At 38.9% G+C, this 276,984-nt stretch overlaps 19 protein-coding genes, 2 long non-coding RNA genes and 1 other non-coding gene across 64 annotated transcripts; 12 read left to right on the forward strand and 10 right to left on the reverse strand.

Annotated features, from left to right (window-relative positions):
- The first annotated feature begins 1,075 nt into the window (after window positions 1–1,075).
- On the forward strand, window positions 1,076–1,194 carry LOC120110944 (5S ribosomal RNA). Its single transcript, XR_005512067.2, has one exon. It is a non-coding gene; the product is annotated as a 5S ribosomal RNA (ribosomal RNA).
- Window positions 1,195–12,954: 11,760 nt separating this feature from the next.
- LOC103717104 (lysine-specific demethylase JMJ706) lies at window positions 12,955–30,200 on the forward strand. 3 transcript variants are annotated; one of them, XM_039126383.3, is made up of 11 exons: window positions 12,955–13,415; window positions 14,554–14,932; window positions 16,297–16,453; window positions 16,532–16,751; window positions 17,387–17,440; window positions 17,530–17,609; window positions 17,701–17,978; window positions 18,126–18,530; window positions 18,635–18,897; window positions 19,110–19,364; window positions 29,374–30,200. In XM_039126383.3, the coding sequence occupies exons 1-11, from the start codon at window positions 13,413–13,415 to the stop codon at window positions 29,761–29,763; spliced, it is 2,484 nt and encodes an 827-aa protein (XP_038982311.3). In that variant the 5' UTR covers window positions 12,955–13,412; the 3' UTR covers window positions 29,764–30,200. The 3 variants fall into 3 exon arrangements, with proteins under 3 accessions (XP_038982311.3, XP_088580077.2, XP_038982313.3); XM_088723951.2 differs by having other exon boundaries at window positions 13,003–13,415; window positions 19,146–19,364; XM_039126385.3 differs by lacking the exon at window positions 29,374–30,200 and adding an exon at window positions 28,761–29,039 and having other exon boundaries at window positions 13,005–13,415.
- An 8,990-nt stretch (window positions 30,201–39,190) lies between these two features.
- LOC103717127 (putative transcription factor KAN2) lies at window positions 39,191–43,853 on the forward strand. Of its 5 annotated transcripts, none has more exons than XM_039126381.3 (6): window positions 39,193–39,927; window positions 40,056–40,132; window positions 41,071–41,116; window positions 41,232–41,364; window positions 42,936–42,999; window positions 43,255–43,853. In XM_039126381.3, exons 1-6 carry the CDS (start codon window positions 39,333–39,335, stop codon window positions 43,288–43,290), a joined length of 951 nt encoding a protein of 316 aa, XP_038982309.1. In that variant the 5' UTR covers window positions 39,193–39,332; the 3' UTR covers window positions 43,291–43,853. The 5 variants fall into 5 exon arrangements, with proteins under 5 accessions (XP_088580079.1, XP_038982309.1, XP_038982310.1 ...); XM_039126380.3 differs by having other exon boundaries at window positions 39,194–39,927; window positions 42,939–42,999; window positions 43,315–43,853; XM_039126379.3 differs by having other exon boundaries at window positions 39,197–39,927; window positions 43,315–43,853.
- A 7,973-nt stretch (window positions 43,854–51,826) lies between these two features.
- LOC103717105 (uncharacterized) lies at window positions 51,827–59,642 on the forward strand. Its single transcript, XR_605637.6, has 3 exons — window positions 51,827–52,084; window positions 56,564–56,909; window positions 58,749–59,642. It is a non-coding gene; the product is annotated as an uncharacterized LOC103717105 (long non-coding RNA).
- A 3,097-nt stretch (window positions 59,643–62,739) lies between these two features.
- On the reverse strand, window positions 62,740–83,716 carry LOC103717107 (putative inactive poly [ADP-ribose] polymerase SRO1). Of its 4 annotated transcripts, XR_015988280.2 has the most exons (8): window positions 83,416–83,637; window positions 66,556–67,818; window positions 66,096–66,337; window positions 65,923–65,999; window positions 65,357–65,536; window positions 65,178–65,273; window positions 63,150–63,471; window positions 62,740–63,068 (listed from the first exon to the last, which is right to left on the reverse strand). XR_015988280.2 is itself a non-coding variant. In XM_017845191.5 (7 exons), the coding sequence occupies exons 2-7, from the start codon at window positions 67,668–67,670 to the stop codon at window positions 63,003–63,005; spliced, it is 1,776 nt and encodes a 591-aa protein (XP_017700680.2). In that variant the 5' UTR covers window positions 67,671–67,818; window positions 83,416–83,716; the 3' UTR covers window positions 62,740–63,002. The 4 variants fall into 4 exon arrangements, 3 of the variants coding, with proteins under 3 accessions (XP_017700680.2, XP_008803591.2, XP_088580080.1); XM_017845191.5 differs by lacking the exon at window positions 63,150–63,471 and having other exon boundaries at window positions 83,416–83,716; XM_008805369.6 differs by lacking the exon at window positions 63,150–63,471 and having other exon boundaries at window positions 83,369–83,612.
- Window positions 83,717–85,950: 2,234 nt separating this feature from the next.
- Window positions 85,951–96,954, forward strand: LOC103717118 (uncharacterized). 11 transcript variants are annotated; one of them, XR_016395623.1, is made up of 9 exons: window positions 86,033–86,206; window positions 89,807–89,945; window positions 91,364–91,464; window positions 92,914–93,446; window positions 93,546–93,722; window positions 94,449–94,513; window positions 94,602–94,730; window positions 96,113–96,245; window positions 96,674–96,954. XR_016395623.1 is itself a non-coding variant. In XM_039126376.3 (8 exons), exons 2-8 carry the CDS (start codon window positions 89,832–89,834, stop codon window positions 96,711–96,713), a joined length of 1,137 nt encoding a protein of 378 aa, XP_038982304.3. In that variant the 5' UTR covers window positions 86,033–86,206; window positions 89,807–89,831; the 3' UTR covers window positions 96,714–96,954. The 11 variants fall into 11 exon arrangements, 9 of the variants coding, with proteins under 9 accessions (XP_008803608.4, XP_038982305.3, XP_038982304.3 ...); XM_039126376.3 differs by lacking the exons at window positions 94,449–94,513; window positions 94,602–94,730 and adding an exon at window positions 93,903–93,941; XR_016395622.1 differs by lacking the exon at window positions 96,674–96,954 and having other exon boundaries at window positions 86,066–86,206; window positions 93,531–93,722; window positions 96,113–96,159.
- Window positions 96,955–100,343: 3,389 nt separating this feature from the next.
- LOC103717120 (4-coumarate--CoA ligase 2) lies at window positions 100,344–105,422 on the reverse strand. The gene is made up of 6 exons (XM_008805388.6): window positions 103,796–105,422; window positions 101,831–102,029; window positions 101,479–101,624; window positions 101,188–101,255; window positions 100,973–101,075; window positions 100,344–100,822 (listed from the first exon to the last, which is right to left on the reverse strand). Exons 1-6 carry the CDS (start codon window positions 104,840–104,842, stop codon window positions 100,712–100,714), a joined length of 1,674 nt encoding a protein of 557 aa, XP_008803610.4. The 5' UTR covers window positions 104,843–105,422; the 3' UTR covers window positions 100,344–100,711.
- A 9,271-nt stretch (window positions 105,423–114,693) lies between these two features.
- Window positions 114,694–115,086, reverse strand: LOC148703258 (SKP1-like protein 4). The gene has a single exon (XM_088723336.2). The coding sequence runs from the start codon at window positions 115,084–115,086 to the stop codon at window positions 114,694–114,696; it is 393 nt and encodes a 130-aa protein (XP_088579462.2).
- Window positions 115,087–122,040: 6,954 nt separating this feature from the next.
- Window positions 122,041–126,045, forward strand: LOC103717122 (6-phosphogluconate dehydrogenase, decarboxylating 1). The gene is made up of 2 exons (XM_008805392.6): window positions 122,041–122,171; window positions 124,248–126,045. Exon 2 carries the CDS (start codon window positions 124,255–124,257, stop codon window positions 125,719–125,721), a length of 1,467 nt encoding a protein of 488 aa, XP_008803614.3. The 5' UTR covers window positions 122,041–122,171; window positions 124,248–124,254; the 3' UTR covers window positions 125,722–126,045.
- Window positions 126,046–127,927: 1,882 nt separating this feature from the next.
- Window positions 127,928–134,770, reverse strand: LOC103717121 (bZIP transcription factor 1-A-like). 8 transcript variants are annotated; one of them, XM_088723963.2, is made up of 15 exons: window positions 134,549–134,770; window positions 134,171–134,387; window positions 134,009–134,074; window positions 133,800–133,886; window positions 132,827–132,913; window positions 132,643–132,702; window positions 132,389–132,555; window positions 132,215–132,269; window positions 131,546–131,588; window positions 131,160–131,458; window positions 130,107–130,184; window positions 129,879–130,004; window positions 128,774–129,798; window positions 128,189–128,586; window positions 127,928–128,118 (listed from the first exon to the last, which is right to left on the reverse strand). In XM_088723963.2, exons 2-13 carry the CDS (start codon window positions 134,225–134,227, stop codon window positions 129,658–129,660), a joined length of 1,266 nt encoding a protein of 421 aa, XP_088580089.2. In that variant the 5' UTR covers window positions 134,228–134,387; window positions 134,549–134,770; the 3' UTR covers window positions 127,928–128,118; window positions 128,189–128,586; window positions 128,774–129,657. The 8 variants fall into 8 exon arrangements, with proteins under 8 accessions (XP_088580089.2, XP_088580085.2, XP_088580088.2 ...); XM_088723959.2 differs by having other exon boundaries at window positions 131,546–131,597; XM_088723962.2 differs by having other exon boundaries at window positions 134,171–134,397.
- A 6,395-nt stretch (window positions 134,771–141,165) lies between these two features.
- Window positions 141,166–141,558, forward strand: LOC120110918 (SKP1-like protein 4). Its single transcript, XM_039126960.3, has one exon. The coding sequence runs from the start codon at window positions 141,166–141,168 to the stop codon at window positions 141,556–141,558; it is 393 nt and encodes a 130-aa protein (XP_038982888.3).
- A 1,341-nt stretch (window positions 141,559–142,899) lies between these two features.
- On the reverse strand, window positions 142,900–151,452 carry LOC120110787 (26S proteasome non-ATPase regulatory subunit 13 homolog B-like). 2 transcript variants are annotated; one of them, XM_039126373.2, is made up of 6 exons: window positions 151,149–151,452; window positions 147,152–147,598; window positions 146,600–146,680; window positions 143,970–144,166; window positions 143,749–143,848; window positions 142,900–143,382 (listed from the first exon to the last, which is right to left on the reverse strand). In XM_039126373.2, exons 1-6 carry the CDS (start codon window positions 151,299–151,301, stop codon window positions 143,197–143,199), a joined length of 1,164 nt encoding a protein of 387 aa, XP_038982301.2. In that variant the 5' UTR covers window positions 151,302–151,452; the 3' UTR covers window positions 142,900–143,196. The 2 variants fall into 2 exon arrangements, with proteins under 2 accessions (XP_038982301.2, XP_088580090.1); XM_088723964.1 differs by having other exon boundaries at window positions 147,152–147,594; window positions 151,145–151,301.
- Window positions 151,453–154,196: 2,744 nt separating this feature from the next.
- Window positions 154,197–165,192, forward strand: LOC103720988 (uncharacterized). Of its 3 annotated transcripts, none has more exons than XM_008810990.6 (8): window positions 154,197–155,168; window positions 155,256–155,351; window positions 156,254–156,364; window positions 156,450–156,759; window positions 158,327–158,417; window positions 163,293–163,629; window positions 163,722–163,870; window positions 164,438–165,192. In XM_008810990.6, exons 1-8 carry the CDS (start codon window positions 154,860–154,862, stop codon window positions 164,943–164,945), a joined length of 1,911 nt encoding a protein of 636 aa, XP_008809212.3. In that variant the 5' UTR covers window positions 154,197–154,859; the 3' UTR covers window positions 164,946–165,192. The 3 variants fall into 3 exon arrangements, with proteins under 3 accessions (XP_008809212.3, XP_088580091.2, XP_088580092.2); XM_088723965.2 differs by having other exon boundaries at window positions 154,728–155,168; window positions 164,503–165,192; XM_088723966.2 differs by having other exon boundaries at window positions 154,729–155,168; window positions 164,388–165,192.
- A 690-nt stretch (window positions 165,193–165,882) lies between these two features.
- Window positions 165,883–170,618, reverse strand: LOC103720989 (uncharacterized). The gene is made up of 3 exons (XM_008810993.6): window positions 170,301–170,618; window positions 168,966–169,136; window positions 165,883–166,325 (listed from the first exon to the last, which is right to left on the reverse strand). Exons 1-3 carry the CDS (start codon window positions 170,364–170,366, stop codon window positions 166,098–166,100), a joined length of 465 nt encoding a protein of 154 aa, XP_008809215.1. The 5' UTR covers window positions 170,367–170,618; the 3' UTR covers window positions 165,883–166,097.
- A 3,567-nt stretch (window positions 170,619–174,185) lies between these two features.
- On the reverse strand, window positions 174,186–175,899 carry LOC103720996 (putative methyltransferase At1g29790). The gene has a single exon (XM_039126370.3). The coding sequence runs from the start codon at window positions 175,763–175,765 to the stop codon at window positions 174,569–174,571; it is 1,197 nt and encodes a 398-aa protein (XP_038982298.3). The 5' UTR covers window positions 175,766–175,899; the 3' UTR covers window positions 174,186–174,568.
- Window positions 175,900–184,967: 9,068 nt separating this feature from the next.
- Window positions 184,968–199,019, forward strand: LOC120108319 (secretory carrier-associated membrane protein 4). Its single transcript, XM_039121907.3, has 12 exons — window positions 184,968–185,131; window positions 185,924–186,034; window positions 186,119–186,181; window positions 186,436–186,469; window positions 186,584–186,706; window positions 188,086–188,148; window positions 188,227–188,320; window positions 188,684–188,729; window positions 188,813–188,880; window positions 193,030–193,078; window positions 193,406–193,471; window positions 197,352–199,019. Exons 1-12 carry the CDS (start codon window positions 185,072–185,074, stop codon window positions 197,382–197,384), a joined length of 810 nt encoding a protein of 269 aa, XP_038977835.3. The 5' UTR covers window positions 184,968–185,071; the 3' UTR covers window positions 197,385–199,019.
- Window positions 199,020–199,657: 638 nt separating this feature from the next.
- On the forward strand, window positions 199,658–203,857 carry LOC103720990 (phosphoribulokinase, chloroplastic-like). Its single transcript, XM_008810994.6, has 5 exons — window positions 199,658–200,362; window positions 201,763–201,847; window positions 201,936–202,020; window positions 202,416–202,660; window positions 203,359–203,857. The coding sequence occupies exons 1-5, from the start codon at window positions 199,800–199,802 to the stop codon at window positions 203,608–203,610; spliced, it is 1,230 nt and encodes a 409-aa protein (XP_008809216.3). The 5' UTR covers window positions 199,658–199,799; the 3' UTR covers window positions 203,611–203,857.
- Window positions 203,858–204,256: 399 nt separating this feature from the next.
- On the reverse strand, window positions 204,257–213,511 carry LOC103720991 (plastidal glycolate/glycerate translocator 1, chloroplastic). Of its 4 annotated transcripts, none has more exons than XM_089923629.1 (11): window positions 213,048–213,511; window positions 212,650–212,965; window positions 210,362–210,623; window positions 210,152–210,267; window positions 208,596–208,705; window positions 208,245–208,422; window positions 207,947–208,076; window positions 205,097–205,602; window positions 204,665–204,885; window positions 204,436–204,548; window positions 204,257–204,284 (listed from the first exon to the last, which is right to left on the reverse strand). In XM_089923629.1, the coding sequence occupies exons 1-8, from the start codon at window positions 213,345–213,347 to the stop codon at window positions 205,452–205,454; spliced, it is 1,563 nt and encodes a 520-aa protein (XP_089779755.1). In that variant the 5' UTR covers window positions 213,348–213,511; the 3' UTR covers window positions 204,257–204,284; window positions 204,436–204,548; window positions 204,665–204,885; window positions 205,097–205,451. The 4 variants fall into 4 exon arrangements, with proteins under 4 accessions (XP_089779755.1, XP_088580096.2, XP_089779754.1 ...); XM_088723970.2 differs by having other exon boundaries at window positions 204,257–204,324; XM_089923628.1 differs by having other exon boundaries at window positions 204,257–204,351.
- Window positions 213,512–218,704: 5,193 nt separating this feature from the next.
- LOC103720992 (D-xylose-proton symporter-like 2) lies at window positions 218,705–234,542 on the reverse strand. 6 transcript variants are annotated; one of them, XM_039121905.3, is made up of 15 exons: window positions 234,243–234,542; window positions 234,087–234,144; window positions 233,831–233,922; window positions 231,574–231,652; window positions 230,907–230,966; window positions 230,733–230,799; window positions 230,518–230,642; window positions 228,025–228,126; window positions 227,568–227,936; window positions 226,985–227,032; window positions 226,831–226,893; window positions 225,749–225,829; window positions 224,358–224,456; window positions 220,682–220,819; window positions 218,705–219,207 (listed from the first exon to the last, which is right to left on the reverse strand). In XM_039121905.3, exons 2-15 carry the CDS (start codon window positions 234,135–234,137, stop codon window positions 219,076–219,078), a joined length of 1,506 nt encoding a protein of 501 aa, XP_038977833.1. In that variant the 5' UTR covers window positions 234,138–234,144; window positions 234,243–234,542; the 3' UTR covers window positions 218,705–219,075. The 6 variants fall into 6 exon arrangements, with proteins under 6 accessions (XP_038977833.1, XP_088580099.1, XP_088580098.1 ...); XM_088723973.2 differs by having other exon boundaries at window positions 234,081–234,144; window positions 234,243–234,425; XM_088723972.2 differs by having other exon boundaries at window positions 218,828–219,207; window positions 230,518–230,799; window positions 234,243–234,489.
- A 7,181-nt stretch (window positions 234,543–241,723) lies between these two features.
- Window positions 241,724–249,258, forward strand: LOC103720994 (uncharacterized). 6 transcript variants are annotated; one of them, XR_015988285.2, is made up of 4 exons: window positions 241,724–242,067; window positions 242,167–246,859; window positions 247,907–248,249; window positions 248,357–249,258. It is a non-coding gene; the product is annotated as an uncharacterized LOC103720994 (long non-coding RNA). The 6 variants fall into 6 exon arrangements; XR_005511894.3 differs by having other exon boundaries at window positions 241,730–242,067; window positions 242,167–244,972; window positions 246,689–248,249; XR_015988282.2 differs by having other exon boundaries at window positions 241,733–242,067; window positions 242,167–242,216; window positions 244,592–248,249.
- A 7,873-nt stretch (window positions 249,259–257,131) lies between these two features.
- LOC103699722 (putative WRKY transcription factor 14) lies at window positions 257,132–261,318 on the forward strand. The gene is made up of 3 exons (XM_039126366.3): window positions 257,132–258,009; window positions 258,783–258,923; window positions 259,817–261,318. Exons 1-3 carry the CDS (start codon window positions 257,453–257,455, stop codon window positions 260,370–260,372), a joined length of 1,254 nt encoding a protein of 417 aa, XP_038982294.2. The 5' UTR covers window positions 257,132–257,452; the 3' UTR covers window positions 260,373–261,318.
- Window positions 261,319–265,304: 3,986 nt separating this feature from the next.
- On the reverse strand, window positions 265,305–276,072 carry LOC103720995 (ruBisCO large subunit-binding protein subunit beta, chloroplastic). Its single transcript, XM_008810998.6, has 15 exons — window positions 275,781–276,072; window positions 270,277–270,531; window positions 270,040–270,165; window positions 269,187–269,324; window positions 268,992–269,087; window positions 268,513–268,755; window positions 268,184–268,418; window positions 267,868–268,037; window positions 267,711–267,788; window positions 267,548–267,619; window positions 267,353–267,457; window positions 267,033–267,125; window positions 266,844–266,936; window positions 265,659–265,782; window positions 265,305–265,562 (listed from the first exon to the last, which is right to left on the reverse strand). Exons 2-15 carry the CDS (start codon window positions 270,526–270,528, stop codon window positions 265,549–265,551), a joined length of 1,839 nt encoding a protein of 612 aa, XP_008809220.2. The 5' UTR covers window positions 270,529–270,531; window positions 275,781–276,072; the 3' UTR covers window positions 265,305–265,548.
- Window positions 276,073–276,984: the final 912 nt, after the last annotated feature.

Consider the following 276,984-nt stretch of genomic DNA (forward strand, 5'->3'; position numbering starts at 1 on the left):
GATCCCGACCTTTGGTTGCTGGTGATTTCAACTGTATCTAGGGGCCCAGTGAGAATAGAAGTGTATGAGTCATCCGTTGTAGTACAAAAAATAGTGGGGATGCACATTGGGCTAGCCGGTGTTGGACAGTATTTTTTGGACTGGGCCGAGATCCAATCATAAGTTTTGGCCCAATTTAGAATTAGGTTGAGGTTGAGTTGGCAATTTGTAAGCCTGATAGCTCGGTCCACCGCAGGCCAGCATGACAGGTATGTTGTGTGCACCAATCTCCAGGTTGAGAATAGCATGATTGCAGTACAATGTATAATCACATGAAATCTTCAGGAAGCCTAACATAAACTATCATCATAATTTCCTATGCAGACCTTAATTTTGCCACCTTCAATCTCTCCACACATTTCTGCACATTATCAACAATTTCACAGGATCACAAGCCATTACAAGGAGAGCATGTTTCTCGGATATTAGCCCTTCATGTCCATCTCTATGTTAAAGTGCTGAAAGGACTTTCTTCCAGTCTTTTGGGTGGTTTTTTAACATTGCTCTCAAAAATAATAGCTCCCTGGCCAACCTTAGTGGGCCTTTGTCTGGGCTATTATTCCAGCCTGCGAACAAAGTGGGCCAGTTGTCATATGAAAGTCCTTTTCTTGTTTTGAGCAATACGCAGGTCCTCATATCAGCTCTTTATTGGCAGAAAGAGAGAACAGAAGAACAATAAAAACCTAGACACTGAAAACTAAATGAACAAAAACCAGCAGCATTCATGTTCAACAGCAAAGGCAGCTCCTAAGCAATAGAAGAACCTATATGCAAATCAATGAATAAACCGAAACCCGCAGGCCGAATGGCAGCTTGATTTGCTTCCCTATAGATATGTTGTGCAGAAAAATAATTTAGAGTGAATATCCAGCACAAGGGGGGAAGTGCAAGTGTAAAGAGATATTTCGAATCCAAGAAATAACGGTGAGTAAGTCACCCTCCAAAACAAATCCTCATACAATCCAATTTGGATATAATATTAGTGAGCCCTTCCTAAGCAGTTCTAAGTTTTGTTTTTTGAAACAGAACTAACTGAGGGTGCGATCATACCAGTACTAATGCACCGGATCCCATCAGAACTCCGCAGTTAAGCGTGCTTGGGCGAGAGTAGTACTAGGATGGGTGACCTCCCGAAAAGTCCTCGTGTTGCACCCCTTTTATTTTTTGATGCCACTGGCATTCCGTGAGATTGTGTATTTTGATTTTCTTGGATGTATTCGTACACGCGTTGTATGAAAAACCTGTTAAAGCAAAAAAAAAAAAAAAGAACTAGCCGCTAAATTTCTCAAAAACCTGTTGAAATCAGCCGTCCAAGATGGCCACGAACAATAAAACCTGCACCACCGTTTTCTTCCTTCAAAGAACCATCAAAACTAATCTTAAGCAGCCCATGGGAAGAGGTTACCCAACCAACTTGAATAGGAAGAGAAGGGACTCCTAGAGTCGCAAATATCCCAGAGCCAGGGGTTGCCCATCGGGCCATCCAACATGAACTCTATGAATTCTAAACAAGCGAAGAGGCTTTATCAACAATTTAGGCAGGATTAATCTCTGAATTTTGAAAAATTTTGCCATTTCTAGCAATACAAAGCAGACAGGCTGCGTAAGTAACAGTAGATTTCAAAACAGACATTCGCCCAACCACCACATCAAAAACGGAACGTAAGCTATCAAAAGAGATAGTCAAACCAAATCGGAAACCCAAATTTACCTGATGCCACATTAGTATAGTATCGGTATAGTACGGTATAAAATTTTTTTTTGGTGTACTAAGTGTCTTGTTCGGTTTGGACCGGTACAACATACCACGCTAGAAACAAAGAATATGCCAATGAAGCAGTACATAAGTTGCATCTTCCAACATATCACACTGATCACGATTTGCAGAAGAAATTTCATTAAGACCATGCATGCTGTAGCAAGAAAGCTTTACAAGGCTGTCAGTTTCATTCGATCTTCCACAAAAAAACCCTGCTTAAGGAATTACATCCAATTGCCAAATCGATGACATAAATTCTAAGGCTGTGAGTCGCCCGGTGCCAAGTGCAAAGGAAACCTCTAAGAAGGAGAAGTTTGTTTGCGTACCTACGGTGACTGAGTCCAGCTTCCGCGCTTTGTGGGCCCAGGACAGTCTGGCTCTGGCCATTAGCACTCAAATGAAGTCAAGCACCGGGAATATCTGGACTCTGACTCGTGTAAGGATTTGATCAGGCGATTCTAGACCCCATCCAAATATCCCCAACCGAAAACATTCCATATCCGACAAAACATAGCTCAGTCAACCATGTTGACAAATTCGGACCCAGACAACACCATGACCCGGTCTAACTTGTACCTATTGACCAAGTCTAACAACTCTTAACCCAATTATAGACTCCAAACCACTTCAAACGGTGACCATTTCACCCAACTCGACTGATGTTTCTACACCCTTCTTCGGGCAAGGGTACTTGATGCGGTTTTGTGTGGAATGACAGCGAGTGAAAAGACCAGTACTAACATTCTAGAATGGCTTTAAGGTCCCAGGGTGTAGATAAGCCGAGCACCAACCATTTGGGGGACCACTTATGAGAGGAAGAAGTGGAGTTACCAACTGATCTCCGTAATGTACTGCATTTTGATTTTTTTTTGATTATATTAGTACATGTTATGTATAATATTTTCGTTTTTAGCACACACACAAAAAAAAAAAAACCGAGCATGAGCAAGCCGAGCTTAGCTCGAGCCTAGCTGATTTTTGTGACCAAGATGAGCTCAATCTGGCTCGTTTAATTTTGAGCTGGACTCAAAGTTTATGTGAAAACCCATAGGGAAAGCACAGCTTGCCTCAAGGAAGATGAAGTTTATATCCTATGGCAGGTCTAGGCTTAGCATCCATGATTTTGTATTTATTAGGTCAAAATTCAAACATCCTCCTTTCAGGTTCTCGTGCTTTCCGATGTAATGTGTAAGGATGGACGACCCAAATCAAATTGATCATAGCTAACGTTTTTATAACATGTTGAAAGAAAGACGCGCTTAGGTCTTTAAAATTTATGCATAAGCATATCCTAGCTAAATTTAGACAATAATTTCTAAGAGTGAGTTGGGTTTCAAAAAAGTTGACCAAGATGGCGTGTTTGTTCACGCCCGTGCATTCTCATTTAACTTCGGTTTATCTACATCATGATAGGTTAGTTGTCTCTATTAGGACATGCAAGTGTTTTTATTTATTTATTTATTTATTTTAAAGAGAATACATCGGGTAGACAAGATTCAGATATAAAAATCATACATGCCAAACATAAATTGAGCTTAGGCTAGTTTCATTGGTCGTGCCCCTTTGCTCGGTAATTAAAGATTTGGAATCAAGTCGTCACCATTATATTTTTGACATAAAAAAAGTTTGAGTTTTGATAATCAAAGTATGAACCAGTCTCCCTCCTTTTTTTTTCTAAAAAAAATATTATAAAATTACCGATGCAAGATATTAGAACCTCTAATAACATGTGGTTCTTTTTTTTTTTGCACGTGTGTCAAGCATGTTTAAATGTGGAAAGTGATCCAAAGTGGTGCAAATTGATGGTCAAAGAACATACAATACTCCCCAATAGTAGTCTAACATGCTAGCTTTCAAAACCAGACCTTGCATAAGTGGTTTCCCTCTACATCTACCTCACCAAACAAGAGAAAGGCAAAGACAAAATGAGTACTCTTTTTGGAGGGCAAAGGTAAATCAAACACATACCTAATCATTTTTACCAAACTTTTGCTGCGCAAGGAAGTTTCCATTCTTCTAGAACATGGCATGGCATGTGTCCCTTTGTTTCTCATTTCGGCGAGCTTGAATTTGACCATTCAATTGGAAATTCCTTATTGATGTGACTTGATGAATTTAACTCGTGCTAACTAAGATACCTTTGCCGTGCAAGACAAGGTCCAGAATGTGTGGCGAAAAAAAAATATATATATATAGCCATCAATGAAACTTGTGACTCTGATCCCAAATTCCTTTGCCCATAAAGAATCTTCTATCCAGGATAAATAAGAGAGACTGAAAGAGGATTGGATGGGCTTCTTATTTTGCTGTTGGAGGAAGTTTGTATCATCCAAAAAGAAGAAGAAAGAAAGAGAAGGATTGGATAGGCATGCAAATCTAAGTAGCAAAGCGAATGGTGGGCGCTCCCTGCCCTTTTCTCTTTTATGGGAGTGACGTGGAGATTTCTACAGCCACGAGCTCCCTTCTGGTCGAGTCCTCTCTTAAATACAGAAAGCTAGAGCTGGAAGTTGACACCCTCCTTTCTCGGCTCTGGCTCGGCAGCCAAGCCTTTTCCCAAGTCATGCCGTGGGTTGGCACGGCACGTTATTTCCTGGCACGCCGGTTTCGTCAACTTGTTAACTTTCATAGGTTAACATTTACTTGACCTAGTCCAATATCGCCACCTAAAATCATTGAACCGACCCTAAAAATTTTGACCGCAATGGGTTCAGGCTGTATCTTGTGTGAAAGAATGATTCATTGATGCCAATCATTGGATCATACAATAGGAGCTTCGAGATCTATGAGATCTAATGTTTGATGCGCCAAAGGTACAACTCTGGACCCTTCAAGGAGGCCCATGAATTGGACGTTATGCTAAGAATAATCCAGAGATGAGGAGAATCTTATTAATAGACTTGTAGCAGAGTCTCCGTGAACAATTCCATTACTTGATGTGGGGTACGGAATTTGCGGTCTTTGGAAGGGAAGGCGAGCTATGGATTGCAGTGTTGCAAGGATGTGTGGCGGAAATGACATGAGTCATCCTCCCTATCAAGCCTACATTTTTTTTTTTTTTTTTTTTGGTGAAAATCGGCATTCATATAGATTACACATGAGTACAACCTGCCAAATCAAAAGAAAAATAATGATACATAAAGTAGGATATATCTTCAATTCTGGCTCAGACCAATTTGTCCGAATGTCGGACCACAAAAGAGGCGACTCAGTCTGCCATACTGTTCAATTTTTTATAAACATGTTCAAAAAGCCATGCTGTATCTCTAGTTCTCGCTACAATTATTTCATCATCGGAAACTTGACCACATCTTGCTAGATCCACGGACCAAGAAAGGACCAAAGAGAGAACGAATGCTGATGACAATGGCTGCAGTGGAGGCAATGATTGCGTGCAACTTTTATTCTTGACGTCCAGACCTAGGAACAGTTGGTGCTAAAAAATCATTCTCCTAATCCACTCAAGGACACGGATGGGGACATCGTGCCATTTGCTAAAGCCAACTGCCAATAATAAATGTAAGAAGTTTCGGAAACTTCAGATAATAGTCGAGCCAAAAATAACAGATGCGCACGGTTTGGAGCTAAACTCAAAACCAATTATTTACAAAACTTATTTCGAAACCGATCTGAAAAAAATAGATTTGGTTCGATGTAGTTTATCGAGTTGATAGCATATTTTATATATACAAAAAATATAACTAAAAAAAATTTAAATCTGATAGTCATATATGTAGACATATATAGGCCAGCTCGAGTTGGATCGATGGCCGAGTTGGATCAATTTAAATTGGTTTTCTCAAAACACAAATAAAAATCAAACTAATTTTTTTTATTCAAAATATTTTTAAACTGAAATCAAATTAAAATTAAAAAAAATAATATAAATTGAGCTGAAAAGATGAGCTCACATTGGACAACCAGTGCACAAGTATGCAAGATTCAGAGCCACAGCATCTCCAGTAACTTTTGCTCCCCTCTTGCTCTTTAAGAGATTGCCCCTGCGTGGCCATTGCTTTAATCATTGGGGACCACCTCTTTACTCTTTTTATGCGCTTTACACTATTCGTATGCACACGCTAGCTCTGCCGCTCTGCCTGCTCTAAGCTAAACCATCGCCATCATGACTTAGAAGTGCAATTGAAATATTCATATATATAATCCCGGTGCATCCCAATCAATGAGAATAGGCATTTGGATTCATTGCCCTACTAATATATCTCCATGGCAAAATTCACCCAGCTCGTAGCTGATATGGCCATTGAGATATACTCCATAACTTTTTAATATAATCAGGCTTAGTCAACTCCAATTGATCTAAATGCTAGATCGAGCAGAACAGAAATCGCCGATCTCTAAGATCACAAGTCGCTCAACGTGCCGAATAAAGTGTTGCAGCTCGGTTAGACAGCTATTTAGCTTAGTAGCCAATCCAAGTTAGACGGTAGCTTTACCGTTTCGTATGGAAACACATTCCTTCCGCTATGCCGAGGGTTAAAGCCTATAATAATGACCATAGATAGTTACTCTACGTTCTTAGTCAATTACATCACATCTAAAAGCAATTACAATATGATCTTGGATGGTTACAATATGTCCTTTGTTGGGGGGAGAACCCAAGTCATGCCATTTCAAAGGCGCCCGACCAGAGAGGCGCTCGGCCAGGGGGCGCCGACCAGAATGGCGCTCGACCAGGGAGCGCCGACCAGAGAGGCACCCGGCCTCACAGCACTCAAGCTGGAGGCACCCCGCTGAGCAACTGGCTCGGCTCGACACCCGTGCCGAGCCCATGCCTTCAACCAAATATCCAACTCTCGCCTAATCCTCTCGGGGATCTGACAACCAGATAACCAACTCCACCGTACTCTGTTACTGTCCTCAAGCCATTAGGGCACGTGACCTCCGCAGGCCTTCGGCACGCCCTATCATTAATACGTGTGACCCCTGCAGGCCTCCGATGCACACAACCATTAAATGAATACGGCTCAAGATGATCTCCGAATCACTGGACCATCAAAGCGTATGGCTCTCCTTGATCACTAGTTCACTCAGCAATCAATGCACTTGCTATCTATGAACTCCAGGACCACCACGGCCGGCGGTTCAACCACTCCAACAGGTCCGATCAACCATGACAGTTCGCTGACTCCGGTCTGATCCGGCCTTATTCTCCACAACGCCATTAATGAGCATGATCGTGCCCAATTATCACAAAAAGACAAGCAACACCTGTCACCTCTCAGGTAACATAATACCCTTCTATAAAAAGAAACCTGGGGGGAAAAAGGGAGAGGTAAAAACATTCTCTTCTTTTATTCTACTACTACACCAGCCCCCTCTGACTTAAGCATCGGAGGGCCGGCGCCGGAGATCCCGGCCACCGGCTTTCTTGCAGGATCTCTCAGGAGGACGCCACCAGCCGGCGCGCTGCCACCCACCGTTCCAGCAGCGGAGCTCCTCCTCTCTCGGCTCACGGTCGCCCCCGGGTCCAATTTCCAGCAACATCCTTCAACAATTATTGCACGATCTTTATTACCGTATGACTCTCAGGAGATTCTAGATCTTATGACTGTATGTTCCCTAGATTCTTTTTCTTTTCCCATATCACAAAACTTTCTCTCTAGTTTAAGCATCGGAGGGTCCAGCCATAGCCAACTCTAGCAAATTCTCCGACTTGTTGCTACTTCAGAGATCAACAAAGGTAATCTACACCAGCAATCCAAAGATCGACAACAACAGATTTTTAGATTGCCTCTGAGAACCACAATACCTCCGAAGCCAAAACAAAGCATTTAAACGCCGTTGGGACCATGTGGTTGAGGGACAGGTGCAGGCACGCTATCCGTGTGGCATTGTTCACACAGGTGGCATGTGGTCACTTAGGAAAGGCGAAAAAATTTGCTCAAGGTTGTTTGGATATAAAAGCCTCCTCACATGCCAAGGAAAAAGCACCCTTCCTTCTTCCTCAAATCTTTTTGGGAGGGTAGATGCCATGACTTCTTTGCTTATAAGGTATGTACATTTCTTATAAATTTTACGAAAGACATACAATTTTGTTTGCATGCTGAAGAATTGCATCAAAGGCTTGCTAGATGAATAAGTTTGCTTTTCATTATTCTTTACCTGGCGGAGGAGAATGAATCACTTATCCATAGGAATAGGAATGGTGGTTTTAGATTGGTGATTTTTATTTCAAGTGCTTGTAATTGTGTGTTGGTATCTCAGTCAAACATTGCATGGTTAGATTGCTGGCACCTTCACCTCAACCTCATGCACTTGGGAGAGGTCCTTGCTTTGAACCTATAAGGTGGCACTTCAACTATTTCTCATCCAAAATAGAAAAAGAAAATGGTTATGAAAAAAAAAGAGAGAGACAATAAATGTTACAGGTTGTGTTATTTAACCTAGATAAAGGAATTGATATGCAATATGGAAAATAAATATTTCCTAGACTGATGCATTTAGGTATTAAGATTCCCTCCTGGAGAATATGATCAGATGACTTTGAAATATGTGGCAAACTTGCACCCACTCTCAACTTCTGCTCACTCCCTAATGAAATATAAAAAATATAGATGTAAGTCATTCGATCTTGGCAACAAGATTGGAATGCTGCACAAGCACCAAAATTGCCATGGATTTTTATTTAGGGAGGAAGCTGGCTTCACTTTTGGTCATGAAAAAAAGAAAAGGAACCTTAATTTATAAAAGCATCTTCAGTTTAACTGATTTAAGAATCTAGCACTGCAGTGGAACATTGCATGGGAAGAATTAAGACACGGCGAGGCTAAAACGTGCGACAGCACACAACTAAAGTACGGTAGAACGGGATCAATAAATGCTCTTAAAATGTAGAAGTAAATTTGCCCATGGTGACCATATTTTTCAAAGTAAACATTGTTTAAAATTCATTTCATACTTACTTTCTATTCATGGTCATTTTACCACCAAGCATGCCCAAGGCATTGCTAACCTAGGAATGCCACCTGAAAGTTTGGTTGCACCTTTGAACACTCTCACTGTAAGTTGATGATGGAGTTGTTTACCAAATCCATTTCCATCGTCCTCAATAAACTTTTGAAGCCATTCTCAAAAAAATAAACCTTGTGAAATAACCAAGAAATTAAGCCGGGAGTCCACTCCTCTTGAGCATATCTTAAGTTTAAAAATTCTAAAAAATTAAGTCCAAATCGACTTAGGACACCAGTTAGATTGGCCTAAGTTGAATATTCTAGAAATACCACTTCGAGTCTAAATCACCTTACTCCATTATATATCTCTTGTAACCTCAAAAACAAAAGTATAATTAAATGTTCTAGAGATTAAGTGTATTAGAGACTAAAATTTATGAGCTAATCTTGTGCTCTGTAATCTCTCCTTTTTTTTTTTTTTTTTTCTGGTAATGCTTTTGTATTGTCTCGTAGATTAATAAATCGAACCACGAAAATATCACATTCTCTTATTATTCTCTTGCTTTTCTTTTGTTTTTTTCTTTTTTTCCCCCTCTTATTTCATTACTCTTCCTTGGCTGCTGCAACAACCCCTCAAGCATGTGATTAGGAGAATACACAGGGACAAGAAAGACCAAGAAAGAAAAATCAAAGATTGTATATAATATCGAGGAGAACAGATTTGGATTTTTCTTGTACTATTCTTTGCACTACCCACATACTTATATATAATTGTCCCCTATAGTCTTTGCATCAGATAAGATAGCCAATATTATAAATATATAAATCATGATCTAACTTTTTTATATTAATGATTCTCAGTAGGGAATCATTGCATACTTTTATCACAATGTCTCCAAAGCAGACAGCTAAACCTCCAGGATAAACATCCTCGCACCCCTATTAAATTGGAGGCTTGGAGATTCGATCTATTTTGCATTAATTAGCACGTAGTTATGGTTTCTTGGTCTTGAAACGGTGTTCTAGTTTTATGTGAACACATCTTTTCTTCAGAAAAAAAAATATATATATAAAAAGAGGCTTGCCTTCCCGATGGTTGGGTGGCTTCAAACTTGAGGCACTCTTTTGTTGTATGTTTAGGGGCCATTACACCAAATGACACTTCTTGACCTTAGAAATATAATTTTCGTCTTTGAAGACAAGGGAGGTCAGGAAAGAGCCACCCATAGAACGTAAAATTAGACGTGTTCTTTATTCATTTTATTTAATAACACTAATTTTCATAACATTGTTGATTTAAATTTTCTTTCAACATAGAGTCACATACCTTCAAGACTAACAAGTAGTAGGATTCATTTTTATGCTATTGTTAATTAATTTTTAGCCTGTGCAATGTGATAGGATGTTGGATGGTCATGATTTTTTATCCGATAGATTTTGATTTTTTCCATCAAATTCAATGTTTTTTATGCACCACTCATGTTTCTGGATTCAAAAGAAGGTAATGTGAGTGGATCATATATATATATATATATATAGTGGTAGTTTCTATGCATGCATGCTTTTCATGGTAAATTTGGAGATTGGTAGTGCCAAAAAGGGGGTGTAATACAAATTATGTAATTTATAACTAATTTAGAAGTGATTTTGCATGATTTACACCCAATTGTCATCAAAGAATAATCTAGAGTTTACATAGGTTTAGATTTCAGGTTATGTAATAACCTGATTAGATCTAGATTCATGTGCTTGTTTGTATCCTCATATATACATGACTAATAATTGGTCAACTTGGCTAAAACGGGTCTAGGAAAGTCAACGCATAAACAAACAGCTAATTTATGTGAAATAATTAGGTCGCCACCACTCTCCTACTCTCCAATAAAATCTTTTCTATCTTCAATGGATCAAACCAGTTCCGAACTGGAAGCTTAGGAGTCAACACTTACCATCATTTGTAATCATTGAAATTATGTAAGACCAAGTACTTGCTGTAGTATTTTATTGGATATTGCATTAGAAACTACAAGTTGGTTTATTTTTTCGATGATCACAACGGACTTCAATATTTTAACCCTTTCACAATGAAGATAGGCTATCCATTTACCCACCAAGAAAGAAAATACAATTCCAATAGTAAGTTGTGGCTTGTGAGGCAGCTAGCCCAAAAATAAAAAGAAACTGATGTCATGAAACTAAATATGCCATCATAAATAACTCGTAATGTTATTTTTTTTATTTCTTCATTCTTTCAAAAACTAAAAAAAGTATTGGCCATAACATTTGAACATTAGGCCTAACCTGAATTGTTGGGCGCAAAAAAAAAAAAAAAGCTTGGGGGTTTAATCTTCGAAATATTTAATATAACAACTTAGACTCTTATCTAAAATAGCTAGCCGGAAGGTATTTTTTAAGTTTTTTAGTTCTGTATAAGTATTCAAGATCTTCTCGGTGAATAATGACGTGAGACTAAATACATGTCCACTCTCATATACTTTTTCCGTTCAAACTCTGGCATTTTTATTAGGCTAGAGATTCAAATCTATTCAAATCTAATCACAACTGCCATGATCAGCTCGTGATCAGTCTCCATTAACTTATGCTGCAATGCTTTTAACTCCATATAGGCTATGGGAGGTTTTATTTGAATTTCTTGATTATATATAACTATCCAAAATTTATTCTGGAACTAAATATATACTAGCTTCTCGGTACGGATCTGATAACTTAATCTCAGCAATTAAGATAATCAAATTTAGATCCAAATCCCCGACATTGAAACTAATTATATCAACTTAATGCTGTAACGCCGGATCTCGGGTACACGAGCCGCGTGGGGTCCGGGAAAGGACCCGAGCCAAGCCGCCGCGCCGCGCAACGCCGAATGGCTGTTGAAAGGGACCCGCCTGGATGCTGCCTCAGAACTCGTTCCCGCTGACCGAGAGAAAAAAAAAAAGTAATGGTCACCATCACCAGACGAACCTGACCCACCCCACCCGTAACAAAAGCAACAAAAACAAGCATGTGGGGAAAATGAGCAAAAACCACCAAAAATGGTGATTCCACCGCTCCCCCCTTATGTTTCACTCACCTTGCAACCGCCTATAAAACAAGTCTTCCTCGCCCCTCAAATTTAGAGGGTGCAATCTAGCAACCATGCTATTTTGGATGGCCAACTTGCTTAACATGATCTTCGAGGCTTGTTAAAACTTTTATCATTATCTGCGAGGCTTCTTACTAGTGCTTGTCATGATGCAACCGGTTGATGTGCATGGTTGAACGACCAACTCAATTCATATCAATCAATATTCAAATAAGTACCATAACAATATTTGGTCCCAACATCTATCTATTCATTAGGGCCCTAATATTTGGCAGTATTAGTGTGTATCATACATCATCCACCTAAATTGAAATGTATGCCATAAAATTGGTGGCTGGTAGTGATTGCATGGCCATTTCCTAAGGGGAGAAGGTGACCATAAGCGGCTACCGGTATGTATAACCGTAAAACAGTGGACAAAGAAACCGGGGGTGCCGTGCGGAGGCAAACCGGCGGTCAGGAAACCGCCCGCCCGTGATGCCGCCAAGGGGCGGAAAGCTGGCCGGTCTTACGTGAACCGTCGTAACGGCCAGCTCATCTCGTCCTGGCACACGTTCTCCTTCCTGCTATCCCTATACAATACTAGGCCGTCACACCATCCTTCGACACGTGTCAACTTTTGCGCCCCCGATATGCCCCCTGACTGCCGCTTCTTCCGCCACGTTTCCCCTCTCACTTATGTAAGACCCCATGGGCTCGGCGGTTTTTCCTATTCGTACGAACCGCCGGGTATTTCGCGGGTGTTAACGCTCAGCACTTAATACAGCCGGGCCCTTTCGATTTTTTCAATTTAGCGCGATTTAATCGCCACTCTCCTCCTAGCCCTGCTTCCCCACCTTCGCTGACTGGAAAGCTACGGAAGTTCTCGGGACCGCCGTCCAGGTCAGCAACTAACCTTTCCGTTCCCGTCCTACCACCTAAATTACCACAATACACTTATTTATCAACGGTCCAGATTGATCCATTGAAGTAAAAAATGGTAAATTGGTAAATTTAGTAGGGGTAATAGGGTAATTTAGTTTGGACGGTGTGCGGAGAATCACCGGGGAGGGGAAAGAGAAACGCGGTTCCGTTAGGGATCCGTTCGGTCGAACTACCCAACAACTACCGCTCTCTTCTTGCTCCCGTCTCTTCTCTTCTTTTTTAATTTTTATATTCGCCACCTATAAATATACGCGTTCTTTGGCCTTTTTACGGTTTTCCAAGGCTCTTTCCGTGCCTCGCTGTTCCGCTTCCGTTTTCCTTCCCTCCCCTGCCTCCTCGCCTCGCCGGAAAGCCTCCTTCCCTCGCCGGAAACCCCTCTTTCCAGCGCTGGGAATCGCCTCTCGCCGCCTTGCGCCGGTCTTCTCTCTCGGTTGCTTTCGACGGAGCCTTCGAATTCCTGCGGCGATTGCGCTGCCGTGACGTCGGAGGAAAGCTTCGGATCTCGTCTCGATTCGGTGTCGGGAGGGGAATGTGGCCTTCGCTTTGAGGGTAGAAAGAAGCGCTTTCATCTCTTTCAGCGGGGTTATCTTTGTTCTTCCGCGGAGGATTTGAAATTCCTGTGGTGGGTTTCTTGATTCGGCGGACGGTTGAGGGGTCACGGATCCGCGATCAGTATGAGATGGTAAGCGGTAGAGTTTTCTTTGGAATTGTTCTGTCTCCCTTTGTGGTTCTATGTTGTAACATTTTCGTTTGCCCAGGATGCAATTTCTTTTATCCGGGAATCTTTTCCCGGTTCTTGATTTGTTGAAAACCTGGGAAATTTTTTAGTTTTATCATTATTGTTAGATTCATAGATTTCTTTTTTTCTGTCTTTTTGGCTGCGGTTTTCGTTTTCATTTCTTTTTAAATGTTTTGTTCTTAAATTGACTCTGTTTTCTATTTTACATTTAATGCCGCCTGCACAAAAAAAAGAAAAGAAAAAGAAGGTTAACTTCCTTACGTCTGGTCTAATCCCTGGTAGTATCTATTATGGCCTCTTTTTGAAGATTTGAATCCCAAGATGACGCTGCTAAGCGTAAATTGGACGGTGGAAGGCTTTATGGAAATAAAATAAATAGTGCATCGGAGAGGAAAAGTTGATGCTCTTTATTATTATTATTTGAGGGGGGGAGGGGTTCTGCTGTTTTCGTTCTGTGGTGTAGAGGGTTGGAAAAATTTTAGGGCCTAATTTTGCTCTATTCTGGGGTTTCTCTTTTTTTTTTTTTTGATATTTGGTCCTTTTTCTTGTGATGACAACTCAGGGATCATTCTTCAATTGAGTCAACCGCACAGGATTTTATAGTGGATGTAGAATTTATTTAGGGCTTCATTTTTTTTAATTGCATGGAAATCATGGAAGTTAACCTTGATGCATGTACGGATGATGTTTCACAATGCTATTTTTTGCACCCATATGAACGAGGTTTCCGCCTAAGTTGGCATGCAAATTCATTACAGTTACGTTATTTATGAGCTACAATTTTCTGCCGCACAGGAAATTGTAACTAATGAAATTTACTGGAATTTTTATTCGTGATGTATTTTTTCTTTTTAGTTTGCACCATGAGCTCCATCTTTGCCTAAATTTTTATCGGATACATTAAGCTTATGGGTTGAAAATTTTCTGATTGCGTCTGCTCTTAGTGATCATAAAACTGTACTGGAAATACATTGTATAGGTCCATAAATCTAACACACAGAAGCATCTTTCCTGCTCTACTATTGTATGATCAGTCGATAGAGTCGTTCATTTCTCTCAGTACATTTCCCTCTCTCTACAGGTGGAAGGAAGGGCTTGTTTCTCGAGAGAGGTTAAAAATGGGCTGGAGATTTTGAAGCGCAAAAGGCTTCAAAGGATGAAGTCAGGTACAGCACCTGAAGCAATTAATGCTGGCAATATGATGGCTAGAAGTGGAGGTGATGCTTTAAAAGCTACTGCATCATGTGGTGTGAGGATGCATGGAAATTCAAATACATTTTCTGGTGGTAGTTTTCCTGTTAAGGATGCTTTTTCAAAGCATAGAGTGGAAAAGTTTGACTTGTCTAACTTAGAATGGATTGAGAAGATCCCAGAGTGCCCTGTATTCTGCCCCACGAAGGAGGAGTTTGAGGACCCCCTTGTTTATCTCCAGCAGATTGCTCCTGTGGCCTCAAAATATGGTACGGTTTCAATTTCTGTTGTTTCTCTTATTGATCTAAAATTATTGCGTAGTTGGATTGCATTGATTAGTCATTTTCAATTGCTATTTAGTTGTGGTACAACCTGTATTCCTGCAGACCTTTGTAACATGAATAGAATAGTGATCTACATGCTAACTCGGACTCTTCATTTGCCCATTGCGTTGGTTTGACTTTGCATCATATTTCCAATTACTTACTTTATTTAGGTCCCCGAAAGATCCCATCATTCTTTGAATGGTTCTCTGGTCTCCATCTACATGCCCATTAGCCATGCAAGTTAGCTACTTTATTGCTTTATCTTCATACTATTCAACAAATATATTTCAGCAGCTCACCAGTTTACTTGTTTCTGTGAGCAATTTTCACCTTGACATTAGAGGACAGTCCTTATGCATAAAATGATAAGTTAGATGTGGGAATTTTTTTTACCACTAATGAATAAAATTGTTTTAGTTTTTTAATTCAAAATTTTGTTGGCATTTCAAATAAGCAACATTTACATGTGCTTGTAAGCGGGATCTGTATCAAACATTTATTCCTGTTTCTTGAAGTGGGCCCCACATCAAATGTCCATGCCCCCCCTCCCCCCCCCCCCCCCCCCCCTTCAAATAAAAAAATATATTATCAAGAGTGTTTGTACTTTTCATGCTGTACATAGGTGAATCTCCCAATCCATCCATGTCCAGCAATGCTCAAGTTCTGTAAACAATTTATGACAGTTGCACTAATGACAAAAAAAGCTGTTTTTTTTTTAGATAACAGATAATGTCACATTATTGTGTGTGAAATAGACGTGAACACCATTTTTATAAGTATGAAATACCAAAATTTATACATTTACATCCTTTTCATGATTCAGTTATTATCTAAGATTAATAACTGAAAACCCAACTTCAAGATTTAGTTACTGATAAGTCATAAAACAATAAAACTTCTCTTGTAGTATCTCTATTTATCATGACAGCACCCATGCATTTGTAATCACTTCTTTCCCTCACAGTTTTAATCTTGTGAGCTAATTGGCTGTTACATTCCTTCATTTAAATACATGATGATAGCTGTCCATGTTGGAGAATCTCTCTTTTTTGAGAGTTCAGCTTATAATCTGCTGTCTACATGTTTTTTGTGCTAACCATGAATTTATCAGATTCATTTTGGAGTTGCCCTATGTTGATCCTTTTTTATATATTTATATTTTCCTGCACATTTCAGTGCATCCTGTGAAAATCTATATCAAAGTAGGAATCTTCATCGTATATTTGTGTACCTGTATCGAATAGTCTTGTGCCATATGCATTAGGTCTTTGGGAAATATGAGAGCTGAACTACGTAACATGCTTCAGGTATATGTAAGATTGTTTCCCCTATTAGTGCTTCTGTACCTGCTGGCATGGTATTGATGAAGGAGCAACCTGGATTTAAGTTTACTACTAGGGTGCAACCACTACGTCTTGCTGAGTGGACTACTGATGACAAGGTCACCTTTTTCATGAGTGGAAGGTTGGTTATTTTCTCAACTTTGCATTTTTCTTATATTTGTATATTCTGCATGGTGTAACTGTTGGCATGCTGTTTCAGAAAGTATACTTTTCGAGATTTTGAAAAGATGGCAAACAAGGCATTTGCTCGAAGATACTCTAGTGCTGGATGTCTCCCAGCTAAGTACTTGGAAGAACAATTTTGGCATGAAATTGCCTTTGGCAAGACAGAGTCTGTTGAGTATGCATGTGACATTGATGGTAGTGCCTTCTCATCTTCTCCAAGTGATCAACTTGGAAAAAGCAAATGGAACTTGAAGGTGATCGCAATTCTTTCTTCACCTTCTTTCTTTTTTTGGGTAAATATGTGCTTCATAGTACCTAAAATGTATAGCAGCTAAACTACTCCTCCTTGTTTGCCTCTTTCTCCCACATTTTTATGGATGGAAATTGTCTTGTATGTCGGGTAAATAGTGTAGATAGTATTTGCAGAGAATTGTACTGAGAAATCATGCTGTCAAAATTTACAGTTCAAAATTTTCAGTTGTGGATGTATATTCGTTCCTACCAGTATACTGTTCAATAGTCATCCTATTTTTATGCCCAAGTATCGTTATCCTATTGCCCATAGAATATATGCATGTATGGTTCTAAGAATGTTTAGCCTCCATAAATTTATGCATGCATCTGTAGAATATATAACCTACCCTTGGGATGTAAAGCCCTATGTTGTCATTTCCTCTCTTTAATGTGGCATTTACTTCTTTATGTGCAGCAATCATGCATGCTACCTGCTTTAAGCTGAGCATTCATTTCCTTATGTGCAGCAGTCATGCATCATTCCTGCACTTAGCTGTCATTGAAATGATGTTTATATTTCTAATATTAGGTGTTTAGTGGGTCTCATATACCTATATTTCATCCAAACCTAATTTGTGTTTCTGGTTGTGTTCAGAGACTTTCTCGACTGCCGAAGTCTGTACTGAGGCTTCTGGGGACAGCAATTCCGGTGAGTAAACAAATGATCTACCTTTTATAGTAAAACGACAGTGTAGTCTATGCATGCTTTTGTGTTGTAATTTTTCTGGTCTATTGCAGGGAGTAACAGATCCCATGCTGTATATCGGGATGCTTTTTAGTATGTTTGCTTGGCATGTGGAAGATCACTACTTGTACAGGTATAAACCAGAACTTCTTGGATTTTAGTTATGGTGTCTGGTGCTTGTGGTTTGTTTGTTCTAATATATGGTGTTGACCATGTCTTTCCAGCATTAACTATCATCATTGTGGAGCATTTAAAACTTGGTATGGAATTCCAGGGCATGCTGCTTCAGAGTTTGAAAAGGTTGTTCGTGAGCATGTTTATGATCGTGAACTTTTGTCTGGTGAAGGAGATAATGCAGCATTCGATGTACTATTGGGGAAGACTACGATGTTTCCTCCAAATATTCTGTTAGAACATAATGTTCCTGTTTATAAAGCCGTACAAAAACCTGGAGAGTTTGTTATCACCTTTCCTCGAGCTTATCATGCAGGCTTCAGTCATGGTGAGATTCTTTTGCTGCCTTATCAAAATCGGGCATATCAAATGTTTTCTTCATGCATAAAATGAACCTTGTGCACTTTGATGATATTATACAACGGTTTTTCTTGGAACCTTCTTTGTTATTGTTATTTTTTGGGGGTATCGCAAGGTTTCAATTGTGGAGAGGCAGTCAACTTTGCTACTGGTGATTGGTTTCCCTTGGGTGCTGTGGCTAGCCAGCGTTATGCACTTCTTAACAGAACACCATTACTTCCTCATGAGGAGTTTCTCTGTAAGGAAGCAATGCTTCTTTCTCCAAGACTGCCGAATTCTGATCCCAAAGAGCCTTACCCTGGGGCTGAAGATTTGACCTCCCAACATCGCATCAAGGTTTCTTTTGTGCATTTAATGCGGTTCCAGCACTGTGCTCGTTGGTCACTGATGAAAATGGGAGCTTGCATGGGCTATAAGCCGAATATTCCTCTGCCGGTGCTGTGCAGCATCTGCCGACGTGATTGTTATGTTTCTTATGTTGAATGTAACTGCCATGTGGGTCCCATCTGCCTCCGTCATGGTATGGACAAGAAATTAACTATGCTTTTTTGTTTATTCTTTTACAATTGGGATCTCTTTACAATCTGTTTGACTGGTTTGATTATACTTGCCTGTGCAACTCAGGGAAAGAGCTGAGAAAGTGCCGTTGTGGCTATAATCGCATTGTGTTTTTAAGGGAGGACATTCTCAAATTGGAGGCTGTATCAAGAAAGTTTGAGCAGGAGGATGGAATATTAGAGTTGGTTCAAAATCAAGCACAGCAAGGTGATGACTCATGTCTGCAACCAAACTTGTTCCAATGTGCTGGTGATGGATACAAGCCCTATTGTGAGATAAAGTTTGAAGAAAATCCTGATGCACAGGAAGAGGGTCCGTTGCATAACGATGTAAGTTTTTTTTTTAATTTGTTTTTTCCTGTTGCATTTTTTTTCAAAAAAAGATAATTTCAAAAGCAAGCACCGCAAGGTGATGGCTCCCCCCCCCCCCCCCCCCCCTCTCCTTTTTCAGAACCTCAGTGCTTGTGTCATGAAGAGAAAAATATATTAGGTTTTTTTTTTTTATTATTTGAAACATGTTAATAGTCAGTTTGATATGCCAGGGGTATGCAAATTCTAATAGGGTGAAGTCTTCTCAGACCAAGAGTCCTGAGATGGTATCAGCCAGTGAATTTGAATCTGCAGTACCAGTTACATCTGACAAAAGTGCTGCTGCTAACCGAGCTGGTTCTCATGACACTTTGAGTTTACAACAAAGTGATGATTCAGATTCAGAAATGTTCAGAGTTAAGCGCAGGTCCAGCTTGAGCATAGATAAAAGATCTGTGGGTGAGACGATAAAGTTTACCGAACACCAGGTATTAGTGAACCTTTGTTTGTTGACATCTGCTTATGATTGCTTGTTTTCTATATCGGAAGTGTCTTTATCCTTGCACTGCACATCTTATTGTTATGCATCTTAAATAGCTTGTTACATGACCATGCAAAATTGATTGGAATTGAATGCTTACATATCCCCGGTTAATTGTTTTTAAATTTATTCGATCAATATATATCGACACTGCTAAGGGCTAGAAGCCAGCATCAAAAATTGAATGGGAAAAAGGTACAGAAACCCTGTGCCAGCTACAAGATGTAGTTGAACTTGTTAACATTACCTCGCTTCCATGAATGCTGACTCTTTTGCTTTGCCTTCTATTTTTTTTGATAAGATAAGCTCTATGCCATCGTCAATTGGCTGTGGTATAACATTATTCACACCTCATTTTAGGTTTATCTCTGACACCATTTAGGTAGAGGCAATTCTAGTGGGTTTTTTTCCTCCCCATTTTTGTTTATCTGTACTGGTCCACATGTAATCAGAACTGCAACAGCTTCAGGTGGTTCGGAACTGTTAACAAAGCTGTAGAAACTCCAATTTTATTGGTCATCTGGTAATCATAAAGTTGCCAAAGGGACTTCTGTTTAATCATGGTCATTGCATGCCATGAAGGTGTGTATGTCTTGGACTACTCTGTAAGTTTTGCATATTGCAACAACTTGCAAGTATTGTGGATTATTAGAAATTTTAGTTTCTAACTGACCTGAATTCCTTGAAAAAGGTCTCAACATGATTTGATTACACTAGATTCTTGTTCTAGACTTTTGACTGCAACAATTCTGTGTCTACATAGATGCATCAAAGGGTCAGACTGGGATATGAACAATTGGAAACTTGAAATTTGTTATTTTGTTGTTTGAAACTCATTTATCATATAATGGTCCACCCCAATGCTACTGACATACAATGCTTGTGAATGGCCAACTTTGCCGATGTTTTTATAGAGTTTGTTCCCACGCCTCCTCAAATTACAGCACAGTTCTATTATTTGACAGTTCTTGTGAATGGCTGAACTTTGCCGAAGGGTTGCTCCTGAATAAACCTGCAATACAACTAAACCCTGCTATGAGGTCTCCTAAATTAAGTTTTTAGACAACCGATATATGTGATCTTCTACCTCATCCAGGTTTTTTGGGGATGTATTCTGTTTTGCCTTCTACCCATCACATTGTCCAAGTTGATTCATCATTTATATTATTTTTTAAGAATTTAGCTTAAGAATTATTCTGTGGCTGATGTCAATGCTTTCAATAACATAATCTTGGGCATCTGACCTTAACTTGCTAAAGCTTTGGCCATTTCTATTAGTATAAATCTACATGGAGTAGTCATAAATTGTATTTGTTCTAATATGATGTGGATACAATATTATTCAGAGTAGTTGTTTTGCCTCATTAAATATTGAATATTATCTTAAATTTATAACTGAAAGTATGCTCATTAAAGCCCTTGATAAGGAAGGTGGTAGTTTGGTTCCTTTTTTTTAAATATTATTAGAAGTCATATCTGTTGAAATATCTGATTGATGTTTTTTTCCTAATCATATGTTGGGCACAATGAGGAAAGTTGATTCATGTATTTATCATTTTGGATGAAAAATTGATTTTTCTTAAAAAATTAAACCATTATGTATCTCACATTTTTTGTTGAATTTTTTTAAAATAAAAGACTTTCAATTGTTTTTTGTAGTCATTTGTTTCTTTTAATGGTTTTTAGTCTTCAAAGTTGGTAATTTTCCTTTTTCAAGAGATTGCAATCATATGGATTTGGCTAAAAAACACCATGACATGATACTGTAGACATCTCAAGCTGGGACTTGATGAGTTATAATTATGCCATTTTGATTTTAATTAGATTTTATAGTTTTTCTGTTTCTAATGAGTTAAGTGCCTCAAAATTTGTGTCTTGCACTTCTGGAAATCAAAATGGGGTTTTATGTGAATTCAAGGGCAAGAAACTTGAATGTCGCTACCATGTTATTTTTTCTTACTCATGTTCAACTTGGCATTGTTACTTAAGCTTGACTCAAATTGTAATTTCATGGTCAAAAAAGCCTTCCTTGATTAGTTTCAAGCTGATTGCATAAATAGAAATCCTCCGGTGTGGACACCAGAGAAAATTGCCTAGGGATTTTTTTCTTTTTTACCACATTACCGTCATGAAGAGGCAAAATGGAAGGGACTCCTACTAATGGAGTCCGTTCGTCTTGTTATTTCTCAAAAAACCAGCATCCCATTATTTCCCAAAAAAATGGCATCCCTGTTTCTTTCGTCTCTCAAATATCTCTTCGTTCTTCCGAATCCCTCTCTTAGTCTCTCTCCTTTCCTATCCTTTCTTTTTCTTTCCTCTCTTTCCTTTCCGAGAAAACCCTCCTCTCTTCCTTTCCTCTTCTTTTTAACCAAATCCCTCTTCTTTCTCCCCAAAAAATTGGCATACCTATTTCTTTCCTTACATGGTTTTTGATTCATTTGGAATTTACAGAGACATTTCAAGGATTGCAAAAGTTTTGCACTTCTTTTCAAACATAGAATTTGGAATCTATGATACAAAGTTTATGTAAAGACAATACAAACTCGATAGTTTTTTGATACATATTATATGTTTCTTTGATACATACCTAGTAATGATCCAATACACACCTCTAGGCAAATAATATGCAATATCCAGAATATGGTATTCACCAATACACAGTCCATGGTCGGTTGATATATATGTAGCAAATTCATTATTAGTCATCAAGCGACCCAATATACACTTTCAAGCTTGATACATATTTTTCAGAACATGATACTGGTGTGTATCAGTTGGGTCTTGTCCCTGGCTTTTTAGAGTGGAAGGGATAGCGATTCTTTAGTGGCGCAAGAGAAGTGGGGCGCACCTTTGGAGAGAAGAGGGAAGAGACCAAGAGAGGAATTCTGGAGGAGAAAGAAGAGGGATACGAGAGAGGAAAGAAATGGAATGGACACCTTTTTTTTTGTAAATAATGGGATGGATCCTCTTGTCTTGCCTCTAAAAGATATGTGCCAAAGGTATATGTCAAAAAAAAGTCCCTTGGTGATTTTCTCTGGTGCCCACTCCAAAGAATTTGTTCTGATTGCAGCATTTAATATGTCTTGTTTGTGGGATCATTGATATCTTTTATTTGGTAGTTAAGGAGAGGATGAAGTGCCTAGGGAGCCAGGAGATTTTCAAGGCTAAGAATTTTAATGAGATAGGCTTGGTTTATGGGATTGGCGAGCCATGAGCTGATGGTTAGGTATATGGGTAAGGGGCTTTTGGGCTTTGTTAGTTGTTGCTGGGTTAAGTTTAGCATTTGGGTTGGGAAGAGTTGAGGAGTTAGGAAGTGAGGGTTAAATTTGGGCTAGGGCATCTAAAAGCTTTTGCCCAGAGACTATTGAGTTAGCAGAGCCACATTTTGTATCAGGTAGGTTAGGTCTAGAATTAGGTCAAGATGGCTTGTGAGCTAACAAAATAGCTAGTTAAGAATTTCCACTAGGGTTGGTAAAAGATAAGAGAGGGCAAGGAGTGATTGTGGTTGCAATCTAAGAGAGTTGAGATTATAGCCAGATTGGAGGGTTGGGGATGGGGGTTGCTTATTTCTTAACATATGTACATTTGAACATTAGTATAGTTAAAAGGTTTCTCCTTAACTACTTAATTACTAAGATATTTACATGTATGCATATATGTATGTGTATATGTATGTATTGCATGCATGCAAAGATGCATATACATATATATGCATGTGCATATCTAGATCATTAATTGAGCGGGGCCTTGAGCAGTATATAGACATAGGGTAAGTTGCGTCTATCCTATGTAAAGATCATTTTCCTTCAATTCTTAGAATCATTATAAGCTTCTAGGTTCTATAGATTGGTAATGTATCCATCGTATTGATGCCATCTAGACTTGGGCATAACATGCCTTGAATTTATAATGCTGAGTGGATGTGCCATGTCATCCTTGATGCAGGCCTTAGTGATAGCTTTCACTTGTGCTCTTAACTTCGTGATCTTTGTGTGAAATAATAATTTAATTTTCTACTCTGCCAATGGTTAAGGAAGCAGTTGTAAATTAGCTTAAAATGAGGTGCTACATAAATAATACTTAATAATACAGCTGTGGAGGGGTCCATCCAAATATGTTAACAGCAGAAATCATTCCGTAAGATGCTCCGGGATGTATAGGGTAGTAACCATTGGAAGTCAATGCATCAACATACCATATCCATATTCATATGGATTATATGCTGTTGGTGGCTGTGGGCAATAGGATCCAACATACAATTCAAAATCTAGTACATCTACGGATTCTACTCCACATGCGAGGTCATCTGTAGTTGTATTGTATCCTAAACGATCTCGAGGAGCTTGTCTCCTGTATAGAATCGTATTTTTGCAGGCTCTACCGGCTCATACACCGTAGTTCCTATCCCATGTGGTATGCGTAAACTGGAACTCATCGGTGAATTGAAAACCATCCTGCGGCTGTCTTATAAATGGTGGTTTAATGTTCTCCACTCTCTTTGACCATTAGATCCATAATCACAAGAACTGTCATTGCTGTTCTTTCTAATCTCCGAATCTGAGTGAACTGACTCCACTCACTTCATTGGAGCTGCAACTACCTTTTTCTTTCAAATTGTGCGGAGTAGTTGTATGTTTTTTCTTTGTGCCCCTCTAGCTGGTTATGTTGGGAGGATGGATGTCGCCCTCTCGACTAAATCGACCGGGTAGCATGGTGGCTTCATGTAAGCAACACCCGGCTATATTTTTAGAAGGATGTGTTGGATATGGAGACATCTAATGATCTGCTCCGTGACCTCTGTGATTGTGGCTATAGTTGATTAGCTGGAAACATGTATGGAATATTACGATCTGCCTATTATTGTGTCTATCCTAGCCTCACTGATTACGAAACTGGCCAATCTTGAAGGTGATCATGGCTCATCAAGCTCCAGCTCTTATTGCTGGCCCACAAACCATTCAACCATGGGATCATCTGAATTCTGAACAAAGGCATCATGGATCGAATTCGTCTATTTTAGTTCTACTCAGCCTCAACCTCAGATTATAGTGAATATATATGAGGTCGTTGAGGTGCCCTTGTGTCAGACGATTGCTTTGGTTGCTCTAGGTAAGAGCGAAGCTGGATTAGGTGTGCTCGCAGCCACTCGAGGAGATCGCCTAAGAAAGAACTAGACAACCAGCTGCTTAAGATTTCTCGAGGACAAACCAAAATGAATTCCCCATTCGACTACAAAAACATTGGAGAAGATTACATATAAGATACTACGAAGTCAATAGTTATCGTTGATATCTAATATACCTGGATTTATACTTTTTTTTAACTTACCAAAGCTGTCGAGACTCCAAAGCTATCAATACCCTCAAATATTTTCATCTATAAAAAAGATGTGTTATAATATATTAATGATTGAAAACACGAGTTAACTTACGCATGCCACTTAAGTAACTTATCTCTTATAGATACAAGGCTGTGACTTTTAAATCAGGCTTTATCTTGTAGATCATATTATGCAGCGTGGCCAGAATTTTCATCCATATCGATCCTAGGTGTACTGGAATCTTGGGTCCAAGTAGTAAGCTGCAAATTGAGTTCGTAATTGTTTAATAAATTGTACAAGTATTGGAGCAGTCAAATTTTTAATTTTCTTACTTACCTGCTAGATGGAAGTTTCTACCCATGTGGTAGTCCCACCGCTGCTTAATGTTGATATACTTCTGGTTATATCTCGGATCTGCGTTCCTAATCTGATTCTTTGCCCTCTCCATCATATGATATAGGAAGTCTATATAGAGGTATCTCTGATTGTCCACGGTCCAAACACTTTGCATAATGGCTTGACAGCCTTCATAATTTTATCGGTCCGCTGGCAGAATGTCTGCCTCATCAAATTCTCCGTATGGATTTTCTCAGTGTCGGCTCTTACAAATATGCTTTCCTACCACTAGGCATTGACAAACATTTGACTTAGGCCTGCTTTTTTCTCACTATTAAGTGTAATGTAGTTAGTAGCAAACTATATCATATTTGGTCTAAAGATCTTTCTCCTTTCATACCATACCTCATCATTGATAGGATCCATGTGTGATCATAAACAAATCTGAGGATAGATTGGACTGTCTACTCTGTCCACTGTATCCTACCAATCTTTTCAATCTCTATCAATATGAGGTCGATAGAATGTGCAGTATATAGGGTCCAGAAAATATGTGGCCGTTGCTTCATCGTGATCTTATTGGTGGCTTTATACCATGACTCGTTATCAGCGATAACCTGTACGATATTTTTCTCTCCTACCTGATCAATTACCTTCTCTATCAATCTGAGGATGTACATAGTGTTGTGCACCTGATTGGAAGCATCAACTAACTTTTGGTAGAAAGTCGTCATATCACAACATATCAAGATGTTGATGATGCTCCGTCTGGTAAAATCGGTCCAACCATCATCATCACCATCAGTACATGTGTGCCGCTTGCTCTGCCATGAAGCAATCCACTTTTGTAGCTCTTTGTTGTTGTCAAGAAGCTCACTATAGTTGTCCTTCGGTTCTGGAAGATCTACAGTTGGGCTAGCAGCTTGTATGGAGGAAATGGTGGATCTATAGGACATGTTGCCTACCGCATTCGTTGGGATATGACTGTAGTGAAATCAGAATCCAATAGCTCGCTATATATTCTTCTTATTATCCTTCTTCAACATTTATCAATCCTTTGCCATGGTATGCCGTACCGTACCTAATCAGACGGTACCGGGCGTATCGGTTCGGTACCGGTACGGATATCGGTGGCATATCGACACTCGGTGCGCTAAAAAAATCGTGTACTGTACTATACCGACACTATGCTAGTGTGGCGCCGATACGGAGTCCGGTACCGAGACAGCCAACCTTGCCCTCTGTTGCTTTGAATTCTTACTGGGTCCGGTATTGCCTCTACTGATGACTTTTTTAACTGAGGAGGTCCTTTTGAGCTCTGATTCAGTATAGCATGATAGCATGCTTAATTGTTGTGATAGTGGATTTTTCAGAAGGCTTGCTCATTGCCAATGGTGAAAGAAGCATTTGTAAATTAGGTTAAAATGAGTTGCTATTTTAATGACCCTTAATAATCGTGATAGCATGTTTGATGGCTGTGTTAGTTGAACTTTGAGAAGGGATTTTCTAGAATGCTGGTCCAGCCCGAAAATTTGCTTTTGCATTCATGAATGATAGTACCACGTCTGCAAGAGGATGCTTGGCAATGTGTTGATAAACAAAGTATCATCAAAGAGAAAGATTTAGTCTAACTTATAATTATGAAAGAATTAATTTTTATTTCCGAAATATGAGGTTTCACAAGCTTATGAATTCCATTAGTGTGAAACCATGTCCATCTTGTTTCTCCCATTAAATTTGTTGAAAAAGGAGTTGAAATTCAAATTCGGGCATTTCAAACTATTATTACACCTGTAGTTATTTCAGTTTTATTAGCATGAAACAGTTTCCAACTTGTTTCTCCTTTTAAGGAAATTTTCTTTTGTTTCTCTCTGTTGTGATTTCCAGTAAGTCCTAGAAGTGTACAATTAGGTTGCTTCTGGAGCAAGGTGAGCATTCCAAATGTTTCATATGTGAACTACAGCCTATAAACATTTGAATGTCTATGAAGTTTAGGTTGATTAGGAGTATCGTATTGACAAGTAGTCAAGAAAGTTTGTTTCTAGGGTTACTATTTACAAGCACTTGTTCTTCTGATGAAATGGAGGTGGTAGCCACAAATCTATTCTATCCATCTAGGGACTTAAGAGAGGCTAGACCTCCCACTATCTGGGTACTCTTACATTATACACTCCTTTTTTATTTTGTACTTTGAGATAGACTTATTTTAATTGGAGTGCAATTAACACGTTTTGAGATTTGTTTTCAGTTCTTTTATTTTTCCCATCTCTCCCAACTAAATCTCTCCCAACTCAATACCTCTCTATCTTTTGATTCTGAAGCGAGTAAGTGGCCTTCTACCAGTAATCATGTACCCAATTTGCATATGCACCCTGGACCAATGTTTCTCGTGGAGCTCAGTAGCCTGTCAGAAGGTAGGTGATAATTATTGTTAGTCCAAAAGGCCCTCATAGTTTTTTTATTTTAATTCTTCATACTTGCTCTTTTCTTTTCCTTTTCTCTTCTCATGGTACTCTTCCTCTTTCTCTTATTATTTGGTAGTTCATGTTTTCTGTTCTTTTACTTTTCATCCGTATTTTTGTTTATTTTCTTTTTTTCCCTCTATATTTTCCCTACCGGCAAATTTTTAATCCAAATATGGGATTTCAATTATGATTTACAGGCTTTAGATTTTTTTTTTTGTCCCCTCAAGACTCGTCAAATTTTCACTTTCCAGACTTATATAATGCTATAATGGTGAATTTCTTTTTTTTTTTTTTTTGTATGTATGGTTTATTTGCCTAGGCTGTTAGGGTGTCTACCAACTATGGACCGGCTAGCTGCCTCAACAACCTTGCAAATTGGTTAGCATGGTTAAGCAACCATGGCCAGAAGTTTGTAAAGAGATGCAACTGTTAGGTGCTCTGCAATACAGTAAGCATGATAGACTGAGGTCTCATGCTTGTTTTTGGGTCTCATGCTTCTTACCGTTAGGATATAAATTGTAACTTGTGACAGTGAAGCCAAGTTATCAAGATATGTGGGGATGCTGGGAGATCAGAAAGGTTTCAAGCATACACTACAGCCGGCTAAAGGGATTGTTGGCCTTTTTTTGGATGGAAAGGTGGATTGGCTTATGTTTTATTGAGTCAAATCTAATTGGTCAAATTTAGTTGTGGAGGTTCTAAATTGAAAATTGAAAATTGTTAAGTGGCTCGAAATTGAAAAATCAGAAATTCTGGACTGTTGGCAGTGCATCATCTCAAGATTGATAGTTTAATAGTTTGAGCAGACTTTGTTAGTATCATTTATTGATGCATATATGGGACCTACGAAACATGATTTTTGGTTTGTAGGTTCTTTTGACGTTGGAAATCATGTTCAGTGATTTGAATGTCAATTTTGGAACCCCCATTATTGATTTTGACCTACACAGATTTGTTTCCATACTCGTTCTATTGCAGTCTAATTTATCTCACGTTGCACCTCTATATATAATTATATATAATGGTGACGTATAAAAGCTATGCCTATATAGTGTAGGATAATGATACATGTCAGATGGATGAGGTTCAACATCACAATAATTATCTGATTGCATCCAGAAGTAAATAATGCCTTGTTGAAATTTACCAGTGCATTGAACATGCAGCCAAGCAGTCACTTACACAGGCTAAGCCACATCATTGTCTTTTTTGAACTACTCAGAGATAAAAGGAAAGGCAATTGGGTAATTTCAATGATGTATGTAGACCTCTGCCATAGAACGCTACTTACTGTGGTGGCTTGTGTATTTCATCATTAATCTGATCTCTAGTGCACTCTCATATGAACGAGAATGGACCTACTCAGTTGTTGGCGCCTGAACCATCATTGCCTGTAAGGTTCATGAGCTGGAAAAAGTCATCTGATGTCATGCTAGGATCATTTGAAAATCCAAACTCTATGGTGCTGATTTATTTGAATGAATATCCAGACTGGATGAAATCAGTCTTCTTCATTTACAGTGAAGTTCAATGTAATAAAAGCTTCAATTGCCGTTGTCTTCCACTTTAGTTGTATTCACCTTTTTTGAGAAAATATATTTGCTGTATGCTCGTTATCAACTTCTTTCTGGCTTGCATATGTTTCCTTGTATAGCTTATAGAAAGAAAAAATTATAAAAATATATACTTCCTGTTTTCAGTCAGCCTATTATCATTTTCTGCCCAACATTTTTAGATTTATTTTTGGTTACATATATATATATATATATATATGCAAATCTTGCTTCTTAGTTCTTGTTTGAATAGTCTGTTTAAAAGCTATGATGCCCTGCTAGGTATTGAAACGATTGAAGAAGCTCCATCCTGAAGGAAGACCTGTGCATACATCATCACCGGAATATTCTCACGATACGACAAATTGCAGTTCTGTTCCAAATGTCCATTCTAAACAGAATCCGATTTCTGTTTCTAGAAACAGGCTTGGGGAAAGGATTGCCCAAGTGCCCATAAAGATTAGGCTGCAACCCTTGGAGGGGAAGTTTACAAATGATGGTGAATCTGTGAGATTAAAATATAATGAGAACCAAAAGGATATGCTTCAATGTAACATCTCAGAAAACATCAAGGAATCACCATCCATAGAGCTTGGGCCAAAGCGCCTGAAAATTAGAGGACCTTCTTTCCCTAGCTGTTCTGCGGATGAAGGCAGTAGTTCTAGCTGTTGACTGCCAGAAGGCAACGATTTAACCGGCAGGCATGCGTCTCGAGGTATGCCGTGCAAGACTGATGCTAACCATGATTTTAACTGGGCTCTAACACTACAGAAAGCAAAGGCTCAACGTCAGGTGGTGGTTGATTACTTTAGCACAGGAGGATTCGCGTAATTGATTCTTTGTGCAGGCCTTAAATTGAGGCGCTGGCACGGTTCCTGGATTCATGATATGGTCCGCGCATATCCTATTCTTTTCTTTTCTGGCTTGGGCAGGGTTTTATCTTGTGAAAGCACAGGAAAGAAATTGTGGAACTTTATTTGTATAATCATTTGTAGGGTGGGTATGCATCCGGGATCGGTCTACTACTCTTCCAATTAATTTTATTCTTTTTTTTATACGAATTTATTTTATTCTTTTATACTTAGTTTGAATAAAGTGCCATTTAAACATGTATTTGCATCCGGTTGTCTAACTGGGGTTTTTACCCCTGTTCATCATTTGTCATTCATTCATGGGGCCAAAACTGGAGATGCATGTAAATGACATCGGGCTGCGCTTTGGTCCCTAATGTTGATGAAACTGCCATTTCTTTAGCAGGGATTTAGGGTGGAATATGGGTCCTATACAGATTGGATCATATTTGTATTCCTTGTTTGGCAAATATGGCTATGGATATGGTTGTTTGCTGGAGAAAGGGATACGGATACATATATAATATTGAAAGTATGAATATAAATGTGCATCTTACAACTATAAATATCAAACATATTTTAAAAAGTGGATCATGGTTTCACCGCAGGAGTTTGGCAAGTCCGATGATCACTTATAATATTGTAGCAAAATAAATTTTTAGGTTTTGCATTCCCAAGGCTTAAGCTGGTTAGGTCTATTTGTATAAAAGTGCAGCAGGGATTTGGGTGAGATGTATCTTGGTTAGTGTTTATCAACAGGGGATTGAACCTTTAGTTTGCCCGTCTTTTCTTCCAATAGATATGTCGGGTAACTGGTCTCAAGATTATCCAACTAAACCATCAGATTGGTAATCTCAGGCTTTTGCAGACTGACATTATTGGAGAAGTTGATGGGTAGGAGGGGAATCACTGCCTCCCACTGGAAGCTAGCTGTGCCATAGCTGACTTGAGTTTTAGTAGCTAGCCCCTTTTATATGCATCCTGGCCTGGACACAGCCTATCAGTTGGTTCGTATTGTCGACTCATGTTACCATAGATTGGCTGGCTTGGCAATATCCTTGTGTGACTCAGATCTAGCACATTGACACAATCTTTCCCGTTTATGCCAAAGTTTGAATACTTTTACAAAACTAGTATGCTTAAATAGACAAACTTCATGACTCTTGCTTTGCAAATGCTACTTTGAAGTGCGTGATAAAGGAAGCCAATGTCACCACTCAAACTTTATGTTATTGAGCAGTTCATATTCAACAAATATGGGCCCGTACTAGCTCTATATCTGAACATCCTAAAAGACTTTTGTTGGGGAACTCTGCGTAATTTAATAATTAAAGAACGACCCCATTAGTAACAATCACTCACACTTATCCTACTGCTTTCTATTATATGTTTTGTTTAGATTTAAAAGGACCCAGCGAGCATTTGTAGGACGATACTAAAGTGGTTATTCCCTCCCACAAACCCACTTACAGAGGTCCGATGTAAAGATTTGATATAATGCAATCTTCTACATGCTTGTGTTTCTTTTTATATTTTAGTAGATTTGGAGAATACCGGCCAAAGATAGCCTGTCATGTCTTCTTGAGACAAAGATAAAGGAGATTCAATATGTTTAAAACCTTTTGTTGTCCATTAAGTCATCAAAGGGGATTAAACCTATCATTAGCACATTGCACTTGCGTCACTTTCACTAGTTCTCCCGCACCCATCGTACAAATGGGCGGTCAACTTCCCAAAAATTTGCAAGTCTTGGGCATTGGAAGTGAGATGCAACCTTTAGATACCTCTCCTCTTTCTCATTATTTTATTAAAATATGCCTTCTTAATTTCAAGTGGGATATATAGAACTTCTTGCAGATTTGAAGCCCTAAGAAAGAACCGAGGCTTATAATATGCCCAAGAATATAATTGTTTGATAGGCCAGCCTTAGAATTTAGTGCCGTGGTGTGTCCCATCCAAAAAACTAATCGAATATAGGCGCTCGAATGTTTAAGACAATATGTCTCTCCTTCATTACAAGTTGGGAGAAGATGTCTCCAACATTATGGAAGTTAAGGGAATCAGACACACCCATGGATTTTTCTTTCTGGGTAAACCTGGTGCCACTAGATTTCATGGTTAGAGAACTTGAAAAAACGCGGATTTGCTTCAGGGCCCAGTTTAGACTCCAGCGGGCAACAGATAAGAAGAGTAGGGCTCATCGATGCCAATTGGCTGCAATCCTCTATTCTCATCTGATACTAACAAAAATGGCCTGGCCCAGTGATTGGTACCTTGACTCCACTTGGGAGGTGGTCATAAGTTAGGGGCATGTCATGCAGGATTTATTGATGGCATAAATATGAAAATATCTATGGAAGATATTTTCATGCTCGGTGCACATTTAATTGATGAAATGTAAATTTAAATCATCGATCTTACTAGATATAAATGGAAATGTAAGAAAGCAAGTTCTATCCTATAGTTTTGTTGTTTGAGGTCATTATACTTTGTTGTACATGTTAAATCATGAGATGCATAACAAGTTCACTAATTGGAACTGAAGTAACACTATGAAAGGATCATTTGAATCACTTTTATTGGTGTTAAAAGTTATTTGTTGGACCTATTCCAATAGAGATAAAGATGCAGCAAATGGACCACGCGAAAGATACTGAACAAAATATCATCAAAAAAGAAAGATGCAGAACAAAATATTGGAGCTGGAGCTAAAAGATAGACCAACCCCTGATTTTAGCAACTCATAAGATCTTATGTACTTTCTTTCTGGTAAAAGAAGTAAATATTATGCTTTGGTTACAATATATTTGATAGTAGTTAGCTGGTCATGCAACTATTTTCTCATCTATGTCAAGCTTATGTGGCACAAAATATGATTTTGTGATTATCCAAATTTCATGAAACTCACTACCAAGAGTATTCTCTTTAAAGATGATAGGTATCCAAATTTTGGGTACCCTGGAACTTAAAAGTTAAATATATTTAATTAAAACAGTCTTTATGATGCTTCAACTATTAAATCTGATTGTGAAAATGTATTGGCTTCCAAATAAGAAAATGCACCTCAACAATTCTTATAAAACTTCCAAAGCACAGATATGATTTCACTGGAATTCATGGAGCTCATACTTTGACATTTTTCTATGAAAACTCCCAAAGTTGCTTATATATGATTGGATGTCTCTAAATTAAGAAATAGTTTTTGCTGCCATCAAAATTATCCAACTGGTTTTCTCTCTCAAAAAATTTCTCCTATTGATTTCATCTAAAAATTTTAAACAAAGTAACATGTACATCTGGTTATTGTTTTCTGACACACCCAAACCATCCAAAACTCTAGTTAAGAGAATTGGACCTGAGATTTTGGTAAACAACATAAATAGAAAATAGGGGTAAAGCAATAAATAAAGATATTTGTGGATCTTCTTAATTTTTTTTTTCTTTTTTTGCAAATATTGGTGAAAAGAGGAAGTAAAGATATTTTGGTAGCAAAATAGAATCTAATATAATATATTCCTTTCTATTCAACAATTGAGTGTAAAACTCCGCATCATATTTAGGGTAGAGTTCAAACGTGCAAACATGTACTTCTATGCAAATTCCACGAGTGATTGATGTTGGACGCTTGTGATACAGCATATGCCAATCCTAGTCAAATATGTAGGACTATGTCCAATCTAATTTAGGATTTTTCCATTCATACCATTCTAAATATCGGGTTTCTTTTTTTATACGTACCAATACCATCTAATGTTATTAAGAAAGTAGCGATTTAAAATTAAAATAACTGAAATACTCTTAATGGATAAACATGCGAAAAGAAATACTTATAATGGCATGCAAACAAATAGCAACTTTATAAGAATATTCACGCAATTTCACATATTTAGGAGGGTATACATGTAAAAAAAATTCTAATTTTGTTTTTGTCTATTCAACTTATTTTAATGCTCAAGTTAGTTTAGTATCTGCTCCCCAATATCTTCTGCGAAAATATTTCTCAAGAAAAAAAATAGATTCAATGATTAGATAATAAAGAGAGTTATAAAAGCTCTTTTACTAATCATGAGATTATTCTATTTTATTCTTATTCATTTATAACAACCATTATATTTTATTTAATCAAAAACCAGCTCGTAATATTTATTATCTTAGATGCATATGTAAGAGCATGGATCAAAATATAGAAAGAAATTAAAATCTCTTCAAGGCACATAATAGATTGCAATAATTAAGCTTTCTTGTTACTTGCTATGCTTATGGCTCGAAGAACAACATCAATCATCCTCATGCAAAATCATTAAAGGATTTCAGAACCCTTTAAACTTATTAACAACTTCCACACCCCTTACGTTGAGTACCTTAAGTCACTTTCCTTTGGAGCTTCAATATTTTGGACTATTATGTCAAAGGTATTCCTGCAAAACAATGTTTTGTGAGTTTAGAAGGATAATCATATAAATTCGAATATTTAGGAGATTTTTTTATGTATATACCTTCTAAATATATGAAATTACATGAATACCCTCATAAAATTGCTATTTGCATGTATATCCTTATAAATATTTCTTTTTGCATGTCTACTTGTTAAATATATTTTAGTCATTTTAATTTTAAACCGCTAATTTTTTTAACGACGTCTGGTAGTGTGGGTACAGATAAAAAAAATACAAACAAAATAAATATTTTAAGAGGATATGCATATAAATATTAATTTTAGAAGAATATTTATATATATTTTAATATTAAAGGTGGCAAGTATATAAAGAGCCCGTCCAATTTCACTATACGCAGTACGTCCGTAAATAGGTTGAGTGGCAAGCTTCGTTTGGGATTCCAAGAATTTGGTTTAAAGTATTGTATTGATTCCTGCTCCATTTCCTGTCTTATGCGGCAGTTAAAATATTGGGAATGCATGGGAGTAGGTGAGTATCACCTGAGTTGGGAGTATTCATAGAGTGCCACAACAGCACTTGTTGAATGGAGCTCTGGGTCTTTTAATATTTTCCATTGATGTATGATCCCATTGGGGCCGGGAGGGAAAATAATAGTTGGATTTGTCTCAGCATATCAGCATGGGAATAGAATCTACTTGATGAGTCCAGCTATGATGGGTCCATAGGAAATGAAGCTATTACCTTTGACGATTTTCAGAGGTACTCGTGCAATTCTAAATATTTGTCACTGTAACAATATCAAGTTGCATCTGCCTCCAGAATGGTTTGCCTGCTATTGCCTTCTCTTGCCCTGCCTGAAGCTATTGCCATTATATATTTTCACTGCAATTTGTAATCCTGAAAGAAACAAAGACTAGCTCTAATGTCACATAACTTATAATTTTCTTTTTAAATGCAGTATTGCAGTGTGATATCTTCCTACCTTATTCTGTCCGGACATGAAAGGTTATATCAAAATCATCTAGTAGATGTGACTCCACGCATTACGAAGGAGACAAGGCATTCATATCTATACAGTCCAAGGTCTCTAGATCCATCTTACACCTCCTTTTGCCTTTACAAAAAAAAAAAAAAGACTTTATTGTTCTTATCATTCTCTGTTCGGATTCAAGATCTAATAATAATCAGTTAATCAGAACTCTCTATAAAATGATCAAATTGCTTGTTAGACCTACTGCACGACTTGATTAACTTCTAATTCAGGATTTCAAGTCAGAAATCATCAACAGTTTGGCAATCTTAGAGAAGACTATATAGAAGATTCTTTGAAGGTCTTCTTTTATAAGGCAACATCGAACTCTTAGCGAGAGGCGATTTACATGTTCATATTAAGCTGCATCCTAGTTTAGGAAGGTGAAAAGATTAAAAAAAAATGGTGTCCAAAAAAAAAAAAATATGTATATTAAAAAAATGAGGTTAAAACCTTTGTTTTCATGGTTCTAATTGACAAGCTATCACAATTCACGTAGTCTAGCCTTTCATAGAGTCAAGCATCGAGACCAGACCTAAATATATATTTTATCTTAACTTGCCAAAGCCTTGGTGTAGGATTCTTTTTTGGGTTTCACTCCAAGAAATAAATCGCATTAAATGGGCATGGAATTCCTCTAGGTCGGGCATGCGCTACGTTTCCTACTTAGATATCCTAAGCCTGCTTCATCCAGGACTACGATTCCCACCTCCCTATGAGGGAGTTGACATTGATGGATCTCTCATAATAAGGTCCCATGGATGACATGAAGGACAAAACATCACTTGTTGATCCCTTGTAACCTTGTTGGTCTATGGACCCATCATCATTTAACAATTTAACAAGAGCTAGCACAAAGGTACACACAAGAGGAACACTCTGATGTCATGTCATTAATCTCATTGAGGGGTGGGCTGATGAAATTTCTTTAGGACATGACCTTCATCATAGCGAGATCTACTCTGGGGATTTTGGGGAAGATTTCCTCCATATGTCACAAGATATCTAAATGCCCCAGATATGTGTGTGGGGTTAGGGTATTCAAAAAAACCCTTAAAGAATGAGAATAGACCTATGGTTTCAGATTAGGTAGGTCTTGGAGAACGGTGAGTGGGCTGTTTTACCTTTCTAGCTATAGGCAATTTTGACTGTCGGTTATTGAATGGAACCCATGACCTCATTGCACAGGGCCCATATAGCTTAAATATATGATAGAAAGTTCCGCCAAAATCAAAGCACCCATACCAACAAGCATTTATAGCTATGGATCTCCCCTATGGGAGCATTACACTCTCTTATGTCTGCTGGTATGGCACTAGTGTTGGTGTCCCTGAATCCATACAAGTGATGTTGGGGAATTTTACCCAAGTGAAAGAAAACAAGAGGTGTTGCTCCTATTATCTCTCTAGTAACATGAGTCTGGAATTGTGTATGCAAACTTTTTCTCCTTCACTTTTCTATAAAATTTGGGGCGCATTTGGTTCACAGCAATTGGAATCAGAATGAATTCGAATGGGAATCGAAATAGCCATATCCTCCAATATGTTTGGTTTGTGACTGGAACCAGAATCGAAATAGTATTTGAATACTAGGGGATAGAAGAGATTGAATTTTGAAGGATTGAAACATTTTCATTCCCAACTAGGAGATAGGAGAGACTGAGTTTTGGGGAATTAGGGCATTCCCATTCTCCTTTGGAATCGGAACGGAAATGAGACTCCCCCCAATCAAATAGCTAGAATGAGAGTCGCTTATTTCTATTTTCATTATAGAGTCCAAATCTCTCCAGCCAAGCATGCTTTTGACGTTTTCTCAGTTTGTTCTATTTCTTTTTTTTTAATACAGAGCAGGAAAATGGAAGGAGAACGCGAGAATAACCCGACACCAGTATTCTTTTTTCTTTTTTGCTTGAGAGAGAATTGAGCAAAGCCAAAAGAATTGAGCAAAACCAATATCAGATTCATTAAATAATGAAGAACACAATAACAAAAACCAAAATATTAGACTTGTATAATAAAATATCTAATGCCGCATTTAAAAGCACCTGTAGGATACTTCTTTAACCTATGGACTTAGAAATGCAATTGCCAAATTGATACTAGCATTAGGGTTAAAATATCTCAGCTAATATAGATAGTAGTTTATGGAATGCAAGCGGAATATAATGGCTGGGAATTTAAAAGGGCTTAGAGTGAATTATTTTATATTCTTCATATAGATTTTCTTATGAAAATACAATATATCTTCCAAAAAATAAATATAATCACGAAAATCATTATGATTCAGTTAAAAAAGATTATAATAATATGGAATGAAGTAGTATGAAGGAGATTAAAGAATGTGGGAAAAAGGTATTACTTTAAGTAGAAAAATAGGGACAAATAAATGTAGTAAATAAAGTGGCTGATGGATCTAATGCGATTACATGGATTGGATGCTTATCTTTTAGTGAGAATAACCAAGGTTTTTATACGATATGATTTATTTTAATTAAATTATTACTCTATCACTTAATAATTTGGTTTATGTTTGATAGGAGGCTTCTTAATTATCAGAATCTTTAAAAGCAAACACCTTTTGAATAGAAGTTAGAGGCTATGTGTATGTCATTTTAAGAAGCTAAAAAGACTAATACTTGGTAGCAGAACCTGTATTGAAGTTGTAGATTATTTTAGCCTCGTAGTTTCTATTTTGAACTAATAGATCTCCTCCTTTTTCTTAAAGAAAAACCTTTTAGTTTCTATTAAGATGAAAGAAATTTAAATATATCCAAAGAGTTAATGCAAGAATGTAACCGTAACTAACAAAAATAAGGCCTGTATATGAGATAATTAGGTTTCTCAAACCTATCAAAAAATATGGGCATGATTGCATGAACTATAGGTTTCCAATATAAACATTTTTAAGCATAATCTTCTTCATGTTAAAGCGAATTATACCAATTTTGTTCAAGAGCATGCACTACTGCCGCTAGAAAAGAGGTAACTCAAGCTTTATACTACGGCACACATGATTTGTCATGCTTAAACTTTAGTAAATGATTTTTATGTTTTCAATATTTCACTGCATGGTGCATTTTTTGCATAGTTATAGTTTTCTCTTCTTTCAACACGAAAAGGAAATAAAATTGTAACTTTTCCACTACACGTGGAAAGGACAGTGACCAAGTTAATCTTTGAAGCTGGATTATCTAGCAAAAGGTTTAAAGCCAGACTAAGGTAAGTAATGGAAAACTAAAACCATGGTAATTACCATCTACAAGGCAATTTCACACGAGATGTTAGGCAAGTGAGAAAATCAAAAAACGTTTCCCTATTCCAATAAGCTTGAGGTGGACAGGACATTACAAACCAATAAATGTGTATATGGACTTGAGAAAGAGGTTTTCCAACTTTCCATTCCATCACTTCCGCCAGTATATGGTGAAGAATAAAAACCAGAGAGGAAAAGGGGAGCATGCCTATGGAGTGGAACCCAAGGTTTAGAAGAGACATGTACAGAGTTGTGTGTGAAAACGTACGTCGCACCAACCACGGTTTCAAATTCAATGAAGAGCTGGAGGTAACCTTGATGGCTCGAGAGACATACCACAGGTTTATGGACCCACTAAAAATTCCCTTTTCCCAAAATGAATGCAAATGGGAAAGGTGTGAAAGGGAATCGATACCTCATTATATTTCATTTATTTCCTCCCTCCATCCATGCGCGCGTGTCCCTGTGGAAGGCAAGCAACCCAAGTGTCACTTTCTCACACTTTCACTATACAACATGGCTCTTTTTACCACTCCATCATTCCCCCACCTTTCAAACAACTCCTATTCCCCTCGTAACCCGTATAACAAAGCCTATTACTCCACGCATACACGCAACTTAACTCATTTCTCATATCATTGAAGAGACTGGTATAAGCAGTACTGCTTGAATAAGGAGGAGGGGGAGGAAGAGGAGAAGAAGAGTGAGCAAATGGAGCTTTTTCCGGCACAACCCGACTTATCACTGCAAATTAGCCCCCCAGACAGCAAGGCCACATCAAGCTGGGGCAAAAGTGATGAGAGCTTGGATTTAGGGTTTTGGAGGAGAGCCATGGACTCCAGCAGCAGCAGCATCAAGAGCAGCATCACCCCCTCGACATCGAAGGCCGATACCGGTGGCTTCGACCTCTCCTTAGCAAACCCGAGTGTCTCAAACACCAACACCACCGACCATCTCCCTCACCACCATTTCCATCTCCATCAACACGAACAACTCCTTCATGATGGGTATCACCAAGATCTTGGGATTACGAGGCCTATAAGGGGAATTCCGGTGTACCAGACCCCTCCTTCCTTTTCTTTCCTCCAAAGGCGACAGCAGCACCAGAACCAACACCACCAACTTTTATGTGACTCATCTTCCACTACTGCTTCGACCCCCTACACGATGCAAGGCATGCCGAGGTCCCCGCGATTATTGCCACGGTTCCCTGCGAAGCGAGGCATGAGGGCGCCGAGGATGCGGTGGACGACCACCCTCCATGCTCGCTTCGTCCATGCTGTCGAGTTGTTGGGAGGCCATGAAAGTATGAATCACTGCTGTGTTGTTTTTTTTTTCCTGACTCATCACTTTCATATGAGGCATAATTCACTTTGTGTGAAATGATCTGATCTTGGTATCCTGTTATTTCTTGTGTCGGCTGGATCTTATAAGGGGCCACGCCAAAGTCTGTTCTCGAGCTTATGGATGTCAAAGATCTCACGTTAGCTCATGTGAAGTCTCATTTACAGGTGAGGAATTCTCTCTTGAGTCTTGAGTACTCTCAGTTGGGTTCTCAGTATCGAGGTTGCAGAAAATTTTTGACTCTTCTGTTCCCCTTCTTTCTCCGCCTCCTTTTGGTCTTTTTTGCTTTCTTTTCTCTCACTTGGGCAGCTTGTTCTCATACTAAATCACATCGTAAGTAAGGAAACATCAAACTCTATATTGATTCAAGATGGGCTTTTTCTTATGTATTTTTTCAGAAAGATCCAAGACAAAACATAGATATTACACTCGAGGGGAGAAAAGGGATGATCAAAATTTTTCGGGGAAAAGGGGGGTAAATCATTTAAGCTGAAATTTTTCTTGCTCTCTTTTCCTTCTTTTCTTTTCTTCCATTACAGTGCACCGGCAGTTCCTAACATTATCATGAATCTCGTCACCCATTGGCTAGGCTCTCTCTCTCTCTCTCTCTCTCTCTCTCTCTCTCTCTCTCTCTCTCTCTCTCTCTCTCTCTGCGGAGAGTTGTAAGTTCTGCAAGTTTCTAGCAGCTTTTACTTGAGCTGCAGAAAGCACGCCATTAAAAGAATAGGAGAAAAGCAAAATACTGAGAAAATCAACGTACCGACGTTCAGTTCTAAAGAAAAAAATATATGAAGCACAGTGAACCATCATTTCTCAATAATTCTATCTACTTGGAGCTACATATGATGGCTGATATCACAATAAATGAATGTAGAAATGCATGAATATATTGGTACTTTTGTAGAGAAATAAATATTTTACTTCATGTTTTAATCCAAAATAAATGATGAATGGGAACTTTATTCATAAGCATTCAATGTGTCATCATTTACTAAAATGATATGAATTATAGAACAATAACACATACATATAAGACTGCTTTAGCAAATCTGCCAAGCTATTATTTGTTTACTGATTCATGGTACATTTATATGAATGGTTGCAGATGTATCGAACTGTGAAGACAACTGATAGACAGCCCACTTCTTCTGGTAATGCTGATCTATTTCTTCCAATGGATTTTATCATCGGTCTATCATTTTATTGCTGAAGGGAGAGCTTTTTTCTGTTCTAATTTATAATAGCAATAATGATTGCTTATCCCAGACCAAACTGAACCCGTAGAGATTTCTGATGACAACTTGCTCAACATCCGTGGATCAGAAGCCTCAATTCAGCCCGGAAGATCGGGTGGTAGTAATAGCACGAATCATTCTGGCCTATGGAGCAAAACTTCAAGGTGATAAGAAACTATTTCTTGTTATCCTTTTCTATCCAGTACGTTATTTTAATTAAGATACTGCTCGGAAGGATTTCTCATTGTATAAGAAGAGATTTTTTCCCCCTTTTTTTGGGAGTGGGGGTGGGAGTAATAGACCTATTTCATTATCCTAAAATATTTCTCAGCTGGATGATAAAAAATAACCGACGGGAAGAAATAATTTATATCTCACGGCCCTTCTGAGAAGCTAGTTACTTCTTCTGATTACTCAATGGTCAGAAATAGATTAAAAAATCCTTCTCAAAAAAGGAATTCTTTTTAATCTAATTCTTGAATAACTCAAGTGGGTGATTTAATAGCTTTCGCAATTCATTTGCTGCTAGTTTACTGACTTGATATGGTTTGAATAGAGTTTTTGAATCTAATTCTTGGCTCTTGTTTTTTAACATAGAAGATCCAATTCTTTATTGTTATTTTAGTTATGTAACTAGTATTTCTAGTGCGCAGACTTCCATTTATTTCACATTGAAAGAAGGATAATGTTTTAGTGGACTGGAGAGTTCAATGTCCGAGTCTTCAGGCGAGAGTCCTGAGATTTTAAATACTAATCATGAATGATGAAAAAGGATTTGCTATATGTAAAAGAGCTAGAACCTTTTCTTTTCTCCATTTTTGATTTCATACACAGCCTTGTTCTATGGATATTTCTTCCTTTAGGAAGTGAACATGTAAACCTTTTTCGAGCTTACGGTTCGTTCTTCACTAGTCTTCTGTCGTGGACTAACTCTGCCTTGCTCGATCTGTTTATTGGTAGAATTGAAAAGAAGGCACGTTGGAACACACCACAGCTTCATATATCTTCTTCCTTGTGTTTCACTTTTGGCCAATATAAGAATAAAGTGAGAGCCCTTGCCATTGACATCATGAAAAATCAAACTCAAGTAATAGAAAAATGGGGCACTTAAATTAATTGAGAAATAAGAAAGTTAATGCTTAGTAAAGGGTATTGCCATAGCAATAACAGAATTAAAAATGTGGTCCCTGAGTATCCACATTTGTCTAGATTCACAGCCCAATATACTTTAGGCAGATAAAAGCACCTCTCCTCATTCCCTTTCCTTCTATAACACCAATCTCCATCCAAAATGCTCCCCAAAAGCAACAGAGCTCATAGCTTTGTTCCATCTGTCCCAGGTTAGCATTGAAGATCCATCATGGTGCAATGATCTCCACAAGTAATTTAAAAAGACTAGGGAGCCAAGCTATCTCCCACTTCAAGAAACAGACCCATTTGAAAAATCTACATCAAAAGACACAGGTTTCACTTCGGGATTTTGTGGGTGCATGAGGCTAACAGAAGCAACCTTGGTGAACTATACTGCTTAGCCTTTTGAAACTTCCTCGCAGTTTCTTTTAAGGATAATGGGCAATCACATGGGAATGCAACTTTAATTCAATGGGTACCGCTGATAAAGCTAGCAATTTATGACAAGCTAATAGTGGAAGATGGCTTTCCTTTTCCTAGCATGCTTTTTTCTTGCATGGACTTCCACTGAAAGAAAATATTCCCTCCATGATGGTTGCTGCAGCAGGGGAGGCCGGTTCCATGACAAACCAAAGGAATCCACCACTGGGAGCATACTATCTTTCGAGGTGCTCATTTCAACCCATAACTCATATGATTATAGACAGTTATCTCTGTAACCATTATGATATAAAATGGCATTAGCATAATTACTTGCATGGAAAACACAACTATACCATCTTTTTGATCAAAGTAAGAAACTTTTATGGGATCTTTGACACCCATATATTGTCCCTTTTTGACAGTCGCTCCCTTTGAGAATAGTTATCTTATGCCTACCCCTGTTGTAAAAAGAAAAAGCAATAATTTCCTTTTGATTGCAGTGTTGGTGTTGCACTTTGGTCGGAACAAAAGATTGACATGGAAGCACTTTTGTGGTGCAGGACATGCAATCCAAAAGCTTCGAGATGGTATCGGATTTAAACTCATCGTGCCTCTCAGATATGAGCACAAAGAAGCCCAATCTCGAATTCACCTTGGGAAGGCCGCATTGAATCTTTGGGTTTTCATCCGCATCATGTGATCATCTGGGAGGAGTAATCAGGTGCCTGCAGGGGAAACACGAAAAAAAGGAAAAGAGAGAAAGACAAGGAGACCATTGAGGCGGAAAGCAGAAACAAGGCGACATGAGTTTGAGAGGAGCGAGCGAGTAAAAGCTATGCAAGCTGAGAGATCCCTGATGCTATGTTCTGCGTAAATATGAGACTGGTTTATTGTTTTCAAGATGTTGAGAGTGAGAAGAGAGGGTCTCCTTTTGCTGTCATAAAGGCATAAAGCACTGAAGGGATGGGGCTCCTTCATTCTCTTGCATATGCACGTGATTTGCTTTGTAGTTTCCCAACAAAGAGAAAAGGAAGGGACCATGACACTAATCAGTAGAATATTATATAATATAATCGAAATCAGATGCAAGGTTTCCATAGCTTATCCAATCTCGAATGCAAGGCTTTTAGCATAGCTTGGTATGAGGAAGAAAAACTCATAATCTTTGTAGGTATCTTCTTTGCTGAGCTAATACTGTTTGTACGTGTGTAAATGCGCACACGTGTATGTGCGTGTGGTCTTGAACTTTCATTCTTCCTTCTAGTAATAGATGGCCTAAGATATCATGAATGTAAGAATATGACAAACCATATGGAGAAGTTGACAATGACAACAGTTTGGAGTTTAAAAGGAAGAAATGAAGAAGAAGGATTTATAAAGTTGGTCTCAAATTAATTGAGATGCAACCTGCTCATGAAAAGGAATTTACAGAAAAACCGCTGCCTATGATAGTTGATATAGTTCTTGGTAAGAAAACATGCAGAAAGTTGACCTGAATGTCTGAGAAGGCTCATATATTTCACTAAACTTGGCCACTTCCTTGGTTCATGAGGACTAGTGGTGGAGGGCTCCATTGATGAAATAATGAATAATGATACAGGATCATGACAGGGTGTAAAGTTTAGGTGGTTCGACTAGTACAATTATGAAAAGAAAAGGGAGGAACAAAAAAGGTTAATTATTTCAAAAGAAAGTGACATGCATATCAAATAGAGAAGGTTAATGATCATGATGCCTTTTTTTTCCCTAGGTTTGCAAATACGTGAGTGCTTTGGTTGTATCGCGATTGCAAACCATGCTGAGGTGCTCTCTTTCTCTTTTTTTTGAATGCAGTGCTCCGATGCTTTTAAACGCCAAATCCTCCATCACTTCCATCGATCCATCATTTTGAGCCACCCCTTCTCTTCTTGGGACGCGGTTTACCTTGCTGCTGCTGCTACCTGCATTCATAGGAAATACAAGATGCATGCAGCCACTTGGGTCATGGAGCAGATCCAAAAGACCCAAAAGATGCATGAATCACACTGCCCCATGCATGTTTAAACACAGGTATAACTGTGACAATTCACTTGGGCTGCCAGAATGTCCATGCCATGGATTCCATGGTACTTGCATTTACAATTATTGATGAGGTAAATCACATCCATCTTCCAAGGTTACCAGCCGATTCAATTGGTAAAGTCAGTGGGGAGGTAGCTGCTAATGGTTTAGCTCCGAGCCTCCGAGTCCTACCTTCACCATAATTCATGATTTCAATAAAGTTCAGCCAGCCTCTCCTATCTCTCTCTTCTTCAAAAAACAATAAGAAAATTAAAAGCCTCTACATCTTTCAGACCCTTCTTTTACATATATTACATACATACTTATATACATGCATGCATACATATATGACTTCCTCCATTTTTTCTAAAAAGGAAAAAAGAGACCTCTTTTTGATCCCTCCCTCACTCCGGGCATCAGTTGGACTTCCATCCATTCAAGTTCCCGAATAAAATTATGATCTCTAAAGGTTTGGGTGAGGACATTTTATATGTTAATATGGTCTCTAAAGTTTCAAACTTTGGCAACTGCATTGTTACTGATGTTAGTGATGTATAGGGTTGAAAGGGAAAGATAAATAGAACGCAGTTAGGAGAATTACTTTTTCGATGCCCATGGAATGGACAGAAGGCTCCAGTTTTTTATTGGTGCTGGGCGGTTGGTCCGACTAATGGTAAAGGGAGGCTCCGAAGAGATGTCCCCATCTTTGAAATAAAGGCAGCTGGCTAAGGATGCGGAAGCAAAGGCAGTACTGTGTCAAAATACTGTAGGCTATAAATGATGCATAAGGGCCGGAAACCTAGTACTGTAGACAGAAACATGGTGTTCATGACAAACACAGGGACACAAAAGACTGTGTCTCTGATAATTTATTATACTAATTTTTTATGAAAGATTATAAGAAAAGTAAGTGTCATAGACATAACGAGACATACGGATGCCAATGTCACAAAGTCAATCTTGACCGAATACAACATCTATATGAGCGAAAGCATGCATCTCCATTTTTAACTTTATATATATAAGAATAAGTAGAGGAAAAAAAAAAAAGGAGGAGAAGATTGAGTGTCTAATGGAAACCAAGGTCGCCCTATACATAATTAAATTTTAATATTATATTACAAGTTCATGGCTTGATTACTTTCAATGCTTTGTGCTGGTCACTATGAGGTTTAGCCGCTTGCTGGTTCTCATGCACCACAATGGCTAAGATGCTGTTTGGATGGTCTAATGTGCTATACATCAATAGCAAAATGTATCTTAAAAAAAAAATTCAATTGATGTGACTATCTAAGGAAGTTCTAATTTTTAATCCTAAAAATTTTATATAATAATTTAGGACCTCACCTAGAAATACTAGCCAAAATTTATTGTTTTAGTTCTCTGGCCTTATATAAGTACCGATCAAAATTTTTTCGGTGCACGACTGATATGGGACTAAATTCAGTAGATCTACCAATCCCCAAAAGATCCATGCTGCTAGTCCCTCATAAAGTTTTAGGTGAATCCACCCCAATATCATAATCACTAGGATTTCACTTAAGAAGACCCATCGAAAGGTGCTATTTGAATATTTTGATCATGCATATGAATGCATTCAAGATCTATCTAATGCATTATCGTTGTGAGGCTAAACATACACATATATACGCACGGATTCTCATATTTTGATCGGAAGGTTTGACATTATTATACAAATATCCTGTTTTACCACCTAATTATGATTATCTGGGTCAAACGCTGGGGAAACAGCTTCCAAGGTTTTGATCCTAGAGCCTCCTTCCACGACATAGGGTGCTAATACCTAATAGCACTCATAGCTTGACAAGGCCTAACTTACTAGGTCCAAAATTCCAAGTTCTCTTAGATTGCCCAGTACAGACATGGTTTTCCATTCTCTGCTGCTGCATCCGATAACGGGCATGATGCTTTATTAAGACATTTAACGTACACAAAATATTAACTCCTATAACCTCGTCCCATGTAATTTGATAGATCCCACGACCAGCCAAGTTAAGAAAGTAAGTCAATTTCTTTTACTTATTTTCTAGCTATCTTTTTGTTTATTCTGTTAATTACTAATTAGTAACACAATCGATGTAATTTTATTTTTATTATGTCGGTAAATGTTTCAATACCTCTGTTATTATTTACCAGTCCAAATGTTACATGGCATCTTTTTGAAGATAAGTCACTGCTTTGATCCATTTTTTCCATCAAATTTACTCTGGACGGGTTCAAAATCTATTGGCGTTGTTTTTGTTCTCTCATCAGGAGGGGGGAAAAAAAAGATAGCGTATCTCAAGTTATGTAAATAATGACACGATCATCTCTTCTTTTTTTTTTTTTTTGGTACACCAGTGTCTTACACGACATGCACAGGATAGCAGCCAACAAGGTCAGAAAAAAAAAAAAAAAGACGAAGAGAATAAGAAATATCTGCTTGGTTCACTTAGAGAAACTCACCAAAATGATGCACCACATAAGAGATCATTCAGTTTGCTATACTGTTCGTCTTCTGATAAATATGAATAATTTGAAGAAAAAATTATCGTCACTTACCGGGCATCGGATGTTGTGGAGCAAAACCCGAGGTCGGGCCGGTCATTTGGGAGGCGACACCCGTGTCTTGTCGAGCGACGTTGGATCCTGTCCGAGAGGCGCGCTGTCTCCGCGGTGGGGTATGGACCCCCGTGAGGGGACGCCTCCTTCCGTCCTTGTTTTCACCAAGCCTCGCTCGCACGCCCAAACAAACAGGGTCCCTCTCTCTAGGAGCTGAGCCTATACATATATAATAAACCTTTTTACTCGCTTTTAATGACCCAAGACGGCAGTGAAAAAGGTTTATATACATACATGCATATATATATATATATATATATATATATATATATATATATATTGGTGGGCCCGGTCAATCAAAGGATTGGCATGGTGATGACAAGGATGAGTATAAAATAAAAGGTGAATCCTCCATGAGATGCACTCCTTTTCTAGCGGATGGACTTCACTTGGTGCTTCTCTTCCTCCCCAAAGCACTGTCTAAAGAAACACCAGACCAGTTTATCTACCAGCGGAGGACTGTCGTCACAATGCTCCAAGCATGGTACTTCTTGTAAATTGTGCCTGCATTATGTTCTTAAAATGGAGTAAAACAAAGGGTAGGGCTCCAAAAGAGGTCAAGTGACCTAAGAAAGTCGTTATTAAAAGATAATCAACAATAAGAAGTGAAAAAAATAATAGAACCAACGTCCAAAAGAGGTCAAGTGACCTAAGAAAGTCGTTATTAAAAGATAATCAACAATAAGAAGTGAAAAAAATAGTAGAATCAAAGTCCAAAAGAGGTCAAGTGACCTAAGAAAGTCGTTATTAAAAGATAATCAAGAAGAAGAAGTGAAAAAAATAATAGAACCAACGTTGAATAAGTGGAGTACGATTTGTGGGTCATAGATATGGCTATAGCAGTCGATGACCAATGCATGGATCCCTATGTTCTTTTAGATATAATCATAATTACTCTTTCATCTACTAATTAAATGCCCATTTGCTCATAGTTTATGGACAACAATTAAAGTGCAGCTAAATCTGAAAGGATGGCCTGCAATGATTAGTGATCTGTAGACCAAATGGAGAAACAGAAAATTCTAACAACCAATGAGAAGAGTTACAGATCAATTGATTACTTTGATCTATTGGAAAATATTGAAGGAGCGAAATGCTCGAATTTTCTTAAAGAAATCAAGTTCTATCTATTGTGTTTTGTAGAAAATTTTATCAATCTTCTTCAGCTGGAAGCATCTATTTAGAGAAGCTGCTGGATCATCATCTCAAATTTTGGAATAACCTCGCAATATATTGGCGTCGCACTTAAGAGATGTTAACTTATCTTATTTAAAAAAAGACTGATTCACATCAGGATACAGAGTTCATGTAGTTGCACATTGAAGATATAGAGATCCTTCAAATTATTTATGAGATTGTTCAGTTTGTTGAATAGTTTAATGGGTCTACTTACGGACCACTATCTTTTTTAAAAGACATTTATTGCTCTTTCGTGTTTTCCTTTCTTACAATTTCTTTGTAAATAATTTCTGTAAACTCTATTTTTTAATAAATTCTAAGTGGCCTAGCCTACCTCTTCATAAAAAAAAGAAGATATAATCATAATTACAAACATGATCATCAAGTCTTGTTTTAATTACTTCATGTTAACTTCTTGATATCATTCATCTGGCTTTTTATTTTATTTTAAAATGCAATAAAAGAGGATATATCATTAAATATTTTGACTCCTTTGAAATGCTTGGCTCTCCGAGCAAGTGGATCAAATCTAAGTTTGTCCACTGGCCTAATAAAATTTTACATTGTTTTGGCCTTGCCTGCTTGGAGTCGTTCATTCTATACGGTCACCAATTGGCATGACCCGAATGAATCGGAACCTTGATCATTAAAGCTAAACCAAAGTAACCCACTTTGTCATCTAGCTTAGGTTGGATACAATTATAGAACTCATTTAGAACTTCACAATTATATGACCACAAACACATAAAATCAACCATTTCATGGTTGGCTACTAAGATGACAGAAATCATGTTGGTTATCTTTTGTCGTTCTCGACTCGTAACACAAAAAACTAGTACATTCATGCAGACAAGTTGTAATGATAGATAAGACAAGAGTGAAATGTCAAGATCGACATCTGTTATTGTATATGATAGAAAAAAGCATAGTTTACAGGCTATATGCTTCGACAGATCGTCAGAGCTATCATGTCTACAGGAAAAACACTGACCTTAGGTAGGCTCCACATGGCAGTGAGACTAGTAAATTTTCACTAACAACTAATACCATCAACCGATAGAGCCGTAAATAGTTCAAATCTGAGTTGAAACCTATTCAAAGTTTCAGAAACAATGTAAAATTTTATCAAAAGTACATCCACATACATCCCTCCTAACCCTTCTCATGATCTATGTCAGCCTTAGGTGGTTGTTCTGCGACTTATAACAATTGCAGCAAGTTGCAATCGAAATCAATTTCATCCCTTTGTTGCAGATAAAAGATCAACAGGCATCTTGTGTCTGTACAGCAAAAACTTGTTTTCCAAACTATTCCTAATAGCGTAATCAGTGGCTACCCTTGCGGTTGTTCTAATCCATTTCCACTGCGTCCCGTTTCCCAAACAAATATCGATTCCCATGCATTCCAAAAGGGGCTTCTACGCTTGTCTCTCCTCGCCAAGTCGAATTATGCGAGAATCACGCGGGAGCCCAAACGGTATTATTCTGCTCCTTTCCTGCCACCGCACAAAAAGGATACATGGAATAATATCAACCAGCTTGGTACACGGGAGGAGCACCGACCCCAGAATCACCAACCGTCCATTCCCTGGCACCCTTCCTGTATACGTTCCCATGACAGCCATGGACAGAGAGAGAAAGAGAGACAGGGGAATCAGGAAGGCCCGGTCAGCCCGGGCAGGTCCCATCAGGCAGTGGAATCGAGGAAAATCTCGGAAACCGAGGAAGAAAATATAAGAAAAAGGGCGGAAAATAAATGATTTGGCACTCCATTGCTTTATGATTGGGAGCTGCCCGCGGGCAGGGGCAGGGGCAGGGGCCCGTCCTATCACATCTCCGGGCAGCTCGGGTTTCGCATCGTCTGCTGCCGACCCGGCCCCGCTGGGCCGTCCTTTGTCCGCCCGGCATTCAAGACCCCGTCCCAATTCTTTATTTATTTTATTATTTTTGTGATTTGTTTTATTATAAATTTCCCCCTATCATAATATAAATATATATATGCGGGTGATTTGATAAATAGCTATTTTTACAGCAGAGTGAGAATGGGTACTGTACGGACGGTTCACATGCGAATGCTGATGTGACTACTCTGGGGATTTCTTTGCCAGTGATAACCGGGGATGATATCGCGAGAAGTGGTATGGAACGATCTATTGTGTGGTTAGGTTTTCGTGGAGGTGGGAGGGGAAACAAAATTATGCAAATGTGTTGTTCCGGAAAATTGATTAATGCTAGTCGGCAATAGAGAAATACATTGCGGATAAGAAACTTGAGTTAGGTACCACATCATGGGAAAAAGTAGGATTGGTTTCTAATGAACAATTCTGGCGGGGCCAACTTGAATGCGTGATTTGCATTTGATATTGTCTAGATATGGCGCCCACAGTTGCCAGCTCGGCCGACCAATGGCGCAACGACATGTAGCATGTGCAATCAACATCCGAGCGAACAACTCGGTATAGATAAAGAAGAATGTAATAGCTCGGTACAGGATCATGCGATAGGATCGTAACAAATTTTTGCTCTCCTCTCTATATAGATCAGATCGAGGGATCCTTGGTAGGAGGACTTTCAATCATAGTCTTCAGCTCTTCTTTTTTTCTACGCTTTATTCGGCCGAAACTCTGTTTGACTTAAACATCGGAGGATCTTCCGTTGAACAAGTTTCGGCAATCCCCAAGTGCTGCCAATTCAGCCTCCCAACTTATTTCCTCAATACACCATGCCTCAAGGTAACCAAGCTTTCCAAAACCAGGGGCAAGGGCAAAGAAGAAAATTCGATGCTAAAATTTTCTTCACCTACGATGCTGCAAATGCCCATAAGCCTCTTCAAGAAAACAAAGTCTTTCCTGTTCCTTGTGAAATAATCCTTGATGGACTCTAAGCCAGAGGCAAGATCACTTTACCTAAGCAAAGGCCTCAGGATCTAACCAAAGTGAATATGTTCAAGTTCTGCTCCTATCACCGAGCATATGGCCCCCTATCAAAATCTAATATAATCTGATACTAGATACTTGATTAGGGCAAAGCATGAGAGCATATCTTTCAATCATCTTCCAACCAGTAGTTATATGCCATCACTGTCCATGGGTAGCCCATGATAAACGTATGGGCCTAACAAGCCATAGAGTCTAAGCCCAATGAGTCCATCTACCACAATGTCAACTCAAGCGGGCCTGCCTAGCCCGCTGGCGCCCCTATCGATATTACTAGAATGCCATTTTATAAAATAACGGCATCCTATCGTCTCCCTCGCTTTCCCATGGTCGCTCTACAGCTCTCATCTCCACCCTCTCCTTCTCTCGGCAAAACCCTGGCAGAACCCTAAGGGCCTCCCCCAAAGAATGCCCCCTCCAAAGCCCTCGACTTTTCTTTAAGCAAGGAAAGCTTCCATCTTTGACGCCTCTTCTCCTCACCCATGGCAACGGCTTCTTGGAGGGTTTCCAGCAATCATCTCACCGCGGTTCCAATTGGGACAAGAATCTACGAGGTGCGAAAAAATACGTTCTTTTCAAGTTTATTCTATTTGTAGGGTTCTGAAACTAGTCTTCATGTGAGAAATCTGTAGTTTTTCGAATTTGTTTGCAAGGGGAATGATTAGTTGTTATATTGGGGAGAATTTTGTGGGAACAGTAAATGAGAAATCCTGAAGTCCGAAAGAGTTCTTTTTATTTTTGCGGCTCTAAATTCGATTTGGTTGCAAGAAACAGAGATTAGGGTTTCAATAGTTCTTACTTGCTATAATGAAGAAGTTTAAATTGAAACTCTGAATGAGAAAATATGAGGTGCGAGGAAATATTGAGCCTTTATCTTTCCCTATTTGTATTCCTTCTTTAGTTCCTTGTGGTGAGCAAGCTATTGCTTTTTGAATTTTGTTTGAAGAAGAATAATTAGGGCTTTCATAGTTGTTATTTTGTATAGAATTTTGTTAAACTTGTGAACAAGTAACAATTTGGTATATGAAAACTTTGTTTTCTTATTTGAGTCCCTATTTAGTTCGAAATAGTTTAGCTGTACCTTTCTCATTTCAATCTGTTCTCTCTTCAGTTCTGAGATAGTCTTGACTCTTGAAGAGAGAAATCCCTAGTTTATGATATGTCAGTGAGAGGTGTGATTAGGGTTTCGGTAGGCTTATTGGAAGAGGACTTTCTCATCTTTTGTTCTCTATGAATGGGGAACAATTGCCTATACTTTAAAGTTGGGAACCCGTGGAACTAGAGAAATCAGAATATTAAATGATGGAGAAAAGTGTGAAATTTGCCAAAAATTTTACATCGGTGCATGGAAAGACAAGCACAGAGAGGCAATTAGAACAATGATCGTCAAACAATGACTAAAACAAATTATTTAATTCATGCATAGTGTTTGGGTTGTGAATAGTTCCAGACGGTTCATGAAATTGACAGATTGTTGAATGTTTTGTGAATGATTCGATTATTCAAAGATGTTTCATCGATGATTCAGCAGTGACTATTTTGCGAACAATTGGAGAAGTTTTTGATGATTTGAGGGATGATTTAACTATGATTTTGTGAATATCTTGCATTACATTAATATTTTGCAGTTGCTTTGGTGTGATTTCAGTATTTTAATATTGTTTTTGAGAAGCCAAATAATTGGCACTAGATATTTTTTCTGTATATGGTATCTAATATTTTGGGCATTGTCTTAAATGGGCATTTCATGTGGAAGACTGCCATATGTCCATGACATACCTAAGCAGGCTAATCTGGATGCAGCTAGTAAATTTCAATCATTTGTGTCTAGTTTTAGTGTCTCCGAGAAAAATTTGGTTTGTCATTCTTCACAGACTAGCTCAATGTGTAGATTTGATTCTCTGCAGTTTCTAGATAGTGTTGTGGAGGTGCAACTGAGGCTAGATTGGAGCATTAGGTGGTATTCAGAGGTCCAGTAATATTTTTGTGGATGTAGATGAATCCTTGTTAAATCAGAGTTAAAGCTTCTGAGTCTCTTAAGACTCTAATGGAAACTAATCATATCTTTGACAAGATAAAACCTTCTGTAATTGTAGTTGTATAAATGTATATAGTGTATTTAATTGTGCCTTGCAAAACCTAGATTATGGATCAAAACATAAGACAAAGGAAGGTTAGGAGTGGCATCATTAAGGATAATTTGACCTTTCTATCGAATTAGTTTCCGATGCTAAGCTTATGTTTCTTTAAAAAATTCAATGCCTTAGACTGTTGGCAAGTTGGTAAACAGGACCATAACATGAGTGATGGTCATTGGACATAAGAGAATAGTTGGATCCACCATGGGCCCTAACATTTTGTGAGCCCTAAATATTGGAGTAAATAATTTCAAGCAATGAGCTGCGCACTTTTCAGAGAAAAATTAGTAGGTACCTTACTAATTCTATGCATCGAGGTGACTACACATGGGACAATAGCCTAGCTATGCAATCTTGAGCTATATGTATTGGTCTAGCATGCCAAAGAGCACTTTTAGAGATCCTCATGTCGCCAGAGGAAATAGTAAGAGAAGAGGTAGTGTTACTGAAGCAACAACCTGAATCGAATATCAGATACAGTAAGAGCATCTCGTTTATCAATATAACATCATGAAGCCTAATAAAAGCTCTAAACCTACTCCATAGTGAAATTGACTTTATAAATCCTCTACAAGAGCCAAAACAAGAATCAGATTCTTTCACACCTCAAAAGAGTATAAAACATCCTTCACGATCCATGCCTATCCTTTACCATGTCCAAAGATGGTAGCTTCCCACTCTCCCATCCTCAATAGAATCATTTCCTAAGAACATTCCTCGTTTCCCATTTAGAATGCTTCGAAACTAGAGAAACTATCTTGACGCATGGTTATGCACTTGATTGATCCTAAGGCTTCATATTAAACAAGCCATGCAAAATTAACAAGCAAAACTCAGTGTAGAATAGAGAATATACATTAAGAACAAAGAAACATAAGCTTATATTATACTTTTGTTAAGAATAATGCTGGCTACTGACTTGCTATCTATGATTAGCTTACATGTATGTGCATCTTTAATGTATTATGATATTCGATATTAGATTAGATGTTGTTATAAACGTATAGTATGATAACGTAGATCTATTTTTGCACTGTTGCTACATCGTATGTGCATGAATTCTAGTTGTAGCATTGGCGACGAGTCGACGAGAGAGATATGGACATGTATGGAACGTAGAATGTGGACTGCCCATTAGGTGTAGCCCCGTCTAGACTGGTCGAAAGATGGAGTGGCATGTGGGAAAAGCATGCATGATTTTCTAAATTTAGTGGTAAAAATGTGGGCATGCACAGTGCATGAAAAATAACGTGACAACGTTAAAAGTAAGTGCAAGTGCAAAGCTGATTGTCCATTTGTTAGATTGTTTTGCCCAGTCCATTTAGTAGTCAGCTTGTATGGCTTGGTTGCATTGCATCCCGAGCAACTCATTGAGCAGAGTTTAAACTTGGCATGAGAATAGGATAAGCCAAAAACATAAAGTCTCAATGTATTAGATTGGAAAAGACCTGCCCAATTTTCAATATGAATCACCCGTGTTTTTAATGGATCAATTGATTCAAATGGATTGGTTTATTGGTTTAAATTTGATATCTGTGTTCATAATTTGGACCACATAGAATTTGATAGATCATGCCTCCTGAAATCTACAGTGTCTATGATTTATGCCAAAGCATGATAGAAACACAAGTTATTTTTCTTCAGCTCTGTCCTCAATTGGTTATAACAAAATTGATTCAAAAAAATGATTTTTAGTTGAAATTTTAAGTTATTTTCAGCACATTATTCCTTCTATTGCAGTTGAATGGTGGAAAAGTATAGCATTAATTGGTCCAAATTAAGAAGATTCTGTTCGCATATGGTCAAAACATGGACTTCATCTAATTGCAAATAAATCTGGAGGACTCCTGATAAGGGAAAACTAGATGAAATCGCATTAACTAAATTGAAAAAAAAAGCACAGGAATGTCCTATATAATTTTCATAAAACCCCCTTCCCATTAACTGAATCATACAGAATTTGACTGGTTAGATTTATTTATATAGAAGAACAGTTTTGCTTCTGCATTTAATAGCGGAACTTAGTTTTCTACTTGGAAAAATTGCATATAGGATTAATATCACATAATCGAAATGAAAAATAAACTGGGTTACATAAATAAGTGTAGGGGAAGAACTTGTCTTTTTGCACCCATAGTAGGTTAAACCGTGACACACACAGTCCGATACCATGTAGCTTAGAGATGAGGCTAATAAAAAGGAGTCCTATCTGAATAAACAGAGATTTGCTTGTGTTGTTTTGTAAAGATAAAAAAATTACCAATGTTTTTATACAAAATATAATAATGCAGTGTGTTGTATGGAAAAAAAACTTGAAAAATGTTTACTTAGTTAATTGAACGATTAATCTAAGTAAGAGGCAGCCGGTTTGGTTGCCCATCAGTTGAACAGGGAAAGATGGGATTGAAACCTGTCAACAATGTGCCTATGATGGCAAAGAGCTCTGCAATTTAATTTCCTCCAATCAGAGAAAAAAAAAATCTCATCTCTGGCATTCTCCCATACCATAGGATCATCAAATAAGTAACCTTCTGCATGTAATCCCAACCTCTGTTTTTGTGACATAAAACTGCTTCAAGGTATGAGTCTTGGCTCATTGTGCGTGCTCATTGGATCCTGTCCTTCTCCCAATAACCTCATCCATCTCAGTATAACCTTCATGGCCCATACATGTCCTTCACTGCCACATCAATTTGGAGGAAAGATCAACAGAGCCTCTCCACCTCCTCATCCATCTAAACCAATCCATCTCAGAGTTTATTGTGAAAAAACCTAATTAATTACCTTTTCCACTTGACCCTTGCACCATCCCCACAACCTTAGCTCCATGGCTTTCTACAAACAAATGCCTATGGGCAGCCTTGTTAATGATCATTATTTGGGCTTCTCATGCAGCATCGTGCACCCTTTTCGACACATCATTGCTGGAGAAGCACGACCGGTGAATATCTCAGTATGGGCATTTGTGCATTGTCGCAGCTGAAAAAGAGCTGGGCTTCAAAATGTTTAACATCGAATTGATTGAATCATTCATTGCTGCAACTACAAGCTACTGAACAACAGTTTGCAGACCTCACCAGTGACAAATTCAAGCCTTTGTACGCTGGATTTGGGCCATACCAAGCAAGCTCGGGGAAGGCAGTGAAGAGCTTCAACTATGAGAACATCTTTGCAGTGCCTGCAAGCATGGATTGGAGGGCTAAGGGCACAGTTGCTCCCATCAAGGATGAGGGCCAATTTGGTAAGTAAATGGTTGACCTAGCAGATGTTACACTGCCCCTTTGAATCATCTTACTAAAGACCTAAACTATAATGTAAACTGACAAAGTGTCCAATTTTATAAACCGCAAACTTACCTGAACCTAACGTGACTCAAGCCAGATTCTGTTGCGATGAAACCCCTTCGGCCTCCGGCCTCGTCCCCCTCGGGGGGATATCCGGTCCATAAATGGACCTGTCACCTGGGAATTGGTCGTTACCCCCCTTCGGCCTGTGGCCTCGTCCCCCTCGGAGGGATTAGTTTGTTCCGAAGTTTCTCCGATCGGAGTTGTGTCGGAGAAACTTCCTTTCCTATCCCTATAGTTTATAGTCCGTTTCCCCCCTTCGGCCTCCGGCCTCGTCCCCCTCGGGGGGATATCCGGTCCATAAGATGGACCTGGCATGAGCAGTTATACCTAGAAAGGCGGGGAAGTGCTTTCTGCGCGGGTGCGTGTAAAGCACTTCATTCTTCAATTTAATCCCCCCTTTTGAGGGGGGGTAACTCCGGAGTGAAAGAGGTAACTACGTTGGTACAGCTCAGGTAGGAGGTACGTCAACATGGAAGCTTTTCACGGGAGTGAAAAGCTTCTCCTCGAATATGAATAAGACTTCTTCGTCTATTAAGAGGTGAAACGAGCTAGCGGAGGCGAAAAACGGAATATCGCAGGTGCCCCATCAAAGTAGTAGCCTCCTTCCCTGTAAGAAGCCCAGTCAGTGTACTCCAGACTAGTGGACCATAGAAAGACGGGTGCCCACAGACCAACGTAGCCCACAGTAGCCCGCATACAATGGGAAGTCAAAAATGGTAGTTGTTTCCTTTCGTGTTGGATCGAAGGAGCTACTGGGCTTGAATGAAAGACGCGTAGTTCCGATACGAAAAAAGTGAAATGAGGGTGGAGCAGCGAAATTTCATCTCGTGTAGTGGGTGTTCGTTTGGATGGAAAGAAAGTGATCCATCCAGTTCGGTTCATTTACATTGTTGTTTTATCTCCTGTTCGTTCGGTTGGAAGATCATATCGTTCCGCCGCCATGGAATAGATCGACTCAGTTCCCGTTCTTTTCCGGTGCACTCGCTTTATATCTCCGACACACAAGGAAGGACGCGGTGGGAAGGAAGCAGCCCTAGCCTCTGTCCGGCCGATCATTCCGCTGGCATCTTGCATTCACGCCTCCGTTTGACTGCCGCTCGGGGATGTAGTTGTAGATACGTGAGTCTTAGTGGGTCGTTGGCTCCACCTGTTATCTCCTTCTACGACATGCTGTTGTCGTCGCCATATCAAATATGTCACTTAGTAATATCTGCCTCGCTGCGGGTCAGCACCTCCGAAAGAAACGGAGGACTTCATTCAGTGACTCCGCGATCGCCCTCTGAACGATCAAGGGAGTGAAAAGTCACCCAGTTCACGGTGAGCCGGGGAAGAGGTCAGTCCTTTTGCTCTTGTTCAACTCGGAGCTTGGGAAGCTCGGACCCGGTCAAGATCCGAAGAACGACGGAGCACTCAACTACATGTTTAATAAGTTGTTGTCTTTTTCTATTAGTTTAGTTGCGAACAGGCGTTTACATGAGATTAGTTGAGTAGGCTTGCGTTAGTTGTCTGCTATAAGATAGCTAGTTGTGGGGCTTTCAAAAAAAAAAGGCTGAAGGGCTTGACTGGGTTCAGGTTTAGGTTGTCAAGCTCACAGTTGAGCACTTTGTTGGTTGGTCTGCATCTGAAATGGTCGATAAGGCCATACTGAGACTGCCAGACAAAGTAATGGTAACCTTGAATTCTTTCATTTGTTTGAATTGCACGCTTGACATTTGATTTAATGCACGAACTAGGGTTCTGTTGGGTTTCGCTGCAGTAGCTGCAATGGAAGGAATCACCAAACAGGGCACTGGTATGCTGATTTCCTTATCAGAGCATGTGCTTGTGGATTGTGACGTTGATGGTGAATACCAACGATGCAACGAGGGCTATGAAGATGTAGCAGGAAACAATGAGACGACACTTCTTTAAGGCAGCGGCCAAGCGGCCGGCGTCTGTTGCCATCGAAGCCAGCAATTCTGCTTTTCAGTTCGATCCAAGCAGGGTTTCTAGTGGTTACTGTGGGACTGATTTGCATCATGGAGTTGCTGCAGTTGGATATGGTGTCGGCGACTGGACCAAACATTGGCTCGTTAAGAACTCATGGGGCTCAACGTCAGGCGAGAATGGATACATTAGGGTGGAAAGTGACATTAAGGCCAAGGAGGGGTGGAGCTTTGCAGTGCCGCCATGCAGGCATCTTACCCCACTGCATGAGGGGAGTGAATGAACTCTTCATGGAACCTGCTTACCTTGCCACTGTTGCTGCTCCCCACTGAGGCAGGGTTCCTTAAACTCGGGATACATGTCCAGCTTTTTTTTAACAAAAAGAAGGCCAGTAAAATCCTTAGCAAACTATACGATGCTTGGAGTCTTCAACAACTTGCTTATTTAACTGGCGTACAAGCAGTATGAACTTTCATGGCAAAGGAATATCAGGAAACTATTTTGTTTAAAGCAGATATGGTTCTAGTATTGGGAGAGCTGTTGTTTGTTCTCTCTGTTTTTTTTTTTTTTTGGATGAATGCCGTAGTTTCTTCCAGTAATTCTCTTTGAGGTTGCTCTTGTATGAACTAAAATCCCTTCTTTTGCTTCCTTTTATCAATCATAAAAAATCAAACATGGGTGGACTCTCACCTCTTTCTCAACGAAGAAATTGTAAGTGAGTCAAGTTCGTCTAGATGCGACAGTAACTGTAGATACGACCTTTTACTGAGCAGGAAGATATGAAGCAGCATCCAAAACGTGACCTTTCAGCGAGTCAGCTTATCTATCAATAGATATTGTCCCTAAGAATATTTAATATCATTTAATTGACTGATCTTGTTGAAATAGTTCTGAGCAGAAATTGATCTCATTATCTTATGCATTTCAACTGATTGATAATACAACAGCGATTAAGAATTAAAGAAATTATATTCTGACTTGCACGAAACTGTTGCTTGACCATGGGTTCTAAATCATCAAATTGATTAGGTGTCACCATCGGGACAATGAGTTCTCAATCGCCACCTCCATAGAACATATGCTGTGGAAAAGAAGTTCACTAGTGATACTGAAATCAGACGATTACTAGAGCACACATAAAAACGTGAGCATATTATTGCTCGGAAAATTTAAGGTCAATTTATTAAAAAAAAAAAACAGGGTGCATTGATTTTATTGTTTGCATTTTGTTAAACAAGTTCGGAAAAGCACAATATACTTACTTGATAAATTCTGATGAGATTATAATTTGACTCTTGAGAGATGTGTAACCTGGTAAATCTAGAGAACCAGCCTGGCAAGATGTTCAAGATTTTTTTTTTTAGAGAAAGAATTATTAATTATAATGGACAATAAACAAACAGCAAGTTCCTAACCTTTGGGCAGCTATTTGTCGTTCTCATTTCACGTTTTCTTCTTTAACTTATGTTGTCTGTGCAACTTATGTATAAACTGTGGCTTCCATCTTGGTGATGCCTGCAATTTAAATTTGCAGCAAAACAGAAAGTGGATTTGAGCATTCTTCCTGTTCGACCTTCCTTGAAATATAATGGCCCCATTGCAAGCAGCATCATAGAAGGTACGCATGCATGACTGGTCATGCTTGTACGTTAAAACTTCCCATATACTTCATCACTCGGCCGTACTAAAAATTCAGAAATTAATTGACGTGCATCAGATTTTGCAAGCTATTGTTAACTAGTGCTTCATCAAGAAGTGATACAATGATTGGAATATTTCTGGTGAAGCAGTGCTACGATTCCACCAAATCAACTATTGGACGACGAAATAAAAAAGAAGAAGAAGAAGAAGAAGAAAAGATTGCCTAAGCAAATCGACTAAAGGAGGTAAAAAAGGAAATAATATCTCTAGCTAGTCTGTATTCTTGGGGACTTATTTTCATCAATTAATCTATCTCGATGACCGCGCCAAATAACTTAATCTGTTCCTTCTTCCGAGCCGCCCTCCTTACATCGATCGTGTAATAGCAGTTCTCGAGAATCTCGTTGTCCGTGAAAGCCTTAAAGATCAAAGTATCGTCAGGCTTAAGAGCCTTCTCCTTGGCGAAGGAGGACCACCCCGAGACAAACGCATACCGTTGCCCACAGCTTGAGCGGCAATATTGGAAAATCCACCATCGCCGGCTCTCCTCATCCCAAAACATAAGATAAGGCGCATCCGGAAAGAACCTTTTTGCTGGTTGTGCCGGTATGATCAGCCGATTCAAATATTGCATGCCGCTGTATGTCAGCTTCAAGCCGAACAACTCGCGGCCCTCTGTATCTCCTCTCCCGTCGCCATCGCTGCGAGGGCCCGTTGGTATGGCAGAGTGACCACCAATGGACAAGCGGTGGGACCTGGAGATTGGATCTTGGAACCCAAGCTTACGTACAGGAAGCTCGGGCCGTGAGAGATTACTAACCAGGTTGTAGATGTAGTGGATGCCAGTGGCATATGTTTGAGCTATATTCCAGACAGCGTTGCTATGCGGCATCGGCATTCCTGATCCAAGACGTTGCAGTGTCCTGGCATTGTTCCCTCTAGCCCTGCTCGAAGAACTCGAAGCCATCATCATTGCATTCTCCCCTCTTGCCTTGTTGGAAAGTGGTGCAGCGAACTCGAGATATGGAACCCTGGATCGTCCACCTCTTCCTTCACAGCAACCCTGAGAAGAAAAACAATGGAGGATTAACGTACGTTAATATATAAAAATAAGAGGACAGAGGATTGAGTTAATCTTACAAGGGAAATCCGTATTGATTGCTCGGTAGAGAAGCCATGTTGAAAGCAATGAAGAGGAGGCGGCGCCGCTGGGACGGAGCAGGAGGAGGAAGAGGCGTTTGTATAATAGCAACGAGGAGTAGGAGGGGTTTATATAATTGAGAATCCAACTAGAAGAAAGGAAAAAAGAATCCAGAAAAGGAAACTTGCATGATGGGTCGCGTCCAAATAGGTAGATTCGGATCTCTCCGATGACACAGCAGAGGCAAGCTTATTATGAGCAGAAAAGGGCGGTGCCATAGCTAAGGCTTTCCTATTTGTTCTTCGTTTCCTTTTTTGAAATCTACACACTAAATCTTAATTCATTAGGACATCCATATTTAGTCGGCCTGACTAGATTTGGTGAGCTGGTAATGGTACTTGGTTTCTTTGGGAGATTTGGTTGAAGAGGAACGTAATATTCGTGGAATCAAAGTCCACCATAACCCAGATACACCCACATTTGAAACAGAGAAGTGATAGTCAGATCATCCATGTTGCGAGCAACGTGGATTAATGGAGGTGCCTCTTTTAATATTACTTGCAGCATTGGTCAGCCATACGTTACAACCTCGCACATCAGCGTCATGGCAAGTTTATGTATTTATAGATGGTTATAGGAAAATTTGTTTATAAAGTCCCCTAATCACCCTGTTCCCCAGCAGCCGCCACATCTACACCATCCTCCCAAAACCATCAAATTTTCCTATGCACCACCACCAGCCTTGGACGGTTTTACGTCCTGGAGTATCCTGAAAAAGGGCTCATAGATACATACCCCTTAGGAGGGGTATCTATCAAGCTCCTGCTACCATATTCATGAATAAGCGCAAGAGCCAAATGCCAAAAATCTGTATGGAGACAAAAGCTTCCAATCCCTCCAACTCAGAACGTTCTGAATACCTTAAATCCATCTAAAAGGTGATTTATGGAATACGCCTCTCTCAGATGACATGGTAGCCAAGCATTCATACAACCACTAGCTGATACCATATTCCCTGATCGCAACAATTGCACTCAGCATAGCATGGAAAGATCAAAACATGGACAAGTGTAACAACAAGGACACTATGAGAAAAGAAAGGAGTACAGTTGTAATGGTTCCCGATACATTCTACAATATGCTATATAAACTAGTCTTTCCTTTCTGTCATCAACCTACAGACTACTGAGTTCTCTGACACCACTGAAATAAGAACATGCAAACCTGACTCCTACATGCCATGATCATTTGAGTTCGAAGGAGCAACGCCTTTACCGGGTCAAGGCTTCATTTGCAGCTTCCCTGCCCAGGATCTTGGTGGTTCATGTCTCGCCATTGGTGGTAGCTGCAAAATAAAAGCACATATTTTTTTGAAGTTATGATCAATAATACGAGCACAAGAAGTACAAAAAGACGGATATGTAACCAGAGATGCCGACTTCTCCGCTCAGCAAGCATATCCGCCTGTATTTACAGAAATGAGCTGGATACACAACTGGCAGAAAAGTATAAAGGATAGGGGTCAACGTCCTATCTCATTCCGTCCGCCATGAGAGCACCAAATCAAGTAATGTTCCAGGGGACCATGCTTGTCACATTGCTGCAGATTGTACTGTCGCTATGAGAGCCCCAAGTCCGGTGGCATTGCAGACGATTGTGCTCATCTCAATGCCAGAGATCATCCCCCTTCTATCCTTGTTTCACCATGAGAGCCTCAAATCCGACAGCTTCGTGTGATACTTTTCTTTCTACAGTATCAGAAACCATGGCGACATCATATTTCAAAGTACTCTCCTCAGAAAGATATCAATTCAATCCCATTTTCATCTATTCTGGATTTAGAGTTTTTGGGCGGTGAGGTGGGAGGAAGAGATCTAAGGTTTTTTCTAGCTTGGGAGGTTCATTTCAATCAAGATTTAACTTGAGCTTGGTTTCAAGCTCAAACTCAGTTCGATTGGTGAAACAAACCAATCACAAACTGAGTCCAAGCCTCTTCCACCAGTGCCAAGCCGAGATTGAACACGTTCTTGAGCTCTTGAGCTCGACTCGAGCTCAAGCCGAGTTCGAACACTAACTAGCTTGACCAGGCCAAACCTCAGTAGCTTAGTAAGCCCGGCTTGGCTTGTTTGCACCCCTAGGTAGGATGCACCATCCATCCAATAAGACATTGAGTAGTAAAGTGGGAAAGCAAGCAACTACATAAGACCATCATAGTTGATACAAAATGTAGTTCTAAAATTTAAGACCAGTACCAAAGAGAAATCTAACAAAATTTTAAACATCAAAAATCAAGTGCTTCTGTTTCACAAGATACCAAACACAAAATGGCAACTAAGCCTACCTATTAGATCAACTCTGGGCCACACTCATGGCACACTATCAATATCACTTGCACTCGGAATTCAAATCGACCCAAGCATGGGCTCAAACAAGGCAAAGTTCAATCTACAAAGCAACCTGCCTTAGCCTTGGTAAGCCCATAAATACAAATAAGCCCATAATTACAAAAACTGGACAGCACCAAAAGGCATGTGAAAGTCCATAACTACCATTATTAGATCCAATCGAGGAGAAGGAATTCCTTCAACCTACTGAACTCAAATCTCTAGACTAAAATAAGAAACAATAAGAATTTTCAAAAGCAAAACTATAAGCCTTTTACTTTCATTAATGTCCCATGATCCACAAATTATGGTATACGCCATAGGTGGAAAGTCGAGTCTGTAGTTTGCTTTCACTCCATCTGTTTAGGGTTCTAACGAGGGGAAGTAGAGTCTATGCTCTTTGCTTTTACTCCCTCTATTCTTTCTCTCCAAAATAACCACTATATATACTAGTATGGTCATTTTTATTTGAGTCAGATTTTTCTTCTTGCTAAAAAAGGAGAACATTCAAGTTCTCCAATATTTTATAGAGATCTACCCATTTTATTTCAATTGGATTTCTTTTCTAATTAGAAGAGAATGAGAACTTTTTATGCCAGTGAAGTCCAGACCAAATTGGACTAAATTTCTATCCTAATTAAAAGAAGATACAAATTATCAAAATAATAAGAATATTATAAAATTCTCGACTTTAAGCAGAAGCTAAATCTTGACCCTGCATCAACCTCCCCATCAAATGCATCGACAAATTCTTTCTGCATTAAAAGTTATGACTTCCCAAAGTTTTGAAACTTGATTTTATTCTAGATATGGCAGATCTTACTCCTGAAACTTGTCCAAACATACCTAAGCGGCCAGATTGGTCCACGACGGTTCAGATAATCCTTCTGGATCATTAGTTAAACTAAGTTCCAGCCACCACATAATCAGAGTTTAATTTAGCATCAACTACCAAAAAAGCCGGCTGTGCAGGCTTTATGTTTGCTACCCTAAGATCTCATAGTCAAACAAACCTAACTATTTGCTGAGAACCCAAAAAAATGACAAATTCTTCAATTCAGAAAACTCACCTTGTGCTGAAGTCTCATTATTGTTGATATCAACAGTTTGTCACCAATTATCTGCCTCAACTTTTTAATCAGGTCAATCCTGCTTATCTTTCTTTTCTGGTAAAAGTAAAGAAATATAAATTTTGAAGATGTCAAAGAACCATGAAAACAGAAAACAGTTGTCAGGAGACATTTCAAACCTTGAATTCTTCATAGTGAGTATTAACCGAGTCCATGTCTTGCGGAGACACTTTAGTCGAAATTGCAGCAAACAACATTGAGAAAGGCATCCAGGGTGATGTGGGAGTTCTTGGAGCTCTACCAAACATTGGTGCTTGCGATTGATTTCCCAAAGCTGGAGGTGGTTGAGGGTTCCTATCCTGATTATGACAAAACAGAATAAAATCAATCAAAACATTAATTATGCCAGCTTGTAAAGAACCACATGGTCTGCAATTGTGGTTATGGAGATTCAAAGACCATTGGCAAAGAATTTGGGTAATAAACAGTTGGACTTCCCTTTCCTAATATTTCCAACTATTTTATATGTCCAGTAAAATGAATTCAAGGATGAACTTACTTACATATGGAACATTTTTCATTTGCATTGCAATCACAAAATCAATGACAAATCTATGGGTAGGCATAGCTAACATGATCGCTTATGTGTATCATTTGACTTAAATATACCAACATAAATAGAATATTTTAATGGTCAAAGCTGTATTGTATCTCTGCACTTTCATGACGTGGATACAGAACACACCTGCAATAAGCTCTCAGGTGGACTCAAATTTGTGACTGCAGATGCATTAGATATACTTTCTTTACCGACCAAACATTCTGCAATAACATCAAAAACAACAGCTTTTTCAGACTTCAAATTGTAATGATAGACATAAATAAATGAACTAAATGACAGTATTCTAATAAAATCACCTCTGGCTCTGGAAGGCACTTTAAATGCCACAATATATTCTGGATAGATGTGAGTATTCACATGCATATCCCATATAACATAATGCTTTGGCTTTTGAAGATCGTCCACACCACTATCAAAATTTTCATTACTGGGCTGATACTGTTTTGATCCGGGGTGGATGACTTCCACATTTCCCATTATTACACGGCATAACATCATATGGACAACATCATTTTCGTCGACATCAGAATAACTAGCACTGTGAAGTGTGAACAGGAGTCTGTAAGTGAGGTATATTTCTTGAAAAAAGATATCAGCACAAATGATCAACAAAAAAAAAAAAAGACATCACTACCAATATGGTGGAAGGTAATAGGTTCAGAATTATTGATGTTGACAGTTCTACCTGTAACACAATTACATGCTATTCGAATAGCATAGAAATAAAACCAAAATAAAAGTTGAATAAAGCCGTACCAGATATTGGAGCAATTCGCTGGTGCAAGGTGAGTGCCAATGCCATATACGGGTCCATGCACAGGCTTCTTTATCCTCATAATCCCCCGCAAAATCATATCTTCCACAGCATCCCTAGAAGAAGAAAGCCAGGCATAACGGACATTTGCGTTGCCGCGGAAATTCTTAGTTATCTCAACCTGCTTTTGAAAAAGATTAAAGCGGATCTGCCCCAAATTATCTTTCAAAGGGGTTCTGAAGATACCAAGAATGTCCTTTGCATCAATAAAGGGACCCAAACCCTGGAGTAACATATCTTGCACAGCATTATTGACACGAGGAGCATCAACAGGTTTCTTCAACTTTCCCTGCAAAGTTCCAAGACCAGAGACCTTCGGAGGGACAAAAGAACACGGCTCATTTTCTCCGACTGTTTCATTGACTTCGGCATACATATTCTGGTTACTGGCAAAAATATTTTCACTCTTAACTCTCTTGACATTAGACACTACCTCATCATCAGGTCCTGAATTGGAGCTTTCAGCAGCACTCACAGAAATCTCAATATGCGCATTAGTTTCACGTGTTCCATTTGGCTCACAACTCATATGAACATGTTTCCCTTTGCTAGAATGATAACATCCATTTAATGCATAAAATTCAGGATGCCATTCTGGAAAAAAGCATTTACCATGTTCATCAATCCAAGCAATAGGCTTCTGCAGGCCTGTTTTCAAGTCAACACAAACCATGTGGACAAAGTCTAACAACAATTGCTGGTTCTGAAACATTGCTTCGGTAATTGCCTTCTTTAACCGGAAATCTTCACAGACCAGACTGATGATATTCTCAGGAAAATCTTTCCATTCACCATCCTGGTAAGACAGCATTCGCTGTGGTAATCCACTCCTCATAAAGTTGCGATAGTTTTTAACAATACACATCTCCGAATTACAGCTGGAGCCCAATTTACATTCTATCGCATCATAGCATCTGACAGCAGATTGATCTGCAATAGGCTGATGCGCCAAAACATGGCCAGCATCAGTTAAATATGCAGCAGAATCTCGCTTCCTTTTTATATTGCCTAAAATTCTTCCACTTTTACCCAACACCTTTTCGTTCGTCCCTTCCATTTTTTACAAAAGTGAACAGTAACCACTGATTAATCTTTTGCAACAGACTTGTTTCCACGAAACCTGCTTATTTGCAGTAATTTACAACTTCCCAAAAGGGTATATCCAAGTAAAGATCGTGCCAGAGATGACAGTGAGCAAGGTGACCCTGAAAAAATAAGCACAGCATTTAACATCGGTATTTACTTGAAGAAAAAATAAACTAGAATTAAAACAAAGAAAATTGGAACGAAACATTTTTAACCATATATATGCGTGTATATATAAATAAACAACTGAAGCAAGCTACTTGTCAGTCATTTAGCTTTATCATGAAGAAAGTGCATAATAGAAGAGGAAGAAAACAAATAAAGATAATGAATGGAGACATGAAAAACCAACTAGAGATGAAATATCTGATGACAGCACCAAAAGTTTGATGTTCTAGCTAATGGTAAGCATCACAATTGACATTGAAAATCCTAAATGAAATGTGTTATTGTTTCATGAACTATTCAGTATTAGAATCTAAGTCAAGCAAACATCACAAATGTTCAGGGAAGTACAAAGATCCAGAAGGAAATATAGTGGTAAAAGCAAACTGCTAACAAGATGTTAGACGTGCATAGCCTATATATGGTCCTATATCAAAGGAAAATGTTGAAAATCCTCTAGTTTTCTAGTTCTGATAGTACCCCACTCTCTTAGAGTGCACAAGTACCTAAGCAACGGTAGCTAGACAATCCAGACTTTAGGCAACACGAAACTCATTCAGAATTTCTAACCTAAAATAACAAGACTTCTAAGGCTGATCGTACAAATGGAAAGGTGAAAACACGCCAATTCATACAAAGCAACAATATAGGTCCTCAGATTGTACCTACAGCAGAGAAGAAAACATTATTTTTCTTCCACAAATGGTGATATTTTTATAGAAAGGGTTTTTTTTTCTTTCTTCCAAAGCAATATGTAGACATAATAAGTCACCTAGATCTATTGTTGGGGAAAAAAGCTTCTATATCCATGTTTTGAAGCAAATGAGGCAGCAGAACATGCATAATATCTAAAAGGCAGAAAATTTGCAAGCGTGAAAAGCATCCAAAACCATAAAAAGCAGATAGAAAAATTGCAAAGTAAATAACTGTGACTTTGTACGTTCCCCTTTGCAGGACTGGATGCAGATGCATAGCTTATACTTTCATTACTTAAGGTAGTAGGACAGAGGTGTAGATACTAATTGCTAACAAAATAACACAGACATCATAACCTGTTTCTCCTTAAAATGCATAATAAAAATATCTTGGATTATAGCAGCCTCAAAGAGAAGCTACTCAAGAGTTTTAGCATGTCTATGAACCAAAATCATAAAACTGAATAGAGAACTAGGTGTTCTGCTTCCACCAAGAAGCTCACCAAGTCATCAATCTATTCAATAACTTCGGCAGCAAATTCCATTCTTTGGATAATGACCTAGACGAAGGCTTGCCAGAGGCATCTCTCACCACTGGCCAACTAATCAGCATACACAAAGTAACTCATCCTTTCCTCTTCAAGGGTTGCAGTGTTTTTATGATTGACTATCCACAGTGAATCGTAGAATTTATGGAGGACACGCGTATTGCAAATTATCTCCACTAAGAGAACAGTCGACTATAAATTGTCTCCATTCTAAGAACTAACACCTGAATATTTATCAATCGATGCTCGTAACTAGTTACATACAAGCAAATATTTGTGACAATACATGGTAAAGTTTCATGGCAAAATTATAGTTGTCAACTGAAAATCTTATTATGCTCATTGATCATTCATTGCTCACACAAAAATATAAAGTAAAATAAAAGAACGTCCTGGCCCTGCCCTTTCACAAGACCATGCTTTTTCGCTAGACAAATAAGATAACAAACAAAATCCATGCAAGTGAAGGAAACATCGCACGAAAGGCAACTTCAATGAAATGCAAGAAAACACTGGCTGCATCAGCAATAATTTTAACATTATTATGTAATACGGAAATGATACCAATTACAGTAGTAAGCTTCTTAAGAATTATGAACCAGAAGTTGTGCACACCCATTTGCTCAATGCAAGTTGACACATAGACTATCTTAAATGCACCAAATAACTATATAACAGCTTCTAGTATGTAGAATCCACTCAGGCGATAAATGAAGTAGCCCACTAAACTGGTCAAAGATAGTGCTCCTATAAGCAATACAAGGTACATGCTAAAAGGGGAAAAACACCACTTGTCTAACGTAACACATATAATTAACTAGGTTTCCACTTAGAGATACTACTATTTAGCTCCATCTTCAATTCAATGTTTGAAATACCAAGAATTGATACCATTTTGACCAAGGGTTGGTATGGCACATGCCATAGCACTAACAAAGATACGTATGCATACACATGCTCAAAACATCCTCAGTATGGCCTTCTTTGGCCTTCAAACTCTGATTTTGGATTTTTTTTATCATATTTTCTTTTCAAAGTGTGATGTTTTATAAGGAAAATGTGGGAATATCAAGTTGATTGCTTTAGACAATGTTTTATGTGTATTGAAGTCCTAAACGTGCTGAAATATCACATGGCATCATGTACCTAGCATACATTTAAAAGAAATGTGCTAAAATTAATCCCAATTTGGTTATTTTTTATCTTGGATTTATGCTCAAGGTAATGAATCCGATTATCTTGATCAAGTGGAGTTTTCACCTAATTTTTTGCCGATGTCATGGATTAGAGGTTGGATAGTCAATGAAATTTTTAAAATAATTGCATGGAATACATTACCTGGCTAGAATTAATTTCTAGCTTATGATTTCAAATTGGTCAATACAATGTGAAAAATCCCTATAGCAGCTTGTCCCTTCTTCTCTTATTTTTACCTTGAAATGGTTGCAAACAAGGGAAAACCACCCTTCAATCCACTTCCTGAGTGGTATCCAAGTATACTGCTTGGTTCCGGAGCAGTCCGAGATTGGTTCAGGAAAACCGACCTCAATCCATCCCTAAAATGCTTGATCTACCCCTAGTTCGAGCGACTTGGGGGCGGTTTGGATGGTTTTTGCTCGAATCAAGCCTCCCTGTACTGAATCGAGGCTCCCTGTATTGAGAAGGCCTCAACAGAGTATGTATCATTAGGTACAAGCCGCAACTACTCAGTATTTCAAACCTTGCTTCAATTAAAATGTGATCCAGAATTACTTTCCATGACTTAAAAGCAACAAAGTGGACCATGTTTGACTATTAAAATATGTTGAGCAATAGCTTATCATTATTGGACTCTTGTGACTTTTGTCATTTTTAAAAGCTCTAATTTGTCATTCTAAATATCTGAAATTGGAACTCATATTTCAATGACCAGCTTGTACTGAATTTCCTTCAAACACTTCTCACATTTAATCATGTAGTAAAATTCATCATCAGAAGAATTAAATATTGGAATGGGTATTTGTTTTCAAGAACTCTTATGCACTTTGACAAAAGAATCAACTTACGGAAGCTCCTGATACATTACATGACATGATGTTGCGAACTTTGACAAAAGAATCAACTCATGTAAGTTCGTTATACATTACATGACATCATGACAACATTTGAAGAAAATAACAGGATCTAGTAGCCAATATTTATTGTTAGACTAGTATCCTGAACTTCAATCATGAGTTAGCAAACGAGGCCAATAGACTGGAATATGTAAACCAAAGAACCACCAGCCGAATGTATAGCTAGAATGCTAAGCAACCCCAAGTAAATGCAATGAGGAATACACGGTTTGACAAAAAAAAAAAAAAGCCACCATGGAAATGATTTTTTAAAAAAGAAATGCCTATTGCAAATTATCTCTTGCTATGGTAAAATAGTGAAAAAGAAGGCCTAGAGAAAACTAACATCACATACCAAAACGATGCTCAGTTAATATCATGGATTATAGAACTTTAGGTAATCTTCAAATCAGTTTATTTGGATTATTTATTAAATAAAAATCATGTGAACACAAAACTGTAAACTAGCAATTATGCCTTAAAAGGAGACTTGTACGAGAAAACCAGTCCTATTTAAAAATATATAATGGACTCTGAATGAAAACTCAAACATCAAAGATGATTCAGTAAGTTCACTATTTCTCTAATAATCTTAATTGTCAAATATGTTATTGTATCAGTGAACCAGAGTCACTTGCAAAATCTAAATGTTAACACGTAAGTGACTTGCTTCAATATAAGAAAGAGTAGGAGATATAGAAGCCAATGGAAATGGCAATTTTCAGATTTATTGTACAATCATGTTATAGCCAAAGTTGATGCGTTAAATTGCAGACACATTCCAGGGGCACTAGAAATGTACTCATATTATGAAAGAAAACTGGCATTGCACTAAAAAGAGGTTGCATGCATGTTCTTTTTTCTATAGGACACTTCATCTTAGACCAGAAGAAGGAAAAAGCATGACGATTTACCCAATAAAGGATAAAATACATCACTCGAAACAAAACTTTTTGAAGTTCAAAATGCTATTCAATTACATAAATCACAAAGAATATCAGATCCTGAACTTCTCTATTTACTGCATATGGACATGTCCAAAAACAAGTGAAAATGGAATGAAAAGAAAAGATAGAAATTATGCTGCAACTTGTAATCCAACTTTAGATTACATGAAAGTTCCAGACCCTTATCTAAAAGATGAAGAAGATGCTCCCAACTGTTGCTACCAACCTTTCCTAAGAAACAGCGAAGGAATTCCAAAACTTTGCCAATCAAAACCACAAAACATTATTGCAGGTTAAATGTAATAAACCACCAACAAATAAGATTACACAGACTAAGACTTGCTGTTCTGATAAAGTTATGATCTTCCAATAGAAAATAACACCTAACATTACAATTCAAGACTTATAGGAAACACATAGGATCACGCATGATCTATTTCCATAGATAAATTAGGAAAAGTGAATATTGGCATCACTCATGAACCGCTGCCATAAATAGAAAATGCACACAGATGACTTGGGTTTATACTTCTACCAACACACGTAAATGACACAAGAATATCAAACTGAAACATGAACATAAGAGTAGGAAAAACCACGATGATACAACACAGTATGAACAGGTCCATATTGCAAAACTTCCATGGAAAAGGGGCGAAATGATAAACAAATGACTAAACAACTATATATATGTGCCAAATATTAATTTTATTTGGTTGCTAAAATCCTTTGATTGTAATTTATGCAAATGGTAGCCATTGGAACACCTCTTACATATTTATCAAGAAAGAAAATGGACATCAAAAGGCTCAATGATGCCGAACCGGGAGGGAGAAATGGCTATAGTGATGAGAATGTACTATTGAGCTTACAGTACGTTGTAGCTTTAAGATGAAATAGAAGAAGAGAGATAAAAGAATGAGGAAGAGGAAGAAAAGAGGGGAAAGAGAAGGAGGAAGAGAGGAGAGGAAGACGTGGGGGAAAATTGTTAAACTTTCATTAACCCTAATTACCATCAAAGTTCCTTATAAATAGGGCCCAATAAGAACAATTAAAATAAACCCCCTTACACAAGAATAATTCCCAATAAACCCAAAATACATAAATGAACCCTAAAATGCAAACAAGCCTAGAATAAAACAAATGTGCAAATAAAATGGTCCCTAGCTGATGTCCCCATCAACTCCTTCCGGGTAGAAAAAACTCGACCCCGTCGAGTTCAGATCTGGCCGGCTGTCGTACTGCTCCAGAAGATCAGGGTCAAGGCGCTGCAACTCGGCTCGTGAAATCCACATCACATCTGATTCGGGTCGACCTTTCCACCGAACAAGGTAACGTTGGTAGCTTTCTCTCCTGGGCTCATCTAATATATGTTCTATGTGTTCTCTGCATGCATGAAACTGTGGAGGTGGAGGCTCAATAGCAGGTGCTGAATCAGGATGATCAACAACAGTGGATGTACCAACAAAAGGGTCAGAAGGAATGAATATTGACTTCTTGTATGGGACTAAATCTTCAATATTAAATGTCGCACTAATCCCATAGTCTTCAGGAAGATCTACAACATAAGCATTTCGAACTGATTTTCTTTAGGACTTTGAACAGTCCCGCACTACGAGATTGCAACTTTTTGAACGTTTCCGAAGGGAGTCGTTCAGGTCTAATTCTTACCATGACATAATCACCTACATTCAATTCTTTATAACGTCTGTGCAAATCAGCAAGTGATTTATATTTTAAGTTATTAGAGTGAATATGTTTGCTGATCTCCTGATGCAATGAATGCAAGTGTGAAGCAAATGATTGTGCAGACTCAGAGACTCTATGTTGATGAGACATGGGAATCAAGTCTATGGGTTGCCTAGGTTTATATCCATTCACCACTTCGAAAGGACTCATGCCTAAGGTCCTATTGACCGAACTATTATATGCAAACTCGGCGGTTGGTAACACGAGATCCCAAGTCCTAGCATGCTCACCTACCAAACATCTTAAAAGATTCCCTAGACTTCGGTTGACAACTTCTGTCTGGCCATCAGTTTGGGGATGATAGGCAGAGAAAAATTTTAATTTGGTATCCATCATGTGCCATAGCGTTTTCCAAAAATAGCTCATAAATTTAACATTCCTATCGGACACAATAAATTTTGGGAGGCCATGGGGTCTAACGACTTCGTCAAAATAGAGTTTCGCAATCCTAGAAGCATCGGAAGTCTTGAAACATGGAAGAAAATGAGCCATTTTAGAGAATCGGTCCACTACAAAAATGAAATCGTGTTTGGTCGAGGTACATGGAAGCCCTATCACAAAATTCATGCTAACATCTTGCCACGGACAATCAGGAACAGGTAGTGGAGTGTAAAGACCAATGTTCTGTTTACGTTGCTTGGCTAGTTGACATGTGCGCCACTAACCGACAATTTTGGCCACGTCTCTCTTGAGACTCGGCCAGAAGAAACGTCTTTCCACCATTTTAATGGTTTTGTCTCTTCCGAAATGCCCAGACAGTCCTCCAGCGTGTATTTCCCATACTAGGAAATCTCTCAAGGAGGTTCGGAGAATACACAACCGGTCAGAGCGAAAGAGGTAATCATCTTGTAAAAAGAAGTCATCTTGTTCTCTCTCTACTCCATCTCGTAGGATCAGGTATACATTACTAAAATCGGAACAAGTGGTATATTGTTCCCTGATCCTTTCAAAACCAATTACTTCAGTGCTCATCACAGATAGAAGAAAGATCCGTCGGCTGAGCGTATCAGCAGCCTTGTTCTCAACTCCAGCTTTATGTTTCAGTACAAAAGTATAGGCTTGCAAAAACTCAATCCATCGGCTGTGTCGATGGTTCAGTTTCTTTTGGGAGTTAAGATACTTTAAAGCCTCATAGTCTGAATACAAGATAAATTCTTGCGGTAGCAAATAGTGTCGCCAATGTCGCAAAGTTTGCACTACTGCATAGAATTCCTTATCATAGGTGGAATAACGCAACCTGCCGTCGCTTAATTTTTCGCTAAAAAACGCGACAGGATGACCTTCTTGGCTTAATACGCCACCTATGCCAACGCCAGAAGCATCACATGCGACCTCGAATACCTTAGTGAAATCGGGGAGGCACAAGACAGGCGCTTGGGTCATCCTTTTTTTAATTTCTTTAAATGCTTGGAATGCCGACTTAGTCCAAATAAAGTCTCCTTTCTTCATGCAATCTGTAATGGAAGACATTATAGAACTAAAATTTCTAATAAAGCATCGATAGAAAGTAGCCAGGCCATGAAAACTACGTACTTCTGCTAGAATTTTGGGCTCAGGCCATTCGACTATCGCGTTTACTTTTTTCGGATCCGCGGAGATACCCTTGAAAGACACTATGAACCCTAGAAAAGTAACGTGATCAGTTAGGAAGGCACACTTCTTAGGGTTTGCAAAGAAACTTTCTCTCCGCAGGACATCACAAACCTGCCTTAAGTGTAAGAGATGGAGCTCTTGAGTTTGACTATAGATGAGGATGTCATCAAAATATACAACAACAAATTTATTCAAGAAAGATCGTAAGATCTGTGTCATCACTCTCATAAAAGTACTTTGAGCATTTGTTAATCCGAAAGGCATTACTAGCCATTCGTCGAGTCCATCTTTAGTCTTAAAGGCAGTTTTTCATTCATCCCCAGGACGAATCCGAATCTGGTGATACCCACTCTTTAGGTCAATCTTGGGAAATACTGTAGCACCAGACATATAGTCTAAAAGGTCGTCCAGCCTAGGAATGGAAAAACAATACTTAACCGTGATTTTATTGATAGCACGGCTATCGACGCACATCCTCCAAGAGCCATCTTTCTTGGGAGTGAGGAGTGCAGGTACAGCACAGGGATTCAGACTCTCACGAATATATCCTCGAGTGAAGAGTTCGTCAACTTGACGTTTTAATTCAGTGAGCTCGTTTGGGTTTAGCTTATGATGGGGAAGATTTGGCAAAGATGCTCCAGGAATGAGATCAATTACGTGCTGGATATCACGCATTGGAGGGCTTGTATCTGGAAGATCCTTAGAAAAAATAGAGTGAAACTCCTCCAACAGGAGAACTACGGCGGCCGGATGCTCGAGATTTGACTCCACATTGATAACTCTAGCCACAAGGGTGAACACAGGTGAGTGGCTTTCGATATCTTTCATTACCTCTTTCGAAGTAATGATGTGAAGCGACTCATCTTTCTGTGGTGTAGCACCCTTCTTTTCAGGGGCGGGATCTCTAGGAGGCAATGAATTCAGTATAATTTTTCGATCCTGAAACATAAAGCTACACGAATTCGACTGACCATGAAGGGTGACGTCCCTATCATATAACCAAGGTCTCCCTAGAATGATTTGACCTACGTCTATCGGAAGGCAATCGCACCAGATCTCATCTTTATAAGATAGGAATTGAATCGGGACAAGACATCTTTCCGACACCGAGATAGACGTCTTATCTACCCAGGCTACTTTATATAGGTTGAGATGAGGGGTAGATTTCAGACCGAGGCGGAAAACAACTCCAGACGCAATGGCGTTGATGCAACTCCCGCTGTCAAATAGGATCTTGCATGTTTTACTATTGATCTTAATAAGCGTGTAAAATAGGAAGGTTCTACGCCAATCTTGTTCGATCTTAGTTTGGGCTAGAGTACACCTAACCACATGGAGCCTAAGGCTTTGGTCATTCCGATCAGTGGGCTCATTTTGGTATTCAGTCTGAACAAACTCTAACCCGATCTGTTCATCTCCAAAGTCTTCTACGAAATCCTCAATGTTTGGTTCATAGACTTCTTCGACACATTCAGTCTCCTAGGCTCCTACTTCTAGTTCAGTCATTAGATAGGTCTTGGCATTACATTGGGACGCGATATGACCAAACTTTTGGCACCTGAAACACTGGGTTTGACTTCTTGATGACGGATTGGAACCTACTATGCCTTTTTCTTTATCAGTTGACGAATTTTGAGCAAGCATCGGGGACGGCCTAGTCGGTGCTTGGCCAGAGCCGGGCTGATTAGGATGGTTGGAAAATGGTCTGGATTGCGGAAAATAGCTTTGAATAGGTCGGGCTCCTAGGGGTATGGACCGAGAGTCGGTACGCCTCACTGCAGGGATTCGTAAGAAACTATCCACATCTTGAGCCAACAGATATGCTTGGCCAAGGGTGGTAATCTCTCGAAGGATTAATTCTTTCTGGATCTCCTCGCGGAGTCCTGCCCGAAATCTAGAAAGGGTAACAGTTTCTTCTTCGATTACACCGCACCTCATGTGAAACTCCTCAAATCGTGCAATGTAATCGGCAACGGTAGAAGTCCCTTGAGTTAGTTTCTGCCACATATTCATAAGGCGTTGTCGGTAAAAGAATGGCAGATACTTCTCATTCAGTTTTTCTTTCATATCCTTCCAGGTGGTGATACGAGGAAGCCTCTGAGTCTCACGCATATATTCAACGTTATGCCAGTACCAGTGAGCTTGCCCAATAAGCTTCATTTTAGAGAACCGTACTTTTCTATCATCAGTCATTTCGTACCACTCAAAATAGTTATCCATGGCTGCTCTCCAATCAAGGTACACACTCGGCTCTAATTGACCAGCAAATGTGGGAGCATCTACTCATAAGGTACGAAGTAGTCGCTCGTCAAGATCACGCTGGTGATCAGGAGGAATTTGGTTCCTAGGGGGATGGAAAAAAGCTACAGGTGGTATGGTCAAACCAAGCTCGGGATAAGCTGCGATTAGGGTTGACGGTTCAGGAGTCCTAGGGTGTTGCACTAGAGCACGGATCTCTCTTTTGAATTCATCTTGATCAGCTCGTAATGCAGCTAATTGTTCTAAAATATCTTGTAGAACTCTGGGGTCCATGGTGGGTAAAGGGGTCTGAAAGTCAGTGAGGAGGTACTCTCTACCACTACGGGTTAGCATGCAGGGACTACTCTAGTTGGTGATATGATATGCAATGCTACTAATGAACCCTAACTTACCAAATGCAATGCAGGACAACCTACTAATGCAATCTACTATGAATTCGAAAATCAGCAAATTTTCACAAAAATAACTTAAAAGTAAATATTACTAATCTGTACTGTGGTTATTTCAGAATTAAGGTAGAAAATTAGTCACTATAAAAAATTAGGTTGCAAACACGTGTTACGGTCGTTCAAAATCCGAAAGTAATCTGATTGATGGATATCGAGAACTGTCCTGTCGCTAAGTGTGCTAATTTAATATTTAGATTTAAATGGTGGGTAGGATGGGTGTGGCGGTAAATATTCTAGATTTTACGGTTTGACAAGAAAATAAGTTTTAAAATAGGACTGTCATGCAAGAACTAGAACATAATTAGATAAACAAGCCCAAAAGAAAGAACCTGTTACCTATGGCGGATGCAGTCAATCAGAATCGTGTAATCGTGGACTGGGGCGACGATCGGGGCGTGGTTGCAGACGATGGACACTCGAAACGGCTCCAATTGGATCTGATCACAGCTTGGTTGGGCTTGCGGAAGAGAGGAAATGGGGCCCAAAAGGCCTGCGGGTCAGGGCCCTCAATAGAGTTAACAGGGTGGGCGGGCTGGAGTGAGGTTGGGCCTTGAGGGTGTGTAGGTGGTTTGGGCCCGATGAGTCGGCCCGTGAAGGAAGAGGGGGGTAGCCAGGGGGGAATGAACCTGAGGTGGGTGAAGAGGGTTCAATGTGGAGACCCTCGATGAAATGAAAAGGGGGGGGAAGTGGAACGGCGGTGAAGTGGTGGTGTGCAAGCAGAGGAGGGGGACAAAGGGAGCTAAGCGGAGGCGGAGGCGCGGGTTGGGGCGGAGGCGGAGGCGCGACGGGCGGTGCGGAGGGGTGGTGTGCTCGAGGAAGGGGAAGGCGGAGCGGCGAGCTTTATTGGCGCGGTGCGGCTCAGCGGTGGTGCGGCGGAAGGGGGCAGCACGACGGGCGGTGCGGAGGGCGGTGTGCTCGGGGAAGAACAAGGCGGAGCGGTGACGGTGGCGCGACGGAGCAGCGGACGAAGGCGGAGGCGGTGATGGCGCTACGGATGCAGCGGCGATGGCAACAGCGGCGAGCGAAGCTCGATGGATGCGCGGCGGCACGGCGGAGGCGGTAGCGGCAGCAACGGCAGCGAAACCCTAGGGTTTCCCTTCGGCAGAAACGGAGGTAAGCAGGTTTTTTTTTCGGGACATGTGCAGGTCACGTGATCCTACGGTTTTTTTTCTGGGACACGTGCAGGTCACGTAATCCTACATTTTTTTTTGTAACCTTAACGGGTTCGGGTTAACGGATTCAAGTTTTCGGGTGCAACCCGCTCCGATAACCGTGAAGTTGAACACGTGAAGGTCACGTGCAAAATCTTTTTTTTTAATGGCTGCTGGACCCGAGTTACCGGATTGTGGGTAACGGGTTTAAGACTTACCCATTACCGGCTGCTTCTTCAACCTCCCGACCGATTCGGAAGGGCGATCCTGTTGCTTCGGCGGTGGTTGCGGAACGGCCGAACGACGTGGCGACGGAGTTCGCGGCCGCAGCTCCGTGGTCAGCGGCCGGACGTGGCAGCAGGCGGACGACCTCTGTGTGCGGTGGTCGGCGGGTGCGTCGACAGTGCCAAGGGACAAGGCTGAAAATAGATCGGCGACGCTCTTCTTCTTTTCGGCAGCGGGAGTCACTCGTGGCCCTTCGACACGCTCCGGTGTCCGTGGTAGAGGTACCGCGTAGAGCTCGTGCGCCAACCGGAATCCGGGGATCCGGCGACGCTCGGCCATACACCAGCAAGTTTTCTGTGGAAGGCGAAGCGGCCACCGGCGATGAAGCAGGGGAGGACCAGCCGTAGAGATCTCTTCGTTCTTCTATTTTTTTTTTGTTGAAACTGACAGAGGGAAAGAAGAAGGAACTGAGAGAGGTCCGGTGAACCAGGGGTTGTTCCCCTCTGTCCCTTCTTGTGAGAACTGAGAGAGCGAAAGATCTTTTTTTTTGTTGGCTCTCGGTTTGGAAGAAGTAGCCGGGAGATAGAAGTGCCAACACAGTCTTCACCTGATGGCAGCCCACGGAAACTAAGGCCCTGATGATCTGGATCGGGGCTTTGGCAGCAAGGGCAAAACCCGCCAAAGCTCTAATACCAAGTTGATGCCGAACCGGAAGGAAGAAATGGTTGTAGTGATGAGAATGTACTATTGAGCTTACAGTACGTTGTAGCTTTAAGATGAAATAGAAGAAGAGAGAGAAAAGAATGAGGAAGAGGAAGAAAAGAGGGGAAAGAGAAGGAGGAAGAGAGGAGAGGAAGACGTGGGGGAAAATTGTTAAACTTTCATTAACCCTAATTACCATCAAAGTTCCCTATAAATAGGGAACAATAAGAACAATTAAAATAAACCCCCTTACACAAGAATAATTCCCAATAGTAGATGCAATATACGAATTTCCCCCCGATCGCTACATTACATTGATTTACAATTATTCATATCATCGAATCTCACCGCCAAGAGAGGAAGAAAGAAGAGGTGCTTTCAAGCCAGGGCGCGGAGCCCGCTACGCTCAGTCAAGTAACGAAGAAAAGAAAATTGGAATTTTTGTCAGAAGCGACTGATGAGTGAGAGCGCTACGAAGAGCAAAGCCCCGTAGCCTATCCGTGGTCAGGAAGGCAAGCGAACAGCGCACACTTAAAAAATTGATGAAATACCCAAGAATGACTAGAATGATCAATTTTTTTCTGTAGAAGCTGCAGCCGGAGCGACAGAAGATACAGCCAACACAAATGAACCCTAAAATGCAAACAAACCCAGAAATAAAAATAAAACAAATGTGCAAATAAAATGGTCCCTAGCTGATGTCCCCATCACTCAAGCTATTGTTATTTATGTTAGGGATTCAAGATGCAGTGAGGAATAAAGAAACATGAATTTATAATTCAATAGCAACACATGGCTAACAAGTATCCAACAATTTTCTCACTGCATATGCAACTAATTTTAAAATTTAAATGTGGATGTTGTATAGTGCTGAACATAGGTATGTCAGTGTTCATATGTACTACATATGGCCACAGCTAGTCTTACCCTCTAAGAAAATATTCATGCTTTAAACCAAGAATGTGGAATATTCATAAAGAATATGGATAAACAATTAGAAAGGCACCCAGAGTTTATCTCAGACCACTGGCTCCAGAGTCGGCAGCTTTTAAGTGGATTAACATCCACTTCATCACTAAGAATGCCATGTCTCACAAGTCTAGCAGAAACCCAGCTATTGAACACCATGAAAATGGTCGAGTATGATCCAATCATATGAATCTATCTGACAACATTGAAGGAACCAAAAGAGCTTAAAAGTCCAAAAGTGTACATAGGGACACATGGATAAAATTAGCCTGCTAACTACGATGAAGATTTGATCTTGTTCCACCGAATGGCATGTCAATGTAAATCATAAACTTAGGTCATATGATAAGTAGAGGACACATCTTCCTTATTTTAAGTTTAAGTGATTTCTGAAAATAAGCAGCATTCGAGCGTGCAAATCCTCCAAAGTTTGTAATAGCAAAGAAAGCTGTCATGTATGCAGTCTGCCAGTATGGTAACAAACATTATTGTAGTATACTAATGGTGGTGCATGAAAACTTGCAAAACTATCAACTACACACTTGAAAACTTTTGAATGGACAAATGCTTGATAACTAAGCTTGCAACATCATACAATTCAGTGGATGCTTGGGTCTAGACATGCCAACTAGCTAGCATTATAAGTTATAAATCAACTCTTTAGAGTTAAGTTTGCCTACTTCACTCTTTCCGAGGAGTATTTGTAAAGTTCCCCTGATGCCACTTGCCCAATCCCCAATGATATTGCAATAATGATGGCATCAAAAATAGCAACCAAATGCCAGGTTTGGACTCCAAAACTTCTAACTAGGCTACCATACTCTTTATATCCAAGCTTGACACGTCTCACTATTCCAGTGGACAAGTATTAGTACGCTGTTGTCAAAGCTACTAGTAGATAATGGTTAGGTAAGTCAATTTGTCCACTTTTGTCGTTTATAAAAACCCAAGTGTTGCTCCATAATGAGTAACCACATTAACCTGAAGCAAAAGAAGCTGCATCCTTGTCATCTAGCCTGGTCTAATCTCTACAAAAAAGAGATATTTACTGAAACAATGTCAAAACCATGCCCCAGTCAATAAGCTAATCCTTTCCCATATCTTCATGCCTGTCCCATTGGATGTTCAAGTTATTAGCAGTCCTTAAAAGAAGTCCCTATATATGAAAATGCCACTAAAAAACTCTCCCTCACAGAATCACTGGAGCAACCTAAGCCTTCATTAACTCTGAGAGCAAAAATAGCTACAAAATATGATATGTGAGAGAGAAAAGAATGTCATGACAATGGATGCAGTATTTGATAATTATAACATCAAAAAATAGAAACCAAAAATCACACTTGTGAGCCAAACTAATATGGTAGCTATGATTGAAATTTGCAGCAGGAATAGAACGGGATGACAATTTTCACCCTAGAAGCCATATTCAACTATAAGCAACAACTCGCCTATTCAATTTGTAGCTATTTTTAACCCTAAAAATCATGTTTGACTATAAGCAAAAATCCATATCACAGACTCACCTTTTCCCTCACCTCTGTCTATATCCATCAAAAAAACTATTCCCAAATACCCATGATATTTTTAAAGCAAAACAGATATTAATTGACATCATTCTCTTCCTTCCTCATGCAAGTCCGACAACATACGGTACCACTACTAGTAGAATTAACAATGGAAACGAAAAATAAAAACGAAATAGTCTTGTCACAAAGTGCAAGAAATCTCGAAATCTGGAACCCGATGAACCACCATGAATGGCGTCTTCCCAACGGGATTCCCATTCAAAATCCCATGAAATCAAGCATGCAATGCAACCCACCCATATACGCACTGCGTCACGATGAAACAAGATCAAGCACCGAACACCGTCTAATACCTATCGATCCCTCAATTCCACTCAAATCATTCCAAGATCCCAACTTTTCTTTACGAAAAAGGACCCGGAGACCAAAACCCTCACCTAGAACCCAGCAATAGTACAACAATAACGGAATCAACAGATCCAGCTCCAAAGATCACAATCAGATGCAACAGATCAAACCAAAACAGACGCCGATCCGATTCAAGAACTTCATCACAGAAAAAATAGATCTTCACGAGATGGCGAAAGCAAGAACGAACCTTGATTCGACAGAGAGAAGGAGATCTAGAAATCGAAGAATCGATACCTTGGGCCGTTAGCGATTGTTAAATACTTCATCTCTGCGAAGAAGGGCTCTATCTCTCTCTCGATTCTCTGAGGTCGGGGCGGAGCTTCGAACCCTCGATTCCGAGAACGAGAAGAAGAGCGAGGAGATGACGGCGAGAGAGAGGCGGCTAGAAATAGCGGAGGACGGTCGGCGGTACGCTCTCTTTCTTGCGCCAAAAGCAAATGATGCTGCAACGCTGACAAGCGAGATCCGACGGCTGGGACGCGGTCTTGGAGGAGCGAGCATACCGGTGATCGCGATCTGGCCGTTGATCTGGTCTGATATTTTGGGGGGAGTATTGGGTGTTTATTGTTCGATGTATGGCGTAGACCGGGTGGACGCTGGCGAGAGGGGACACGTGGCGCGTAGGGCGGGCATCGACGCGAGGCGACCGACGGCCCGTTTGCGGGTGGTAGTTTGGGTCGTCGGATTTTAGAGTCGGCTCGCTTTTGACTTTTACCCCGGGAGCTGACCAGGCTTAAAGGCAAGGCACACGCGATTTAAGGCACGACCGCATAGGTGTGCATGGATTCGAGCGAAGGTCAAATAATCGGACGGTAAATGGTTGATAAATGATCAGCAATTGGACAGTGATTTCATCTCCATTCAACTGAAAGATTGTTTTTTCTTTTTTTTTTTTAGCTAGGTTGGTGAGCCTGTAAATTCTACTTTAAACCTAGGCGTCAAGGAAGACAAACCTTTCTTCATGCAAAATTTTAAATAAATGAAAGGGTTAGCGTAATCCCAAGTCTCACTTTAAAGTATTTTCACAATTTTTTACAAAAAGAAAGAAAGAAAGAAAGAAAAAAAAAGGCATACCATATAAAGTATGGGGCGTTGGTTTGGTATGACCGCGCTATACGTCTTCTCGGCCCAACTCTGAAGTCTTTAAATGTTTCATTTAAAAGCAAATTATATTTTAAATGATATTATCTCATATTTAAAAGCAAATTTTACACATCAGGCCATTAGACATGAGATAAAAATGCAGCTGAGACTCGGCTAAAAAACATTTAATCAAAAAAAAATAAAAAAAGAGATATCCATCCTATCCTTTATCATCATATTTTCTACTATGCAATTATAACCAGCTACTAGAAATATATATTTTTCTATAATTTTTTTCAAAATTGTCTTGCTTGACATACTTTTTTTTCTCAGAAGTATCATGACTCAATTTCATCCATTCATACCCTTATTTCGAAGATCATATGAGACTTGGGAATACGTTTGCACTTTCATTTTTCAAAACTTTATATTAAAAAAGAAAAAAAAAACTGTGTTCCTTGAGATTTAGGAAAGAAGGCTGACCTTCTAAATTATAGCATAGCCCAAAAACTTTTTACAAATAGATCTTATGATCTATTCATAAATAAATAAAAAACGCAACCTTTTAATGTATGCCACAGTTGGTAGTTTGCTGTACAAAGATCCTATATTTATTTCAGATTTGAATGAAGATAGAATAATCATCTACGGATAATTCTCAATTAAACAGTTACCATCCACTTGGTATACTCATGCTGTCTAAATCCAATGTCATCATTTATTACATCATTTTCACCCTCTGTTTTCGAAGTAAGGCTGCAATTTTGATGGTTTTGAGTTGGATTGAACATAGAATCTAATCTAACCCAACCTTTACACCTCTCAATCTGAATCAACTAACCCATCATATATTTAGATTTCTCTAACCCAATCTAAGCCAATCCTATTTTAAGCTAAATTTGAGTTGAGTCATAGCGGATTAGGCCATATAAATTGAGTTGGATAAGATCAAATATAAAATATAAGATGCAAAAAATATTTATGATATTTTTGCTGGATTAATAGTTGTTGAATTGGAGCCTGGATCATTTATCAATTTCAATGACATATCTAGATATAATTTAATAAAATCAAATATAGGGAGATTTTTTTGTGAAATATGAATGCAAATTTACAATAAATATATATAAATTATTTATTAATTTATAAATCGGGTTGTGCGTGCTAGGGCTAGGCTCGGGTCATGTTAGGTTGGGATTCAAGTTGAGGCGAAGAGTTCTCTATTAACCGGATTAGGATTTTTTAAATTTAAATTCAATTTGAATTTATAAAACCTCAATCCAATTTTACTCAACGAGCGGGTTAGGCAGGAGTTGAGCCCAACCCCAGCTCTACCGAAAGAAACGAAGTAACTCATTCTCGAAGTAAAAGCTCCTTAAAGGCGATTCGGCTACGGTGATCGATTGGATCTAGGGTGGAAATCGTGTAGGAAAGAATAGACCGCTGTTCTTCGACATTCTCAGACTATTATAGAAGTGTGGCGCCCATCAGGCCACACATGCCTATAAGGAAGTGAATTGGTGCAGTAATTGAGTTGCATTCTATACGGCCTACCATTTTAGAGGCTTCGTATGGATTAAGTGTGTAGAGTATCGAGAATGCACCGATAGGATGTGAACTGTCGTTGTACCAAAAAAAAAAAAAAAGAAAAAGAAAAAAAGAGAAGAAGTAAAGTCCCCACCACGCGTCTCCTCCGGGCAGCGCCCACCCAGTCCCCGCTCATACGCCGGTCGATAAAACCCCAATGCGCGCGCACACAAAACAAAAAAAAACAGTAAAACCCGAACAGCCCTAAATTTGATCAGACACGATCACCTCGCTCTTCTTTATCTTCTCGGAAGCCGGGGGTCCGAGACCTCCAACCCCGGCCCCGGAGAACACAGAGAGAGATAGAGCCCTTCTTCGCTGAGATGAAGTATTTAACAATCGCTAACAGTCCAAGGTATCGATTCTTTGATCTCTAGGTCTTCCCTCTGTCGATTCAAGGTTCGTTCCTGCTTCCCCATATCGTAAAAATCTATTTTTGTTATGAAGTTCTTCGAATCGAATCGGCGTCTGTTTTCGCTTGATCTGTGACTTCTGATTGCGATCTTTGGGTTCTGTTAATGTTTTACCATTGCTGGGTTTAGGCTAGGGTTTTGGTCTCGGGTTCCATTTTCGTGACGGAAAATTGGGATCTTCTAGTGATTTGGGTGGAATTCAGGGATCGTCTTGTTGAGTCCTGACAGACACAATGGAGGGTAGGGTGGGTTGCATTGCATGCTCGATTTTAATTCCGTTGGGAGACGACGGTCATGGTGGTTCATCGTGTTCCATTTGGAGATTTCTTGAATTTTGTGACGGGTCCTTTTTCCGTTCCTATGGTTAGTTCTTGTAATAGAAGTACCGTGGATTGCCGGACTTGCATGAAGAAGGAAGAGAAAGATGTCAATTAAACATGTGTTTTTTGCTTTAAAAATATCATAGGATTCAAGGAATAGCTTGTCTTTCTGTATATTTAGAGGAAGGCGAAAGTCTGCCATATGGTTTGTTGTTTATAGTCAAACATGTTTTTTAGAGTTAAAAATGGAGACGAATAGAAGTTGTTGTTGTTGCTTATAGTGGAATATGGTTTTTAGGGTGAAAAATGTCCACTCGTTCTATTCCCGCTGCAAATTTCAATGCTAGCTACCTTATTAGTTTGGGTTCCATTTTTGATGTTATTGTTATTAATTACTCAATTCATTGTCACAGCATCCCTTGATCTCGCATGTATCTTTTTTTGCTCTTAACAAAGGCACTGGTAGTTCTATAAGGGAGAGCTTTTTTTTTGGGAAGGGGGGGGAGTGGTTGTACCCAAGGGAGAGGTTTTTTAATGGCATTTTTATATAAAGGTACTTCTTTTAAGGAATGCAAATTACTTGAATATCCAATCAAGCAAACATGGGAATATGGGAGATTGGCTTATTGATTGGGACAAAAAAAAATTTGATATTGTTCCAGCAGATGTCACATGTATGTAAAGGTAAGATCAAGCTATACATCAATAACACAACTTCCCTTGCTTTAGGTTAATGTGGTTTCTCAATATGGCACAACACTTGAGAAAGGTCACAAGGTCCTTTGTAAAGGGCAACCGGACAAGTTAACTCTGCCTGCTTATTACCTATTAATAGCATTTGCAGCACATGTATTAATACTTGGTCACTGGAGTAGTGCGACATGGAGAGCTTAGATATAAATAGTTTGCTGCTCTTGTTTGAATCTTTCGAGTCTGGACCTGGCATTTTGTCGCTATTTTAGATGTTATCTTATGAGGAACTAGGTTTGGCAAAGGACTAGCTTGAGTGTGGCTTGCTCAGTTAGGAAGAGCTGAACTAGAGCTAGGCTTAGCTTGCTCGAGCTCGCAGAAATTAGCTTGAAATACTGGTTATATTATTTTAGTTATCATATACATGAATATTTTTTATAATTATTATTATAAATTAATAGAGATTATGTAAAATGAGATGTATTTTAATTATGTGATTAAAAATAATTGAGGTTGTTATTCTGAACTATATAAATGAAAGCCTTGAATGATTTTAAACTCAGTAGATCTCTCAAACAGGCCATTCATGAACAGGTGAACTCGGTGCTAAATTAAATGAGATAACCTGAGCTTGGCTTCATTATTAAACAAGCTGAGCTAGAGCTAGGTCTGGTTTGACTTGTGTTCAGGTTGTTTCCACCCCTAAGGGAAACTGTATGAATACCCCTTGGAAAGAATGAAGTAGGCAAGCTTAACTTTAAAAAATCAATTTATAACTTGCAGCAGTAGCTATTTGGCATGGCTATACTGGAGCATCCACTAAATTATTAAGTTATGGCAAGCTTAGTTATCAAACATTTGTCTGCCCAAAAGTTTTCAAGCGTAGTCTTGGTAGTTTTGCAAGTTTTCATGTCATCAGTAGTATACTACTACAATGTTACTGTACTGTCAGATCGCAGGCATGACAACTTTCTCTGGCCTTTTCTATTACTGGTATTGTTGACAATGCTGCTCAGTGTTCAAAAAGCATATCATCACGTAACCTATCTTACAATTTAAATTCACGTGTCATTCGTTTGAACAATATCAAATCTTGTTGCAATTGACAGGCCAATGTTATCACTTATCAATGCATCCTTATGTGCAACCTTTGAATTTTAAGCTGTTATCCATGTGTCCATGTGTGCACCCTTGGCATTTTAAGTTCTCTCTGTTTCTTAGAAGTTGTCGGATAGATGCATATTATTGGCTCCAAGGCTTTCATAGAGTTAAATAGCCAAACCCTGGAGTATCCGTGAACATGCCAATATTAGGGCCGTTCGAAGCAACTCAATGGTTTTAACAAGCACGTGCTAGAAAGTCATTATTGTGGTTTCTAAATATGATTTGATCATTTGAATTAGTAGTCAGTATGCTTAATATAGTTGGTAGTTAATGATTTTTTTTAATATTTATTTTAACCATGTTGTGAAGAAATAACAGAATCTATAAGATATATTTGCTAAAGTTCAATAGCTAAGATCCTGATCAATAATGGACACGATTTATGTGTAAGAAGTAATTGTAGGATATCACTAATGTTATATTTTTCAGAGAATATGATATGTATCCTGATCAATAATGAACATGGTTTTCATGTAAGAAGTAAGATATCAATAATGTTATATTTTTTTAGAGAATAGGATGGATGGAAGCATGTCCAGGATTAGGTCGGGGATTTCAGACCTGAGTCCTGGTAAAGTGATATAACATTCAAGATGAAATTAAAAATGTAACCCCCCATTATCATTAAATCGGTTGGATTTTTTTTGAAAGTAGAGTACGACTTTTAATACAATGGAAATCATAGGCTAAAATCCCTGTACATGACGAAACAAAGATTCATCCACTGTTCATCCTCCAGGTTCTTGTATCAGATACATGGCGTCGTCAAAATAGTAGTAGTGATATAAAAACACATAAGTGAATGAGTTCTAAGTAAAAAAAATAAAAATATGATGATGATATTTGCAGCTAAGCAATTTAATGACATCGAACTTAACAAAAGCCAGTGAAAAATGTATTCATAACTAGGTTTTGGGTTCCTACTATACTTGGCTTATCTTTTTCGATAAGTGTATAAGCTTTTTGAGCTTTAGATTTTCATCCATATATAGCATTGCATTGCCTAGGATGGATCATATATACTCTATGTAGTGGGATTGGGGCAATATATTAAGTGTTGTAAAGATGAGAGTCTTCACATATGAAGAAAAAGGAAAAAAATTACAAATATAGGAATGGAATTCATATATTCACGAAAGCCATCATTGTTCAAATAACTTCTTTTACAGTGGCCAAGAGAAGGTTATTTTGAAATAAATGGGTATATAGTTCTAAAAAAAGAAATAAATTGATACATAAATCTTTGTGGAATACTTTAAATTTAAAAAACTCATATTTTAATATAGTATAAATTTGTCTTGTTTGATTGGGAGAAATTTGGGTTCATGAAAGAAGGCTCACATGCTCTTATTTGTTTATCCTGGCCAGATATATGTAACAATATAAAAACTTTATGCCAAGCAAAGAGAAGGACAGAAAGAGAGGAGAAAACATGGGAAAGGGAACTGATCTATGGGATGATTCTGCCCTTATTAATGCCTTTGATCACGCCATGGCCACCTACAAGGTCTGTCTTCCCTTTGTCCCTCTTTATTCCCCTGCTATTTTCCTCTTTGTTTGATGAATTTCTTTGTTTTCACCTTTCAGTTTAATTTTCAATTTTTGAGCAGCAAAGGTTCACTTTTCCCCTTTTACTTCTCTGCACGCGCGCGCGCGCGCGCACACACACAGAGAGAGAGAGAGAGAGGGGGGGGGGGGGAGAGGGAGAGAGAGAGAGAGAGAGAGGTTTTGAAATAAAGGACCGTCATGCTCATGCTACTGAATAAGCTGTCCTCCTGTCCCTCCCAACCCCACCAAAGAAAAGAAGGAAATCAGAGACTGTAAAAATTAGAGGAAGAAGATTTAAGACCTGACTACAAAAAGAGAGGCTTAGGATTGTAGTTTGGAGTTTCTTGTTAGAAGTATGATGTCTTTAGGTTCTGGAGTTGCCCAAGGGATTCTTATATCCGCATGGAAGAGATATTTTCACTGATCACCACTACACATGGGACTTTGGAATTGTATAATTGTAGTTTACATTGATGAGAATTTGGCATTTGTTTTATTCCTCATCATCTTTCCTTATATTTGATTTTGTTTGTTGTTAGTTCATGTTACATAAACAATAATCCAGTGACAGCAAAGTAACTTTCTTGAAGTGAGCTGGTGTGTTGATTTCGTAAGGATGACTACAAAAATGTTCTTAAGCTATAATTAGATCTTCTTTGTGTGAGCTATGGTGAAGGGATATTTAATTGAAACCACACTCTCATTTAAGAAAGGCATTTCTGTCTGTAATATGTTTAAAAGCATAAAAAATCTTCTTTATATGCTATAAAATAAAAATCTGGTTTAATAAAAGGGATACATGTCACTTTTTGTCCATTTAATTGAAACGAGATCATAATGGATAAAAAAGATTATCAAATTGGAGTTCTTAATCTCCAATCACAAAATGGTCATACTGGTTTATGAACTCAAGCTGGTGGAAAGAAAATCAAGTTTCACATGTCAAGTTCTGAAAAATGAGAAATTCCTTTAGTCTAATGGATTAAGAGGCATGCATCTGATTGGCATTGGATCTATGCTAGTATGTTTCTTCTTCTTATTCTTCATATTTATTTTCACGCAATCTTTTCAATAAATTGACATTTTAATAATGGCTAATTTGAATAAATAGTAAAACATGATTCCAATTTGTGCTTGATCTGTTATGCCTTACTTTTGCCTAGTTATTTTATTAATATTTCCGTTTACACATTCTTGCAATTATATATCTATTTTCATGCAAAAAATGACCTTTTCTTTTTTCAACAACATTGTGGATATTTAGCAATGCCTACTTGAATTAAATAGTAAAACATAAATCCAATTTGAGTTAAATCTATGTATCATGCCTTAGTTTGGCCCAATTTTAAACTTTCATTGATCGCTGCTGTATGTCAGGCAATGCATACTGAGGAGTACCAAGGCAATTTCCTGAAGGAAGGAAAACAAACAACTGAAAGTAATAAAGATGAACCTGTTCATGCCGAAAAGACAACGGAGTAAGTTAAATGATTTCTCGTGCAGATGGATTATTCCTTGAATGTTATTGAAATATTTCATCATATTCATGAGTTTGTGTTTAACTTTTTGTTTCTCTTATAAACCATAAAGAACATTTTTTTTAAAAAAACAAATATTTTGCAGGAAAAAGAGCTCTGAATGCATCATGTCACTGCATTATTATGGTGTGACCTCATTGACCTTAAATATCATTCTTTCTTTGCATCTTATGATATGGAGGAAGTCTCATAAGTTTCTTTTGGACTTCACTCCTGATTTCTTAATTTTTCTACTGAATATTAGCCACCAAATGCAACGATGAAACAATTATAAATAGTGAATGTGCGTTTACCTATGATGGCATTGATGTTTAGCTGCTCTAGTGTCATTTAGGTATAACCTTTCTGGATGGTCAGCTGTCATGGTCTCAGTTAATGGATCAGTACATTTATTGGTGAACCTGTCCATACAGCTTAGATTCTTTTGACAGAGATTCTACTTATTCAACAATTCTTGGTTATCGCGATTTTTTATTTTCCCATGGCTGCCTGATGGTTTTAATTACCCCTCTGAAGAGATAACCTCTGATTGAAAGAAGCTAGGAGCTTATTTTCTATTAAAAAACTGAATAATGTCTGGGCAATATGACAACCCATAGTGGATTAGAAGAGAGAATTATTGTGACACAAGACTGGAATTTAGAGTCACTGAAGACAGAGAACCTTTGGCTTATTGCGTGGTCTGTAAATAAAAGATGATTAATCATAACAGCTAACCTTTGCCTTGGGTTATTTTAGAAGCAAGCGGACCCATTTTTCTCATGTCAAAGAGACACCACCACTGAGCTTGTATCTGGTCTATGACCCAGATTTGTTAGAGAAAACTGTTTAGATGAATAAGGCCTGATGACACCATTCAATCTAGTTTCAAATGGTATTGTTTAAAGTCTAAACCTGGACTTGGGTTAAATAAACCTTGACTTTGTTGGAATTTGGAACATATCATACTACCTGAGTTTCATGGTTCACATATAGTTTAGGTTTGAACTGATACAACTCGAACTAATTGGGTCCACTGGTTAAATAGTACATACTTGCTAGTTACAAGCCCAAACCACATACTGATGGGCTTTCTGATTGGTTGATGGAGCATCCAACTCACTTCGTCTGCCTATGAAAATGAAGGAAACCCCATCTCACATCAAGAAATTCTCCTTTTTAAGTATTTTTGCATACAGAGCAATGTTGGGATATTTTCTGTTGAAGTACCAAGCATTGCATGTATGATGATTGTAAAACTGGCTTGGTACTCTGATTTTCCTTTGAAATTTATTATAAAACCAAAAATATCTTCTTTAGATAATTACTGGTTGTGTTCAAAACTTTTTCATTCACATTATATTGTGTAGTTTATATTAACTATTCTTTTGTTATGCTTTTCATCTGAAGACAGATAGAGCCGGATGATGACATCAATAACATAAACAGTGGTGCAGCAGAGGTTCATGTATCCTGCTGTTCCAATGAAGTAACTGCTGAAGATCTTCCAGATCAAAAAGATAATCTGGGCATGGATTTCCATGCCACAGAATCTTACCCATATTCATCAGGCGCCCTCTATACTGATGGGAAGATAGATGGTTATTCTGTTCAGCAAAGCACCGAATTTAATGAACTGTTAAGACAGTATTATGAACTTGAGGAGAAGAAGCAGAAGATTGTCGAGCAACTTCAGGATACAAATTATTTGAATTACCAAACGACAGCTCAATCTTTCACATCTCAGATGCATGATGTTCCTGCATCTAACGCATGTAATGCTTCTGAATATGTTCGACAGCATCCATGCTCCCTGTGCTCGTGTCATTATTTAGCTGTTCCAATATCTGCTTGTGCCGTTGGTGGTTTGTCATCTGAAGGCTATGGTTGTTGCCCACCATGGATTGCAAGCTGTTCTGTATCTCCGGCAAATCTATTTCCTGGTGACATACCCTTTCTCCCTAGCCCTTTATCTCCATGTTTCTGAAAATTTTTCAGCTGCATGCTAACATTGTGGTTCTCATTAGCTGCTCACGCCTCAGGTGCTCAGTGTCCTGCTCAAAGTGGAACTTGTTCTATTGGTGCATCATGCTCAATGGATCCTGCAAAACAATCTACATATGCAGATGACGAGGTTGTAAAAGCAGGAATGATAGCTGCTGAAAGAACAATAAATTCGATGAAGACAGAAATATCTGCAACTTCTAATATCTGTGAAGGTAGGTGGACATACTATTGGACTAAACATATTTTATCTGGATCACCAATTTTGTTTGATGCTTATATGCTTTTAGTTAGTTAGGCTGTTGGTCTCTCTCTCTGTTGGCTTATCTTAGCTCAATACTATTTCAATGGGACATGATTACATTATGATTTATGGTTCTCTTAATTTTCAACAGTATTTCTTGATATGGCAATAGCTGGCAAAGTGCCCTTGGGTAAATAGAATACATTATAATTTTCTGTTTAATATTGCCTTTTCTAGAGGTAAACCTTTCTTGGGCTATTTATTTAACTAATTTCGTCAAAGCCTGTGATATTGACCAGCAAATAATGCTTACTTTGACTCTGCTTTTTCATGGTGTAAATTTGAATGTTTTTGAGATAAGAATATCCTCCTTAGACATCTTTAATATAATAAGTAGAGCACTCCTGAAAGAACATAAAACCATAGGATTGAGCAGGGTGAATTTTCATTTTGCTTTGAAATTTTCTTTCAATTCTAATGAATTTGTTTTGTTCTGGTAACCTATCTAGTTTGATTATGAACATGCAAATAAACAATTGATGCAAACATGGCAGTGTCAAATACTATATACCCAACTAGTATGGTTTTTTAATGGAATAGTGTCCTTAATTGACTGCTATTTCGGCCTTCAGTAATGGGATGGTAACCACACATCATTTCAAGACATAAGCATTGTTTGGCATTTTATGACCTGCAGTGATATTGTTGGTTTTTGCTCATCTGAGTCTTGACATGGGTCAGCTTCGCTATCAAACTTATAAGGTAATACAGTATACCTGTATACTCGTGTGATTATTATGGAGCTGGATGTTCTATGAAAATCCAAAAAAAACTGTTCTCTTATTGGTAGGGGAAGGTGGAGACTCTTTCACTGTGAGTCTTATACAAGGATTCTTATATATGCCAGGGACACTCTAGTTGTCACTCTTTCACTGTGAGCAACTAATATGCCCCATCTTCATTCCCAAGCAGTTTGATGGTAACTTTCTCCTTTGTTCTCAGCATTTGTTGCTTTTGTATTGTTCCCCGTAAGGCAGGAGGGAAGGTCCTGATTACATGAGCTCCTACCAACTGAGGTGCTATAGCGTGCATTAATGTGGTAATCTAAGAAAGAGAATAAATTGTGCTCTACACCCTGAGAATGTATGACTCAGCATTTTATTGCAAACAGGGTAATGTTCATTAACGCAGAGTTTGTTTTTTGCACATTGCAAGGAAAGGATTAATATCTCCATTATTTATTAGTGGAGCCTGTGGTGCCATAGATGGAGTTTCACCTGATCACCAACTCATGATGAGTCATGGCTCGCAAAACATATTTTAAAGATGTGATTTCTCTCACATCAAATCGCTAATTACACTTCCAAATCCTCAAAGTAGTTAGATAACATGATTCTCCTTATTCACTTATTTACACCTCCAACCTTGCAAGGTTGCCTCCACCCTGTTAGTACCACGGGGCACTACCACCCCCTTTTTAGAAAAGGAGGAAATACATCTAAAATGACTTTCAACACTGTGTTGTTGCCAACATTTGCTAATTTGTTGCACTGAACTGGGAGAAACATGGGACAGGTTTAAAGTTGTTTGCCTTGCTGAGCATCTTATGGCACATTGTTCATAGAACATCTCCTTTTGTGCACTTCAGTCTAATCCTACTGATCCATTAACATTGCTATTTCATTCCATCTTCCTCTTGTCATTTTCATGAACTATTTGGTCTGGCTGAGCAAGGGAAAAACTTATTGCTGCCACTCTAAGAAGTGAGAATTTGTAATAATATTGTTGGTCTATGATAGCTCTGCTGATGTGGATCTGGTCTTCTGGTAACTTTTGTGTGAGGCAATAGCAAGCACGGAAAAAAGAGCTGATGTTGATATCTTGATCAATTGGAGCTCTGAAAGATTTTGTGATTGCATAATTTGACATAAAAGGCTAATAGTAACATCAATAGCATATTATTAACAAAAAATTCATGATTCTCATTTGGAATTGCAAGCACGGAATGAGAATGTATTCTATCCTATAGCATATTGCTACCTACCATCTAACTCTATGGTAATATGTGGAGTTACTCCAGATGTGAAACTCTGGTTTGAAAGAAAGCACAAGATTTTCAAATGCATCAGAATGACCATGCTCGTGTTATTCACTTCTTTGTATTGGTTGTTATTGGAACCTTACATGACTGGATGGGGCTTACATCATTATCAAACGTATCATATCTTAAAATTATTGTGCAAGAATTTCTTCAAATTTATACTATGCCTGCATTGGTTAACCAGATTGTGGTCATTATTTACTTTTATATAAGTAACAAAATTTCCATGAACGCGAAATGCTTTATTTTTGTGAACATAGGAAAGGAAATGGGAAAGGATAAATCAGAGAACTCAGGTATACAAGAGCGCAAAGGGTCGGAAAGCATTGGCCCAGAGACTGATCTCGCCTGTGTTCTGAATGCGTGGTATTCTGCAGGCTTCCATACTGGCAGGCAAGAGTATATAATTTTCAGATCACATGTTACACATTTTTTGGGAAATTCTATTGTGGAAGTGTTTCTAGTGCCATGTAGCCTACGCCTTATCCATATTGGAAGCAGTTCACATTGCATCTGGATGTGATTGGATCCTGGTGTGGTGTGAACTGATTCCATCTCTAACGTCTAATCAAATTCTGTCAAATGTTTTCTTTTTTCGCTCTTAGCCTGGTAGTGATGTTCAATTTGATTATTCAGCCTACTGCACATATCCTAAATGACCTGATTACAATTACTTCTTTTCATAAGTAAAATTCCACTTTAGCTGATTGCCATTGCTCATGACTAGTAGTACCTCTAAGCTATCTATTGGCCTACAATTTTCCTAACTGGTTTTCTTTGGGAACAATAAAATCTAGTGTTTCACTTGTTTTGTCTTGCAGGTACCTGTTGGAGCAGTCTAGGAGAAATTCTCACCAGTAACACTGCTATTGGTGATTTTAGCATCATGGTTGGGCCAACCCTTCAATTGCATCAAACTTGAAAGTAATGTTGGTAGGTTCATTGTCAAGCAGTTACAGTCGCTGTAGTTGGCGGACACTATATTCTGATTGTGAACGGTTGTTTTTTTTTTTTGTACTTGAATGGCTTGACAACCGACTAAGTTATTGTTTTTAAAAAACAATAGGAATGGTAAATTATGAATTATTTTATAGAATACTAAGAGCATGTCTTATTACAATTTTTTGTGAGGATTGCTATTTTTTCAGTTATTTTATAAATAACGTGACCGTAGTGTCATAGAACTATTATGTTAATTTATGTTTTATACTCCGTGAGTAACCTTCTAGACATGACTATAGGCACGATTTGGTGGTGTTTCAGGCTCCACTAAGGGTAGAGATTTGGATATTGTATTAAAAGTTTGAAAAGAATTAGAGAATCAAAATTTAGAAAATGAAAAGGAAACAAGTCATATAGGCAACCATTTTTTTTAAGTTATCTAACGGCACACCCGCCATCAGTAATGATATGTAATCGTTAAATTTATTATTCATGTGTATTCATCAATAGGACATTGTATAATCTATGAGTAAATTATGAAAGAAGTTTTAATTATGATAATTCAAAAATATTTTTAGAATTTTTACCCATTTTTTAACTATATAAAATTAAATAAATATCTTCATAAAATTATTATCTATATGCATTTTTTTTTGCATTTTTAAATTATTTAATATTATTAAAAATCAAACGGCTTAAAATTAATTAATTATTAATAAATAATATTTATAATAAATATATAAATATAAAACAAATATTATTACTCATTATATTAATATATTTATAATATATTAATATAATATATAAATATAATTAATATTAATTTTATAGTATAATAAATATAATATTAATATAATATAAATAAAGATATTTTTGTCGAGAAATAATAATTTGAGATTATTTTAATTCAATCCAACATGAAAAATTCTCTGGCGTTATTTGTTTTATTTTCTCTTTAAAAAAAATTAGATAAAAAACTTATTATTTATTTTATCATCTCTTCTATCTATTTTTTATCAAATATAATAATTTAATATAGAATTTATTCTCATGCTAGATTAGCCCCAAACAAACGGGCTCTAAGTGAAAAATTGAAGCGGTCAAAATATATTTCTAAGCTTATTCGCCTCGTCTCAGTGGCCCAGAGATCGATAGGCGTCGATTGGTCAGCAGCACTCCATCTGATAGCGAGTGCTGGGCTTCTCACCTACGGGAACTGCATTTTGGCCCGTGACACGTATCTCAAAGTTTGTGGTTCCAACGTCATGCCGGCAGCATGCGCGGAAAGCTTCAGTCCGCCAATCGCATCCATTGCTGACTGACATGTGTCCGCATCTCATTACTCTGAGCGCCTACCAAGACGGACTCGCCGCCGCAATGCGACTCGCCGATAGCCGTCACGCGCTCCTGCCCCTCCGCCTTACCCTCTTCGGGACCGACTTTATATCTTTCGTGCAAAGAATGATTAACGTTCCCTCGCACGAAGTCGTTGGAGGATCCCCAAAAGTCCGCCATTCATCCGGCGGGACAGCTGATGATCCAAAAGTGGTTTCGCAAGGAGAAAGATTAACCATTCTTCCGCATACTCTCTCCTTCACCACCTCTCCTTATTCTAAAAATCTTTTAAGATAAAATAAGAAGAAATTATAGTAATACATTCTCAACTTTAAAATTTCAAAATGACTTTCAAGTTTTCAAATGGTTCCAAACTGATCTGCGATCATCTTTATTAACAACATATACTATTACATGACCATCACATGGTAGCATAAAATTATATTACGACCAAAATATTCTTCGTAGGATGAAAATCCTGATGCACGTCTCAAAAAACTTTTAGCATATAATCTAAAATCAAGAATTACACATCGCACAGCTCTCAAAGCACTCTAAACACCTTCATTCATCCGTTTATACAGATATCAAAACATCCTTAGTATATGACTCATAGTTAAGAATCACCCACTACATAGATCTCAAAGCACTCCTAATATCTTTATTCATCCACCTGCACAAATCTAAAAGCATTCTTAATATATGACCCATAGTTAAGGATTATCTATTAGCACTTCAAACTCCTTCAGTCATTTATCTGCACATATCTCAAAGCATCTTTAGCGGATGGCTCATTATGTGCTCTATAACATCCTAAAATCTTAAAGAAGCTATGCGGTAGACAAGAGTAGCCACGCAAACCAATATTTCCATCACAAGCCAGATCAACATGTACAAAACCGAAGATTTCAATAATATGAGAGACAATGTTTTTTTTTTTTTTTTTTGGTCTCAAAGTTAAGACAGTATATGGAAGAAAGCTTATGAACCATAAGATGAGAATGGAATTGAAGTAGTAACCATAACCATCTCATAATTCAGTGTTCCCAAAATGAAATATGTGCCAAAAAACAACATGCATACATACATACATAAATCCATTTATCATACAGCTTATCCTTTTAATTTTTTTTTTTTTTGTGGGAAATGCTGTTCAGAGCAGACATAAAATGTGTTTCTCTGAAATATGTATCAGACTTTTCGGTAGATTACCTTACAACCATTAGATTCGCATTCTTCACATTACATTCATTATAAAGGCCATAGAATTGACTCCTTATGTTTAATCTCTTCAATATTACACTTAATTTGCATCGAACTAAGTGTACGACATCATCACAGACCAAGGAACTACCATGGAAATGTGAGAGTTTGCATCCTAAAAAAAAAACTGGGTAAAATGCATAACTGAAAGCCACACACGATTATAAATTTGATTTTAATTATCTGAAAATATTGACAAATAAAACCCTACTCGCTTTGAGGCCTTCCTGCTCTAATCGTGGCATTAGTTTTTTGTCCATCATAAAGCGTGCCAGAAGTCCAATGAAAGCTTTTCCAAATCAACAAAAGTTTGGATTTCTTGAAACAAATGAAAAAGAGGGAAAATTCAAGAATTTAGGGTTTTTTACTTGAATGGCGACCATGGATATCAAAAAGTATCCTCTCCAAAGCATCTAATAGATTTATTATTCAAAAAGTATCATTCGAATTGTGGATACCTGCGGTCGACGGAGTCTCTTTAGCTTTTGGTTAATCCTGCAGGGCGCTCTGAGCCCGACTTAAGGAACGTCATTGTAGATACCTGCGGTCGGCGGAGCCTCTTCGTCTTTTGGTCGACTCTGCAGAACGCCCCGAGCGGAGAGGTCCGGCCGAGGTCTGCTCGGCCTTTCGTAGGGTCCGGGGTTGGACTGGTGCTCAGCAGGATCGAGGTCTGGCCTGCTTGCTGCTGTTGTCTATTGGGCTATTGGATGATCCTATGTCGTTACCTGCTTGCTGCTGTTGTCTATTGGGCTGAAATTGGATGATCCTATGTCGTTAGCTGGCAATCTCCTCCCCCCCCCCCCCCCCCAATCCACCAAGCATGGTTGTATCTTTCCAGAATAAGCGTTCACAGTGAGGCATGTTTGATTTAGATGAGTACTGTCATGCGCAAATAACAGTGGCTATGGAGATTTTAGACCTCATTGTTGTATAAGACAAAAGATCGATGAGTGTAGGAACAGCTGCTGCTTCAGAAATTAAGCAGCTGATCATCATTTATTTATTTTTGATAGATACAATGGGAATGCCACCTTCTAGGACCAAAATGTGCTAAGAGGTATTGCAACTGCTTGACTGGAAGTCTCACTGGCTAATTAATTCATTGCGTTACACTATATCGAAACTGATCATAAAATACAAAACCAGATGATAAAGTGAAGGCATCGGCAACCATCGACTTATTTGATCCCTCAAAAGCAGCTCCCTTCTGCTTTTAAAGGGTAGAGAGTTCAGAATGAATGAAACCCAAAGCTAAGCAATTGAAAGAGCACTGATGAAACAATTTAATTGCAAGCTCCAAGGTCCGGTGCAGGCAGCTTTTAAGAAGCGGCTAGTTTGGCTCTCAAATCCTTCCTCAATATCTTTCCAGAGGGGGATTTGGGAATGGAATGGACGAAGTAAATTTTGTGTAATCTCTTATAAAACACCACCTGATGTCACATAAAATTTCGAGTCAGACACTACGTACTAAGCCTCTACCTTTGAAAACAGCAGAGAGAAATGGTGAGTGATTCACTATTAATCTTGTTTGAAGGAGATTTATGATTGCAAAGCTTATGCTGATAAGGCATTAAACCCACCAGTTTGGCTATGAACTCTTTCACAGCTTCCTCAGTGAGGTCTGTATCTTTAGCTCGCACAACAAAAGCAACCGGAACTTCACCTGCAGCTTCATCCTTTTGCCTGTCATGACAGCCAAATCCTTCTTCTAATGAGCGACAAATTTCCATTAAGGAATTGATGAGACATGGAGTTAAAAGTGAACGAATATAATAGAAGAGTTTGTGGGGACTACGGGATCACAGCAGCATCAGCAATGGAGGGGTGGCTGACAAGGAGGCCCTCAAGCTCAGCTGGTGGAACCTGCACCATTTCAACAGTCCAAAAGGAATAACCATCACAAAGAAGCTATGGCCAGAGTAGCAAATGTTGTTCTCTGGTTTTATTTTCACATGCAAGTCCATGGCCTTTTTGAAAGTTTTGGTTTTAATAGGGTTTGTTGGTAAATTTCTAATGGACAATTATAACCAGTCTCTCTTTTCTTTCTTTTTTTTTTACTTGTTGGCAAACAAATAAAAATGTTCACCTGAAAACCCTTGAACTTGATGAGCTCCTTCACTCGATCCACTATGAAGACCTCATCATCATCATCCACATAGCCAATGTCCCCTGTGTGTAGCCAGCCTTCTACGTCTATCGTCGACGATGTGGCATCCGGATCATTGAGATAGCCTGCCAGATTTGTCATCGATGCATGAAAATAGAATTAGTGTGCATGTATAATGCTGAATATCATATATTTTTATTTAGATTTTTATAAGTTTTGATCAAGTGTCTAGTTGGCATATGTTATATACCGAAGGTGTCAATTAGTTGATGTTGAAATATTTTACATTGGCATTTTGTGCACTCCGATATGTCGTAGGTTCACGAATTACCTTTCATGATTTGAGGTCCCCGAATGCATATCTCGCCGGGCTGATTCCGGCCAAGGGAGAAGCCGGTCTCCGGATCGACGACCTTGAGACCGGCATTCCTCACGACAATGCCGCACGAGCCTGACTTGGCTACGACAGGATCTTTGGCAAATGCAGGGCACATCGAAAGCACCGGACCGGCCTCAGTCATTCCATAACCCTGCATATAAAAGCATGCACTTAAGTTCGTGATAAAATCTTTAACAAGTGACTAAGTTATCTATTCATTTATCATCATCAAGTAGAGTGTTGGCTATAGAAAAGAATTGAATGTTAAGAAGGATTTACTTATTTTTGGTAATATTTCCTGCACAACCTTAATGAAAAAATCTCACAAAGTTTTGCCAAAAGAAAATTCACTAAGTTTCAGTATTATACATCTTGGTTAGTCCTATGACCTATTACGTAAATTCTTAGTAAATTTTTAAATGTCAATCCAATCCATGTTGGAGCTGAATCGAAGAGATTCAATCCAATCCATGCGGTTGCCATACAATAAAACAAGTAGGTTTATAAAACAAGCGGGTAGATCAAGAGCAACTCCTCGCATGAAACTTTGGAAATGTCAGTAGTTAGCGTCGTGGTAGGTGCGACTAAACGATAAAATTCTCTCTCTTTCTCTCTCTCTTTTCCCGAGTTGCTACCTACCAAGATAAATGGGTAGGTGGGGCAACTCCCCAATCGCCATTGTCAGTGGAGTAGATCTTGCCAAGGATTCAAGTGTTTGTTGTGTAGTTTTAAAGGAGATGATTGTCCTGAGCTGGAACTAGACAAAAAAATTATCACAGACTTTTATGCAGGTTGTCCTTGATGGTAGGAAAAAAAATATACAAGTTATTTTTAGCTTCTTTTATTTTATCATCAAAGAGATTCATATACAATGGGCTAGATAATAGGCGCAGTTTCCTCTAATATGAGATAATTTATTACAACTAAAAAAGACTTTATAAGCAACAATTTTTCTCTCTTTATTAGGTTAATTGATGAGGTCAAATCCCATTTATCAGTAATTATTTATATGAAAGCATAAACATTAAATTTGGACATTCTACAGATTGTTTTGATGCAGACAATCATGTCCTGGATCAACTACATACATTCCACAAACTCAATTTGATACTCATTCTGAAGGATAGCGTTAAACAAATTCGAGGAAAAGGGCGAATTGTAGATCTGTATAAGGATCTTGTTGCAATCAAGATTTGGACCATCCAAACCACACTATTCCGAATAGCCAAAAGTTCACTAAATCAAAATAGATTGCACTAGTTTTACCCAACCCTGACATGGAAAAAAATAAGAGAGCGAATTCAGCACTAAAAACAAAAACAAGGTTCTTTCAAAAGCAATTAGTGACACCCCATGCACGAAATCCGACGTTTCTATGGATACTATGGAGTACTGTATATTTATGTATGGCCATCGAACAAACATGTGCCGTGTATGATATGGCACATGCTTGTGGACTATCATGTTTGACGGACATCCATCTATTGATGGCGGCCATCCACGACTATATAAAACTCCGTGGTGCTGTATGTGCACTACGGAGCACCATGCTGTGGTCGCGCGGTCACGTTCAGAAGCTGAAACATCAGCATTGACAAAGTTTATGATCATGCGCATGACAATATTCACCGTAACTTAAATCATTCAATTCTAATTACATCAAATCTGTTGCCAAATCTTGACCCTTAATCCAATGGAATAGTCGTAAACTGTTCTCAGCCCAAACTTAAATCTTGGCCCAATCCATTTACCGGTATGCCTTCTGTTGCCACCAGGGGACAAACAAAAACTTTTAATTGATCCCAGCATGTGGAATACGACAGATGGCACGTGACAACTGACATGCGGTCATGAAATGGTGACCGTAACGGCGAAACTCTGAAAACATTAGAAAGAGAGGGAGCGAGAGCAACTCACCTGCCCAAAGACAGCCTGAGGGACTCTGGTTCTGAGCGCCTCTTCGAGCTCCTTCCCCAGTGGTGCCGCCCCGGAGAGCACGATCCTTATCGAGCTGAGGTCGTACTTCTCGACCACCGGATGCTTTGCCAGGGCCAGGACCAGCGGCGGCACCACCATCGCCACCGACACCCGGTGCCTCTGAATGCCCTCCAGCATCGTCGTGATCTCAAACTTGGGCATTATCATCACCGCCGACCCTGCTCTCAAAGAACAGAGCAAAACAGAGTTCAGGGAGAATATGTGAAAGAGGGGAAGCACGCACAGCACCACGTCGTCGGTTTTCAAGTAGAGGTTCGGATTCGCCCCGTCGACTTGCTGCGCGACGTTCGATATCAGGCTCTTGTGCGTCAAGATCACTCCTTTGGGCAATCCTGTCGTCCCCGAGGAATACGGGAGCGCAACAGGGTCCTCTGGATCGATGGTGATATCGGGAATCGCCGTCTCGTCGGCCTCCAACACCTCGGAGAATGGTATGCATCCCTTTGGAGGGGCATCGACGGTGATGACGGTAAGCCCGTCACCAAGGTCGGGGAAATTCTCATTGCGGAGTTTGTCGACGTAGATGGATTGCGTGATGATCAGCTTGGCGCCCGAGGCCTTGAACTGTTTGTAGATCTCGGAGGCAGTGAAGAAGGGGTTCGCGGCGGTGGTCACCGCCCCGAGCATGGAGGCGCCCATGAAGGCGAAGACGAATTCAGGGCAGTTTTGGAGGAGAACCATGATGACATCTCCTTGTTTGATGCCGAGCTTGAAGAAACCAGCGGCGGTCCTACGGGAGAGGAGGTGGGTCTCGTGGAAGGTGTAGGTCTTGTCGGCAGTGGAGGAGATGAGACAGGGGGCGTCGGCAACTTCGGAGAGCTTCTCGAAGCAGTAGGCGTGGAGCGAGAGGTGGTTGGAGAGGGGGATGTCCGGGAACTTCGATCGAAATATCGTGGTTTCGGGTTGGTGGATTTGGGTGGGGATTTGGGGTTGGGTTTCAAGGGAAGCAAGAGAGATCATGGCCATCGGTATTTAAAATTCTTTTGAGGTGGGGAAGAGAAAGGTTGCTCTTGTATTAAAGAACAGAGGAAAACAGAGGAGGGAGGAGTTGTTCCTTGATGGAAACAGAGGAAAACAAGAGAGTTTAGAGAAAAGAGAGGTGGAGGTGAAGTTAGGACAGGGCAGGGTATATAGAAGGGAGACAAAAGAAATCTATGCAGAGAAAAATAGCCAAGAGACCGGAGAAACTCTGTTCGTCAAAGGAGATCTTTAGAACATGAAGATAGTGCCAGCCTTGCTTGAATGAATGAATCAAAATAGCAGGATAAGTAGAACACAAAAACAATATCTAAGAGCGAAACAATTTTGATAGTTTCGCGCGGATTTAGAAGAAACGAAAGATCTTGTAACCTCACTACCTCTGTCTTAGAATGGAAACAGCGAGATTAATGAAGAAAATTCAGCAAGAGTTCGGGAGAGAGAGAGACAGAGTTCCAAGGACAGAAGGCGAGAACTGAGAAGAGAGGAAGGAAAGGGGGTTCAATAAATACAGAGAAGAGATGGGAGTTAGGTGGGGGAGGGGGGTAGATGGGAAAACAAGAGGCGTGGAAAGGAGCACACGCCCATCTCACTTTCAATAAAACCTGCCCTTTCTTCTCACAATCTGTCCATCTCTCGTCAACCACACCTACCTAACTACCCTTCATTTTTACCACCAAAAAGTAGAGATAAACTTTGTCTTCTCTCCCATGCTCGTCATTTTACCTTCTCTTCTCACTGTTTCTTTCCCTAAGCAGATCCAAAAACTAGAATCCATGGCTGGCTTAAGTTCCATAATGTCCAGATGATCCATGATAATGTCATTTCTATCCCTTTTTTAACTTGAGGTATGTTCCCATATTGACTGCTATTATGTCTTTAGTCCATGTTGACTAAAAACTTATGCAAAGTTATGGTTTTGATGCTTATTTTTTTATGTTTAATCGTAGATCTTGGTACAAGTGCATATATTATGTATCAATCAGAGATAACAATGTGTAAACACAGACCTACTGCATGCAAAATATATATCTAACTATATACAACAAGTAATGTAAAATGCTGACCCCAACATGGTGACATTTTGCCAGCATAGAAGAAAATTTATTAAAATCTTTTGTTTAATAATTTTTTCAAGAAATAGGCCATCAAAGCATCAAAACTATGCTTGGAAATTTTTTTTTTAAAGTAACCATATATAAAATGTTTCTATTGAGCTTTGACGGAACTACTCATGGCATAATGCCATGCAGAGGCAAGAAGGATGGCTTTTAGGTAGGTACGTAGGTAATAGAAACATCAGCAGAAAAATCAATTGAAAAGCCTTATTCTAACCAAAGAAATTCAAAGAAGAGAATAGCCACGGGAATAGCTAACCATGAAGCCCACCCTTTAATAAATGCATTAAATCAGGGTTACCAATCTTTCTTGATTTCTTCTGGATGGGTTGGAAACAAACCCTCCCTCAAATTTTCCGACATTCGTAACAAGGTATAAACTTTTTCCTGATAATGCGTGACTGTAATGATCTATCCATTGGCTCTAAAAGGAGACGAACATACATACAAATATGTCTTAAGAGTCTGGAGAGAAGGAAAAAGGGATCAGCATTGAAAGGCCTCACGAGATGCTTGTGATTTAGGAACTACACATTTACGAGGAAAAAAAAAAGACAGTCTAACCTAATTCAACCACCACCTAATTTGCATCCATTCATTTATTTTTATCATCACTTTTGTTAGACTTTAGCATGCTGTTTTGTTTTCTCTCTGTTCTGTTTCATTTTTTGGCTCGGTTCTGTTTTCTTACTTCTGGGTCTCTATGTATTGCTCAATCTGATAGTAGTTGGGTTGAAGTTACTTTCATTCCCTACTAAGCTAAGAAGTCACCAAAGATTTAATTTTGTCCATGAGAATTGGACTCTGCCAACAATTAATCCTACTCAATTTGCATCCTAACAGCATGAAAGACTGAAGCACAAGAAATTGAGCATTTGCACAATAGTCTTAAATACTGCCCATGGATGATGAGAATTCTATTAAGAAACAAGACCTCCAACTCTATGTTTATTGCTTAAATAAAGAATGAGATAAATGTAGCTCGGAGCTTTAATGTGCAAATTTTCTACGGTTGTAGTTATAGAAAATTTCTACAATCTACATATGCCACAAATTTCTATTATTATGTGCTTGGGATTTAAAATCACTAAAATAATTGGTTTTAAAATGAGAATGTCAATTAGAAATCTATCACATGCCTCAATTATGGAGATTCCCTAGGGTTTGAGTTGTAGAAGACGTGTTTCAGCTTTTTCCCGATAAATTTTATAACCTCTTCTTTTCAACTAGCTTTGTTGGATGATCATGCGGAACTTTTCCAAATTTTTTTTTCACTTCTATATTCTTGTTTTTTTTATTTTTTCTTATACTTTTGATCTTTAATGAAATTGAAGGGGCTCAACCTACTCTTCTCATGGCAACGAATAAGGAACCTGCAATCTACTTAAATCTAACATAAATGTAATTTTTAGTTGGATCAGATCAACCGATGAATTGATGGGTCAATTCAAGTGTGATTTAACACATTTGTACCATGCTCTCTTTCATTTTCATCCATCATGCCCATGTTATTTAACAGTTGGACTGGTCTATCAGCTCTCCGGTGGATCTTTCCTATAATATATGTAGACCCCACCCTTATGGACAGATAAGATGCCACGTCTGGTTTGTAAAAGTGGTTCCGGTCTTTTTGGAATTGTTGGCTTGACGTGGATTGTGCTCCACGAAGTGTCACCATGTGGGTGAAAAAAAAATAAAAAAAGAAAACCCACAAGCACGCCCAAATCCTTACAGATCAGAGCAGACTAGACTTGTCCGAGCCTGATAACTACTGTGGACCCACGTGGATGCAAGGTTCTTAAAACAAGAAGACAGCGTGGGCGGTTGCGCGAAGAGGTCACATTCTCTGGTCCAGCCACGTTCCATGTGCTTGCCCCGCTGTGGAACGCGGCACGTGGCCTACCGTTCAACCGCCATTAAATATTGCTGGATTTTTCCAAACCGGCTTCGCTCCCAAACATGAGGACAATCATGCAAAAGAGGACCCAGCTGCAAATGCCGCCGCCACCTTTAAGCATCATTTGATTCACTTCCCATTCAAATACTCTCTCTTATTTAGTAAATTCCAATGATTTTCTGAGCCTGAATCTTGAGTTCGGAGTTAAATTGGAGAGATCTAATCCTACATTCATGGCTACGTTTGTAAATATGCAACACCATTGTAGAGATTGATAGTATCATGGAATCTATGCAACTTTGTTCGCCTCACGATATAACGGCAGCATCGTCGTAGAACTACGCCTGTCCTTAGAGAGGAGAGGGTCGGGTTCATTACAAAATTGGTAGCAGAACTTAGCATAACATGGTAGGATGAATGAAGTATATTTTTATATTAAACTAAGCAACGGGCAGCAAAACATCAGAGGATGTCTTGGTTTTATTTAAAAATTTAATCTAGCTAAATTTGTGATTGCATGCTTAAACATAAAGGGACAAATGAAAAAAAAAAAGAGGACTACACTGGCCTCCTTGTGATGTTTCATCCTTTTGAAAGTAGAGTAACTTGAAATGGTTGCTTCTCCTTCTAAAGGAGGACTTACATTTGAATGCTGTCATTTTGCTTAACAGCAGATTTAGATGCCGTCAAGGTGTTCAAGGATGTCTAACAAGCAAAACAAAGATTGAAGGAGACATTTCAAATAGCTTCTTCTGAAGGCCTCACAAAAGAGCCATAAAGAAGACAACAAAATCTGCTAAAAAATTGAACATCCACAAAAGTTAGCACATTGCTAAGGCCAAAGCATGAGGAAAAAATAATTAGTTGCACACGGATCTGATCATGTTCGCTTCTTGTTCCTCATTGGGTGCAAGTAACTCCTTAGTGAGCTCTCAGGACTAATATATAATAAAGCACTACCTTGAGACAATAACGCATGTGAGCCCAGATATATATATATATATATATATATATATATATATATATATATGAACACATGCTTGCATTTAGGCATACAAAAGTTATACGGAAGAACTCTAAAATGGAAATTATTAAATGAACTCACTGTTTCGTAAGGATAGCCATTAGTAAATGATCTTAGGACAAGTTCAAGTTTTTCTCTTTATTATTTTTTTTTTCAAATTTAGAACTGTTTGGATATTCCTACAGATTTTATAAATTGAGTTATTTATTTAAGCATGGCTCTACCAACCAAACACTTTTTCAAACGAAATCCTAAGGCAATTTTTTTTTTTTTTGGCGGGCTAGGATTTGGGCAAGCCTTTAGCAGCTGCAACCTACTCATGCGTTCATGTTCTTCAGAAAGCTAATAAGGTAGCATATTAGTTGGCCAATTTCGCAAACATTGAACGGCTGAAAGGATTCGGACAGAAGGATTTCCACGTATGTTAGCTTTCTTCATCAACACGGATACAAGGGCACCTCTTTTATCCGCTTGTTGTGAGTTCTCCTTGTAGCCTCGTTCCTGAAAAAAAACAAGAAGAAATGCGACCAAGATGGGCCAATAGGATCGAAACCTACAGAATTTTCGATCCAATCTTGCAGGAGTATCCAAAAAATGGGACCAAGGGTCATGCCAATAATCTACTCTCAGATCTATTATTCGAATGATAATATAGATGGAGAATTGCTTATCTAACCTGATTCTCTTGGATCTTGCCTATTATTAGAAAGCTCAAGACTCAAACCACTCCAAACAGGTCTATGTTGAATTCGTTTCATAAGCCAATTATACTCTTTACATGTAAAGAACATATCATGAAGCTAATCAAATTTACTATATCCCATCATCCTAAATCCCACTTCGATACATTAAAGATCCTAACTTAATGGTTTGGCAACTCACACGCATATCCATCCACCGAGAGACCAAATCTGACTGAATCTATCTTCAACAAGCATCCTCCAGATCTCAAACTGATCCATTACAAGTCCTAGTTTCATAAACGTGTCCGAGTTTGAATTAGCCAGATAAAACTAGGATTTTTGAGGGAATAACTACCTACCATTTATAGATCATAGATTCGGGGACTGTTTGTTGTCAATTGCTCCTTAATTGAAGTAGTAAAATTGTATCAATCAAATCCTTTCTGGTGCTTCCAAATATTATCGAGGAGGTGATCACTCTTTGATTGAAAAGAGGGTTCCGTTCTGATTTCTTAACTAAAAAAGAAGTACAAGTTGCTTACTAAAAATCCTATACATGCATTCCACAAATACCCAACGTCTCTAATTCCATTACTTAAATCCTAGCGAGCTATGAACCAAGTATCCCAAGCCAATATTTCTTATCCCCTGCTCTGCTCTGCTCTGCTTCTGTCTAGGGTTTGGGAGATAATATCTTGCTTTGAGATAATTACTGGTGAGATTGAGAGCTTATGTATTGAAGATCTTCCTCTGTCTTATACCCTTCCAATTTTTTATAGGTCATAGACTGAACTATGTAAATCTATGTCTCTTTGCGAGTGCTCTCTTTGCTCTCATAATTCTAGATCTAAATTCTTTGCATAACATCTTTTCTTCTCGACTCATTGATTTACTATTTTACTTATCCCTTTCTTTGCAAACTCCATTTCATTTTGCACCAACATAATCTCCACCCTTTTATCGAACTTCCTCGGTTGTGAAAACCCCCAACTTTCTATATGCCTGATTTTCCCAAGTTAGTATATAGATCTCGGCCCAATACATAACTCTACATGTGTTCCCCTCTTGAATTGAATAATGCTTTTCCTAATATCCGAACATATATTTTCTCAAAACTTATAGTTAATTGCTCCTCTATGAGATCATCAAAGTATTTTTTTTTACAAAATTTTTAGGAAATAAATCAATACAAAGTTGTGTATCTAGGATACAACACTATACTAGAAGATATCTATAAGTTTCAAAAGAGTTAAAAATATAATAATGAAAGAGAAGAAAAAAAATGAAAAAAATTTTGGAAAACCATACCTTGATGCATGTTCTTTTTATTTTTGTAATTAACTTGATGCATGCTCTTTATCTATATTCTTTTGTAACTACCAAATCTTCATACCAACTGTATTATCGCAGCAGATTTTCTTCTATTCCCTATCCTTTCCATCTCTCATGAACACGGTTAAGAAAAAGGATTGACATCCTCGACCACTTAGCTAGCCCAAGGGGCCAACATGATCCAACAAAGAATTGAACCCATCCACACTCATCCTCACCCAGCTTTGTGGTTCCAGGTCAACTGTGGCTGAGTCTGTTGATATCTACTACATCTTCTTAATATTAGACCATGATGTAAGATGAATTCATTGTGAAAACTCACTAAAACAATTGTTGGCTAGAAGATTTCTTTTCAATTGTTTTTTTTAAAAAGAAAACTACCATGTATATATATCTATCTTGCAAGGAACAATAGATAGGAAACATTCTATTGACTTTTTTGTGCGACACTAGAATACTTAATTAGATATTTGTTTTGAATTAAATTAGACCAGATAGAGATACGAGTTTAGACAAGATTAGGCAATTAATTTGGATTTGTGTTGGGTCAAAGAAACCAAGCCTCGAAAAGCTAAGTAAGTTTAATTTATGAGCTGCTTCGATATTAAAACCTATGTCTTAAGCTAAACCCATGTTAGCCAAACCAAGAACTGCCTCACCATGCTTTGTGTTAGGAGCCGTATATAGAAACCACGCACCGCGGGTTAAGGTTGTTTGGAGAGGGGAGAGTTTTAGTTGCAACGGAGTCAAGACATTCTTTTTATATGTTTAACTCCCATAAACATATACTGCATCTGTTTCCAGGGAGCACTCAATAAACACCCTTCTTTACACCCAAACCATCACTTAATGAGAGAGTATGCTCGTGGATCTTCTCACAATTAAGTTCCCATTAAAACCCGTTTTTAGTAATCAGAGGATTCGTGCTAAATTGCCTAATTTTAAGGACATATTAATCCCCCCAAAGGTCTATCTTTCCTTTTAGTCCTCACTTCCCATAATCGGCGCCTCCTATCCTTCTCCAAACCCAGGTCCAACTTATCTTTTGCCGGGTCTTCTTTCCATCTTCTCTCCTTCTCCCCATTATAAAACCCAACCTAGGCACCCTCTTCCTCCATCCAATCTCTCCATTAATTCCTTTTCTCTGCCACCTCCCCTTCGTCTCTTCTTTTTCCCAGGTAACAGCATCCTTCTTTCTTATTTGCTTTCTTATCATGGGCTATATAGATACGAACTTTTACTAGGGCTACTTTCTCCGCTTTCATTGGTGTATATAGTTTTGATCCATGCCTGCCTCTTCAACTTTTTACTGCTTCTCTGTGTTTAATATTGGATCCATTGGTACCCTCTCTTCAGGTTTCTCCGCAAGGACAAGGACTGCCGAGGCTTTCGATTGTTCTCCGTTGCGAGCTCCATCCACATGTATCGTTCGATGGCCGCTAGCGTGGTTGGTGCAAGGAGCACGGCTGGAAGCATGCTGTCCATGACCGCCATGGCGGCGGCGGCACGCGAGGGCGAGGGCTCGACCAGCACCGGAGGCCGCGGCCCGTTGATCACGCAGCGCCCTCGAGACGAGCCAGGCTTCTCGATGCTCTGTTCCCACCACAACAGAGCATGGCTCGGCACCTTCAAATCGGAGCCTGCAGCGGCCGCGGCCTACGACAGCGCGGACATCAAGCTGCACCGTGGTGACTCGCGCCGCAACCTCCCGTGGAATGAAGTCACGGTTCGCGAACCCCGGTTCCAGGAGCAGTTCTCCACCGAAGCGGTCCTCAAGATGATTAACAGTGAGCCTTACGAGTCGAGGTTCGCTGAGTACCTGCAGCCTCCGTGGTGGCCCCTCCCAGGGGCTTCCTTGGCAGTGGCGGCGGCGGCGGCATATTCTGCGAAATATTGTTCACCAAGGAGCTGGCGCCGAGCGACGTGGGGAAGATGAATAGGCTGTTGATACAGAAGAAACATGCGACGCGGTTCTTCCCCGAGGTGTCTCCAACGTCGGTGGACGAGCTCTTCCTCGAGTTCCAGGACCCGGAGAGCCGGTCATGGTTCTTCCGGTATCGATACTGGAAGAGCAGCCAGGGTTGTTACGTCTTCACCAAGGGATGGAATAAGTTTGTGAAGGAGAAGGGGCTTCGGGCCAAGGATTCCGTCACCTTCTACCGGTGCCAGGAGCGAGAGGGACGGCAGAGAATATACTTCATCATTAAAGCAGTCCCCCGCAGGCAAGAGGAGGGCCTGGAAAATAGGAATGGGACAGTCGGTTCAGGCCTCAGATATAAAACAGAGGTGAAGGAAGAGGAGGTAATATCCGGGGCAATGGCAGTGTCCGGGATGACGCAGGCGCAGCAGGAGTAGAAAAGGGTGAAGATCTTTGGGGTGTGGGTTAGTTGAGAGAGGGACATGGGAGGGTGGGTTGGAGGAACAAAGGCTCTTTTTGATTGGAATCAATGATGTCGTCGTCTTCTTTTTTTTTGTCAAACTTAGGATCTAATGGAACTAACCCTTGGGTTTATACTGGTTTTGTTGATCTACTGGTCTGGTGGTTAATTTTTAGTCATGAAAACTTAAATGCTTTGTAGCTGTAAAAGTGGCAGGACTACGATTAACACAAGAGTAGATTCCTGCACTTCTTTGAATTGTTGCCTGCCTTTGTCATGTTTTAGTGAATTCCAATATTTCCAGTTCTGTTATGTTTTTGGTTGCACGCTTTCACTTGCCTCGTCACTGTTAGGTTTTTTTTTGTTTTTGTACTAGCGTGGCCAGTCCGCTTGCTTGTAGAACTCCAGTCATAAAAAGGAGTTTGAGGAATAGTTAAATCGCCACATAACTGAACCTCCATTAATGGATCGACCTGAATCGGTGGCTATGACCAGAGCTTTGCTATATTTGCTGGGTGACAACGCACCCTTGACGATGTCTGTCATCTTTAGGCCCCAAATTCTTTGACGACGTCGACCGTAGGATCGCACTCACCATGGATGTCAAAGAGCTCCGAACTCATTCATTGTTCCATCTGCACCAATCTCAAAGCAACCACTGCGGTATCCAATAGTAGATTCGGGGAATTAGTACTTCTTCTTTTGTGCGAAGGCACAACCCCTGGCCTAACATTACATGGTGGGATCGCTGTGTTTTTCTTCTTGTAAACAGGCTCATGCTTTCATGGGCAAGGCTAGCTATTTTACCATTAGAAGTTTGCGAGTTGGGCATCAGCCCGTTTACTCTCTCTGGCAGACTTGTGGAGGGATGGAAAAGAAGGCCATCCAATGCATAAGGCTCTCGTCAGCGTGGGATCTAATACGAGGAGGATCAGTTGATCAGAGCACATATGGATGACTTACAGATGGAAAACTTATTCTAGCAAATGCCCATCGCCATAAAAACATATGGATTTGGGATGGGTTTCCTCTGTTTAATCTGTGGTATTGTAAAACGAAACTAAATTCTGGCTTCATCAGGTCAACTAATGAATGCTTATCTTCCAACAAGACAGCAACAGACCCACAAATATGGCTGCTTTTGTTGGTATGGTATCTCTTCATCGTTTTCAGTACACATGAGAAAAACCAAAACACGGCAAGGTAAAACTTGAGAATATTACTACTTTATTTTCTCTCAAGGAGGAGAAAATATTATTACTTGTAAAGAAAAATTACAGACGAACGACCACTCTTCCTTTTAGTAAGTCCTAATCCAAACAAAAGTCCCAACCCGACTCATAAAGTCTACACTAATCAGAATCAATCAGTTAAAGAGGCCTTACGTATGAGCCGCCTTTCCTCCTGCTAGTGCCTGATCCCCGTGAGCGCGGCCCTTACTGTGAGCTCAATCAGAGGCCCGTCCTCCAACAAATAGGCCGCATCTTCAAGCTCGAACAAAGCCTCGAGGTCGATGCTGACGAACTTCTCCTCCCACTTGGCGAGCTCCCTCAGCGCATCGCCGTCGTCGCCTTTGCGGTCTGACCCCTTCAAGGTGGCGGTTGGGCGGGTGGTCCAGTACTCCACCACCTTCGCCAGCGTGTGGGCTTTCACGCCGGCGACTGGAATGCAGAGGGGGGAGTGCCCGTCCTCCATCATCCTCTTGATGGTCTCCGACGACATGGCCGCTTTCGCTTCCACAACGAAATCTCTACCGTCCATGCTCCTCAGCCTTATCATCTTCTTGGGTCTCGCCGCCATGGTGCTCGTCGACGACATTCTCTCTCTCTCTTTTTCTCTGTGATGAATACGTTATCTGATGGACAGGATTGGAGGTGTTTATATAGATTGAAGTCCTAACCCTACCAGGAGTGTGTTCATGCTTGTTAATCTTGGTAGGAATAGGAGTAGAAGAAGTAACTACGTACGAAAGAAGACGTTGCTCGACATCATGCGATAACATTTTACTCCTTTCCTGAATAGGAATGTGATGCCATGCGATTATAATACGACTCCAGTACTAAATCTCTACACCACAGTCATGCCATGCGATTGTAGAATTACGGGTCGGATCCGAATCGCACAGGGTTGGGACCTGAGAGGCCACTGCGAAAAACGAATCGGGTGAAGAAAGCATTTAGTGAGAAGTGAAAGAAGAGGAGAGAGAGGAGAGGAGAGAGAAGGAGTGACTCGGGATGTGTGCCTGGGTGTGTTAAAATTCGTGCGGTGGGTGGGGTATTTTCTCAAACATCTGGTGAGTGACTGTGAGGGGGAGGGGGGGGGGTCATCCTCGCTGGTGGGGAGCACCAAGCTCCTTCCCTCTGGTGTGGCACCCGGCCTACAGGGGGGATGGCGACGCAGGGGACTCCGGGTCCCAAGGATGCAGAGGCGGCCATGGGGGACAAGCAACGTCCGGGCGAGAAGAGCCGGTCATGGGCGGATGTGGCGAAGGGCCTTCCGTATGTGGCGAAGAGTCTCCCGAAGGCGCCGTTATGGTCCAATCACCAAATCTCTGCCGCAGAGTTGGAGTCCCTGAAGCTCCGATTCACTGACGTGGTGGAGATCCCGCCGGAGAAGATGGAGCTGGCTAGGGCGGCCTGGCGCGACTCTGCTGTTATCATGCGAAGCCTAGGGCGCAGAGTGCCGGTGGAGTGGATCTGCCGGGAACTGCGAGTGGCCGGGAAGCTCGACTACGACGTCGAGGGCTTCACGATGGCAGAGGAGTCCTTCGTCTTCCGCTTCAGGTGCGAGAAAGACCGGGAGGCAGCAATGGAGGCAGGTCCCTGGCTAGTGGCAGGGCAGCTCCTAGCGATGGAGCGTTGGCGGCCTAACTTCGTTCCGGGGGCCGAGCAGTTGAGGCGGGCGGTTGTGTGGCTTCGACTCCCGAGCTTGCCGACGGAGTACTGGACTAAGGAGCTCATCTGGTACATTGCGGAGAAGGCGGGTCAGCCTCTGGCGCTGGATAAATTCACCGATCAAGGCCGGAAGCTGGGATTTGCCCGCGTCAAGATCGAGGTGGACGTGTGCGAGCCGCTCCGGCCGGGGACCTTCATCCAGGTAGGCTCTGATTCCCTCTGGCAGGCATTCCGGTACGAGAACCTGCCCGGGTTCTGTTTCAGGTGTGCCAGGATCGGGCACGGTGAGGGCGCTTGCCCGTTCCCGTCCACATCCCCGGTGGGGGCTGGTGTGCAGGGTGGCCCTCCTCCTCAGGAGCCGGGGGCGGAGTTGAAGGAGGGGGACCGCCTGGGAAGCCGGTTGCCCTTTGGCCCGTGGCTGTCCACCTCCAAGATGTGGCAGCCGAAGGGGAGCAAGCCGAAGGGGAAGCAGACCGCAGTCTCGGAAGGGGCTCTCTCGCCGGTCCGGGCGGCCTCCGGGTCGGGGCCGAGCTCCCCTTCAGCGGCGATACCCTCTGCTGCGTCGCCCACGGACACGGAGGGGTGGCAAAAACCCTCTAAAGTGGCGAGGAGGAGGTCGCCGGAGAAGGAAGCGGTGGGTGGGGAGCTGATCACTGAGTCAACTCCTCTTGACTCGGGGTCCGGGTTGAACTCGGCATCTACTGCAGGCCGAGTGGCAACTGGGCGAGTTGAGGCGAGCGGGCCGGGTCCTGGGCCATCCGTGATCCTACCCAAAGTGAGTACGGGCCAGGCTAGAATGGGCCAGAAGAACGACTCTGGGAGGGATTGTGGACAGGGCCCAAGCCCTATGAAGCGGGCCCGCAGCCCGGCAAGGGGTTTCAGGGGACTGCAGGCGAGACGGAATTTGCCGTCTCAGATCCCGCGGTCCTCTTCTTCATCTTCCTTCGATGATCCGCAGCACCGACGGAGGGTGGAGGGTAGGAGGCACTTCAGGAGTGCTTCGTTGCCTCCGGCTAGGGCCCCGAGCCGGCCGGCGACTGGTGTCGCCCCAACGGGTGAGGGACCCGTGGTGCCAGTTCCGGTGGCCTCTTCTCCGGCGTGCGATCCTGTGGCAGCGATTCCGACTCCTCTGCAGCGGGTGGCAGTGGCAGGAGGCGTCGAGGTGACATCAGCTGGTATGGCCTCGGACGGCAAGGTGGTGGAGGGACTTCCGGTTCTGCCGATGCAGTGTGGGGAGACGCCACCGGACCTGCAAACTGGTGATTGGTCGGCGTCGGGAGTAGAGGAGGTGCTCTCGAGGTTGCCGGTGGAGCCAGCCCCTGGTGCTTCAACGAATGTGGTGCTGAGAGGCCTCCCGGGTCAGTCTGATCAGGGTTCCAGCTCCCCCATTCAAGCTCACGGGAGGGTGGTGGAACTGTTACGGGCGGTGATTCAGGATGCTGGGGTGGAGTCTGGGGACTCATCCAAACATGGTGGGGGTAGCCCAAGTCAGGGGCATGCCTCATCCTCATCCCATAGTTTTTAAATGAGAATACTAGCTTGGAACTGTAGAGGGGCGTCCAAGCCGTCTTTCTTGACGTCGTTCAAGAGATTAGTTCAACTTCATTGCCCCGAGGTTTGTTTTATTTGTGAGACGCGAGTCTCTGGAGAAGGCTTGTGCCGGGTGATGCGGAGGTTGGCCGTTGACTGGGAATCTTTTGTGATAGAGTCCCAGGGATTGTCTGGTGGTATTGTGATGCTGTGGAGACGTGGAGTGGCCTCTATAGAGGCATTTTGCAATTGCCCACAGCAGGTTGTGATGGTCATCTCTGAACCGAATGAACCCCCATGGGTCCTGTGTGGGGTCTATGCCAGCACGGATTACCGCACTAGGAGACTTCTTTGGGGTGAGCTGTCTCGGTTGTTGTCCCAGGGGGTGCCGACGATGGTGGTGGGTGACTTCAACTGTATCCTTGCCCCCTCTGAGAAACGTGGAGGCAGAGCTTATTCGGATTCGGTGGACAGGAGGGAGTTTCGGGAGTTTATGAATGGGGCTGGCTTAGTGGATCTCGGGTTCACTGGGCCGCGCTTCACCTGGTGCAACAATCAGACTGGTCGCTCGAGGGTGTGGGAGCGGCTTGATAGGGCCATTGCCTCCCCGGATTGGATTCAGCGGTTCCCTTCCTATCAGGTTAGTCATCTTGCTCGGATTGCCTCAGATCACTGTCCTATTCTGATTTCTACAGTTTCGAGCTCCAGCTACCACAGCCCTTTTCGTTTTGAGAAGCTGTGGTTGTCTTACCCCCAATCTTGGGGAATAGTCAGAGAGGCTTGGGCCATGCCAGTTCAGGGTGATGCCATGCAGAGGGTGTCGTGGAGGCTGGAGCTCACCAAGCGTCGTCTTCGAAGATGGAACCGGGAGGTAGTGGGTAACATATTCCGGAAACTAGAGGAGGTGGAGGGCAGGATTGCAGATCTTCAGGGGAGGGAGGACTATGGTGGGGAGTTGGAGGAGGGTGAGATGTCGGATTTGCGACGCTATTTGGCATCCCATCATTCCTTGCTACATCAACAGGAGACAATTTGGAGGCAGAAGTCGAGGGTCCAGTGGGTCAAGGAGGGGGATCGGAACACTAGCTTTTTCCATCGATCGACGGTCATCAGGAGGCAAAGGAATATGATTCGATCGTTGAGGGTTGGGACGGGCCAGTGGGTGGTGGAGGACTCTGCAGTGAGACAGGTGTTGTTAGAGTTTTTCAGATCCAGGTGGACGGAGGTAGATGGGCCCTATGTATCGGATCAGCTTCCCAGGCCGGCAGTCCGTGTTGAGGAGTCAGAGAATGCAGCATTGATCCAGCCAGTTTCAGATAAAGAAGTGCAGGAGGCAGTGTGGTCCCTGGGGGAGGACAAGGCTCCAGGTCCGGATGGATTTCCGCCGTTCTTTTTTCGTAGATATTGGAGCATCATTCGGAGGTCAGTTGTGGAGGCTGTGCAGTTATACTTCGCTCGGGCGGTGATGGCGGATGCCTGGCAGGCTACTTATATAACCTTGGTCCCGAAGCGTCAGGATGCGGCGGAGCCGGGTCATTACAGGCCCATTAGTTTGTGCACCTCTTTGTACAAGGTAGTAGCGAAGATCATGGTTGGGAGAATGAGGGCCTTGTTGCCTAGCTTGATTAGTATGGAGCAGGGGGCGTTTGTGGGGGGGAGGAGCATTTCCGATAATATATTGCTAGCCCAGGAGATGATGGGAGATCTACAGCGCGCATCGAGGAGGCGTTGTTTGATGGCTGTGAAACTGGATATGGAGCGTGCTTACGACCGGATTCGTTGGGACTTCCTCAGGTGTGCTTTGGAGAGCTTTGGTTTCCATCAGATCTGGATTGACTGGGTCCTGGGCTGTGTGCAAGGGCCTAGTTTCTCCATCTTGGTCAATGGTACGCCATCTCCCTTCTTCAGAGCTACTATGGGGCTTCGCCAGGGATGTCCTCTTTCCCCATACTTATTCATTATTTGCTCTGATGTTCTCTCTCGTTGGCTACATGCTGCTTGTGAGGACCAGGGGCTGGCCGCCTATAGTCCAGCCCCGGGCGCCCGGCCCATTTCTCATTTGTTGTTTGCAGACGATTGCCTTCTGCTTGCTAGGGCGAGACCTAGTGAGGCCTGCACCTTCCAGAGAGTGCTGTCGGAGTACTGTGAGGCGTCGGGCCAGAGGATTAATCTCCAAAAGTCAGCCATATTCTTCAGTCCGAGCACGGAGCGGAGGGTGCGACGGGAGATCAGGGTGATTTTGGGGATGCAGGAGCAGGAGGGGGCACTAGATTACCTGGGAGTTCCCATTACTGGGAGGAGGTTGCGGGTGGCGGAGTGTTCCACACTGGTGCAGAGAGTACAGAGTAGGCTTGAGGGTTGGAGGGCCTCATCCCTCTCTATGATGGGCAGGCTGACGCTGGTCAGGTCAGTGCTATGCTCCATGCCGGTTTACATTATGGCCCACACAGTTGTGCCGAAGACAGTGCTGGTAGGGATTGAGCGGCTGATGCGGAGCTTCCTGTGGGGCTCTTTGGGGAGGGGCCATGGAGTTCATCTAGTGGCCTGGGAGAGAGTCTGCACGCCTTTGAGTGAGGGTGGCCTAGGGGTACAGTCTCTCCTGGCTAGGCGTGAGGCACTCTTGGCGAGGCGTGCTGTGCAGCTTGTTCTGGAGCCACATGGACTATGGAGTCAGGTCATGTCAGCGAGATATGGTCCAGCAGGCTTAGTGGGCCAGGTGAGGGGTAGCCGGAGGAGTTCCTTTATGTGGCGGGAGATTGGGAGGTATCTGCCTATGGCTCAGGCACACTCCAGGTGGTTGACTGGCGATGGCAGGTCCATTGATGTTATGGAGGACCCATGGGTGGATGCTCTCCCGCTGAGCTTGTGGCCGACGATGATTGGAGTTGAGTTAGCTGTGGGACTCCGGGTATGTGACCTCCTCGTGCCAGGCGAGAGGGAGTGGGATGAGGACAGACTGGGTCAGTTATTTGGGGAGCACCTAGTGGAGCGCGTTCGGGCTCTTCCCATCCCGGGGTCAGCTGGTCCGGATGTCAGGGTCTGGAGTACCACTTGTAGGACCAGAGTCAGTGTTGGTGATGTTTCTCGGGTTCTTCAGCAGGAGTCTGAGCTGAGTAGGGACTGTGGTTGGGTATGGAGGTTTGGCCTACACCAGAGGGTGGCACTGTTCCTCTGGAAGGTGGCCTGAGATCGCCTGCCGACTAGTTCAGAGTTGAGTCGACGGGGGGTCGGCATTTCCCCCTTGTGCACGCTCTGCGAGGTGGACGAGTCAGTGGATCATGTACTCTTCCAGTGTGGCTGGGCGAGGAGGACTTGGAGGCTGTCTGGGTTCTCGGAGGGTGTCTGGAGCCGGAGGGACGGCTTCCTGGAGGAGGTTCGGGGCTGGTCTAGATCCCCACCGATGCGATGTTTGGCCATTAGAGCGGCATGTACAGCTTACCAGATTTGGTTGGCCAGAAATGGCCGTATTTTTGGTGATATCAGTCTGTCCCCGTGGTTTGTGATGGAGCGGGCTCGGGCGCAGGCAGCGGAGTTCCTCCATGTTGACTCAGACCTTGGACCTATGATAGCTCGGGACATCTGGGGCCCCCACTCTGCTTCGGCAGCTCCTCATGTGGTGTTTTTCACCTAGGAGCCCCCACCCCCGAGCTTCCTCAAGGTCAATTTTGATGCCTCAGTCCAGGATGGCGGCAGGAGGGGAGGTGCTGGGTTTGTCATCAGGGGCCCGGATTCCCGCTTGGTGGCAGCAGGAGGCTGTCAGATCTTCGACATCTCAGTTCCAGGGGCAGAGCTGCGGGCAGCTTGGATGGGGTTGCGATATGCGCGATCCGTTTTGCGGGCGAGCTCCATCATCCTGGAGGGAGACTCGGCCACTGTGATCAATTGGGTCCGGAAGGGCCCGTATAGCGATAGGGCAGTTCACCCACTGCTCCGGGATATATGGTTGATGGTGAGGGGGGGTGCTCTTTCGAGCAGGGCATGTATATCGGGAGGCCAATGGTGCGGCAGACTGGGTGGCGGCGTTTGTTGCGTGCCACTCAGGCGGCTCACTATGGGTCGGTGAGGGTGATTTACCTGGTGCTATCCGGGAGATTTTGTATGCTGACTCTTCTAGGTGCATTCGTACCCGAATAGTATGAATCATCGGTTTTAGCAAAAAAAAAAAAAAAAAAAAAACGAATCGGGTTGGAAAGAGTCGGCTTCTGTTTGGATAAACACCGTTCGAGTTGCACCCCCATTTCCCCGTTGTTTGCTTCACCTACGGTGACCGGAACCCTGGTCCACCTACCCCAGCATTATTGTAATCAAATGCATTAGAAAAATATTATTTGCCATTTTGACTTGCCTTAAAAAGACAAATTAAACATGATCAAAGCTCTATATATACTGCTCCGGAGAAAAGAAAAAGGAGAAAAAAAATATCTCATACCTAACGGGATTTGTGCGAGAGAAAAATCTCGGGTTCGGAATCTCTTCCCTTCTGATTTAGGCTTATTTTTTCTGAATTTCTCTGCGCATGATCACATGTTGCTTGCGTCTACATGTTTGTAGATCTACGATTTTTGCTTTTTGTCTGAATTCATGAGCTTAATTGGTTTTTACTGAGGGGTCTTGGAGAGAAGTTCCAATTTTGGTATTTGAAAGGAGGATTTTGTTGAGGATCGCATTTATTTGTTTTCTGGAGGGTAAAGTTTTGATCTTCTTCATGTTTGTGGGGTTTCCTTCATGAGTTTCGGGCAAGGTTGTGCTGTTCATGTGAGAGGCTGGATGATGGGTTATGCTGGGTTTTATTTCATAGTATTTTTTTTAGGGATTTTTTCTTTGTATTAGATAGATCCATCTGTTATCTGTTTGGTACTTGTTAACTGGTTTCTTTGAACGGCTCTCCTCTCTAATTAATGATTCTGGTTTGTAGCTGCTTTTTATTCAATTCAGGTGCTGCATGTGGATTTTCTTTTTTAGTGGTGAAAATGGAGACTAAGGAGGTAGAACTTCCATGTGGATGTTCTCTTTTTTAAAAGAATAATCATGAATTTTGGTGGTTTTTCTCATAGTAAGATGTGGTAAAAACAAAAGATCAAATTTTGCTGAGGTAGTCGGAACAAGTTTCAGACGACATAATATTTCATTCCAGATGACAAATTTCTGACTTTGTGATCTTTCTGAAACTTATAAAGGAAAACAACTTTGTGATCTAGAATGAAAATATTATAAACCACTGAGAGCTTTCTCGAATGGAATCACCCCTTGCAGGCAACGGGGCAGGGGTTCAATTCCGGTTAGAGTTAGCCCCCAAGAGGTGGGTATAGGATAGAAAGGTGGGGATTTGATGCTTGGATCCTGTTTGAAATCAAGCTTCTGCCAGTTATGTGACATTTTGATGCTTGGATCCTGTTTGAAAGATCAGTCTTTTCCACTTATTCAAGTATATCATTTGAAACTCTATCCTGATTATAAGATCTTCATTACTATCACCTTTTCAAGGATATTTCACTTTTCCTATTTGTCTCTCTCTCTCTCTCTCTTATGAAGTAAGCTACTCGTAGTAAGATTTCTTTTTGCATTAGAATCTTGATTATTGGGTTTTTAATTTAAGAAAAGTGGATTTTGATAAGAGAAAGTGCATTTTCTGGAGAAGAAAAAGGACTTAGACAGGATCAGATATCTGTCTAGAACTTAGCTAAAGTGCTTCCTGGATGTGAAAGGCTTTGAATTGTAATAGTTGTCGATTTATTCGATAAGCCATCAAAGATGTGCTGTTTATGTGGGATTATATGCTGAATTGTGTTGAAAGAGAAGTCCACCTCTTACTTTTGGGGAACCATCCTTTGAAGCATTTTCCTTCCTAGAGAAGGATGCATCACAAATCTTTTTGGCGTTCCATGTTGAGGTTCATCAAACTAGAATAAGATTTTTTGAACTCATAATTTCTTATTGGAGTTTCAGCTCACAAAATGCAAACGATACTTTCTCATGCTATCTTTTTTCCCCCTCATCTTATTACCCTTTGATCATAAATCAATTTCTCAGCTTACATGTATATCTGCCTGGATCTTGAGGTCATGCCAGACGTTTTAGAACCTCCATCCTAGATTGGAGGTCTGTCTTCTTTTTTCGGTCTTTGGTGGTTGAGTTTTGATGGATCATGGGCTTTTCTTCCTTCTGTTCATATCATCTAACATTCTAATTGTTATATGCTGTATATCTGATAATGTGGGGATTGATCCTACTGGTATTCTTATGCAGTCAAAAACAGTAAATTAAACATGTTATGCAGATATATATTGTCAATTAGTTTCATTATTCATTTTTGGGTTGTAATTCTTTGTTGGATTTGCTGTAAGATCCTCACTTATGTCATTATAGTAGCACTAGAAGCGCTTTTTTTTTTAAAGTTTTTATATGAGTTTTCATTGGTTATAATTTCTCAATCTTATCCTAGAATGCTGTTGTTGATATGTGTATGGTTTCGTTTTCGATTCACATTGATTAATGACATTCTTGTAAATCCTTGTCCTCATAATCCACTTACATCAGGTGAAAGATGGCTCTCACAAGAATTGGCCTTGCTGGTCTGGCTGTCATGGGCCAAAACCTGGCCCTAAACATTGCTGAGAAAGGGTTCCCCATTTCAGTGTACAACCGCACCACTTCAAAGGTTGATGAGACTGTTGAACGTGCCAAACATGAAGGAAATCTTCCAGTTTACGGTTTCCATGATCCTGCATCGTTTGTCAAATCAATCCAAAAGCCCCGTGTCATCATCATGCTTGTGAAAGCTGGTGCACCTGTTGACCAGACCATAGCAACGCTCTCAGCTCACATGGAGAAGGGTGACTGTATAATTGATGGTGGCAACGAGTGGTATGAGAACACAGAGAGGCGAGAGAAAGCCATGTCTGAACTTGGTCTTCTGTATCTCGGGATGGGAGTTTCTGGCGGGGAGGAGGGTGCAAGGCATGGACCTTCATTGATGCCTGGAGGGTCATATGAGGCCTACAAAAACATAGAAGACATTCTTCTCAAAGTGGCAGCCCAGGTTCCGGACAGTGGCCCCTGTGTTACATACATAGGCAAAGGTGGTTCAGGCAATTTTGTGAAGATGATCCATAATGGAATTGAGTATGGAGACATGCAGCTGATTGCTGAAGCTTATGATGTATTGAAATCTGTAGGCAAGCTTTCAAATGATGAGTTACAGCAGGTGTTCTCCAAATGGAATAAGGGAGAGCTTCTTAGCTTTTTGATTGAGATCACAGCAGACATTTTTGGAATCAAGGATGACAAGGGTGAAGGTTATCTGGTAGACAAGGTCTTAGACAAGACCGGAATGAAGGGTACTGGTAAATGGACTGTTCAACAGGCAGCTGATTTATCAGTTGCTGCTCCAACAATTGCAGCATCTTTGGATTCAAGGTTCCTTAGTGGATTGAAGGAAGAAAGGGTTGAAGCTGCCAAAGTTTTCAAGTCAGGTGGCTTCAGTGACATCTTGAGCAGTCAGCCAATAGATAAGGCGAAATTGATCGAGGATGTGAGGCAAGCTCTTTACGCTTCAAAGATCTGCAGCTATGCACAAGGGATGAACTTGATAAGAGCTAAGAGCATGGAGAAAGGATGGGGCCTCAAGTTGGGTGAGCTTGCAAGGATATGGAAAGGTGGGTGTATCATACGTGCAATCTTCTTGGATCGGATCAAGAAGGCCTACGATCGGAATCCAGAACTACCAAATCTTCTAGTGGACCCAGAGTTTGCAAAGGAGATATTAGATCGCCAGTCTGCTTGGCGTCGAGTCATCTGCCTTGCTATCAATGCAGGTATAAGCACTCCAGGTATGTCTGCAAGTCTGGCTTATTTCGACACATATAGGAGGGAAAGGGTGCCAGCTAATTTGGTCCAAGCTCAGAGGGACTACTTTGGAGCGCATACTTATGAGAGGATTGACATGCCTGGATCCTTTCACACTGAGTGGTTCAAGATTGCAAAACAGTCAAAGATCGGAGGTTATCTTTGATGAGTGCTTTCGTGGAGACATGGGGGTTATTAGTGAATTGTGTGACTTTGGCTGAGAAAAGGGTCCATCCCTGCTTTTTAACAAAATAATGTCCCAGATTGGGATAAGGAGACCAGTTGAACTGTTTAAATTTGTGTTACTGCAGCTTTAATGCATTTTTATTAGAACTCTGAAATTTGGATATTATGTTTACTAAGGTTTCACATTTTAAGTTCTCCCATATCTTGGTGAGGAAATCAGAAGGTCCGGCTAACATGTGGAATTGTACTAGTTCCATCTGTATGCTACTTTTAAACGCATCTATCAAATCAATTTTGCTTATCAGTGTTGTATGCCTATCTAATCATATAGAACTTGTTAAGTCCTTGTTTACCGTTACTGCAATCTCTATGAGACACAACAGCAAGAGTTTTATCTACTGTATTCGCTTTATTATTTATTATATTTCTTCTTCTGATCTTGATTCTGCCAAAGTTTTTACATTCGTAATGATTAGTTCCTTGCATTTGGCTTTTCAACCTCTATGTTGTTGGGACAGTTGAAAATCTGCTATTTTCTCTCTTTTAGGCATCTGTTGGCACTATTCTTAACAGTCACCCACCCGCTACTTCATATGCAATGTTAACTCGGAAAGTCCTCAACATTAACTTTATGGTGCCACACTGTTCCAATCAAGAGGTGTAATCTGTCGAGCTCAATGAAACCTGCGCCTGATCAAACTTGTTTTGCATTAAATTCAAGCCTGAATTCAGTAGCATGCTTGACTACTTTTCTATATGAACGAGAGTTTGTTCAAGCCTGATTTTGAGTTGAGCCAGGTTTGCTTCTCCAACATCACTTGCTTTCTTCCCATTCTTAGAACAAGTTGGAAACCTATAAGATGCATACGGTACTGACCTTGAATTCAGTGGGAAGTTCTGAAAGAAATTTCGATGGACTAGTGCTCATTTTCCATAAACATGGTAATAGATTTGATCAAGACTTGCTAAGCTAGAGGAGCATCTTCGAACAATAGGCTATTCTTTCTCAGAAGATACCCTTGAAATCCAGTCTTCTCTTCGCATATTGTTGGAATTTTTACACAAGTCCTAATGTAGACTGGATTAGCAGCAAAATTTTCTTGCATGGTTTCATGCTTCTACATCTGACTAGACCATCCACCAGTGTAGCTGCGTCATGTTGTTGCCCCCTGATGAATCTGCCAAATGCGAATATTGTGGCATGAACACAAACCAAATATTTGCATGCGAGCGAGCAACCCCTTGTTATTTCTTGCTCTAAATTGCAATAACAATGCGGCGAATGAGTCTGTCATGCTATAGTTAGGTTGAATTTCTCTCCGTTTTGTATTTAAGAATCTGATTGCATTACAGTTTCGAGCGATTGTTCAATTTCATTATTTCATTGGCAGGCTTCAACGTCTTCGGCAAGTTCAACTTCCAACTGCTTGAATAATTTTATTTGGTTAAAATGATACCGGCTGCCTTGAGACTCCCCACCTTCCGGATAACCATGACATTAAATTTGGATTCAACAGAGAATTTTGGAAAAGACAATATTGAACCCAACTTTCTAGGTTGATGGTTAACAAGATTTGTGGCTTGATCTAGCCAGTTTCTCCAGGATCATGTAATGGAGAATCGCAGCAACTCTTAGTAGCAACAACCTTGACAGAACCTCATCGCCCAATTACCAAGGCCCAATGATCCTCATGTCACCACCTAAGAATAAATAACAAGGGAGAAGAAAAAACGATTGCAGCCTAAAAAATTAACTTCTCTTTAGTCACTTTTGCTCCAAGTCCTTGAAATACCCTGTTGTTCTGCAACGAAAACAATCAGAAGAGACAAGGTTTTACTGGTATCTGCCAGCCGCTAGTCTATTGCAATCTACTTATGAAGGCCAGATAGTCGGCGATCAAGACATGTCTTATGCTAGACCCCCGCTGCACCAAAAACAAAATCTCAGATATAGCAAAGTGCAGAAGCTGGATTGGTCTTTGCCAAGTTCCTTTTCCAAAATAAACAAGTAGGTAGCTGTTAATTATTAACAGGACTGCCGGAGATTTATTGCCTCAGGTGCCAAGAAAGCTACAGATCATTTCAAGGCAACAGAGAAGCTTTGCTCGTTGTAAGGTATACATCTTATCAATCACCATTACTAATCCTGGACAAGGCAACATAAAAAGGCAAAAAATGGATCCATATGCTTCACAATACATTCGATTAGTAATTTGGCATCAATGAAATATCAAGGAAAACCAGTTGAATGGTTTATTTTGCATTCTGAACCATCAAAACTTGCTGGCCCACGCATAAGTGATAGAATAATTATGTAGAAGGCGTGAACTTAGCTGTCAAGCAGAAGTGCCAAGCCATTGTTTGACATCTAAGAAACCTGACAAAATATTGGAGAGTAAGCACAAACAGGGAGATGTGTTGTGATAAGGTCCACCGTGGTTGCGTACCTGACATCAGGCTTGCTGATAATGGCTCCAACAATATCAGCCCAGCCTCTCATTAGTCATCACTTCTGGAGAACATTTATGTTGTGCAGGAAATGCAAGGCTCTGGATTCTCAATCAGCTGCGATGTCATAAATGGAGTTCTGGAGATGATGTCGCCTACTCACCTAACAGAACCACTGCAGCCATTTGTTCCCATGCAAGTCCACCACCAGCAGCAGCAAAACCAGTGCACATTCAACCGCTCAATTGTTACGGCCACCTTCAGGAGGTTCTGTGAAATATATCTTTAGATCCATGATATATAGTTCCTGCAGTCTACTTTCCAGAGGATTATTTGCAAGCATAACATCACGGTTCCTGCTCTGAACCATCTTCATATGTCCTGTTTGTATCAGCACCTGTCATTTAACCAAATAGATTAGAATTATCTCAAGTGCAGTACCTTAAGACTAATACTCACTATGTAGGCAAAGAGCCGGATGTCAATTTATATGGGCTATTAGCCTTGGAATGAATTTGCTCAGAAACTAAAAACAAAAGGTACCAAAAATAAAAAGAATAGAATTCATTTTTTTGAAGGATTACCTTGGGTGCCTGATAAGTGCTAAAGCCAACAAACCAATTTCTAATGCAACAGCATCCACCACTCCCAAGGTCACTAACAACTAGATTGTTCTTTTCATTCATCGTTTCTGCTTCTTTCTAATTTCAACTAAATCAGAATATACTATTAAGTTGAGATATTGTCAGATTCAACTTGCAGGGATCTGAATTGCTTGAATATTCCTCCAGCGACCTGGATACCTGAAAATAATTTAAGAATTAAAATAATCATCCAGTAGAGGCTGATTCAGATTCCACCACTCACCCAAGGAATTCATGTTTTCTGCATTCATGGAGGACTTCAATATTGCATCTAGGAAATTTATACCACAGGCAGAATAACTTTCAAAAAAAAAAAAAACATATCACATGTTTTAGATGTCTCCATGTTCTGGTACACATTTAAAGCACCACCAAGGTCTTCAACAAGGACTAGCAAATCACAACTTGATCATAGTTCTATTATTTTACAGTGTTTACATACTACAGTAAGAAATCTTTGTCTATATAAAACTTCTAATACAGAGTAGTAGATAATTAAGTCTCACTAATTATACATTGCATCAAACCATAAGGCATACACAGTAGATAACGAGCGAAAAGGTCACAAGCCTTCCTTTTAAAAGACAAGGGCCAGACTTGGTTCCAACACGTCCTGCTTGACTTGACTGTTAAAAGATCAGTCAAGGCAAATTAATAACAGGAACCATGCTTAGAGAGGTCAGCATCAACAACATAGCTACCTAGAAGTAATTTACTGCATCAAATTTTAATCGTCATTTAAAAATACTATGTGATATGGGCATGGGCATGGTCAAATTCTAGTCAGGTTATGATCCAGAAAATGGTATGAAGCAGTTGTGGTCTTAGCAACCACTTGGTGCAGTATCTGCTTGCCCTGCTTTCATAATAGAATCTGAGTGCTTTTGGGTGTCATCAACAGAATGTTGGTTGTTCTCATCAAGTTTTGCATCTTCTGATCCTTTTGTGGGTTCCCCAAGTTTCTCCTGCAAAGTAGCCGTTCAATTAGTCTTTGGCCATCGTGCTGCAGGCAGATCGACATGCTAGCATAGATAATGCTTAATACCTTGAGAGAGGCATTTTGAGCAAGAAGTTGTTCATAGTCCTCCCTCATCCTGTCTACTTCTGCTCTAAGGGCAGTATTTTCCTCTTTCAAACCCTCAACACGTCGAGCAAGGTCTTCACACTCCGCCTGTTAAGTCAAAACTCAAATCAATATTATGCATATAACATGTCGAGATAATATTCAGTATTTCCCCCAATAGCTTTCTGCCTCAAATTATGCATATTATACCTGCTTGCGCAACCTGGATCGACGTGCAGATTCCCTGTTTGACTGCTTTCTTTTCTGCCTTTTGAGTTCTCTTTCGTCCTGTCCAGATAATCATCAATTATTCCAACAAGATTCACCCAAACTATCATGTAGTTCCATGAAATCATGCCGTGCAAGGAAACAAGACAACATTTTTCAGAATCCAAAACATGGTCTACTATTGACAGCATAGGTCAAGGAGGACAGGAAAAGAAAAGATTAAATAATGAAGCTTCAAGGATTTATGAAGCTTCACTCATTTATATTCTGATAGATGACTTAACTGGGATACTGCTAAAAGGCAAAACCTTTGTAAATCATCGCAACAAATGCACTCACAATACAATATATGCCACATTAAAAGATAACAAGATAAGAAGATATATAGATTAGATCGAAAATTTATGTACGTGCAAGACTATTGTGCAAGATAACAAGATATCATCATGTTGAGAATAAATGTATTTGGAAATTCATTGTGCTTATGACCAGGTGGAATGGATGCTCAGGATTTTTGTTTCGTACTAGGTGTCTGAAAATCTGTCATTGATTTAAAACAGTAAAAAACACATTGAGAAGTCTAGCTGTAACAGTAACACTAATGGAATCCATTAGTACCAGAAATAAATTTATACCTTTCAACTGAGAATTAAATAACAACCTCAGCAAAAATTGCCCAACAAGAATAAGACAACATATATTCAAACAATAGACAGAAAGTGAGATAAGTTAGAGGGAAGCAGTTGGAACATGAAGAGAAAAACTTATTAAAAGCATATATATTAGGCTAAAAGTTATACAAAAACCAAAAGCCTGAACTTTTATAATGACCAAGTAGCAAATACAACAAAATAAGATCATACCTAACAGTATGTAAAACTAAAGAACAAATTTCAAACTACAAGTCAGAATTCAGCAGAAGCAATTTTTGAGCTAATCAAAGAAAATATACCGATCTTTAAAAAAATAATCCCATGATAGAACTTAGAATAAAATCATTCACAATGACAAGAACAGTGGCTATAAAAAACACACCTGCATCCAAAGCTCTGATGGAACATTTTCCCGAGATCCAACAAGCCCACCAGGAACCATTGCCCCCGCAACTGTGGCTGCAGGGACCTTCCCACGAACTGGAGGGATGGGTGGTGGGTTTGATGCATTCCAGTAGTCCATTCCTATATTTAAGTTTGTAGTGGGACCAGCAACCCCCCCAGGCACACCAGCTACTGGCATAGGCATTATCGGAATGGTTTGACTTGCTGTTGCCTGTATTGGTGCACGAGATACTCCGTTCTGAGAACCACGGCCAGTGGTATCATTTTGGGATCCCTCTGCCATAGCATATCAGTCAAAATACCATATCATGAGTAAAGCAGATATTAGGAAATTTTCTCATCAGTGAATATCAGCTATCCTACCATCAAAAGAATCCCGTCCACCACACATCTTTGGTTGCGAGTCCTGTAAAAGCTTACAGCTTACACAACATTAGTACATAATGAACCGAATGATTTTATATACAGCATCCTAAGGAGCAGGAATAACAAGGCACTTCTTATTTATACCAACATGATTACAGCACATGTTAATCATAATAAAAGAAACAACACTGCTCCTTAAAAGAATTTAAAGAAAATATGCAGATTCTGATGCCGCTTTGCACAGGCTTGTATCTGTGATGTTGGATGCAAGTAAATGCTGACAAGCCAGTTGATTATTTTTACAGCAACCATAACCATTACTACAAAACTGTCAGAAAAGTTGCTACAGTTGTCTAGATGTTTAAACTTCAAAGTAGACAAATAATAATAAAAACATGAAATGCCAAGTATGAGCAAAAATCAACAAAATATTATCATTTAGTGATTACCATTTCTTACACTCTTAATAACTTGAATGGTTAATAAATTTCTAATATTATGGATTTCTAAAAACTTCAAGTGTGCAACACATCAGCAAGTGTTTTCCATTGTAAAAATGGTGGTGCACTATGATCTGTTGAATCTGTTGTTGCATGATTTCATATTCTTTTGAGCTTAGAAGTTGGAGTTCTACAAAGTGATAAAGATGCAGGGAATGTAACATACATTCTGAGAATTCACATCACTTCCATCGCTTGAACCTTCACTTCCACTTTCACTACTGCAAAGATTATCCTTTTATCAGGTCTTTTATTGGAATTTTCAAAATAGTGGGCATGAAATACTAGTATGAAGCATGGAAATAAGCATTAGAAAAATTGTGCCTGCATGTTTTTATACCTTTGAGAGAAGACTCCATTGGCTGCCCCTGATGTTTTACCCATATCATTGTTCTTTCCTGTAATCATGTTTAAACTACCTAAACTTCCCTTTGATCTCTTGATAGGACTCCTCTCCTTACCTTCGGATGACTTACCATCCCCTTCCATTCCAGTAGTCACAGTCCCCTACAGGTAGAGATAGCATATATAAGACACTATCATGTATATAGCATGCATAAATTTTATGATAGTATGGTTAAGCAGGGTGCTTACAGAAGCCTCAGGATTGCCATTAGTAGAAGGAACAGCATAGGGACTGAACGGGTGAGAACCCTGTTGAAGGATAGTAAGATACACAGTCGCATAACTAGTTAGTTGCATTCTGCATTGACTACAGGTTAAAAAGTTACGCATTCAAAGTAAAACAAATGTGGCTGAAGATAACTATAACATATACCGGTGGAATAGATGGATGAGCATACAACCCTCCATGAGGATACATAACATATGGAGGTGGTGGGGTCCCAAATGGAGGCATCAGGTGCTGAAAAGAGAAAACAGGAAACACATAAATAGATTTCATCATTACTAGATAAATGTAACCTCCGAAATCCACTACTCCACCATAGTTAAATTGTTATTTAAGAATCTTTTCTTTATTTCCTGTTCTTTCCACTTTGTTCCCTGTGAATGTGTTTAACATCAACACCCATATCCACCAACCATTTCACACAATAAAGGCCCATGTATAGGCTCAACAAAAAAAAAAAAAGCCTAGAGATATGTATAGGCTCGACACAAAAACAGCCTAGAGACAAGTCTTAAACAGGCTTCTAGCAACAACTCAAGTATCATGTCCAGAGATAGTCTCAGTTCCACTTGTTTCTTATCTTAATCCAACCAAAGTAAATTTACATTGGTGGGCTCTTTGGTTACTTCCTTGCCAATTCTACTCATGTTAAAACCTGAGATTTCAGGCATTAATTTTTTCCCCTTTATTCACGTTCTATAGTTCCATTGCAGGTCAAAAGAATGACAAGTAAACAACAAACTAGAAAATAGAGGCAGGTGGTATTGCGAGATAGGGCCTTCATTGACTTCATTTTTTAACAGAACTGATCATACAAGCCATCGACCAGCTAGATGGCCTACAAACAATTATTCCAGCCAAATAGTCATATTAAGGTACTCTCAACATGCTGCATGAGATTGTCTTCCAAGAAAAAACCGGCCTTGTAAACTTCATTACATAGTTGGACTGGTAAACAGATTTTTCTTGTTTAATTATGATTACCAATATTTTCAATTTCCAATTGTCTCAATTATAAACCTTCCAATCAACAAGACCTATAAATCCAACACAGGAAGTGAAAGATCTCAGACATACAATCAAACGACTTAAAGTAAGGAATAATACAAATAAAAAGCACCTGAGCTCCCCACATGTAAGGATGAGCTTGGGGACTTGACGCCACAGGAGAATGAAAGAACCCATGCGGCGGAATCGGAGAGTATGCCTAATCAAATAAAATTACAAGGTTATGATAGCTAAATCTACAGTGTTCTCTATAAATTCAGAATATATCAAAAAAAAATCCCGTCCAATCAAAACAGAAATAAACATCTACAGCTAGATCACCTGAAAACCTGACCAGTCTGGGTACATAGTGGTGGTAGGACTGGAGCTTGTGGCTGGCGGCTGCTCCTGAACAAGAAGGAAACAAATTTTCCACTTGAGAGAAAAAAGACCAAACGGTCGAATTTGAACAAATTATGGGATCCTGGAAGATAGATCGTGTACCTGCGCCCCCGATATCTTCGTCGCCTTCGGCGGCGTGTCACTCTCGCTGCTCCCCATGATTCACTAGTGCTTTCCACCACTCTCTTTTCTCTACCTTTCTCAAGACATTCTAAAGAGCAAAAACCTCCGAATCACACAACCAATTAAACAAATCAACAGCCGATATCACTCAATTCGGCTCCCGCACTCGCTCCAAAACCCTAACTCGTCTGGAACTCTGGACAACCCTTAAAAAAAAGCAAAATTTTAGCATAAACCAAGGAGGAAATCTACAAATCTAACCCAAAAGAGGTGTCCATCCCCAAAAAAAATATTAAAAACTATTTTTTCAAGAACAGATAAAAATTTCGATTAATCAAGAAGCAGAGCGAAACTTACATCAGAAGACGAGCTCTCGCGAGCTAAGACGGAGCTCGGAAACGAGATCCAGGCCCAAATTAGGGCAAAATCATCCGGCGAGCCCAATCCATCTCGCGATTTCCCCGAATCAGGCGAACTGGAGAGAGAGAGAGGAGCAAGAAGAGGCGAAGAAAAGAAGGAGCAAAGTGGGAACCGGGCGGAGAAATTTACGGCTGCGGAGAGCGCAAAGAGCGAACGCCCCTTTAAGCCGTCCGGTAGTATTATACGGAATCGTATTCGGATAAGTTGTTCCGCATATACTGATTGGATATGGAGTACCATATCCGTACGGATCATAGCATTAATCTTAACCAGGGGGTTGGGCTAAACCTGGTGGGTTTTATTGGGTTGGGATTTTTTTTCCACCGGATGAAACAGCGGATCCCAACTCCAGCATTCAAGTAGAAACCAGACTGAGAGTTCACCTACTCCAACAATTTCAATTTTTGAACTAAAATGATTAATTAACATCTATTTTCTATTTTCATGTATATATTTTGGATCACACATTAAAAAAAATATTATACTTAGTATACATTATTGGCTTATTTTTTTGATAATCTAAATTTTTAGAGCCAAAAAATTAATTAATAGAATTGAAGTTGTTGGACATGTGATGTCGACGGCCAAAAAAAAAAAAAAAAATGGTTGCTATAAGGTGAATATAATTATAATAATTCAGAATTTTATCTAAAATGACTAGTCGAAAGATATTTTTTAAATTTTTTAGTCTTATATAAATATTCAAAATTTTCTTGGTGAATAATCATTGTGGAACTAAATATACGCGGATACGCCCACAAGAATTCTTATATATTCTCCCTTATTTAAGCTCTAATGTTCTCGTTAGGCTAAAGGTTCAAATCTATTTAAATTTAATTATAAGCACCGCTTTATGATCAGCTTCAACGAGCTTGTGCTGTAGTGTTTCTTAATTCATATGGGTTAAGGTCAAATTCGCTCTGATACCATTTATGATCTCATCCAAAAATACTAGTTATAAAGTATTATTTAAATTTTTTGATCCTGCATAAGTATTCTGGATCTGCCAAATGAATAACTAATGTGGGATTAAACACACATCTGCATAGGGTCATCGCAGTAATAGATTTGAAATTTTTTGTTTCTTGATCTTCAATGATACGTTTACCCGAAAAGAATATTTAGAAGTAGGTTTTACTGCAGTTCTCATTAAAAAAGTCCTATTAAGACATAAAACATCTTGAAAGAAAGGTGGAATCAAAGCTAATCACTACTATTCGGCAAATGAATATTAGTGATATAGAAACAAAAGAAGGAAGAAAGAAAAGCTAGTAGCAGCAGAAAACAGATTAGAGAAGAAGTGCCTAAACAACAAAATTACTTGAAAATAGCTTGCAAGCTTTTTTCTGATTTTAGCTAGACCTGGAGAGGCCTCCTTCCAGCTAATCCACAAAAGCATAAAAATTATGTAATAAGAGAGGGGTATTGAGAATATTAAGAAGACGTTCCAAAAAAAAAATTAAGAACAGATGATTGATGTCATCCTCTGTTTGAGCACCATGAATGCACACTACAGCTTGGGGGAGACCGGTTCCTTTTTTTCTTTGTTTTTTGCGATTCTCGACCATAAGAATCCTCTTCTTGGTGAGGATGCAGCAATATTTGATCTTCTCCCGCAGAGACACCTCCAAAGTTCAAAGCTCTATAACAGTTATTCACATTAAAACTCGAGATTATCTTTAGACCATCTCCAAACAGCAAAATCTTCTCTATTAAACCATCTTTAGACTATCTCCAAATAGCAGAGTCTCCTCTCAAGACATAACATATGTCATCCTAGGCCACTTGTTAATCATATTACCTCTTTTAAATGTAGATGATTACAAAATTATATTTTAATTTTGTAATGACATTATCTTATGTTATTTTTAATATTATGCTAGAAAAGGCTTTTACGCAAATAAAATGACATGCATGTTACTCCCAATAAGAGGAAATAAGGTTTCACTATTAGATATATATTAGTTAAAAAAGATTTCCTTTATTCACACTAATTATTGACTTTCCTATTAAACTCGTATCTTTTAAGCATTTTCGCATGCAGTTCTAGCGTGGTAAAAAAATATCAAAGTTCTTGCTACATGGAGGTTCAGTTGTGCGGCGATTTAACTATACCTCAAACTCCTTTTTATGACTCTCGAGTTCTACAAGCAAGCGGACTGGCAACACTAGTACCAAAAAAAAAAAAACTAACAGTGACGAAGCAAGTGAAAGCGTGCAACCAAAAACATACAGAACTGGAAATATTGGAATCCACTAAAACATGACAAAGTCAGGCAACAATTCAAAAAAGTGCAGGAATCTACTCTTGTATTAATCGTAGTCCTGCCACTTTTACAGCTACAAATCATTTAAGTTTTCATGACTAAAAATTAACTACCAGACCAGCAGACTAACAAAACCAGTATAAACCCAAGGTTTACTTCCATTATATCCTAAGTTTGACAAAAAGAAGAAGAAGAAGAAGAAGACATCATTGATTCCAATCAAAAAGAGCCTTTGTTCTTCCAACCCACCCTCCAATGTCCCTCCTCAACTAAGCCACACCCCAAAGATCTTCAACCTCTTCTTCTCCTGCCGCGCCTGTGTCATCCCGGACACTGCCATTGACCCGGATCTTACCTCCTCTTCCTTCACCTCTGTTTTAAATCTGAGGCCTGAACCGACTGTCACATTCCTATTTTCCGGGCCCTCCTCTTGTCTGCTGGGGACTGCTTTAATCATGAAGTATGTTCTCTGCCGTCCCTCTCGCTCCTGGCGCCGGTAGAAGGTGACGGAATCCTTGGCCCGAAGCCCCTTCTCCTTCACAAACTTATTCCATCCTTTGGTGAAGACGTAACAACCCTGGCTGCTCTTCCAGTAACGATACCGGAAGAACCATGACCGGCTCTCCGGGTCCTGGAACTCGAGGAAGAGCTCGTCCACCGACGTCGGAGACACCTCGGGGAAGAACCGCGTCGCATGTTTCTTCGGTATCAACAGCCTATTCATCTTCCCTCACGTCGCTCGGCGCCAGCTCCTTGGTGAACAACATTTCGCAGAATATGCCGCCGCCGCCGCCACTGCCAAGGAAGCCCCTGAGAGGGGCCGCCACGGAGGCCTGTGGCGACTGCATGAGCTGCAGGTACTCAGCGAACCTCGACTCGTAAGGCTCACTCTTAATCATCTTGAGGACCGCTTCGGTGGAGAACTGCTCCTGGAACCGGGGTTCGCGAACCGTGACTTCATTCCACGGGAGGTTGCGGCGCGAGTCACCACGGTGCAGCTTGACGTCCGCGCTGTCGTAGGACGCGGCCGCTGCAGGCTCCGACTTGAAGGTGCCGAGCCATGCTCTGTTGTGGTGGGAACAGAGCATCGAGGAGCCTGGCTCGTCTCGAGGGCGCTGCGTGATAAACGGGCCGCGGCCTCCGGTGCTGGTCGAGCCCTCGCCCTCGCGTGCCGCCGCCGCCATGGCGGTCATGGACAGCATGCTTCCAGCCGTGCTCCTTGCACCAACCACGCTAGCGGCCATCGAACGATACATGTGGATGGAGCTCGCAACGGAGAACAATCGAAAGCCTCGGCAGTCCTTGTCCTTGCGGAGAAACCTGAAGAGAGGGTACCAATGGATCCAATATTAAACACACAGAAGCAGTAAAAAGTGAAAGAGGCAGGCATGGATCAAAACTATATACACCAATGAAAGCCGAGAAAGTAGCCCTAGTAAAAGTTCGTATCTATATAGCCCATGATAAAATAAGAAAGAAGGATGCTGTTACCTGGGAAAAAGAAGAGACGAAGGGGAGGTGGCAGAGAAAAGGAATTAATGGAGAGATTGGATGGAGGAAGAGGGTGCCTAGGTTGGGTTTTATAATGGGGAGAAGGAGAGAGGATGGAAAGAAGACCCAGCAAAAGATAAGTTGGATCTGGGCTTGGAGAAGGATAGGAGGGGCCGAATATGGGAAGTGAGGACTAAAAGAAAAGGTAGATCGATCTTTGGGGGGGTTAATATGTCCTTAAAATTAGGCAATTTAGCACGAATCCTCTCATTACTAAAAACGGGTTTTAATGGGAACTTAATTGTGAGAAGATCCACGCGTATACTCTCTCATTAAGTGATGGTTTGGGTGTAAAGAAGGGAGTGCTCCCTGGAAACAGATGCAGTATATGTTTATGGGAGTAAAACATATAAAAAGAATGTCTTGACTCCGTTGCAACTAAAACTCTCCCCTCTCCAAACAACCTTAAACCGCGGTGCGTGGTTTCCATATACGGCTTCTAACACAAAGCATGGTGAGGCAGTTCTTGGTTTGGCTAACATGGGTTTAGCTTAAGACGATAGGTTTTAATATCGAAGCAGCTCATAAATTGAACTTAGTAAGCTTTTCGAGGCTTGGGTTCCTTGACCCAACACAAATCAAATTAATTGCCTAATCTGGTCTAAACTCGTATCTCTATCTGGTCTAACTTAATTCAAAACAAATAGCTAATTAAGTATTCTAGTGTCGCACAAAAAAGTCGCACAAAGAATAGAATGTTTCCGATCTATTGTTCCTTGCAAGATAGATATATATACATGGTAGTTTTCTTTTTTAAAAAAGCAATTGAAAAGAAATCTTCTAGCCAAAAATTGTTTTAGTGAGCTTTCACAATGAATTCATCTTACATCATGGTCTAATATTAAGAAGATGTAGTAGATATCAACAGACTCAGCCACAGTTGACCTGGAACCACAAAGCTGGGTGAGGATGAGTGTGGATGGGTTCAATTCTTTGTTGGATCATGTTGGCCCCTTGGGCTAGCTAAGTGGTCGAGGATGTCAAGCCTTTTTCTTAACCGTGTTCATGAGAGATGGAAAGGATAGGGAATAGAAGAAAATCTGCTGGGATAATACAGTTGGTATGAAGTTTTGGTAGTTACAAAAGAATATAGATAAAGAGCATGCATCAAGTTAATTACAAAAATAAAAAAGAACATGCATCAAGGTATGGTTTTCCATTTTTTTTTTCATTTTTTTTCTTCTCTTTCATTATTATATTTTTAACTCTTTTGAAACTTATAGATATCTTCTAGTATAGTGTTGTATCCTAGATACACAACTTTGTATTGATTTATTTCCTAAAAATTTTGTAAAAAAAAATACTTTGATGATCTCATAGAGGAGCAATTAACTATAAGTTTTGAGAAAATATATGTTCGGATATTAGGAAAAGCATTATTCAATTCAAGAGGGGAACACATGTAGAGTTATGTATTGGGCCGAGATCTATCTACTAACTTGGGAAAATCAGGCATATAGAAAGTTGGGGGTTTTCACAACCGAGGAAGTTCGATAAAAGGGTGGAGATTATGTTGGTGCAAAATGAAATGGAGTTTGCAAAGAAAGGGATAAGTAAAATAGTAAATCAATGAGTCGAGAAGAAAAGATGTTATGCAAAGAATTTAGATCTAGAATTATGAGAGCAAAGAGAGCACTCGCAAAGAGACATAGATTTACATAGTTCAGTCTATGACCTATAAAAAATTGGAAGGGTATAAGACAGAGGAAGATCTTCAATACATAAGCTCTCAATCTCACCAGTAATTATCTCAAAGCAAGATATTATCTCCCAAACCCTAGACAGAAGCAGAGCAGAGCAGAGCAGGGGATAAGAAATATTGGCTTGGGATACTTGGTTCATAGCTCGCTAGGATTTAAGTAATGGAATTAGAGACGTTGGGTATTTGTGGAATGCATGTATAGGATTTTTAGTAAGCAACTTGTACTTCTTTTTTAGTTATGAAATCACAACGGAATCCTCTTTTCAATCACTGAGTGATCGCCGCCTCGAAAATATTTGGAAACACCACAAAGGATTTGATTGACACAATTTTACTACTTCAATTAAGGAGCAATTGTCAACAAACAGTCCCCGAATCTATAATCTATAAGTGGTAGGTAGTTATTCTCTCAAAAATCCTAGTTTTACCGGGCCAATTCAAACTCGGACACGTTTATGATAAGATATAGGAGCTGAGTTAGCCAGATGAAACTAGGACTTGTAATGGATCAGCTTAAGATCTGGAGGATGCTTGTTGAAGGTAGATTCAGTCAGATTGGTTCCGAATTTTCACAGGATCGGTTGTTTTCAGAGTTGGATAGTTCCTGGGCCCTAATTTGGAAGCCGGCGGACCGTTGGCCCATGTTTTCTTGTTCGATGGCACGTGAACCCGTGTGGCCGGCGAGCATTGAAAGGACCTCGAGGTCTTCCTCTCCATTGCGCGGCTTTCTATGGACCACCGGCAAGAAAGTTAGGAGCCATGGGTCCTAAGAAGACAAGGAATATGGTCATCAGACATGGAATATGATATGCATCACATTCCTATTCAGGAAAGGAATAAAATGTCATCACATGATGTCGAGCAACGTCTTCTTTCGTAGTTACTTCTTCTACTCTTATTCCTACCAAGATTAACAAGCATGAACACACTCCTGGTAGGGTTAGGACTTCAATCTATATAAACACCTCCAATCCTGTCCATCAGATAACGTATTCACAGAGAAAAAGAGAGAGAGAATGTCGTCGACGAGCACCATGGCGGCGAGACCCAAGAAGATGATAAGGCTGAGGAGCACGGACGGTAGAGATTTCGTTGTGGAAGCGAAAGCGGCCATGTCGTCGGAGACCATCAGGATGATGATGGAGGACGGGCACTCCCCCCACTGCATTCCAGTCGCCGGCGTGAAAGCCCACACGCTGGCGAAGGTGGTGGAGTACTGGACCACCCGCCCAACCGCCACCTTGAAGGGGTCAGACCGCAAAGGCGACGACGGCGATGCGCTGAGGGAGCTCGCCAAGTGGGAGGAGAAGTTCGTCAGCATCGACCTCGAGGCTTTGTTCGAGCTTGAAGATGCGGCCTATTTGTTGGAGGACGGGCCTCTGATTGAGCTCACAGTAAGGGCCGCGCTCACGGGGATCAGGTACTAGCAGGAGGAAAGGCGGCTCATACGTATTGCCCCGCTCTGAACTTCTTGTTGCAGTAGAGCTAGGTGTGGGTTTGACTGGATATATTGTAAGCGGGTCAAGTTTGGAGATAGGTGTGGATTCCTCCATTGCTACTGAAAAAAAAGAGAGTAAAGTATAGGTTAGGGCTCTTTAACTGATTGATTCCGATTAGTGTAGACTTTATGAGTCGGGTTGGGACTTTTGTTTAGATTAGGACTTACTAAAAGGAAGAGTGGTCGTTCGTCTGTAATTTTTCTTTACAAGTAATAATATTTTCTCCTCCTTGAGAGAAAATAAAGTAGTAATATTCTCAAGTTTTTGTTTTACCTTGCCGAGTTTTGGTTTTTGTTTGTACATACGAACCATGATGAGGTCCCGTACCATATAAAAATAGACATATTTGTAGATGTATTGGTGTCTTTTTGCAAGATTAAAAATCTGGGCAGTAAGAATTTTACTCTAAAAAGAGTGCCCTTGATAATATATTTTAAACCGAAACCATTATGTTCGAATCAACCGTTCTTTATATTCGGCAAGATGAAAAATCAGAATATTACAACTTTTCTCCACTCCTTAACACATCAGGCCGCATAGATCTTATAAAAAGAGAAGAGGCCTATAAGTTGACTTATTTTAGTTATCCTGTCTTGAGGTAAAGAAGAGGTCTTCAGTAGATGTTACTCTATAACTTATTTTAGTTACTTTCTATGTGCCGAAAGCTACTTATAAATAATCAAGACAGAATAGTATTATTAAATTAAGAGGATTTCAACATTCTAAAAGACATTTTTCCGACAGTTAAAGGTTTGGCAAGTCTAGATGTGTTTCACAAATGCTTGGACTGCCAACATCCATGGCCATGATCATGTAGCTTTAGCTTTCTTAACAGTCACATAGGACATCCCTTGGTGGCTTATTTGTTGCGGCAAATTCGGAATACTAGGAGTGTGGAGGCGTTTCAAGGGGAACAGAGCGCAGCTGACTGGTTCATCTCTTTTGTGAGGTTTGCCATCAGTGTGGTATCATGCCTTCATATATCACCTATCTGGGCTCTCCCATCAATAGGTTGCATAAAATTAATTTTGTTGCTTTAATTTGATCAAAATAGTTGATCAAATAGTCTGGTTTTGTCATTCGTGTCACGAACAAAAAATTTTAGTTGCTGCATTTATCCCGTGTTTTGATGGTACAATACCCCTCGTGGAACTTGACACTATTTGCAGGGGTCTCGCAACAGCTGTTCGAGATTTGAATCCCTCAACGGTCATCACCTGGTCGTATGGTTATAGAGACTCCAATCATCCATTCATCGTCCTCAAACTATTTGTTGGCTCAAAACAGTTATGACCAACTTCCATTACCATAATCTTGCATAAATATCCAATAACCTGAAAAATATGGTCCTTTGTCCCTGTAAGCATATTTCAAGTTCGAAGACTAGTCTGAAAAATTCAAAGAATACAGGCCTCAGGTCAGCTTTCAGCCACCGCTCCTGGTGGACAAAAGATACTTCGAGGCATCAAAAGAATAGGACCCGGAGAAGGGCCGCAACAATGTTTCCTTTGCTTCTGTGACGTAAGCTGTTACAAAGAGCATGTAAAGGAGAGGCTACGGAACGCATCACGATGCCACTAGATCAGGTGTCTCTGCTTCGACTGACAACAAAGCTTCATACACCTTGCCTACCCATGTATCCAGTCGATCGTGCAAGGATTTGATCTGGGAAATCCCCAAAACCCTAGGCTGCACCCACGAGACGTGAACTGTGCCCTCAACTTGATCTATTATGCCTTCAATAAGATGAACCTGTACAGGATTTTGAAGCATTAATACAATGTGATGAAGTAGCAAGGGAAAAAAAATATACTCCTACTGGATTTTTCCATACTACGCAACCACAAGTGAGTTAGGATACATCTAAACATCAGACTGATGAAAATGCTCGATTTATAATTTAATGAGACTATATTTCCTTTGGCTCTTCGGCTAATATGTGCCTTAGAGTGAATATAGCACCCCTTGTCAAAAGTCATCTCCCCCACCCTTTGTCTAGACTCTTTCCTTGTCGAGAAGAATTTCGAAAGATTGATCCTTCATTTCATGAGTTTACAAAATGACCATTCGGGCACATCTCCCTGCCCCGTCAACAAAAATACAGAAAGTATAACTTACAGAGAGGCTTTTCATTAGAAGATATTCCACATCTTCAATAGAGAGTCTGGTTCGTTCGGCAATAATGCTTAATGGAATTGTTCGATCTTCAGATGACCGGCTGCAATGAACAAGATTGCACCATGTAAAAATGACAAACATGAGCATAAAACTTGAGGTCCCTGTACTGTACTGTAGAAAAACTGTATCGCACATATTTGGCACTGCCTAGCAGACCTTACCTAAAGATGATTTCCATCAAACAAAGAATATTGATTTTTTCAATCAGCTTCTTCTCATTCTCTACTAATGCAGGCTGTGCACTCAAAGCAGCATCATGGACCTGGCAGAGTTCTCGATAGCGTATCAGATTGCCAGTGTTGAATGCCTGAAGTATATGGTAAAGCCACTCCACTTTGGTTCCAAGAAGACTACTGATCTGCAGAACATATTGTAAGCTCAACCTATCTAACTGGAAGTGGTACATTTGAATTCAGAGTTATTTAGTGGGAGATCAAAAGCCAAAAGGCACATCAAAGACAAAGTGCATCAACTCATAAAACAAAGAACAGAATATCGCAAGCAATAAGCAAAGAAAGAAACGTACATTTTACAAAATATACACAAATCACGTATTGTCTTCGAAGAAACCCATTATTGTATTTCTTATCATAGAATAAAAATTAGGACACTGAAGACTTTCAGATGTTCCTTCCTTTGCATGTCATATTTGGAGTTTCTACCAAAATCCAGACTTACTGCTAAAATCCAAAAAAAATTAAAGGTAATCTGCTAAAGTTTATACTAGCGTAATTTTCTCTCTCCTCAGACTAAGTTTATACTGGCGGAATTTTCTCTCCCCGGACTCCATTGAAGAATAAAGAACAAATAAAATACAACAGTCTGGCAAGAGTTCCCATTTCACTTTGATCTTTTTCAATGCTTCGAGATAATTTCACCTTCTATAGCCATTCAATATTATAAGAAATTGTGTTTGCAGATTCAGACAGTGATGCATTCAAGGTGAAAATTTTAGATATTAGAACTTTAATATAAGCATAATAAAACAATGGCAAGGATCAAGAACATCACTACGTGGTAGCTGAATAATGGTACAGTGGAAAATAATGCACATTGGATCAACAAGGCACACCGAATCAAAAGATAGCCCAAGCATTAGGCTAAGACTTGGATGAGGAGAATAACAAATGAGTGTAATACATAACAAAACGGGTAAATATGTGGTCGATACAACGATCATTAGCAATATATGGCAGTGAATTATTTGTAAGGAAACCTAATCAGATCAATTATGCAATTTTGCTGAGGTATCAAATTACAGGAAACTAGAGTTGTGCTTGTCAGAAAGTATACAAACAGTCAAGATCATACACAATCATGGAACTTTCTTTTGATGGTGACACAAGGTTTGTATATTTACTCTCCTTTTAAAAGAACATCTTGTAACTATCTACACAGTGCTCAAGAGAAGAAAGAGAAACAGGTTTGGCCCCCCTCCTCCCAGATAAACTCTACTTCAAATTAAAATTTCAACAGAGCTTAATCTATTAGGTACTCCAATTAATCTAAACAAATCAAAGAGTTCCTTACCAAAAAAGAAAAATCAATAAGAAAGTTGCCAAGTACCAGTATTCAAGTAACCAGCCACGCATCATCCGGATAGCTTGGTTTTTGTACAGCTGAGGTCAATATGGTATATACCAATACCATACCGACCCGGTCACCGGCCGGAACGATGCCTGACACTAGTTCGGCAAACCTTAATTTATTCTCTATTATTATTTCTCCTCTCTATCCTTTGTCTCCTCTATTGAGCCATTCCTTCTCTTTTCTTCTACCATCTCACTGTTTTGACTGTAAAAAAGGACAAATATTCAGATCTAATCAGATCTAAAATTTCTTTCCTTCTACTTTCTCACTGTTTTGGCTGTGAAAAAGGATAAATATTCAGATCTAATCAGATCTGAAATTTGTTTCTGTGCATTCCTATTATTTGCAGCCCTAGAAATGAGGGGCTGCATTAGAAAGTGATTTCAGAGTTTTGGAACAATTATTGAAAAATTATCACAAGCAAAAACAAAACACCTGGAAGCACTGGACCAAGGCTAGCCTAAACATGGTCCAAAACATTAATAAAAAAACCATCATATTTATGGAATATATATTTCTTACTACATGACATGCACTGCATGCATGTGTGCATAAATATCTGTGCATGCCTGAACGTATATATAAGTGTACTACCATTCAATATCCATGAGTAAAATCCACATGCTTGGTATTACAATTCTACCCATCCGTGATTAAAAAAGGATATAGTTTTATGTGTTTCGTAAACTATCGATCATATACTCCAGGCATATATGACTCTAAACTACATATATATAGAGAGAGAAAGTCCACATCAAGAAAGATAGGTACATAATTCTGAACCCAGTAAAATTCCTTCATGTCAATGCAGTATCCAGATAGAGTAAATTTTCTTCATTGTCAATGCAACACCCAGGTAGAACATTGATCTAAACACACTTTTTTGATAAAAGTAACATATAAGGAGAATAAATAAATGCAAACAAAAGGAAAAGTACAAATTAACATGGGACTATGAGATAAATTACGAATAAAATCCCTCTAAACCAAGAACAAAAACCCTCTTGCCCAAACAAAAATAATAAAAATGCAACTAAAAGCTTAAGAAGTCCAGATGTATCGCTTCATACAGCATTATCAAGTGAATTCTTTTTTTCTTTACAGCAAAGAATAAAACAAGTTTCTCTGACACAATACAAACAATTAAGTGTTCAAAACAAGCCATAAAAACATGTAATGTTTATGTAAAACTTCCACTTACAATTGGATGGGCAAGCAATTCCCCAAAGTTATATATGTTATCACCCAGCAAAGCAGAAAGGGAAAGGTCAAATGCCAAATCCTGAATATGCAAAATAGGTAAAAAAGTAGTTAAGGACCACAAGCATTACAAGATTAAACAATTTACTTTTCAGCAACTTCTAAGTGAAAAACTAAATCAAAATATAACAAGAAATTTTGGTTGACTAGATAATAAAAGCTTGTAAAGGGACTGTGAGCTTATTTCACAAGCAGCAAGTATGGTTAGAGTAAAAAAAAGTGAAAAAATCATAATAAACTTGATGTCTGTTAAAGTAAGGCTCCCTTTGGATGTCTGCACAAAATATCTTCTGGGTAAGATCATGCAGGTGTTAAGTGGGAAGAGAGGAAGGCGGAAAAAAGAAGAACAGGCCAATCCAAAAATCTTGTTAGGTTTGGGGTGCTCAGAAAAGGTTGAAAAAGAACAGCATGAAAGAAATTTCTACAAATTCAGGAAAACAGAGCATTTCCATTTTATTCAACATCTAAATTATCATAGAGACAAAAACCTAACCAGCTTGAATGATTCTGAAAGCGACTCCACTGTAATGTATGCAAGATAAAGAAGTGCACTCTTGTAAAACTCAGCAAATTCCTGGCAAGATTTATGATACTGAGAAGATATCCAGTAATAGCTAGCATGTACAGAAGGATCGACATCAGACATGCTATCTAGCGTGGCCTTCCCCTCTTCTAGAAGTTTCTTACACTCCCTTTGATTCCCTTTCTCAAGATCAAATGCAGCTATTTGCAACTTCACATATAGAATTGGCTCTTCGATTCGTAACTCCCTTGTAGCATGCAACTTTTCAATTACACCCTGAAGATAGCTAATTGCAGCTTCTTTTTCTGAATACCGACGTGAAACTATCACAGCAAAATGTGCAAGTTTCAGGAGATTGATTTTTGTCTCAAACTCCGTAATGAAGTTATGATAGAGCTGTATGAGAGCATCACCTGCCTGATAGGAATAAAAACAAATAAAGAATGTGAGCAGTACAAAGAAAAACATGTATTCAGAGTCAAACATGATTAGAACACAAATAAACTAAAATAGGGCATGCACACGGAAGCACACACGTGCACACACACACACACACAGAGGGGACAATGTATCAAATGCACAAGCACAATAAAGAGTTTGAGAATATCTCAACCAGATTTTCCAGGTATCTCAACAAGCATGGGAACAAAGTTTCATACACTTAAAACATTCATTTCCCTGTCCATCAAATGTATATGCTAACTAGAAGACTCGCAGACTTTTAAAAAATAATAATAATGGTTCATGCCCTAAAGAAGCGTTCCCCTATCTTACTTCAAAAGAGATAGGACTAATTACACAAGGTGTCCATATAATCTTGATGACCTTGTATTAAACATATAAGGAACACTTTGCTTAAAGTATCTAGCAAAACTTAAGAACACTGAAAGTGTTTGACACTGAAAAGTAAGAGTCTCCTACATGACACTCCAAAAAAAGTGCAAAATGTCGGACATTTTTTTGTTAATGTCAATAGGACCCTTCAAAGTGGAGTATCCAGCCATGTCATATTATGTCCTACCATGTCAAAGCATCCAAAAGTGTCAACACTTCTGGATAGCTGAAAATGATGTGTCCAGGTAACAATCATAAACTAGGTATGACAAATTGGAGAAAGTTTGTCTCAATTATGGTCTTTGTGCAAAGTGACGCACTTGCTGCCAGCACTTTTGATGTCGGATAACAAAGCTAGGTCACTTACAGCTTTTTTTAGTGAAGTTCTCAAAATGTTGAATACCTATATGTCGAGTTCAACTAGGATTATCCCACCTATAAGAGCTAGAGGCATTCAAGAATGCATGAGGCAAAATCTCTGCTGAGTTTTCATCAATGAAAAAAGGAGCATAACTTGTAGATCAAAACACAATGTACATGCCAAGGAACAAGATGCACTTTAATTCAAATAACTGTCAAGAATGCAAGAAAAACAAATAGTGAAGGTGGTGACAGCTTGTTCTAGTACCAAGTGTCCAAAGCAAGAACTAATAAAATGCATACATTTATTCTTGCAAACCACCAGGAAGTGGAAGAATAATGATAGTGTGTGATCTTAGAAAATTGATGCAATCTTAGGGTTAAGTCTGCTCAAAGAGTGATTTGGAGGCCCCTTTCACAAAGACTACAAGGGGGTCACCCTGAATTTTCTCCAGTGCTAAACCCCCGAAAGAGTGTTAAAAACCACTGGATTATTGTATTCTAGGATTACATAGTGCAACTGTAACTAAAAAAAGGTTTTACAGTTGTCCAGAAATTCCAGCACACATCAAAATAGAACTAACATGCAATAAATATGGAAGGAACCCTAAATTATGATATAGCAAACATAAGGATAGTAAATCATGCAAAGAAAATCAGCAAGTAAAAGACTTAAGAATTAAATAGCATTATAACATCTGACTAAAAGAGGATTCTCAGTAAGTTATGCAGTAAACAAGTAAATATGTTAGATTCAGATGTAAAGCAGCAAGGAAAATAGAGAAAAGATAGATGAGAGAAACAAAGAGAGGAAAAGAAGAAGAAGAGAGAATAAGGAGAACGCCAGATCTCTTGGAATAATGTATTTGACTTTCCAATCCTTAAAAAGAATGATTACATATAATTAAAAATAAATTTACATAGTGTACATCCGTAACCACCTTTCTGGAATGCCGAAACCACCCCCACATAGAAAGGCTTCTTCTCCTGAGAGATCATGTCTTCTTAGTTTTCCCTTTTCTTCCTCTTCTCTTCTAAGAGACACGACCTCTCAAGAAGTGACAAGCCCGAAAATGCGAGAAAGTAAGAAAGAGGGGAAGAGGCATCCCTCTTAGGGTATACAAACACTCAAGGGAAGAGGGACTAGAGGTCATGTGCCTCTTCTCTCTCTGTCTTTTTTTAGTGATTGGCCTAACTATGGGACCTCATTAATAACTAATTAGGGCTGATTTGGCCTTTCAATGGAAGTCAAGCCACATCATCCCCCGTCTAATCACAGATATGGCTCCACGAAGATCATCTGATCACCAAAATGACTATTAGATGTTTTAAAGTCAGTTATATAAACTCTGTAACCAACTAAAACAGAAAAAAAATAGATTTAAAAGAAAGATGTAACAGATCAATTATTAAAATCAACTCTAACAAAAACTCCCTAGACCTGCAGCCTCCAGTAAACCATTTGCTTCCATTATGAGCCTCTTGTTTTCTAGCTAGATTCAGAAGTAGATCAGAGATATCGCCTAACAAACCCCTTATATATTATGGATCTACACTAGGGAATCTTGCCATGAAAGAGAACTAACTATTAGACACTTTGTTTTGGCTTTGGCTTTAAAGGACATGGACAATATCAAAGCCCGTGGTTTTCAATGGTGTTTTTGTTGGTATCGACATGTGAAGTACAACTAAGGGAATTCAAAGAAAACATCACCAACATCCATGTTAACTGCACAGAAAAACAGAGTCCTAAACCTAACCTTAAAATTGAATCTATACACCATTTATCTTTATAACCATGGATCGTGTATATGTGACAAGCCAATTCAAGTGACAAAGCTTTTGAGGATAAGGCTGTCAATGGGCTGAGCCAGCCCAAGCAACCCAAGGACCAAGATATAAGGGGGGGGGGGGGGGGGGGAATGCTAGGCCCCATCTAAGATTTTAGGCCACAAAGTGCAGATGTTGTTTGTGGGGGGGGGGGGGGGGGGGTGGCAACATAGGTTACCAATTCATATATTCATACCATCCACCACACAAAGAAGATGGAAAGCATAATGGATAGCACCTGGACAGCCAATGGTGCTCTTTATAAAACATTGTAAAGTAAATGTTGTTTAATCTTTAGCTCCATATTATCACATGTTAAATCTATTTAAAGTATGAAAAGGAAGATTCTCTTCAGCTTCTCATAGGTGAAGGATTCATGAGCAATTCAGGTAACCAAATCATGTCAAGCGAATATTTAAGGATTGCATATGTCATGCCTAGGCCATGTTCATAAGATTTATTTTCTTTTCAGCTATACGCAATTCCATAAGTAGCGCACAGGAAGCCTGCCATTCTATTGTAGTATTAGTGCTCGGATTATATGACGGATGAACTAAACTTCAAACAGCCAGGAGACAGATTGTCCTACTAGGATATGGAACAATAATTACAGACAGCCCCATAATAGAACTACATGTAGAAAAAACCAACAACTAATCTAGTACAGGATCCAAAAACTTATATAGAGTACCCTTCATCAAACAATCAGAACAGTATCAAATGATTCTCTGAGTTGAAACACGATTCAATGATTGAATTAGTCAGAGAGAATGGGATGTCTTTAGGAACTACAACACCTTGTCTACAAGATAGTTCTGTCCCCCACCATACCTTTGTAAGGTTTCCCGTGACCATTTGGACTCAAGACAACGAACGCAACTAAAGAATAATCCATAAACCCTATAAAAAAGAAAAAACAAGAAGTAAGGGAGAAGGAACAGGCCTGAACGACGGCTAGGGCAACGAACTGCTCGAGCTTGAGGGTGAGCTGGTGCCAGAGCTTCCGCTGGTACAAGTCGGCCAGGGAACTGTACCAGTCAGCGAGGTCCGGCTGGGCGTTCCGCTGCGATTCTAAGTACTGGAGTGCCCCCGCCATGGATGGATCGACCTCCGCCCCGCCCCAGAGAAGAGATCGAGACGATTCGGGACGAAATCTTTAAAACCTAGCTCAGCCTCCAGGCTTTTCCTCGCCTCTTTCCTTCGCCTTCCCCTTTTTTTCCCCTCGGCGAAGAAGCGAGGAAACCGTCGATCCCTCCGAACTACCGCCGGCTTTTTATTCCGGGGTCGTCTCAGGGGTTCACCATCCCGGGGGCTTGATTTAGCTGTTGGGGAGTAAACATCGGACAGCCCTTTCAGCGAAAGGATTGTCGCAACGTTGGAATGAATTGCATGGGACCCACTGCCATTGGATATGTGGCATAGTGCCAGGGACAGTATCTGCGTCGGTTCAGGCGGCCGAGCGAGGCCTTTTTTTTTTTTTTTCCTTCTTTTTTTATATAAAAAAAATCTTTCTAAAAATTTAATTTTACGTACACTCCTTAAAATTTATTTTTATTTTTATAAAATACTATTTTTTACAAATGCTTACGATTTTTCTAGCAACGTTAATAAACAAATATATTTATTTTAATTAAAAATAAAATAAATTTTGAAATTATTATTTATTTTTTCTTATGATTGCTTTATAAATATTTTTTTCACAACTATTAAAAGTATTTTAGGCATTCTAATTTGAGATCGTTAATTTTTTAACTTCATTGATGGTATAAATATATATAAAAAATAAAAATAATAAAATAAATATTTTATAAAATATACATGTAAATAATGATTTTAAAAATATGCAAGCAAAATTGGATATTTAAGATCCGCAAATAATTTTTTTTTTACCCTTTATGTTCTTATCTCTTCAACTACCGCTTCTGGGCGACCTAGACCTACACGCCAAGCGATGCTGTACCAACCGTGATTTGGGTAAGAACTAAGAACTATGCGTCATGTGCGATGCATGTGATTCAGAACGTAGGCTGTCTTTTTCTTGCACTCTTCTAAAAATGAAATATTAGCAAAGTTCACCAACAAAAAATTAAAAAATATTAGCCAAGATATTGCCTACAAAAGATTTTGCAGTGTGAATCCATAAGTTTATCTTTGCAAAGGAATTATATTTAGTTTCTAATTTAATTTCAGAATTACCATATGATGAAGTATTTTGAGGATTTTTTTTTTAAAAAAAAAGTCATTATGTCTGCAATTTTCATGCAGGTTGTTTACTTCAGTAAGCTGAGAGCTTTCAATTTGTCATCTCCTTATGTTTTGCAACTATTTGAATATCATGTATGTAACTTGCGAGTTATATAACATGCTTACTTTAAAATGAATCAATGCTATTATACTGCAGAAGGATGAGAAAAAAAGAAGAAGGAAGAGAACAAAGATTATTTCCTTTTTCTTGTAAAAAGGATAAAAAAAGTCTCATTTCATTGCCATCTTTTCATGATGCCACGACACATATTCTTTTTCTTTCTCTTTCAATTTTTAAAACATAGTCTTACCATCTAAATTAAAATCTAATTTAATCTATTGAGCTAATCCATATCAATTCTTTATCTCGCCCTACAATACCTAATTATTGGACTCATAGATTGATAGACTCCCCTATCTCTCTCCCTCCCTCTCTAATTATCATATCAATCTCTTACTAATGACCGGATTAAGTTAACAAATATGCCAATTTAGATATATCTCTCTCTCTCTCTCCCTTCCTCGGGCTGCATAGGGAAAGTAGGAAAAAGGTTAACAATATATTTTTACGAAAAAAGATAACTTGATTTCAACCATCAAATATGCCAATCAAATTGGATGAAACACCCTTGAGAGTCATTGGCGCACCAAATCAATCAAGCCGATTAGTGAAGTTGTGGACAATCAGGCTAAGTTGGTTTTATGCCTTGGTAGACAAATTTGAAATCTACCAATAAAAAGTCAACTAAATGACAAAGGCAGAATAATATAGATATAAGATCAAAAATGAAATGGTTTGAATAAATGTTTGAGAATAAGGCGCTAATTCTCCACAATAAATTGATTTCTGGTCTGGAGGAAGAATCCCAAGATGCAGTGGGTGATGCAGCATGAGAAGTACTTTGTAACGGTACAAATGCGTGATAGAAGTTGGGTGGAATGTGCGTGTGAGAGAAGGAGGGGCCGTTTCTCTTTGCTTTTTTTCATGGAAGTGTTGGAACTGAACATCCTGTTGCATTTATGGACTAGAAAGGCTATTTGAGCATTGCTCGTATCAACCCAACACAATCTTAGCCAGGATCTTGTGAAGTGAAAAAAGAGCTTCACAAATCTTTGAAGTCTATGGGTTTAGGATTTAGGCTAGAATTTTGGCGGGCTTTTAGAAGATATTAGTTGGGTGGGCTAGGCGCAATTCTTTCTACATGTTCATGCAGGAATTTCTAAACAAGCTCTAAATTTGGTGTCAATGTCATGCTTATATCCATGTCATTGTCTGTGCTAGAAAATGAATTTTCAGGTAAATGTTATTAGAGGAATAGCCCTAACAACCGGATGAAGACATGCAGCGTAGCTTAAACAGATATTCTTCGATCTCTCCGATGAGCCCGTGCTATATTATAGTCCTGCTCATCGGGCGGGCCAGGCCGCGTTTAGGCCGGTCTCAACCCCATATAAGATCAAAATTGGCCAGGCTTGAACGTAGTATTTAGTCAGGCGTTGGGCTGGGTGTCGGGCTTCTTTTTTTTTTTGGTATAGCGGCAACTCATACAGTTCGTGTGTAAGTACAGTAAGAAGAATGAAGCAAAAAAAAATGACCTAGTAGAATAGGGATGGCAACATCACTCATCCACAGGATTGCACCGGAGTGCTGAGTAACAAATGAGGCAACCTAGTCAGCAATCTTGTTCACCTTCTGGAACATATGGACTACCTGGAATAAACCTAGGCTCCTTACCAAATCATGAATGTCGCACAATCAGGTGCCCACACCCAAAGCAGTCCCTACCCAAAGTGCTAGGCTTCTTGATAGCCCACTTCTCTCCAGACCCGATCCATGATGCGGCGGCATAGTTGTTAGTGATGCGGTGGTGGTGGAGCAAGGGTGGAAGCTCTTTTAGAAGGCAGCGAGAAAGTTGGCAGTGGCGACGGAGGGAGGTGTGGAGCTGGAGAGGATAGAGAGATGGGGGTGGGGGTGGCGAGGATGAGACGGAGAGATGGAGGTGGGGGATGGGGGCCTAAACTCGGTGCTGCCAACGGCCGGCCATTCTCTAATCCACACTTTTTTCGTTGCTTAGATCTAAACCCAACCCAATAGCTAATGAACTTTTCTCTACATCCGGGCCGAGATTTTTGGGTTAGCTTAAGGTCCAGCTGTGGCGGCCTAGTGAAAGCCTAGCCCATCGCTCATGCTTGGGCGGCACGACGCATCAAACAGACAGCCGCCGCACGTAATTAAGATCGACGGCTATAATTCAACAACTCCCTTCCCTTAAACCCTACAGCCTCCCCTCCAATACCGTCCCCTTTTTTATTTCAAGAATTTGCTTCACCAAAACCCTCCAACTTAGGGTTTTCTCTTCCCCAAAGCCTTCGAATTCTCTGCTCTCCGCCTCGCTATCTCGGAAGAATAATGACTAGTGCTCGGGCGGTAGCGGCTGCCGGAGCCCTGGCAGCGGCGGCGATGGCGGCGGAGCACGTCTACGCCGACGGCTTCTTCCATTTCCCCGGCTTATCCTCGTCCTCCTCCTCCACTCCGGCGGCGCCTCCGCCGCAGGCGTCCCCTGGGACCGCCCCCCCTCTTCCCGAGGTCGCGCCGAAGGAGGAAACTAGGGTTCGGAATGACTACCCTCGTACAACGGCGGCGGGGTTTGATCCGGAAGCGCTGGAGAGGGGAGCGAAGGCCATTCGGGAGATCGAGAAGTCGTCTCAGGCGAAAAAGGTTCAATCCTGGTACCGATCTGCTGCTTTTTGCTGGTTCTGTATAACAGGAGATCTCAAATTGGCTTTCTTTTTCCCTTGGTTTTAGGTATTTGACTTATTAAAGCACCAAGAAGAAACGAGGAAGGCGGAGTTGGCTGCAAAGAAGGTGGAGTTTGAGGCAATTAAAGCTCAGCACGAGACCGTAAGATTTAGTCGTATCAGTGCTTTTCTTTTTATTTTTCTTTCCCAATTCTAAATTTCTTAAGGCCATTTGGTATTTCTTTTCGTTTCTGTTTTTGTTTTCAAAAAACTCAAGAAGAAAAACGAACGAGACTGAGCATCATACCCTTTTATTTTTTATAATTGTTTGTAAAATCTTGAAAGCTTTCGGAGTCAAAGATTTATTTCTCTCCAAAAAGAGTGAAAATAAAAGCAAGGAACAGCGGAAGTTTTGTGGAAAAATGCTGTCTTCAGCATCAATCTCAATGTGGTATTGCACTAATTTGCAGAGACACAAAACACAAAAACAACATTGACGCGAATCAGGTTCTAAATTCTTTGTTTTCAATCACCTATTCCCCTCCTAATGACGTCATTTGAATTTTATAACATAAATCTCAGTTAATATTTATCAGACCAATTGAAGTTGTCATTCTTTCACCAGTTATAACTGTTTATAACATTGGTGGCTTTGGGATCCAATAAACCCCCCCCCCCCCCCAATCCCCTCCCCTTCCCCGTGGTGCGCGCATGTGCATGCTCACACCATTCCAAGTGAGAAGGAGAGTGCCATGCATGCATGTGCTCACTCCAACCCAGGGAAGAAGGAGAGCACAAATGTTTGAAATGGATGTTACACTGTCATTCCTGACTGTTGCAAGTAATTTGGTGGAAGCATTTTCAAGTTGGCCTGTTAATGGAGGTGATTGTTAAAGTAACAGTTAAATTTATTCTTTGCAAACTTGGAATGTTTCATTTGAATGCACCTGGAAACATATTTTGGCTGTTTCTTAACTTTGATGCTCAAATTGGAATGTATCACATTAAGATTTGGGATGATGTGGGCTATTAAGTGGCTAAATCTGATATTATACTATCTTGCAGGACAGGCAGCGTGTGATCTATGAAGAGCAGAAAAAACTTACTCAACACCAGGCACAAACGAAGGCGCAAATGGCTCGCTATGAGGATGAATTGGCTAGAAAAAGGATGCAGGTATACCTCATATCATTTTGATTATAGGTAGTTTCTTTTTTCCCTTCTTGTGTAAGTTAATTAGCTTCTTTTTGCTATTTTGCAGGCAGAGCATGAAAGTCAACGAGCAAGAAATCAAGAACTTGTGAAAATGCAAGAGGAATCCTCCATCAGGCTGGAACAAATACGGCGTGCTACTGAGGAAGATATTCAAGCCCAGCGAAGACAGACAGAGAAGGAGAAGGCAGAGATAGAACGTGAAACAATCAGAGTTAAGGCTTTAGCAGAAGCAGAAGGAAGAGCACATGAAGCCAAATTGGCTGAAGAGGTAAATAGAAGGATGCTGGTCGAGCGAGCCAATGCAGAGAGGGAGAAATGGGTATCAGCAATTAACACAACGTTTGAACATATAGGAGGTGCTAACCTAGTAATACATTTATCCAATGCCAATTTTTTACTACAAGAAAATGTTCCATGTCTTTGTACCTGTCATAACAAGTTTATATTTATCAGTTACATTAATTCATTTCTAAATTTAGACGCAGTGGGAATTCATGATTAAAATTTGACATAATGATACCTATTTATGTGTTTTTTGTGGTTGCATAATCATGTTTCTGAATGCATGCCACTGAGCTGTCAGTTTTGTTAATTGAATTAGTGAAGAACCATGGATTTTTGTTGCAATGTAATAGACAAAGATGGGTGTTGTTTCATGGTATGGTTATAGTCATATGATTGACAACTTCCAAAACTTAAACAATGATTGCATACTGACGTACATGCTTATTCTCCCATTTATTTTTATGGAAACATGTCAATTGTTCTGGCCTATCAAAGTTCAAATCATCTTGTCAGATGGAAACTTTATGTAACTGATGGTCTTTAATCAATATATAGTATGCTAAAGTAGGGGCATGGCAAGATTGACCTTGTCAACATGATTAAAGCAAACTTCAATAGTTTTTTATGTTTGTTTGTCTACCATATCTCTTCCTGATTACCATTGTTGGAGTCATGGATCACGGATTATTGAAGTGTTGTGTTATCATGCATGTAAAAAGCATATTCGATGGACGTAATTAGCTAATAACTGGCCCCAGCCAGCCTGATATCTGTTGGATCAGGCTGGGCCTAGGTAAGAGGGGCTTTGGGCCAGGATCAGGCCCCAGAATCCAGGCCTGAATTGAATTCCTGCTGGACTTGAGCTGCCTTTGGTGTACCTCCTACAACGACTCAAGAATATGATTGACACTGCAGAAACTACACAAAATCAGTTTAGTTTTTCATTTCATGCAAATAATCGCAAAATATTTCCTGAGTTATGAAAGACACAATTCTTCTGTTTTTTCATTAAATATTTGATTGTAACATGTTGCACACTTATTTCTCTTTCTGTTTAAGAATGTAGCACAATGTTACTTGAGCACCAAACCAGAATAGTTAAGATGATTCTTGAATTCAATGAGTTGCTGATTGACTGGCTTTCATATATTGTTTATACAAGATAGGCGAAGCTGCACAAGAATGATTAGTAATATTTAGCTGTACTTAACTGTACACGATGCTTTCCCAAAAAGACCCAGTTTCATTTCTTGTCACATCTTCTATGTATGCAACAGCCTTTATTTAGCTAGTAGTAGCAGCAGATTAACATTCAGCTTCGATTCTTGGGAAGCTAGTGTGTTTTCTCTTCCCTGCTTACCTTTTCCTCTCCCGAGTTGATTAGAATCGTGCATTGCCAACTTTTACATGTTCAAGTCATATATGAGCAGGCTATCCTGTTGCCCCATGGTTTATTATTTGTACATAGTTGAATAACTATTTCAATCGCAAGCTTCTGTTTGTGTGCATAAAAAACATGCTGTCTGGATTATTGCACTTTATGTGCTAGGATTCTGACTAACTCTAAGCTTTCAAAGTTCGTAATGATTTATTTATGGTTTCTCCTTCTTTTTCTTTTCTTTTCTTAATTTCTCGTAGGTGGTTTGCGAGCAATACTCACTGATCAAAACAAGTTGGTCGTAGCTGTTGGGGGTGTAACTGCACTTGCCGCAGGGATTTACACTACAAGGTATGGCACTGACAAAAATCTGGAAGGTTCTTCTCCATTTGTTGCTCTTATCCTTGCATCTGAATGCATTAAATGCATTTCTGGTGTTTATAAAGTAGGTATTCAAGATTTGTATCTGACTTAGTAGGTGCTTGTATGCTCCAATTAAGTAGAAGTTAGTTCAGCTAAGCCTTAATCCCAAACTAGTTAGGGTTAGCCACACGAATTCTTTTTCTACATTCCAATTTGTTTAGGTCCACACTTTCTGAAAGATGTAGCAGTATCAAGTTCCTTAGCACTTCATTCCATGTGATTAATTTAGTAGAAGTTAAAAGATTGATACCAAACATCTCATCACGAATTGGATCGCATCACACCGCAATAGGGCCAATAGTACTTTTTTTTAGGTACCATGGCCATGGTTTTGTCATGTCCAAAATGATCTCCAAATCCTCCAGAGTTGTTCTTGGATGATCTTCTTTCGCATGGAATAATTTAGGATGCAAACTTAAGTTTCAAAGAAGAGAAAACCATCGGTAGAAGAGAAGTTAGGAGTACCTCCATGCTTGAAAGAAGACTAGATAGCTCCAAAATCTGCATCTTCCTTGTGCAGGTTATTAGTAGGTCAAAACCCACTACCTCAGTAGAGAGAGCATTAAGTAGAATATGTCGGCGCCTTAGTATGCCTGCAACTCGATTCATCACATCGGACTTACATGTAGATGAGGATGAGGAACTGGCTTTAGCTCAAGTGCCAGCAATTGCGGCAAAAGATCCAGTTGAACTGATGCTTAAGGAACAATCCATTAACATGGATCACATCCTATGTTCAATACTTAGTCAGATGGAAGAACAAGCAAGCCACTAAAGATTCTTGGATGCCAGAAGTTGAGTTGATGATGCTCTCCTTGCTTTGTTGGAGAAATACAAGGCTTTTGACTTGGGGTGAGTTTTCTCCAACCTAGTGGGAATGATTCACATTTTAATAACTTGGCTGATATGTACTTAAACTTATATATATCAAAGGGTGGCCAAAGGAACAAAAGGGTTCGATTCTGGGTTTGAGCCTAAGTTAGTTCTAGAAAGCTGTTACTGATTGCTTGGAGATCTTATCCAATCAAGCGATGTTAAGATGAATCAGAGATCTTATTTAATCAAAGGACGTCAAGATGAGTTAGAGATCTTATCCAATCAGTCGATGTCAATATGAGTCAGACATATTATCCAATCAATCAACGTCAAGATGAGTCATAGATCTTATCAAGAGGCATAATATGGCTAATATTCTTTTTTTTTCTTATTTGCGATTAACTATGTGGACATATTTGTAGGAAGGTTTAAGGGGTCCTACAATTATAAACAAGGATGCCTAACGATTATAAAAAGCATCTTGAATTGAATAAAACTTTTAGTTTTATTTTCCTTTGTTCTTTGAGAGTTACTGCATGTTGCTTTTTGCTCATATTTGGCTACTCTATTGTTGGGTAGAACTTCTTCCTCAAGAAGAAAGATCATTGTGTGCACTACATGGACGTCATAATGAGCACCAACAACTAAATAAATGCTATATGATGGTTGATGGTAAACATCACAACTTGGTATATAAATATTAAGATATTTATTTTTCATGAAATATTTGTTCATGTACCCTTTAGTATTTGAAATGTTCATTGTAGTTCTTATCCTGCTGGAGTTTTATTTCCATGCCTTGAGTAGCTCTTGGTGGTTCTGTGATGTCTTCTTATAGCCATCATTACCCAATTTCAAGAAGGACGAGAAGTTTAAAGGTGTTGAGCCTCTAGACTTGGTCATAAATATACACAATTTAAAAAATCATTTTAATGGTGCTGGGACTGTTTATGCAATTATCAGAATGTGTTTGTTTGTCAGTGGATATTCCTCATCTATAGGGATTTATCATGTTTAATTATGATGCTAGAGGGTATTGACAAATACTATGGCAACAAAGATTAAAAGAACTGATTTCTTTCTTAAGCGGGAAGCATAACCCTCAAAAGTTACTTACCAAGAATAATAATGAAAAATTTAGGGGATATGAAATGCACTTTCTCATGGATTTTTAATGGCAGACATGTTTTTGGTTCAAGTTCATCTTCACTGTAGGATTGATCCATGCAGTACAATCCTAAGATTGAGCCAACCTTTAATTTTGTGGGGGAAAAATGATCTTGACAATACTTAATTTACATGGTCATGGACATAGAAATCAAATTTTTGACATAGGCTCGGCCAAGCCAAATAGTTAGTATTTAGCCCCTCTTAAGTGTAAAAGTACTTTTCAATAGGAAAAATGCTAAAGCACATACTTTCTAATTTTTTAAAATAATCATCTTTGATTACTTTCTTGTAGATGGCTATCATTTCTATGTGCTTAGGTATGAATTAGAAGTTTAACATCTTTATCCTTTACATTTCTATCAATTTAAACGTTACGAACTTTATATTATAAAATTTCGATTAGGATACTTGTTCTGATTCGCCTTTTTTGTTTTATGGACCTGAGAATCAAGTTGACACCTGCAATGAACCTGTGTCACGCACCACATTTAAATCCAATATATTCCCATAAGCCTAACTATTTTAGGTCAAACATTGGCTTTGGACTGCATTCTGTGAAGACAGATTGGCTGATGATTGTAGAAGTTATATTTAAAGGGCTCAGTATTGTTTCAACTCCCACCAGGTTGCTGAGCTTTCCCATGCAGCCTATAATTTTCGTCAACCTTTGGAGGGTATGTGATAAGCAACCTAAATATTCATGGTTGCTTAGAAGAAGGCTTCTCATTAGATCATATTTGAATAAGCGGCAAGAGGTGTGAGCTACTCATGGTGTGACATGTGAGCATAAGGTTGCAGTAGGGATACAGCATTAGTAAACTATAGGTCATCTTATAGATGACAGATCGGTTTATGAAATTAAGGCGACAATGATATATGCTTGGTTGATATTAGTTGTATCAAGAGAAGGTTGATAAGATGGATATGCACTTGTTAGATGGGTCATGCTGTATGTCTTTATGGGTCAAAGTTCTGGAAAATGCAATTAGGCAGGTTATGTTGGATAGGTTGGATTTTAGGCAATAAATAGGTGCATGATGTACTAGAAAAAAAGAAAAAAGATAAGAGAGATCATACGTGAGGTTGTTTTTGTATGTTTCATCATAACCAGGGAAAACTGAAGATGGCACTAAATAGAGAAATGCTGAGGGTGTTGAAGATTGTTTTAGGTGGAAGAGGAGCCATAAGTAAATTTGGATGGAAGAGGTGAGAGAAGATCTGGTGAATCTTTAATGGAAGAACTAGTTAACAGAGCCAACCCAAACAAATCTAATCAGGCTAGCTAGTTCTGCTTATGCTGTAGTAATTAAATGTTGATCTATACACTATTAAACTTCCTATTATATTTTGTAGTTTTCATTAAGTTTAAAAATACCATACCACTATGAACGAATCTATTGTCTGCAGAAGATTAAATGGAAGAATCAGTTGTTGAATTACTAGACCAATATGTGAAGATCTGTTCAGGCTTATTGGTCTTGTTTATCATGCAGTTATATATGATTACTGGAGTGTCAGCAGACATTTATATTTACTTAGCAGTTACATTTTTAGTACATTTTTTGGCCAGTAAATCAAGATGGTAATACCATCTTGAGACGTGATAATTGCCTTTATACACACCTTCTCCAATTTCTTAACACCTCTTTATATGCTTCACTTCGCCAGTTATCCAGAAAGTTCAGCTTAGTGCTGCCAAGATGTAGTGCTGGCAAAAATGAATGTATTGTATCGGTTGCGTTGTTGGGTGAAAGAAGAATCTGTACAAATCCAAAAGGTTTAAAAGGGGAAAAAAAACTAATTAGGACTAATCTGTTGGTATATGTGCAACTTTGAATCCAATCATGCGTTGCTGCACTAATTTAATTACAATATCGAAGTTTCCCTGCTTGACTTGAAGATTCTATGGTTGTATTTATGTCCTTGATAGGAATTAGGGGAGAAGGGTTTTAAAGCTGACACTGATACAAGGGATTAGACTTATAAAATGGTATATCATCTGCCTGCTGACAATGCAACTCGGAAAAGCATGAGACATTTGTGTTGAGCTATGTATTGTTGTCTTGTCAGTCTTGATGTATTATCTAGATACCAGGTGTATCAGTAAGAAAAAATGAATTCTAAATTTGCCTTCGTTGTTTATTGCTTATAGTTGGATTTAGCTGGGACATGGAAGAATCACAAGGGCTGATGCTGAAAGTGAGTCAGCAATCCTCATATTTTTTCTTCATTGTACATGGTACTCATACAGTATTCATATGAAATAATAGTAAATCTAGTGTAATGGATATACTATGAAGGTTTTAAGGAGTTGTTTGTCTGTGTGGAGGTAGAAACCAAACTAGTCTAAAAATTGACAGCCCTCTATTGGTCTCCAATGAGTGTAATAATTGTCTTTTTGTTTAGTTGGTGGCGGTAGATGAAGAGGGAAGCTTGAAACCTTAAAAGCATCTGAAACCAGGGCCAGTCATTAAATTCTGAAGCTGAGCCAGTACCTATTTATCTAATAATGTTTGGTGTGATTATATACCCTTGGTTATGATATGTACCTCTGATTATTAAAACGAAAAAACAGATGTATCCAGATGGTCGAATGACCTGCCTTTTCATTCAGAATGAGACATACAATCACAAGGTTAGATCCCGAAACATTGAGGTTAGACTGTAACCTCAACCCTTGTTACACAATCTGGCAGCATGTCTTAATAGTCTTATAGTGACAATTTATTCTTGTTTTTATTTGTTTAAACTCTCAGATGCCTTTCTATTTGCAGAAAATTATCTGATTGATGCCTTTCATGTCTTTTTCCTCACCAGAGAAGGTGCTAGAGTGGTTTGGGGATATGTTGATCGTATTTTGGGCCAACCATCTCTAATCAGAGAATCATCCAGGGGGAAGTATCCTTGGTCTGGTTTCTTCTCTCGTGCCATGAGCTCAGCATCACGCAAAATGATTAAAGGAAAGAATACAGGAACAAACGGAAATGCTTTTGGGGATGTTATTCTGAATCCCTCCCTTCAAAAAAGAATTGAACAGCTTGCCAGTGCAACTGCTAATACCAAAGCCCATCAGGCCCCATTTCGTAACATGCTCTTCTACGGCCCTCCTGGTACAGGAAAAACTATGGCTGCCAGAGAACTATCTCGTAAATCTGTAAGTGACTATCTGATGTTGTAATTATTAATTATGAAAGAAAGCAAAATGTTAGTTACTGTGCTCCAACTGATTGTTCTGACGATTCTTAGGGTCTAGATTATGCACTGATGACTGGTGGAGATGTTGCACCATTGGGCTCACAGGCAGTGACCAAGATACATCAATTATTTGATTGGGCCAAGAAATCTAACAGGGGTTTGCTGCTTTTCATCGATGAAGCGGATGCATTTTTGTGCGAGTAAGTGATCTACATATTTGAACATTGCATGATCAAAATATGGCTAGATCAAACAATCAAAATATGGCTAGATCAAAAAACTTACTGATTTCCTGATGTAAGCTAAAATATGTTGTCATTTATCATTAGTCACAATTTTGCCTTTTATATATTCAGATATGCCATTACATTGCAATAATCTGATACGACCTTTCAAAAACATCTTACAATGTCACCCCACCTTTTGAACCTTTATATTCTTGTTGGAAAAACGGAATAATTTATCCACTACCTGGTTGAATTGTAGTTTTTCTCAGTGTCTAAATTCTCACTTCTCATGACCTCTTGAGGCCACTTGCTCCCTTTTATGAGGAGCTTTGGACACAATTTTTTGTTTTGAAAATTTTGCGTACCAAAGTTTATGCTGCATGCATGGTGACCTTGCCCGCTAAAATTTTCTACGACAGTCTGCATAGGATAACATTATTACTATATGGTAAATTCATATATGCTATTCTTTACATGAATGTGCTGGTAGATGCCAGGAAAGGACAAACTGAGCTGTATAACATACCTTCATTTCTCTAGGCGCAACAAGACATACATGAGTGAAGCCCAACGGAGTGCTCTTAATGCTCTCCTTTTCCGCACAGGGGACCAATCCAAGGACATCGTTCTTGCCCTGGCCACCAACCGGCCTGGTGACCTCGACTCCGCCGTTGCAGACCGTATAGATGAGGTCCTTGAATTCCCTCTGCCTGGGGAAGAGGAACGTTTTAAATTGCTCAAGCTTTATCTGGACAAATACATCGCAAAGGCTGGGGACAGCAAGCCTAGTTGGTTCAACTTGTTCCGGCGCCATCAGCAGAAAATAGAGATCAAAAACATAACTGATGATGTGATTAGGGAAGCAGCGGTTAAAACTGAGGGGTTCTCTGGCAGAGAAATTGCTAAACTGATGGCCAGCGTCCAGGCTGCCGTTTATGGAAGCACAGACTGTGAACTTAACCCAGGCCTGTTCCGGGAGGTGGTAGATTACAAAGTTGCAGAGCATCAGCAGAGGAGAAAGCTTGCTGCTGCTGAGGGAGGTGCTTGATTTATTTTTGTTCTTTTTAATGAGTTTTTTCGGCCGCATCTTGTACTTGATTGCTCTATCGAATAGTTGTTTTTTTAAATCTGCCTCTCATTCATATATTTCTTTGTACCCCGTGGGGGATTTTGGCGAAAATGTCATCATTATGTACTCGGTAATTGCTCATCGGTTACCAATAGAGCAATTTAAACTGGTGTTACACTATAACCTCTGGGTTAGAAATAAACTTAGAGGTGCTAATTTTCTTTGATGCTTCTGCCAATATGAATCCTGCTTCTGTTGTTTGGATACTCTGCCACTTGTTAGCCCTCTATGCCCTCTCTTTCCCTCCCCCCCTCCTCTCTCTATCCTCTCAATAAAGCGGAGCGGCCAAGTCAATGGGGAGAAAGCATTCCTTAATCTGTGAACGGAATTCCTATCACCCATTTTGTTGGTACCCCGCTACGTTGTCTGGGCGAACACCGGGAGGATGTATGATATGTTCTTTTTTTATGTTCAAAAAAAAAATAAAGGATTAATTTTGTTTTCAGTGGTTACAATCGAAAGTTTACGATGAACCGGTCTCATCCGATTACCCTCGCAACTCCAACCTCTCCCAGCCCGACGTCCTCCGGCATCAGGACCGGCACTACGGCGTTACCTGAGCCCAAGGTTCGTTTCCTTCTTGAAGTTAAACTAGGACTCGGTTATGAATTAGATTTTCCCCAGGCAGGCTAAGACCACAGGTTCTGCACGCTTTGGAACAGTCCCCGTGTCTTATCACAAGGCATTGCTGCAGTATGCAGTAATGATATCTACGGCAAATGGACTGTGTTTTTTATTTTTTTCCCACAACAAATTCAGTATAATGCGCATATAAAGTATGTATTCTTGATAATATCACAATTCTCCATAGCACAAGAATCCTAAAATCTGGATTGCAGGAGCACCAAGACAAGAATCATGGAAATTTCTGCAGTCTATATACCTCGTATAGTTAATAACTTCAACAAGGCAACAGTATTACACATTTCTCATGTATTCAAATTTCACTATGATACAACTTATAGTCAAGTGAACACAGGAAGGAAGGGGAAATATAAAACAATGTCAAGAATAAGAGGGAAAGATGACAGCATGCATGAAGAAATACAAGTTTTATTAGAGCTCGTATGCTTATTCGCCTGTAGTCCAATTTTCAGCTGCGTTGCATTCTTCCAGCAGAGTCAGGATGTTATGTTCAGGGGCACTTATGGATGGTAATATGGTCCGTTTAGGTGGGTTGGAGTGGGGTTTCGTTCCACCAGCTTCGGATTCAAGATGCGGTTGATCCTTCACAACAGGTAAGTTGGTTCTCACTCTTGCACTTGCGGACGACATTCGCTCCTTCCATATTCTTCCATCCTGATATCCGTCATCCATAAGACCATTTATATCCATTCTTAGCAAAGATGGTAAGTCCACAATTTATCCAATATCACAAGCATTGCAAATAATCAGCTAGGCAGAAAAGCAAGAATGCAGGGAACTTTCAAATAATTTTATCGGATTAGTAAAGGCTTCAAGTTTGAAAATCTAATGTAAATCTCATGCAAGTCTTAATAACGACGAGGCTGCTTTTAGAATGCTAGTCTTCACACCAGATGAACTGATAGATACATAGAATTGTCCACCATCCCTGTTTCTATTAGTGTCTGCCAAATTGGTGAGCTCTGAGGTCCTTCAAAGGCTTCATGAGAGACTGAATTCGATGTGGCTCCAAAATAAGGACTATGAATCAAGATCATATTTAGCAAGGTATTGGGTAATATCGTTTGGGGATTTTCACTGATTCTGAGAGATATCAGAGACCGGGATATCTACCTTTCCCAAAGATATTCTAATTTGAACATTTGTAAAGGAATTACTGACAAAACTTTGTGGGCTAAGTATTTGGAAGATGCAATGCAGGAACTCTGCAAGCCAGTCCACCATAAGGATTATAATCATGTAATGCTATCTCCATTGAGATAGTATCTGATATTATAACCTTTTAGCATATGAAATGAGGGCATAAGTTTAGACACCGGGAGATAGATGATTAGCATTTATTTGTACAATATGAATAATATACAATTATTACTAAAAATAGAGTATTGTTTTTCATTACCAGTTTAGCATTAATATTAATATGTTCATCTGTGCAATCAAAGTGAGGAGCAGTTGATCACCAATTGTGAAACTCAAATCCTACATCTTGCTTGAAATGCCCAATTTCTATGGTCCGCTGAATCGAAAAGGGAAGCCCAATTAGATAGTACATGTTCATGCTTATATTGGGAAAAAATGATCTTATTTCAATGAAATATACAGTACCAAACAAAGGTATTTGGGGTTGAACAACAATAGACTGCCTTGAACTAATTCTAATCAAGAATAAAGAATAAATGACATATAATTGGTAAATAAATAAGATAATGCAATAAGTACAAAAATGTTAGTATGCAGTAGCAGAAGGCAAAGAGACAATTATATAATTAACATGAGAGAGACCAAAATTTCCTGCTCTTATTAAATCAATAGGAAAAAGGATTTCTCAAACCATGCCGAACATTTATGGTGGCATTCTGTAAAACATGATGTGATCCTGTATGAATCTGGCCAGAGAGCTTAGTCGACAAGAAAATTTATATGCATACTTTCACGCAAAAAAAAATGCAGGAAAACAGGAACAGTTAACAATCAGTTTTATCATCCCACCTTTTATAAGTTTACATATGCTTGCTAACTCTAGCAAGAATTAAATGTTTAGATTTCTTGATTATAAATATAACTCCTGTGAACATAAATTCTATTTCTGCAAGGGCACAAATGGTTGTGTACTAGAACACTATTATATTGGATGCTCAGCAAGAAAAAAATATTTGGTGGGATACCAGAAGATGTCACCTAAGGCCTGACTGCAATTTAGTGAAGCGAATAACTATCACGCAGGGACTACTACAAGTTACTCTTTTAAATTTCACAAGGAAACAAAAAGAAAAAAAATCAATGATCTAACTAGCTTGTTTTGGTATGATGTTAAGAAGAGTATAGCAAAGTTGAGAATGATTAGGCGGATGAGTAATACAAATGGAAGGATGTTGGACAGTATACTTCAGAATGTTCAGAGATTTTGTTATAGTCATATGCTTAACTACAGCAAGGGCTTGGTGAGAAAACAATGCCAGATTTATGTGAAAGTAGAAGAAGAGGAGACTTCAGAAACATAAAGTTCGGCAAAGGATCAAGAAGAATTTGAATCGAGGATACAGCAATTGATTATAAGAAAGCAAGGAAGGATTTATAAAACAACCCTAGATAACTAGAGAATAGTAGTTTAAAAGAACCCTAGACTTCAGAATTGTTCGACAAAGGATCAATTTTTTCGATAAATGATTAGCTACAAATAAAATATATCAAGAGTAAAAAGTAGCCCCCAAAAAAACAACCTGAATGTAACACAAATCCACGAAGAACAGTAGAAAGGAATACACTGAAAAATAGAAAAATAACAATGTCCAAGAGAAGCAATCACATCTGATGTTATACATGACAGCATCCAGAAAACTATAAGGTCATGTCATTAATTTTTAATCGATGCACTAATGTACAATAATGATGATATAGATCAACCGCATTTTTTAAACAAACAGACATCAAAATTATCTAAATTTTGATGATCTTTAAAAATGGGCAGACAAAAAATAACAAACAACACAGGCCCCTGAAGATGGTACACAGGACATTGATTTGTACGTGAGCCTGGTTGCAAATAACCAGATCTTTACATGCTGGAATCCTTTTAATTGGCGTGCAAGAGAGAGAGAGAGAGCATAAGAAAAGTGAGAAAAATTAAAGAATAATGAAATCTAATTGCGCAACAACAAGAATTGAATGACTACCACCACCATCCAACGATTAGAAAACCAAGCATAACCGATGTAAAATAAAAAAAAATCATGAACTAAACTAAGGGAGCTCAAAGGAATAATTACATAGCAGCAAAAGGGAGCAAACACTTACATTAAGTATTGAAGGTTCTGGTAGTGGGCATTTAACTGGTTGGTCATTGTTGAGAGGCTCAATTGGGTGCTCAACTGGCTTAAGCTCAACTGCTACTTGGACTCCATGGGCAGCAGTTGGGGGTGTTGGACCTGGTACCTCTGCAATAGGTGCCATCGTTTCCCCAACCTCCTGAAAATAGGGAGTTGAGAGAGAGAGAGAGAGAGAGAGAGAGAGAGCAAGCTAGTAAAGTCTAAGGATTCGTTCGGTTTGCAGAAAAAAAAATATTGGAATATTTTTTTTAGAATCTAATTTCTAAAAATATGATGCCTAAAGAAATAATTTTGGCATGTTTGGTTGACTATGAAAAAGTGGTCATTCCAAAGTGGCTTATGTTTGGTTGAACATCTACTTTTCTACAAAAAATATGTAAAATATCTATTATACTCTTAATAAAAAGAAAAAACTTATTCATGAATTTTAATGGTTTAAGAGTAGTTTTAAAAACAAAAAGCATCACAATTTTCAACGAGTGGAAAAGTAGCTTTCCCAGATCCCTCATGGTTTTTCTTTCCTATGAAACATGAAAATCTTATTTAATGCTACTTTTCCATCTCTCTACTTTAAAAACTCCAATCAAACAAGATGCCTTTCTTGATGACCACACTCTTCCTCCTCCTTTTCCCACAAACCAAACGTAGTCCTAAACGAGTGTATTGGTCAATCAAGTTTTTCTTTTTTTTTTAAAGAAAACAATTAGCAACTTAGTGCAGAAAACTTAGTCAACCAGATTACAGGGAAACGAAGTTATCAATAACAAATAAACTATTGTTGTTTTCTTCTGAAAAGAGAAAACGGTTGCAGTGGTAGGAGCGGGGAAATCTTGTAAAATTAAGATTTATAAAAATAGCAAACACCATAACATATTATAAGAATGCCCAAAACAAGGGAAATGAAACCAATATTACTGAAATGACCAAACTAGCGCAATAACATAATAGCTGAAATTAACTCCAATGGAAACATAGAGTTTTCCAAAAATGTAAAACAGACGACAAGGCCAAGAGACCCATAAAAAGGTCCAAAAAAGGGCAGTGAATTCAAGTAACAACAAAACCAAGTTGGGTTATTTCCTACTTGAATAAATTTTGAAAGGAAAAAAAAGAAAAGCATCAAACAAACGAGATAAATCTCGACTAAAAACACCGAGAAATCCACTGCAATCAACTGATCCAACACATCTATCATATCAAATCCTGACATGAATTTCCATTTATAAGAAAACTACACATACTCGTTCTGAAGTAACAATAGAAGTGGGAAAAAAGGTTGTTTTCTTAGGTTCGATGTGCTTACGATCGCGCTGTTCGCCCGCCGGTGGCGGCTCCGCCTGCCGGAGAATCGAGAGAAGATTCCCACCATCTCTGCCGCCGCCGCCTCCTCCTCTCCTCTGGAACTCTTCTTCTACCGAGGTTACTTCGCTAAATCACGACTTCAGCTCCACGTAGAGAGAGAAGCTGCGGGCGCGGAAAGGGAGGTGACCCGACTTGACTCAATAACAAGTGGGATTGTGGAAAAGGGAGCTCAGCTCATCGCTGGATGAACGGGCAGCGAGGGAAGAGGTGAGCGGTAACTCGGGCGGACCGCCGTTTCCTCGGTTGGAAGGGGTTTGCCTTCGAGTTCTTCCTAATGGCTAACTATAAATAGAGGTGGAATAGAGAGAAAATAAAAAATATTTTCAGGAGAGTGGATGACGCAATTGCCCACTTCCAAGCCGGGGAGAATCGGCATGGAGGACTGCCCTATGCGGAGATGGCAGAGCTTAGAGGAAGCCAGAAATGCACAGCAGAAGAGCTCTGGATGTAGAAATCTCGAATGCAGTGGATCAAAAAAGAGAGGAGGAGAATACTAGATTCTTTCTATCAGCCGATAATCATCAGAAGATAGAGGAAAAGGATTCAAAGCATGAGGAACATCAGTAGCATTTGTAGTTTTTTAGATTTAGATGAACAGCCCGTCTTAGGTGTAGTGGGGTCACTCCAGACCTATGCCGACTAAGTGGATCTTGGACTTTGAAAATGCTATACTCATCAATCCGATAAACAGGAGGTATCACCTATAATGTCTCGATTTCTAAAACGGAATTGAGGGTTGTATGAAAGGATATCACTATATTAAGAGCTGATAATGCCAACTTGAGAGAAATCCAGCAATGGTGGTTCGCTGGATTCAGAAGCCGATGAAAGCAAGTGACAAGCATCCGCTATTGCAGAATATCTACAAGTAGGTGATGGGTTGTGCTCCTTCCGGATCAATTATGTATATCAAAAAGTAAACAGGGCAGCTGACTAAGTCATCTTCTACATGACTTAGCATTTTGATGGTTGTTTCAAGGATGGGCTCGAGACTACCACATTTCCTTCTTATCTTATTGTATTTTTTTTTTTTTGTCTTATGTGGATGCACTGATATTAGACTTGCGTGATCCATCCGTATTATTAATATATATATATATATATATATATATATATATATTCCAGCCAGTGTACTTTTTTAGAGATCTCCCGCGTGAATCTTCCCCCACCAAGAAAACCACAGTCGACTTTTGGAGCAGGCTCACTGGATGGACGGTGACACGTGGCTAGTTTGGGAAGTCGAGCCGGCGACCGACGAAAGAGACGGGAGCGAAGGACTGGGATCCGGGGGATGTTCTCAAACAGGGAACACCGGACCGTGCGCTGCCACAAAGGGATGATGTCACGGCTTCTTTTTTTTGGTTTTTGGGTCCCCTTGATCTTAAAACGTGTCGGCACGTGTCGGAACAGTGTCAAGGGATTCGAGTCACGCTTTATTTTATTTGAAAATTGTGACTGGGATGTGATGTGATTGGAAGTCATCCGGCGAGCACTCCACGGCACGTGCCTCTCCAGATGTGACGCTTGGCAAAGTGGCGCGCCTTTGTTCTCCTTTATTTGATTCGGGCGTGCCAATTATGAGGCTGATACGTACGGGCTCCTCACGCTTGAAAGATACGCCACAACATAGGATCCAATGCTGTGTCATCTCTTTTAGATCTCCTGCGATTCGCTCCGGTTCTCAACAATGTACCTCGAGAGGTCCCGTTTTCAAGCCTCCCTCAAGGCTCAGGCTGTGTGATGCACAGATGGCTAGTGATTGAGAATTTTGACATCTTTTAAGATACATTAGTTTGCAATAAAAATCAATATCAAAATTAGAATTCAAGATATATTAGAATAAAATTTGAAATGATGGCATCATCAAAAATGTTTGATTTATGAATGAAATCCAAATCAGAATGAAACTGAAATTTGAATATTTTAAAAAATTAGGGCATTTCTATTTATTTTTATTTCTATTTTCATTCAAAATCTAACTTTCTTTGATCAAATATAGTCAAAAATTAATTGAGCGCAAACTAATTTAGGATCATAGGTGGGGTATCTACATTGCTCACCAGCCGACCTTCGATATACCATGCTATTAAGCTGCCTTCTTCGAGTAAAGCTGCATTTGGGATCCAATTAGTTGGAGCTGTTCATAAAATGTTTGAGAAATTTTATGGGATAGAATATATTGGATAACCAGAATTTAGCACCCATAACATGCCTTTATGTGTCCAATAAATCTTCTCTATCTATTTAAAGTGTCTTTTTTTCCATTGGTGTTTTGGTGATGCTGGGATGTTTTTGGTGCCTTGAATTGATTTCCCTAGCAGTTCTCTAAATTGAACAGTACGGCCAACCATGAAGATTTTGTAAGATTTTTCAGTTAAGTTTATGTTTTCTATTGGAGGCTCTTAGGTCATTTGATTAAGAAGACATGTTGGTTAAATTTGAGCATCTTGACAGTCGTTATATATCCCAAAAAATTGGCTCTCAAAGCTAGAGTCTCCATGGCTAAAATAAATGGTCTTATCTTGAGTATATTTACATTGTAGGATATGTTGCAAATTCCAGGGATGTGCACCCAGGCTCCAGCTTGAAGTCTTGTTATTTTTTGAAGCAGAATGTGCTTTGCATTTCGTGAAATCTTAAGGGCCTGTTTGGTTGCACACACGATTTGTGCGATGAAAATTCCCTACAAGGGAGGTGCTTGGAAAATGTTACCATTGGAAAGAAAGGATATTTTTTAAATAAGAGAAGTTTTAGGACCATAGAATTCTTAAAAGATGAGGATGATATAAATTAGCTTTTAGATCGAATTAATAATCATGATTATTTGGATCGTGCGGTCATGAGCATTTCTGATCTCAACCTTTCATCATCTTGGGTGTTCATCTCCTTCCTCTTGGGTGTTCTCTTGTATGAGGCTTATCCCAAGTATAAGCTGCTCAGTCATCTAAACACCCTCTAAGAAAAATAACTACTCATATTATTCTTTCTTTACCACCTTTATGATGCTGTATCATTTCATGTTGGTTGTTTGCAACTCAAGATATCAATTATTGGGTTTACCTAGGTAACTGTTAACACTAACAAGAGATTGGTGAAGTCAATAACTTTGGCAACCAAATCTGGTTACTTTTTAGAACCATCACAAAGAATGACTTGATCATGGTTTGAACTGACTAATTTTGTTAAGGTGGGGCACAATGGGAACCTCAAACATTACTAAAATTTCTCATACTATGAGGGACAATGATTACTTGATGTAATTTTGTACTTTTACGCAACTTTATCGTCATATTTCCTAATACAAATCATGGAAAAATCATCAAGTTTGATAACAAGGAGATTACAATATAAACATACTGTCCTGATTTGTGCCTCAATCATCTTAAATCTTTAGGGGTCGCATATGGTTAGAAATTAAGATTGGTGCTCAATATGTTAATCATGTTGCAAGTTTGGCTAAATTGGGCTTAAATCTTTTAAACTCTAGGATTTACGAACCCAGAGTCACTTGAAGGTTTAGGCTCCGTGGCCATCAAGAGAGTTGCAACATGACGAACTTGCAACCTTATGGCCTGTTTGGTATTGCTTTTTTCTTGTACTACGAAAAAAATTGAACTACACTGAACTAGTATGCATCAAGAAACCCTTTTATCATTTAAATTATTTGTAAAATCTATAGAGCCTTTGCAAGCAAAAGTTTACAACCGGAGATTTCAACAGATGGCACGATAGTTTAGGCAATTATACGTTCTTATCATAGTCGTTCAATTTGGTACAACTACACAATAGAATGAGTAAACTATGACAACATCGAACAAGCTATGAGTAATCAAAACATCACATCCAAATGACTAATCCTATACTGAAAAAATTGGTTATAGTGATACATGGCTAGCATGAAGAATCAGCCACGTAGAACTTAGTTACACTGAATTAGGTGCAAGTGTACAGGAAACACCACTGGAATTTGAACACCATCTAAAAAAACTGAATTCAAGATTTATACTTATATTTGCCCCAAATGCTCACCCTTAAATTAGATCGCAGAAAAGGGGTTCTTTGTCCCCTTTTTTAAAGTACCAGTCAGTCCGTCGGTCATTTAAAGCGGTCCCAGCACCATCCGGTGTCTAAATGACTCCAGCCGATCACCTCTTCTTCCTCTGCTTCAGGTCTAGTCGTCGGCCGGAGTTTACAAGATCCGGCGTCTGATCACGCCTTGGCGGCAGCGGCGGGTAGTGGTTTCTGAAGGAGGGCGGTGAGGTAGACCTCGCCGTAGCGGAGGCCGCCGGCGTCGGTCTTGTTCCCCAACGCCCACTTGATGATCTTGTACCCCAGCCGCCCGATCATCGGCGCGTATACGGCGTCCAGATCCGACCCCTTGCAGAAGAAGTGGTCCACCCACAGGAACCCCCCGGCCCGCAGCACCCGGTCCGCGTCGTACAGCAGGAACTCCAGCGCGGGCGCCGGGATCCAGCGGTTCACGGCGTGGCCCGTTCGGACCAGGTCGAGCACGCCGTCCTGGACCGGGAACCGCTGCTGGAGCGGCGCGTGGAGGGGGATGACGCCGCGGAGCGCCGCCGCTTCGCTGTAAGGGGCTCCCAGGTTCATGGTGGTGGTCAGGACGGTGGCGTTGGCGAGGAGGCGGAGGCGGGCAGCGAGGGTACCGGTGCCGCCGCCGACGTCAAGGGCGAGGCGGATCGGCGCGGCGCCGGCGGAGCGGGCCAGGGAGAGAAGCTGGGGAAGTGGGAGGTCGAGGGCGGACTTGGCGGAGAGGAAGCGGGAGGCTTCGGTCCTGGAGTCGAAGCCGAGGGAGGTGGGGAGGCAGGAGAAGGAACGGCAGGGGGCGGCGGGGGGCCAGAGGACAGCAGCGTCAGGGAGGGAAGGGGGAAAGGAATCGGAGGGGAGGGACGAGGGATTGAGGGGCTTGGGTGGGGTAGGGGAGAAGCAGCGGCGACGGGGGAGCGGGTGGCAGCCGCGGAGTAGGAGGGGCTCGGCGACGGAGTGGAGGTCGCGGGGGCAGGGGGCGAAGGGGGTGTAGTTCATGTAGCGGTGGAGGAGGTCGGGGTGGTCGGAACAGGCGGAGGCGATGGGGCCGATGTGGGAGTAGAGGAGGAGCTCCGGCGGGGCGGCGGTGGTGGAAGGGGAGGAGGAGGAGGAGGCGGAGGAGGTCGTGGAGGAGCGGAGGCGGGTGAGGTGGGTGATAGTGGCGCGGATGGTGTGGAGCTGCTGAAGGAGGTGGTCGGGGACGTCGGCGGCGGCGGGATCTAGGGTTTGGGGCGAACGAGGGGAGTTATTGCGGATGGAGGAGAGGTGGTAGAGGGAGAGGATGTTGGTGGCGACCATGGCCACTAGGAGGAGAAGATTGAGGCCCATTCCGATCCCCATCCCCATTCTCTCCTTCCTCATCCACCGCCTTTCTTCCACTCACCCTCTCTCACTCTCTTTAGTTCGGTGTACAGACCGTGGAGGGTAGTGGGAGAAGTTGGGGATTCTTGCATACGGTACACCGCTTTAATTTATTGATAGTAAAATGAAAGGAGATGGCATTATTGTAGCTGGTCTGGTTGGAAAGCTTATTAAGGTAAGCTTTTACTCAGACCCTGGGGTTAAGCCGTTAAGTGGGTCTTAAGGAAGCAATCATTTTTCTTATGAGCGAGACTACTGTCTCATTGGAAAGTTTATTTAAAATAAAAGGCCCTAGGCATTTCACATCTTATGAAGATGTGAAGATTGCCTGACTCTTCTAACTTTTGAAGTTTGGGAAACAAACTACCAGTTGAGATATTATATTTCAGAAGACAAAGCCGCCTCATCTTTTTTGGGACAAACAAAGCCCCCTCGGTTGAAGATAATGATGCAACTTGGGAATTCTGGAAGATTTATTAAGTTCTAGAGAATGTGAGGTGCAGGACTTCAAGTGATCTCTATCAACTAAGACGCACTTCGGGACTTGTTATCTTTTGACTTTTTTTAGTGTATTCGTATCTGCTATGTATGATCTCAGAGTATCCATTCATTCGATACTCATCTGCTTCTATTTCCACTTTCCGTAAGCGAGTCCTGGCTCTTTCGAGCTGCTCAATGGCCCCTCATTCGCTTTAGCGCAAAAAAAGAGAGAGTAAATGTTGCTATTTCTTCTGAGTTACTTGGCGGATATAGAGAGGCTGGAGGTAGCTGTAGTTAGCGCACCAAGTGCTTTTCCCAATGTATGGCAATTCTTCTTTGGGGCAATTTGCAAACTCTACCACGTTTCAAAAGAAGGGAGACTAGGATTTGTTATGGGGTAAATTTATCAATATTATAATATTAAAATTCTGAGATAAACAAAAACAATGCAAACATAATTTGTATAAAACCACTTACAATGATTCGAATGTCAATTGAACTTGATAACCGAGTCTTGTGTTTAACACAATTTCCATAAGACAAATTCGTCTCCCTCTCGACGCTTAAGGTTTGTATAGACGTTTGTCTCCTAGGATAAACGGTATGAAACCTCTTGAAGATGAAGCACTACAATCTTCTAGCCTTGTTTGAAACTTAATGTTTAGTACTCAATTAGGAGAATGGGCTGGAAGGAATAAAGAAACAAGTGCAGAGAGAGAGAGCAAATCTGGAAATCTGTTTGCAACTTCAAAAAAAGATCCTGCAGATTTCTGGTGACATACAGATTTCTAAAGTGAATGATAATTATATATTACAACCGAATAGCAGTTATGGGAAGTTAATAAATTTCTTGAACAGACACAATTGTTGACAGTTGACAGTTTTAAAAAACTGTTCTGCCACTATATAAACCATTTACTGAAATATGTTCTCCCAATATAGAATCCATATTTTTCCATTAATAATCCATTACCAATTTGATACTTTGAAGCTAATTATCTAATTCACTACTTAACGAATTTGAGCATGTGAATATATCACGTTATTCAACTCAAAGAGTAGAATACATTTCCTCTTGGACCTGTTCAATTAAACATGTGGGTCCTACATTTAATTTGGCTTAAACACTTAACTCCCATAATGCTCAATATTCTAACAGGATCTTTATCACTAGCCTACCTATCTTCCTTATCATTTCCATCTCTTCCTTAATAAAATTTGGTTGTTTATGTAAAGCCCATTTAACCCTGCATCACTTGATATGATTTAATTGCACCAAAATTGACTCAACCTGATCTCTTGTAGTGTCCCCAACTCAAACCAATTACCTACTCTTGTGTCATCGAACAAGCAAGATGTGTAGAAAACCTACTTTTTCAATATTTAATGTAGCATAGTTTAAGGGTGATGATGGAATGGAGATTCAAGGATGAGCTTATGATTCTTTAAATATATGCATTTTGGCAATGAAGATGTGTCTTGGAAGAACAAAGCAATCCTAAATGCATGAGTCTTCGAAGCATAAAACAATCCGAAATACATGTATAGTGGTTGATGGATAGTTCGACCATCGGATTAGATCCAACGGTCAATTATATGCTAACCTATATCATGATATACTTCAGAGTTTGTCTTCAGAGTTTGTTTGAAAGTAATTTTGAGCCTGCAAAGCACATAATAGTTTGGCTCAAGTACACTCGAATGGAGCTTGATTCAACTCAATTCACGTCCCTCTTAGAATACAAGAGCTTGGAATGGTACCAAAAGCAAACCACTCCAAGCATACCTGGGACTCGGAGTGCTGAAATCAATAAAGAGCTCTTCGGAAGCAATCACCAAAAACTGAACGCCTTTGGGGATGAGTGGCTCGCATGGGCCACATTTTAGGCAACGGTCTGCAACTGCTTCTTGAAAGAAGTCTTTATTGGTCTTTCTTAAAGTTAAATGAATGCATTTGGATGCAAATTTTAAACTAGGTACACGGTACACATATTTTTTTTTCTTTTTACAATTTTTAGCCTAAATTAATATGACTTGTGTTGGTTATCATGGGAACAAGTTCTCTCGAGGGCTTCAAAGAGAATAAAATAGTTGACTGCAAAATCGATATTGAATCCATAGAGATTTGGAGTTCAAAAAATAAAATTGACGAGGGTGATAACAGTTCGGGCCAAATAAACCTATCATCCTTTTTTTCTGTATAGATTAAACTTGAGTTAAACCAATATGGCATTTAGGTTATGTTGTCGTCCAAAATCTGACTCGACAGAGATAAATGATTTGATGAGCGGTGATTGGTCGGCTTGGACGGAGTTGATCTACACGGCGGGATCCGACCACATAAAAAAAACTATCAAAAGTTGTCAGAGCTGCATTGGTGGTGGACCTCCGATGCTTAAATCACACAGGGCTCGTTTGGTTCGTGGAAAAAGAAGGGGGAAAAGTAATGAGATGCCTCTTGTTTGGTTGGAGTTTTCAAAGAAGAGAGAAGGGAAAGTTGTATTCCCATGGGAATATGATTCCTACATTTCGGGCTCGTTTGGTTCGCAGGAAAAGGAGGGGGGAAAGTGTGGTCAACGGGAAAGTAATGAAATGCCTCTTGTTTGGTTGGAGTTTTCAAAGGAGAGAGATGGGAAAGTTGTATTCCCATGGAAATATGATTCCCACATTTCATGGGAAAATCTTTCCCATAAGAAACATGGAAAAGTTACTTTCCCATGAGGTGGGAATCACTCCTTTTTTATTTTTTCCCAAAAAGACCCTTCAGCATTAAAGAAGCATTAAAGAGGCATTAAAGACCTAATTTTTATTAAGGGCATAATAGGAATTATACATAACTTTTCTAGGAAAGTGGATGGTCAACCAAACATAAGCACTTTGGAAATTTGTCACTTTCCCATGGTTAACCAAACATGCCAAAAGTACTTTCCTAGGTATCCTCTTCCTAGGAATCTGATTCCCAGGAATTATATTTCTAGGAGGGAAAATACTTCCCGCGAACCAAACGAGCCCTTCATGGGAAAGTCTTTCCCATGAGAAACATGGGAAAATTACTTTCCCATGAGACGGGAATCACTCCATTTTTACTTTTTCCTAAAAAGTCCATTCAGCATTAAAAAAGCATTAAAGAGGCATTAAAAACCTAATTTTTATTAAGGGCATAATAGGAATTATACATAACTTTCCTAGGAAAGTGGATGGCCAACCAAATATAAGCACTTTAAAAATTTGTCACTTTTCCATTGTCAACCAAACATGCCAAAAGTACTTTCCTAGGCATCATCTTCATAGGAATTTGTTTTCCAGGAATCATATTTTTGGGAGGAAAAATGCTTCCCGCAAACCAAACGAGCCCACAGAGTTTTGGTGTGATAAAGGGGGTTAGAGAGTACAAGCATATATGGAGGAGCTCACCGATACTGCTACCGGCCTCGGTGATGTTGGCGCAGGATCTGATCCATCTGCTGAGAGATTCCATGCGGCGCCCCAGATCTATTGAGGCAGGAATTTTTGTGGCGTACCTGTCCTACCATATATGGTTGGACAGGAATACCGGTATATTTGAGGGGAGGAGGGCGCCTCCGAGGATGGTGGTAGACCGGGCGATGTTGCTTGCGAGGGAGGTTATCGGGGCGACTTCGGTAGTCACTTCTGGGCTGGTCAGGGACATCTGGGGTGCTCATCACGCTGTTTCAGCGCCACGGTTTGCCTTTGTTTCTTGGGCACCCCCACCCCTTGGCTATCTTAAGGTGAACTTTGATGGCAGCAGGTCGGTAGATGGTTTGTGTGGAGGAGTCGGATTTGTGATCAGGGACCATCTCGGTAGGATGATAGCAGCAGGAGGACGGCGCACGCCTGGATTTACAGTGGTTGGAGCAGAGCTGCAGGCAGCTTGGGAGGGTATATCCTATGCGAGGCAGATATTCGGGGCCGAGCGGGTGTATCTCGAGGGTGATTCATCGGTGGTGATTGATTGGATTCGGGGTGTGGATCGGTTTGGGGATGGCCATCCCCTCATCCGAGAGTCCCGTAGGATGGCTCAGATGATGGCTGACTTTCAGGCAGCACATGTGTTTAGGGAGGCGAACCGGGCAGCAGATTGGGTCGCCTCCTTTGTCGCTCGGCACTCAGGTGATTTCTTGTGGACGTCTGATGCAGACGTCCCTTCACAGTTGTACTTTTTACTTTCCCGTGATTTGGAGGGCTGTACTCACATTCGAACTATATGGCATGAGTAGCCGCTTTTACACAAAAAAAAAAAAAAAAAAAAAAGAAAAGAAAAAAGAAAAGAAAAAAAGCTAAAAAGCATAGTTCTCTTACCTAAAAGCAATAAGCTATCGCGTGATCCTCGGATGAGCTGCTATAATTTTTTCTTATCCGTCGTCTGAAACGGTTGTTTTTTCTTATTTGATGCTCTGTGATCGTGCCGTGCTATAACTGCCCGCGCTATTTATTGAGAGATTTGCTTGGCCGTTGATTGCGTACACCACATGTCAGTCAGCCATTGGTCGGTTGGGTTGGCAGCCGTGAGCATTGAATCCGAGCCGTATCAGGTTATATAGTGAGCTTCACCATATATTCTTTCAACTGAAAATTAGGGTATAACCTATGATTCTACTTTCACTGTCCAATCTTTCTTTATCACAAATCATATACTATGTGAAGAATGTCGCTTAAGCACATTGACTAAACAATTTATACTTAACAAGTCAACATCTGTTAGAAGTGCAATGCCTGAATCTACATGCACTTGGTATAAACCAACGTTTTCATTTTCCTCTGCTAACTATATATATTTGCATGTGAAATTCGACATTCAGGTCACCATATATATTTGTTTACATCACTCAAGATGATAATTGTTCGTATTTTTCCCCTATCAACATCAAAGGATCCATTTTTCCTCTGAGGTTATTGCAAAGTCATTAAAAATGGGGTATTGCTTGGTATCAGAGAAATTTTACCCAAAGAGCTTCATGTCAGCGGTGCACCATACCAATTATATTTTCTATTCCTATGGACTCCATTCATCATGTGGCTCATCTCTGTTTGTCGCCCCTTCACCTTGCACCAAATTATTTTTAGGGGTAATTAATCATCGGTATATTTATTGACCGGTCTTTAACGTTTAATCCCTATTGACTGGTTGTTTAACAATCAGTTCAGCCATATTTCATTACTTTATTATGAGACGAAAACGCCCCCTAAGAATTTTTTAATTCCTATTGCCTTATCTTCCATCCCATCGGAGAAGAGAGAAAAAAGGGGGTCGGGCCCGGGAGGCACCGAAGATGAGGAGAAGGGCGGCCGTGGCGTCCTATGGCCGTCGTTGGCCATGACCTGCCCTCCTCCCGCGTCCGCCGCGACCCGACCCCTTTCCGGCGCTGACGGCCTCGCGGGAGGAGAAGAATTCTTCGCGGGTCATCCGCGGCCGTTGACGCCGGCGGCGGCCCGGCCCCTTTCTGTGTCTGACGGACTGGCCCCCTTCCGATGCCGGCGACATTACGAGAGGAGAAGAAAGAAGGAGGGAAGAAGAGAAGAAAAAAAAAGAAAAAGAAAAAGAAAAGGAAAAAAAGAAGAAAAGGAAAGTAGAAGAAAAAAAAAGAAAGAAAGGATATATATATATATATATATATATATATATATATATATATATATAAAGAAGGAGGGAAGAAGAGAAGAAAAAAAAGAAAAAGAAAAAGAAAAGGAAAAAAAGAAGAAAAGGAAAGTAGAAGAAAAAAAAAGAAAGAAAGGATATATATATATATATATATATATATATATATATATATATATATATATATATATATATATATATATATATATATGAACGAAAAGAAGAAAAAAAAGAAGAAAAAGGAAAGAAAAAGAAAAAAAGTAAAGAAAAAGGAAGAGAAGGAAAGAAAAAGAAGAAAAGGGAAAGAAAAAGGGAAAAAAGGAGAAGAAAAAGGAAAGAAAAAGAGGAGAAGGAAAGAAAAAGAAGGAAAAAAAGAGAAAGGAAAGAAAAGAAGAAAAAGGAAAGAAAAAAAGACAAAAGAAGAAGAAAAAGAAAAGAAAAAGAAAAAAAAAGAAAAAAGAAGAAAAGGGAAAGAAAAAGAAGAGAAGGAAAAAAAAAAAGAAGAAAAAGGAAAGGAAAGAAGAAGAAAAAGGAAAGAAAAAGAAGAAAAAGGAAAGAAAAAGAAGAAAAGAAAAAAAAAAGGAAGAAAAGGAAAGAAAAAGAAGAGAAGAAAAGAAAAAGAAGAAAAGAAAGAAAAGAAAGAAAAAGGAAATAAAAAGAAGACAATTAAGTATTCTCTGTACACAATTAAGTCTTCGCTGCATGCAAACTTAATTGTGTCTAGAGAATACTTAACTGTGTGCATCACACAGTTAAGTATTCTCTATACATAATTAAATCTTCTCTATATACAGTTAAGTATTCTCTGCATCACACAGTTAAGTGTGTGGAGAGAAGACTTAATTATGTGCAGAAAATATTTAACTGTATGCATCACACAGTTAGATGTTCTATATACACAATTCAATCTTCTCTGCACACGGTTAAGTGTTCTCTGTATCACACAATTAAATGTGTACAGAGAAGACTTAATTGTCTACAGAGAACATTTACTATGTGTATCACACAGTTAGGTATTATCTATACATAATTAAATCTTCTCTGCACATACTTAAATTTTTTCTGCACACAGTGAAGCATTCTATACATCATACAGTTAAGTTAAATATTCTTTGTACATAATTAAGTCTTTTCTGCACACATGCTTAACTTCTTTGCACACAGTTAACTGTTCTATGCATCACACAATTAAGTATTATTTTTTTTACCTTTTTCTTTTTTTTCCTTTTCTTTCCTTTTTTTTCTTTTTCTTTCCTTCTCTTCTTTTTCTTTTTCTTTCCTTTTTCTTTTTCTTTTTCTTTCCTTTTTTTTCTTTTTCTTTCCTTCTCTTCTTTTTCTTTTTCTTTCCTTTTTCTTCTTCTTTTTTTCTTTTTTTTTCTTTTTTTTCCTTTTCTTCTCTTTCGTTCTTTTTTTTCTTTTTCTTTCCTTCTCTACACACAGTCAAAGAAGACTTAATTGTATACATAGAATACTTAACTGTGTGCATCATACAATTAAGTGTTCTCTGTACACAATTAAGTTTGCTCTACACATACTTAAATTTTTCTTTTCTTTCTTTTTCTTCTGTTTTTTCCTCTCTTTTTTTCTGTTTTTTCCTGTTTTTTCCTTTTTTTCCTTTTTTTTCTTTTTTCTTTTTTTCTATTTTCTCCTCTCGTGAGGCCGGCCATGGCGGCATTGGGAGGGGGCCCGGCCGCGGCCTTTTTTATTATTTTATTATTTTATTACAATATATTATATATTTATTTATTTATTCGTTCATTCACACACACACACATATATATATATATATATATATATGTGTGTGTATTTATTTATTTATGAATTCATTTATTTATTTATTTATTTTTCTTTTCTTTCTTTTTTCTTTTTATTTTTTTATTTTCTTTTTTTTCTTTCCTTTTCTTCTTTTTCTTCTTTCCTTTTCTTTTTATTTCTTTTCTTCTATTTTCTCCTCCCGTGAGGCTGATGGCGCCAGAAGGGGGCCATGGCGGCCGCGGGAGGGGGTCCAGCCGCGACAGGTTTATTTTTTATAATTATTTTATTTTATTAAAATATATTATTTATATATTATACATATATTGATGCATTTATTTATTTATTTTTCTTTTCTTTTTTTTCTTTTTTCTTTTTCTTTCCTTTCCTTCTTTTTTTTTTCTTTTCTTTTTCTTTTTTTTTCTTCTCTTCTTCTCTTCTTCTTCCTTCTTCTTTCTTCTTTCTTCTCCTCCAGTGAGTTGGTGGCGCCGGAAGGGGGCGGGCTGCGGCGGCCACAGAAGGGGGCCCGGGAGGGGGCGGGGCCATTGGCGGCGGCAGCCGCGGCTGGCCAGTTGAGAACACCTCTCCTCCCGCGAGGCCGGCGGCTCCGGAAAGGGGCCGGGCCGTGGCGGACGTGGAAGGAGGGCCGGCTGCGGCTGGTGACGGCCGCAGGAGGGGGCTCGTGAGGGGGCAGGGGCTGTGGCAATCCTGGTGGCGCGGCCACAAGAGAGGGCTCGGGAGGGGGCGAGGTCGTGGGAGGGGGCTGCGGGAGGGGGTTTGGGAGGAGGCGAGCCGGGGCCGGTGGCGGCCGCAGGAGGGAGCTCGGGCGGGGGCGGGCCGTGGTTGGCGGCGGTGCCTTTTTCTTCTTCTCCTTCTGGGAATGGGAGATGAGGAGGGCAGGAGCATTTTCGGCCTTTTCAAAAAAATTAAAAAGGGCTTAAAAACTGAAAAGTAAATTTGGTAAAGATATTGAACAAAAGATTTTAACACCGATCAACCGAAACTTTTTGTTATAGCGCGCTCTTTTGGAGAGTGGGAAATTAATTACCCCTTATTTTTATGGTGCAAGTGGTTGTAGGGTATAATTTCTCTTGGTATTGGGCTTTTGGCATGCAATAACCTGCTCATATGTTAAGGAACCCGCATAAACGTTTCGCGTCCGAAAGAAATCTTTTTTTTTTTAATTTAGCGTCGATAGGATCAGCGAATAATTCGCCGCAATATCATTCCGAATTCCGATCCCGTCGGCATTTATATACCGTCGAGCGCGTGGAGTGGCAAAGACGTAAATTATCGGCGTCATGTTTCCTCGTTTCTTTTGACTCCCGTCGCCTTCACTATATAGCCTTCTTGTCGGGTTGAAAAGGCAAAGAGGAAGAGACAGAGAAGGGTTTGAAGTCCCCATCCCATCGGCTCTTCCCTGCGAAAACGTTTTGCGCGATTCGGTCAAAGAGACTATGGCGCGCCGCGACGATACCAACCCCTTCGACGAAGAAGAAGAAGTCAATCCCTTCTCCGTAACGTCACCATCCCCTTCTTTCTCCATATAAATAAATATCCATCTCCCTCTCTTTCTCTTTTGAATTTCTTCCCTGTTTTGCATGATCTTTCTTTGATTTTTTTAATCTAGAATTACCGATTTTCTTGCAGTCGAATTGATACAAACGGAAATGAATAGATAAAATATTCCTGGAAAAAAATATATCACTCCCATTTTATGGAATCTCGTATAGAATATAAAAAAACGATCCAATTATTATGATACTACGATCGGATTGTGTACCCAAAAAAAAAGGACTCAGGGTTACGTCTGCTCTTTATGAATGAGATAGAGACAGAATAATCAGGAGCAGTATAGAATTTCCTTTTTTTTATTGGTCTAAATTGGATCTTGACCTCTGTTTTCGACTCGGGAGATTGGATATTTACATTGAAAATTCTTGAAAGAAACCCTAGCGTAAATCGGAACATAAAACCCTAATCCTCACCGTACTTAAGGTGATTCTGCGGTTGCCATGCACTCTTGATCGGTGGAATGTGATGATGGGACTGGGATTCTAGATATTCTCTATGGAAGAGTTCTTGATTGATTTTAAATTATATGGTTGTTTAACTTGATTTTTTATTGTGGGTATTCTCCCGCAAGAAACCCATCCTAGTTTCCCCATTGTTCCGGAAATTTCTGCAGGAGTGTGTAAGCTAGTGTGCTTTTACTATTTAATGTTTAAAATATTCTTTTTCATTGTCTGAGATAATTTTGTTGTTAATTTCAATTCTTGTAATGGGGAAGCTGATGTTTTGCATTGCAGAAGGGTGCAGGTCCTGGTTCAAAATTGCGTTTCCCTTCACTGTCATCTCTGCCTCTGGGTTTTGGCAATAAACATGATGCTACTGTTGACATACCACTGGAGACAATGAATGTATGAGATGCTGTTTCACAGGTTTTTGGGGTTAACTTAGCTCTTTGTCGAGCTGATTGTGGGATTTTGTGTTGGTCTGTGTAGGATACAAAGAAGAAGGCAAAAGAACTTGCAACATTGGAAGCGGATCTGAAAAGGAGAGAAACGGTCAGCCTATGACTAATTCATTACTAATTTCATTCAAAGTCATTTATTCCATTTTTGTTGCCATCAATCTTCGGCCATTTCCTTTTGCTTCATTTTTCTTGTTAAAATAAATCCCCTAAAAATCAGTGTTATACATAGCTGAAAATATCACATTGTCATCAAGCTTTTGATTTCTTTTTCCATTTTCTTTTTTATATAATTTGCAATACATTATCTTGGTTAAAAGTTAAAAGACACTTTGTGTGCTATTTCAGGCCATTAAACGCAGGGAGGATGCTTTATCAAGTGGTAGGTTTTGAAGTTTCTAACCAATTTATGCGTTAACGTGACTGGTGTAGAGTAGGCACTTCATTTGATGATGGTTTATCAGTGGTCATATGTGCCTGTATCTTGTCAACACAGGTGGCGTTTCTACGGAGGAGAAGAACTGGCCTCCCTTTTTCCCAATCATTCATCATGACATAGCTAAGGAGATACCGGTACATGCTCAGAGGTTGCAATATCTGGCTTTTGCAAGCTGGCTGGGTATGGGATTTACTTTATGCTTTCCCAAATAGGTCTTCACTCCATATTTTTTTCACTGAAGTATATGACACTTATGTATACTCAGTTACTTTTTAGTTCTTTTTGACTATTTCTGAAGAAGTATACTCAAGGTATTCTCGCTTTCTTCTTCATTAAGGAAAAAAGCTACTATATAAGTGTATCGTGGTTGTAGAGCTGCACAACATGATAATTATAGACTTTATTTTTTTATAACTTAAATCTATTCTTACATTTTATGTCCAGCTTTCCTATTATTATGTCATTCATATACTGAACTATTTTGATTTATTAATTGCTTAATTAACCAGGATTTTCTTATGATTGTTTTATAATACTCCTATCATCTTTTTGATACCCTTATTGATAGGTGTCACTCTGCTATTCCTTTAATATTCTTGGATATTACTAGAGGGCAGCATTTTAATATAGGCAAAAGTAAGCAAATAAGTTTGAAATCCTCTTGTTAGAGCAGTTTCTTGGGAGATTTGGAGGGAAAAAAAAACAGATGATGCTTATTTGAAGATGCATTGTCGATGATGGTCAAATTTATCTAGATGATAGAGTTGGATAAGACTTCTTTAAGTTCCTATATTATTTATTCAAATGGCTATAGGAAGAATGTGACTAATCTCTCTTCTAGATTTGTTACACCTGAATCAACAAAAGCACTGTAGCCTTCAAGGTTTTCGACCTTTATCTCGATGAAGACCCTGTATGTAGAGCCTTGGTAGATTGAGAGAGATATTTGTGATGCTACTAGGCTGAGTGACCTAGTGTACTTTGGTTGCAATGGAAACAAAATTTTCAACGAAGTCAAGCACTTTTCATTAATGGATGGACTTGCTATGCGGTAGATGATTAAACTATAAACTTGGATTAGAAGGTTTTTATAACAATTTTGTTTTAACAGTTAATTCCCTTTGGTGATTCTCCACATTTAGCTTTTGATGGCGGTGGGTGGTATCTTTTTGCTCCAGTTTTGTGTTATTTGTTATTTAGTTACGGATCTTGCATACAAGTTAGTTACTTCACAGAATAGTATATGCATTTCATTGGTCTAATCTCTTATGACACTTCCACCTATTTTTGGTTGCTCTTTGAAAAATGCCTTTCCAGACCAGTTTGGTGCTAGTAAGTCAGATGTCAGCCAATCCTTGATGCTTGTTGATCTTCATCATTTTTCCGGAATGTCTTCTTTAAGTATATAATTCCTTATACTCAAACTTGGGAACATATGGGTGTTGAAAGATCTATTGCACAATCATGGTTCACATATGCTATCAATGCACTACATTTATATTATGCCATTCTTCTACCCATTATAATTCATGAGTACGTATATATACTGGCACTTTCAGGGATAGTTCTTTGTCTTGTATGGAATGTCACTGCAGTGATCGTCTGTTGGATTAGAGGTGGAGGTAAGCTTGAGAATACTAGTCTTGTGCATTTATGCTGTAGTCTTCCTTATAGGTTTACTTTACTGTTTCTATCTACAGGGATTATAATCTTCTTCCTTGCGACTATTTATGCTTCACTTGGATGCCCTCTTTCATATGTGCTCTGGTACAGGCCTCTTTATCGTGCAATGAGGTAGGCTGTTAGAAGTTACTAGTGTCAGATTGATTATACTTCCAATTCTTGTTGTTGATGTTGAATTCTACATTAGATTTTCATGGTTATATTATGTCAAGCCAAGCTTATACAAATTGAGGATTTATCTTGGCTAAAGGGAGCTATTCCTGCTAGTGATATGGCATCTATTTGGTAAATGACAGGAAGAATAGATTGGTTTATTTAAATCCATGCACGCACACACTAAATAAATTTTTGGTATTAGAAATTAATGGAACATCTGATTTTTGTCTTGATTGATTGGCTTCATTTTGCACTGTTGCATAAATCAAAAGGAGTTGATTCAATTAGTTGTTGCTTATTTGTTGTTTTTCTAATCAGGACTAATAGTGCATTGAAGTTTGGCTGGTTTTTCCTTGTGTACCTGGTAATTCCTATTGATGACCTCTTGTGAACTACCAACTGATTTGTCTCTTGCTGATATTTTTTGCTCATGTTGTCATGGTGCAGTTCCACATTGGTTTCTGTATCTTTGCTGCTATTGCTCCTCCAATTTTATTTCAGGGAAAGTCATTGACGTAAGTCATCCTGCTTGTTTTTGATTTTCATAGTGAAGCAGTTTTAGTTTGGAATCTTTGCTGAATAGTTTCATCAAAACAATATCTTTTATTTTATAGAGATTGAATTTTATTTCCTGGCTGATTTAAAAGAGTAGTATGGAAGCAAATATATTTTCACAATAGACCATAACTTCTTCATCAAACCCAATGCTTTTTTAAAATTAATTCCATGATTGTTGTTGTATTAAAGAACCTTGGTTTCATATGTTTGTAAAAGCCTCTTTTAAATCATATCCTAATAGATTGAGAGCACTAGAATTACAGCATATTGTTTTTACGTTGGTCAATAACCATGATACATTTCCATACTATATCATGGTATGCTAGTCAGATGCTAGGCCACATGCCAGGCTCATTAGAAGGGGGTGAAAAAGGAGTGTGCCTGTGCAGAGTGTCATGCATTGGTATGGACAGCATGATACATAGGTATTTATCCCTTGTACCATGCCCATGTTTGGGCAGTAGGTAAGCAACATATAATACAGAATGGTGCAAATTGACAATTAATTCCCTACGAATGCAAGAGGAATGGTGCATGTGCTAATTTTCATGTGTCTCTTTATATCAAGGTTTTTAAGTTTTGGTAGAGACTGAACTGAAATGGAACCCCCAATTTTGGGTTTTGGTTTGGCTGTAAATATGGGTTTCAGTCCAGTTTCAATAGTTTTGGATGAAATTAACTGAAACCCGCCATGCATGCTTTTTCTGTTTCTTTTCTTGATGTTTCAATCTGATTGGGGCCATTTCCTTATTTATTTTGGGCTAAATAGTATCATTTTTCTATGGTTTCTTTCTTTTCTTGAGTTAAATGAGGGAATCAGTAACAAAGATAACTGGGCTAAGGCTTTTGAAGATGCCTTTATTATAATATTTTATATAGATTATTGTGAATAATTAAACACAATGCCTGTCATAGAAGTAACATCTTTTTCTAAATAAAACAAAATATCATTCTGTAGTATACGTGCGAGATTATATAATCACTTTGCCTCAAAATATGAGAAAGAAATGTCTGAATTAGATATATTTCTGAGTTCTCCTAAAAATTGAAGAAAATTATTTGAATACGCTAGGCTCTAAAAAACTTATTATTTGCTAAATATACTGAATTTCAAAGAACTGAAGTTCAACAAGTAAATTCAATACATGAAATGTTTGCAATATGTAATACTCGTATATTTAATGAATTCCACTTATATGCAAGTCAACTTCAACCTAGAATTATCAAATATGCTCCTATATGTGACACAATATTACCCCAAAATATTGTAGAATTACTTTTCTTGGCTTCTTGTATTTTCCTTTTGTTGTCAAGCTTTTTTGATTTCTCTTTTTATTTGACTTTAGAATCGAGAACAGAACTTCCTACATTACTAAAATTGCCAAAATTGAAACTCCATACCTAGCCAAAATCGAAACTGACATCGAATTTCCTAACCTACCTTGATTTGACTGGTCTATATTTAGAAACTTAAACCGAATTTTCAAACCTACTATGAATCTTCCTATTTCTTTGGTGAATGGTTGCTCATCAGTGTAGAACTCAATGAGACACGACTCGGTACAAATGAATTAGAATAACTTGGATCGAGAACAACCATCACTCAGTTTTTGACTGCATGATTTGACATCTAATATGCAAGTTGACATCAAGATTAGCCAAACTAGCGCCAAAACTTGTACTGGCCAGGTACTAAGTCAATACAGTATGCTAAGTAATTAGTGTACCAACATAGTATGCTTGACCATGCTAGTTGGGCTTTGCTCCATGCAAAAGTCCTATTCTTCTTCTCGTGATTCTCTCCATTAAGAACTCAACGGGGAGGGGGGGAGAGAGAGGGGTACCTGATGGCATTAGCATCGAGGCCAAGACACTTGAGGGCCTTTGAAGGCTTGGCCTTCGTCATTGTTGTTGGTTGAAAAGGCCAAAGATGTGGCAGAGGTGGAGAAAGTTGAGGTTGTAGGAGGGAGGTGGAATGATGACAAAGGGCTCGATGAGGTTTGGGGCAATTGGCAGGGGCAGGTACGAGCATGGAGATTAATGCGAAAGAGAGGGAGGGAGGGAGGGAGGGAGGGAGGGAGAGAGATTTTGAGTTTAGGGAGCTTATAAGGAGAAAAGACTTCAATTTGGCCCTTGAACTATTTGAATTGCTTAGAATCGGGCGGAACAAGTTGGTTCAGCCTAATTTGGGGTTATTCGGCCTTTGCCCAAATTGGAAGGGCAAACCATCCTAGTTCCACTTTTGTTTGGTATGCTCCGAATCGGTTGGTTTGGGGTGGTTCAACGAATCCTAGTCAAGATAGATCTGTTCCCTTATATCCTTAGTGATAATAATCTCTTATGGTGCAGTTTGGTGACCTAAATGGGATCGCCGAGATGATCTCAGAACACTAGTGATCCTTATTTCGGAATAATCTGATCTCCAATGATCTAAAATTACCGTATTTTGTATGATATGTTTTAGCCATGGTACATCATACTGGCCCGATAGTACAAGGTATATCATACTGTACCGGTTCGGTATCGGTACTCGGTATGGGTGGCATACTGACACTCGATACGCCAAAAAAATTTCGGATATCCTTTTAAATATCGGATTTTGCATGAATATCCTTCCAAAATTGATATTTGCATGTATACCCTCATAAAACTCTGTTATTGTATAAATGTCTGTAATATAACGGTTGTTTTAACGGCGTTAAGAAAAATCACATTTATATTAATTAAAAATAAAATAAAATATTAAAATTATGCTATTGTCTCTGTCTTCTTTCTCTGCTATCGGGATCGCGATCTATTTGCATGTCTACCCATTAAGAGTATTTCAGTCATTTTAATTTGAAACCGTTAATTTTTTAACGTCGTTAGATAGCATGGATACATATGCAAAAACAAAAATAAAAAAAGGGTAGAATGACAAAACAAGTGTTTTACGAGGGTATATATGCAAATATCAATTTTGGAAGGGTATTCGTGCAAAATTCGATATTTAGGAGGATATTCATGCAAAAAACCCTATTTATTATGATAGAATTAATATATTTATTTATATTTATAATATATTATTTTTTAATAACAATATTTTGATTAGGAAAATAAGCAAAATAGAAATCATATATTAAGTAATTTCATAATATAAATATAAAGTACAATAATATACTTATGTTATAACTTAAATTATAATCAAATAATAATATGATTAATAATACATTATAATATGATATATATTATAAATACAATATATGGAATATTGATATAATATAATATATATAATATTGATGTAATGTATTGCGTATATTGATATACTAATTATTTTCACTGGACTAAGGGGCATTTTTATCTCCAAATTTCAGTCCATGATCACTGCCCTGTGGTGATCTTGCATACCTGATCTCATGGATGAGTTTCTCGTCACTTGATTGGGCGGTGATTTGAGGAGGGAGGGTGATTTGGGATCAATGCCATGTAGGATTATCATGGTGTAACTAAACGTGGTGATCTTATTACTTCCACCCACATCACCTTTGATCTCGAGATGGTCGCCCCATACTAAATGCCCTCTATGAGTGGGGGAAATAGCATGTCCATTGATCAGCCACAGGATGCCATTCACAAATTTAAATTCTGGTTCATGAGAAGCACCTATTAGGTGTAACTTTGGCCCACAACTGAGTAAATTTTTTGAGGCACAACTTGTATATGTCTAATACATAGAAGATAGTATTGTGGATTAGATTTGTGGACAATTGGCGCTAGATATAACAGTCACCAGATGAACATTTATTTCTAAAGCATGCACTTGCTTGAGCACATTATATTATTGAAAGATGGTTAAGTTTATGAAATCTTCTTAATCTTATTTTCACTGGTCATTTTCTGTTTAAAATGTAAAAGGAAGAAAGGAGATGAACACGGGGAGAAGATAACCTTACAAAGAGAGTAGGTTTTTGTTTTGTTATGCAAACATTATCTCGTATAGCATTTTGACACTAAATATGCTTATGTGCGATTCTTCAGTTTATCTGTCAACATTTTAGTGCTGTCTTATTCCGTGAAGATGTGTTGGCCTCTGTGTTATTAATGGGAAGTTCTTTTTCTGCTATCAGGGGTATCTTGGCTGTGATTGATGCTATCTCAGATCAAGTGTTGGTGGGGGTAAGTCATAGTACATGACTGAGTGCATAGCTGTTATTGTTTTCTTAGGAATGTTATCTCAGCTGTAGAAGGTATGATGTTATTGAAAAACATGAGCCCGGCATTTTTTTTCCTCCAAGTATGCCTATAGGCCTTATACCTGTAGCCTAAAGTAAAATTTTATATTTTTGTGATGTTGATTATTTCATAATCTCTTTAGTAGTAGTGCAATATAAAGAGCAAAAAAAAATTTCATCTTATGTGTGTAATTGTTAAATTAATTATCCTCTTTCTAATCAATTCATGTTTATGTCAAATAAAATTTAATCTTCCTTGCTGTGATTGCAGGTCTTTTACTTGGTCGGATTTGGCTTATTTTGCTTAGAAACACTTATAAGCCTGTGGGTACTTCAGGTGAGTGGCAAAACCTGCATTAGTTTTGTTTAATGTAACAGGCCACACCCATGCACATATATGAACCTATCCACATGCATATGTGTGTACATATATGTATATTTGTATGTACATGTTCATGTACATGTATATATATGCATCTTGATGTGTTCTATTATAACTGCTTGTTAACATTAAACTTGAAATTGTATATGTAAGTCGAGACACAAAATACCATCCACTTGAGCTTCAATCTCAACTCAAACTATCAATCACATGCACAAGAAGAGAGCAAGAGTTGAGGAAGGGAGCAAAACTTAACATGCCCATAGCATGGAATAGGGAAGGGAAATCGAATCTGTCTCTTTAACTGTATACAATGTCTTTTGGAAGGAAGAAAGGGAGTGGGAATCTCCATGCAGTTCATAAGTTCTCCTCAACAATATCAGACTATAAAGGATGACATTAGGAAGAAAGGATTTCCTAGTTGAGCGCCTCTTCCCTTTGTCCTATCAATATTTAGCAAGGAAGCACAGGGCTTTCTTTGTGAGAAATGTGTATAGGAGGGATGACCAACTGTACTTGCACAAAATGGAGACCAAGATGTCTGCCTTATCAATCTCGTTCCTTCCATGTCCCTCTCTTTTAATAGTACAATGATGAGCTTTTGCTATGTAAGAATTTAATGATGGCTGGGTTTAGAGAAAAAGCTGATTTGTTTGAAGTGAATAGAATCAGTAGGAGAGGTTTCTTCTTTATATATCATGTTCTGAGTATTGTAAGAGCATGGTTCAAAATAATAATATTGTTTAAATGCCTTAAAAAGTGTTCTGTATGCCTGTCATACGGTTCAGTTTCCACCAAACATGTAGGACTGAAAATAGGCCAAACCTGGCCAAACTCGTGTGTTGGGTCCATCTCCAGGTTGGACTATAAGACTTGGGTTAGCTAGCGTCCATAGAAAAGTTTGATGGTCACTTTCCAGTCTGTATCTGAACCAAGATTGGGATTAGTCCTACCAACATTGGCCTATCTCAAGCCTTGCCATTACCAAGGATTCATGTCAAGTGGAAGTAACCATCTTTTGGCCATCTCCTAGCGGAGGGTGAGAGAGAAGTACTAATGTTGGCAATGATGAAGAAGAAGCAACCGATAAAGAAAGCAGCAACAGATGAATCCAGTGTTTAGGTGGAGGGCGTGGAGGAGGGTCAAGAAGGGAGAGAAGTAGAGGATGAAGAAGACCTCTTGCATTGAGAATGCCAATGAAGAATTTAAACTTGTTTGGTTTTTGTAGTAGATCAAGGTCGTAGATCAAAGAAGAGAAGTGGGAGCGGGGCAGTTGGAGAAACAATGAGAGAGGGTTGGCAGTGGATAATTAAGGAGAAGGGAAGGGGAAAAGATGGGTGTATAGAGAAGGTGTGGTTCAACTATTGAGAAAGGATAAGTGAGGGTTGGTAGTAGATGAGAATGGAGAAAGGGAGGAGAAGGATGAAAGAGGGTTGGTAGTGGATGAGAAAAGAGACGGGAGAGGATATATATAGGTTTTATTTTTCAGTTGAGGGGTTAATGTATACCTGTAATTTGAACCAAGTAAATTGAATGGATAATGTGTGACTAGATGCATACTCATTTAAATCTGGGTAAGTGGGTCAAATTCTGGCCCTTTGGATTCCCTAAACACTCCAAATCCCAACTTCTCGGGCATGGACTTTATCGGACATGGGCTGGACCTGGGTCCATTGACAATCCCAATGAAACTTTTTGTAGAATTGCTTTTGCTTCTGTTTCTTACAGATATAATCTTTGAACTATCTTTTGTTTCTACTGCAAGGTGTTACTGCTTACTGCAAAGAGTTCTTGGCGTATTCATTCTTTTGCTTATTGTTTTAACATGTCAGGCATTCAGGTTGTAATCAATATGGTGCTGTGTGCAATTACTAAATGTATAAGATAAGAGTCCCTTATTTCATTTAGTCAACAATTAAGTTTGGAGAGTGTTGTTAAGATGATGGATTCCTTGGCATATGGCTGAGCTATTATAGTAATTTCATTTTCATGTTTTTCCCCTCTCTTTTTGTAATGTGCACCAGTATTCTAAATTGAAGTTGTTTATTGAAGTTGTTTTTGCTCTAATTAGGTGTTTGTTGCCCATACAGGTTCTTTAATAAATTCTTAACTAAATAAGCTCATGATTGTAATAGATATAGCCAATTCTCATGATAGGACCAAGATGATGATTTACTTCGGTTTTTTCGTTTTACTTATTTGATGGGTTTTATCTGCAATCTTAACTAAGTTGCAATGATCTTTTCAGTGTAATGTATTGATATTTAGGACAAATGAACAATGCGATTATATTGTTCTTATGTCTTGTATTTCTTGGGTTATCATCTCCCATTCTAGAAATTTTAGACCATCGCCTGTTTGATGGTCAAATAGATTTCTATAATATTCCTTTATTTGTAAAAAAATGGTGAAATGGTCAAATAGAAATTCCAAAATGTATAATCTCCCATTCTAGTAAATGAGGTAGGAACATGAAGGTGGAGCAGCTGGTTTCAAGTGTATCAAAACATGATGGAAAGCAACTAATAATCATACATAAAATAGATTTTAGATATTTAGAAAATCATTTGGAATCTCTGGGCTCCCTCCTTATGGTGTGATTATGGTTATGCAATCAATCACATTTTTTATTGGTATTTATTATTAATTTTTCCCCGTATGCTTCCAAATATTGGGAAATTGATCTAATTTTAAGGGATTTCTTGGGTGTGCATTTGATTCAACATTTTGGCTTATACTTTGTACTTTGGAGATGAATGCTATCCTGTGTATTAAATATTCTTTTTCAATTGTCATCTAGAGTTACCAAATCTAAGGGAACCTTAGGGTACTGCTCTAGCTGCATCGGCTATGTATAACCAAAAAGGTAGGGTTTTTACAAGCCAGTTAGCCTTTTAAGTTTCTTGACTGGCTTCTCTCTGGTCAAAAAATTTCTTTGGTTTGGATCTCAACACTTAGGGGGTTGACATTAGGGTAAGATATATGAGATGAGACTTCTTGGTTAAGGTCCTTAGGTTTGATAATGCCTGATTGCATGGGAGCCAGGTTTTCTAGCAACATGGGTTTCGCTGAACTTCTTGTTGCCTTTGATGCATTTATATAATTCTACCTTTTAAATTCAAATGCTGTAACTGGTTGTGCATTGTTAGGTTTGGAGGAGGTTGGGTGCATAAATGTTCCTTGCTCATTGGCAATCTTGTGTCTTTGCACATATATGTAGGCGGCGGTGCAGATCTTGCCATGAATTTCTACTCTTTGCTGTTGTCATAAACTGTAATTTTGCTTCTTTTGAGGGTTAGCCCAACATCAGTGTCCATAATTTCTTTGATTTTCTTGATAACATTTTTCATATTACTGATTATAAATGAATGATATGTGCTGATAAATCCTGTATATCGTATATCTATCAACCAACCTTGTGGCCTTTTTATCCATCTTTTTTTCTAAAAAAAAAAAAACTGAAATATGTCAATTATATGCATGGTAAACAGGATCTTGAAACCTCTCGTTATAAATTTTCAAGTTAGGCTATTTGATTGGTATGTTATGTAGATTCATTATGCTCTATGGTCAACACTAAATTGTTGAAAACCAATGTTTAACTGTCAGGCATCAGCATGCCAAAGCTTGTGCATCTTTGCACTGTGAATTCCAAGTGTAACTATTAATGAAATCATGCTTGTAGATATTCACACAGAGACCATTACATGAGAGTGTTCATTGTCGTGAACAATCTGGACTGCATTCTTAGAAGCATTTGGATATATACTGGATCATTTTTGACTGCTTCTATATGTTTCAGCTGACAGCTGTTGGCTGTTTTTGCTGTGTGCAGAAAGTTTACATTCATTTCAGAAGGCAGAAATGAAGATGGTGCTGGGAGCAAACATGAAACCTTTAATTCATTATCCTGTTGCTTGAGCTGTCTACGCCACATTCTTTCTTATATTCTCTCTCTCTCTCTCTCTCTCTCACACACACACACACACACACACACATTCTCTGTTATTCTTTTTCCGTTTTTTAGAAAAAAAATGTTGTTTGATGAAGGGGTGCAAATGCTTGGCAGAGTACAAAATGATTCCAATTCTTTCTTCTGTTATTTTTGTATCAATAAGGTCTCCTCTGCTTTTTGCCTGAGGTCTGGGGTTATTAATATGAAACATCATGTTTCTGTTGCATTTTCCAAGATCTTTATCTGGTGAAGGTTTCCAGAAGTTGCGGGTTGAACTTAATGTCATCAACCCTTTTCTTTGGGTTTTTCTTCTTTTTTTTTTTCCTTTTGTGTGTGACTGCAGCTGTATGCTCTTTGGTTTTAGTTGCTGCGATTTGAGGTTTGTGAAGTGGGATTTAGGGCATTCCAATGACAGGCATATGGATTGTGTCAGGATCAAGCATTGCCTCATTACTGGATCCTTGGGTCTCCTTTATGACTTTGTTAGGATCATCTTATTAGTCTGATAACATTCAAAGACCTCAGGCAACCCGTAAGTGGCTTTCACGATTCCTTAACCAACACAAGTTGTTTTCATGGGTAAAAGCGAAATCTATTACCAATATCACTATTGTCATTACTGTCGAATGCAAATTATAATTATTAACAACACATTGTGATCATAGTTATGTTTACATTAACAGTTCCAATGTAAAGGTTAAATGTGGGGGGTTGTTAGTTCCTTCTGTTGTAATGCGAAATATAGAATGATCTTGAAGGTAAAGAAGACTAATGAGACAAAAAGGTGCCTTGAAATTTTGTGAACCACCCTCCAGATGCCGCTGCTCTGACTTTGTATTTATCCATTTAGATGGGTTGGACAGCCCCATTGAGGAGGATGTGGTGGTTCCCTTGGAGCCTCGGTAAAATCATGGATTCATGAAATATTGTTCCTAGGTATCACCTGAGGCAATGGAGTTCAAGTTTCTTTCATCTGTTTCCAGGAAAGTTATGCTATGACTGTAAGTATCTGAAATATTTTCCATATATTATTTGTTGCATGCACTTGAAGTGCGTCTGCAGATGTTTCTAAATGCAACTAGAATTTGAATGGGATGCTGCTTGCCTGCACTTTCTAAATGTCTGCTTCACCTTAAAATTTAAGAAATCAGCTGTCTGAATTCTTTCTAAATTATCAGTGCCACAATTCATTTATTACATCCATACTATCTCCAATTATCCGCTTAAATACAAATTCTAACAGCTAAATCATGGCTTGCATTTGTAATAATGCGATGTGTAGTGTAGCATGTCTCCTAACCCACTTACTATCATCTGCAGTTTTATGAATCATTTATGATATCAGGTTTATAGACGGGCCCTCAGTGTAGAATGTTTCGATCATCAACCTCCAAAGTTTTTGTCTGTTAACAAGAGACAAAAGAAGTAACATTTCTACCTGTATCAAACATTCTTCTGGCGGGGTGGGGGCCCAGTGAGGGCTGCTATGCGAGGGCGGGCTTGTCCCTTCCTCCCTCCTTCCTCTTTTTTAAAGCAAAAAAAAAAAAAGACTTATCATTTCTGGTGGCCGGGCCTTGGGTACAGGATATGGAGATAGGGCTTGGGCCGGTCTAATCTTTTGCATGGCATTCACGAGGTGAACGGAAAATGTATAGTTTCGACATTTGAGCTACTAGAAGAACTGGAAGGAGACTAAAACTGTCATGCAGGCATATTCCTACAGATCAGAATCTGTGAGCATGATGGTGACTTGGGAGATGCCTGTAGCCCCAAGGATTGCAGCAAAATATTCTAAGATGGTACAGTTCTCCCTCTGCAGCTCTTGATCTGAATATCTATCGCCTTGGTTCATGGACCCTGTTCACCTCACTTCCCCACCCTTCATTCCCTCATCTCCAACCAACCATCCTTCTATCGCCACGTGGCAGACCATATCTAGGCTAGTGAAACAGCCGCCAAGCTCGCTCCATGCTACAACAAGCAAGAATAATCATGCTACAATTGCATTAAGCAAAAAAAAAAGAAGCAATTATCCAAATCAGTAGGTTTCACTCACTAAACAAAAACATTTACAGCGAGGCAGAGAAAAATCCGAGGCCACAACGACGGCTTCTTGAGAATAGAGTACGGAGCAGATAATTCGGTAGGAAACAAACTTTCAGCTACTCAAAATGGCCCTCGAAAACATCAAAAATAAGGGAAGGCACACCTCCACTCCCTTCCCTCATCTTCGTGCCCTCTTCTTCCAACTAGATTTCCCTCTCCACCTCTTCTTTCCTTCCCCTGGAGGAAAGCAGAGCCACAGACCTCAGCTGCCACCCTTGAAAGATGGCAGTTTGCGCAGCGAGCACCACCCCTTCCCTTCGCTCCCCCTGCTGCGCGTCCAACCCAACGAAGACTTACTTCGGATTCAGCCAGAGGCAGCAGGTCATCTTCTACACCGGGGGGAGGAGAAGCAGCGGGAGGGGAGGAAAGAATAATTCACAGGCCTTCTATTGCTCTGCCGAGGCTCAGACGGTGGTGATCGGACTGGCAGCAGACTCGGGGTGTGGGAAGAGCACCTTCATGAGGAGGATGACCAGTGTGTTCGGAGGGGCAGCAGAACCACCCAGGGGAGGGAACCCAGACTCCAACACTTTGATCAGCGACACCACCACAGTGATATGTTTGGATGACTACCACTCCTTGGACAGGACTGGGAGGAAGGAGAAGGGAGTGACAGCTTTGGACCCCAGGGCCAACAACTTCGACCTCATGTATGAGCAGGTGAAGGCCCTCAAGGAAGGGGTGCCTGTGGAGAAGCCTATCTACAACCATGTCACCGGTCTGCTTGACCCCCCCGAGCTCATCCAGCCTCCCAAGATCCTCGTCATTGAAGGACTGCATCCAATGTGAGTTTCCCCGGGTTTTATATGACGACTCCTCTTTCGTTCCCTTAGTAAATGTGGTTTCCTTGGTTCTTTTTAAGTTTTCTGAACTTAATCATCCCTCTTCGTTTGCCTTTATCGCTTTGTTGGGCGTAAATTGTCCAAGAACTCTGGCCGGCGATTATTTGTAGTAAATTTCCATGCAGTTTAGAACTTGAACTTGTGATATTTCCTAATTAATTATTTATATTTTCTTTTCCTTCATGCATGCAGGCATGCGCACTAGTCTCTGACTGTAATTCATGACCATACTAGTCTGTTACGTTAATCGTGTTTATCTTAATTGATTTAACTAACTGCAGGAGTATTCGAAATCTGATCTATATATTATTCTTTCAAGTTATGGTGATTGATGTTCGTCCCCTGCTTTAAAGCATTACATATTTCCTCTGCTTGTATGATCATGTGTTGTCGGTTGGGTGGCCATTCGCGATTCGTGTTCCATTTTTATGCGGAGATTTTTCTTTTTTCTTATTCTTGATTTAGTCTCTGCAACGTTTCTTATCTTTGATAGGATGACCATTAGATAGATGAATCATGCTATGTCATGATGTGAAGGTGCTTTTGTGTTATTTTTATGCTTGAACATGATGAACGTTTTAGCTCTGATCTGTCTTAATTCCACCTGCAAATGATTCAGACTGATATTCTATAAAATATTTCTTGAAATATATTTGATAGACAACTTGACGAGAATGCTTATAATTCTATTTTATGTTCTTCTGATATCTAGATATATAATTCTGTTATTTTTTGAGCTCAAGACGATCATCGCAGACTAGCAAGCAAGCAACCTGTGTATGATGAGTAATAAGTGCCTATTGGGCATAGTTGCTTCACATAGATGCTTCCTAAAAACTAGTTGATGCTGATGTTCAATGAAGGGTGCACAGGAATGCGACTCTCGTGCACTCTTCATTGAAGTGCTAGATATTTTTGCAGACATTTATAGTATTATCTCAAGACTGAAATATGTTCACAGAAAATGTCTGATACTGCAGCAGCATGTCCCCAATTTTTTAGATCCTACAAGTTGCCTTCCTTATAGCATAACCATCCAAAGGGGATGATTTTTTCTTATTTAACATGTAAAAAGAAAGTGGAATACCCGGTATGCACATACAAAAAGTTCGGGCCAACAATTGCTGGTTTGGCAACTCCATAATCAACCAACTCCGCATGTTTGGCAACAAATCTTGTGAGTCGCACCAGTTCCCTCTCGCCACAGACAAGATTGTTCATACTCTTGGTGATAAGATAAACAATTGTTTCTGAATCTTGGGGCAAAGCTATCTGCTTTTGGGAAGCTGTTTCACCTAGTATGAAACTTGACTACAATTCTTGATTTCTTCCTCAATCTTCAGGTATGATCCTCGTGTGAGGGATCTCTTGGACTTCAGCATCTATTTGGACATCAGCAATGAGGTCAAGTTTGCATGGAAAATCCAGGTCAGTGACTGGAGCCCTAACTGATTTCACTACATATTGTAGATATAGCTTGCATGTCCTTGAATCAGATTAATTTTGTGAATTGCAGAGAGATATGGCTGAACGCGGGCATAGTCTTGAAAGCATTAAAGCTAGCATTGAGTCTCGAAAACCTGACTTTGATGCCTACATTGGTACTTTTCATAGACAGCCCAATCTCTATTTCTCCAATTGCTAGATGCCAAGTGCTCTTGCTTGCTTAGAGAAACCGAACTAGTTGTCATTATTGATATATTTGGAGCAATTTGACGTTAATGTGTCACCACCAAGGCAAGGTTTGAATCCTCATCGTTAGTGATTTGTGATATATGCTGCAAATAGAACCTCACAAACGAAGAGTGACCTTTGCTATTTGGATCACCTGTAAACTAAATGAGGCATAGTCAAGACTGTAAAACTTGATGGCTTACTGCCATTTTCTGTGTGATGATCATAAGATAATACGTATAGATATGACTCTTGTTTATATTTATGAGCATATTTTCTTTCTGGCACAGTCCTTACATCACTAAATTGTCACCCTTTGCAGACCCACAGAAGCAATATGCTGATGCTGTGATTGATGTTTTGCCAACCCAATTGATTCCTGATGACAATGAAGGGAAAGTGTTGCGGGTTCGCTTGATTATGAAAGAAGGGTCGAAGTATTTCAGCCCAGTTTACCTCTTTGATGAAGGCTCCACCATCTCTTGGATACCCTGTGGGAGGAAACTGACTTGCTCATACCCCGGAATCAAATTCTTCTATGGCCCAGATGCCTACTTCTCCCATGAGGTAACTCTTGAGTCATGAGAGCTAGAATCCATCCCCCAACCACACACACACAAACACACACACACACAAATCACCATACAAATGTCTGATTTGTTTCAATTAACTTGCGAACCAATCAGAAAGTCACAAAAATGATGATTGCAAAACCAAATGAAACAGGAGAAATGGATCCATTTTAATATGATTAAAGGTTGTGAAAAGCCTGCGCTGATGGCACATATAACTCTTAATAAAAATACATGGCAAAAACAAAATCTTAAAGTTGATTCAAATAGATAAAGAGGAAAGATTTCAAGTTTATGGTCTGTTTATTAGCAATTCTGAAATTGGAGTGCTGAGGAGGTTTTTTGTCTTGGGAATCAAGCCAAGTATCAAGCCCTCCAATAAATTTAAATATTATTAGATGGAAAGCCTCCATAACTTCATGACACAGCTCCATTTCCATTTTTTGCAGCATTTTTATTAATATGAATGATAGCTCCCAAAATTGGGGCAAATAAATGTAAAATAAATGGTGAAATAGTTTCTACTATAGAAATTCGACGTCAAGAACTAATCTGCAAGCTGGGCCATATAGTAACTAGTGTATAAAACTCTAATACACAACCAACTCACATGAATCAACACAGAGCTGGTTGGATGGTGGGATTCACAGTTTCTACAGTTGATCAACCTCGTTTTGGATTTGGTTTCCATAGGTTTCTGTGTTGGAGATGGATGGGCAGTTTGACAAATTAGATGAGCTCATATATGTGGAGAGCCATCTTAGCAACATCTCAACCAAGTTCTATGGGGAGGTGACGCAACAGATGTTGAAGCATGCCGACTTCCCAGGCAGCAACAATGGGACTGGTCTCTTCCAAACTATCATCGGTTTGAAAATAAGAGATCTGTACGAACAGATCATCACAGAGAAGGCAGCTGCTCCTGCAGAAGCAGCAAAAGTTTAATAGTCCATATTTGCATAGTCAAATTCAAATTTTCTTCTCATATTTGACCTCCTAAAATGACATAACCAGTATGTTTATCTCATGCAATTTATATAGTATCTGTAACAAAGAAGCAGGAGAGAAAGTAATGTGGCAAATCCCCGTCTGATTGTAAGCATTGGGGTTTATCCAAATCCCCACTCCCTGAGTGAATTCTGATCTCAATCACGATTTCCTTAGAAATCAAATGCATTTTTCGATGGAAGAACTGTGTGAGGTTCCACTTGGCCATGCTGATGGTTATTTTATAATTTTTTTTAAATGGTTGTATGATTAAAACAGTGTCTTTTCTTTCCAACCACTTATCTGAAAGGATTTAGAAAAGCTTGCAGCGACAAAAAAGACAACCTTTAATGAGAGTGGCTGCTGTACAAGAATTTATTAAAATAGCCTACTAGGAAGAAGGCTTGATGGTTATGGTTGTCCTTTCTTTTAACCATGTTGCACACCTCACAGAAATATTAAGTGATAAATACTTTAATAAGAGCCAAAGCCACAGCCTACAATAATTTTATTTTGCAATAGTAATGAGGGTTCTTTTTCTCAATCTTTCTGACTTGCCCCTATAGAACCAAGGACAAAAGATTTAAAAAAACAGTCATTTATATAGAGTTAAGATTTGTTCCATATATTGCCTGTGAAAGGAGGAAAAAAATCCATTTCAAGCAGATTCATCTGGGGAAAATCAGAAATACTTTAATCCTGTGTATACAATATTGTGCATGTAATGTCCCCATCAAGTCACAGAAAATAAGAGAAAAAAAAAATTTGTGGATGGAACTTCACCTTCAAGATAGAGATTATTCTTCTCTCCCTCTTTCTTGTCTCTTTTTGTTCCATCTGCTTCCCTCGTTCTTCTCTTTTATTCAGTTCTTTCTCCCACCAAGCAGATTTAGTGTCTGAAGTGACAGGGCAAAATGATCATTAAATATTACAAGAAGAATCTTTTTGAAGCCGTCTTTGGATGATTAGGCAGGATTTTTACACTATAGATAGGAAATTAGCCTGACGTGACCTGAAGAGTAACTCATGATTAAATGCTCTCCATTCTATCTGTAATGGCTCTAATGCCAGCAACAATTGGGTGGTTGCAAGACTGAGAGAAGGATGTGCATACTTCATGGGATCGAAGCAAGAGACTGGCAAGAATGGTGCGTCGCGTCTAGGTTGGCACCTTTCCTGCAACGGTATTAGCCTTGGCACAAGAGAGAGCATTTCGGTAAACGGATACCAAGACTGGAGAGAACGACCAGGGAAACAAATGGAAGTCTAAGATAATATGGACAAAAAATAAAAGAAAAGGCAGGAAAGAGTACTGTTAAACATGTAATTCCTGTTCTCTCACCTAAGTAATTTCTTTTCTTTTTCCTCTTCCCTCTCTACATAAAAGTTCGGAAAACCACGAGGTGAATCCATCAGAAACACATGAGAAAACAATCTCTCTTACCTTGCTTTTTCCGGCAGCTTCTCCTTGGTCTTTGCCAAACTTTGCTTTGCCTTCGGATGAGAGACATGCTTCATTGCTTAAGTACATACATACATACATACATACATATATTTGACATTTGAGTTATAGCCCTTTTTTTTAGATTTTCTTTTTTTTAGTTTCATGAGTGTCCATAGGCATATAGCACCTTCCCCTTCCAAACTTCATGCTTTCAAGGACATGCAAAAAGAATTTTCACTTGCATAGTGAAATATCTTTTGTGCAGTCAATGATTCCTCCATTAGAGTCTCTCACACCCCAAACGAATAGTTTGGGAATTTACAGCCAAACCACTTATATAAGCAACATAAAGAGATTACTTAACTATCAAAAGTAAGCTTTGCCTCACAACAGGGATGGAGCAGAGCAAGGAGCCAAATATTCCAGTCAGTCCATAAGCAATGGCGCAGAATGGAAGAGCCTCAGGTTCCTTTGCTGACAACGCTGCTGTTCCCAATCCATGAGCACTGACAGGAAAGAACATACGCAGCAATCATTTAGTCCCATGAACAAGAGAATCGAAAAAATTATAACAATTCCCATTAAAGGTTATTGCATCAAACATTCAAGCTGTCTACATATTTGTCGCTATGCAAGGTTGATAAAAGTATTTAGTTTATTTCAAAGAACTAGCCTCCCAGGTTGCACATTGTTTATAAAATTTCATTACCCCCTTTTTTTTGAGAAAATGGTAGGCATTCCATTAAAGACTTAACTGAAAGTGTAAGACGGTACACATCGAAAGAGTGACGTTAAGGTTGGAGAACCTTAACCTCAGAAGAGCAAACTAAACATATATCCAGGAAATCTTGCAAGGATAAGACACCATTAAACTTGACTGTAATTATTACTAAAATCAACAACAACTATTGTTCAAGTCCGCCAGCTCCAATTTGATGCCCCATGAAGTTACGTTTGGTTGTTACAAAAATGGGTAGACCATCCCTCGGAAATCCATTCCAAAAATTGTCGGGAATGATTAGTTCGATTCCTATGTTTGGATAAGTCCAGATAAATCACTAGGAAATGAAATAGACCTGATAGCATATAATATAATTTATACTTATTAATATATAATTACTAATATTCATCTAATAGCATTATTTCATAATAATATTCTTAATTGAACAAAAAATATTATTAATAATATAATATCACTAATATTGTAATATTAGTGATAATATATTAGTAATGCTAATAATAAATATAATATATTAATGAAATAATGTAATATATTATATACAATAATATATATTTTATGTAAACTATATATATACACTAAATTATTTGATATTTTAATATTATTAATATAGTAACATCGAAACTAATGTTCCAACAATATTTTAATCTTCTAAAGTAATTATATGGTCAATTTTAATATAATATGATATCACAATATTAGTAATTATTAATATTAGTAATATTATAATAAACTACCTTTTGTTCTTTAAGGGTGCATTTTGGTGTTTTGCAAAATCAAGACATTTCATGATTTTACTTTTTTTTTTCTTTTGAAATTACAAGCTATGGTTTTTTAATATCATGTGTTTTACTGTGCATTGTAAACTTATAAAAATCCTTAAATCACAAAACTGAAAATTTATACTCGAAAAGAATTTTCCAAATTCACATTTTCAACCCTTATCATCTTAGGTTATCCATCTTTCGAACCTCCTCAACTTTCAGACCTCCAAAAAAATTCAAATTTACAAATGATGGAAATTATGATTTTGATAATAAAAACCTCCAAATGCAGCATACTTCTTTTTTATTTTTATTATCGAATATAGAACAACCAGAAACCATTTATAAATGGTCAAGTCATCTTCTTAATAGCATAGCCCATAATTCATTTTTTCTGCAAATGCTGGATCCTCAATCTTCAAGGTTTCTGTTCTACAAACAATGTACTATAAATGGATCTAGAACAAGTGGCTTCGCCATTCATGATGATTACTGCAAGGTAACTAAAACATTTTTCATAAACCCCCTAAAAAACCACATCTTTGATTTTCCCGCAGAAAGATAACGTACATTATTAACTCTTATTTTCTTCAAGAAAAGCATCAAACCTTTTAGAGGAAATCCTCATAAAGGAATCATCCTGAAATATGTAAAATCCATAAAAGGAAACCTGCAGATGATAACAGATGAAAACATAGGACTCAATCTTCCTCAAGAAACAACTTATTCTGTCTAAAAGGAAGTCCTTGAGAAATGAATTACCCTAAATTAGAGATGCAGTGAGGAAACTTCACATTGCTCGGAGCACTATAAATCCAATAAATTCATGAGAAAAGAAATAGAGAAATCCTCTGGAAGATAAGTAACTACACTTTTTTTATTCCTCCATTCTATTCAAGAAAAACAGCATAAGCTTAGGCAGGTCTAAGTAACTAAATAACCATCTACACAACTCCAAGATTTTTGCAGATAGCATATTAGATTAATGGCTTTCATGTGATTAAATTCATTTGTCTTACTAGAGAACAGTAGTTGACCACTCAAATATCTGAAATCCCATTATGTAACAGAAACATGTTTTATGACATCTGGCTCTTAAATCATGAAATCTAGATTTATCGACTAAAAATGATTCAGTTGAAACTAAAATTTATTTATAAAGATTTTAGCAATTGCAATTTCATACGCTAGTCTTTTGCTCTAACTTGTTAAAGAATTGTTGATAGCAAATGTGAAGATTTTTTCCCTGAGATATTTGAGTTCCTTTTGTAGAGTAAAAAGTATAAATTGGCAAAACTATGAAAGAGTTGTAGATCACGCAATTTCAGAAGAAGAGAATGGAAATACCTAGAAGCTGTTGCTATTCCTCTGGCTATAGGATCATGCAGCTGAAGTTTATCCATCACAGCTTGCACAAAATTTGCTCCAACAAGACCAGTGACAACAACCGCAGCTGCAGTAAGTGATGAATTTGCACCTACAACCGCATAAAAAGAAGGAAATCAGAGAAATAGAAAAACAAATAGCAAGACCTGCAACCAAGTAGAATACAATAATGAAATTATTCCATTCACCATTGAAGAAAGCATGTTGCTGGGTATTTATCAAAAAATTCAAGCTTTATGCAATGAGTCTCAGACATTACCTTCAAACAAGGATACTATGCTGAGAGCTAAAGCCACAGTAATACATCTTGGTAAGATTGATATGGTAAAAGTTGATTCTAATCCAACAGCACGTCCTATGATGGCAGTTGAATACAAAGAGAAAGTAGTTGCTATAATCACTGATGAGAAAATCTCAGCTGCATGCCTCTTCACAAGCTAGAAGGCGAAAGAAATAACATAAACTGTTGTCATATATTGGCATATGATGTGGGAAAAGATAACAGAAGAAAACATTCTTGAGTTATGTTTGTAACTTAAACCAATATATAATGAAAACTTACAGCAAAAATTGACTTGCAAAAGTATAATCTCGGAATCAAAGAGGTTACCTTTCTCTGTTTGAACATTGAAAAAGCAAATGAAATAATGACAGATCCCAGAAAACCCATGAGAATATCACCAGCCCCAGGATTTGATGACACTTTGGTTAGGTAGTCAGCTGTAGAAATATATAATTAATCAGCACACACATAGTGAGCAAGTCATAAAATCAATTGATCTTTTGTGCTGGTTGTAAAGGAGAAAAAAATTTGACTGTGTAGTGGCTACACATGTATGCTATACTTTAGGAAAAGTGTGGGCAACTGAAGTCATGGTCCACTTCTCTTATTTGAATTCAAGTCGGAGTGTATTAGAATCCTTGGTATGTTTTGGATATACGTCCTCTCTTTCAGAATCCCTTGGTGTTTCTTTTATATCTTATGCCAGAATATGGAGAAGCTAAAACTTGTTCACTTCCTAGTGCCCTCTTTCCAAATGTGATACAATGCTAATGAACTCAATCATAAGACAACAACATTATGGCAGATGAATAAGTTTTCATTCATCTACAAGAAGAGAAAAGCCTATTCATCTCACATGATGTAAAATGTCTATGCCAACAGGACTTGGTAATCACCCCTCTCCTAATAGGCAGAGGTCCTGGGTTCAAAACAGTATGGCAGCTATTCCACCATATTTCGACAGAGAGAGGGGAGGGGGGAGGGAGGTTGTTCCACAATTGGACTTGGAATTCAATTTGGAAGATAGGGGGGCAAAAAAACTTAATGTCAAAGCAGAAGATGACTTTGTTTAACAAATGTATGACAAAGTGCACAGCCAATAAATAGGTCAGCATGTATTATATTAAGCTAGGCAGGTTCCTCGTCGGTATCTGGATAACTTATTAGTGCCTTTAAAAGGGCATATATACTGATAAGCATATCATCAGAGATGTTAACAGTAGTTCGGACTGCTGTATTTGATATTTTGATTGGCATGTCAATTGACACTTATTTACAATATAATATTCTCAGATATGTTAACATTTATCAAACTGTCATACCATATTCCTTTTGAACTTGTAATATAGCTCCAGACACAATCATTGACTATTTAGAAGCCAATTCATTCTATAAATATCACAACCAATCCAGAGGCATCATAATAATTAGAAAATCTCATAATTTTGAGAAACACAGGAAATTAGACCAAGTTACATGATTCTTCAACAAGAAAAACTGGAATTTGTACGTGACATCCTAATATCCATGCATGTGCATCCGTACATATGCTTGTGCTTTCATATGTACTTATGTACGTAGGTATATCTGCTTGTTTGCATGCATGTAAGTATTAAAACATCAACTCCCTGATGTTTTGCGAGCCGACTGCCAATAACATACCTCATATGATACAAAGTTTGTGTGCATTAGAATAGTCCCTAATTCATTGTGGCAATGGATGCAAGATCATCCAAAGGACCTTACTGTAAGTGTTGAAATGGAAGATGGCTAAAGTAGAAGATAAAAGTCATTTAATGCATCTCCCACATGCTTCAGTAAAATGTCACATGAATTTCGATACAATAAGGTAAGGCAATCTCAAATAGAAGTAAGTTATTAACCTAGAACAGCATCCATTCCAGACCGTGAGAAATACCCATATGCCAGTGCTGCCAAGTCTGCAGCAAATGCACAGCAGATAATTGGATGGAATACCTTCTTGACATTAGATGGCAACCTGAACAAACGAACAACAATAACTAAATAATTGCCCAAAATGTTATTAGTGCAACATATACTTTATGATCTAACAAGTATATGAAGCATATTACCCAGAACCAAGCATGTACCCCAAAACTGTAGCAGCAAGAAGGAATGGAAGGCATGTTCTCGCACTTGTACCAAGTGCTATTGGGCTTACAAGTGCAAGAATAAATGTTGAAATATAAATTGCAGTCCAAGCCCAAAGTTCAACAGATGTAAATGGAGAAGGTTTTGTCATGGGTTCTGCAGGTATCATTTCTGTCTTCACAATTTTTCTTACAGTTATGGCTGTGTACCCAGCAACACAAAGCGAAGCCAACCAGCCACCAACTGGAGAAGAAAAAGGAAACTGGTCTGTTATTCAGAAAGAGATCCCAACAAGCCACTACAGATTATATTTGCCAACTGAAAATTTTTGTTAAAAGTTCCTATGAGACAATATATCTACAATTCACTGATATTGTTAGAAGTTAATGACATTCACAGTAGAAGAGAAAGTAAAGATACAGGAAGAAAAGGCTGGAAAAGTTGTGTACACTCTCTGTGTTATGTGTTGTAGATGTTATATTTGATTTTACCTTTTCATGCTGCTCTATCCTCATACTGGTCCAGGCTTGAAAAGATATCATATTAGCCCTTACTGTGTGTAAATATCATAAGCATATACATATGTCTTTTGCCTTTTTTCTCTCTCCAACCAGATGTTGTCCATCCATATCTACATTCTGCATATAATTAGGTACATATCTTCTGCATACAGAGATTACAGATGAATCTAGACATTGTATGACAACAACATTATCTAAGTGCAAGTCTTGCATGCATATTGTCTGCATGCCTTCAAGTTAAATCAACATTAACACCAACACTCCCCTAGTTATACTATACCAGAACTCAGATGCTTGCAACCAGGGACCATCATGATGCTCTGGATACCATTCATGTGACATACGCTCCTCTATTTACTATTTATGCAGAGTCTAATCATTCTTGTGGCAAGCTTCTAGTGGATGATTATTCATCTTGCCTTTGAGAGAAGAGTGTTAGAGATAACTAGTACAATAGCCCCTAATATATATATATAGATATATATATATATATATATATATATATATATATATATATATATATATATATATATATATATATATAGAGAGAGAGAGAGAGAGAGAGAGAGAGAGAGAGAGATCCACTCAAATCCGGTCAAGTCTAGATTGGACGATGGAGGTCCCACATCAATGATCTAAGCCATTAAATATGATATACTACCTCTACATTGTTTACATACCAAAAATCATGTGATTTGGAGGTGCTTAGCCTGTGCATCAAGTGGTCCAAAATGAATAGTCTAAATAACACTAAATTATATATTTTTTATCACTTGATGCTTAGGCTAGAGATCTCCAAATTATATGACTTTTAGTATATAAGCAGTTTAAAGATAGTAAATCACATCCAACAACTTGGACCATCGATATGGGACCTCCATTGTCCAACATAGGCCTATCTGGATCTGAGTGGAGATCGATTCGAGTGTAGCCAAGTCCAACTTGATATACACACATAGAGCACAACACAACATATAATGTTAACCATGTTGTTTTTCGAAGCATCCTTCATTTTTTTTTTCATGATTTTCATATACTATGTTAAAAGAGTTCATATAAACACTGCCCTTTTTTTGGTGACATGCCCATTCATGCGTGAATAATCAAAGAATATATATAGGTTGTGGCATTTAAACTAAAGCCACTAGCCACTAGCCACAGCGCGCACTGTGGCCTTTTCAAAAAGTCACAGCAATCGCAAGCTGTGGCTTTGGGCTACCAAAAGCCTAAAATAAATGGAATCGCTGCGAACCGAATTGCATTCCCCAGTAAGATGTTAAGCTTTTGTTTCAACAATTCTTCTCTAAGCATCTAGATTAAGGCACTCTTTGCATTTTGCAACATATTGCCATCCTAATTTATTATTAGATTTCATCTTCCAAGGTTATGATATTGATTTGTTACAATATACAACTTGTGTAACTATGGTGACAAGTTATAAACACAGGAAAGAGAGCATCCTAAACAGGCCATACAAGTAAGAATCCTAACAAAATAAAGATGATTATTTCAACATCTTGTTAATGCATGAAAGCAAGTTTGATGGGACACAAGCATTAGAAGAAAAAGTTCTAATAAGATATGGCAAAGGATGCAGTGCACTTATATGGAGCCATATTGAAGCGAAAATAACTAGTATAAAATCCCAATAATCTCTACAATTATTGAAGATCATGATATAGCAGTACCATTTTATGTAAAACAAACTAGTTGTACTACGAGCATAACTGACGAATAGAATCACGAACCTAGGATAAAGCAAATCTTAAGCCCCGAAGCCGCCGGGATATCCCTCACGGCAAGAGGCAATACCACCAGCGACGGGACGTAAAACAGCGGAAGCCACCTCTGGATGAACAAAGTCGCCGGGTCAAAGAAACCCATCAAGCCCATCGCGGCAGACGGAGCAACATAATCCAAGACCATCAGCACCGAGAACACGCAGAACATCCCGAAAAGAGCGCTCGGGAATTTTATAGCGGCGGCAGCAAAAGCCTGCTTGAGAAACTTATCGGCCCCAAGAATTATCCCGAGCGACGCCGCCAAGTGCAAGATCCCAAGAACCTGGCGAACAATATCCATATCCCAGATATGAATCAGAATTTGATATCCGGCATCCACACAGCATAGAACGGAAGGCACTCACATTGGGAAATCCGACTGCGGTTCCCCCGCCATCGGCGCCGGCGGATCTCGGGGGAATCAGGCCCTTGGATTTTGCGCCATCATCATCACACGCGACAAGAAATCGGAAGCGCGCCGCCGGGATTGCTGGGCCTCCCGGCGGCGGCCGAGATGAAGGAGGTCTGAGACGGGAGGAGAAGGGTTTGTGCGAAGAGGCTTTTGGGAATCTTTGCAGCAAAATTGAGGGTTTTTTCAGGGATAATTTGGAGTTGCGGGAACGTGAGAATGGTGTGGGGGCAAGTACTAAGGAGGCGGTGGCCATGGAAGGGAACCGTTGGAAGTCCAGGGCTCAGCAACGTTGCCCTTTGGGATGGGGCTTGGGTTTTAAATTGTGCGGCATGTGGACAGAAATACGAGGACTGGATTTTTTCGCTTTCGCCCGCGGGATCAGGAATCCATCGATTTTTGGGTTATTTTTCGATGCACGCTAAAAAAAAAAATTCATAGGAGATTTATTTTAATTTTTTAAAAAACTTTTGATAAAATTAAAATATTTTTATTTTTTTATCAAATATTTTTTATTTTATTTAAAAATATTTTTAAAAAATAAGAAATTACTTTATGTTCCATCAAAAAAATCTGCCAAATAAAACTTTAGTTTTTCGATGGTAAAATACAAAAAATGCCACAGATCAAATTTGAATTGATTAAAAAAAATTAAATCCAAATATACTTCAATTTTATCAAAGACTGAATTCGGTTTGATCATTAGTTTTATCAGCACATCAAATTCTTAGGATCAAATTGAATTAATATTAGTTCTAGCAAGATTATAAACAATATATAAAAATTGATTCACCAATTATATTGTAAATATATATAACGTATAGTACGTTAGATATTATAAAAATAATATTGTATATAAGATTTGATTGATAAATATATATGATTATAATCAGAAATAAGTATTATTGAGTAACTGCATGAGGAGGAGGTGATCGTGAGGCTTTATATTGCGACAGAGGAGCCTTACGGTCCATTGCCTATGATTCACAAACTCAAGCGTGAGCTGGGCTGAGATGAGCAACAACTTTGATCCAAGAAAAAAAGAAGATTTGGCATCAACACAAGAACTTTACGTCAAGTACAAAACAAGAAATCACATCATCATGAGATTGGATGGTCAACGAACTCATTGCGAAAACATCAATAGAAAGTCCCAATGTTAATTAGCATATGTATGTACTCCTATTCTCTTAGTGGAGCAGATAATAACAACTAAAAGCCAAGATGAGTTTATATCCTGGTACACATCTCACGCATGCCAAAGGAATTGCGAATACCTGAGAGTTCAATCTACCAACAAATTGTAAGAAAATATAAAATATATAAATAAATCTACCTCATCCTATAAACTTAAGTTTTTGGGACAAATGATGATTTCAACGTATTATCAGAGCAGAGGTCCTGAATTCGAACCCTGTCTCCACAATCTTTAACCCCATTATTAAAAAAATTTCGCATGTTGGGGACAAGTGATGATTTCAAAACAAATTACACTTTAGCTTGAAACTTAGGCAACTTTTGATAGAACAAATATCAAAAGATAAATGCTTGCAGCTTCTTCAGTCATGCAACATTCGACATATGCTGATCACAAGCCTGCTCTACTGCTTTAGCAGTGGTGACAGACTCATGAGATGAAAGATGGGAGGCCGAAGCAACAGCAACCGCCGCCCTACATGATCTCACCTGAGGATAAGATAGCATAAAGAATAGCAATTATGATATCCATATCTCAGTCATTTAGCTATCCATCTAAATTTGATATCAGAGATCATAATGATGTTATTGGTTCCTGCAAAAGGTTGGCACTCATTTCTTTGCTTGACTGCCTCCTCAGTCTCTCCTGAATGCAGTCTCTAATGGCAGTTTCCTGTCAGCAAAACACCACAGACAATTGAGTGCAAGCCAGATGTAAACTGTAATTACAACAGAGGCAGAAGGTTAAACTCTGATAACCCACCATGATATGACATCCTCAAATTTCTCAAGAAATCCTGCATCTGTCACAATTCCACATAATGTAACACCTCTATGAATTGGGGAAAAAACAGGAGTCAATAATACTATACAGAAAAATTCTCAAAAAATTACACTATCCAGGAAGGGGAAATAGTCATTCTTGACATTTCCAGAAAGCAAGATGCCTCTGTTGAAGTTGGCAAGGACCATTTGCAATGATGGATCAAATATTTGAATGTCACACCTTGATAGATTTTTATGTTACAATAAACACGTCAGGCTTCACACTGAGAAAATGATTTCTTGACTTCCATGGATATTATTAACATCCAATGCTGTCCACATATATGCTAGAACACAAGACCTGATACAACCAGCCATACAATCACCTAGGATAAGATTCTTTTTGTTGTTAAACGTACTCAAATACTGAAGAAAGTAAGAAACATGTCAAGAAATATGGAGGGAGGGCAAATGCATGAATTTAGTCAAACCTAGGCAATGTTGAAAAGAATGTGCACATGGGAGGGTGCTTCCTGGATTCTCTAAGCGGTTGAAAGGCATGACCTTAGATAGAGCTAATGGAGTGAAATTGTAAAGCCAAACAAATTGAGTAAAAAGTAGTGTTGTTTGCTATAAGACTTCATTTAATAAATATGCTACTTGGCTTGGGCATGTATCATTTTTTCGAGGTTTGAGATCCACAATTGGAAACTACAAATAACCACTGATACTTGTTAAACAATTACAGAAATCCACTTGTCTGTAAATCTTTTATCCCACTATATCAATATAATTTTTGAAAAGATTTTCTAGGCCCTGTATGCTCTTCTGGTTGTCCAGAATGATCAAAGAAAATTCAGACAATGAAGAATGCATTAGGAGGATCAGGTTAAGTGTTCTCAGTATCTGATATTGCGCATTTGGATGAGGAGCCAATGGAGCAGTCTGAGGCAGATTAGAGTAGGACTGAAACTGAAGTAATATTGCATTTGTGGTATCTCTTCTTGAGAGAAAATAAAGAAGTAATAATCTCAATTTTTTGTTTTGCTTTCCGTATTTTGATTTTCCTTTGTACATGCGAACGATGAAGAGATACCACAATACAAAAACAGCCATATTTGTTGGTCTATTACAGTCTCATGGCAAGATTAGCTATCATTAGTGCACTTGACAAAGATAGTATATTTACTTTGCCACAAAAAGAGAAGCAGCCTATCCTAATCCATATGTTTTTATGGCTATGGGCAATTGCTAGGCTCTCGGATGTGAAGTTTTCGATTTGCGAGTCCTTGCTTCTTTAGTCATTACGGTTGGTTTATTAATAATATATTTAATTCAAAATTTGATGTTAACATATATATATATATACACACACACACACAAGCGCACGCGCGCGCGCGCGCGCGCACACACACACACACACACACATATATATATATATATATATATATATATATATATATATATATATATATATATATATATATGCACATGTGTGTATGTGTGTGTGTGTGTGTGTGTGTGTATATATATATGCTGGAGAGTAACTAGTTTCATTTATGTGGTGAATAAAGGTGTAGCAACATATGAAGGTGTGAAGGCATAAATTTGGTGGGAAGGCATTAAGCTACCATGCCTTTCTTGGTCTATCCATAATGTGGCTACAGTGAATGGATGAGTGGACCGTGGCAAGTGGTGTATTAAAGAGCGTAAATAATGCCTCATTTATCTGTCATGAAAGATAATTGTAAGCAAACCAGCACTTAAGTTGTTCTTTTGTTATTATGTATTCCTACAGTAGGAATGCCTTAAAAAACTCTGCTTTTGTAAATATTCAGTGAAAACACTGAAGTTTGTCTTACAATCATCTTGCCAGGAATAGGCCCTCTATTTGTCTATGATTCTTTTCCTGACTCAAACCCAAATAATTGGAATAGGTTGCTTTGCAATCATTTTGACATCCTCCATACATGAATTTACTTGATATTGCAATCCATTTTCTTAACCACTCCAGCTTGGACTGTGAAAATATGATCTTCCTCTGAATTATTCTTCATTTCCACCCGGTCAGCTTTTCCTCAAGCTTATGAATCCCTGACCCTGAAATTTGCCTTCAGGAAAGCAAGAACCCTGTATGCGGTACAGGTTCTTTTGGAACTTACACGAGTTGCTCACCTCAAGTTGCTCCTGTATTGCTTATTTCCATTTCTATTCTACCTCAGGCTGGAGCAGTAACAGTAACATGTTAATTTAGAGCCTGGCATAGTCTGGAACATTCAAGGATAAAATCAAGGTTCTAGATCTCCGTTTCCCAGTCACTGGTCAATTTCCATATCTTCTAGAGCAACATCTTCATCATTCACACATCACGTTTATATGCTGCTTCATGAGCAATTTTCATTGCCATGCAGTACTATCATTCAGATTATATTCAGAACATCATTACTTGATGACTTACGAGCCCTTAAAAACTTTTTGAGAGTCAATAGCAAACTGAGAAGACAGTAGAATTGCATCGACACGGATATTAAGAAGAAAGGGGCTGCTATATTTGTTCTTATGCTTCATTTAATATTGTATACTGGCCTGTTCTTTGTCGTGGTTCCGCTGCTACATTCATCTTTTTCTAATGCTTGTATTGCCATCATGCAACAAAAGATGTCAGGTTTTATCTTTTATGTGGACATCATTCTTTTTTTGGTTACATTGGCTTCCATCTGCTATGATTTCTTCCTCATGCTGCGGACTGTTGGCTTCCGCGCTTTCTTGCTGTTCTTGCGGCATATATATCGTTCAATCAAGTGTGAGCAGAGTGTGCCTTGGCAACTCAATTTGGGTGCCTGATATTTTCTGTAACTTTTTGAGTCATGTGGAAACCCACCACCATTGAAGCTGTGGAGTGGCTGGCTGCTTGCTGGTCATCCTTCAACTGCCAATAGTAAGAAATATTCCTCAGCGAGGGTCAGATGATTTCGTTTACATATATCCTTGGCTAAATGTACCCTTTATTTATGTCTTCAGTACATGATACATTTCTAGAAATTGCCAAGATATGGTTAATGGCGTTATTTGAGGGCTGTGTTATGCAAAATTTAAGACCCTTATCTCCTGGTAAATAATATTTTGTTTTTCTTTGGTTTTATTAGCTCAAAACCTACAAAGCTGCATCAATTTGGCATTTCTACCATCATCAATGCCCTCGTTGTCAACATTTCAGCTGTCTGCTTTATTGATTCACTAGCTGATCAAAATATGCCATACTGGGGAGAGCCTTCAAAGAGAACATAAAATGGATTCCATTTGTTCTGTGCTGTGAAGTATCTTGAAGAAATATGCCATTTGACATAATCAGAGCTGCAAATGAGATGAGCCTTGCTCTGCTGTACCAAGAAGAAGTAAAGGTTTAGGCCACCATCTCATTAAGCAAATCTTTGGACAAGTCTGTTCTTGCACTTGTTCCTTTAAAAGCTGGTAACTGTTCTGGTGGTCACACCATGTGCGTATTTAGCACTTCCAATACATATTCCTTTAAGCTGGCGAATGTTCTGGTGGTCACACCAAAGGTCGATGGGTGAGCTAGACCCGAAGCCCCAACAGAATTGTCAGAGAAATAGAATCATGTGTGCACAACTAACAATAACAACCACCGAATAGCCAACATATTATTTGCATTCTCCTAGTATTATTCGATTTGTTGTTGCTCACAAGGAATACTTCGTTGACAACTCAGACAAGTAACTCAAACATCTAGATGTAATTTGTGACAATACGATGGATACAGAAATGTAATTTGTGACTGTACTGATTAGATGCATCCAAGCTGTCGTTGATGATACTTAAGTTATTGTTGATTAACAGACAGAAGTAGCCTGAACACATATAGTTGTTTTAAATATAAGTTCTCAGCAAGGGGATATGATACCCTGCAAAAGAGACATTTAACTGTTTAGAGGACAAAATAGGATTCCGTCCGTCCAAAGCCCTCAGTTGCAGAATATTAACATGGCGTGGATGAGAGATCTCTATAAGATCTTGGTCTCAATGTCCTCCAGAGTGAGCCCTTTTGTTTCTGGTACGACAAAGAATATGAACACAAGAGAGGCTACTGCAATAACCCCAAAACCAGCAAAGAGGATACCAGTTCCTACCAAAGCCTGTCATAATAAAAGGTAAAGCAAGTGACATTAGATACATGAGGACTTACAGATAGAAGAAAAAAAAAGAAAGAGAGATCTGGCCGTCGCAGCTAACTATGACATATCAAAATTCCTGCACAGCAATCTATGCAGTCAATAGAGTCGATCATTTTTTTCTCTCAAGTCAATAACAGCTACCTGTATAGCACACTACCTCCCAAACTAAAAGTGGGAGAAAGCAAACACATCTGGGGAGGAGTATCTGCTTTTAAGAAAAGGCGGACAGCAGATATCAGGTGCCTGCAAGTGCTGCAGGCAGTCTATATAATTACTATGCAGTAAAAATGACATCACAAAGAGCGACACCGCGATTAAATAGTATGGAATCTAGATAACTGCCTTCAGTCAAGATGACTGCCAAAATTAGTCAGACTAGTCAATCAGTAACAACAAGATTATATTTCTAAATCTAAGCAAACCTTTTGAATATAACAATTGCTCTGTAGCAAGTGCAATGTCAGAAAAGTGGCAGCCATATTGAGCAGTCGGGCATGTTAATCACTACATTCAATCAAGATGGCTGCTAAAGTTGGTCAAATTAATCAATCAATCGAGACAGATGATTTCAAAAACTTTGGTTGGTTGCTCACTGTTACTGAAAGACAGTTCATAAGTGCGAGTACCATCCCAGCATTCACCAACTCGACACTGGATGACTGCTATCTCAACAATGTAACTAGGACTTTCATGCCACAAAGACAAACATGTGCTAATTAGAGGGGAAGAAAAAATAATTTGCACAAGTAAATAATTACACAAGTGCCGATGTATTATTCTGAGAAGGGACCTTTTCATGCTAATCTTTCTGAACATACTGAACTTACACCACACAAGTGAGAAATGCACAAAGTAATGTCCATATATACAACACATTATCTACATGCAGTATATTCAATGATGCTCCCTCCTGAAGTCTTAGCTCAGCCATAGTGTACACACAAAAAGTTTCTGATTAGGTACTTAAAGTAGTGAAAAGGAATTTTATACTTAGACATGCCTTTCTATTTATCTGTTTTGGAGCTTCTTTCATCTCTTTTTACGTATGAAAAGGCCTTCCTAGTCCCCTCAAAAAGAAAAGGCCTTTCTAAGTACCTAACATTGTCAACAATTCACTGGTGCCTGACAATTTGCTTGGCATGGTCATATGAAGTGCTGGTCCAAGTCTAACTCAGTCAACGGATTAGAATGCAACCAAGTGTTAGTGGGCACAATCATTAGTTCTCCATTCAATAGACAGATGAGAATACAGTACACGTTCAACTGATTTCTACCAGCCCAATGACATTATACATGTGCACATGCATCAACGTTTTTTAAATATGCAATCCTAAACACAGATTATTAATCCTGGAATATTTCTTAAGTGAGAAATTTACTAAGTCATGCATCATATAAAAGAGTGAAAGGAAAATCAGTTTAGCAGTATAAGTACCTCCAATGGTGAGAACGAAAAAGTCACCAATGCATTTGAAGCAAAGTTTACGAGCACTGCTATACTTAATCCACGCCCTCTTAGTCGTAAAGGGAAAATCTCTGAAATCATCAGCCAACCGATTGGACCAAATGACAACTGCAGAATGAATCTTCATAAGAAAGTTGCACGCCTAAAAATTCCTGACATGCAAGGATACAGAGACAGTAGCTTGCATGCACACATCCTCTAATTCAAACAAGCATTTTGTGTATTGATGGTACTCAGATATACAACAAACATCATCAACATTATTAAAGGTTTTGCAGAAGAGCAAGTTTCACTGTATATACAGATGTGTGTGTGTGCACCTTCATGGGGAACTACTGTTGTTTTCAAATATGCTTCTTGCAGGTAGGTTTGCCAGCTGGTTGCGAGTAGGTCCATTGCTCAACCAATTCCTCTTGCTCTACCTAAAAGAGGCTCCTAGCTAAAGTTGTCCTGTCCTACTTCAAAACCACAGGGCGCGTGCTATGGCTTTTCTACTTCCATTTTGGTCGAACTGGAATAGTTGAGAACAAAGTGGCAAATGGGTGCATAATGCATGATCTAAATTCATGATCTATATAAATATGCATGGTTGGACTACATACTTTACATTAACTCCTTGAAAAAAGTAGTTAATGATTCAAAATCAACAATAGTCTATCCAAATTCACGATCCAAATCATTGAACATGATCTAAACTATAAACAATGCCTAGAAACCAAAATTCAAGTATTTTTGTGGTCCCTAAATGGATGGATATGATAGCATGATAATATATTTTACTATGATTTGATCATCAAAACCTAGTGAATTTAAATCTAATCCTCTTAAGATATGTAGATCATGATCCATAAAGTGGTATATTATCGATCCAAGATGTTAATTCTGTTTGATTAAATAAAACTGCACAGAGCTATTATTGTTTGTTGATACATATTTTTAAAAGTACTAAATGGACATGCAAATGTGCACAAAACAGTGCACTTGCAGCCCCATGCTGCTGTGCATCCTACAATTAATGTGTTAAAATGAAACAATATATATACATTAAATTTGGGATGTGGCAACATGAGCTTGCAAGTGCAGTGCTTTGTGCACGAGTATGTGCATCTACCACTCCTCTATATAGTTTAACAAAAGCTGCCTTTTGTATTGTAGGGGTCCCTTGTCCTGTATAGTAACTTTATAGAAGTTATATAATTATTGTTATAAAATTTGATAATATAAGTTTTACCAAATATTTTCATGGGTCGACTGCTTATTTCTTTTATTATTATTATTATTATTATTTTACTCTGAACAATACTTTGTAAGTTAGGAAAGGGAAAGACAGACTAAACCAATACTTCAATGTACTGAACATTTTGAACTTTTTGATAGATTAAGTAAAAAGATAACCAGACATATATTTTGGGATGTAGAAAATAAACAAATTGATCGGAGAACATAAAGATTGGAATTGAAAAAAAATCATGCACTATTGCATATATTATCGCAGCAAAATATTCCATAAGAGTACTTCAATAACACATAAGATAACATCTAAATTGAATGTTTGATCACTTGATCACCCTCTAGAGCTCTGGTTAAGCTTTCCTGACATAGTCATTTAAAAGTCTCCTACTTATTACATTTCACAGACCTTCGTTCATATCCTTGCTAAATTCATCTTGCATAAGGTAGCCTCCTCATCTTGCAATAAATGTTTCTATTCAGATGACAAAACACAACCTAAGAAGATTCTAGAAGCATTTCCAAATTATTCAATCTAATCTTATTTTTGGTAAAGAATCTATCATCATTAATGCTGCCATCCTTTTCCTTTTTGTGCTAGAGTGTAGAAAGCAATTGCTTTTGATGAGCACTTAACCAACAGATTTATTAAGGTCATAGTCAAAAGCATCTCCACTAAAATTGCAGACTGCACACACTAATTGAGAGAAATAGTGCGGAGAACATAATTTTCAAAAGCATATCGATCTAGTTTTTCGTAATCCCCAACAATATATATGAGAGAAAAAAAAAATAGAAGTGGAAAAATGGATTTTGCCTTACATATTTTGCCTTTCATTGCAATATGATTATTTATCATACATTCACCAGGTATTGGATAATGCATTTTTTCTGCATCTGCTGCCCTAAAATCCACATAGTTTCAGGATTAGACAATTCTTACAAAAACAAACTTGCCATAGATCATCTCAAAACTCTTCAAGATTAGAAAATTCTAAATCTTAAAGACAGAGGTAGACCGTTTCCATATGCCTTGCCTTGCTTCAGATTCTTAGCACCATATGCACATGACTTTGCACAATTACAACTTCCAATTGCCATTCCAAGCCTATTTGCTAATTTATGTCTTTACCAACTGATTAACTATTCTACTTTATTGCTTGTTAACTTCATTATTCAACTAAAAGTGAACCTACTTTGAGCATTTGGTTTACCTGAAGAAGTCACCATTTTAGAGGTTCACTCAATATCCAAATAACCCCCCATGGACCCTTAAGAGGATGGGTCACCTTCAACGTCGGCGGAACCGGCCCGAACCAGGCGGTTCCACCCATTTTGAACCGTACCCGTGGCTTACCGGTACGGTTCCGACTCCAAAAAAGGAACGCGTTCCCGGAGCCGGAGAAGGAGAAGAAAAGAGAGAGCGAGCGGGGGAGGGAGGGCGAGGGAGAGGGAGAGGATGCCAGCGGAGGGCCAATGGAGGCTGCGAGGGGGCTGGCGCTGGGGAAGAAGGCCTGCTTAAGCGGTCGACCCCTATTTCGAACCGTCGGACTCCGTCGGGCTCCGCCGGCGTCCCTCCCTCCCCCGCTCTCTCTCTCTCTCTCTCTCTCTCTCTCCCTCTCTCACTCTCCCTCTCCCCTGTCTGTTCCGCTGTGTCGGTATGGGCCCGAAAAACCGGTATGGGTCCGGTACTGATTCCTCCAACCTTGGTTACCTTTACAGTGACTTATCATATTGTATTCATTGTCCTCTGTGGCTTTATTATGGCTGGTATTATGCTCTATTTACTCTTTCCAATATCATATGAGTCTCCTTTGCACATCCCATATTATAAGCATAATAATTTCATGCCTCCTCTTTAGCTTAGCCACTTTGGCGCTACTCAGTGCCATAACCTCTCCCTAATGGTCATGTCCCATTAAACATCATCTACTCCTATTCTTTAATTTTAACACCTAAGCCATCATTAACCAAGTCATTCTACATAGTTTACGTCTCTCATATGCCATCCCTCGTCCCTACCTTTTGAATCTGTTACATTCACTAAGACCGTTGCTCTTTCTTGTCGAAATTTCTACGTGCACGATCCACCTTCATTTTCAGAGGGAGGCATCCTAGATATCTTGTAAAGTATCCTACAGTGTTATATCAAGACTAAGTTGCCACATCTCTTTTAACAATAACAAATTATTTATTATTTAAGGTGCATGCCTCAAGTTACATCATCAATTTAGAATGCACTATGTAAAAGGAATCCCATGAGCAAGAAACGACTTTTTGCTGAGGAATGTAGTAAATTTAACATAGAGGAGAAGAATATCCAGACAGATAGCTACAGCCAATGAGCCCATTTATGAAGTAGACCATCAGAAAAGTTTTCATATTTTCAGGCAATAAAATTGGCACAAATAAATACCTGATAGCAACCAACATATAGCAGCAATGCAATTACGGCCACGAATGCTGAATCCTTAAATAAGGTGTAATATGAAGATAGTAAGAACAAAGAGATTACCTGCAGCATCGCAAGGTTATATCTTTAACAACAGATAAAAATAGTGTAGCCAATGACATCTCATAAAGTATAATAGGATTTCCACTTTTCTTTAGAGATTTATTCAAGCAAATACAGGACATAGCCCACTTACTGACATTTGGACAGATTACAAGTTTTAGTACCTCAGAACAGGATACCAAGATGGTGTTACAAAAGTTCCAGATCCTCATTCGCATGTGGGCACTATGTGTCAACAATTAAAAATGCCAAGTTCTCTAACACAAAAGTGATCTATGCATCAGGTGATTTGTCTCAGCCTTATGCAGACCACTTGTACTGTTGTGTAACAACTCATTCAAATATAGTGAAACATGAAAGCTTAGTATATGTGCATGCATGTAAGTATAATAAAAATATCTTCAAATTATTCTCAATAAAGGAATTGATCAAGATATTTTTTCTATAGGTACTTATTCTTAATCTATTCATCGTTTTTACAACTTATTTACAAACCAGTCGCAATTAATTGAAGAAAATTTTATTAATTATAAGTGTTATACGTTGTTGCTGGGGGTGTTGTTTTTGTGGTTATTTATTGTTCTCACATCTCTCATATTTGCTTTCATCTTTAATTATCCAAACTTCCAAAGCATTTCCTTGCTTTTAACAATTTTTCCACATTTTTCCCAAATTCCAAATCTTTACATAATCAGTCAAACTGTTCACAAATGCTGACCTTGTGAGTATTTATGTGCATGTAGATAATCAACTCTAAACAAGGTATTATTAATATAGTTTACAAACCCACAATAAGCATTGTTTGTCTCTGAATATAAAAAAGGCGCAAATATCACTGATCTATTACTTCACTTGAAATCTTGAACTTATAGAAAACAGTGTTCACTTGATTGAAGAGCAGTCCTTTATACTTAACTGTGATTACATAATTGCATGCCTGTGACTACATAATTGCATGCACAATTTACACAGATCATAGGATGATTTGAGCATCTTATTAGTCAAATGGTTTGCATAAAAATTGCTCGGATGAAATGGCCATGGCAGTTGTTGCATATTTCGAAATCAACTTTCCATTGACATGATGGATTTACATTAATCTGTCACATTATGGCATTGGTTAGTTATAAACTTTCAATTATTTTCTTTTTTTCTTTTTAAATATATGGATACAAGACTTCACTTCAATCTGAATCTCTTCCTCATTCCTCAAACATGAATGAAGTTTGAGGAGGCCTTCTCGACTTAGACTCATTACAACTATAATATAGCTGTTAGTCCAGGCAACTTACTATCCCACTAACACCTCCGATCAGTAAAGGCCTTCTGCCAACTCTGTCTACCACAAGAACAGCAATCCCAGTCATAACTAGCTACAAAAACGAAAAGAACTATTAGAACCTGGCAATAAAATAGAGACCAAGCACAAATTAATTGTGTTTGGAAAAAATCAAAACTTGCGGAGATAATTTCACAAATAATATCCTAAAAGAAAATTTTAATTTTCACAAAATAAACTCACACACAGACTACCTGTAAGTAGAAGAAGAAGATGGCCTTCAGTTTGACAAAAACAGTTAAAAGGCCAATAAACCAATATCACTGGTTTTGACTAAATTTAAACCAAGAAATTTTAATGCAGGCTTGTAGTACACCAAATAATATGAAGCCATCAATTACATATAAAAGGTTGGACATGTGAAGTCAGGGCTCACGAAAGTGAAGCCTCCAAATCCCTGTGCTTATCTCATGGGAAGGGAGTCCAAGTGACCTCCTCATTTTTCCTTCATGTTCAATGTCTAAAAAACTGGGAGTCCCGCATTTGCCGGACTCCTCTGAAGCCCCCAATATACCCCAAAAAAATATTTAACTCGTGATCAGGTTCTCTTAGAAAAAAATCTGCAAGTGCTGACAAAAGCTAGTATATTTTAAGTTTGCGCCAAATGCAAGAAGCCATCAAAACAATTGATTGTATGGTATAACCAAATTTAGTGACTAACCAAAAACACAAATGCACAATTAACTTTTTCAGATATCATGTTTATCCATGTCAAAATTTAAACCAGTAAGATAATTCACAGATATTACAAGTTTCAACAAGAAAATATTGCTATATATAAGGAGAAAGGCAAGCCAGGATAAAGCAAAAATGCTCCAGCATAGCAACCATTGCTTTACGACTTGCTGGTTAATTGTGCAACAGAGTGAAACCATATCTAATAATTATTCAAGCAACTACTCAACACATTCTATGCACAAGCAAGGTGCTTTAAGCTAAATAAAAAAATGCTAGGCATACCAGGTTGCCACTGTAAAGTTTTGTGAAGGGATCAATATGCAGTTATTCAGTTTTTCTTATCCAAGAGGTATCTACCTTCAGGAGACCAAGAAGAACTGAGACGCGCGTAGCATCAGATGCTGCAGAAAACCCTGCACTCTGCCAACATAAAATGCATTAGTTTGAACAACCTGTAAATTTACAGAATGACAATATTCCCAAGTGATAAATTAGCACAGGGTGGGAATACCTGAAGGATTGTTGCAGCATAGTACAAGACACTTGGTTGCCCTGTGACCTGATATGCAAGAAAATAGTGGGCAATCATAACTTGATAGGGGTGGTAATTTATGTCCTAACCCATCAACCTGACCTGCAAACAACCTGATTTAAGCATGTTCGGGTTTGACATAAATGGGTTTGGGTCATAAACAGGTCAACCCATCTAGACCAATTTATAAAATGGGTCAGGTTGAACTTCAACTTGTTTAACCCATTTTGATCCATTTAATAATTGGGTCGGATCATAACCAAACCCATTTAACTCATTTAAATCCATTTAATCCGTTAAAATCCCACTTAACCTGTTTAACTTTACTTGACCTCTTTAATAAACAGGTTATGCAGATCAGGTCAGATTTAGATCTGAATTTTTGACTTGTTGAATAAATAGGTTGCGTTCGGGTTGATGAATTTCTAACCTAACCTGCATCCAACCTAACCGGACCTAATTGCCACCCCCACATAATGACTTTTAATATTGGAGACGTAGAATTGACAGATCAACTTGAACATTTGATATCAAATTAAGAAATGTAAGAACTGTACAAGACCTGCTGAAAGAAAACCAGTCCAGCACCAATTATTAGGGCTTTCAGGCATTTTCCCTGAAAAATCTCACTTAATGTTACTTGTTTCTCTTGATCAGAATAAGAGAGTTCATCCAGAATTGAATCAACTTGTTCTGAAGCTGAACTATCAATAGCTTGACCCCTCAGCTGACACAAACAACAAACAGCAAATTCTTTAGCCTCTGGCATGTTTCTTTTGCCCTGTATAGCACATAAAAGCAGCCATCGAGGTGACGGTGGCAGCCACCACATTCCAATTCCCATTATCAAAGATACTGGGGCACTAGTAGCATACATATAGCGCCATCCAGCTACCAAATCAACAAATAGGCTGCCAGCTATGTAACCAAACTGCATAAAAGGCCATAATGAAAAGTATTCATTAGTTCAATAGATTGAAAATTTAACTAAAATACGACTCCGGTATCTCTATACTTACAAGCATTCCAATAACTATAAAGAACTCCTTCAAGGAGATAAGTATGCCTCGAATTTGACTTGGAGCAGTCTCCGCAATATACATTGGAGCAGCATGCATAGCCTATAGAATGGCCAATGCTATTGGTATATTCACAAAATAATGGATGTGTGAACAGCATTCCAAAAAAAAGAAGTAAGGATAATATCTGCTTTAGTTGTTGATATTGCTAATTTGCATTAGTAAATAATAAACAAATGCTATTAGTATATTCACAAAATAATGGATGCATAAACAGTGTTCAAGAAAGAACTAAAGACAATATCTGCTTCAGGTATAGATATTGCTAATTTGCTATTTGCATTTAAAAATACCTGATATCATCTGGGGAAACAAATCAAGAAAATAATGCATGCGCAGTCCAGTGCTTAAAAAAGTACCAAGTTTAGATATTGCCATTTGTTCATCATTGAAAAAAAATCGATATGTTATGGTACTTAGACATTAAAATTCTCTGACTTAGTTACCTTATGTCAGAAAGCAACTTCAAGTTATTCAAGTTCTGTGAATCACATGAGCATTTTGTCTTGAGGAACAAACCATTGGAGTGATGCATTAAGAATCAATTGATGGGAGCAGCAGATCAAACAAAGCATTACATATCAGCATTTTGTCTATATCCGACATCTCTAACAACCCTTTTAAAACTTATAGCTAATAGATTTAGAGTTTGCTGAGCATTAATTGAAAGTGTAACAATTTATCAGTATCTGCAACAATGTCTAACCAGTTGGATGGGAACAAGAAGTGCTTTGACACTATAAGTGATATCAATCTCACTTTTATTTTAAGAAAAACTACTTCAAGTAAAATGGATGGCACGAGAATTATAACAACTAACAGGCATGAGGACAATGAGGATGATGCCCAAACCAAAGTGTGTGCAACAAAGCCGAACAAGGTATGAGCCATCAGCGATTATATAGCACCCAGTTGTAATGTAAAAGCAAGATTTCATATCATTTTTTTTCCTTCATAGAAATAATTTATCAATATCACCATCCAATCAACACAAGTAAATACATAGAGTTCCAGTAGGAAGGGGAAAGAATCATGAGTAAGTACCAATTCCATGAAAATTTCGGAGTATGCACATGAGGCTTCATAATGAACATAGCAAACCAGTGAGCAGCATGCACAAAAATATACAATGTTTAGCCTGCTATACACACATGAAAAGAAAGGCCAGACATCAAGTGACAACACTAAGCTGGATCTTGAATTTAGTGAAGGGTCTGTGTTTCTTCATCTACAACCGATGTTGAAGATGTTCCAAATGAGTAGTGATTGCAATGATGGCGCTAATTAACATTAAGACAAAAATTTTAATGCTCCATAAGTAGCACAGGTGATAAAAATATTATCATACTGCTCTGGGCCCAGCATCAGCCCTCCAATTTACTGTTAGAGTTTTATTTGAGACCATAAATTGCATGACAAGGGTAGAGTGAGGCTATATGGGCCTCTTCAAACAGAACACCATGAAAACAAGGCATTCTTCATCTCCATCTAGTAAGAAGGCTGAGCAGGGAAGAGAACATGGTTGTCTCCCACTGTAAACCTATATTTTCAAAGAAAAGACCCTGGCACTGGTGAAATGATTGCAAGAAAGAATAAAAGTATCAAACAAAATGCATGATAATAAAGATAGCAATGGATCAGATTAGGATAGAGACACAAGCATGCAGGGAGTGGCAATAGGACCACGGTCCAAGGACGGGAAAATGGCTAGGAGCAATGCATCAGAGGTAAAATCATGAGAAAGGAGAGCCATTCAGCATAAATGAACAAAGTCATAAAAACAAGCACAAGAAAAAAAATGCAACATGACCAGCGAACAGCACAAGGAAAACAATAAGTTAAATTCTAAATCAAAGAAGAAAAAAAGAAGAATGAAGAAATGGTATAAATGGAATACCATATAATAAATCAAAATTACAGGGAAACAAGCCTGTCCCAGCAAGTATTTCAATGACAGCTTAAGATTTCCAATAAACCAAACTATAAAAGTCTTCTAATGTAGACCTTAGATATACAGAAACGACACCATATATACATAAAACTATCAAATACTGGGTGAGACAAAATTACATAAGAACTGGATAAAGTTTGTCCAAAAAATATACCTAAAGCCTCGGGTTACTTGCTAACCTCTATTTTACAATTTAGCACCAAAATCTTAAATAGATCTTTGTAATAATAAATCGTATAAACTAATGTCCACGTGTCAAGTTATGCCTTCTGGAGACTTGCTAGTACATTTTGATAGTATATAACAGACATCTTTAACAGCATCAGATGGAAACATTCTATTAATTAGGAGGAAATCAATTAGCCAAGATAGGTAACTCCAACAATTAATTAGCATCTTGGAATTATCCCTGCATATTTACTTCAGAAAAGATAAAAATGCGTACATAAATAGCTAAGCTAAAGGATGATGAGCTCAATTACCAATCCAATTCCTATACCATAGACAAAGCGTCCAACCACCATAACAGGGAAGTCAGGAGCCAACGCTGTTAGTAGAGCTCCAACAAAATATAGAACAGAAGAGAGAATTAACTCCCTTCGTCGCCCTTCAATTAAATTTAACAGTTTATTAGATTCGACTATATAGTAATATTGGTAATAAAGTATCAAAAGCATATGAAGCAGAGGTGACAAACCTAAAAAATCAGCTACAGTAAATGCCAAAACAGAACCAATCAAGGCACCATAGAGTGAACCACTGACCTGCAATGTTCACATCAAAGGGGCTATTACATAACAAAATTTTAAAAAAAATAAATGAAAGTACAACTAGTCTTATGATAATGTAATATAATATAATAGCAACTCACCACAAGCCCGATTTCCAATGAGGATAAGTCGTACCATGTTGTCCCGCTTAACGTGGATGACTGCAGAAAGAGTTTCTTAGTATACCAGGATTTTGAAAACCACAACAAGTAATATGACTTGAGGTTTGGCAAAAAGAGATGTAGACTAGATCTTGCATCCCTCTTCCATTGAAAGGAAGTTCCATGTTAGAAGCTTCAGAGGTTTTACCCAACCGTCTGGCATTGGTTATGTTTCTATTGTTTCTGTAAAAACAATTTGTGTAGCTCTCACCAGCATTCTCAAAAAACAAAAAAGCAAAAAGAAAAGAAAAAAAAGGACAGGAAAAGAAAGGAAAAAATATTTGAAGATAAGAGTTAGGACAAATGCACTTTGAACAAGGACCACAGTGCAACTCAGTACAGCTGAAAAGTGAGATATGAACTGCTAGTTAACTAGATATAAACAGTTAGAGATATTGATTACAAAATTCTAGTAAACTTTGTATGTTCTGTAATATGGAATAATCAGCATAGAAAGCAAATTATTTACAATATACAAGACACATGACATACCCGGTAAAAAGCTTCTCATTCCAATACTACCTAAATAAGCCCAGAGAACACACTATTTGACTTTCTATTACATTCTAATGAATATAAAACTTAAATGTCAAGGACATAGCAATACCTCCACAGAAATTGTAGCACCAGATGTAGCACCAATGTCATAACCATAAAGTGCTCCTCCTAAAGCTGGGAATAAAAACCTAAAAATTCAAGTAGTCACTTATAAAATTATTAAGAAAGAGATATTTTAAGAATGGCATGCTAAATTTTTAAGTGAACCAATAAATTGATCATTTGGTCCTAAGTTAATAACCCTGGCAAGAAATGAAAATGCAATTTATTGATATTTTGAAAATTAAAACCCACCCCTTCATTGTATGTTATTGCATAAGGATTTCTGATTCTAAAGCTATCAACCAACGTATGTCACACTCACCTGATAAAGATACGACTTTGGTAGAGCTCAAGATTAGTGAGACTTTAAGGAACAAGAGAAAAGATGAATATTCTCATCTACAATTAGTAAGCATTATCCCTTTATGAAAGAGAAGATAAAAAGAAGCAAATTTTCTATGAGAATAGAGAAATATAAGCTTGTAAGAGAATTGAATTGCAAAAAGCTTTTACCAGAAAGGACATGAGTTTTTCATTGAAGAAAACAATAAGAAATAAGAACTCGGACACTAAAATAGTTTAGAACCATTAAAGCTAGTAAAACCTATAAAATATACAGGACTTATTAAAGTTTAGCTGATGCATGCCTATATGTGGTGACACATGGCTGTAAGACTTGATATGATTTGTCATAAGATATGGGCTTGTATGTCCATTCTATTGTAGTATATAACAATGTGACAACACTACATTGGTATACCAAATAATAGACCACGTTCCAGGAAAAATGAGAATGTAGAATAAGTTGGATAAAACTTTGCTTGTTGTTTTAAAGGAAACTCTTCAGTCGATCCAGGAATTATTTTAGAAAGTGTTAGAACAATCAAGTGACTGAAATTCGAGAGCAACCCCAAACAGTTGATACAAGGTAGTTATAATTATTGTTGTACATGAATGGTCAGAGGAGGAAGTGAAGTGGAAAATATAAGTTAAAAACAACTCTCCAGCTAAGGGTGTTCATAATCAATTTACTTATTAAGATAACCCTTTCCCTCATATTCAATTCGACAAAGATCTCCTTTCATGGTTGATACTATATTTGGTTGAACTAATATTTGATGAAGAATGATGACCATGAGCTCTTCCCTCTTTTGTGCTCAATGGAGTTAAGAGCGGTAGACTATTTTTCCACCACAGAGGGGGTGCTTAATGTGCATAGTAGTATTAATGTAAAACAGACCCCAAAAACACATAAAAGCTGGAAACAGTCATAGCCTAACCAAAAAATAAAAAGAAAGAAAGAAAAGAAAAGAAAAGATGCTAACATGTTTAGACAGACCTGCCAAGGGTTGAACTTTTGCTACAAGAAGCTGCTGTGGACAACGTTATATAATTCATAAGTGGTAACAGGAACACTAATTGGAGTAAGTACATAGAAAAAATTTGATACTTAAGATCAAGGAAGAAGATGTTTCATTATAAAGTCAGAAGGCAGATGACAGTGTCATAAAATTCCCCACCCAACCCCTAACAAACCAAGAATTTAGGGTGCCATTCATAAAAGAACTAACATCAAGTTGACAGTCTCATAAACGTGTTCTCAATCCTCCTGGAGCTTTCCTTAGATTGGGATCCATAGAGGTCCCAAGATTGATTGTACAGAGCCTAGTATCATTAAGATGGCAATAATAGACATAAAAAAGGAAAAATGCATTAATTATTGTTCTTGTGGAGCTTCAAAAGACCACCTGATGCATGGATCCAAAAGAAACTATCTGCTAGTATTATCAAGCTGGTAATTTTGATGCAAAAAATGGATGAAGAGTGCATAATGACTAAATTTTTCACTCGAGGAACAGAATAGATGAAGGATTAAATCACACGCCGGACAGCACATTAGTGCAACATTAACAAAAGCGAGCATCATATTCAATCATCTCAATATTATCAAGAATGCACCAAATTATCTAATTTTCCACTTCAGTGATACAGTGTTACTTCTTTAGCCCAAGCAAAAATTACTGGTCAAAGAAGCACTCAAGAGCTTATCTAACAGAAACGAAGCACTCCAAAGAACTAGAAAAAAATGTGTTTCCATTTGCAAGAATAAAGATCCAAGTACAAGGAGCGATTCCCTTTCAATTAAATCAAAGTACTCATCACATACGATGCGCAAAACTAATCAAAACTCAAACCAAGAACCAATAAAAAGAAATACTGTATCAAGCCAAACAGTAATCACCAACAGAGTTTGATATACTCACGGAAGAATTGCTGCACGTACAGAATAGCTCTCACAGGATCTATCACTATTAATTAAAGGCTCCGTTGCACTGTCTATTTCCCTCCCCGTTACCTATTCCATGCATTGAGGAAAACAAAAGGGGGAAAAGGGAAAAACGTGAAACCCAAACTAAGTATTACCTAAAATTGAAACCCCAAGAAAGTATAAAAGATCCTACAATCTAATCCAATCAGAAAGAATTCAAGAAAATCAAGAAGACAAAAGGGTACCCTTACGTCTTTTCGATGAACCCTAGGCAGCTCAGGATCTGAGGTCGCCGATGCCATTTCACGGCTGAAACAGAAGGGAGGGAGAAAGGAAAGGAAAAAAAAATGTTAGCACGGATAGATCGATCGAGAACGGAAGAGGAGAAGGCGAGGGATTCGACTCACGGCAAAAGAGAAGAACTCCGACTTCTTCTGGATGGAGCTACGGTTGGTGGGGTTCGAATAGCTCGAGAGGGACGACGGAGAGTGGAGAATTGGAAAGGAAAGCTGGCATGAGCGCGGCGTTGTTTGATCGGACCGCTCCATTTAAAATGATCGCCTTTCAAGAATTAAACATACGCGGCCCCCGGCGTGTCCCATGAATCAGTAATCAGCTTTATCCGTTACTTTTTGGGACAGGAAACGGGGCCGCGCGGCGTTACGTGGCCTTCTAAAGTTTTAAGGCATCTGACGAGCCACACCATTAATGCTTCTGGGCCGCAGCCCCACGGCCTTTCTCGAAGGTTGGAAAATCGATGTGTGTGAAAGATAATGGGGTGGGACCCGCAAAAAAAGATCAGCGTGCGGAAGATAGAGGGGGCACGTCGGATGGGTTATCAACGCTATCGATTTCGTCGGGTCTCTTTAGATATCGAAATTTAGGACCAGCGAGATGGTGACGGGGAACTAAGCGTCCAAGTGCAACCTAACAAGAATCAGGTCGTTCTTCTGCCGGAGTGCAAACACGGATCTCCAGGCGCCGATAGAGGATATAGATGGCTGAGATTGCGCGCCTAGTGGCTTGAAACGGTAGCGGCTAAGATACGACTGATTAATCTCACAAAAAAAAAAACCGCAAAAAAGGAATAACATCCAAATTATAATATCTATTTATCTAGTCTACTAAATATAATAGTAAATATTTTAAAAGTTATCTCATAAACCGATTCTAAAACCTTACACCAGTCCTCTTTAAAAATTGAAAATAATAAATAGTTTATATAGAGGGAGAATATTATAAATATGTGCATCATATGTACTTGGCTCTAGTCATTATAAATATTATAATGAAAATTGCTTTGTCAACTAGTCCACATTAGTTATAAGTCGGATCCACTCTGCTCCCATTTGTAACAATTTAGGACCTTACCTAAAATAGTTAATCAGAAGGTATTATTTGAGTTTCTTCATTATGTATAAGTACCTAAAATCTATCCGACGTATAATCGATATGGGATTAAACACACGCCTGCATGATTGCCCCCACCCTATATGCCTTATTTGTCTCCAAAACCTCTCACATTTGTTGGTTGTTTCTAAAACATCACTCACATGTCTTGGAATTATTTTAACATTTATCTATAGTTATGCAGCATGTTGAGCTTTCAAGTAAATCAAATTATTCACTGTCTCTCCCTTAAATATTATAGACATGTCCGGTTGGCACAACATTCTACGTTACAACCTCCTATCCTAACTGCAACTCTAGATGGCTCCTGACATCTAGGGCTGTTAATGAGTCGAGCTGCTCGAGCTCGGCTCGGTAAAAGCCCGACTCAAGCTCGGCTCTTTAGTCAAACGAGCCCGAGCCCGAGCCCAATATGAGGCTCGTTTACATCCGAGCCCGAGCAGCTCACGAGCCCAAACGAGCTCTAGTCTCCCACTGAAAAATCTTATTTCAGCACCATAATTCATAAAAATCTGATCACATAGAGAAAAATAGCATGTTATCGAGCCCGAGCCCGATTACGAGCCCGAGCTCGGACTCGTTCTGGAGCTCGTAATGGAAACGAGCTTTATGAGCTCAAACTCGAGCCTTTGTTTTGCCAAGCAAACTCGAACTCGAGCCCAATACAGAGCTCGTTACCGAGCACAAGCCCGAGCTTCTGTGAAACGAGCCGAGCCGAGCTCTCCCAGGCTCGGGCTCGGCTTGTTAACAGCCCTACTGACATCTCATATGAAAATTCCTTTTTCACTCAAGGCTCCAAGATATGCCACAGATTGCACCACAACCTTAACGCCTTAGCGATTGATAGCAAGTGAATTATAAAAATACAGCAGACAATACTAAACTTCTATGCAAATCCTGCACAGAGTTTTATCCCATGCAACCTGCCAAACCTTACATTTTGGTTTATGATTTTGTGATATCATGTAGAAAGGAGATGAACCCGGAGAACTTCGAGACTTTTTGTTTTCTGACTATATTGGATGTATTCATACCCGTGATGTATGAAATGCCTGTTTTAACAAAAAAAAAAAAAAAGAAAAAAAGGAGATGAACAGCCGGAGGCAAGCTTAAAACTCGACTGGTTCGTCCTAGAGATTTTAAAATGGAGTCCTGATAGATCGCACCTTTTATAAAAATGTGTGGTTAAGACTGGTATTAGGGGCCTATTCATTTTTGAAGATCAAACTTTATAGTTATTCAATCAAGATTATGTTTGTGAATCCAATAACTACTACCTGACAAATTAATGACCAATTGTTAGAGATCTTGCCCATCATGAAACACCAATAGTGCACTGCAAAATTAACATACTACGTCGCTAATGATAAATAAGGACATTGCCTTAATGGGTGTCCCAGTGCACTCTTTACTATTTCTCATACTGTTGCAATGTCAAAAGCAGCTCTCTTCCAAGGTTTAAAACTTGAATTCCACCAAAAAGGATACAATTAATAGATGCTTTGAAGCATCCGTCAGTCACATTTACTTTTTGGAGAATTTTACAGCAGCAAAATTGAATTCATTCTGTTTTTTTTTTTTAATATTTTTCTTTTATTACATGCAAGAGAGATGAGATTCAATATATGATGCTGCAAAACCTAACAAATCTAAGAAAATGCAGAAATAAGATGGAGGACAATGCCAGAATGAAAAATCCTATGATGTGGCTAAAATAAGTTACATAATCATGTGCTTCATTCGAAAAGCTCACCGAGTAAATTGTGGAACAAAGGATTGAAAGACTCATGAGAGGAAGGAGTTCTGATGTTACAATACCTGTCATAATCTAGAGTCTTGCAGCTATCCTCATAGGCCCTGTCATGAAGGCTCCATTTGACCAATCCACAAGACCAATGGCCATGGAGGAGCAATGCAACCAAATCATTCTGAAAAGCTTATTTAATGTTGCAGAAAATCATAATCCAAATATGCAGTAAAATAATCGCAAGTTGCTGTTTCAAAAGGTAAAAGTTCATTACATTTATTAGCACAAAATCATCCAGCCTGCACTAAAATTTCGGTTCAAATGTCTGGTAGACATGGCTAGAGGATGATCACACAGCGAGAAAAGCAATGCACTAAATTTTTTTTCCATGCCTTCAGCCTACTAGGGAAAGGAATTTTTTCAGCTTCTGGTGGGTTGCCATGGCTGTCCGGGTTTGAGAGCATGACCCTTGGAATGGTAGATGTACTCATCTCCCTCTCCTGAGAAGTCCTCTTTGTGCTCTACTCCATATCTTTTAGGTTTCAGCATCAAAAGCTGCCAAGAAATATAATATAAGCTGCTCAGCATTCATTTTGTATCACAGTTATTACAGTGTATTTTTAGCCTAAAAGATCCTTTTCTAATTTTTCTTACATATTTTGAGATGCAAGCGGACATGATTTTGATTTTTTAAATTGTATTACACTAAAAGATTAAAGCCTATCTACCAACATTTCCAAATGCCTGCATGTATCTGTACATTTGTGCTAGCCTTCTGACAGAGATGATATCTTGTGTTATAATATCCAGTTAACAACCTAAATAGCATAGAGTTGAATCATATAAACAGCAATAAATTCTAAAAGTTTTTGAATTTTGGGATGATAAACATATTTAGGATTTCAGTTGATAGAATCAGTGGATATGACTCAGACGACTTACTTCATCCACCGTATGGTCAGTGATGTGGCGCAGCCAAGTAGCCAACCATGCCACTCAGGTGGCACTTGGGATGCATTATAACGGCCCATCTGTGCATACTCCACCCATCTGTGCCATCCTGCACATTCACCAATTTCATATTCTCATCATTTCTGAGACAAGATTTTCAGTGTTGAATGCTATGAATAATATATTCGCAGAAAAAATCAAGTTCGACTGCTTATACAGAAAGTTCTCAGCAATATGGACCTCCAAACTAGACTCATGGACCTCCCGTTGCATTATGGTTGGCAGTCAAGCAGAAGTAACGTCAGATATAAGACTGCATGATTTTTCAGTTTATGCCTTCTATAAAGGAAAATTCTGAGACCCTTTGAAGAATAAATTAATGTGCAAGTGCAAAACAATATCTTATTAACAAGTAATCGAATTAAATAAATTCAGTTATCTTCACTATGACTCGATGAATAACATAACTTGAGTAACCCACCATCAATATTATCCACTAACTGGTCCCAAGTGGTAGACTTGAGAGGGAGAAAGGTCATTTAGAGAAGCCTATCTGCTGCGAAACTATCCAAAGATAAAATGGATAAAGTGTCATTGTAAGAACGTAATCCGCTCGATTTATATGTAAGGATGTGTGTACATACATACACACATTATATACATATTATATTGCGAAAAAATATCAATGGAAGAAAAATTATCAACTTGAACAATATTTGTTACAAGTACAATCAAGAAAACTATGAGAAAGAAGTCATAAACGTATATGCACATCTTCTACTATACAACATCAACCTCATTTTATCAGGCCTTATCAAGTGAGAAACGCATAGAACTGACGATATTTCTAGGATATAGAATTTATACCTCATATGAAAAAAATCTATGCATACTTCTATAGGCAGATATTCCAAGAAGCATTTGTGAAGACTATCTATAAACAATCATTTAAGTTAAATAATTAAATAGTATTGTTTATTGAATCATGGCCTTCCTATGATATAGAATGGCAACACGCTGACATAGCAAGTTCAGGAAAAAGCAGCTTTCTTTCACATGGTTATTCACAAAATAAGTCTGAAGTAAAACATATTGATTATGACAAAATTCAACTACTTTAGCATGAAATTGCATATATGTTGCATAAACCTAATAATAGAATACCATGATAATAATAAAGGTACTTACAATAGATTCCCATCCAGAAGGCATTTCCTGTAAAAAGCAACAAATGTGGAATATCAGAGACTTGTAATTAAAAAAAGACAATAAGACAAGGTTAATTGTTATATGCTTATACATAAATGTCAATAAACTGCAATGTAAGGCAACTAAGCATAATGCACGTACCTAGAAAGTAAATGAACAAAATATTTATGATCTCTGGCACAGTTGGGCCTCCTTTCTTTGACAAGTGTCAAAAATAAGCCTAATGCACCTATGAGGTCCAAGAAAAATGATTATAGAAAGTTTGTCATAAATAATTTTTTTTATTCGTCATATGACATTATCTTGCCAGTTCACTGAGAATGAATTGTTTGGTGGTCTAGGGATCCTGTACAGTCGTGAGAGGAAAAATTACAAGTCATTAACCCAAACCAACTCAGGGAAAATATGTTTAGATTTTGGCTATGATAAATTCTAGAAAATCAATTAAAACATCAATTGTTGCATCATGAGTTACGCCCTAATCTTGAAATAAATTCAAAAAACAGATTTCTAAGTCATACGAGTCCAATGCAATGTCCCAAACTCCTGCCTTTACAAAAATTCCGAGCGAATAACATAAATGACACCAAAAAGAACAATTTTTTAGTAAAAAAATCGAATTGATAAAGATGATCATGGTCATTTAAGCACAAGAAATCATCAAGCAAACTTTGGCCTCCATCTTTCCGAACATATAAATCTCCTGGAATAGCTGGGGCGATGCAAACCCCTTTAGAGAACTAACGTGCTTCCAATTCTGGCATTTTCTTGTGCAGAAATAAAATGATCAAGTTGAAGAGAAACCTAGATAAATTCAACAAATCAATAAAATCCCAGGCTCCAGATTGATGTGGAAGGGGAAAATTAACGGCCACGCACTGAAATAAAATGAGATTTCGCACTAGGAGAAATAAATCCATCAAATAAAGGTTGATTACAAAAAAATAAATTCGACAAATAAGAAAATCATGCCAACGCCCAGATGAAACTTTTAGGTCCTTATTCTTTCCTTAAAAATTCAACAACTATGGATTTGCGATGATGATTAGAGGGGGAGGAGACTCGCGTATAGCCCTCTTCTCGAAGCTGTTTGACGAAACTTCCGATGCCCTTCTCCCCGATCGCCTTGAAGACGCCCCGGACCACCGAAGCCATTCGCCTCCTCCCTTCTCCGAGAGCGCGTGAAGGAAGCCCCTCTACCCATATAAATCGCCTGTTTCGGCTGGGCTCTCCAACGACGAGTCGTTTTGCCACCGAGGTGGTGGCACGGTGGGCATGAAGCTTTAATTTTGTCAGAATGATGTAGGTTCGAAATATACGGACGCCCATTAAATGCATGAATTAAATGCTCTTTACCTAATTTATCCAATAAAATTATTATTTAGTTTGCTGATAATATTAATATGACGTATTCATATGGAGATAGAGCTGCTAGGCTAATAAGCTCTGTTACGAATGGAGAGAATACGAGAAAAAAAAATGTTCTGCCCGCATCAAATACTTTCCAGAGAAAATCAGTTGCTATGCGGATAAGATTTTTCTCACCCCTCTCTCTTCTTTTCCTAAGCACAAAAAAAAAGTTAGTTCGTTTTTTTTTTTTTCTCTTTATGATGATAAGTTAGTTCGGCTTAAAGAACGTTTGCTAACGTGTGAAGCACGTGAAGCGCGGTGGGTGTTGATGCCTTGATGGATGGCTGTGATCCTGTCTGAAGCCGGAAAATAACAAGAAACGTCTGTGAACTGCACGATGGCTTGATCTCGTTCCTTGAAATGGTTTCATCACATAACCGTAGAAAATATGTTTATATTAAGTTATTTTTTCATATAATTTATTCCTTCTTAAAAGGTTTAGAAGTCAAAAACTAATTTCTAGACTCTTCTGCAAATATCCTTTTTCCTTCTTGTGAAAATATTTCTTTAAAAAATATTGTTAGACTTTTATTCTTAAAAAAAAAAAGCTTTAAATTTTTGTTGCTGACAGAAAGGTTCCTAGCTATACATGGTAGATTTCGAGACCCAAAAATAACTCAGCACCAAATTTCCAATGCACCATTTAACCAACGATGTTACTTCAAGATCTTAATCAAATGTAATAGGCAAGCTCAAAATAGTAAGTTTTGCTAAAATATTTTCTAATTTAGCAAGACGTATTCAAATTTTAAAGAAGGATATTCAATATAAAATTAAAAAATAAAATTTGTACACCGCAGAATGCTATGCATCTATAGATTATATATATGACGTGTATTGTTTGATAGTTGCCTATCTTCTGGTGATGGCCATCCACACTAGGTAGGGACCAGCTCATTTTCAAAGACGGCTTGACTACAGTGATTGATTGGATTTAGAATTAGAGTTGTGCAGATAAGGACAAACCGCTGCTATTTGACATTTGTAAACTACTACAGACGTATGGTGTGGGCTACACGTATATAGTGAACTAAATGGTGCAGCTGATTGGGTTGCTTCTTATGCGGCTCATTATTCTGGAGGTTTCGTTTGGAGGAAGTATAACATAGTACCGAGTTTTTTATCTGTTTTGTTATTTTCAAATTTTGTTGGCCACATCCATATTTGTAGAGTGTGAGCCGTTGTTGTACCAAAATAAATAAATAAATAAATAGTGCACCGGTAGAAGATGCAGATCAACCATCTACTGCCAGTTTATTTTTGAACTTAAAAATAACGTGAGATATTACTAGGGATTTGCTGATAATTTGTACCGAAACCCGACAGCAAGGCAATGGCGGATTATGGTTAGGTTTTCGCCAGTAGCCAGGAATCCATCCCATTCTCAGGTTATAAGAGAAGAGGGCGAGATGCCGAGGAGCAGCAATCGCTCGCCCAATGTCGATGCTGTTCGTCGACATGGAAAACCCTTCCTCGCTTGGACGTTCGACTCAAAGATCGTTGCCGTATTCTTCTCCAATCCCTCCCCATTCCCTTAGGTCATATCAAAATCGAGAAATTTATTCGAGCAATTATGACATTCTCATCTGTTCATTTCTTCCTAGGTTGCGGCTTTGGGGATAGCCGCGGAGGAGACCTCTCTGCCTGAGAAAAGGTTTATATTCTCCTTCATTTTTTCTTCTGAGGCTTAATAAAATGATGGTTTGACTATAATACAACCCGCTGTAATGATAGTCAAAACTTATATATGACAATTTATAATCTGTTTTATGTGCTTCCATGCAGTGAAGAAGTATCTGTATTGCTGTTATAATTGTCACGAAGTTGTTGTATAAACATTTCTTTGTAGCATTCTCATGAATGGCTTAGTGAAAAGTGGAAGGGTTATGAAAGCGAAAGGGTTTGGGGAAAAAAGTTGAGAAAATATTTTTTTGAGTAGGTTTACATGGTACAACCAAAGATAGGACGTCATAAAAATTGGTTATCTTCATTTCTTTATTCTCCAATGTTGGACAAATTTTTGATTTATCTATTTCTATAGTTGTCCCTCAAGGGAGCAACTTTCGTAGAGGAGAATAAGGATGTGTCTGAACTGTCGCCATTGCCTTGAAAGAAAGGGGATTACCACCTCCTAAACCATGATGACGATGGTAATTCACGCTTTACAGTAAAGGTGATTATCGATTTTCTCCTCCCATGTGATAAAGAGAGATACGAGGGGGATGGAGAGCAAGAGAGCGGAGAAAGGCCAAGGGACATGGCCTGAGGACTTTTCTTTTAGTGATCACAATGACTTTTCCTATCAGAAGGGGACTTCTGTTCTTTCCGGTGATGGTCATTACCCTTGATACACACACAAAAAAGAAATTTATAGCATAAAGGCACATCAAACTTCAAAGACAGGAAGGTTGTGATGAGGAGCTTAGGGCTTGGGCCTTGAGAGTTTCACCATCACTCCTGACCACCATTTTTCTTGGCAAAGATGATCAATTTCGATGGAGAAAAAGGAGAGCAGCAAATTGGAGTTTGGAGAGTTTTGGGGGCACAAGATTGAAGATTTTGGGGCCTAATGTTGGTTTAGATTTTTTTTTTAAATCCACTTTGATTGGTGCAAGTTAACCAAATTGTCAAACTCAGGCAGTCTGAGGTATCAAAGCCAGCGGTTCTTTACACTTTTTTTTAAAGTTAAATTGGGTCATGATCTAATTTTGCTAGCAACATAATGGATGGTGGGACAACTGTTGACAACCCTAGCATCTGGATTTTAGAAGATTTTGTTATTGGGACTATTGGTGTGTCTAGAATCTGTCCGTAAAAAATAGAAAATGGCAATAAAAAAATATATCGAAAATCTTGGCATGGAATGTATGACAAATGGTGTCTTAGTACTGGATTTTCATTAATGCTCTAGTTGCTCAAATTATGTATCTATCCTTGATGTTGCACTTCAAACTTCAAAGTGCTGGATGGGAGTATGAAAGATCTGAGTCACCTTGCATTGTGCTAAGGTGAATGTGGAACAACATGGGGTTGCATTAAGTGTTTTGGAATTTTTTATATATGAGGAAGAAAAGTTGTGGATACTCTATCTTCTCAATAGACAATACCCATACCAGCAAATTTTTAAGCAAGTTAGCCGTGAAGGAAGCTATAAAGACCAAGGAATTTAGAATCAAATTGAGAGCAACATGGGAAAAATTGTCCCAAACGGGTCTGTAAAAGAAGGTGCAAACTGAAGCTTCAAGAGTGGCACAAGTAGATGATGGACGATCTATAAGGACTTGAACAAATCCTTGGGCTGTTAATGGAAAACTAGGGTTAAGACCGCAATAATATGACTTGTCAAAACAAGGATCATGTGAAAAAGGAACGGGAAAGACAAAGCTCATAGCTCTCACCTTAAGGTACATACCTGAAAATAAACCTCACTTGAAAAGCACACCCACATGCACATCATAAGCAAAATCTCACCTTCTTACCATAAATGATAAGTCCCTGCCGCAGAAATAATGAAAATAGTAAAATGAAATTATGTAATGTATGTTGATCCACAAAGAAAACTGCAATAATATGACTTGTCAAAACAAGGATCATGTGAAAAAGGAGCGGGAATGACGAAGCTCACAGCTCTCACCTTAAGGTACATACCTGAAAATAAACCTCACTTGAAAAGCACACCCACATGCACATCATGAGCAAAATCTCACCTTTTTACAATAAATGATAAGTCTCTGTCGCAAAAATAATGAAAATAGTAAAATGAAATGATGTAATGTATGTTGTTCCACAAAGAAAACCATAGAATACTTATCCATAATATTGTAGTTGAAAGCGTTAGGGGCATGCTTCTATTGATAATGTATTTCATATGCATACACATGCAGGTTCATACTAGCATAAGTAAACCAAGACTTGAAGCTTGCACAAGCAGCAGTTCCATTATATATCCATCATTTGAATCAATATACTATACACCTCAAGATTCAAAAGTTTATCATAGATATCAAACAAGTAATACCTTCTTCACAGGTTGACTTATAATGTTGTAAAAATCAGTCATGCCAACAATAATGAATAATAGCATGAAGGATCTAAGAAAGCAAGTATGTTTCTCACTTTCTCTTAATATATTTCAAATTGCCATACTCTTCATTCACATGATCTAGATAATAAAGTTGGATTATGCATCCGTTGTGTGAAGAGCAGAATAATATTGTGCCATCTTGTATTTATTGAGGATTGTGATTTTCTTATTTTTGTGAAGCTTGCAGTTTCTTGACTTAATTTAATCTTCATTCATGTTGGAAATTGAGTCACAACCGTCAGCATAGAGTGACTAATTGTTGACTGCTTAATGCAGACGAAGCACCTTACGCATACCAGCGTGCTGCCTCCAAGTTTAATTACTAGGTGTTACTTTTCACACAATGCATCACCTTATGGCATTTTTGCATGTATATCTATTGACCTTACCACTGTGTAATCATGATTCCGAACTTTGTCATGGTGCCACACCATTGTTTTAAAAATCCACATGCTGAACTTTGAATATCTAGGAATGGTTTACTCAAGTCAACATAAAATCTGATTATCTACTACCTCTTTAATGTACGAATTTCATAATTAAATTATGGTAATTTTAAGCAATGGCCTAAATGATGTTTACATTTCTTTAGTATGTAAACAACAGAACTGAAAAAAATCTCACTAGAAAACACTACATTGCTAAATGGATTAGTAAATACAACTCATAGATCTATCATATATTATGAAATCGTATATGGTGGATTAGTTTTAACCACAGAATTATCAGGTAGCATGCTTTTACTGGTATTTTGGAATTCCTATGAACCTTTATACTTGTGTGATGCCCAGTTGTATGAGCTTATCATTTTCTGTGGCTGTTTTATCGGTCTCAATATCTGCCCTTGGTTATAAATACAGCTCCTTTTTCTACCACTTTTTGACATGCAGCCTCTGTTAAATTATTTAATAACTGGGTCAATGCAATATGCAACAAAAGATCCAATGCATTAACTTTGTCTTCGTCTGATGTCTTCTAATTGTTAAGCTATAATTGCCTGCTTGCTGAAAACTTACCTTGTAACTATTTTCCATTGTCATCACATCTCCATTATTGCCTCCATCGATCTCATCTTGAAAGAAATGATATTGTTGTCAGTTCAATTTCATCTTAATGTTTTATCCTTTCTCTTTCAGTATTCCCTTTTTTTCTCCTTTTTCTAGTGGCATATTCTCAATTTGGCTGACATTCTTGCAAGCATCAATGAAAGTTCTGCAGTGCTTCACTTTTTTTGCATTCTTTGACAAGTTCTTTTAGAGCATCCAACAAATATGTCAGACAGAATGTAATCTTCTTGACATGCTGTCAACCTACAAAACCTGCATCTGATACAGTTTATCGAAAAAGAATTGAAATATTTATAAGTACTACTGTAAGCATAAATATGTGGACATGCACAAGTGTGTCACCGTTTCCTATGTCGCAAGTTGGGTCACTTGCTTATCAAGTTCACACAGACCAGTTTGGTAAGTAGGATCAGACAACGTCTGTCTAATAAAACAATCTAATACTTCAATATGTTCATCTTCTTGTTCTGTTAGAGGGCCTTCTTGATAGTTTACTGTTATTATTAAATTCTTAGTGTATCCTCATTGCTTAATCATTAATTTTTTTGATACAATGAACAATCCATAAACTGCTCATTTATCATAACATAAATGATCATCTAGTCTATGCATCTGTTGTAGTTTGTAACCTCTTAAAATTAGCGAACGCAATTGAGTTTATGGTTTAGATTGGAGAATGAACATCAGAATAGTCACTGGTCTTATAGTGGATGAGCTCAAGAAGTTGTCTCATGTAGTAAGAATTTGACAAATTGAGAACAACACTGGTTATTTTAAATAGTTTCTCTCATGTTTGTACTGGTGGAATGAAATTGTATGACAATCAAGGATGAAATAACTCCTTTTTTTATTATATTCTTTCTTTTCCTTTTAAATGAAATTGTGAACTACTTAAAAATGATCATCTCATGGTTAATTTCTCAGCATAGATCTCAGAGTCTAGTCTTCTGTGAACTAAAATTGTTATTGTTTCAGTGAATGTGGAGAGAGTAAGTTTAGGATATGCCCTGTGATTGTGGAAATTCATGAAGCAACATTTATGGGGTTGAATCCCAACTGATTAGGATGAGGCTTGTCAGCTAAAGTATGGTTGATGGCTCAGCACTGAACAAATTTCAATATTTGATTGCATATGAATCTCCGCAGGTGATCTTGAATCATAGTCCATATTCATATATTGTTTTACTAGTTTTATCCTTTTTTTCTCATAAAGGAAGTGGATATAGGATACAGCATGGCAGGTTATTTTCTCTTCAAGAATTCTCTGTTGCTGTCACAGGCATGCTTTTTCATATGATTTCCCTCATAAAGCTTCCCCATGCTGTAGATTCTTGTTTTATATTGCAAACATGATATTTTCATTTTATCTTTGGATCTCTCAAAGAATTAAACTCGCATAGAACCCAATCATGATTTATGCCTGAAACATGATAGCCCAGTGAGAAAACTTCAGCTGGTTAGGACTGTGCTCATCACACACTGGTGCTTTAGGATTGCACGGGTCTTTTTGTTAATGGGCACCTTTACATGTAGTCTGAAAAGAAAAAGGAGACTTATAGAGACTTGGCCTTAGTTTTTCCAACTAAAGTCTGATGGGAGAATGGCATGCAATGCACATGATTTTCGATAGCTATAACATTTGCTTAAAATATGCAGAAGTTTGATTTGAGTAAGCTGTGATCACAGGTTCAAACACTCTTAAGTCAGTCAATGCATCTAATTCTGAGGTTATGCCTGAAAAGATATTAAAGATGCACAATTATCATAGGCATTTATGTTTTTGTAAAGTTGTTTCTGTGATTTTTTAAGTAATTATTTTGAGCTAGCAAGCATAATATTTTTGGCATATTCTTACCTGTGACTTGAATAAAAGATATATTACCCATTTCTTGATCTTGTGACTTAGTTGTATGTGAAATAGATTCTCCTGCTTTCTTGTACAGTTTTTTTTTTTTTTGAATTATTATACTCACGAGTTCTTTGAAATGGTTAATGACCGTCATGGCTAGGCATTGGTAACTCTCCCATACCTTGTCATCCCACTATGTTATATACATGCATTCACAAACATAAACAGATATACAGCTGCACCGATCAGTAATCTCTCTCTTATTAAGTCCATTTTGTTCTATATTCTCTCTGAAATTTTCTATCTTTTTTGCTGACATTAGTTATATTGTTAAATGAGCACAGAATGAAGAAGACCAACACATCAAAAGAGGTCAGCAATCCAATCATTTTTTGGTATTGAAATTCAATCTTTCAAATTCTGGCCATCCTTATCTTCCTGGTTGCATCATAAGTTTCACTGCTTCATATGCCTGGTTGCACAATGGAGGCTCCTCTGGATCAGCTTGTCCGTGAAAGCTCGCAACCTGTTGCTTTTTACTACAACGGTTCTCGAAAGCTCTGAGCCAAAGCTTTAATCCACATCTAATATCCATCATATGATTCATATCAACTCCAAACTAGGCAACTACAACAATTTGACAGCATCAGAAGTAATGTCCATAGTCAAAGCAAAAGAAGAATGGTGGTAGAGCTTTCCCACTTCTGTTTAATCTTTCATATTATTTGATTTTCTACCCAGGATGCGTCACATTGTTGTTTACCTGATTATTTCTTCCTCCCTGATTATACCAGGTATGAAGTATGCCCTCTGTCGTTAATTCATGCTTACTGCTTCCAGCAAGGTTGAAATCAACAGACCTTTTCAACTGTCATAGGAATTTAGCCATGGCCATGAATATTCTTGTTTTTTCCAGAGGAACCAAGTAAAAAAAAAAACTTGTAGTTGGGAATATGTTGAGGCATTTGTAAAGCCCACTTGGTGGGAGAAGGACATGCACCAGTTGACCACACTCTTCAGAGCAGGGAAAGGATGAAAGAGGGAGGGATATTATGGATGCTGAGGTCAGCGAGCACTTGGAGCAGGGTGTGTTGTTGCTGGCTTTTTCACCAAAGAGGTCTTTTAGTGCATGGTCATGCTCTCTCTTCCCACCTCACTTCCATGCATAACTTGGTGAAAGACATCATTCCATCTGAGAAAGGACCCGAGGGGAGCCCACCATGCTAGAGTCTGCTGAGGAGAAAAGAAAGAGGGGAAGAGGTGTCATTTCCTCCCCCCCCCCCCACCCTTTGATCCTTGATACATCTTATCATATCCATCTGGTCAGTCTCGTGCGATCCTCATGCCTGGGCCACTCAAATTTCTGGGACTGTGCTCACAAGAGATGGTTGTCGGGCATAGGCCACGGGTATCGTGGGGCAGTTGATGGGGACTCCATACTGTTCTTTGTGCTCTCACCTTTGTATCCATGATGTGACCTTGATACTCTGGAAAATAAATATTCAGTACATAACTGAGACTGTTCGTCCAAGTGTTAAATATTTCTAGCAATGTTATGCCTGTTCATTGTTGTAATGCATGAGAATTTTGGTTTATGATCTGGAGCTTCTGAAAAGAGCTCACTGAAATTTTAGGTCATGTATTGATCAAATTAGTAAGGAAGTGATAAAATCTCCATCAATGTTGGCTTTTTTTCTGCCTATTAACTGATCTTGGATAGGAATTTAGCACAGAGCTTTCAACAACAGTTGATTTCAGGCCTTTGTTTTATGTGAAACGAGCATGAATTTGTCTGCGCTTCTGTTGAGGTCCAAACATGTTTGCCTACCAGAAAGAATCCAAGAGAACATGACCCAGCCATTGGACAGGGATTAGTTTTCTGTAGTTCATGGATGTTGATCTTGTCGTTTACTTGTGGATGTAGAATCTTTCAGCATGTTTTTTTTTTTTCATGTAAGTTGTCAGCTGCAACTCCCCATGTGCTCTTGTAGATGGCCCTTGGCCCATGAAATTCTAGGACTTGGTTCGAAGGAAATTTAGAGCTGGAGAAATGAAGCTATTTTGGCAAATAAAATGGCTTTAAAGAGTGAAGAAAATTGTATCATTTTGTATCAAGAAATTTGGATAAAGATGGTCATACGAAAAAATTCTGACTATTTCATTTCCTATTGTTTTACTTTCAATAGTTTTAAATAATTAGTAATTAAAATGTAGCTAAGGCGGATTTATATTTAGAAATTTAAATATTAATGAGCAGAGTGCATGGATTATTATACATGAAAAAAAAAATCTATTGTTTACTGAGATCGATAAGTTTGCTGATTTGGGTGCTGATTCTCTCGGGACGATAAGTCTAGCAAAAACGATCTCCAAATTTCTACAAATTTTGATGAAGAAAATGGATTGCTCCATATATTCATTACCAAATCTCTACAGATTTTAGTGAAGAAAAATACCTTTACTATATTTTATACTAGTGCCTGATTTGAAATTAACTGCCTCAGGTGGAGATTATGATGCCGCTGGAGGAGAGGTTTCAAGTATCCATAGGAGAAATTTCTTTCTAAACTTCCATAGATTCCTTGTAATTCTACATGTCCCCCCTTCCAAGGAACACCTAATAATAATGATGATAAACATCTTTCTGAAACTTAGGCAGCAAAAACAATTACGAAAAGAAAAGAAAAGTTTATCTTCTCAAGATACGGTCTGCCATGGCACACGACCTCTAAATAAGAGTAGAATTTTACTATCCCTTGTCGAACTTGTTCTACAGATATGAGCAGCTCTCATTTGTTGCAATATCTTTTATCTGTTTCCTTAGCTCTCAAGTATGTCTGCCATGACAAAAAAAAAAAAAAAAACTTAGAATTGGAAAATTCCATCTTAGAACTTGATGTTGTTTGGTGAATATCTGTTAATTTACAGTAGTGCTGATCCCTCATTGATTACAAGAGCCGTATCTTCTTTCCCCACCACCAATGAGGGGCAAAAAGCTCACCAAGCTCTCATTGGAGGCAAAGCCCTCCTTATCCCATTCAAATCATACGTAGAAGGGCCACGTGCCACGCCTTCCAAGGCTCTACCATCACCCTTGCACTAAAATATAATCACTTGCAAAGATGGAGGAAGAAAACTCGGATTTGGAGTTCCCAAAAGGCTTTTTTTTTTTTTTAAGAGAGTTGGCCTCCCTTGGGGATGATGCCCATATATTAATGGAGACACATGCTTGGTACTCCAAGGTGACGAACCCTACCAAGAGTTCTTGACCTCTTAGCAAGCGTAAGTGCAGACAAATCTCTTCAAAGGATTGTTTGGGTTAATCCCAAATCCCAAGTCCACTTGGTTAGGATGAGACAATCCTTTGACAGTAGAAATTAGGGCTCCAGGCCAAAAAGAAATGATATTCTTTTACCCCTTGCAAGTTAATTGATGCCTATGAAAAAGAAGGAATGCTGCAGTAAATAATAAAAATGACGAGGAAAATGAGTAAGATTATAGATAATCTATAATCCATGTTTACGACATGAAAAAAAAACTATAATGAACTTATAAGTTGAATATTAGTAATGAATAACCTTTCACTACAATACATGCAATTTGTCAAATTATGTAGTCAACAAAGCAACTTAAGATTAATGAACTAGTTTTTCGCTATCCTGGAAAAATTTGATGGCTTACACCATTGATCTCATGGTTTGGAGAAAATTGTTGATGTCATGTTGTGTCATGTATGATGCGTGTGGATCGACATGGTTGTCGCCATGCAATGCCCGGTACGTGCGCCGAGCATGACTATAAACCCTGCTGTATCGGATTAATTTAAGCATCACAATGCCTGCTGTCAGGATTAGAGGAAGTGGTGCAATTACGATTGCATAAATATATAAACCTTGCAGTAGGTGATTTGAATAAGGGTTTGGTTCACATGGGTGGATGCTTCTGATTCCAGCTCTTGGAAGACATGAGTTTCTGAAGGGAAACTAGGGGGAGGCTTGGAGAATCCCAGTGAAAGCCTGTTCCCTTCCCTAGTGGGATTTTTTCTGAAAGAGCATTGGTTCATGGTAATATTGTTATAGTTGAGTAGGAGGACATGGCCAAGTGGGCACTTCATTATAGGTGATATGTAATTAATGCCATGTGAAAAAACTTGCTTAGTTCAAACTTTGGCTGACTGAGCTTTAGTTAAGATTCCAATATGATCCTTAACTAGGCATCATCATGACAGAAGGGATTTTTTTTTTTTTTTTTTTTTTTTTTTTGAGAGAGAGAGATAGCACCATGTGGGTCATTGATTTAGGCAGCTTTTGAATGTTTGATTAGGTTAGCATCACAAATAACAAAAAGGTGATCATTTAGTACTTTTTGGTGATCTCTGTACCTCTCACTTAGTTCTTGCACCGCCAAAGAAAGCTAATGAGATAGATGAATCTTGAGTTGGTATACCGAAAATTTATCAAAAAGGGTAATGAAATTGGATCGGTGGCATCATATGGGTCTTGATTAGTATGTCATTGTGAGATTTATAGGTGGTAAATCGATCATATTGTTAGAATCCATTGATTGATTGATTGATTGTGTCAAATTTAGTCGGTCTTATTAAACTTTACCTTGATTGATTTGTGATGGATTGTGCCAAACTTAGTCGGCCTTACCAAATTTCACCTTGATTAATTTATGATTGATTGTGTCAAACTTAGTCGGTTTTACCAAATTTCGTCAGCCTTTTAGTTTATATAAAGGCTGCTTCTGTACATTATAACTGACAGGTAGAAATAAAATTTTCTTCTCTCATTCTTCTATTTCGACACATACCATTCAACTCCAAAAAGAACAAAGTGTGGAGGATGTGAAATTGTGAATGCTTAGAACAGAGGCGATGAGCTAGAAATTGGAGGCCGAGAAGGCTCTGTTTTGCACCCATTTGGAGTTTTAAAGGGTCCTCAATTCCCAAATCATCAGATGTTTAAAGGTCCCATTCATGATATTTTAAGAACTTCAGACTCCCAAATACTAAACAAAACTGCAACTCATGCTCACCTCCACACCAACACCTCAGGCATATTACTCCACAATGCATTACATGGCATAAATATTTTTTTAAAAAATAGAGACACCAGACAATACATAGCCATCAACGACAATTAATAATTGGTGACAACGTCTAATCACATATGACATCTTTCCTTACCTTGACCTCTTTGCTCTAAGAATATGAGATTAAAAAAGGAGCACTACTTTTAACTACTCGTAGAGGCCAAACAACCTTGATCAAAGGTTGATTAGAGAGAGCAAGTGTCCTCTGTATCAAAGTCTTATATAGGAAAACTAACATCCCACAAGAAAAAAAAAATCTCACTCTTATCTGTCTTTATTCTTCATAGCTTTAAACTGGAAGCCTATTAGTAAACTGAGAAAAAAGCACTTATCTAACATTTAGCTTCTAGGTATTATATTTTACGAAGGCATCATTCTTTAAGCTCTCCAAGAGTACCATGACGGGTGTCCCTGGCCCACGCATGTCCTTAACACTGAAAACAGGTCTATAATATTGCCATTAGATTCAAAAGGACTCGCCTTTGAAAGCGACTTTCGCTCAGCTTTGATCTTTTATCACATCACACCCTGAGCTGGTTGATTTTGTTTGTGGTACAAGCAATTTCCTTGCAGTAGCATAAGGGTGTTTCAAATGACCAAGATGCCCTTCTAAAACCCTAAGGTGGTGTTTGGTGACCCAAAAAAGATCACCAAGATAATCTTAGATCATCGATAATTCTTATCTCGGAGTAATCTTATATGATCTCTGGTGATCTAAAATCACCGCATTTGATATGCTATATTCCAGTAATTAAAGATTCTTAGGTATCTATGAGTAATCTATTTAGTATTCCATGTAAATCCAAGATCATTGGCCATATAATGTCAAAACTATTCCTAATATATTCCAAAAGAATATATTTATTAGTCATATAAAATATATTATAATTAAATATTAACATATTTATTAATATATTTCATAAAATTTTTTATTAATCCAATAAATTATTAGTCTTATAAATATACATTAATTGTTATTATAAAAATAATATTTGTATTTACACTTATAACATATTATTTTTATACTAATATTTATTTTGATTAGAAAAATAAGGCAAGTAGAAGTAATATATTAAATAATTTCATTATATAAATATACAGTACAATGATATATTTCTATTATAGTTTTAAATTATCATTGAATAATATGACAATAATATTTGTAATAATATTATAATATCCTATACATCATAAACACAAAATGTGTAATGTCAATATAATATAATATAATGTATATAATATTTATATAATATATTAACAATATATTGATATACTATTTTTTTTGCTGGATCGAGAAATATTTTTATCTTCAAATTTTAGTCTAAGATTACCGTCCTAGGATGATCTTGGATACTCGATCTCAAGGACATATATTCCATCATCAGATCGGTTGGTAATTTGAAGAGTTGGGATGATTTGGAAACATTGTCATGTAGGATCATCAGGGTATAATCAAACACGGTGATCTTATCACCTCATCTATATCATCCTTGATCTTGGGACGACCATTCCATATCGAACGCCACCTAATTAATAGAGCAAAATTAAACAAAAGATTCAAAATGTTAGTTTGGTAAGATGGGACTTGATATTGGAATTTAAAACAACAAGTTGTCCTCAGTTTGCATCATTTGATGGTGGAGTGTTCCGAAGAATAAGATCCAAAAATTGAATAAAAGAAGGCAAATCTATATTGCCTTGAGCATATATAGCAAAGCTATATGTACTTGTCATGGAGGTCTGGGTTGCTTAAATGGATACACTTAGTATACGTAATTGATTTTGATTATTGCAAACTCTGTTGCATCATCAGCATTGTTAGGTAATATCCTTCATTCCGTCTAGCTATTAATAATTGGTTTTCAAATCAATCAAAAGTTTTTCCTATTTAAAATAATGACAACCGCTACCATTTCAGAGAAGATTTGAGCCATTCATCCATGAATTGCTCTTAAAGTGTTGCATCATTGAAGTGACTTTAGATGGAGTAGTTTATGCCATCAATTCCATGTTGGCGGGCAATTCTTTCTTAGGAACAAAAAAGAGCCATCGATATGGTAAATTGTATAAAATGGGTGATTTGAATTTTAGTGGAGTACTTGATATCTTAAACAACGAAAACAAGATATGTACAAGACTTAAAATTACATGAATGTTTTGTGAATTTAAAAAGGCTAAAAGTTTTTGTAACTATATGTACTTAAGTTATCATTAACTAAAAATTTTCATTCATGTTTTCTTCGATAATTATTAAATATAATTTAACACCTAAGAATTCATCATCAATACCTTTGCTATTATAATCCCAAGTTTCGTTTATAGTATTCTTCTCTCCTTATAAAATTTCTCTTTAACCTTTCCAAAATCTTGATCCATTTTATCTTATCTCTTGCAAGAAAAGGTTATAGGCTCTTTTTCTAGTTACATTAACTTGTTTTTCTCTTTTTCCTTAGTAAATTTAACATTGCAAGTGTCAAATTTAGAAACTAACCTTTTTTAAAAATTCCAGTCTTCATTTAATAAATGCGAGAGCTATTTGTTCTTGAAAACTAATAGTTATGGTTGCCATAAGTCGAACTTCTTATCCAACCTAGCCAACTTACTGGTGCAAAAGTAGTACCACGGTAAACTAACTTGCAAAATAATTTACTCGATATTTTTCTTACTATTTTAGTTAAATTTTTGCGTGGATTAATTTAGAATTACTTGCACCTGTAGAACAAAAGCAGCTGGCCACATAGTTATGGTTCTACAGGACAGGCCATGTAGGGCTAGCATGCTTATGAAAATTATGAGACATATGTTTGTATAGGAGTGGCTTAGGCATCCCTTTTACGGGGAAAAAATCTTTGCATCATCAAATGCATACATATTGTACAAAATTCTTTAGGTTTCAAATAAGATTATATCCTCTGCACTGTAGATATTACATGCATTGCAATATAATTGATATTGTGAATCTAATAGTTAGCATTACTATGAAATAAGTGCTTCAATATAATGCAAATCATAAAATTCGTATAATTTTCCATGATTTTACTCTTGTAATATTTATACTTCAAATTCTTTTTCTTCTTCCTTTCTTTGAGAGAAAGAGAAATTCTTTGGAAGAATTATCCGGTTCTAATAATTTGTAGACTCGAACCTAGAACACCTTCTAAATGAAATGCATGTGCAGAAGAAAAGCTCAATTACTATAAGAGAGTTATTCGTATAAATCACAAGAAAAGTGATTGATGGTTAAATTGCCAAGCAAATATTAGTGAGGCTAGACAACTTTTCGTGTGCACATAATTGGCCTCCAGCATTACTCATCTCAAACGCAAGTGGTTTGCTACCACAAGGATATAGCCTGGTTTCTATATTTCTAAAATTCAAAAACCAAAAATACTCCTCAATTTGAGAAATCTTAATTTACTATATTTGTTAAAAAAATTCTCTCATGCAAGTTTTTCTCATTCGTCTCATGTTTCCTTTTATAGCTCGATTTTTGTATAGCAATTAGCAACCAAACAATTCCTCCTTATAAAATCAGAAATCCTTAGTTCATTTTTCTAGTAGTAGAAAAGCAAAGGAAGGCGACCTTGGAAGTATGAGAACCTCCGAAAGAAGCCATCAAGTGTTTCATCTCATCGTGATGTTATGCAGTCACATGTCCATGTCCTAAACCTTCGACATGCTAAAATGGCCAGAAGGATTGAAAGGAGGTCTTTGCGTAACAGAAGAGAAAAGGAGAGCAAGAGTCATGACCATCTTTTCTTTTATGTGCATCGAGAAAAGCATGATGCATGCTAAAAAAAAATTATCACGAAGTTAGCTCGTTGTTGGGAGTATCGGCTCTCGTGTGGCATGGTGCTGCAGAGAATTTGGCATGTGCAAAAAATTACAATACTTCTCGATAATTTGGAACCCCTAGTGATAAAATTGGGTGGATTTCTCATTAAGGTATTGAGGAGAGCAATAGTTAACCGAGATATAGCACGGTTAGGCATGATATCAGAAAGCTTGGAAACCATAATATTTAGCACGATGATGAGCAGTTAAGATATATGTGGATATTTGAGAATTTTTTTGGGTTGAAAATTAAGAGGTGCAAATTTGGGTTGCATTTCTCATTGCTCCTCCAAATCTAAAGAAAAAAAAAATATTAATAGAGTACCAAAGCCGAGAAATGCGGCTGCTTGCCGCGTCTTTCTCTTCCATTCTTTTTTTGATGAGACCCCTTCCCTTTCATTTCATACATTATAAAAAGAATTTAATGGACAAGTCTCCTTCCTCAAGAATAACCAAAGATTAGAAGAATTACTTTTTCTTTCATAGAAACCGATCAAAGGAGAAAAAAACAAAAGCAAAAAGTTGTATGGATTTGGACCCTTCCATATCCCTCCGTCCTACCATGTTCCATGATAAAACCACCCCATACTTCATATATTACATCCCTCCCCCAGTTCTCTCTCCCCCTTTTGATTTCTACAATCCTATTAACAATCTATTCTTCCCTTCCTTTCTCTTTGTTGCGTATGGAGAAGTCTCCACCATGAAAAAGTCAGCGTCTTTGTTTATATAAAATATAATCTCATCTCTCCCTGTGTCTCCCCCTTCTTAGAAACTATTTCTGGTGCTTGATTTAAGAAGATCTTTGAGTTGTAGCCTGCCTCCCATTTCTCACCTAAGTATGTGTTCGATGCTTTTGTGGTGCAAAGTCCATTAGACAGTGCAAAGTTCATTAGACTTAGAAAGGCTAAGCTTAGATTTCCACAGTTTCAAACATTTTATGAGATATTGGAGAAGTTATGTGTGACTTCTTCGGGGAAAGGATGGAGAATGACCAGGGCGACCTAGCTGACATAGTCCGCGCCGGTGGTCGTGGCAGTCCGTTGAGCACCGAGTTCCCAATCACGGACTGGCAGCTTCCTTCGGAACCCACGATCACCTTCCCGCCGTCGACCGAGGGGCAGGCCGGCTACTTCGGTGACCCCTTCGCCGACCTCCGAGACCCGCTGCTCGACCAGTTCTTCAATGGCCCGAGCACATCATCAGGCCTGGTCAGCATGAGCTCGGAGGGTGGTAGTGATGGCGGCGGCGGCGGCGGCGGAAGCAGCAGTGGGCTTGGAGCGCAGAACATACTGATAGGGGAGGAGATGAAGAGGCCTTGTAATATCTTCTCGCGGGTGCTCCAGATATCTCCGGGCACCGCCAAGACTTCTCCGCTCGCGCCGAGGGCGATCAAGCCTTCTCCGGCAGTACGCGACGACTTGGTGAAGGTGGCTGGTGGCTCGGTGGGCTTCCAAGTGGATCCTGGCGCTAGGGTGCAGATCTCGTCCCCTCGAGCTCCCGGGGTCAAGCGAAGGTTCGAATTGGTCGATTCTTATACACTTTGATGGAAGAACTTTGAAAACTTTTTCAGTTCTTCTTTTAAGAAATCCAGACTTTGGTTTTAGTTTTAAGCAAAAATTTTCATGTCATAGATCATAGTTTGTTTACTTGTTTGTTTTTTTTTCATTTGTTTTTTTTTTTTCCCTTCCCTTCCAGAGGATCCATAGAAATAATGTTGGCAGTGGGTTTTGATGGAAATGATAGGGAAGGATTTACCTCATCTAAATTGAAGTTGGAGCCTAATGGAGAGAACTCTAACATTTAGGTGTAAAGACACTATAGGAAGTGAATCTTGATGGGAATGGTGTAAAAGGATTTATCTTGTCCGAATTGACAATAGAACTTGATGGATATCCAAGGATTTGGGTGATAAAAAGATGGGCCTTTTTCTCTTTTATGATGCCAACCATAGAGAGGTGGTGATCACAAGCCATAGCTCAAAAGAGCACGCAACCACGCAGACACATACAGATGCCCCTAGATCACTAGTTTATGTGTCAATGATTTCAAGCACAGGTTTGCCTTTCATCCTTGGTATCTGAAACTTTTTGCTGGCAAACTCACCGAAGGGATCATCCCTATCTTGATTCTCTCCTTTTTATTCTTAGAATTCATGAACAGATTAAAATTAACGTACATAGGCATGGTTGCTAGAAATTATTCTTTCCTTCTTTCTTCATTTCTTTTCATCCTTGTGTTAGAATTTAGACTAAGAGATTTTACTTGCCTTCTTCTTAAATTACATAGAAAAAGTCAGGCAAAGAAAGTGGTTTGCATTCCAGCACCGGCAGCGGCGGGCAGCAGATCTAGTGGAGAGGTTGTTCCTTCTGATCTATGGGCTTGGAGGAAGTATGGCCAAAAACCCATCAAGGGTTCTCCTTATCCAAGGTAATTCATCCCATCATCACGTGCTAAAACCCCAGATTCTTCTGCACTGAAAGGAGTTATATTTTCTTCTCCCATCCTCTTAATGTTTGGTGGAATCACATGAGTTGCTAAAGCGGAAGTCAAAGGATAAGAATAGAATAAGGCTTTGATGATTAGTAAGGAAATTAAAACTAGTATTTCTTTTCTATTCTTCTAGTGATAATGTCATTTCTCTCTCACTTTTTCTACTTTTCTTCTCAAGGGTGGATGATACAATAGCTCCAAGCATCATCTTGCACTCCCTCATTATCCTTTGCATTTAGGAAAAGCATGAGAAGGGAAAGGAATTCTTGTTATTGTCTCTCTCAAATAAGTGCAATCACTTGACTATTTCAAATCATGAGTTCGAAAAGATATGCCCATTGGCTATCCTTGAAGCTTTGGGGCAGCATTAATTTTAGCATTAAAGATCACACCTAGTACATTTTCTATCTTAGAAAAGGAGGATAACATGGTTTGTTTGCCGTAGAAGTGTTCGAGTTATGAAATGAACATTGCTAAGCTATAACCATCTATCCAGGTGCAATTAATCTTGTTTTCATAACCTTTTTTTTTTCCTGTTGCTCATAAATTATATTTTCAATGAGTTAAAGTAAAGAGACTTTGCATTACAGATAATGATTTCTTTAACTAATAAATGGAAGAGTAGATTGTTTGTTAGTCCCAGAAGTTGCTCATTTTACTGATAAACATTGTTACCATTGCCTATCAGCATAAATCAAAATTAATGGAAAACCCTTCCTTTCATGTATAGAAAGCTGCTTGCTTATGATGTTTAACCTTTTTTTCCAGTAGTTTGGATGGTGAATTCATGATTTAGTTTCCAGATGGCTGATGAGTTCAATGCAATTCAGGGGCTATTACAGATGTAGCAGTTCGAAGGGATGCTCGGCAAGGAAGCAAGTAGAGCGAAGCCGAACTGATCCCAACATGTTGGTCATCACTTACACATCCGAGCACAACCACCCATGGCCAACCCAAAGGAACGCGCTTGCCGGATCTACGAGGTCCCAATCATCAAAGAACAGCTCTTCAGCTTTAAAGAACTCTCCTCGTAAGCAAAAACCAGCCACAAGCCATGAAGAGGAGTCGATGGCGATGACGAGCTCAAGCGCTCCTGCAGTAAAAGGAGAAGCGAGAGAGATGGGGAAGGCCATTGATTCAGTCGAAAATAATGAATTCGATCAAGCGTTCCAGCAGAGCTACAAGGCCATGATCCCAGACTCAAACCAGCCCAATGACTTCTTCGCAGATTTGGCAGAACTGGAGCCTGACCCTATGAGCCTTATCTTCTCGAAAGGATCAATGGAAACCAAGCCTGATGAGGAGAGGGGAGAGAGAGCTTTGGATCCGTTCAACCTGTTTGATTGGGCTGGGAACTCATTTGAAGAATCCAGAAAAGGTTTATAGCAAGACATTGGTACAACAAAACATCTATAAGAAACACAACCCTTAGTTTATTTTACGGAGGTGCAGTTTTGTCCAAGGCCTAGGTATAAACCTTGAAGTACAAGTTAGGATCTTGATGTGGGGGTAAGGATCTCTTTCTGTTATTGTTCCTTTTTCTTGTTATTTAACAAAACAGTCCCTAGATTAGGAGAAAAAGAAGAGAGGTGTTGGTGAACTGGGAGCAGGCCCATGCTAGCTAGGCACACATCCTTGGGATATTGGAGGATGGGACAGAAAGCTGGGGAACAGAAGCTTTCAGCAGTAAGAGCGGGTACACGTCTTGGATGTGACTGGAAAAGCCTTCACGAGGAAGTTGAGATAATGTTGATATAGGTTGAGCTTTTCTTTTCACCTCTCTCTCTCTCTCTCTCTCTCCCCCCCTTCTCTTCTTTCGAAGTGGGGAAAATAATTCAAGCCTACTGAGGATTTCAAATGAAGGACCCACCATGGCTTGACTTGCTTTGATATGCCATAAAGAAAGGTGGCCAAAGGAATTGGAAGAAAAGAAGATGAGCCTGAAAAGCCCCATTTTTTAGCTTGTAATAAATATTGTGCTAGAAGGAGATGAGCTTGCAGTTGGCTGGGACTTGGAACGAAGCGATCAGATTATAATAGCTCTTCTGTTCTTCAGCTCTCTCTTTCCTATACCCTTCAACTCTTCCAGACATCGGAGTTCTACTTTCAGTGTATTGGCTTCTAAGGATTGTTCTTGAAAACACACTTGCACACCATAATTCCGTCTCGATTGCCCCCCTTAAAGCGTCATCTTTCCTCTATATATTCATGCAGTTTTATAATTTATGTTATATATTATTGGGGGAGCATATGTATGCCTCCGTACAAGTATCCTTGTTTATGCGAATATAACCAATGTTATTTCCAAAACACTTAAAGATATCTTCCAGTCTATGTGTATTCATGACTTGTAGAGCACGTATATTCAACTGGCTAAACTAAGCTACGAGTGCTTTCTTTCTTTTTTCTTTTTTCTTTTTTTTTTTTTTTGTGGGTGGGTTGGGGGGGGGGGGGGGGGGGGGGGGGGCGAGAAAGAAAGAGAGAGAGCTAAGCAATATTTGGAAACATGCATGCAAAGCAACCATGCGTATAGTTTGCCTTCAGCATATATCATGCGTGCCTATGAATTTAGCTCAGCAGCAACTAGCATGTTGATCATCTGTTGGTGAACTTAAAAATGGTGCATATTTGGTGATTTGATCTTAATTAGAATTCTTATTCGGCATCCAATATGGGGATACTTCTACACCAATCCCTCAACCTCCATTGCACTGCACATATTCTTGTTTATGGGCATTCATACACATTAATAAATTTTAGAGATCAATATGTGAAGTTGTTGTGTACCTTCGTTTAAATCAGCCTGCTGTGTGGAATTTTGGGTCATAATGTTAATTATGTCGCCAAAGAAATTGCCTGTGCAATTACTTTTCATGTTCCAGACACATACGATGTTACTTACAAGACTGAAATGGAGACGGTAAGCAAAGATGCATGTCCCCTGATGCGTGCAAACGCATGCATGCATCTACGTGGATCCAACAAAAGTGCATGCCCGATAGCATCCAAAGTATCAGAGGGCTAGTCGTTTGTTCATTCATGCATTGCAATAGCAAGTTTCAAGTTTCTTAATATGATTAAACCATGACTTATTTTCTTTCCTCTCTCAAAATTCATTAAACACATGCATTAAACTCAATGCATATGGATAGCTTTTGTTGAATGGTTGAGCTTTTAGCAGGTGGTGACGTTGTTCTCTATGACATTTCAGCTGAGAAATTATGAGGGAGATCGAGCCAATATGAACTTTTCTGTTCTTGGTGCAACTTTTTTTTAGCAGTTGTTACAACTTCGTCGGGTGGTTTTCCCTTTCATCTCTCCTCTTTGTTACTAATGCTAGCAACAAGAACAATAAATTGAACTAGGTTCTACCATGAAACCTTTGATGCTCGTAATGGATGGACTTTCTGAAAACTTTTTTTCTTTTTTCATTCTTTTCCCTTTTTTAAACAATCCATGAAAATCTTTCAGATGGTCTTGCCCCCTACCTATCCTTTTTGCTGCTACTAAAACAGCAAAAACTGGCTCCTAGAAATGATTGCGTTGGTTATTTCTTGAACCCTGGAAGCCATAGTTTGCTTTAGAGAGAGAATTCTTCCATCAATCATTCAAGGAGAAAAGAGACGTGATATTCCCCCACTTTGGTGATTTGCTCCACTCATTATTAGTCAAGTCACTTCCATTTGACACCAAGGGTCCGAAGCTTTCTAATTTCATTGGACTATTCTGTTTTGTTTGATGGGAAGTATGAGCCATCATGAACAATGCGAACAATTATGATATATTATGGGAGCAACTGTAGCCATTGCTTTCGCTAGAAAATGGAAGGATGTGGTGCTTGATTTGTTATCATGCAAAAGAAAGGGAACCATGACTTCCAGATCAGTAGAAGCCCTTGTGAAAAGACCATATTTCTTGATCTCATAGATCCCATCATTCATCTTATGATACTTAGCTTGACAGTTTCTGTACAAGGAATATAATAAGCTCGACTTGTTGATTGGTCTTCATCTCTCGTTCGATAATTCCGCATCAAAAGTGGAATATTAATTAGGATTACCATGAGCTATCGAGGCCCTCAAAACACTATCGGATGATCGCCTCAAGAAGGATGGTGGTATATATCTTATGTCCACAATCTAGTGGAAATTGCGTTAAAGATTGCAATCTCACTTAGCTTGTTGATAGCTGTTGGTGGGATTGGTTTCATGCATTTGGCTTCATAGGACATATGTCTATCAGATAACATGTGCTTAATATTATATAATAGCTATTCCGTAACATGTAGCTGTAAGCTAGGTGACAAACAAAATATAATACTTGATTGATATCAGGAATAGTTCCAAAAGAGTGGATTAGGTTACCTACTTCATGAACAGGGCCTCCAAATCCTTGAATGCTGGATCAAGTTCTTACATTGGACTTTAAAAACAGTTAAGAAATTAAAGGTCTTTATCCAGCTCTTTCTTTATAGGTTGATGATTGAGAAAAATCCAAACACTGATGCAAAACCGTTCGTACGGTAAATGGGAGCAAATAAAAAAGAGGGGGGGTCGTAACTAATAAGTTTGCAAATATGGTTTTATGTTCTAGGTCGGTTATAACTTTGGTCATAGGTATATCTGCTGTTTTCTTTGACAATAGTATGGTTTTATATTCTGCTGTTCAAAAGGAGAATAGCTAGTGGTACAAGCAAGAAAGTTTGAGAATTGGAAGATTTCAACTTAACATCCGGCCTCCATCAGGGTGCCGGGAAAATGGTATCATTTGTTCTATAGCCTATTGCCTGCATGCATCCTTGAGAGAGAGAGAGAATTCAAACTAATTGAAAGGACTATGGAGTAGAGAGGGAAGCTAAGACTAGAGGTGCAACTTAAGCAGGATGAACCCACACGATTTACTCAATCCATGAGTTAGCTGACAACTTGTCCTAATAGTCGCATCCCTCGGACTAGCAACTAAAGATTTTTGATTCAAATCTTGATAGCAATGCATCCTCAAGTGTTTGGATTTGATTGCTTAAGTGTGAGTAGGTCTTCTTCACTTTTTACTCCAAAAAAATTTTACAAGGAGGCTCCAAATTAGTCTCCACTGGAAGTAATCTAGAGCTAACTATAGGAAGATTAAATTGATACCGTGACCCAGACTAATCCGACAAAAATTTGGAACAAGGTTGGGTTTTATCTTGGTTCCTCTTCATTATCATACAAGGGATATGATCATATGGAGAGGGAAAACTATGGTGCACTTGGAAAGGGCAAACTAATCTCATGGCGGCTTCATCCGATTCACGTAGCGGTGAAGCTAACCATGCAGCATTTGAGAGGCGTATACAGCTTACAGCACGTGTAAGTGCAATTTGCCTACGTGCATCAACCTGCAGCACTGATCTCACTCTACACCAAATGTTTTGAAACAAACTCCAGTTATTTCCTCTGCTGTTATCGATCCCAATTTTACTTTGAAGCATATTACCAACTCTTAGCATCCTTCAGATTAAAGCATGCAAGTCGACTGGACCTTAAAAGAGCATGCAAGCACCGGAACCAGAAGGTGGACCCCTTCAGGGTTGCTTCTTCTTGGTGGCCATCCGAGTTGGTTTACAATATGGTCGCATGCATCTGATGGCGTAATATAATTTGGTGTAAATTATTTCCAATCTTTGCACTTAATGATGATTCAAGGGGTCTGTCTCTTGCAAGTTGTAACAAAGAGTTAATCATGAACAAGTGGATCAAATTCTCACCAAAAACCAAACAAAAAGAAAAAGAAAAACCCACCTCAAGACATGTTGTATCAGACGCCAATCCAGAAAATCTTGATTGGTGATCCCAAGATAACTCGCTTTGTTCCATCAGCCATCAACCTGCGACTGCCAGAAGCAAAGATGATCTCCATAGCTGCTTCATTTGTGAAAACCAGGTGATCTGGGCATAGATTTGCTCTTCACACCGAGTCCTTGGTTTTAAGTCTTGGAGGTGCATCTTGGATGTCTGAAAGAATTCATGTCTTGGATAACTAGAGCAGTTTTCTTTTTTCTTTCTTTTTTTTTTTTTGCGATAAACCCGGCAAAACAATTTTCAGTGATCAAACACCAATCTTTAATTGGTCATTTAGCACTTATCTTTGCCGCAACACTTACCGGCTTTTTACTTACTCAAGGATCATAGACACCCTAAACAGCACCAAGGGAAGAACAAATAAAATTCTACAGAATAAACAAGGCCGCCGGAAAGGATCATTTGATGCTTCCTCAATTTACATGCCAACTATAACATCACCACTTAATTTGGCATCTTTCTTGATCAAATCCAAGGATTGAAAAAAAAAGGTGTTCTTTTTTATATCAAAGCTAAATTTGGTTCCTCGAAGACAGTACAAAATGGTGCAGCCAGATTAATGACATTCGCATGCCGCTGCAAGAATTTCAGAATGCTAACGTAACCTCACCCTCTCATGCATGCGTAAAACAATGCGTGAATTAGGCATACAAAAAGAAAAAACCAACATCGCAGTTACTACCCAGGCAGGAGTTTTCCTTTCCCTGGTATCCATAGCATAATTAGTAGCCATATCCTGGCAGGAAACCAAAAACAAGACCATTAGCATGCTATTTTTAATAACAAACGAACTGGGATAACAAAAAGTATAACAACACTTCGAAGGTACAACCTGAATTGTCCATCGGATTCCCAGCAGGCACTGGCTCTGGCTCTTTGATGTCAACCACGACAACATCTGAAGTAAGGAATGTTCTTGCAACTGATGCTGCATGCTCCAGGCAGCACCTAACCACCTGATTTTATCAAAGAGAGATGGATTTAACATTTCAAATCTTTCTAGATGGGTTCTAAAATATAATGCATTGCTGCAAGAGATCTATCAACCAATTGTTGCAAGATGAGGAAACTAAACTTCATGTCCAAAACATCTGACCCTTTGCTACCATTGAAGTCATCCATTACTTGTCTGACCCAAAGAATGATTAAAAACTTGAAGATGTTTCAGGCCCAAAGAATGATTAAAAACTTGAGGATGTTTCAGGTTGGTGGAATCACCATATTTGACAGCAGAAAACCCAAAAATCAGAAAGAGCTACAACGGTAGCTAACAATAACTACAATACACACCACAAATACAATTTAAAACAATTGAAAATAAATCATAATTTAATCAATCATGGAAGTTCCGACAAAATATGCCTTCTAACTTCATGCCACAATTTAGTTTTAATTGATGAAGGCTAAACCAAGGAAAATAAAAGGGAAGCTCTTCTAGGAAGAGCATAGAGAGCTAACAAGAGCACCCAAGAAGGCAGTTTCCCAAAACATGCAAGATTCAAAGCTTAGGCACTATTCGGAAACTTGCACTGGTTGTAAGCGAACCCCAGCTGCACTTATTTGAAGTTATTTGGGCCCCATTGCAGCATGTCATCCCACAGCTGAATAGGCTGCAAGACAAACTGCAGCAAGAGAGGGACCCTTATGACTTCCACCCACCACATCAGGTGTTATTAACGCGGTTGCAGCCAATTTCTGTTAAACAAACGATAGAAAGCATGTTGCTGCAACTGCAGTCCCCGCAAACCAAACACTAGATTTGTAACTCCAAATCCAGAGTTCCACCCTGATGTAAACCCAACTTTAGGTAAGTGAGACTTACAGGAATCCAAACAGCACCATCTTATCACGTAGATATCCTAGGGAAAAGTATTGCAATTAACACCATTCCATTGTTTTGCCTAGTCTACAAGTCACGTCACCATTTCATGAAAACAGACCAGTAAGGTGGATGTTGAGAAACAACATGCAAGTGACAAGTAAGAACAAAAGCATGACTAAAAGAACAAGAACCAACCTTAGTGGGGTCAATAATTCCAGAAGCCATCAAATCTTCATAATTTCCAGTTGCAGCATTATAACCAAATTTGAAATTGTCACTTGAAAGTACCTGAAACAATGGACAGAAGTCAAAGCCCCAAACAAACAGCACAGCAAAATAATTATCAGAACAGCAATTTAGATGTTTCAGGTAAGAACTTAATACCTTCTCAATGACAACACTTCCATTTACTCCAGCATTTTTTGCAATCAATTTTAATGGGTAACTCAGAGCCCTTTTTACTATATCAGCTCCCACCTGCAATCCGTTCAGACCAACATGAGGTGGAGACTCGAGTCGCAGTGACAAGTTGTTGTCCAACGATTGAAGTTTTTACAGACTTTTTGTTGCCGCATTACCAATATCTCATTTCCTCTTTCTTTTACACGTGAGTGAAAGGAAAAAAAAATCTAGAGTACATGAATGATGATGGATGGTACAAAATTGAAAGGGAATGGAGAGCGGGGGATGGACATATCGTTGACCTTTTGTTCATCGTTTTCGAGAGTATCTTTGATGGCATCAACCTTTGCTGCAAGCCTCAAAAGGGTACAACCACCACCAACAACAATACCTTCCTCCACAGCTGCCTGTGCATGAATTGCAAAAAGTCAAGAAAATATTTAACAAAGCCATAAACCAGGGGTTTGAAACACAACTCCTTGCCTAGTAGAACATACCTTGGTAGCATTTAGAGCATCTTCAACTCTTAATTTCTTCTCTTTAAGTTCTGTCTCTGTTTGGGCACCAACCTGCTCATGTTCAAGAAGAACATAATTACTCTTCTGTTACAGTAATTAATTATCAGCATATCAGTGAAATATGTCCACAGACATCAAATACCTGAACGACAGCAACTCCACCGGAAAGCTTCGCAATCCTCTCATTTAGTTTTTCCTTTTCATATTCCTGCTCGGCAGCCTGAGAGTAGAGATTCATGTTATTTAGGCCATCTAATAGGTTTCCAACAAACAATTTAGCCCGAGAATAGAAATCAAACCTCGATCAGATTACGGATTTGTGCAACCCGTTTGGTTACTTCTTCTTGAGTGCTACCATCACCAACTATCGTGGTTGAATCTTTGGTTAGCACAACTTTAGCAGCAGTACCCAAAACCTCCTTGTCAGCTTTATCCAGGGAAAGCCCAACCTCATCTCTTATTACAGTTGCTGCACACAACAATAGCTGGTCAGGATCTCTGATGAAATGAAGAAAATTACTGATAGAAAAGTGCAGTGTAGATTTAAAAGCATCACTAAATTACATTTTCACTAAAGATTTAGAATCATTTTTTTTAAAAAAAAAAAGGTCCAACCTCCAGTAAGGATGGCGATATCATCAAGGTATTGACTTTTGCGTTCTCCAAATCCAGGGGCTTTAAGTGCAGCAATCTTCAATGCACCTCTGAGCTTATTGACAACAAGGGTAGCAAGAGCTTCCTGCTCAATATCTTCGGCAATTATCAAGATGGGATATCCCCCTCTAATTGCATCTTCCAAAACATTGATAAGATCTCTCGCATTTGTAATTTTCTTGTCTACGAGAAGCAACTGAAAGAGCAAAAGTCATAAATTAAGACAGTGATATCAACAAAAATGCAAGCAGAGAGATAAGCCACAGAGGGTGAGTATACTAACTACAAACCTTGCAGTTCTCATATTCAACTGACATTTTCTCGCTATCTGTTACAAAGTATGGAGAGATGTAACCACGATCAAATTGCATGCCTTCTACAACGTAAAGGCTATTCTCGGCACTTTTCCCCTCTTCAAGTGTAACCACCCCTTTCCTACCCACCTTACTCATAGCATCAGCTATCATGTTTCCAATCTCATAGTTGTTTCCAGCACTGACTGCAGCTACATCAGCAAGTTCACTGTCTTCAACCTGCAATATTGAATTTCATGCACCGGTACAATTATGTGCACATTAACCACAGAAATTAAAACCTAATGCTGGCTGAGCAGCCCATTCACTTGTGTGGAAACTGTTGGAAAGAGCTAAAAAGCTACAAGGCTATGTATAACATTATTTAACCAGAACTGCTATCAAAGTGCTAGAAGCAATGTTAGAACTGAAATGTGTTATATCTGATAATTTCTCTTCAGGCACCCTAAGCATACCACTTTTGACATTAGCTTGAGTTCAGCAACTAGAGATTTGGCTGTTTTCTCAATACCTCGGGTGATCTGAACTGGGTTTGCACCTGCTGCAACCACCTGCATAAATCACAAGGTTTATCAGGTAATAGCGCAATATCCATCCAAGATCCACTTATGAAAACTGGAATATCAGATGGAGAGGAATATGTCACAAACCTTAACACCTTCCGCAATCAAACCTTGAGCAAGAACAACGGAAGTAGTAGTCCCATCCCCAGCCAAGTCGTTGGTCTTTGCAGCAGCTTGCCGTACCAACTTAGCCCCAATGTTTTCCACAGGATCTTCTAGTTCAACCTAAACGCACCATAATAAGAGAGGTGGATTTTTAAACCAATGATCAGAAAAGAAACATCGAGACCTACATCAGTTTCAGCATTTAAAATGTCCCATATGCAGGCAATAAAGTCAGGATGTTTCAGCAGCGATGTTTTAAGTTTCATTAAGATACTAAATTTCCAAGCGAAAGGATTGACGAGAAATTTCAGAAATCAGAGACAAAAACTGCAACAGTGCACGATGAATTAGGGAGCATCAGTTACAAGGAATTGAGAATTAATAAGAAAGCTAAAAAGAGGGGTGCTCCTCCAATCCCCACCCCTATTCACTGAATAAAGAAAAGAAAAAGAAGAAGGCCAGTAACAAATGATAGTTACACGTGGACATTCTTCTAACAAAACCACATCACAAACCATCAACATGCACATCCGTCTGATCCCTTTCTAAATATGGGTATTTGGAACAAAAATAGAAGGAAGCAGAGAACACAATAGATGAACAAATCATTGATCCTACAGTCTTCTTAAGTAGAGCATAATGCCTCTATTTACTCCAACTGCAATGATAAAATATAGGCCCAAAATTGTGCTTAATGAGAGTGTGTGAATCCCCAGAATTTTCACATAAGACTGATTAAAAGTTATGCATATATCTCTGATGAAACATAACAACAGAATATACAAGTTAAAAACCTTAAATAGTAAGGGATAACAAAACTTATCAGATACACTACCTCTTTGGCAACAGTGACACCATCATTGACAATTTTTGGCGACCCATATTTGCTCTCCAGAACAACATTCCTGCCCTTTGGGCCAAGAGTGACCCCCACAAGGTCTGCAAGCTTATTAACTCCTGTCTGGTACAAGTAAATGAATTAAATGCACGTGAGTAACACATCACTGGAGTGGAGAATAAAGCATTATCACAACATTAAAAGCTTATAATATATTTTTCAAAAAATGTTTACTTGCAGCTTCTTAATGGCAGACCCATCCTTGTTGAAGTACAACTCCTTGGCCATTGCCCTGATACCAGAGTTACATCTTTTCTGCAGGTGCAAGTTCTGCCTCCTGCCACTTAGAGAACTAGAAGATGAGGAAGCAAGAGAAGAGAGCTTAGAGAACTTTTGAGCAGAAGCTGAGAGCTTCCTGTCAGTCACAAAACTGCTGGGAGCAGCCACAGAGCCAATTGTAGACATGGTGCTGAAAGTTGAAGCCATTTTCTGTTCAACAGAGCACAAAGGCATATTAGTTGTCCAACAATGTCACAATGACAATGGGGGGAAGGGGAACAAGAAAAGAATGCCTTTATAAACCCAGGAAGAATATAATGCAGAGATTCTCAAATGTTTTCATGACAAAAGGTTTCATACCAAGGGTAACTAACAGGACAACGGAAGTAAAGCGCTGTTACCTTAGAACTTCAGAAATTTAGATTTAGATTTATAAAATTTTTGGCACACAGGGACACTCACTGATACTTCCATGACACTTGTTAACCCACCATCGCACCAAATTATAACTGGATCATCTTTTCACGACCTCTCTTAACGCTTGAAGGAAGAGGTGTTCAAGTCTAACACTGCATCTAATACAACTCATTGGTAAATCAATTGGTGGGCAGCTAGTTTAGCTGAATATGCATCAGATATGTCCATTCTTATGCATACACACAATGGGGTTTTGAAGGTTACCACTAGACAATTGACACCTCATGACTAGAACATCACACATTCAGCTAGCTCTTGGAAAAACAAGATACATTTCTACAATCCTTGATTTTTCGCATAAATATTTTAGCTAACCAGTATGGGAGGCCTGATTCCATGACTACCAAGAAAATATTTGTAAAATAAATTTGCAGGAATGTGATGTAATATCAACTGCATTGACCTCTTCCAATTTGGCTAAATTTTGGATTGTAAGATCATGCTCAGGTATTCTTGATAGAAAACAGCATTGACCAACTACCACCAACATAATATAAGACTATGTCTTAAGTTGTTGTGATAATAACATGCGATGTCTTAATTTGTTGTGATAATAACATGCAATTCATAATTGTTGTTATAATAACATGTGATGACCTAATTTGTTTTGATTATAACATCTGACTGTACAAGCTAAATACAGAAATAATTGAGAATATTAACAATCTAAGATAAACGTATGGCAAAACCAGGAAGGAATGAGTAAGAAATATACCTATATTAGAGGACATAGGAATTGCATCAATTAAAGACAAAGTGATGTAGATCAGTGGGATGGTATGAATATGCACATCGAACATTTGAGGTAGCTCCAATAAGGAGGGAAATTTCAACTTTTTTGAAGGATGTAGGAAAAGGAACTATGATAATATAAAAGAAAGTAGTGACAGACAACGGAGAAAGGCTTGAAATAGCAACAGAGATAGTTATACAAGAAAATTTGTCAAACGAGGATTCTTTAAACAAAGCCAAAATAGTCAGAATAAGGCCTGACATTGTTATAACAAATGGCTCATTCTTCATCATTCTCCTGAAAGCAAATATTCAACTATTTAATCAAACTAATGTTTGCATACCAAAATCAAAATCAAACTATTATGCACACTAAAATTTCCATCTATAATTTCTACCAAATAGGAGGCTCAGAGACAATGAGAAAATTTGAGCAGGGAGACATTAGCATCTGCAATTGACTGGCATCACCATGTTTTTAACGTCAACAAGATTCATACAGCTGAGCGTAGCTTCAGTACAAAAAATTCTAGAAATGGGCATGCCTGTGTAGATTCTTATTGTGAGAACCGACCCAAATCTATTTTGAACTAAAGACCACAGGCTCAGCCGACTCCTATTTAAAATTCAAAAAAAAAAAAGATAGCACTAGAATAGAGGAGCGATCACAATCCTCTGCCCTGCACCTCTGCTGAGCAGATAAGGCTACAGCAATCATGGCCGGTGTGGACTCCACGAGACTAGTATGGAGCGGCTGCCTGGCCATTCGGGCCGTCATCGATTTTCAGGTGGGGAGTGAAATTGCAATTTTTATCCCACCAAAAACAATTTTCATTTAATCCCTTCTTCCCCGGTTGATCAAGCTATCCCTGAGTCTCTGGTACCTTATTCCACCTCTTCTTCCTCATCTTGGGTGGCCACTGTGCTGCTACAACCGAGTTCCACCGCCCAAAAACCCATCCATCTCTCTTAAAATCCATGTTCACTTTGTTTCTCCTATTCTGAGATCCACCACTAGAATCCCTCTGCAATGCACCATCTTCAACCAAGGTTCAACCCCATCGTTGCTCGCAGGTGAGCCTCTAGCCCTCTCACAGTCTTTGTGGTCGAGGAGGCTGCCGCCGAGGCAGCTTGAGACACTGCTCCTCTCCTCCTCTCTTGCTCTGTTTTCTGTGCACACGGTTGGACCACCGCTACACAGCAAGGGCCGCAACCACCACGCCGAGAACCTGCACTACCCTGGCCCTCCCTCTCCCTCTTCTCACCTCCTTCGTGTGGTTCTTCAATGAGCAAACCTGAACCCAAGCCCCATCCCTCTGTTTCTCGGCCAAAACGAGACTTTTTTTCTCTATTTTTTCTATTCCCGTAGGTCGTTGCCGCAGTGGCCATCGCCTCCACCGATTCTCCAGTCTCATCACCATGTTGCCAGATCACTGGCACCCCCTAGCCTCTCCTCTTCCTCTTTTCCCTCCATCTTCATCATCTTCTTCTAAATTCCTTCATTTTCTTTCCATTTTCATTTTGCTATAAATTTTGTTTTTCTCTCCCTACTTGTTTTCTCTTCTCTGACTCGTGGACCGGATATAGTGATTTATCCATGTCACGACGGATCAAACCCAGGCCCTAGATGAACCCAAACCGGTCTCTCTCTCCTTTCTATCTATGTTGGTTGGCCCAGACCGAGCCTAATTTTCTTTAATTAGTCTATTTTTTCTTTAATGGATAAATTAGATCTAACCTAGAAACTTTAATCCGATTAGGTGAAAACCAAGATCTAGATATCGAGAAGGCATAATCCAGACCGATCCTTTTACATTTAGGTAACCACGAATTCCATCTCATTGTGAAATACCTGTGTTAGTGTTAGGTGTTGATTAATTGTTAGATCTAAGAGGTGGTCGAGACCTCTAGATGTGAGGCTAGATTTGGTGGTTTGGATGTAGATTGAAACCTACCATGGAAAGTTATATGATGCCTTATAGAAGTCTAATAAGATAGTTATTTTAGATTTTTGGATGATTTTTCTGATTGGTGAATTTCGAGAGATTTTAGAGCACAAATTGTAAGTAAGTTACCTTTACCCCTAGTGTTCTATCATGCACATGATCTGATCTTCATTATTTAAAAATTAATCTATTGCTATTATATCTTGTTTAAATTAAGTATTATATGTGTTTTGCATGAAAATGATTTGTAAAATATTGGATCAAGTATAACATGATTTACTTGGACATGAATTGTATTTCATTGCATCAATAAATGTGTTGATATTGTATATATTATGTATTGATTTTGCTACTCTCTAGTCTGACTATAATAATAGGGGTTCAGGATTTAGTCTTCTTCTGGACCTTCAATAGGGCGATCATTAGTGCATGCCGGCTGATGGCATATTCTAAACAGGAGCAAGTTTTCTTTCGAGCCTAGCTGGTTAGGGTTGATCATTGGTACATGCTGATGGAAGCATGTTTTTCAATATGATTTCGGAACTAATTTCCTTCCGAGCCTCCAGTGGGGCAACCACTAGCGCATGACCGATGGATGGCATGTTATAGTCAAGATCTAGTATCTTTCAGAGCTTGCCACAGGCTGATCATGGCCATAGTCGTAAAGACTAGGAGAGTAAGAATGGATGGTCCATCCATATTCGGTTTCAAAATTTATTTTCGCCAAACACATTATATATCTTGAAATCTATGTTGATATGTTTCATGTATAAATTGGCATATTTTTATTCATAAAAAATCATGCAAATTGAATATTTATACTTTTTGTACAATATATTTGATCCAAACTAGAGATTTTGGTAACTTAGTGAGCCTGCGAAGTTCATTCTCTCTCTTTTATTTTTTTCGAATGTAGAGAAATAGACAAGGCTTGAGATCGAGAAGTGAGGATCTTAGGATCTAGAAGATATTTGATTAGTTTTTCTTTGAATAAATTGATTATACTTATCCTTATTCATTATTATTAAGTGATTGTAGAATATTTCTTTTGAATAATTACATTAGATTATTTGTTTCTACCACTACCTAAGTTTGGAATGACGTGAATAGGTATAAATCAAAAGGCAGGCCTTGCATGTTTTGTGGAGTTAAACCCTATGAATGTGCGGTCATCTATCACGTGCTCGGCTCAGGCCATCAGGTCAGGACGTGACACTTATCATTCTAGAACTTGCAACCCATATATTCCAAATGTTAGCATCCTGACTCCCAAGCAATATAATCTTATTAATTCTAATAGAACATTGTCATAAATATTCTATTAAACAACTACACATATTAACTTTTGCACTGAAATTCAAAATCTTCCATTTGTACATCTCCAGGATATTAAATCAATGCATGATGAAGTCATCATTTTGGTTTCAAACTTAGCCCTTTTTTACTTTAAAAAATTGTCCATTACGTTTCCAAGCTGCATCATCCAGAATAACCAACATCTTTCAGATTGACAATTGCTACTCTTTCATGCCTCAAATTTATATCAAAATTTTATTTTTAACAAAAAGAAGTTTAACTATATAAGCTAGTTCATGTTGCTGCAGTAAAACTTAGTACCTACAAACATAGCTGTCAAAAAGCCTCTATCTTTCTTCACACTTTTAAACCAATCCATTAAAAACTGATATAACTCACAAGATATGCATATCATGTATAGAAATCAGAACGTCGTCACCCCTAGCACACCTATCTCTAAAATTCCAGGCTTCACCTGAATTTTTCCCTATTATAAGGAACTGCAGCATAAAATCATAGCTCTGACGCCAGAAACCAATCCGAAATCTTCCCAAGTGTCCAAGACACGGTCTTTCTTAATTTATTCTGACAAGTGACAGACGGCCAACAGAGTAAAGCATGTATCTAAAGCTCTTTCCCCGTTGTTGCACTCTAGCAGCAATCCTATTCTAAAGTCCGTAAATTTTCTCTTCTTTTTAGTGACTTCCTCTTTATATAGACCCACTTAAAAGCCAACCCATCCAAAAACATATATAAATTGTAAATATTTCTCGTAAATTTCCCCTTATTATGAACTACTGCAACATAATCCGATCCGTTTCATTTTTTTCTCAGAAACCAACTCAATACCTTCACGGGATATCCAAGATCCGATCTTTTTCATTTTTTTCTCAGAAGCACCGAAACAGCAACGGAGCAAATGCATCTCAAACTCAAAACCACAATCCCACTCCCAATAAGAACCCAAATAGGAGGAGAAAATGAGATTGGAGAGAAGGAGAATGGTACCTGAGAAGAGCTGCGGAGTTCTAGGGTTTGGTGGGGTTGTTGGCCGATAAGGTTCCCTTCAAAGATTGGCGAGAAACTCCGGCGAAAAGGGGAAAAGAGGGAGGAAGAGATGAGGTTTTACAGAGGAGAGGGTTTTAGGGCCTGGCCCTCGTGAAGGTTCGGAACGATCTCGGCCGTTGGACTTGGAATGCGTCCGGTTGCGTCGGCTCTTTTGGAACAATCTAGAAGGCAGGGATGGAGATCGTGCTCTTTTGCTTTTTATGCCTCTTCGAATCTCGAGCGTGATTCGCATGCGCGGATGCGCCGATTCTGTGTGCTTTCTTCTTTTCTTTTTTGTTTTTTTATTTTCCTTAAAACTGAAATAGTATAAATTAAATATTAACATATTCATATCTATATTTATATTATTTGACAAATATAAACAAAAATATAAAGATTAGCCGGATACAAAAATTTATATCAATATTAGTTTTCAACATATACTAATACAAATCGAATATCAAAAATATAAATATAAATACGAATATAAATTAGATAATTAAATTTTATGATTACTGAATCAAAAATATGACTAAATAGATAATAAATTAAGTTAATAGTAATATTAATATAGTCATTTATTTTTTTAAAAAGCTCATGAATGCTATATAAAATTAAATAGGATTACAAATGGAATCGAATATTCGGATACTAATCGAATACTTATCTATCTAGATTCTTTTTTTTTTTGATAAATATAGATAAGAATATAGATATTAGTCGAATGTTCAAATTTTCATTCATATCTTAATAGTTTTCGATATGAAAATAAATTCTAACAAATATTATCCGATCCACTTTTCCTCCTAAAATTTAGTGATAAATTTGAACAAATCTTATAAAGTCATGCTTTTCTATTATGTCTGATTACCATACTTAGCATAAAGCCGTCGAAATCAAGATAGATTCATCACACGCTTAGAATGTGAACATTAGGGGAAGTCCAAATAAATGCTTGGTAAAAAGGAATACATAAAACCAATTCCAAGCAATTATGTACTTTGTCTCTTCTAAAAAGAAAACCAATACGAAATGACGGGCATTTAGAAGATAGTAAGGCCCATCGTAGTTCACTTTGATCATGAATAATGAAATTTAAATGAGATTATTAATCATGATATAGATGGAACATCAATCCAAGCTATGGGTACTCAAGCCAAATAAG

The sequence above is a fragment of the Phoenix dactylifera genome, chromosome 6 (genome assembly GCF_051530095.1).
Source record: "Phoenix dactylifera cultivar Ajwa chromosome 6, Ajwa_hap1_PhDact_Kaust_v1.1, whole genome shotgun sequence".
NCBI classification, from domain to species: Eukaryota; Viridiplantae; Streptophyta; class Magnoliopsida; order Arecales; family Arecaceae; genus Phoenix; species Phoenix dactylifera.

What these genes read in the sequence shown, in the direction of transcription:
- LOC103717104 (XM_039126383.3), top strand. An exon ending in TTCTGGGGACAGCAATTCCG is followed by an intron (nt 17,441 to 17,529) that starts GTGAGTAAACAA and finishes GGTCTATTGCAG; the next exon opens with GGAGTAACAGATCCCATGCT. An exon ending in TCATGCAGGCTTCAGTCATG is followed by an intron (nt 17,979 to 18,125) that starts GTGAGATTCTTT and finishes GGGTATCGCAAG; the next exon opens with GTTTCAATTGTGGAGAGGCA.
- LOC103717127 (XM_039126379.3), top strand. Translation starts at nt 39,333, where the DNA reads ATGGAGCTTTTTCCGGCACAACCCGACTTATCACTGCAAATTAGCCCC. An exon ending in GTTGTTGGGAGGCCATGAAA is followed by an intron (nt 39,928 to 40,055) that starts GTATGAATCACT and finishes GGATCTTATAAG; the next exon opens with GGGCCACGCCAAAGTCTGTT. An exon ending in ATGTGAAGTCTCATTTACAG is followed by an intron (nt 40,133 to 41,070) that starts GTGAGGAATTCT and finishes GAATGGTTGCAG; the next exon opens with ATGTATCGAACTGTGAAGAC.
- LOC103717107 (XM_017845191.5), bottom strand. Translation starts at nt 67,670, where the DNA reads ATGGAAGGGACGAACGAAAAGGTGTTGGGTAAAAGTGGAAGAATTTTA. An exon ending in CACCTGAGAGCTTATTGCAG is followed by an intron (nt 65,537 to 65,922) that starts GTGTGTTCTGTA and finishes TGTCATAATCAG; the next exon opens with GATAGGAACCCTCAACCACC. An exon ending in CTCACTATGAAGAATTCAAG is followed by an intron (nt 65,274 to 65,356) that starts GTTTGAAATGTC and finishes TACTTTTACCAG; the next exon opens with AAAAGAAAGATAAGCAGGAT.
- LOC103717118 (XM_039126374.3), top strand. Translation starts at nt 89,832, where the DNA reads ATGCCAAGCAAAGAGAAGGACAGAAAGAGAGGAGAAAACATGGGAAAG. An exon ending in CATGCCGAAAAGACAACGGA is followed by an intron (nt 91,465 to 92,913) that starts GTAAGTTAAATG and finishes TTTCATCTGAAG; the next exon opens with ACAGATAGAGCCGGATGATG. An exon ending in AACTTCTAATATCTGTGAAG is followed by an intron (nt 93,723 to 93,902) that starts GTAGGTGGACAT and finishes AATTTTCAACAG; the next exon opens with TATTTCTTGATATGGCAATA.
- LOC103717120 (XM_008805388.6), bottom strand. Translation starts at nt 104,842, where the DNA reads ATGGCCATGATCTCTCTTGCTTCCCTTGAAACCCAACCCCAAATCCCC. An exon ending in TCAAGTTCAAGGGTTTTCAG is followed by an intron (nt 101,256 to 101,478) that starts GTGAACATTTTT and finishes GAAATGGTGCAG; the next exon opens with GTTCCACCAGCTGAGCTTGA. An exon ending in GCTGATGCTGCTGTGATCCC is followed by an intron (nt 101,076 to 101,187) that starts GTAGTCCCCACA and finishes CTGTCATGACAG; the next exon opens with GCAAAAGGATGAAGCTGCAG.
- LOC148703258 (XM_088723336.2), bottom strand. Translation starts at nt 115,086, where the DNA reads ATGGCGGCGAGACCCAAGAAGATGATAAGGCTGAGGAGCATGGACGGT.
- LOC103717122 (XM_008805392.6), top strand. Translation starts at nt 124,255, where the DNA reads ATGGCTCTCACAAGAATTGGCCTTGCTGGTCTGGCTGTCATGGGCCAA.
- LOC103717121 (XM_088723959.2), bottom strand. Translation starts at nt 134,227, where the DNA reads ATGGGGAGCAGCGAGAGTGACACGCCGCCGAAGGCGACGAAGATATCG. An exon ending in CGAAGATATCGGGGGCGCAG is followed by an intron (nt 134,075 to 134,170) that starts GTACACGATCTA and finishes CTTCTTGTTCAG; the next exon opens with GAGCAGCCGCCAGCCACAAG. An exon ending in CTCAAAATGCCTCTCTCAAG is followed by an intron (nt 129,799 to 129,878) that starts GTATTAAGCATT and finishes GCTACTTTGCAG; the next exon opens with GAGAAACTTGGGGAACCCAC.
- LOC120110918 (XM_039126960.3), top strand. Translation starts at nt 141,166, where the DNA reads ATGGCGGCGAGACCCAAGAAGATGATAAGGCTGAGGAGCACGGACGGT.
- LOC120110787 (XM_039126373.2), bottom strand. Translation starts at nt 151,301, where the DNA reads ATGGCGGGGGCACTCCAGTACTTAGAATCGCAGCGGAACGCCCAGCCG. An exon ending in TTTCAGAATCATTCAAGCTG is followed by an intron (nt 146,681 to 147,151) that starts GTTAGGTTTTTG and finishes TTGCATATTCAG; the next exon opens with GATTTGGCATTTGACCTTTC. An exon ending in TTGATGGAAATCATCTTTAG is followed by an intron (nt 143,849 to 143,969) that starts GTAAGGTCTGCT and finishes TGTTCATTGCAG; the next exon opens with CCGGTCATCTGAAGATCGAA.
- LOC103720988 (XM_008810990.6), top strand. Translation starts at nt 154,860, where the DNA reads ATGACTAGTGCTCGGGCGGTAGCGGCTGCCGGAGCCCTGGCAGCGGCG. An exon ending in AACGTTTGAACATATAGGAG is followed by an intron (nt 156,760 to 158,326) that starts GTGCTAACCTAG and finishes AATTTCTCGTAG; the next exon opens with GTGGTTTGCGAGCAATACTC. An exon ending in GCGGATGCATTTTTGTGCGA is followed by an intron (nt 163,871 to 164,437) that starts GTAAGTGATCTA and finishes TCATTTCTCTAG; the next exon opens with GCGCAACAAGACATACATGA.
- LOC103720989 (XM_008810993.6), bottom strand. Translation starts at nt 170,366, where the DNA reads ATGGTGGGAATCTTCTCTCGATTCTCCGGCAGGCGGAGCCGCCACCGG. An exon ending in GGCGGGCGAACAGCGCGATC is followed by an intron (nt 169,137 to 170,300) that starts GTAAGCACATCG and finishes CCCTATTTTCAG; the next exon opens with GAGGTTGGGGAAACGATGGC. An exon ending in CAGAACCTTCAATACTTAAT is followed by an intron (nt 166,326 to 168,965) that starts GTAAGTGTTTGC and finishes GACGGATATCAG; the next exon opens with GATGGAAGAATATGGAAGGA.
- LOC103720996 (XM_039126370.3), bottom strand. Translation starts at nt 175,765, where the DNA reads ATGAGGAAGGAGAGAATGGGGATGGGGATCGGAATGGGCCTCAATCTT.
- LOC120108319 (XM_039121907.3), top strand. Translation starts at nt 185,072, where the DNA reads ATGGCGCGCCGCGACGATACCAACCCCTTCGACGAAGAAGAAGAAGTC. An exon ending in CCTCTTTATCGTGCAATGAG is followed by an intron (nt 188,321 to 188,683) that starts GTAGGCTGTTAG and finishes TTTTCTAATCAG; the next exon opens with GACTAATAGTGCATTGAAGT. An exon ending in TTTCAGGGAAAGTCATTGAC is followed by an intron (nt 188,881 to 193,029) that starts GTAAGTCATCCT and finishes TTCTGCTATCAG; the next exon opens with GGGTATCTTGGCTGTGATTG.
- LOC103720990 (XM_008810994.6), top strand. Translation starts at nt 199,800, where the DNA reads ATGGCAGTTTGCGCAGCGAGCACCACCCCTTCCCTTCGCTCCCCCTGC. An exon ending in ATTGAAGGACTGCATCCAAT is followed by an intron (nt 200,363 to 201,762) that starts GTGAGTTTCCCC and finishes CTCAATCTTCAG; the next exon opens with GTATGATCCTCGTGTGAGGG. An exon ending in ATGCCTACTTCTCCCATGAG is followed by an intron (nt 202,661 to 203,358) that starts GTAACTCTTGAG and finishes TGGTTTCCATAG; the next exon opens with GTTTCTGTGTTGGAGATGGA.
- LOC103720991 (XM_089923629.1), bottom strand. Translation starts at nt 213,347, where the DNA reads ATGGCCACCGCCTCCTTAGTACTTGCCCCCACACCATTCTCACGTTCC. An exon ending in CCGCAGTCGGATTTCCCAAT is followed by an intron (nt 212,966 to 213,047) that starts GTGAGTGCCTTC and finishes ATTGTTCGCCAG; the next exon opens with GTTCTTGGGATCTTGCACTT. An exon ending in CAATGTTCAAACAGAGAAAG is followed by an intron (nt 208,423 to 208,595) that starts GTAACCTCTTTG and finishes TTCGCCTTCTAG; the next exon opens with CTTGTGAAGAGGCATGCAGC.
- LOC103720992 (XM_088723971.2), bottom strand. Translation starts at nt 234,137, where the DNA reads ATGGCATCGGCGACCTCAGATCCTGAGCTGCCTAGGGTTCATCGAAAA. An exon ending in ATGCTGCAACAATCCTTCAG is followed by an intron (nt 226,894 to 226,984) that starts GTATTCCCACCC and finishes TTATGTTGGCAG; the next exon opens with AGTGCAGGGTTTTCTGCAGC. An exon ending in TATATGTTGGTTGCTATCAG is followed by an intron (nt 220,820 to 224,357) that starts GTATTTATTTGT and finishes TTCATTCTGCAG; the next exon opens with TTGTCATTTGGTCCAATCGG.
- LOC103699722 (XM_039126366.3), top strand. Translation starts at nt 257,453, where the DNA reads ATGTGTGACTTCTTCGGGGAAAGGATGGAGAATGACCAGGGCGACCTA. An exon ending in GCTCCCGGGGTCAAGCGAAG is followed by an intron (nt 258,010 to 258,782) that starts GTTCGAATTGGT and finishes TAAATTACATAG; the next exon opens with AAAAAGTCAGGCAAAGAAAG. An exon ending in AAGGGTTCTCCTTATCCAAG is followed by an intron (nt 258,924 to 259,816) that starts GTAATTCATCCC and finishes AATGCAATTCAG; the next exon opens with GGGCTATTACAGATGTAGCA.
- LOC103720995 (XM_008810998.6), bottom strand. Translation starts at nt 270,528, where the DNA reads ATGGCTTCAACTTTCAGCACCATGTCTACAATTGGCTCTGTGGCTGCT. An exon ending in GTGGAGTTGCTGTCGTTCAG is followed by an intron (nt 267,620 to 267,710) that starts GTATTTGATGTC and finishes GAACATGAGCAG; the next exon opens with GTTGGTGCCCAAACAGAGAC. An exon ending in ATGCTCTAAATGCTACCAAG is followed by an intron (nt 267,458 to 267,547) that starts GTATGTTCTACT and finishes ATTCATGCACAG; the next exon opens with GCAGCTGTGGAGGAAGGTAT.